The sequence below is a fragment of the Ursus americanus genome, chromosome 14 (assembly GCF_024610735.1).
Source record: "Ursus americanus isolate L20-20 chromosome 14, mUrsAme1.1.p, whole genome shotgun sequence".
Classification (NCBI taxonomy): domain Eukaryota; kingdom Metazoa; phylum Chordata; class Mammalia; order Carnivora; family Ursidae; genus Ursus; species Ursus americanus.
Window position 1 is genome coordinate 62,050,520 of NC_142140.1, and position 241,501 is coordinate 62,292,020.

Here is a 241,501-nt window from a genome sequence, read left to right on the forward strand (position 1 = left end):
GTTCGAGGCAGGGTCGGGGGGGAGGGTAGGAGATCGTCCCTCGGGGATAAGGCCAGGGGAGGACGGATGCCCTGGCCAGCGTGGACAGGGCGAGAAGGCCTGCTATCCCGGTGAAAGATGGGGGTTCGTTTTACTTGCTGAGTCTGTCTCGGGCTTGGTCTCTCCGGCACGTTGCTGTAATAACGGCAATGCTCGTATCTGCTGACTCCTTGCTGTGCTGTCGACACTTCTCAGCCCTGACATGTACTGCCCCCCTTATCCTCACGACTGTCCCCCTTTGGCAAGTGGGGAACCCTGCACAGGGATCGCGAAGCGAGGAAGCAGGGAGCCTGGATTTGAACTCAGGCATCTGACCCCTACCTAAGCCTTGTCTTTATTTTTTTTTAATCTTAAGAAGGTATTTTGTTCTCTCTCTTTCTCTCTCTCTCTCTCTTTTTTCTTTTTTTAATGTTAAGTGCTACACCCAGTGTGGGGCTCGAACTCACGACGCCAAGGTCAAGAGTCACAGAGTCCTCTGACGGAGCCGGACAGCTGCCCCTAAGAAGGTATTTTATTTAACCTAATATATCCCAAATTGCTGTCATTTCAACATGTAATCAACATAAAATGTTATCAATAAGATATTTTACGTTATTTTCGCCATACTAAGTCTTCAAAATCCAGTTTGCGTCTGAAGTCAGACTTGCCACATTTTTCGTGCTCTGTGGCCGCACGTGGCAAGAGGCGCTGCACTCTCTCTAAGGCTTGGCTCTCGTCGCATTGCATTCCACGTCCCGCTGTGGTGGCGAGGCGGGCAGTGCCCGATGGGGGAGGTGAGCTTTCCACCCAGCTCACCCATCCATCTCCGGGAGCCCCCCGTAAATCCCTCCACGTATTTCAAAGAAAAATTGGCAAAAGGGTTGGTGATTCTTTGCATGGCCAGTCATGGAGGAGAAAAGGGCTCTCATAGGTAAGCCATTCTCTCTGCTCTGGGAGGCTGTGTGGTTTTTCCAAGAAGCAGTTTGGGGTGGTGGTTCAAGGCACATATTCAAGAGCTGGGTTGCCTGATATGTTTCCAGGTTACCCTGCTTGACTGTGGTTAAGTGACGACCTCCCCATGCCTCAGTCTCCTCATCTGTAAAATGGGGGATACTAATAGCACCTACCGGTTTGTGCCGAGGATTACATTTATTCATATACGTAAATTAGGTGCTGAGAACACACTCGGACACGAGTAAGCCCTTTGTGCATATTTGCGCTTTCCACTTTCCGCGCCAGCCCAAGGGAGCGTGCTTGCAGAAGAGATTCTCCGGGGTTCTGGGGCTGAATCTGCCTGCGTTCAAACCAGGTCTGTCTAAATCCAGGACTCATGGCCTACCTCCAGCAACTGATTGGACAACTAGACAAGTCTTACACTCCCAGGGTCCACTTTCTCCCCAGCACAGAGGGGAAGGATATCTTCTTAAAATTCCTTTGTAAATGCCAAGTGACGGTTCTCTCCTGGGCACAGTGCAAGGGCATAGTTCTAAAGAAGACAGACCAGTCTCCCCTTTCATGAAATTTACTTTTCTGAGTGTCTTGGAGGAAGAGGCATAATAAATGTAAATAAATAGGGGCGCCTGGTGGCACAGCGGTTAAGCGTCTGCCTTCGGCTCAGGGCGTGATCCCGGCGTTATGGGGTCGAGCCCCACATCAGGCTCCTCCGCTATGAGCCTGCTTCTTCCTCTCCCACTCCCCCTGCTTGTGTTCCCTCTCTCGCTGGCTGTCTCTATCTCTGTCAAATAAATAAATAAAATCTTTAAAAAAAAGTAAATAAATAAATAATAAGGCAACTGGGATAAGTGCTCAGGGAAAATGGAGGTGTGACACGATGGAGAGGGATGGGGATAAAAAAGCCTCATCTCGTTCTAAACTCTAACGGTACTGAACTGCTTGTAGTTTTTCCAAACACCTTACTTACTTTTGCCCCAGGGCCTTTGCACATGCTATCACCATCTTTTCCCTTCTTTACCTGGCCGACTCCTACTTGTCCTTCAGGTCACTGCTTAGATGTCCTTTCTTCCAGGAAGCTCTCCCTGATACCCCAAGGCTGTCTTAAGTGCCTCCTCTGTGTCTCTAAGAGTCTGAAACTTTTCATCCTCACACCAATCACACTGTACGAGAACTTCCCGGTGACTTCTCCGTGCCTTCCAGGCCTCCCTCCAAGCCCGTGACTCTCAGATGTTTTGACCGTGGTCTCCAGTAAAGACTACATTTCATGTCATGATGCAGCACACACGCACATACGAGCACGTATGGTAGATGAAAGTGAACGAAATGTCTCATGAAATAATCTCCGCTCTCACGACATGGGATACCCCTAATAGTTGCATTCTATTCTATTTCATTTAAAAAAAAAAAAAAGAACGCTGTTTGAGGCTGACTTTGATTTTATGACTCACACAAAATCTCATAAATGTGCATTTTGAAAATCTTTTTTCTTTTAAAAGATTTTATTCGTTTATTTGACAGAGAGAGAGCACAAGCAGGGGGAGCGGCAGGCGGAGGGAGAAGCAGAATCCCCGCGGAGCAGGGGGCCCGATGCGGGGCTCGATCCCAGGACCCCGGGACCATGACCTGAGTTGAAGACAGACGCTTCACCGACTGAGCCCCCCAGGCGCCCCGAACATCTTCTTTTTCAAGTTTACTTATTTATTTAAGTAATCTCTATGCCCAGCCTGGGGGCCTCACGCTCACAGCCCTGAGCTCAAGAGTCGTGTGCTCTTCCGACTGACCCAGCCGGGCGCCCCTGCGTTTTGAAAATCTTGCCCTGGGCGGCTCAGTCAGTGAAGCATCTCCCTCAATCTCAGGTCATGATCTGGGGGGTCCTGGGATCGAGTCCTGCATCAGACTCCCTGCTCAGCGGGGAGTCTGCTTCTCCCTCTGCACTTCCCCCTGCTTGTGCTCTTTCTCTCTCTCTCAAATAAATAAGATAAAATCTTTAAAAATAGAGAGAGAGAGAGAGAGAGAAAAGAAAATCTTGCCCTAGCCAGAGGTCAGAGTACTTTTTCTACGAAGAGCCTGTTAGCGGATATTTTAGGCTCTGCAGGGCCATATGGTTTCTGTCACAAGTTCACTATTCAAAACCCTGCTGTTTGTATCACGAAAGTAGCCCCAGACAATACGTAAATAAATAGCTGTGGGCTCTATTTCTATATAAATTTATGGACACTGCAATTTGAATTTCATATAATTTTCACATCACAAAATCTTCTTTCAGTTTCTTAGCTTGACGCTCATTGGAAAGCAGGCGGCGGGCTGGGCTGGGCTGGAGGCCGCGTCTTACCGACCCCTGCCGCAGACCGTAAGCTTTACGGAGGCAGGGACCCCCGTCTGTCTGTTTTCCCCCCTCACCTCTCCAAGTACCACACGAAGCCTTGCTTGCCTTCACTCAATATTCAGTGAATGAATTATTAAAGGCAGCAATTTGTAAATTAAACGTTTTTATTACACAAGCACTGCGAGCTCATAAGCAGGCAAATCCTCAGTCATCCTGCCTCTTCGAGATAACCATGTCCTTTCCTACTTTTTATGCAGTAGATGCCAGGAATTCAGGGAAAGGTTATTTTCTGGCCAAGGCAGTGGTAAAAAAGTTCTATTTCCCCTCAGTTCACCAGGGACCTGGGCTTCCCTTTTATGGTCATAGGAGATGTACAGGGCGCTCGGAGGGCTTTGTAGGGGGGCATCTACCCTTATCAGGGAGTCAGGGAAGTTCTCCTTTCCTAAGGAAGTGATGTTTAGGCTGAGACGACATCTGTTGAGCAAGAAAATGGGGAAGTTCCACGATGAGAGGGCTTGGTGTCTATTTAGAGGCGTCTGGCTAGAGGGTAGAGAGGGGGTGGAAAGTGGCATGAGATCGGCCTGCGGAGGTGGGCACAGACCACAGTAGAAGGGTCTTCCCATCTAGATCTGATTACCAGCTTACAGGAGCTAAGCAAGAGAAAAGGAAATTAAACACACACACCCCCTCCCCCAAAAAACATCCCAAAGAAGCCATCAGCCAGATCCAGAATGAGGAAGATTCTACAGAACCAAGATTCTGTTTCTCATCGAATCAGTGGCACGGAAACCAAAAAGAAAGAAAAGGGAGGGAATTCCTTAAAGAACAGAAGAGACCGAAGGGACTCAGGAGCCAAAGCCACGTGTGGGCCTTGTTTATTTCTTGGAACAAAACAGGTGTAAAAGGCATCTTTGCGATAATCAAAGAAATTTGAATGTGAACTGGGTGTTGTACGATATTAAAGAGTGATTGCCATTTTTGTTGGGCACGGTGGTTACTTTTGTTACAAGCCCCTGTTAATTATAGATGCACGTAAGTGAGATAACAGGTGTCTGGGCTGTGTTCTCTCACGCTCCGGAAAGAAGCTGGAGGGATCTTGTGATAGAATAATATGCATCTGGTCTTTGTCCCAGTTCCTGGCACGGTGCTTCTCAAAATCGTGGAGTATTCTGAGTAATAGGGGAGAGAGGAGGGTTTTATGTTATTCATACTGAGGCCCCCCACATTGACAGCCCTCTCGGGGACCAGAGCATACTTGCTCACTCCATGGCCATCTCTGAGACTAGTGGCCGAAGCTTAGACTGACCAAAATCTGAGCTCCGTCTAGCACCAAAGCCCAAACCAGAACTCTTCTTAAATCTCATTTTAGCCATCACAGATAATCACCCAGGGATGGCGTGTTTCCCTTTTTTCTTATTAGCTTGCATTTCCGTAGGCAGTGGGGGAACAAGCTCCCTGGGAGTTGGGTCCAATTCTAAATTCCACTGGTCACTTTACCTTGGGTAACAGAGTGCGGTGCTGCTGCTGTCCCCAGCGCGAGCGGTCACGTGGCCACCCAGGAAGGTAAGGCTCCTCATCCCCTACCGTTCCTCCTTGCTCTTCCCAGACCACAGCTTTCTGTGGGCCCAGGCCAGTGTAGCCCACTTCTGACACTATGATTAGCTCTTTTTACTACTGGCATTCTGACACCAAAGCTCTGTGTGTGTGTGTGTGTGTGTGTGTGTGTGTGTGTGTGTGTGTGGTTTTTCCCCCCACGCCAACCAATTCTCCACCTGCCCAGGTAACGGCGTGTGGGGCGGGAAATTGCTTGGCCAGCGGTGCTTTGCCGCTGGGGAGTTCTACTCTCTGGTCAAATCTCCTACTAAGTACCCAGAGTGAGCTTAACCCCCCAAGGCCGTCCCCACTTCAGATGCCAGGCCCAAGTCCCGGGCCTTCTGTACTTCTGACCAACTGATTACAAATGAGGGTTCCCGTGACCCCCTCCGCAGGTCCGGTAATTTACTAAAACGGCTCATGGAACTCAGGACCACAGTTTCCTGTTACTGATTGATTACAAAGGACACAGCTCAGGGACAGGCACTGGAGGAAATGCACAGTGCAAGGGGTGGGCGGTAGGGTGGGCTGGAGCCCCCCCTGCCCTCCCCAGCTGCACGACCCTCAGAGCCTAACTCAGAGCTCTCTGAACCCCATCGGTGAGAGGGTTTTTATGGAGGCTCTATTATGTAGGCATGATTGATGAAATCCTGGTGATTAACTCAGTCTCCAGCCCCCTTGCCACTCCCTGGCGGTTGAAAAGTGGGGTGAAAATTCCAGCACTCTACTCACACTATTCCTAGCAACTGGCCCCCACCTGAAGTTAAATAGGGGTCCCCCTAGGGTCACCTCATTAGCATAAACTCAGATGTGGTTGGAAGGGCTTGTGATGAATAACCCAAGACACTCTCCTATCACCCTTTTCACTCAGGAGATTCCAAGTGTTTCAGGAGCTCTTGTGCCGGGAACCTGGACAGACCAAATATATACATGTGTCTCATTGTATCACAGATTCCCGAGAAGTGATAATAAAATGAGAAAAACGTTGATAATTGTTGAAGTTGAGTGACGGGTACATAGAGATTCGTGATGCTGTCTCTGGGCTTTTGTGTGTATTTGGAAACTTAGACGCTAAAATATTCATAATAAAAGAGAAAGATAGGGGTGCCTGGGTGGCTCAGTCAGTTGGGCGTCCGCCTTTGGCTCAGGTCATGACCCCAGGGGGCTGGGATCGAGTCCTGCATCCAGCTCCCTGCTCCGAGGGGAGCCTGCTTCTCCCTCTCCCTCTGCCTGACACTCTGCCTACTATGCTCTCTCTCTGTCAAATAAATAAATCTTAAAAAAAAATAGAAGAGAATGACAGAAAGGGATAGAAGAACCTATAAGCCATACTAAGGAGTCTGTACTTTGATTTTTAACTTTGTACTTTGAAAGAGTTTTCGAGTTACAGTGAGTTAGAGTATTCCCGTAGACCCTTCACCCAGCTTCTTCTAATGGTCCATCTTATACCCATAGCGTGTTTTTATCAAACCGAAGAAAGTAACATCGACAGAATACCACTAGCTGAACTCTACAGATTTTATTTGGATTCCTCCCGTTTTTCGACTCCTTTTTCTGCCCCAGGGTCCAATCCAGGAGACCACATCATAGTTAGATGTCATGTGTCCGTTCTCCCTTCCAGTCTGTCTGTTTCTTGGTCTTTTCTTGCCTTCCGTGACTTTGACACTTTGGAAGGAGAGCCCCCAGGTTTTGCAGACTGTCCCACAGTATGGATTTGTCTGATGTTCTCTCACGGTCAGAGGTTATGGATTTTGGGGAAGAGTACGAAGGTGATGTGCCTTTCTCATTGCAACATGTCAGGGAGCACATGATGTCAATGGGACTTACGTTCATTAACCTTCATCACTTCATTAAGGTGGCGTCTGCCAAGTTTCTCCGCCACTCTTCCCTTTCTATACTTCCTGAGTCACTGAACCCAGCCCACACTCAGGAGATTTTAAGAGTGGAGGAAAGTCGCTGGAGGGATTGAAGCAGGGAAGTAATGCTGTTCAAGGAATTCTCTGCCTGACACCCTGAGTGGGCAGCGACAGTAGACATGAACGGATTCGAGTGATGTTCGCAGTGTGACTCAGCACGAGCTGGTTCTTCATGGCGTGTGAGGAAGGAGAGAGGGTGGAGACAAAACAAGGATGGCCCACGGCTGGGTGCCTGGGGCCCTTTCGCTCCCCTAAACCAAGGTCTGTGTGCCCCTAGGAGCTCGTGCGCCTCCCCTGCCCGCTAGTGAGAAACCCCTCTCTGGTTCTGGATCTCGTCTTGCCTGGGGGCAGGTCCCTGAGGGTTACTGGGGCCGAGGCTGACTTACACACATACATCGGGGGTTTGGTATCACCAAGGAGGGTCGGAGTCGGAGCTGCAGGGAAGACGGGACAGCCGTCGAGGGGCTGCAAGAAGCTAGAGGAAAGTGAGTCAGCCCGAAATCCTTTTCTCCCCTCCACGTTTAATGACCCGGTTATGGGTGTGTAACCAGAGGTTCCGACTCAGTGGTTTCAAACAAGTACTTTAATTTACCTCTGCGAGCGCAGCCAACCGGCCTCCCCGGGCCGAGCGCGTTTTGGTTCTCCCTCCGGGGGCGTTCTGGGGGAGGGCTGGGCGGCCACACCTGAGCCCTCACCTGCGCCGGCGGGCCCCCCGCCCGGGTTTCTTCTCCCCTCGGCGCCTGCGGGCGGGGGCGGGCGGCGCGGCGGGGGTCGGGACCGGGGGCGCGGGCCCGGGCGCCGGTCGGGAACCGCTCCCCTGCGGGGGCTTGTAGACCAGGTGGAAGATGAAGGCGTTGCAGTACCTGAGGGGGCGTGGCGCCGTCAGGGGCGGGGCTTCCGCGGGGCGGGGCGGGGCGGGGCGGGACGGGATGGGACGGGACGGGACGGGACGGGACGGGACGGGACTGCCGGGGCCGAGCACGCTCCTGGGGATGGGCCAGCGGGCGGGGTCCCCGGAGCTGGATCCAGCCCGCGGCGTGTGCGCGGGGTCTAGGCCCGCAGGGGCGGGGGTAGCGGGGGCGTGGGGGTCCCCGGAGGGCGAAGGACCCTGCGGGGGTCGCGAACCCTTACCAGGGCATGCAGTTGTCGGCGGCTCGCAGGCGAAAGGGGGAGCGGAAGGGGTTGGGCCGCGGGGGGCTCGTGCCCCCTCCCGTGGCCACCGCCATGGTCTGGTCGTCCATCACACAGCCGTACTCGCTGCTCTCGGTGAAGAAGGCCGGGACTCGGAGGGACTGCGGTGGGCGCGGGCCTCTGACTCCCGGAGCAGCGCCTCCGCCCAGCCCCTCCCCAGGCGCCAGGGGCTCAGACGGGGGTGGAAACCGGGGACCCAGACAGACCGGGAGGGGGAGAGGCACGAGGCAGGCACACAGACAGACAGACAGGGTCAGGAGGGCCCTGGGCGCGCCCCGGGTCTGGGGCAGAGGGTGGGAAGAAGAGGCTTTCGGAGGAGGAGGAGGGTGGGGGTGTGGCAGGAGGGGGGAGCAGGTCCCTTTTGGCCCATCCCCCACCTGTAGCCGGGGCAGCGAGCTCAGCCAAGTGTCCTTGAGACCGAAGCCAGAGTTAAATCCTGCAGACCGAGGGAGAGTGGGCGGGAGCTGTCGCCCACGGCCTTCTCCCAGGTCCCCACAATCCTACCCCAGGCTCTTACCGATAACCAGGTCAGGTTTGGGCCCCTGCAGCAGGTGGTAGGGCCGTGCAGACACCTTGATCTGCAGGTCTCTGCGGCCCCCCTTCTCCTTAGTGCTGGAGCTGAGCCGCGCGGATACCCCGGAACCAGGACGGACAGACACTTCTGGTCCATCCTGGGGAGGCAGAAGCGGAGTGGAGAAACCACTGGAAGTTAGGGCACTGGGAAGCACGTTAGACAAGGGGAGAGCAGGAGGTAGGAGCGCAGCCCCCCCAGCCCTCACCCTCTGCAGGGTAAAATGCTGCTGGTCACTGTCGGGGGGCAGGCCGTCACCCACAAACTGCAGTTCCAGGGCCACGTGAGGGAGCAAGACCAAGAGCTCCTGAAGGACGGAGAGGACAGATCAGGGTCCCACCCCACAGCCAGCTCCACACCCAAATGCCCAACCTCCAGTCCTGGAGGGACTTACCCAAAACACCATGACCAGGTCAAACTCCTTCCCGGCTTCCACCACGTGGATTTTCAGTGACTGCTTGTTCTGGATGTTGAGCTCAGGGACTGGGTGAGAAGCTAGCCGCTTAAGAAGATGGTCTCCCTTCCTCTTGTCCCCCTCCAGCTCCCTGCCGCCCTCGGCCCTGAGGCTCTGCTCTCCTTACAGGACTGGGGCACCAGGTGGGTGATGACATAATACACAGTCAACGGGTAGGTGAGAAGCACGGCCATGGGGGAGTCCAAGCTGAGGCCCCTCCACGTGTAGTAATCCTGCCATGAGCCTGGGGAGAGCAGGTTACTGGGGTCCCTGGCCCCGGCCTGGACCCCAGCCCCTTCCGGTCTAATAGCCCCCTTCTTCTCAGCCATTCAGACTGCTGGCCCTCCAGTCTCTGTCCCTACCTCTAGCTCCCTCGGGGCCCCTCCAGCTCACCAAAGAGGGCCCTGGGTGGATCTGGGGGCACAGGAGGCATCACGGCGGGCCCATCCCCCTGGAGAAGCTGGTAGGGATCTCCTGAAAGGATGGAAGGAAGAAGAGGATCCTGGGGTCAGGGAGACCCCCACCCGGTGCATCCCCCTCTTGCTTCTAAAGGAGCTGTATTCCCTAGAGCTGCAGCAAGGGAAATGGGAGGTTGCCTGTGGATGGGGCTTCTGGATGGGGTGGGCAGGGGTGAGTACCTTGAGGATTTGGGAAAGGCCTGAAGTGGCCGTGGTGGTTGGTGGTGGCGATGGAGTTGGGTGTGTATTTGAAGGCATTATCTAGGACCGGGACAACTGTTTTCTCCCCCGTCCTTCCCTCTAGGCTGAGGGGCCCATGCCTGAGGAGAGGCCCCACGAACCACTGAGAAGAAGGCTGAGGGCTGGCGTGCTGCCCCTGGGGTGCCTGGGGGTGCCAGGGCCTGGAATCAGCATGCTGAGCTGGGTCCAGTAGCCGCGAGTGAGGCCCCGTGAGGCCAGAAAGGCCTCCTTGTTGAAGGTTTCACTGGTCACCTCTGGAGAGGGAGGAGGGGAGGGTTTCAGGGCCTGGTGGCTAGGACCCCAGACTATTGCTCTTCTCAGTTTCTCTCAAGGCCCCTGGGTCTGAATTTGGTTCTAGGCCTACAGAGAACGACCGTCTCCGACTGTCTACAGTGTAACAGGCACCGAGCTCGCAGAATCCTTGTCACAGTTCCCTGGGTTTTAGCGTTTGTGAATATACTCATTTTACAGACAGATGAGGAAATTGAGGCTCTAAACATTCACGTGATTTGTTTATGGTCCCCAGTTACTGGCGGCCCTGGGCAGCAAGTGCCTGCACCCGTTCCCGAATCCCCGGCGCTCTCTCAGGGACGCAGGCTCGCACTCCTCCGCTCCAGTGCCTGTCTCAGCCCCAGGGCTCTAGCCCCCGGCCCTGAATCCCCAGCGTCCGGGCCTTACTCTTCAAACGCTTCCCCTTCCCTGTACCCAGGCGCCCAGCCCCAGTTCCAAACCCGCGTCTCAGTGCTGATGCCCTGTCGCCTTGGGGTACCTGCAGCGTAGGTAAAAGGCAGAGTCGCCAGCTCCCCGGCCCGCTCCATGAAGCCTGCAAGCCTTGGGCACCAAAACCGGTGGCTCACGTCATCTGGGCATCGCCGCCAGTCGGCCCGGAGACAAGTCTCTCCACAGTACAAGACAGCGCTGCACTGGGGGCTGGGGTCACAGGGGGTAGCGGGCACCCGGCGTTCATCCCTCTAGCTCCTTGGTTTGCTGTTTGCCTACAGCTGCCCATATATCGTTTTCTGTATACTCTGCTCCTAACACCTTGCTTTTTCCCTCCTTTGATTCCCCGGACCCTCACTCTGTCTGCTGCCCCCCCCCCACTGCTTGCCTGAGTGCTGGGGGTCTCCCTCCCTCTCCTCCATCTTCCAGGCCACTCACCAAGGTGTCAGCTTCACCTCAAAGCTATGCCTATGACAGACGTGGCAGGTTCGAGCCCGGAGGGAGGCAAACGTGAAGCCTGGCCGGGGACCCCATGTCCGCATTGGGGTCTTGGCTAACTTCACTCCCAGCCTCGGGACCAGACTCTCCAAATCTCTGAATGGGGATGGAGACTGTCAGGCTGGAGGGCTCAGGAGTCCAGATCCCTCAGTCTCCCCCAACCTCAGATACCAGATTTCTTTACCGATGCAGCTGGGCATCTCCCACGGTGAGCTGTCGGGGCTTTCGAGGGTCTCCGGAGCCCATCGGACAGGCCATGCTGTGGCAGAGGAGCGCATAGGCCCGAGGAGCCAGGTTCTCGGTCCCTGAGCCCTTGCCGGCACTCTCCTGGGTTCCATCCATTAGCAGGTCAATGCCCAAGATGGTGCCGTGTTCATCGGTCACCAGTAAGAGGCAGGAAAGGTGCAGGGGGGTAGCCTCTAGGGAAGAAGGGAAAAGTCAGGGGCGGGGAGCAGCAAAGATGGTCAGGGTCCGGGGTATGAACAGCATGCCTACAGGGGCTTACGCGGGTCAACTAAGTGAACAGAGGGGACCAGGTAGAGAGGGTATGCCTCCTCGGAAGGGGCCACCTGCTGCACAATGCCGGGGGGTCTGCGGCCATGCAGAGTGTGGGCCTGCTGTTGGAACTTCCCAGTGGGTCAGTGAAAACACCTTTTCGGGCCAGATTGGCCTGCAGGCCACCAGATGGTGACTCCTGAATGGGCTGCCTGGTAGAGGAGGTCTTCCAAAGGGCAGAATGCCCAGCCTGGGGTTCTTACCGCTTCTCCGCCCCTTCCTCCTCTCAGGGCCCGGTTCGTCCTCCGCCTTGTCCTCTCGGCAGCCACCCTCACCGCCTCCTGCCTCCTGCTCGGCCTCCTCTGTCTCCCCTGGAGGGTTTGCTTCCTGGGGGGACTCCCTGCTGGTGGGGGCTGGCTCGCCATCGTCCTCTGGGTCTACCTTCTCCATGCCGGCACCCTCCTCCTCTCCATTCTTTTCCTCCTCCTCCTCCTCCTCTTCCTCCTCCATTTCCTCCCCTTCCTCCAGGCTGACGAAGCTGACATAGGGGCTTAGGTCTCGCAGGTGGAGTGGGGGCTCATCTCCCAGGAACCGGGCAGCCCCCAGGCCTGGTCCAGGGCCTGGCTCTGCCCCTTGCCCCAGGCTGATACCCACGCTTCGGTTGGGCAAAACATGGAGCACCCAAAGGGCAGGGTCCTGGGGCAGCCTTCTGATCTGAGCCTCCAGCTGGCGCCAGCGGCCCTCCAGGCTGGCCCCTACAGCCCCACGCTCCGCGGCAAACTTTCGGAACCAGCCAAACAGGAGGGCAGCGAAATCAAGGAACTCATCTCGGTATCCAGACACAAACTCCATGTCTTCAGGGGCACAGGGTCTGGGCCCAGACTGAGCAGAGGAAGGGATGTATGGTGAGGGAGAGGATAGGGATGGATTTGGGCCGGGGTCACAACATGGGGTGGGTGGGTTTGAGGGTCACTTACGGCGGGACCTCTGGACGAGTGTTAGCAGCTGAGACAAATTTTCAGGGCTAAGGGTGGGAGTTCGGGGTGAGAACGGGGGTGGGGGGACTAGGCTTGGAAGCGGGTGAGCAGGGTTTAAGATGAGTAGTCAGGAGTGAGATGGTATTTGGGGCTCACAATCTGCGGCTCAACCCTTCAAAAGTAGGGTTTGAATTGTAAATAGATTTGAAGGGCCAATCCTACGGGGAGGGGACTGGTGAGGAGGGATTACTGTGGATCCGTCCGTAGGGTGTGGAAGAGCGACCCGGAGCCCAGCCGCAGCGTCCCCTCGGCTTGGATCTGCTCGGCGGGGAGCCCCCGCGGACCCAGCCCCTCCCGGCCGCTCCACTACTCCGGTACCTGCAGCCGCCACCACTTTTCGAAGGTAAATACCTCGGGGCTGGGGGGCGGCCGTGACGTCAGGGCGGCCGGAGCCCGCGGCCCGGGTGGCCACGCCCCGTGCGTCCGAGGCGCGCGCGGAGGGGGCCGGGCCGGCTCTCCGGCCCCTCGCGGACTTCCCCGGGGACATCACCCGGCATGTGACCGAGTCCTGGCGCGCCGGCGCCGGTCGGGGAAGCGAAAGCGCCGTGGGGGTGGAAGGAGCAGTGTGGCCGCGCCTCCAAGTCCTCTGGCCTAGGGGCCCGACCTGGGGCCGCCGGGGTGGCGGCCCGGAGCCGGGCTGAGTCAGTCGGTCCGCCGCCCGCGCCGCGCGCCCCGCCGAGCACCGCGCTCGCGTTTCGCTTTGCGCGCACCTTCCCGGCCGTCCCCTCTCTGCGCGGTCCGCGGCAGACGCGGGGCGCGGGGGCGCGGGGGCGCAGAGCCCCGCCTCCCGGGCTTTCCCCGCGGCGGCGGGCGGGCGGACGGCGGCCGCGCTCGGGCCCGCAGTACCGACCGCGCTGTCGGTTCGGACGGTGCGAGCGCCGGAGGAGAGCGCCGCCAGCTCGCGCCGCACCCCCCCCACCCCGGCCGGGACTCGGCGCCGACGACCGCGGCTGCCCGGCATTCCCGCGGGCCCGGGACGAAGCCGCTGGACGCCGCGCCCCGGTCCCGCCTGGCCCCCGAGATGAGCCAGTTCCGGGGCGCCTGGTTCCTCACGCTCTTCGTCCTGCTGGTGCTGCTGCCTCCGCCAGGTTCGTCTGGGGCCGGGCTGGCTCCCAGGTCCCCGAGTCCGCGGACGGGATGGAGGCAGGGGGCGCCGAGGGTCGCGGGGTTACGTTGAGTAAGTGGCGAGCCGGGGTCCCCAGGCAGCCCGGGCAGGAGACAGGCTGGGGGACACCCGGGTCCCGGCCGTGCTAAGGACGTGTTTGGGGTGTGATGTGTGCGTTGGGCGCGGCGTTCAGATCCGGGATCTAGGGAAGAGGCGCAGTAACAGCGGGGGAGCCCCCGTGCTGACCACCTGTGCCCCCTCAGGCCATGGCAACGAGGGCAGCGTCATCGGCAGTTGTTACTGCCACACGGCGATTCGTTCCGGCTCCCCTACAACGGCGGAGTTCCTGGCACATCTCCGAAAACACCTGAGAGCCTACGATCGCTGTAATTCCTACATCAGGTAATCTCACCGAGCGCTGGGAGGGCGGCGCCTCTGGGGGCCTCCAGGACCCTCGCGGCTCCGTCTGGAAATATTGGGGGGACCTAGCCCCCTCCCAGGATTCCGTTCTCCATACCTTGCTTTCCCTCTCCCACCAACCTGGGAATTTCCCAGTCTGGGCAGAAAGGGCTCACTGGCAGTTGGCAGTGACTTCACATCTTTGGAATGAGGAAGGAAAGAGCTGAGACCACGGTCTTCTTCCCTAGGTTCCAGCTACACTCCCGGAGTGTGTGTGGGGGCACCAAAGATTCCTGGGTTCAACAGTTGATGAGCTGCTTTGATCGCAAAGGTACGGGCTTCTCCCCTCCTCCAGGGCAGCGGTCTCCCCCTTACAATCGTCTTCGCCTCGCTGCCTCCCCATGACACCTGGAGTTCTTCTTGTAGCTGGTGCCAGCCAAAGCCCCCTTTAGGCCCTGTTCACCCAATGTCACTCGCCATCACTGTGGTGATTTTTGCCAGTTCCTCCTGTGCTCTAATTTACTTAGTATTTTTTCTGGAAACCAAGGCACTACTTTTGTTTTCCAGTATTGTACCATGGAAATGTAAAGACTTACAGAAAAGTTGAAACAATTGTTCAGTGAACATCATAGGCTCACTACCTAGATTCTACATTATTTGGCTTTTATATATTTGTATTTTATGTCTTTTCCGTGGTAGGTACAAAATACAGCAAATGTAATTTATATTTTACAAAATCAAGTTTTACAGCATGTTAACTATATTTGCTTTAGTGCACGCCCATCTGTCTATCCTATCCGTCATCAATCCACACGATTGTTTTTAAAAGATTTTGAGGGGCGCCTGAGTGGCTCAGTCGTTAAGCGTCTTGGGATCGAGCCCCACATCGGGCTCCTCCACTGGGAGCCTGCTTCTTCTTCTGCCTGTGTTCCTTTTCTCTCTGGCTGTCTCTCTGTCAAATAAATAACTAAAATCTTAAAAAAAGAAATAAAATAAAAGATATTGAGAGAGGAAAAAGCGGATGAGCAGGGGGAGGGGCAGAGTCCCCGCTGAGCAGCTTCGGGGCTAAGTCCCAGGATCCTGGGATCAGGACCTGAGCTGAAGGCAGACGCTTCACCCACTGAGCCACCCCGGCGCCCCCACCTTATTGTTTCATGCATTTCCAAGTTAGCTGCAGGCATGACCGGACTTCATCGCCAGACATTTCAGCATGTGCACTACTGAGTTCAATTCTTTATTGTTGCTGTTTCTCTTTTGAGGTAAAACTTAAAGTAAGACGAACAAATTCTTATGCGTACACACGCCACTTCTGACAAACGCAACCAGCAGCTTGTCCTAAGCAGTAACACCTGTGAAGTCACAGCGCTGACGCACGGGCTCTGTTTTTTCTCCTAAAATAAATACCCAACCCGTTCTGACGTGTGGCAGCGGAAGTTGTCTTGCGTGGCTCCCGGGGCGCGCAGACTGCTCTGTGGGCTGGAGACCTACATGCGGGCTCGCACTTAAGCCTCCTAGTGCCTGGGGCCCTTGGTAGGAAAATTCTCCCTGCACCTGGTCTACAGCTGGAAGAAAGGCGTCCCAGGGAGGTCACGGGCCAAGGTCACGCAGCGACTCTGGCAGAGCCAGGCCTCCCACGGAGGTCTCCCTGTTCGGAAGGCATGCCCTTCCCAGTGCTTCCCTGTTGTGGTCTGCTCACTTCCTTCTCCACCCCCCTCTCCCCTCCGCCTCTGCCTTCCTCTCCAGGCCTTCAGCTGTTACCTCGACGTTCAGCTTGATCCACTATCTCCCCTCTGCTCAAACTGGTTCTTCACCTGGTCCCCTCATCTCATGGCCCTGATTCCTTCTTGCCTCTCCAGAATGTGGATACGCTAAGTCTGGGAGTGTGACCCCCCAGAAGCATTTACGTCCTCCCAGCACCCAGGTTCCTGAGCCCACACAGAGGGCACCTTTAGACATGGGCTCCCCTGCTCAGACGTACCTGCCACCTGCCTCGCAGTCTACCGTGCAGCCCACGCTTCCAGCAGGAGCTCCATCCTTGGACAAAAAGCTCACCCACGCCAATGAAATCGCTGCATCCACTGAGGGCCATGGTCTGGGGGCTGGGCCTGAGGCTGGGGAGAGGCAGAAGCAGCTGGAAGAAAAAGTGGGGCCTTCGGCTGGGACCTCAGCCATGGTGCCAGTGCTGTCCCTCCTGACCATCGTCTTCCTTCTCACCATCGTCCTCCTGTACGTGCTGTGCAAGAGGAGGAGGGAGCAGTTACTGCAGCACTCTCCAGGTGAGCTGGACCTCTGGGCCCCTCTCCCAGAGACTCAGAGCCTCCTTGGCAGGGATCCTGCCCCCAGTAGCTCCTATGTGGCTGGAAGCCTGCCCCAGACAGATATGAAGGCTGTCTGCACCGTGGACCACAGGCCGTGAGAGGAGTCAGCTAGAGACGTTAACAGAATAGGGAGCGAGGGAGGGAAGCCATCACAGGCCCAGGGACCCGTACTTGACCTTCAAAGCCAGGCAGGGCTTGGAGCAACATAAGCTAGGGCAGGCTAGGGGGAGAGGAACCTGTGGAGGAAGGTGGGGGCCATTCATTTAATTCATAAATCTTTACTGAGCGCTTACTCTGTACTAGGTTGCATGGTTGATGTTTTGGGGTCTAATTCCCCAGCTCAAGCTATTCCCCCCTTTCCTTAATGTTAGAGCTGATACCTTAATTTCCTTGTCTTCTCCAGATTTGCAGCTTCATTACACACCCATGGCATCGGACTCCAACGCCTGAGCTAACAGTGGAAACCGTGAGGGTAGACACCGTGATTTATTCAGCTCCCTATGCCTTTAATTAATGCATTAGGATAATCCCTGGCACATAACAGGCACTCCATTGCTATCTGACGTTTAATATACAAATACCCAGCCACTGCCCTCTCGTAGACTCTATCTGGGTTTTTTTCCTGTGCTATAATGTAAAATCTATCTTTCACTGTAATACCTTAAACAAATTATGTGTTTAATTACTAAAGATTATTTTTATACTTATTGACTCTTCTTTCTGCAAACATTGGCCTCATGCCCTTGCCCCCTTACCATGGTTCCTGGCTTCAGCTCCTCCGCTCAGGGTCCCACCGCCCCCTTGTCCCAGTCTGTCTTCACACACCAGCTGTTCCTCCCCCGAACACCCACTGTAGGCCTGCCCCCGCCCCCAGCAGGGACCATGCAGTTTGGTTTTATTTCCTCAATCCGCGTATCACCCACATATGTTCCAGTGAGAGTCTGAGGTCCTTGCTTTCATTGCTGTTTTTATTATTAAAATCCCTAGTTCTTCTTTTGTCTCTTTCAATGAAGAAGAATGTGTCTTCATTGGTCCAGTCTGGAGAAGCCTGGGGTAGGGACACGGAGTGTTTGAGGAAACGCACTGGGTGTCTGACTCTGTCTGAGCTTGTCAGCACTTTTGTGTCGTGCACCTGCGGAAACACCCTGCTTGAGGAGCCAGGGCATCGAGGGCCGGCTTGGTCTTTGGGTGGCTCCGTCCCCAGCTTCTGCCCCTTTGTCTGCATATACTCTGCCCAGCAGGGCCTGTAGGTGGCAGCCCCGACTTCCCACCCTACAGGTCTCTAGGTTCTGTCCCCGGTGCTGGGGTGTCTTCCTCCAAGTTCTTGCTCCACCTGGTTGGCCTAGTTTTCCAGCATCTGCTCACAGGTTCGGGCCACATCGCTGAGCTTGAGGCGAGTGTAGTCCACTCGCTTCAGGGCCATCTGACAGTCCTTCCTCGAAGAGTAGCTGGAGCCCTCATGGGGCTGCCCTGTGGCCACCTGCAGGACATTTAGATGCGTCAGTGACGCACCCCTTCCCCTGCCCAGCTCCCCAAACCCAGCGAGCATCAGGTCTCTGGTCTCATTTCTTCCCTGAGTGTGAAGCCGTCCCGGCACACGGGAGGTGGCTGGGTGACCCAGGGCAAATCACCGAACTTGTTAACCTCATCTGTAAAGTGTGGGTAACCGTAACTACTTCCTAGAGTTGGGGAAGGATTAGATAAAGCCGTGTCCGGCACGTTGTAAAACTTAATGAAGGCTGTTTGCTGTTGTAAAGACTTGAGAACCCTCTCAACCCTGTCCCTTTTCTCAGGACGTTGCCACTTCAAGCCCCTGAGGTCAGGTCAAGTTTCCGAGTGCACAGTCTTGTGGCTTTGGCACTGCTCATGAGTCCTTTCCCAGGACTTCCCCGTCCAGCAGCTCAAGGGATGCGGGCCAGTGAAGCCTGCAAGGCCGCCTGTAATATTTTCCCTCCGGAGGCGGAAGCCGACCCTGGAAGGGAGGGGTTCTGCCAAGGTCACCCGGCTCGCTGGTGGGCGGTGCTCGCTGGTGTGGCCAGGTCCCAGACCGCTCCAAAGGCCAAAGCTCCGCCCCCCGGGGATCCCCGCAGGCCAAGGCTAAGGCGGAGAGCGGGGTGCGAGCGCAGCGCCTCCCACCGCACACACCTGGGTGAGGTAGCGGATCTGAGCCGACAGCTCGGCCTCCACGTGCTGCACCGACGCCGTGAAGGCCGCCGCCTGCCGGTCCAGGAGCCGCTCGTTGGTTTTTTCCTTGGACAGTTCCAGGATCACGGTACCTGCGGGGGCGAAGAGAGGGCCAGGGCTGGCCGGAGAGGGCCGCGGCTGCCCCACGTGAGAGCCCGTCCCCCCGCGGGCACCGGGGGTCCCTCCCCTCCCCGCTGCGAGCGCAGGTGCCGGCCGTCGTGTCCCGAACCTGCATTCTGGAGAATAGCGCCGATTTCCCGTTCGATGTCCTCCAGGGCGCGGAGCCTCTCGTTCGCCAGGCTGTAGGTAGCCATCGCCACTCTGGGACGCCCCCCTCCACGGGGTTCTTCCGCGCTGAAGCGCAACACTCGAGCCCGGAAGCGGCTGTCGGTTTGCGCCTGCGCAGGACGCGCCCGGGGGCTGCGACTACAATTCCCAGGATGCCCGGCGCCGCCTGGCCTGGTGAACTACAACTCCCAGGGTGCCGTGCGCATGCCCTGGTCTGCGCCGCCGCCGCCACCTCGCGACCACCTGTGGTAAGAGGCGGTAGTGAAGCATTCATTCGCTAGTCCGAGGTCGTTCAGACCTGTCCGCCTTCGCGACACTCCTGGGGTCTGGATTTGATGTGTTCTACGAGAAGTGCCTGCGCGGCTGCTGGTGCTGAGTGATGATGGTGGGAGCTCTGGGGTGCTCTGCCTGCCCGCCCCGCTCTGCCGTCCGTCGGGCCTGGGGGATAGGCTGACTCGGTGAGTGTTCCATTGTTCCTCCCGGGCGGGAGCGCCTCTGACACCCAGGCTTCGCAACATGTCCCGGGAGCTGACTCCTTTCAGCCTTCCCCCCTTCGCTTTCTGGTCGCCGGTTACGCGGCGGGGTCTGGGGATGCGGCGTGAATGGGATGGACTGTCAGGTGACAGCGAGGTCGACGTTTGCTCCGAGGCGAGCGCAGGGTGCACCTGCAGGAGCCCGGAGAGAGGAGTCTGGGCGCAGCGCTGCTGGAGCCGAGTCTTGCGGGTTAACCAGGTGGACGAGAGGCTGCAGTGGAAAAGGGGAGCGGCTCAGGCAAGTGCATGGGGCCAGGGAGGGAGTACAGCCAGGGATTCAAGTTTGAGCCAAGCGAGTGACCGGTGGCGGCGGCGGGGCTGGAGTGGGAGCCAGACCAGGAAAAGGCTTACAAGCTAAGTAATTTGGACCTTGTTCTGAAAGCCCTTGGGCACCCTTGAAAGGTCTTCAAGATGTGTGTTATGGCCGGGTTTGCCTTTTTTGGAAAGGTCAATCCGGACAGCTTCTGGAAGGTGGGGAATGAAGGTGGTCGGCACAAGGTTAGCAAAGGAATGGAGACTTTCAGTTCAGCTCGAGGGACCTAGCATTTAATTTCACTCCTTTTTAAAATTCTAATAAAAGAACAAGTGGATTTTATTAAGGGGTCAGAGAGAGAGAGAGAGAGAGGAATGAATAGCAAAACTTTAGATAGAAGCTGGAAGACAGAAGGGTAAGTGGTGACTGATTTAGTAGTGAAATGGTAGTGAAGGCAGCGATGGGGAAAGCTTAAGAGCAACTTGTTTACTCTTAAATTAGTAGCGTCATGTACAATGGGGTGCAGTTGATACCAAAATGAAGGGGATTATTTTAAGTAGTTAGACCCCCCCCCAGATCTTCTCCTTTAATGCATACATCTGTGCGACCACTCAACCCCAACTCATCGGACTACTGAAGGTTTCTCTGCTGAAGATGGAAAACAGAGGGTCTTTGCCATGGAAGCCCCCCCCCCTACCGCCCTGGGCACAGTTGTATTGAAAAGACAGATTAGGGGTGCCTGACTGCCTCAGTCGGAAGGGTAGTGAGTTTGAGCCCCAATAATTTGTATTGAAAACACAGATTAGGGGTGCCTGACTGCCTCAGTCGGAAGGGTAGTGAGTTTGAGCCCCAATAATTTGTATTGAAAAGACAGATTAGGGGTACCTGACTGCCTCAGTCGGAAGGGTAGTGAGTTTGAGCCCCAATAATTTGTATTGAAAAGACAGATTAGGGGTACCTGACTGCCTCAGTCGGAAGGGTAGTGAGTTTGAGCCTCAGTCGGAAGGGTAGTGAGTTTGAGCCCCAATAATTTGTATTGAAAACACAGATTGGGGGTACCTGACTGCCTCAGTCGGAAGGGTAGTGAGTTTGAGCCCCAATAATTTGTATTGAAAACACAGATTAGGGGTGCCTGACTGCCTCAGTCGGAAGGGTAGTGAGTTGTGTAGAGATTACTTAAATGAATAAATAAATTAAAAAAAAAACTTTCAAAGAAAGAACTGAAAGAAAATAGGGATTAAATGAAAGTTTATTTCCTGAGTTGTTCCAATCTGGAATTCTGTACTCCAGCTGTGCTAGGATGAGGGCTGAAAATGCAACGATTCGACAACATAGAACTTAGTTTTTCCCCCGTAGGACAGCTCAGGGTGGGTAGTTAAGCACGCTCCTGGGTCAGCCGGAGATCAAGGCCAGCGGAGCAGCCCTGCCATCCTGTAGGGCCTTGTACTCCAACATGTGGTCTGCAGGCCGGTAGCCCTGGCATTACCTGGAAGCTGCTAGACTTGTAGGATCCTGCCCACATCTTCTGAATCAGTATCTGCTTTTGAAGAAGCTCAGGTGGTCTGAATGCACAGTAACGTCTGAGGGACACTGCTCCGGGGCAGTGCCGGGTGCCCTGTCGGGACTGGCTCGCTGCCATCCCTGGGCCGTAGTTGGCAGTGAGAGGGGAGAGGAAACGTGGAGGAGGCACATCTGGCCCGGAGGTCTGCCTAGGAAGTAGCCCAAGTAATCCCTACTCACATTCCACTGAATAGCAGTCGCATGGTCTCACCCAGCTCCGGGGTGCTGGGAAAGCCAGTGCTTACCTCGGTGGCCAGCTCCTGCCCTCGCACCACGGAAGAAGAGATTTTAGGGGAGACGTGGGCTCTCACAACAGCGAGAACGAAGATGGAATAAAGACATTTCGGTATGTCCAGAGGTCGCAAATTTTATACCGAGTTCCCTTTCTCAGGAGGTTCTTAGAAGTAGACCCCCAAGAGGAAGCTGTGGGATCCAGAAAGTGAGGGAGGCCTTGGGCACTGCAGAGAGGGCAACGAGAACACGGGGTGAAGGGGGATGCAGGGTGACAGGCACGAAGAACATCGAGATTGCCCTGGAGCAGGTCTAGAACGGCTCTGGATTTCTTCACGGAGATTGAAGACAGGAACATCTGTTTCGTAGTGAACGTATCGAAAGGATACGTAGACCTTCCAAGGAGAGTATAGGGCAGAGTTAGGGATGGACTCAGAGAATAAACAGATTCTTAAAATGACGGTGATTGAGGAAGACAGCCTGGCGCTAGAAGAGAAAGTTCATCGATGTACCGCGTGACAACGCTGGGTACCTTACGTGTAGGCATGGAAGTGTAAATATTCAATATTGAGCTGACCTCCATGGTTACCGTTCTCTTGGGAGTATGGGATGCCGGGGGCAGGAGGGAAAGTATTCCACTGTGGGGGAGAGGGGCCGAAGGGAGCTCAGGCTTCTCCTCGCATAGTGGGGGCTCCAGGGTGCTTCAGACAAAAACCAGGAAGTAGCAAAGGGAGCACGTTGTTTGGGGATATGGAGTCAGTACGAGAAGAGACACCTGGAGGAGGTGAAAGTGGCTGCCTCTCAGGAGAAGGGAGTTGGAGAGGGATGGGGTACAGGCCTTGTGATTGTCCAACTCCTTACACTATGTGCATGTATGACTTTGAAAATAACAAGTGGAAGTGACATGGTAGGGAGGAAATGAGTAGAGATTTTCTTCCTGTGGAAGAGACTTAAGTGTGAGGAGTGTCTTGTCTTTGGTTTCCTTCCTTCCTTGAGTAGAAGAGACTTGCGTGGGTTTATGCCCCATGGAGGAAGAACCAGTAGAGAGAGACAGAGGTCGAAGGCGGGGGGTGGTGGGCTGAATCAGGGACTCAGAGGAGGTGGGAGGGGAGAGATCTGAGCGCAGGGGGAGGGATGAGCTTTGAACACGAGGAGGCGGCTTGACCTTCGTGGTATAGAGAATTGGGATCCATGTCGGTGTTTGTGGGTAGGCGGTGGAAGTTGAAGTCATTTGTCCCTCGAAGCCTGATCTCTGTGAAAAAGAGAAGTCACTGTGAGCGGGAGGAAGGTTTGCAAGGTGGTGAGGGAGGTGGCCAGGAAGATGGAGGGGGACAAAGGCTCGCCCGGAATTGAGGGCCCAGCCGAAGTGAGAGGCCACAGGTTGGCAGCGGCCCTGAATGCGTGCCCAGGGCCCAGTAACCTAAGATGTGTTAAAAATTACTTGTTGAGTGAATGAATACGTCCACTTGTGTCGTGTGACTTTTCTGTGGCGGTGCTTGGCAGCCCTGTGTCGGGCGGGGCGGGCAGGGTGGCGGTGGGACGGAGCCCAGGCTGGGGTCTGAGAGCAGGTGTTTGAAAGGAGGGGCAGCTGAGCTCCTTGCAGGGGGTAGGGTGGGCTCCAAGTTCAGTGTGGAAAGAAAAGCGCCAAACTGCCAGGGACTAGAAGGCCCGAGAGCTTGGCAACAAAAAGAACCCAGAAGCCATTACGAAAGTGATTACGATGGTCTACCTTAAAATTAAAAAAATGAGTTATTAAAAATATCAGGAGGAAAACGCTTTGTAACCAGACGCGGCAGCTGCACGTTGTGGATGTATGCAGTGCCCCGGACTGCGCAGTTTAAAATGGTTGATTTAAAAAAATTTAATTAGGGGGGGCGCCTGGGTGGCACAGCAGTTAAGCGTCTGCCTTCGGCTCAGGGCGTGATCCCGGCGTTGTGGGATCGAGCCCCACATCGGGCTCTTCCGCTATGAGCCTGCTTCTTCCTCTCCCACTCCCCCTGCTTGTGTTTCCTATCTGGCTGGCTGTCTCTCTCTCTGTCGAATAAATAAATAAAATCTTTAAAAAAAATTTAATTAGAAAAAAGGTTAATTTTCTATTCCGTGAATCTTACCTCTGTAAAAAACCCAAAACCAAAACCTTTTACCCCAGAAATTGCCCCCCAAAATACGAACCTAGAAACAAATTCAAAAGACAGTGACAAACCGGGAACATATTTGCAAAATATATGACGAAGGGCTAATTTCTTTAGCAAAAAAAGAGCCCGCAGAGTACATTTTAAGAAAACGTACCCCAAGAAATCAGGTTTTATCCTCACTCATAGTCAAACAAATGCAAATTAAAAGCAGATGATGCCCCGTTTCACCTGCTAGATTGGCACGATCCTGAGGACCCGGCAAGGCTGCTTTTCAGGATTTGTCCTCCAGGGGCGCCTGGGGGGCTCCGTCCCTGACGGGTCTGCCACCGGCTCAGGTCATGATCTCAGGGTCCTGGGATGGAGCGCCGCCTTGGGCTCCCTGCTCTGCGGGGCGTCTGCTTCTCCCTCTGCCTCTCCCCCTACTCACACTCATACTCTCTCTCAAAGAAATAAAATCTGAAAAAGAAAAGAATTTGTCCTACAGATGGCTCGTGTGTGCAAAAAAGGCATATGTTCGGGGGTAAGGACTGTACTGGTGTTTGCATTAGCGGAAGAGCGGACCTCCTTCATGTCCCTCGGCAGGAGACGGGTAAAAATGCACGCCATCCAGGGAATGGAAGGTGACCTCACTGAAAGAATAAGGAAGGTCAGTGCGTGTCGCTATGGACAGGAACGCACCGTTAAGCATCTGACTCTTGGTTTCCACTCAGGTCATGATGTCACAGTCGTGAGATCGAGCCCCATATCAGGCTCCATGCTCAGCACAGAGTTTGCTTGAGAGTCTCTCTCCCTCTCCCTCGGCCCCTCCCCCCTGCTCCCTCTCTCTCAAATAAATAAAACTTAAAAAAAGACAAACACTTGTATAGGTATGACTGAGTCCCGGCAGGATCTCTGGAAGCATGATCACGGGACTGGTGAAACTGGTCGCTGCTGGGAATGAGAAGTGGGAGGCTGGGGTTCAGGGGCAGGGGGAGCCTTCTTTTCACTGGTTATTGCATACAGCTCGGATTTTTTTCTCTTTACACCATGTGCATGTTTCACCTTCTTAAAAACATTAAAAATTTTATAAAAAGCTTAAAAAAAAGAAAAAGATATCGTTTCTCAGATTGTGTGCTAATTCCAGACACAGGTGCGCGGATTCCTTCTGGAACCTGCTGGATCGGAATCTGGGAAGGCAGAGCCAAGGACGGGGCATGTTTATCGTGCGCTGCCCCCCTTCCCGGGGCTTCTGATTCACCTGATAACGTGCTGAGCTCCGAGCCCCGTGGGCCGAGAGCTGGGCGGTCGGGGAGTAGGCTCACAGGACTTGGAGTGATGCTGGCAGTGCCCCTGTGTGGCAAAGACCGGGGTGTGCGGGCTGGGCTGCTGTGGAGGGCCGAGCACCGTCACTGGTGTCTTGGCAGCACTTAAATCCGCGGGTAAACAACGGTCTAATTAGATGTCAGGCGCCGTAGGCCACAGGCCCGTAGGAACTGCCCCCCGGCCCCATCTGGAATTACTTGGCCTTGCTGTTTCTGTCCTGTTCCTGCCCTCACCCAGAATGTTCCAACCCGGTCCTCATCTGCCAGTTGTCTGCTCAAAGGCCCCTCCCTCCGGGGAAATCATCCCCAAACCCCGGCCTAGGTCAGCACTCTCTGACGCACGTTCTCCTGGCTCCTGGACTTCTCCTTTGGAGCGCAGATAATGTCATTAGGTCACTAGGGAATGATTTAATGGTGGCTTTGGTCACTGCTGTGTCCCTCCATGATGCCTGGTACAAAATAGGGACTTGGGAAGCGGGCTGTCGATGGAGTGAATGAATGAGCCTTACAAGATGCAGGAGACAAAGGCTGGGTGACAGGAGTGGGAGTCGGGGGGAGTGAGCTGTGTCCGTGGAGTGTCGCTCCCACCCGCAGCCCAGCGTCTGGGAGTGCCTGATGAATGTCCGAGAACTCGCAGTGACTTGCCTGCACAGGCGTGACTCCCTGCGGCCCCACGGAATGTCCTGCGGCTTCTGTCCGGGGAGGCCTGCGGCGGGGCTCCCACCGAGCCCCAGGGTTGGGCGGCCAGAGCCGAGCGCCCGGCCACAGCAGGTCACCACCCGGTCACGTGTGTCAGCAGCAAGGGGGAAGAGGCCGCTCTGGCCGGCCATGGGGAAGTGAGCGGCCGGTTCCCCTGTGAGTGCGTCAGCTGACGCTGTGGCTTTACCCAACTGTACCCTTGAGTTTGGACTGAGCAAATCGAGTTTCAGTGTTTACCTTGGAGCACACGACAGCCCAGTGCTTCGGACATTCACTGACAACCTCTGGGCCCGGCGAGGAGGCTGGCTGGGGGCTCAGCCCCCAGGGCACAGGCCCACATGGGCACCTGTCTGCTCCTTCAAGCCCGCACAGAAGACACGGACACTCCTGCCTATTAAAAGGTTTATTTTCTTCTTTATGCTCAGAAACAAAGAAGTGGACTTGCCCCCCCAGCCCAAGAGGGTCTTTTCTCGAAGGAAAGGGAAGCTGTTGGTGTGAGGCTGAACGTGGGGGTTCCTCTCCCCACTTTCCCTACTGTCTTTTCAGCAACCCCCTCCGCAAAATTTAGGTTCGAACACAGCTTGCCACCCACGGGGGGGTTGGGGAGGCGCAGCTGGAGTCCAAAAAGTAATGCCCACGTGCCACAAGAGATGGGTCCAGTGCGTGTCTGGGGGCGACTGGCGAGGGAGGGAGGGAGGGGAGGGGAGGGGTTGTCTGGGGAAGCTGCTGAGCGGAGGGAGAGACGGTGGGGAGGCTGGGGACCTCCCCCCCCAGCAGCACCCACCCCTCCTCCTAGCAGAACTGGTCCTCGTCCTCCTCGTCCTTTATCCCCTTCAGCCGAAGCCGGGCGAAGTCCTCAAACACGATGTCATCGTCCGTGGCGTAGCTTGATGGTAGAGAGGAGGGGTGAGGTGTGGGCTCCAGACCCTTCTCGGCCCCCTGCTCCCCTCCCAGAGCCAGGGGTGTCAGAGCAGCCACCGGGCTGGATGCATTGGCGAGAAGGCTAAGCCGTCTGGATTTGATGCTTCAGCCCTCCCTCCCCCCCCCGGGGGGAGGGGAAACGGGGGCCAGGGCAGATTTGAGGGGTGCAGGACTCTGCCCACAGAGGTCAAAGGTCAGAAGGCGGGGGAGGAGCGTCTTACTTGGTATCAAACTCAATGAGGTTGGTGTCCACAGGGGCATCTGTGTCAGGAGCAGCTGAGGCGAGGAGAGGGGGTGGGTGGGTGGGTGCTGGAGGGACCAGCGTCTCTCCCCTGGCCTTGCCTCAGGCCATCTCGCGGGGGGCTTGGGGCGGGTGGTGCGCTCACCTGTCTGGGGCCTGGGGAGGGTGATGTGGTCGTGGGGCTTGGGGTGCATAAGCACAAACGGCAGCTCCACGGAGACATCCCTGTGGTGGTGGGGGGGAGGCAGCATGAAGGGCCAGCACCCCCGCGCTGGAGGAGAGCCCCCGCCCCCCGCCCCCCCCAAGCACTCACCCGCCACGAGACACCACGAGCTTCACCTTGACCCTGTAGGACACCAGGATGCCCAGCACCTCCTTGTTGGCGCCCTCCTTCACGCTGCAATGAGGGGCAGGAGCTAGACCACAGCCCGCCCTGGGGCTCTGGGTGGGACCGCATCCCAGCCGTGGCCTCCAGCAGCGTAGACCGTGCTGTTCTCAAGGCCAGGCACCCCTCGCCCAGAACCCGCTTGTGGCTTCTCATCTCTCGTGGTAAAAGCGGACGTCCTTGGGACCCGACAGCCCTGCCTCGTCCTGCTCTCCGCCACCCCGACCGCACCTCCTACTCCTCTCGCCGTGGCTCCTCCGCCACGCTGCCCCCCCCCCCCCCGCCTGCTATGTGGGCTCGTGCAGCGCACACCCCAGCCCCAGCTCCGTGAGGCTGTGGCCACCCCCCTGGGGCGCGACGGCCCCACACCTCCTCACACGTCCTCGAAGACTTACTCTGGGTCCCTCCTCGGAACCCACGCCTGGGGCGCCTTCCCCAGCCCCCTCTCCGCAGTGCGCACAGGCTGCCGCCCCCGCTTCATCCCTCCCTTCTCTGCCTTGCTTCTGGACGCGGCACCGGACCTGCTGTGCGTTTCACTGCTGATCTGTCTGTCTTCCCTCTCTAGACTCTCTGGTCCGTTCTGGGCCCCGAGAACGCCCCGGCCCCTAGGACAGAGCCTGACGCGCGGCTGGCCCGAAGGAGCATGTGAGCCCTGGGCCGCGGGAGCCCCCCGCCCCCCAGCCCACGCTCACATGGTGCTGGAAGCCAGGTTGGTGTCCTCGTGCTTGAGCTTCCCGTCCAGGGCAAGACCCCGCTTCTCCCGGTTGTCGCTGAGCAGCGGGGTGACGGTATACACTTTGCAGAACGTGGAACTGGGGGACACCTGGTCACTGGGGAGTGGGGCCAGGAGACCGAGACTGGGGGGGGTGCTGGGTGAGGAGGTCGCTCCCACCCTGGGGGCTTCTCCCCCACCACTAGCCCGGCTCTGTTCGGGCCCATAGGTAACGGGGGGGGGGGGGGGAGTTTAGAGGTCAACCCACTTGGGAAAATGAGCGGCTCAGAGGCACCTGCATGTGGAGGGAATGCCCTTGTAGGTGGGGATGGTTCCGGACGGTTCCATCCCCGCCTCACATTCTCCCGGGGCTACTCCTCTGCCCTCAGGGAGGGGGGTGCTGGGCTGTTCTGTTACTCACTCTTGTTCGATCTGAGCCACGGGACACTTGTACTGGGCAGTGCTGAAGAGGCAGATGTCCGCATACTGTCTCACTGCGGGGGCGGGGGGGGGTTAAGCAGCCATGCCGGGAGCACAGCCTGCTGCCCCCCCCCCAGGGGTGTGTCTCCTTCTGGGGCAGCCTCCTGCACTGGGGTGTGTCCCTGGGCTGAAATCACGCTGGGAGCCACATGGGCAGCAACTCCCACCCCAGGACCCCCTTCTGTCCCCCACCTCCTACCAGAGACTTTGATCTTCTTGATGGTCTTGGTGGAGTTGTTGGTGACGTGGACGTTGACATTGAGGGGCTCCCCGTGGTAGTACAGCTTTCGAGGGGAGGGGATCAAGTTAATGCGATCTGCTTGCACTGGTCCCACTATTAGCCCCCCCTCCGCCCCCACGCAGACCGGCGGCTTGGTCTCCCTCTAAACCCAAGCCCACGCCTTCTGAGGCAGCGTTCTTTAAAAACGCTGCCCTGGGGGTGCCTGGGTGGCACAGCGGTTAAGCGTCTGCCTTCGGCTCAGGGCGTGATCCCGGTGTTATGGGATCGAGCCCCACATCAGGCTCCTCTGCTGGGAGCCTGCTTCTTCCTCTCCCACTCCCCCTGCTTGTGTTCCCTCTCTCGCTGGCTGTGTCTATCTCTGTCGAATAAATAAATAAAATCTTTAAAAAAACAAAAAAAACAAAAACAAACAACGCTGTCCTGGCCGGTGGCTTCAGTCCTCCCCCCACGGTCCCTCTGCACCGCAGCACCTGCGTCACCCCCGTGCACCCCACCTCCTTGTCCAGGGAAGCCTCAAGGTGCAGGGACCGGTCGGACATGAGGAAGTGGCGTGTGGTTTCTGCCGAAGGCTGGGGGCCGGGTTTCTCTGGGGCAAACTGCACCTTTCGAATCACCAGGCGCACAGAGTTCCTGGGGGTGGGGGAGGAGGGACAGGAGGGGCAGTGCTCAGACACGCAGACCCCCACCGCCGCCTTCCCCAGGCCTGGGGCTCCAGGGAGCGGGGAGGGGATGGTCACAGCCCTGGGGAGCTCCTCGCTTCCCTCACCTTTTGTGGCTTTTCTCTTCTAGCGATTTGGCACAGAAGGCTCGAATCTCAAAGTCTACTCCACAGGCCTCGGGAGGAGAAAAGGTCACATCTTACACAAGGCCCCTGACACCACCACGCCCTTCCTTCCCTCTCCCCTCGCCTTGGTCAGGGACTCTTGCCCCATCGCAGTCTGGCCTGAGGAGTGTAGGGCCTGGGGTTCGTGCTCTTTCTCCCAAAGACCCAGTTGCTGGCAGAGCGTCAGTCCTGTCTGTGCAAGGTGAGCCCCTGTACTCACCCGGGGGTGCCTGGAGGCACCATGAGCAGATAAACCGTGTTTCTCCTGGGGACACGCCCCACCCTGGCTTCTCCCTGACAGCCCCCCCTCGCTGTGTCCCAGGCTCCTGCTGGAGCCCATTCTGTCCCCTGAACCCTCGGACCCATTCCCGCCGTACCTTCCCTGTGTCCTCGGGGCCTGGCTGCAGGGTGACGGAGCAGGGCAGATTCTGGGGGATCTGTGGGGAGGCAAGGGGAGGCTTCAGTTCTCCCAGAGAGCCCCCAAACCTTTCTCCCCATCCCCACTAAGAGGTTGGAGGAGGAGTCCCAGGGGGTGGGAGAGGAAGAAGGAAGGGGCCCCAAGGAGGAGCCAGAGACAAGGGTGGCCCCGAAGGCAGAGGGGGGTCTAGGGCACCCTCCTCACTGTTGCTTCCAGATCTGCCCAGAACAGGTGCCCCCCCGCTCAGTCCCAGACCCCCAGCCCTGCAGAGGGTGAGGGGCGTCCTCACTGTGAAGAAAAAGGGGTGGGCATGTTGGCCCAGCTTCCTCAGCAGCCGGTCCTGCAGGCGGGTGGGGGGCCGCGGTGGGTTGGGCACAGGGGGGAAGGCCTGGTAGTTGGCGATGAACAGGTCTTTGCGGAAGGACAAGCCCAACACATCCAGGTCCTCGCGGCCATAGCGGAAGGCGCAGGTGAGGGTCACAAACACTGCGAGGGAGGGCAAGGTGGGGCGGTCAGGAGCTCCCCCGCCCCAGCCCCCCAGTCCCTAGCAGCATCCGACCTGCTTGAACCCGACTTCCCTCTCCCGTCTCGGCCCTCTGTCTCTCCAGGGTCCGTGTCAGTGCCAGCCCGCCCCACTGGGCCACCCTAACCTCCCCTGGGCGTCCCCTGCACTCGGGCCAGTACCTTTGCGGTCCTTCAAGTAGTCAGGGTCCACGAGCACCACGCCATCTGGGAAAGGGACACACGAGCTCACCTCCTGTCAGGGCCTCCCCTCCATCCCTGGGCCCAGGAACCTCTCCCTGTCCTGGGGGCCCCGGTGCTGCTTTTGGGGCACACTTACCTACAGGGTCCACTTTGTCCAGGTGGTCTACAAAGTCCCGCTTGCCCAAGTACACGGTGACCTGGGGGTACGGAAGGGGCACAGGGAAGATTGGGCAGACGAGTGCAGGGCGCCCGAGCCCCTCAGAGTGGTCGTCCCATCCTTGGTCTTTCCACACTGGGGGTAGCCCCGGGGTTCCTCCCAGGAGGGTCAGAAGGCGAGAGTAGTGGGGTTTCCCAGATTAACCAACCTTGAAGCTTTTCTCACCTCTGCCCACAAGTCAGCAAGTGTGTGTGGTGGGGTGGGGTGGGGTGGTGGTGGGGAGTGGGCTTGGGGAGGACACGCCCCAGACAGCCAGTGAGAGAGCAGGGTGTGGTCTCACTGGCTCCCGTCAAGGGACTCTGGGATACACAGGCCATAGCCTGGGGACCCTGGGCTGGCTCCTGAGAGGGGTACCCTAGGGCTTCTGAGTCCTCCCCCTTCATCTTGCCTAGGGACCCAGACCTGTCCCCACCCAGCCCCGTGGCTGGCTCAGGTTGAGCGGCCTTTGCGGCAAGGGGCTTCAGGAGGGAAGGAAGTCAGCTCTTAGCTGTCACAGGAAGTGGGGAGCTAGGGGTTGGGGATCGGCTAGGGGCAGGCTGGGCTTTGCAGGGGCCCAGAGAAGGTTGGGAGGAGAAGCAGCATGGGAGACTCACCTTGCAGTTAGGGCTTGACTTCTTGAAGACCCTAACAAAACAGAAAGGGAAACCCACTGCCTCCCTCAGGCTCGGCGGCAGGGACCCCCACACCAGCCCGAGAAGCAGAGCTCACCCGGGATTCCGCCTGCAGGCTTTGGGGCTTTGCCAGCTCTACCCCTCCCACTTCTTCCCAGAAGGAGGGCAACCACAGGTCTTTAATATTCCCAACACAGCCGTGGTGGCCCCCCCTCCACCCTCACTAGGTCCCCTCCTCCTGTGGCAATGGCCCCTGGTTGCCACAGGAACCACCCAGGCTCTTCCCAGAGCACAAGCCCCAGGGGGACCCAAATGGGCAGGTTGTAGGAGCCTCTAAGACCTAACCCTCTCTCTCCATCTTCTCTGGTCTCCAGCTCCAAAGACAGCTGGAGTACCCAGAAGGGCAAAGGCCCTGGCTTTTGCCCCTAAAATGGTTTCTACTTCTAGCCACTACATAAGTGTGACCCGACTCCATTAACCTCCAACTGTCCCCATCCCTGATCTCAGCAGCCTCAAAGCCTATTTGTCTTTGAAGGCCGAGCTCAGCTATCACCTCCTTTAGAAAGCAGATCCAGCCAGGACTCCGGTTACTCTGTTTTTTTTGGGGGGGGGGGTTCCTGTCACACTGGCTTCTGTTTTACTGGTGGTGTGACAGCATGCACAGGCCGTGAGCTGTGTGTCACCTGCCTCGCTAGCTCGACTGTGAACATCGGAGGCCGTGTCCGGTTTGGCACGCCCAGCACGACGCCAGCCGTACGATAGAGACGATGATGCTGGCTGACATTTGTCGGGAGAAGGCTCCGTGCTCAGCACTGTGCCAAAGCCTTCGTGTGTGTTATCTCACTTAGAACTCTTAGCGACCCAATGACGGAGGTTCCAAATTCCTAATTTACGGGTGAGGGAACCGAGGCACGGGGGGAATGGAAGGATTTAGCCTAAGGCCCCAGAGGGTGTAAATGGTATGGCAGGCTGGCTCCAGCCATGCTCTTCCTCACTAAACCGTTACACTCTCCTGTCTCTGCAAACGGCATGAAGTTTGGTGAACTGCAGGGGATCCGCTCCCCGGCATGAAGTTTGTTGAACTGCAGGGGATCCGCTCCCCGGAGCCGAAACAATCTGAGCCTGGACTCTACCCACTGCTGTGAGCGTAGTAGGTGTCTGGTGGCCCCTCTGCTCTGGCCACTTGCAGGTCTGCCCTTCCTCATCCTGATCCGCTCTGCCTCGGCAGCGATCCCTGGGAAGGGTCCTCGGTTGGTAGAAACTGAAGTCCTGCCAACTGGCCCATCCTTCCTCCAGCACCCTCCCCCCCAGTTTTGCTCTAACTTCCTTGCCGCTTCCTCCCAGAATGTCAGACTGTCCAAAGGCCATAAGGCAAAGGGTACGGTGGTCCCCAGGTATCCCCTCCAAAAAAGGAGAGGGGACATTGGCACGGTGGCAGCTAGAATAAGCACCCACCCTGGGGGTGGACAGCTATGGCATCATGCAGCTCCCCCTCCCCTTTGCTTCTAGATTTCCTCTTTGTCCCCGGGCTTCCTCCTATTAGGAAGAAAGCCACTGGACTGCGGTTTTGGGGAAATGGCCCTGGAGCATCTGCAGGGCCACCTTGCCCTTGGGAGCCGAGGCTAGGGAGCAGCAGCACTTGTACCCCGAGGCTCGCCAAGGAGGCAGAGTGTGGGGGAGTGCAGAGGTGCCCAGTGAGGGGGCCAGCGCCAGCAGATGTTCTCTCCATTTCCTGTGGACCAGAATTAGATGGGGGTGGTGGGATTGTGCCAAGTCAGCAGTCCCCCTCTGGTCCATCCATCCTCCTCCCTGAACCACATAACGGAAATTGGGGGCCTCCCTCGAGTCAGCGACTTCCCCTTTCTCTGGGGGTGTTTAAGCCCTAATCCAGGACACCAGTCCTCCCTCTGATCATCTCTCCGATACGACTCAACTTGGTGCTCAGAAGCCTGGGTTCTGGTGGGGCTGAGAGGATAATGTTTTGCAGCACAGGTGGTGTCTCAGGACCAGGGCCCCAACCTGATCCCTTCTGGATTGAGGCATACAGCCCCAATCTTTTCCTCTTTTGCTCCTGCTCCCCAGGGACTCGGGCATTCACCCACTATCCCCTTGGGGGTGTTGGCCCACAACAGGAAGTGGATTTTGCTAGAGACCAAAAAAGAGAACTCGGGGTATCAGTGGAAGGAAGGAGCCTCGATTGCATAGAAAACATCCGGGGAGTGGATGGCGTGCCCAGGGCAGACACTGCCTTCCCTCACCTCTGGGAAGAGGGGTAAGGCCCAGAAGCGGGGAGGGTCGTCACGCACTCTGCTCCCCCAAGATAAAGCTGTTGCTCCTAGCAACCTGGGGGAAGGCAGAAGTTTGGAAGCAGAGCCACCTGGCCCTTGGGACAGCCTGACTGTCTGTGGGGTATTGGACAGGAGGCTCTTCAGCAGCTCGGCACGAGTCTAAGGGGGGATCCCCTCCCAGCATCCACCCTTCCCATACCCGACCCCTCGGGCCGGCCACCTGCTCCTCCTTCCTCCGCCCCTGCATCGCAGCCTGCACCGGAGAACCCAGTCGTCCGGCCCCCACATCCCTGCGAGAACCCAGACGCCGGTTTCCTGATCGCCTTCAACCCTCGCTTTCTGCAAGGGCCCTGGCATGCGTCCCCCTCATTATCCTCGAGGACCTAGGCGTGCGGCCCCAGATGGCTGCCCCCTAGGGACCCAGGCGTCCAGCCCCCGGGCTCTCTCCCCGGTGTCCTTGTCCGGGAATCGTCCCGGCACCCGCCCCGAGCCGCCGCCCACGTCCCGTCGCGCGGCCCCACCTCCCTTACCTGGTGCCCGGTTTCTCCCCCATGGTGCGCGCGCCCGCCGCCCGCCCGGTTCGCGGCTCGCTCGCAGCCTCCCAGCCCGCTGCCAGGTCCCTGCTCCTCCCCGCGCCACTGCGCACGCGCGCCCTCCGCGCTTTCTCCTCTCCCCCGCCCCTCCGCCCCCCTGCGATCCTGGGGAACCGGGGCCAGATGCGTCAGCCCGGATCGCGCGCGCCGCGGCGCCGCCCGCCCTCTCGGCGCAGACCCGCGCGGCGATTGGCTCCGGCCCCGCGCCCGTCCCTCCGCGGCCCCGCCCCGCCGCTCCCGGGGTCCCCAGTGCCCGCTCCGGCGCGCGCGGTCCCCAGTCCCCGCTCCGCCGCCCATCTCTCCGCCCCTCCGCACACCCGTAGGAACCGATTGGGCCCCCCAGAACGGAGGGGCCCGCCTGCCGGGAGGGGAGAGCCCTGTGATTGGCTCCCTGCGTCCAGGACGCCGCGGGGGTCCCCTCCCCTTTGTTTGCCTTCTCAGTGGCGGTGGAGGCGAGGGAGGCGGTGGGGGCGGAGGAACGCGCTCCCGCACAGTGTGGGAAGAAGGACGAGGGGGTGCGCACGTGGGCGAGCGGCTCCAGTTGCGTGAGGCTCTGGTTCGGGGCGCGCCGCTCACCCCAGTGCTCGCAGCCTTCTTTGGCCCGCCCTCCCGCCCCCTCTCGTGGTGTGTCGGCTCCCTCTGGTGTCTGTCTTTGATCTTCCGCAGGATTACTGTGCCCGGTTTCTCCGACTACCCATCCCTTCCGTCTACGCGCATCACAGCGAGCATCCGTCCCTGCATCCGTCCGTCCATCCATGCATCCAACCACCCATCCAGGCATCACGCCTATTTCGTGCCAGTCACTGTGCTGGACGATGGGGACACAGACACGAATTCACACAGCCCCTGCCTTCCCAGCACAGTTCAGGAGACACATAAACAGGTATTAGGATCCCAAGAATACTAGAATGGAGGTATGACTCAGAAGGACAAAGCGACTACTGGAGCTTGACTGGGGCAGGGGTGGCGGGGCGGGGGGTACGCTGTCCAGAGGAGGAGACACTGGAGGACAATCTTTCTGCAGGGTGGGCAGAAGTTGGGAAAGGGCGTCGTGAAGACAGAGAAAGGCAAGGCACGTCCTCTTCCGAAGTGTTTGTGGGGTTCCACCGCAGGAGAGATGAGGGGGAGGAGGAGGACTGGAACAAGTGTGAGGGATGATGACGTGAAGGAACGAGACCGAGGTCTTCCCAGAGGACACCCAGAGGACACTCGGATCCCACAGTGGCTTTTTTTAAGCAAAAGACTGGCACGATGGGATTTCTCCTTCAGGAGGATGATTCTGGGCATTGTGGAGGGTGGAGAGACCAGGGCAAGGTTATGTGGAGTAGGACCAGTCAAGAGGAGAAGAGGGACCAGGTGGAAGAGCCATTCATTTCTAGGGAAAAATGGACTGGAGGGGGGGTGATGATGGGTGCCTGACAATTCAGGACTTAGGGAGCTAATGCATTTCTCCTGCTTCCATGTCTTTCCCATTCTCCCCATCTTCCATCCGAATGGACTAACTTCACCCTCTCCCTCCACTTTTCCACACAACAGAAAGTAATATGCACAAGATAGTTTGAGATCTTTTTTTTTTTTAAAGATTTTTATTTATTTATTTTGACAGAGACAGATAGCCAGCGAGAGAGAACACAAGCAGGGGGAGTGGGAGAGGAAGAAGCAGGCTTCCAGCAGAGGAACCTGATGTGGGGCTCGATCCCGGAACGCCGGGATCACGCCCTGAGCCAAAGGCAGATGCTTAACGACTGCGCTACCCAGGTGCCCCTCTGAGATCATTTTTAAGGTCCAAACATGGGAAATAAGACAGAATCAGAGAGGGAGACAAACCATAGGATACTCTTAGCTATAGGGAACAAACCAAGGGTTGCTGGAGGGGGTGGGGTGGCAGGCTGGCGTAACTGGGGGATGGGCATGAAGGAGGGCCCATGATGGAATGAGCACTGAGTGTTATGCAACTGATGAATTACTGAACGCTACATCTGAAACTAACAACACACGATATGTTAACTAACTGAATTTAAAGAAAATAAGTTATTTTAAAAAGGTTCAAATATAGGCCCTCAGTTCTGTCACCGCCTTCTAAGCTCGCCCTTCATCCCTTTCAAGCTTTAGATCATACATTTCTTTTAGACTCGTGAATCATTTTTGTCAAAGGGTCATGACCAAAAGGTAATGAGATCCATATTGCTACATAACTAAAGTGATTTTGGGGGGCACCTGGGTGGCTCAGTCGGCTGAGCATCTCTCTTCGGCTCAGGTCATGGTCCCAGGGTCTTGGGATCAAGTACCACGTCAAGTACTCCGCTGAGCAGGGAGCCTGCTTCTCCCTCTCCCCCTGCTGCGCCCCCTGCTTAAGTTCTCTTGCTGTCTGTCAAATAAGTAAATAAAATATTTAAAAAAGGAAAAACAGTGATTTTGGGACTGAAAGGTAGTGGTCTGTGTGGCATGAAAGCTACTGTATTAAAAGGTACTAATATAAAGACAATTTTAGAAAGATGTTAAGGCTAGAAAGAAGGAAAGAGATGCACCATATATGGGTGGGAAAACCCATCATTATAAACACATAATTTCTCTGCAGACTGTGTATAAATTTAACACCTTATCAAAATGACAACGGGAGGCTGGTCCAAAGGTAGTGAGTTATCTCAAGTGATGGTTCACAGTTACAGATCGAACTCCTGGTTCTACTCCTCACCCCCTCACTACTGCACCTGACTAGTCCTTAAAAATAAATGCATAACAATGGGACTTTTTTTGGAGGGGGGAACTTGATTCTAAACAATCAGAAGAATCAACTCACAAGTCTAGCCAGAATAATTCTGAAAAATAAGAGTACAGCAGGCATTTGTCTTACCTGATAAGATAATTTTATTATGTTACAATAATTAAAATTGTGTTATTGGTGCAATAATAGAAAACAGCAACGAAAGAGAATCTGGGATCCAGATACGGACCCACACGGTAGCATTTCAAGTCAATGGAGAAAGAATGGCATATTCACTAAATTGGGTTGAGACAGTTGGCTATTCATTCAGGAGAAAAAAAGTGATATCTCCATCTCACACCTTAAACAAAATAAATTCCAGACGGGTTAAAGATCTAAATGCATGGAATAAAACTGTAAAAGTATTAGGAGAAAAACAGGAAAATACTTTTATAATCTTGGACGTTAGGAAAAGCCTCCTAAGACATCAAACCCCAGGTCTATAAATAATACCAGTTAGCATTTTATTGTATTTACCACGTGCCAAACATTGCTCCAAGCACTTTACAAATATCTGTTTAATACTCACAGCTCTATGCATTAAGGTTTTATAATGACCCCCACTTTACAAAGGAGGAAGGGGAGGCACAGTTAAGTAACTTGCAGGCTCATACAACCAGCAAGAGGCAAAGCTGGGGGGCACCTGGGTGGCTCACTTGGTTAAGCGTCTGCCTTCAGCTCAGGTCATGATCCCAGAGTCCTGGGATGGAGCCCCACATAGGGCTCCCTGATCAGCAGGGTTTGCTTCTTCCTCTGACCACCCCTCCCCCCACCCCATGCTCTCTCATTCTCTCTCTCAAATAAATAAAATCTTTAAAAAAAAATAAGCAGGGTGATGTGGTTAAGGATGAAGGAGTTTGGCGCCGGAGCTACTTAAAAAGAAGCCCTCTTTGACGATGGCAAGATGGCATCAGAGATTGAAAGAAAAATTTGTCCAGGCAGAAGCAGCAGCATGTGTAAAGGTCCTGCGGTGGGACTGGGCTTGCTGGAGGACAGAAAGAAGGCTAGTTTGTCTCAAGGAGAGGAAAGAGGGAGACTGAGGGTACTTGCAGTATGTGTGGAGGTCAGAGAGGTGGGTATGCGTCAGATCACATAGATTCTAGGAGCCCAAGTGAAGAGACGCAACTTCATTCACCCATTTGGAAGCCACTGAAAGGCTTTAAGCAGGGAGTCACAGGAACTGACTCACATTTGTAAAGACCACTCTGCTTGCTTTGCAGAGAAGGCACGACACAGGGCCAAGAAGGAAGCCATGGAGAGGCCATTGTAAGAGACCAGATGAGAGAGAACGGTGGCTGGGCCCAGAGGGGCCCTGGAGATGGAGGAAAAAACAGCCGTACGCGGTTGGTGTATTTCGGACTTGAAGACGGATTAGACAGAGGGGCCGGAAGAGAGGAAATACAGGTGACCCTTAGCCTTGACTTTTTTTCGTATTAGATCACCCCTGTGCACGAAAAGTACGCCAAGAGAGAAGTATTCGAGTCAGGCATCAGGGAAAACGCGGAGCGGCTCAAGTACGCAGCAGCACCATTACACCTTGGCGCACCCATTGCACTGCAGTTTAGAAAAGCAGCCCGAAGACGCCACGATGGTCACCTCGTGGGACAGGCTCCTGCGAGACAGACTACGTGTTTGCGTGTCCGTGCACAGAGCGGGCGTCAGGAAGGCAGGCGCTGCACCGGGGGAGGGCTTCGGGGAGACCCACGGCTAGTCTTCCCTCAGGCCCGGGGCTGTTGGAACTTGTTTTTGCAGCGCGCGCGGACGGCGCCCTGGCCGTAGCCGTCACTGCACACACTGCACACACGGCCCCGAGCGCGGCCGCGAGTCCGGCTCCTCCGACACCAGCCGCGCGGACAGCCAGAGGTCCCGAGCCCCGAGCGGCTCCGCTCAGCCCCGGCCGCCCGCGCCTTTTGTGCGGCCCACGTGGCCCACCCGCCCCGCCCCGGGAGCGCAGCGCCCGCAGCCCGCGCCAGGGCTGTCCCGCCCGCGCATGCTCCCTCGCGCGGGGCGCGCAGAGCCCCGCCCCCGGCCGCCCAGTGCGCAGGGCCGCGGCCCCCTCCTCACGCCCCCTCCCCACCAGGCGCCCGTCGCGGTGCGTTTGCGTCATCGCGCCACGCCACCACCGGAGCCCGGGCGAAGATGGCGGCAGCCGTTCTTAGCGGGCCCTCGGCGGGCTCCGCGGCCGGGGTGCCCGGCGGGACAGGGGGTCTGTCGGCGGTGGGCTCCGGCCCGCGTCTCCGCCTGCTGCTGCTGGAGAGCGTGTCCGGGTTGCTGCAGCCGCGCGCGGGGAGTGCCGTGGCGCCCGTGCATCCCCCGGTGCGCTCGGCCCCGCACTTGCCTGGGCTCATGTGCCTCCTGCGGCTGCATGGGACGGTGGGCGGGGCCCAGGTGAGTGCGGCCCGCGTGCCCGCGGCCCTGCCGGGGAGCTGGCGCCGCTGTGGGGGCGCGGGGGGTGCGGAGCCCCGCCGCTGCGGGGGGCGGGGAGGAGGAGGTGGGGCTGGGAGGGCTGGGAGGGCTTCTGCCGGAGCCCGTGTCAGTCTGGGCGACATTCACGCCGTCGGCGGAAACTCCGGGGAGAGAGGAAGGGCCTCAGTGCTCCACCGCTGGGCTATTGGTAGTTGCTTGGGGGTGTGGGTTCGATTCTAGGCCCCGCCACTCGCTAGATGCGTGCTCTTCCCCCTTCCTCCTCGCGTGCCTAGTTTTGGGATTGTTCGGACGGGCAAATGGATGTAGGCAACAAATACTGACTGAGCTCTTACTGAGGCTGAGCCCTGGGCGCTCCACTCAGAGATGCAATGGCGACGAAACAAAATGTCTTGAAACACTGAGAATCGTGTAGTAGGGACCTCTAACCTGAGCTGGAAGAGTGCAGAGATTTTCCTGAGGCACTGGAGTTTAGGCTGAGACCCCCCCCCCTCCACGGATGGGTAGAGTTTGGCTAGGGAAAGGAAATGGGAAAGTCCTGTGGTAGGAAGGAAGTGAAAAGAAGGGCATTGTGTGTGGGGTGCAGAGGTGGTGGGGAAGAGAGTGGGCACAGTGAGGCTGGTGAGATGTGGGGGGGCAGCTCCCAGGTCATGCAGAGGTTTGTAGACTGGCGTAGATAGGATCCTTAGGATTATATGCTAACATCCATTCAGTTCCACAAGCTAGAAACCCAGATGTCATCCTAAACACGTTCTCGCTCCCATGCCTTCCTCCTCTGCAGCCCTCTTGATTTTATTATCTAAGTAGCTTTCAGATCTGTCCGCTCCTTTCCATATCCTTTCCATTGCCCCTGTCCTAGCTTAAACCCCATTCTCTCAGATGAAGGCACTGATCGTAAGAAAACATAATGTGTCCAACATGACGTCTAAGGGTGGGTGCTCCTTTAATAGCCCCTGCCCTCCCTCGTTTCCTAACCCTCCCCCCAAATTTTACCCACCCCTCAAGATCCATATATGTGAGGTCTTCTTTGTCCAGTCTTTGTTCCTGAGATCTTCCCAGTGTTGTGCTTCCTTCCAGGAAGAGGGTTGTGCCAACCCTGGGTGGTTCTCTGATCTTAGCCCAGGTTTATCAGGGACGGTCTCATTGCTGATATGGACGTTACTCCTCACTATTGAGGGTGACAGAACTACACCTCTGCTATCTCAGCCCACTTTGGGAGGTGGGAGCTGATTACGCATTTTCTCTTCTCAGTCCCCCTCTTCTAGTTCACGCTGGCTTAAGTATTTCTGAAATGTTGTGTCTTGAGCCTACACGTGTGTGGTTTCTTTCATAGTCCCTTTCAGGTTTTCCCGCCTTCCTCAAGGCAAGCTCATGAGGTCAGCATCTTGCTTTTTTTCCTCAAGAGTCTAAAGCCTAGTAGAATTTTGAGCAAAGCTAAAGGTGACGTGGGAAAGTAGACTCCCCCTTTAATACTGCCTGTGCCATGTTTCTTTCTTGCTAATGTCCCGTATTGGATCCTCGGTTCGCGGTGCTCTCTGGAGCGTTTGCTTTGCTTCCCTGTACGTTTTCCTTCAAACACTTAACTGAGCACCTGTTCTGCGTTAGCGATTGTTTCTCGGCTCTGGGTAGATGCATAGGCCTAGTCTTTTTCCCTCGGAGAATTTCTAGTCTAGCTGAGTTAAGAAATGAAAGTAAGTAAGTAGGCTTGGAGCTTGGAGGTTACCGGAAAGACAAATAGATGCATTCAGTGGGCCATCTGTTTAGGCTGAATCACCGACTTGCTTTCCTATGGGTGCTATGAACTCAGTAGTGGCCCAGTGAGACCGGATCGTCACAGTTTCTGGCGTGGATGACAGCAAGTCTCCTAACTTGTCTCCTTGCCTCAGTCCTGGCGGCATTTCATCCATTTCTCGCACGGCAGCTGGAGTGAACTTCCTTAAGTAAAATTCTGATCCCGTTTGCCGTGTTTTAAAATCCTTCACTAGCTGAGCTTTCATGGCTTTGGGCCTTTGGACTTAACTGTTCTCTGCTTGGGGTCCCTCCCTGTGCTGCTTCTCTGCGCCCCACAAAAATCTTTTCAGTTCTGTGCTTTTCACTGCCTTTGGCAAACCTTTCCAGACCACCTGTGATTAGCCGTCCTTTCTTACACCGTATTGAAATGATGTATTTATTCGTTTCACGTGCTTATGCATCCTCCTTCCCTCACACCAAACAGCTAGGCTTTGATTTGTTTTATTTTTATGTGTAATAAAAAAAGATGGAACTTACTTAAGATTACACAAAAGTAGAGCAAATAGTATTTTGAGGGGCTTCTGGGTGGCTCGGGGGGTTAAGCGTCTGCCTTCAGTTCAGGTCATGATCTCAGGGTCCTGGGACCGAGTCCTGCATCGGGCTCCCTGCTCAGCGGGGAGTGTGCTTCTCCCTCTGCCTCTCCCCCTGCTTGTGTTCTCTCTCTCTGTGTCAAATGAATAAATAAAATCTTTTTAAAAAAATTAGTATTTTGAGCCATCCCACCCTATGCTGTCCCCGTCACCCAAATTTAACAATGCACGTTCTGCCAACATGGTTTCATGCCCACCCTCCCAACTCTGCCCCCTCCCCCAGCATTTTAAAGCAAATCCCACATCTCGTCTCCCCTGTAACTGCACGTTCTTAGAAGGGTGGAATGTCTTATTCTGCCTTGATCCCCAGGGCTTTGTACTGTTCCACTCTCCAGTCAGTAGCCAGTGATCCGTTTAAAAATCTCAGTAAAAGGGGCGCGGGCTGGCTCAGTCCACAGAGCATGTGAGTCTTGATCTCAGGGTTGTGAGTTCAAGCCCCATGTTGGCATGGAGCCTATTTTAAAAAAATGTGGTTATATCAGTAAGATGACAACATTCTCTTGCTCAGAACAATGTATCGTTGCATGAGGTCCTGCCTCCTGTGGCCTCTGCTAACCTTGTGGCCTCATCTCGTACAACTCCCTGTCTGTCTGGACTGTGCCCCAGGAGCCCAGGCGAACCTCATTTCTAGAGTATGCTGAGGCCATTGCTCACCAGCTCCTAGGCTCTTCTGCGGGGAAATTCGGGAAACTCATGGGAGGGTGAACTTCTCACTAAAGTCTCAGCTTCTGTCTTAAGTCTCAGACTCACAGGAGTCTTTCCTGACCACCCCGTCCCATTTCAGGCATTCTCCCACATTGTCCTGTTCTGTTTTCTTCCTAGCATTTATCACCATTCGAAGGGAATTAACCTATTTATTATCTGTCACGTTCTGTCTTCCCTTCTTACCCAGTTTAAATTCCATTATAATCACTTTCCTGCCTCTCCCTTTGTCGTACTTGCCTGGCAACACCACGTGTGTGGTCAGTGTGTCTGTTTATCCTGTACCTGTACCTGCGCGGCTCCGTGTGGCTGCAGGACAGGTGTCCTTGCTGACTGGTCTCGCTTAGAACTCACGGGAGTCTTCGCCTCACGTGCGCCCTTGGGTGGCCCGGCGATCCTGCGGCACTTCCGCTTTCATGGACGGCCTCGGACTACTCTGCACCCTCGCGCCTAGTTGATGACTGACTTCTGTTTCACCGAGAAGATAGAAGCAGTCGGATGGGCAGTCCTGTGGGTTCCCGCCACCGCCGGATCTGCCAGCTTCACTGCGTCTGTGCCCCTGACGCTCTGCCTTCCCTCCTGCGGCGAGGGCTGAGCTGGTCCATGCCCCTGTCTCCGGCCAGCCCTCTGCTCCTGCACGAGATCTAGCCCCTGTCCCCCCACTGCATCAGATCTTCCCTCTGTCGGAGCATGTCATCGGCGCCCTGCTCAGAGCTGCTGTTAACACCCCCTCCCCGCCCCGCCGTCTCCTGCCCCATCTCTTCGTGGCAAGACTCTTCAAAAGAATTGTTTGCACTTGCTGTCTCCGATGCTTCTTTTTTTTTTTTCTTTTTAATAACATTGCTTTAAAATAACTTGAAGTTTATAAAAAATTTGAACGAATTCCCATATACGCTTCACCCAGATTCCCCAGATGTCAACATTTTATTTATATATTTTTAAAAGATTTATTTATCTATTTTAGAGGGTGAGGGAGGGAGATGGACAAGCTGACTTTGATTACGGAGCCTGATGAATGGGGCTCGATCCCATGACCCCGAGGTCATGACCTGAGCCGGAACCAAGAGTCGATCACTTAACCAGCCGAGTTACCCAGGCGCCCCGAATGTCAGCATCTTAAATGCACGTTTGTTTCATGACCCTTTGCACCTTTTTCCCGAGTCCTTGTGAGAGTGAGTGGCAGGCATGATGCCCTTTCATCGGTAAATCCTCCAGGTTGTATTGCCTTAGAAATGAGGACGTGCCCTTGCGTCATCGCCACGCTTCCCCCATCAAAGTCAGAAGGTCCCATGTTGACCCAGTAAATCCCCGAACCCTCAGGTTTTACCTGCGTCTTGTCACTTGTCCTGAAAGTGTCTTTCAGAAGAGCTGGAGTCCGGGGTTCCGTGCAGGAGCCCCATTTCTCACGCCTTTAACCGAAGCCGCTGCTCCAGCTTCGTCTGAAGAGCGGACGTTTCTGAAGGGTTACAGGGTGCTGCTTTTTTTAGGCTCCCCGAGTGTGCTGTGAGTGCGGGTTCCTGGTGCTTGACGCAGGTTGTGTTTTCGGCAGGAATCCTGCAGCAAGATGTCGTTTTTGGTGCATCACAGTGGGGGGGCACATGGTGTCTCTGTCCCGTTGCTGGTGTCAACTTCGATCACTGGGTTGAGGTGGCGTCTGCCAGGTTTCTTCACTGTGAAGTGGTGGTTTTTCTTTCTGTAACTAAGAAGGGTCCTGCGGGGAGAGTATAGAAATGTCGTGTGTCTTGTCAGCCTTCTGCCCTCGTGCTTTATCCAGGAAAGATTCTTCCCTGAATGAACATTCCCACGGTGGCCGTCCCCTAGAAGTCCTCCCGTTGAGGCTTCCAGCCTCACCCCTTTACTTTGTCGCGTGGCAGTTTTTGGAGGCCACCCGTGACCACCGGGCCTGCAGCATTTAATACAGTTGATCCCTCCTTCCTTCTTGAAACTTCTCTCGGCTTCTGGGACACCACTGTCCTGGTTCTCTGGTCACTGTTCCGGTCCGTCCTTTCTAGCCTTCACTGGTTCCTCCTTGCCTCCCGCCTCTCAGCGTTTGTCCACGAACCCCGTGCTCGTACTGCTTTCCTCTCTTTCACACTCTCCCTGGGGAGCTGACCCAGGCCGCGGCTGACAGCGTCCCAAATTCATGCTCCAACCAAGATCGCTCCTCACCCCAGCCCCGCCCGCCACGTGCCTGTTTGGCACGTACTTTTTTTTTTTTTTAAAGATTTTATTTATTTATTCGACAGAGATAGAGACAGCCACGAGAGAGGGAACACAAGCAGGGGGAGTGGGAGAGGAAGAAGCAGGCTCATAGCGGAGGAGCCTGATGTGGGGCTCGAACCCAGAATGCTAGGATCACGCCCTGAGCTAAAGGCAGCCGCTTAACCGCTGTGCCACCCAGGCGCCCCTGGCACGTACGTTCTGATGTTAGCAGGTGTCTGGGGCCGGACTTGGGATTCTGCCCCCGCAGCCCGCGCCCCCTGCAGAGTCCCGGTTTTAGGAACCGCCACGCCATCCGCCTAGTTGCTCAAGCGAACAATCTCGGATTTGTCTGTGCCTCTTCTCTGTCTTCCCCCATGTCCGGTTTGTTACCCCGTCCTGTCGGCGCTCTGTTCAGGAGAGATCGGAGTTTGAGGCCCTGCGTCCCCTGCGTTACCGTGCTGGTTAAGCGGCGCCTCCCGCCGTCCGCACCTGCTTCCCAGGGAGCCGCCCAAGTGCGGCAGGTGTGTTGTAAACGTACATCTAAGTTAGATAACGTCACTGTGTCCCGTTCTCCCTCCCTGGCCTTTATCTTACTCAGAGTACAGGTCACGGGGGCCCGCACGACCCTGAGACCTCTGCCCTGCCCCGGGCCCTTCCCCTATGCTGACGTCCGCCTCTCGCGCGCTCTTGCTGCCCTGGCCGCGCTTCGCCTCCTTGCTGTTCTGCAGCATTTTTGCAGAGCTAGCACCACCGTCACTGTCATCAATTTCATTTACTTATTGTATTATTATTTCTTTTAAAGGTTTTATTTTTTAAGTAATCTGTAGACCCCACGTGGGGCTCGAACTCTCAGCCCCGAGATCAAGAGTCGCGCGCTCCGCCGCCTGCACCGGTGATGGGGTTTAGAACATGTCATCGCTCCAGAAGGAAGCCCTGTGCCCTCGGGGTCCCTGCCCGTTTCCCTGCAGCCGCTCCTTCCTTGTCTCTAGCTTTGCCTCCTCCGACCGTTTCACATAAATAAATGCCACAGCACGTGGCTTTCTGGGTCTGGCATCTGTCATGTAGCATCATGGTTTTAACGTTCGTCCATGTCTCACAACTTCATACTCTTCTGTGGCGTGGATATGTCACATTCAGTGGTCGTTCGCCAATCGCTGGGCCCTTGGATTGTCTCTCCTCTTCCGTTCTCTTGGGCGTGTCGCTGGGTGTGGAGGTGCTGGGTCGTGTGCTGTGGGGCCTTTGGAGGGGCTGCCGGAATGTTCCAAAGTGGCTGCGCCCTCTTACATTCCCATCAGCAGGGTGTGCGGATGGGAATGCGTCTTGCCGTCACCGCGTGAGTGGAGTTTTAGAGACGGTTTTCGTGCCGGCTCCGCGTGAAGCGCGGTCTCTCTCCCTACGCCAGGCAGTCCGCTCCCTCCCGAGTCTGCCGTGTTCTGCCCCACGGCCCTTCGCGCCGTCCAGAGTACTGCTGTGTGTGTGGTCGTTGTTTCCTGCCTCCGCTCCTGGAATACGAGCTCCCCGGCCCCTGCGACAACGTTCCACGTGAAGTGGACGTTGCATCCGTGTTGACTGAACAAGTGAATAAACACTCCCTTCCTCGGAGCAGCGACCTTGTTCGTTTTGCGCGGCGCTGGATCCCTTTCTCTGACTCCGCGCACAGCGTGTTTGTTGGGAGAAGACTGATGAGCACAGTTAGGCAGGTCCAGTGGCCACGAGAGGAGCATGGCCTTTCAGGGGGCGGAGGGGCTCCCGCGGGAGGGCGGCAGGGAACCTGTCTCAGGGTCCCCCTGAATGAGGGAAGGAGGCTCTGGCTGACTGGCTCTGTGTTGGCTTAGCTAACGGCTCTCGGGGAGCCGGGAACAGGACGAGGAGACTTGGGGGTGCGGGAAGAGGGTAACAGATGAGGTCAGCGTCTGTCCAGCAAGCGTGTGTGGGACCTGCTCTGTGCTGGGCACTGTCCAGGGACACTGAGCTGAGGGAGGCCAGTCGCTGGGATGAGTTGGGTTGTCCTCTGTGTGGCGCGAGCCTGCTGGGTGGGAGGTGGGACAAGGGGTCAGGCGGGACGGCCTGGAGGAGAGCCTGAGGCACAGGCCGCTGTGTGTCAGCTGCTGAAAATGGGGCCTCGGGCCTCAGAGGAGGAGTGACGGCGGGATGGGGCCTGGAGAAGCGCCCCCCTGGCGTTAGCAGCGTCCTAATGCTGACTGTGTCCCCGTTTTCGCCACCAGAACCTGTCAGCCGTCGGCGCGTTGGTGGGTCTCAGTAACGCTCGGCTCGGTTCCATCAAAACTCGGTGAGTCATTAAGCCTCTTTTCTCTCCAGGGTGATGTTCCCTTAAGAGGCAGGCTGTCCTTCTGCCCGTCCATCCATTGTCGCCACCCCGTGGACTCAAGAGACTTCCCCATGGAGAGGGTGGAGAGTTTCCTTCTTTGCATGGGCTCCCTTGGGGTGAGCCCCGCCTGCTCCGGCCCCGGGGCGTCCCACCTGGGATCCCCTCTGTTCCTTGCTTCCTTGCTGCCCACACCTCACCCCGTCCTCACAGCATCCTTGGAGTTACAGAGCTCCGAGGGTCTGGAGGTGGCGTCTGCTCTGGCCCCGCGAGCACACCAGCACGGTGGCCAGTGTCCTGGGGAGCGCGGTTGCCGCTGCGCGTTGCCACTGGCTGCTTTCTTGTCAGGTTTGAGGGCCTGTGTCTGCTGTCCCTGCTGGTGGGGGAGAGCCCCACGGAGATGTTCCAGCAGCACTGCGTGTCGTGGCTCCGGAGCATTCAGCAGGTCCTGCAGGTAAGGGTTCTGAACCCCGCCCCCCGCCGCCATGCCTCAGGCCCTGGCCCGGACATCCCCCGACATCCCTGACATCCCCGAATTCCCGGACATCGACCTTTCACACACTGTAACCACTGACCGATTTCACTTTCTTGCTTGCTTTTCTAACAACCGACATCTCGAAAGTTCCTTCCTCCAGGTAGTTTATTTATTTATTATTTATTTTATTTATTATTTATTTATTTATTGTGGCTCTTTTCTTTCTCTCTTAACATTTTCAGTTTTTTCTGCTCTTACATGCTTTGATGATCTCCCCGCTCGGTTCTTCAGCAAGCACATTCTGAGCACTGGGGGCTGAGTGCTAAGCTCTGGGGGGACAGTGGTCAGGTGACCCTGGTCCCCCGCGGGCATGGCGCTCAGTCTAACACGGGGTGTTGGGGAACTTTCCATGAAGTATATATATGTTTGCAGATAGTAATTAAAAAAAAAAAACTTTTATTCAGCAAATACTCCATGTCAACCATTCCCTGATTGTTCGTTCCAGTGATGGTATTCCTATTTTCTGAGGATGGATTCGGGGCAGATCAGTAAATCGTACTTACGTGGAGCCCGTTGCAGACATGCACGGACCCACACATCAGAGGGAAAAGTTACTCTGTTGTAGTTTTTCTGTCTTAATTTTCCCCTGCAGCCAGAGCATTTTAACCCTCCGTATTGCTCTCGCGGCTTATTGTCCTTTACTTACGTAGTTGTGGACGTGGGTGATCATGTTCAGCTCTCAGCCAGTTTTAATCAGTCTCTGAATTTTTATTTTTTTTATTTTTTATTTTTTTTTTAAAGATTTTATTCATTTATTTGACAGAGATAGAGATAGCCAGCGAGAGAGGGAACACAAGCAGGGGGAGTGGGAGAGGAAGAAACAGGCTCATAGCGGAGGAGCCTGATGTGGGGCTCGATCCCGTAACGCCGGGATCACGCCCTGAGCCGAAGGCAGACGCTTAACCGCTATGCCACCCAGGCGCCCCAGTCTCTGAATTTTTAAACCACTGGAAACTTCTCAGATCGTTACACCGAGCAGGTGCTGAAGGCCTCAGTATGATGAGAATTCCGTCTGTTCGGAAATTCTCTAGATCACGCTGCTGACCGTCGGGGTTGTTTTGAGGGTGTCACCTCAAAACCTTTTATTTCCCCCTCGACGAAGTAATCGGAGGTGGTTTTCTATCCTGTCTTTGGCCAGACTCCTCTTGAGGGGAACTTCTGCCGTCGAAGCGCCGTGGACATGCCGTGCTCGGTAGTTCCGGGCGCTCCACGCGGCGGCCGCACGGTCTGTGCGTCCTGCTCCAGGCTGCGGACCGGAAACGCCTTAGGCTTTGCAAACCACATACGGTTTCTGTCGCATTTTGTTTCTTTTCCAAGTCATTTGTAATTTGTGGGCCGTGCACAAGCGGGCACCCACACACCAGAGTTCGCTGAGCCCTTTTCTGGCGGGAGAGACTTGGCCGGAATAAGCGTCCGGTGGGGCCTGGCGGCTCTGTCAGGAGAGGGCGGTCATTTCCAGCCCGGGTTGGGCGTGGAGCCCGCGTAGACCCAGAAGAAGGAGGCACAGTGGGTGTGAAGTGACGTGCCGCGGCAGGTGCCAGGGGTGAAGAGCGCAGTTCTCTGGGAGCACGTCCCAGAGACTCTGACCCAGACGGGACCGCCGTGGGCCAGTGGCTGAGGGAGGCCTTTTCCGAGCCGATTGGGCTAAGGACATGTGGTGAGTGTGCGACAGCCCTGAGAGGAGACGAGTTTGGCCCCTTTGGAGATTTATAAGCGAGCCGGTGTGGCTCAGTGGGGTCAATGAGATGCCCCTGGAGAGGGAGGGAGGTGGGGACCAAACCGTGTGTGCTGGCCTGGGCGTGTCAGGGAGCTTGTTTTTCTTCTTAGAACCCTGGGAATTCATGGAAGGTGGGTGGTTGGGTTCTTTGGGTTTTTTTTAAGGTTTTATTTATTCGTTTGAGAGAGAGTATGGGGGAGCGGCAGGCTGAGCGGGGAGCCTGACACGGGGCTCCATCCCAGGGCCCTGGGATCATGACCTGAGCTGAAGGCCGACACGTAACAGACTGAGGCTCCCCCTCAGGGCAGGTTTCGAGTAGGGGTGAGGAGGAGATGGTGGTGGTGCTGACGTGATCAGGTTTTTGTCTGGAAGTACTCCCGTGGCCGCTGTGTGGGGGAAGGACTAGAAGGGAGCCAGACTGCAAAAGCAGAAAGCACACGGAGGGGAAACGTCCTGGTAGCTTGGGTTGGAGAGGCGGCCGCGGAAATGAGAAGTAGATGGCGTTCAGGAGGGGGTTAGAGGCAAAGTGGACAGATCCCGACGGGGGACCGGCTGTGTCCAGGGTGACTCCCGGATTTCAGGGCGCAGGACGGCCAGGTGCAGGGGAGGGGTGGCAGCCCGGGGAGGAAGGCCTCGGCCCTCGCTTAGGGAGCATAGCCCTGACTTGGTGCGAGCATCGGCCCGCGGGCTCGGCAGGGTCGGGGTGGCAGTGAGAGGGCGGTTGAGGATGAGGGTGGACTCGGTACTTCCGCGGCCGGGATTTGAAGTGTGCCCGCTTACATGGCCAGGGATGGGAGGACGCCGAGACTGCACGGCAGACAGGATAGCAGGGCTGTGGGGTGGGTGGCGTGGAGGGAGGAGGCAGGACTCGTCTGTTTCTGCGTCTTGGAGGTGGAGGGAGGTGAGGACAGAATACCGTGTTTCAGATTTAGCAGCTCACGGGTGAGGACATGAGCGGAGCGCGGACAGTGAGGTTGGGAGAACGGATGGCACTGGGGGAGCCAGACAGTCCTTTCCAGACGTGGGCTCTCACGGAAGGAGAGGAATTGCGGAGTGACTGCTGGGGGCGTGCTGGGTGGGGCGCGGGGAGGGGTATTTATGGAGGGGAGTGTGCGAGACAGGCGCTGGGTGACAGTGGCAGGCTCTGAGGAGGGGGGACTGTCCGCACGCAGGGTGACAGGATTGGGGGGAGGGTGGTGTGAACAAAGGGGGGGTTCAGGCTTGGCCGGGAACTCCTGCCCGTCCCCGGGCTTCCGTTGTCTGTGAAGGTGGCAGCGGTGGGAGAAGGTGTGAGTGGAGGGCCGGGTTACCCGGACCGAAATGCAGTGGCGATACTGGGCAGTGTTGGAGGGCCCCCCTCCCCATGCTTTCTTTCTTTCTTTCTTTTCTTTTTAATTTAAATTCAATTGGCCAACATCCGGCACATCGTTAGCTTTGGGTGTAGACGTCAGCAGTTCATCAGTTGCGTGGAACACCCAGTGCCCATCACGTCGCCTGCCCTCTTCCATGCCCGGCGCCCAGCTGCCCCTCCCCCTCCCCCGTCTCACTGTCGCTGAGCTCTGTTTTCCGTAGTACATGTTAATTTTCCAGGGAAGTCCTAAAGCCAGACTGTTCTTCTGCGTGAGTCCAGGGTAGGTGTGAGCCAGGCAGAAGCCCGCTTGGCGACATGGGGCGGTTTCGTCGTGGCCGAGGCTGTTTCAGGGTGAGAATTTCTCTCCGCCGTTCCTAGCAGGGAAGCACAGTCGGGAGAACCAGAAACTCCACATCGCCCCGTTAGTCAGCTCTGTAAGGCCTGGCTTTGTTTCCTCTCTGAACACATTTCAGGACCCCCGGAGACCCGTGATAGAAAGCACAAACCCATGTCCTTTCTGTAGACAAACAGCCACGTTGGGTTCCCGGGATCCCTAGTGGATTTGCGGGCGACGGTGACAGTAGCCGTGGTGTTTCTCAGCGGCCCCCTGCTGTCCTACCTCCGTGCCCCCACCTCTCGGCGACGGCGAAGGCCAGCTCGGGAGCAAGGGTGTCGTTGCTTTTAGTCCCAGGACCCGCCCCCCACGATGGAGCTGGCCGTGGCCGTCCTGAGGGACCTGCTCCGGTATGCGGCCCAGCTGCCCACGCTCTTCCGGGACATCTCCATGAACCACCTCCCCGGCCTCCTCACCTCCCTGCTGGGCCTCAGGCCGGAGGTGAGAGCCCTCCTGGACCCTCCCACGGATTAGAGTGCAGGGAGCAGGCGGGAGAGCTGCGGAGAGGGAGGGCCAAGGACAGTGTGCAGGGGGACCGTGAGGGGTGGTGGCGTGCGCGTGGGGTCCGGGTGGCGTCGGGCTCTGCGCCTCGGCCTGACTTCCTGTCTTGCCCGCAGTGTGAGCTTTCGGCGCTGGAGGGAATGAAGGCCTGCATGACCTACTTTCCTCGGGCCTGTGGCTCTCTCAAAGTAAGTATTCAGCGAAAGTCCTCTGCCATCCGCGCAACCCTCGCTCGCCGTCTGAGCTCAGGCCCCATAGCGGAGGTTTCTGAGCCCGTCTGCTGAGTGCATGGTCACCTGACTCCACAGATGGGACCGCGCCACCTCGTGGCACTGAATGCTCACAGATAAACTAGCCTGAGATCCGTGAAGATCCGAACCGTGTCTGGTGCCGAAGCCTAGGCTCTTAACCCAGACTCCCTCCCCTTTCTGCCCTGCCCGTTTTCCTCCCATCCTGTTTCACTTGGTGCCTTCAGCTCTTGCCGGTTCCTCCAGGAAGCCTTCCTGACTTACTTCTTCTCTATATTAACACATGTTCCTGACTAAACTCTCTCCGTCGTGACCCATACAAGGTTTTTATTTGTTTTGTTTTTTAAACTACAGTTTTACCAAGTTCCATAAACTCTGCCTTTCTTCTAAAAAACTCTGTAAATGAGCTGCTCAGATGACACAGGCTGGGTCTTCGTGCCCGAGCCCGCTCTGGTCGGAGGGGTGAGGGGTTCCTGCGGGGCTCTGCTGGTTTGGCGCCGAGGGGGTGTCTCTGTGTCTGCCCTCATCCCCCGGCCCCCCACCTGTGAGACGCAGGGAGAAACGGTGTCACTGCGCGGTCAGGATTCGAATCACTGGGGACTCTGGGACGCCCGGTGGTTCCCGTGCTGGTGCCTCTTGGCTGTCCCTGTGAGCACAGAGGGAGTCCGTCCCTCAGTTTCTGCAGTCTGGGCCAGAAGTTCGAGGGTCCTTTCCAGAGCCAACAGCAGGACTTCCAGATGTTGCTGCAGGGCGTGTGTGCTTGTGTTTTGCTAAGAATGAAGTGTCATCTGGAGAAGGCCCCAGCGGAGGACTTTGGCTCCGCTGGCTGCCAGCGCGTCAGATAGGAATCCGTGCAAGGCTCCCGGGGCGGTTTGTACTTGGAGGATCTTGCAGCCAGGACTCAGACGGATTAGCGCCATTGGAGTGTCTGTCTGTCCTCTGGCTCGTTCCTGGAAGCTCCCAGGGCAGCGGGGGTCTCCCAGCACAGGGTGCCTCCTCCCAGATGCTGCCCCTTGGGCATCACGAGATGGGAAGTCAGCCCCGCAGGGGCCCTGCCTCTCCTCGCCAAGGTGACGAGGAGTCCATGGACTGAGACATGTGGGCCATGCCCTGTGGCTACAAGTGAAGCGTTCGCGGGAGGCCTTGCTTCCGTGCGTCTTGTGGGGCCTCGGGGGCAGACCTGTGCTCGGGGCCCTGTTCCCGAGCCGTGCTTTATCGCGCTCACGGGCGCACCCTTCTGTGGGCCTTAGCCCAGCTCTGCGCCGCGGTCTCGTGGGGGGAAAGCGTGAGCCCGAGCGGACTGAGAGGGCAGGACGCCGCTGTAGTCGGGCCTTTGCCGCTTTCTAGGAAACGCCGTCCTCGGGGAAGCGGGGGAATCAGGAGACGTGTGGGCGGTTGCTGTTCTTGGTTTGAAGTGTTCCGAACCCTCCCACATTGGGCGGGAAAGTGCCCTCCGGGTCCCATGGGGAGTGGTTCTAGGCCTTGTAACCTGGGATCCGCGAGAACAGCGCTTGCCTGGCGGTCAGTCCCGAAGTGTGATGTGGGAAAGCACGCGCTCCCACCACGGGGCAGGAGGGAGGGAGGCTGGGCGGCTTGGCCTCCGTCCGGAGGGCCCTGCCGCGTGCCTGGTGCCACAGCGATGCTCCGTCTGCAGGGTCGTCCTAGTGCCGAGATGCCCCCGCCCCCACGGGGCCGTACTCCCCAGCCTAGGGCCAGGGCCTCTGTGTGCTCCTGACCATGCACCTCCCGTCCGGTCTGACCGTGGATGCCCGGCCTGCCCCCCAGCGCCCGCCCCCTGGGGGCTTACGTCTCGGGTCCTCCTGAGCCCTCTCTCTTCCCCCAGAGCCGGGGTCCCATTTCACTCCTGTGTCCACTTCAGTGTTCAGGCCCTTGTTTGTGCCGCAGACCCTTCCCGAGTGCTTTTAAGTTCCTAAAGCACAGACTTTCAGGGGAGACGGATCTGGTGGAAACGCGTGTCTTAAGCAATCGTGGGAGAGCAGGGTGTGTGTCGTCGTGAGCATGTCAGACGACAGGGTCGTGGATCTAACAGCTCCTGAAACGTCAGGTTAGTGGTGCCCATGGCCCGTGTCTCAGGGTGCCTGTTAATTACAGCGCGAGTGAAAACGCGTGCTTTCTCCTGGCGGCAGGGACGCTGCCGATGCGCGGGGTTCTCTGTCCACCTTCTTGCTTCAGAGAGGCGTGCGTTTCACAGGTTAGCGAAACGGTAAAAATACTTCTTCCCGGCCACGTTCACAGGCCCCTCTGATTCTAGCCCCAGGTAACCTGTGGCTTTCCCGCGGCTCGCCGAGAGGGGGTTTGCCCGTGGATGGGCTGCACTGACCTGTGCTGACCTGGCTCTGCCCTCTCACCCCTGCCTGGGGCCTCACTTCCCGGCTCGGACCTTCGTCTCGTTGAAGCTGGAGGGAGAGGACTGTCATTTTGCGGAAATGGGCAGGAGGGAGCCTGATGTCTGTGGGGCTGAACAGGGAAGCGAGCCGAGGACGAGGGCTGACGGTCAGCAGGTCTGCTCCCGCCCGGTGCTGTGCCTCCCGTGCCCGCAGGAGAGAGAAAGGCTCACGTTCTGCTGCTGGCGGCAAACAGGGTGTTCGTCTCTGGCCCTTGGAGCGGACTCACCAGCCTCTTCCTCTCTCTCCCCTGACCCAGGGCAAGCTGGCCTCGTTTTTCCTGTCCCGCGTGGATGCCCTGAGCCCTCAGCTCCAGCAGGTAAAGGGAAGGGAGGGAGGTGGAGAGCCTGGGGATCTGAGCTGGAGCTTCTGTTACTCCCGGCTCTCTCTCTCACCACCATGGGACTGTGTTCCCTCTTCCCTCCCGTTTCGTGCACACGGTCCACACAGTGCGACTTCTGCCTCCAGCTCCCGTCTGTGGCTTCCTGCCTCGCTGTCCTTTCTGCTTCCCTCTGAGCTCTCTTTCTTGGCACGTGGGGGTCGGGGGGCTCTGCGGCTGGGCTGGAGCCCCATCTGACCGCTTCCGGCCTTTCTCCTGCAGCTGGCCTGCGAGTGTTACTCCAGGCTGCCCTCCCTAGGGGCCGGCTTCTCCCAGGGCCTGAAGCACACGGAGAGCTGGGAGCAAGAGCTGCACAGCCTGCTGGCCTCGCTGCACAGCCTGCTGGGGGCCTTGTACGAGGGAGCAGAGACGGGTAGGGGCCATGGCCGGCAGGCGGGGGGCCGGAGGGAGCTGGGGCGGCCTGGGGAGGCAGCACAGAGGACTTCCCAGCTGCGTGCGTCCCCTTCCCCGAGGGAGGAGGAAGGGGACGGACGAAGGGCCTCGGAGTGCGGAGTCCCTGTGTTTCCGTGCAGCCCCTGTGCAGTATGAGGGCCCCGGGGTGGAGGCGCTACTCACGCCCTCGGAGGACGGGGACGCCCACGTGCTGCTGCGGCTCCGACAGCGGTTCTGCGGCCTGGCCCGCTGCCTGGGGCTCATGCTCAGGTGTGAGCGAGGGCCGGAGGGAAGGGGCTGCGCCGGGGCGGGGCTGGGCTCGGGGTGCGGTGCTCGTGGGAGACGAGACGTGGGGGGGGGGTGGGGTCACGTTGGGGAGCCTGTGCCGAGGATCTCTCTGCTCTCCTCCTCTTCAGCTCCGAGTTCGGGGCTCCCGTGTCCGTCCCCGTGCAGGAAATCCTGGACGTCATCTGCCGGACCCTCAGCATCAGTGCCAAGAACATCGTGAGTGCCGCTGGCGCGCAGTTCGCAGCCTGGCCCCGGCCCTGGCCCTGGGCGGCAGGAGGGCAGCGTGGGAGACAGGCGCCCGCAGCGCTGTCCCCCCTGAGGCTGCCCCGGCCAGCTCCTTCCCTCCGTCCGGATGCCAGTGCTCCCTGTGCTTGTCCTGACACACGTGCCCATCGGGCGGGTTCGCTCCCGGTTTTCGGAATGCGTCCAGCAGAGGCTTCCTCGGGGGAGGGTGAACCCGGGCTCTGCTGGGTCCCTGCGGAGAGGTTCAGCCATGCTCCCTGTCATCCTCTCTCCCGGGTCTGGTTTAGAGGACGGCATCGGTCTGGTTGGGCCAGCTGGGCGTGGGGACCGTTCCTTCCTGTGTACAGGTGTCTCTGGGTCCGTGTGTCTCCGTGTTTCCCTTTCCTCCCCCGCCCTCACTCCTGCCGTGTTTCCCACAGAGCTTGCTTGGAGACGGTCCCCTGCGGCTGCTGCTTCTGCCTTCCATCCACCTGGATGCCTTGGACCTGCTCTCCGCGCTCATCCTCGCGTGAGTGGGAGGGGGCGGGGTGTAGTGAAGGGACGAGGATGTGCTGGGACGGGAGGTCACCGTTCTGTCCTCACCCCCAGGTGTGGAGGCCGTCTCTTGCGCTTTGGGGCCCTCATCAGCCGCCTGCTTCCCCAGGTCCTCAATGCCTGGAACTTTGGTAGGGATACCCTCTCTCCAGGCCAGGAGAGGCCTTACAGGTGACCGTGAAGGGGGGCACAGACAGGAGAGGGTGGGTCCGGGGCCCTGAGGAGGACCCGGCCTGCGGCGCCCCCTCACGGCTGCTCTCCGCTCCTCCCGCAGTACCGTGCGGACCAAGGTGTATGCCGTGCTGGAGCTGTGGGTGCAGGTGTGCGGGGCCTCGGCGGGCGTGCTGCAGGGGGGCGCCTCGGGGGAGGCCCTGCTCTCCCACCTGCTCAGTGACATCTCCCCGCCGGCCGATGCTCTAAAGGTGAGTGAGGGCGCTGCTCCTGGCCCAGCGCTCTCGTCCGGCGCCCTCGCTGGAGCGAGCCTGCTCGCCAGACGCTGTCTCCGTGTCCGCCGGGCCGGTGACTTACGTTTGCCTCCACCGCCAGCTGCGCAGCCCGCGGGGGAGCCCGGATGGGGGGCTGCAGGCCGGGAAGCCCAGCGCTCCCAAGAAGCTGAAGCTGGATATGGGGGAGGCCATGGCCCCGCCCAGCCACCGGAAAGGGGACAGCAACGCCAACAGCGACGTGTGTGCGGCCGCGCTGAGAGGTGGGAGAGGCGCCCCAGGCATCGGTGTGGGGGTGGGGGGCGGACAGGGCGGGCTCCTGCCCCAGAGGCGTCCCCGGGCCCTTCTGCTGGCCCCGCAGGCTCGCATGCAGCTCCGCCTGTGTCTCTGTGCTGCGTGCTCTCACGGCTCGGGGTGGGGGCCTCCCCGTGGAGCTTCCGGTCTCCCCACGTGGCCGCTTGGCGGGGCCTCCCGCTGTCACGGTCGGGAGAGTCGGTGCTGCGCGGTCCTGGGGGACTTCCCTTTGGGGCTCATGTATTTCCCGGCCCGCCCCCCTCCCCGAATCCACGGGCGCATGTGTGCAGCGTGTCTCCGCGCTTGTCGCATGTGGTCCGGGCCCCGTGCTGCCCGTTCCGGAGCGGAGTCGTCAGGCGGCTTGGCCAGGTCGGCCGCTGTTGAGGCTGCGTGTGGGCCACGTGCTCCCAACCCGAGACGCCCCCTCCTTCCGCAGGCCTCAGCCGGACCGTCCTCATGTGCGGGCCCCTCATCAAGGAGGAGACTCACAGGGTCAGTGAGATGGGGGCCTGCTCTGCACGGGGAGCACGCTGGGAGCCGGCCCTGCGGGAGGGCCGGGTGGGCCCGGCGGCGTCTGTAAGCGCGCTCTGCGTTCTTTCCAGAGACTGCATGACCTGGTCCTGCCCTTGGTCATGGGGGTCCAGCAGGGCGAGGTCCTGGGCAGCTCCCCCTACACCAGCTCCCGCTGCCGCCGGGAGCTCTACCGCCTGCTGCTGGCCCTGCTGCTGGCACCTTCGCCCCGCTGCCCGCCTCCCCTCGCCTGTGCCCTGCAAGCCTTCTCCCTCGGCCAGCGAGAGGACAGCCTCGAGGTAGCTGTTCCCTGGGGCCGCGCCCACCTCTGGGGTGTCTGGGGTCCCCTGTGTCTGAAACCGGGGACCGCCTTCTCTGCTGCCTGATGCTCACACCTGTGCTTTGCCTCTCGCTTAGGTGTCGTCTTTCTGTTCGGAAGCCTTGGTGACCTGTGCTGCCCTGACCCACCCCCGGGTTCCTCCCCTGCAGTCCATGGGCCCCGCCTGCCCCACACCTGCCCCAGTTCCCCCTCCTGAGGCCCCATCTCCATTCAGGGCCCCCCCCTTCCATACCGCGGGCCCCATGCCCTCGGTGGGTCCCATGCCCTCGGTGGGCCCCATGTCGTCGGCGGGCCCCATGCCATCGGCAGGTCCCATGCCTCCGACGCGCCCCGGACCTCCAGCCACAGCCAACCACTTAGGCCTCTCTGTCCCAGGCCTGGTATCTGTACCCCCCCGGCTCCTTCCCGGCCCCGAGAACCACCGGGCAGGCTCAAACGAGGACCCCGTCCTTGCCCCTAGCGGCACTCCTCCACCTGCTATACCCCCGGATGAAACTTTTGGGGGCAGAGTGCCCAGACCGGCCTTTGTCCATTACGATAAGGAGGAGGCGTCCGACGTGGAGATCTCCTTGGAGAGCGACTCAGACGACAGTGTGGTGATCGTGCCGGAGGGGCTGCCGCCCCTGCCGCCCCCACCCCCCTCGGGCACCACACCCCCACCTGTGGCTCCAGCCGGGCCACCGACTGCCTCCCCTCCTGTGCCGGCCAAGGAGGAGCCTGAAGAGCTTCCCGCGGCCCCGGGGCCTCTGCCGCCCCCGCCGCCACCCCCCCGTGCCTGGCCCGGTGGCGCTGCCGCCCCCCCAGCTGGTTCCTGAAGGGACTCCTGGCAGCGGCGGCCCCCCCGCCCTGGAGGAGGACCTGACGGTCATTAACATCAACAGCAGTGATGAGGAGGAGGAGGAAGAGGAGGAGGAGGAGGAAGAGGAGGAGGAAGAAGAGGAGGAGGAGGAAGACTTTGAGGAAGAAGAGGAGGATGAAGAAGAGTATTTTGAGGAGGAAGAAGAGGAAGAAGAAGAGTTTGAGGAGGAGTTTGAGGAAGAGGAAGGGGAGCTGGAGGAGGAGGAGGACGAGGACGAGGAGGAGGAGGAAGAGCTGGAGGAGCTGGAAGAGGTGGAGTTTGGCCCGGCAGGAGGCCCGGCGGAAGAAGGCGGACCTCTGCCCGCGAGCCCGGCCCCCGCTCTGCCCCCTGCCCAGTCCCCCAAGGTGCAGCCTGAGCCCGAAGGGGAACCTGGGCTGCTGCTGGAGGTGGAGGAGCCGGGGGCTGAGGAGGAGGCGGGGGCCGAGGCCGCCCCCACGCTGGCCCCTGAGGTGCTCCCCTCCCAGGGGGAGGGCCCGCGGGACACGGGGAGCCCCCCAGCCGGGCCATCCCCTCAGGAGCTTATGGAAGAGGAGCCCTTGGCTCCCCCGACCCTGCTGGAGGAGGGGACTGAGAGTGGGGGTGACAAGGTGCCACCCCCCGCGGAGACAGCTGTCGCAGAGGACGTGGAGACGGAGTTGGAGACGGCAACAGCAGCCCTCCAGGAGAAGGTGGGCGGGAAGGCGGGGTGGGGGGCTGCTGCTGTGTGTGTGTGTGTGTGTGTGTGTGTGTGTGTGTGAGACTGTTTCCAATCTTACGTCTTTGTCCCTAAAAGGAGCAGGATGACACGGCTGCCATGCTGGCTGACTTCATCGATTGTCCCCCTGATGACGAGAAGCCACCCCCAGCCCCAGAGCCTGAGTCCTAGTCCTGCACCCCCTCCCGTGTTGCAATAAAGTTCTGTCCTGGGATACCCCCTGCCGCTCCGCCTTTTGCACCACCGCGTCCCCGGCCAGAAGCAGGGCTTTTCAAGGTACCCGTAGCGCTCCCCACGTGTCTGTGTGGCCTTCCGTGGTCTCCGTGGTCCAGAAGGGGAACCGCTGGCGCAGCGGGGCCGGTCCAGATTTTCCCACTGCGGCCTCTGCCCTCGCGGGGCTCCGCGTGCCGGGCTGCCCGTGCGGTTGAGACCACGGGTGAGGCCGCAGCGCCGCGTGTCGGGGCCCAGCTGTGGGAGGTCAGAGCACTGCGTGTCCCGGTGAGTGAAGGTGTGTAAACACGCGTGCCCACCCCCCAACCCCCGGCGCGAACGCAGCCTGGTCGTGATGGACGTGGAGACACGTGAGCGGTACGGAGGAGTCAGTTCCCAGCTGGGCCTTCCAGTGACCGTGTCCATGCCCCGCAGGACTTCGAGAAGCTCACCCGCGCGGTCCTCGCGCCCCCCTTCCCCCGCCGTGGAGACGTGGCCACGCCCCAGCCAGCGTCTGGTCCCTGTAAAGCCACTGACCCTCGGCCTCGTTGGGCCATTCGTGTGCGGGAGCGGGAAGGGCATCCGTGCGCTGCGGTGTGAACACAAGTCAAGGGCCTGGAAACGCAGCAAGGGGAGCGCGTCTTCCCAAGCGTGTGCACCCTGAGGGCCTCTTCAGCGACGTTGAGCCGATTTTCGGCAACTTTCTCAGGTTTAAAAAAATATCGCCCCCAGTGTGTTGTCTTGAGAAACTCCACACCCGCAGAGCGGCTGGAAGGAGAGCGTGTGACCTTCACGTAGCCTCACAGTTGCAGACGTTTTTCCGTGCTCGCGTGTATCTCTGTGTGGTTGTGTCGCGTACAGACGTCCGTGCGTACGCGCCCGGGCGTCACTGCCCGTGGATCTCGGCTCGTGGGATCCTGGAAAAGTCCGTTGCAGGGCTGGCCCTTCTCCGAATTCTCCATTATCTGCTGAGGTGGAGGACATTTTCCTACGTAATCACAATTCCACCATCAAACCTAAGAAAAGTAATTCAGTAATAGCGCTTAAGGACGGTGATACTCAAATTTCCCTACTACTCTTGAAACAGCCTTTGTGTTTTTTTTGTTTTTTTTTTTAATTCAAGTTCAAGAGGTGTCCCAGGTGCAGAGGACCGCTTGCGGCTTAAGGACCGCTGGAGGGACAGGTGCGGGAATCCTGCAGTAGTGATTTTTCAAAAATGGGAAGCACCTGAATTCTGAAAAGTACAGGTAAAGTTGACAATGACCCCGAGGACGAGGCTGGCACAGAAATTTCGTGATTAAATTGTTTTGCGTAGATAATACCCGTAGGTGGTTCAGCGCTCAGCAGGGACCAGAGGTTGGCTTCTTGTCCCTGTGTGTCCGCCACAGTCCCCCAGAGCGCAGCCTGAAGCGGCCTGCGGGGTAGGGTGTGAGCGCGCGGTGCCGGGTGTGCGCGCGGGGGCCCGGGTGTGAGTGCGCAGGGCTGGGTGCGCGCGGGGGTGGGGGCCAGGTGTGCGCGGGGCCGGGTGTGCGCGCGGGGGCCCGGGTGTGAGTGCGCAGGGCTGGGTGCGCGCGGGGATGGGGGCCAGGTGTGCGCGGGGTCGGGTGTGCGTGGGGGCCCGGGTGTGAGTGCGCAGGGCCGGGTGCGCGCGGGGCCGGGTGTGCGCACACACGCAGACGGGTCCAGCCTTCCCTTCGTCGTCCCCACAGAGGGGCTGCGTTACCACCAAGGATAAATCCCTTGCACCGAGTCACGGGATCTGCTCGTTCAGCAGACAGTACCGGGTGCGTAGTCGGCACCGCTCTCTCCTGAATGCGTGTTTTGGAAGTACTCTAGGTCACGAGATTCTGGAGAGAGCAGAGGCTGCGGGGGCGCCCCGTTTCCCCTCGCCGTTGTGTCTGCGTGGTTAGGGCACAGCGTCGAGACTCGGGCTTGATGTTGGCACAGCAGGGCGCGGGTTCGTCAGCTGGGGGCAGGGCAGTGCGCAAAACTCAGAAATCCACCCCCCCCAATGGGGCTTAAGTTCGAGGGGCTGCGTGGGGGGCAGACAGCAGACGGGCACCGTGTGAGCTGTGCCGAGTGCGCGGCGGGGAGCGAGGGCGAGATCGGGGGATGCGGGGGCGTGTTTTCAACATGTGATGAGAATTGTCAGACACTGAAAGTGGAAGGATTTCCACAGACAGCGCCCCCGTGCCTGCCGCGTTGCACCTGTGCGCATGCGTGCTGGCACATTGTGCGTGCATTTAGGACGGTCCAGGGGTCTCCCTGAGGAGGATGGTGAATAAAGGGCTGGAAGGAGGTGACGCGAGGGCAGTGCAGGGCTGGGGGGAGGCTCCCCGCCGCCGGCGCAGCGGGTAGGACATCCTGATTCGGGAGCGTTCTCGGGATGTGGAAAGAAAGCAGGGAGGCCAGTGAGACGGAGAAAGGGGATGGGGTCAGACAAGTGGACGGCGGGGAGCAGGACGGGGCAGCAAGGGGGGCGCCGCGGGAGGCTTTGGGCAGACCACATACTAGGGGTTCTGTGCTTTGTTTTGCTTTTAAAATGTTTTTAATTTAAATTGAGTTAACATATAATGTATTAGGAGTTTCAGAGGTAGAGTTTAGTGACTGACCCGTTGCATAGAACACCCAGGGCTCTTCTATCCCACGCCCTCCTTCATGCCCATCCCCCAGTTACGCCCTCCCCTCCAGCAGCCCTCAGTGTGTTCCCTATGATGAAGAGTCTCTTATGGTTTCTTTCCCTCTCTGCTTTCGTCTGACTTTATTTTTCCCTCCCTTTCTCTGTGATCCTCTGTTTAGTTTCTTAAATTCCACATATGAGTGAAACCATATCATATCATATCTTTCTTTGACTTATTTCACTTAGCAAAATACTCTGGTTCCATCCATGTTGTTGCAATTGGCAAGATTTCATTCTTTTTGATGGCTAGCGAATATTCCATTGTAATGTGTAGCCCACATCCATCTTTATGCGTCTGTCGATGGACGTCCAGGCCCTTTCCGTGGTCCGTTGTGGATGTTGCTACTGTAAACGTTGGGGCGCAGGTGCCCCTTGGGATCCGTGTGTGTGTGTCTGTTGGACGAACACCCAGAGCAGAGCTGCTGGGCTGTGGAGTAGCTCTGTTTGGGGAGGAGACTCTGTGCCGCTGTCCAGGGCGCTGTACCAGCTCGCATTCCCACCAGCGGTGCACGAGGGTTCCTCCTTCCGTAGGCGTTGTGTGACCAGCACCTGACTGCTCCTGGAAACTGGGTGCAAGGGAGGCTCGGGCTGGGAGCAGGGCCGCCAGGCTCTGGGGACGGCCGGTGGAGGAGTGGTTGAGATGCAGTTAATGTTTGAGAGTAGAGTCGACGACTTTGAAGGCGCTTCCATGTTGGTTTGTATAGAGTCTCCTGGTTCAGCCTGGAGTAGCGTGTACCGTCCTTTACTTAACCGGTCCCTGGCTGACGAATCTCTAGGTGAGTTCCAGAGCTTTTGCTGCCACAAAACAAGCAAGCGTGTATGTGTGTACAGATGTGTGCACGTGGGTGCTGGCGTGTGGGATCCAGCAGGCGTGTGCACAGATGCCGTGTGCACGTGGGTGCTGGCGTGTGGGATCCAGCAGGCATATGTACAGATGCCGTGTGCACGCAGGTGCTGGCGTGTGGGATCCTGCAGGCGTGTGCACAGATGCCGTGTGCACGTGGGTGCTGGCGTATGGGATCCAGCAGGCGTGTGCACAGATGCCGTGTGCACGCGGGTGCTGGCGTGTGGGAGCCAGCAGGCGTGTGCGTGTGCACAGATGCTGTGTGCACGCGGGTACTGGCGTGTGCACGCGGGTGCTGGCGTGTGCGATCGAGCCACAGTAAACAGAGTACCGGTACGGCCGACCGCGGTGAGAAGGCTCTCCCTTAGATTCCCCGAATAGTGATGTTCTGCCTCACGCGCTTTCTCCGTTGTCTTTTTCTCCCTTGAGCCGTCTGAGAGTACATCGTATCGTCTTGCTTCTTTACCCTTAAATACTTGCACGGCCCCAAATATTCACACCGTATCTCCTCTGACTGTGCACATTTTCCTCCACAGTCTGATAAAATTGTCAGCTCAAATTTCACAGCTGGGGCGCCTCGGGGCTCAGTCGGTGAAGCGTCTGCCTTTGGCTCAGGTCATGATCTCAGGGTCCTGGGATCGAGTCCTGCATCGGGCTCCTTGCTCAGCGGGGAGTCTACTCCTCCCTCTCCCTCTGCCGCTCCCCCTGCTTGTGCTCTCTCTCTCAGATGAATAAATAAAATCTTAAAAAAAAAGAAATTTAATAGCTGAAAGAATACTCTTACTAATTAATATTTTGCCCATGTTCAGATTTTCTGTGAATTCCAGCGTCTCACTTCTGGAGTCACAGGTGCCCTCGTCCCGCCCCCAAGCCCACCTGTGCTGGTTCTCGGGTCCCTAAGGCATGGGCCGCCTCCACTAACCCCTGCGTAGTGGTGGAAGCACCCGATTCTGGGGTTAGCCCTGACCCCTTCCTTCCAGTCGGTCAGAGGCAGCCACAGTCCCAGCCGGCAAGAGGGCCTTTTCCCAAGAGTGCCGTAGAGCCCCGGTGGTGGCGGGCCTGACACGCTCTCAGGCTGCCGGCAAGCATCTCTGCTCTCACCTGGCCACACGGTCATCGAGGGTGGGGACGCTCAGCCACCAGGACGCAGACAGACAGACACACACTCTCCAGCCCCCTGCTTCTGTTTGTGTCCCTCCAGCTGCATGGGACTCCGAGACCCGCACCCCAAAAAGACCTCTGAACTTAGGGGTGACACGGGGCCTCTTGTAACAACACGGCCGGCACCTGAGTGAGCGGAACGCGAAGGAGGGGTGGGGAAGCCGGGAATTGCCTGGACAGCAGGTGCAGGAAGAGAAAGTCTGGGACAAATGGGAATTGGAGAAAACAGGAAGAAACCGCGGAGACGGTGTGAGGGGAAACCCATCCTGTTCCCAATCTTTTATGATGTCTCTATAACAACTTTAACATACGTCTACATATTAAATTTTAATTTATATTTAGTCAGAGTAAGCCATCACTTGTTCATGCATTCATTCATTTGTGGAGGCATACTTCCTGTTTCTTTCTCGATTCACTATTTTCTGGACCCGGTGTTATTCTGGAAACATCCTTCAGCAGCATCATTGGGGATTCTCTGCGCCTCTCCTGTTTCCTGGGTCGCATGCCTTCCTCTTTCTTGGCTTATTTCCCTATTTCAGTGGAGCACATCCTCTTACCACTTTCTGGAGAAAGACTGCGTAGGACGTGAAATATTTTTACTTCTTGCCTGTCTGGAAATAATCTCATTGGATCGACTACTTGGTCACGTACGGGGGGTGAGAAATCATTTTCCCCTCAGGCTCTTGCAGACATTTTCCCGTGTCTCCCGGTTTCCAGTGTTGCCATTCAGAAGTTTGTTTGAGTCCCTCTGTGACCTCACATTGTCTTCGGAAGGTTTTAGGATCTGCTCTTTGCGCCCGGCATTCTGAAATCCCGCAGTGGTGTGCGTGCCTGGGCCTGCGCGGTTGTGGTCATTCTCTTGGCGTTTGGTGGGTTGTATCGATCTGGAAATAACTCTCCGTTCTAGAAAGTTTCCTTCTGTGTAAGTTATCTTCACCTTTCCCCGCTTCTCTTCCGCTCAAGAAATCTTTTTTTTTTTTTTAAAGATTTTATTTATTTATTTTGACAGAGACAGAGACAGCCAGCGAGAGAGGGAACACAAGCAGGGGAAGTGGGAGAGGAAGAAGCAGGCTCATAGCGGAGGAGCCCGATGTGGGGCTCGATCCCATAACGCCGGGATCATGCCCTGAGCCGAAGGCAGACGCTTAACCGCTGTGCCACCCAGGCGCCCCAGCCGCTCAAGAAATCTTATTATGCATTGTCTCTTTCTGGGAAATTTCATGACTTTCTCCAACCCTTCTTTCGAAATGTTCATTTCTGCTATCATATTTTTATTTCCATTTTATTTCCATTTTTTCCATTTTTTATTTATTTTATTTTATATTGTCTCTTATCTCTTTTTTGATTTTAATAATTTTTTTTAAGAGAGAGAGCGCGCGCAATCGGAGGGAGGGGCAGGGGGAGGGAGAGAATCTCAGGCAATCTCCCTGCTGAGCACGGAGCCCGACGTGGGCATCGATCCCACAACCTGAGCTGAAACTGAGAGTCAGATGCTTAACCGACTGAGAAACCCAGGCGCCCCAGTAATTTTTTTTTTTTTAGAACATTTTTTTCAGCTCCCTTTTGTCTCTCTTTTCTCCAAGTTCTTCTCCTGTTTGTGGTCTCTGTATCTCACCTAGAAACTTCCCTCCAACACCTGGTGGTGCTCACCTCCCTTTCCAATGAGAAGTAAGGCCCTGGAGACACTGAGCAGCAGTGGGACGCTGTGTTGGGGGACTTCGCGGAAGGGGACCAGGTGCGGACCTGCTTGACCTGTGCTGTATTTGTGGGTCATGTGACTCGGGCGTGCTGTTTCCTGGAGCAGGAGTCATCTGTCTCGAAGCCCATGTGCTGGTGTTCTGGAAGGTTGGGTGGGGGGCCGGACGTCCCCGTCCGGGGGGTTGTTTTCAGCATAGGGTGGCACCCGGGCTCTCAGCCACGCCTGGTGTTCCCCGGAAGTGACCATCTTGCCCAGAAGGGGTTGCCCGGCTGTGCAGATGGGGGGAGGGGATCCTGCCCTTAAGGACTCTCAGAGAATTTTCCAGTGCTCAGTCCTTCTGTATCTGTGCCTTCAGATGTTCCGGGTGCCTTCGATTTTGGAGCCTTTTCAGGATTCTGTGTCAGGAGTCGGCTTGCTTCTCGGTGTTTTAGGACCCCAGCTCTGCCCCCTCCATCGGTCTGGTTTTTCGCCTTTTTCTGGTCTGTTCTGGCAATCATCCGTTGACGGCTCCCAGTGGCAAAATTGTCTGACATCTTTCCTCTTTGGCTGGCGCCTCTCCTGCTGTCTTTATTCCCGTGGGTTTACATGTTTAAAAACTCCTGACTGTCTCGGTGGGGCTTGAGGAGAGAGGGGCGTGACGGCGGTGGGTCGGCCATTCTTCATCAGAAGCATTTGTCCTGCCTGTTTGGACCGAGAAGTGCCCTCGTCATGATGACAAAGCCCGGCTTTCCCAGGCCAAGTATGGAGTGGATGGTGTATCGTTTGGGGGGAAATGTATTCTGTGTACCGTGTGCTGTGTTGGAAGGAGGCGGTAGGGACCCTCCGTGTCCTCTGCTCTTCGCCTCGGGGACAGAGGGGCTCCTTCCCTGCTGTGCTCAGGGACCACCGACGGGGAGGGTCACACTGGGGTGAGCTCAGCTCAGCCCGGGCCTGGCGCTCGGGAAACCGAGATGAAGCCTGTTGGTGGCGGACGTGCGACGTCTCCACGGATGGGGCAGGACGGAAGGGGGGAGCGCCGCCGCCAGACCCTGGGAACCACCCTGCGGGACAGGCTGCTCCCCCCGGGCGAACTCATCCCAGAGAAGCGTGAGCCCTCGCGGGACGGGGTGCGTCTGCCTACGTGGAAGTTGAGGCACATCCTAGATCGTTGGCCGGGATACCCCGGCAGGCAGGCTAGTGACCTTTGTCCTTCCAGTCCCGGAATCCGAAGATCTCAGATGTGTTAGAAATGGTCCTGGCACAGAGACCCCATCTCGTCCTTGCAGACCCTTTGGGTGGTGTCATTTGTCAGAGACGTGTGACCCGTGAATGTGTGACCTGACCTAGTCTCCAGGCTGTGACCGTCATCTGTCTTCAATTAGAGAACTGACAAGGGTTTGGCTTTTCTTAATTGTGTCTCTGAGAGTCCCAGGGCTCAGGTTACCGGGGATTGAATCCGAGGGGTTTCCAGAATCCCACAGCCACACGTTCCTGATGTCGTAGGTGGGTTTGGGGCGGGGTGGGGGTCTCAGCGTTTTACTTCATCCTTCACTTCTAAATCCACGCCCTGTATCGAGTCCAAAGTGAACTAACCCAACTGAAAACATGTAATTTCTTGTGAATCGTTTGCAAGATTAAGTGTCATTTTTCAAGTGATGCCATATTACTTGGAATTTCACTGAAAAAAAAAAAACAAAGCACACAACACTCCCAGAGGCCAACTTCTTCTTGGGATTTGGAGTTTGCAAAAAAGTATGTCCCTTCCCAGGTCACCGGGCCAAGCCTGTCAGAGGCTTTATCTGAATGCACTGTAGCCAAGCGGAAACTTGTAATACCGTTTCCAGATGACCCAGATCCCAGCACCTTCACCCGAGAGCGTCTGCGGGGTGAGCCAGGGTCACAGAGTTCCTGCTTCCGGCGGTTTGGGTTGTGCCCTGACTGTGACCGAACTTACACGTGCGGATCTTATCCGCGAGACCGAGCCGGACGCCGAAGAAATGAACGCATTCGGTTCCCTCTCTGTTGCGCCATTTCATTTTGAGACGCGGGAGGAGGGCAGACCCAACGCAAGATAAACCTGCCCGCCCGCTGTGCCCTTTCGTGGCAGCATTTAGCACTTCGGTCCATTTCTGTAAACACGAAAGGACCGCGGCTTACAGACTGGCCCAATCCACCAGCCGCTGTTCGTCATTTAAAGTCATTCAGGCATTTTCTACAAGGCATGTTCCGTTTATAGCCATTTCCTAGACTTCACTCCCGCATAAAACACTCGGGGTTGACAAAGAACTCCGGAATTCTCCGGTTAACCGCGCCGCCTCCCTTGAGCCCCCGTGGCCGGACAGCAGGGACCCCCCGCCCCGGCGGGGCTGTCGCTGTGCCGCCCGCCGAGCCTCACACATGTGTTCCTTGGAAAACCCTGGGGATGCGGGCTGAGCACGGCTCGGGCTCCGCTCGCGCCCTCCTGCCTTCTCGGGTTCCGGACGAGGGACTTCGTTTAGTCTCGAGGCCGGCCTGCCGACGGTCACACGGCCCTGAACGCGTTTGGGGTGAGAAGTTGGAGTTCGCCCACTGATTTAAAAAAAAAAAAATCTGTGCGTCTTTGGCTCGCACCTGAGTGTGGTTTTCCTTGAAACAGATGATGATTTTTACAGTTTGTCTGCCAATAAAACGCAGGGTCAGGTCACTTGACCGTCTCCTCTCTCGTTTTGTCCGGAGACCACCTCGTTAGGTAACAGCGTTTGCTCGGAGCTTAGCATCCGGTAGCTGAATCGTTAACTTTCTTTTGATTTTGAAAGATTTGAAGGGAAAAATACCCCGGATTTCAAACAAGAAATGCCTTCTCCAGCTACAGAGAGAGAAAGATCTCGGTATCTGTGCTGCAAATGTGCTTTCTAAGCACGAAAAGCAAGAGAGGCAGAGGTCGGTAACGGAGCTGCGTTAGGTATGTGTTCACGACCTGCTGTTTGCTTTTTCGGTCGATACGTGTTTCCCAGAAGTCCGCTGAAACGGCCAGCCCTCGTATTTCAGTTACGTTTCCTTGAACCGCCTCCCAGATGACAAGGTTTGGGCGTGTGCGAAATTCTTCTCGAGACTTCTTGAACCCCCCCCCCCCCCGCGGACGTATGGTCTCAGTGTGCCCTCCTAGGAAATGCCCTACAAAAGGAAAAGAATCTTTACCCCTTCACCCTGTTCCGTTCTCTCTTGAAAAAAGATTTTCTGTCACCACCAGACTGCTACACAAATTCCGGCCCGAGAGCTGGGTGAGGAGACCGAGCACGGCGTGTCCGTGGGAGCCCAGGCCCCCCTGCCCCCACAAAATGCGGGACAGGACCCTTCCCGGAGGCCCTCTTTCGGGGGCATTATTTCCTGCCGCTTCCTGGTGGTTTGGACATAGATTAAAATTTTTCAGCTCTCTCCTCCCTGCTGTCTCGTTTGCAAAATCTACTCTACCCTCATCAGCGTGGACCTAACGTCGCGGGGCCTGTCGATGCCGGGAAAACCAGCTGACGGCTGGCCTGAAAACCAGATGTCTATCCGGCCTGTGCGTGTTTTGTCCCCCCCCTTGATTCAACGGGGGCTCCGCATGCATGTTGACGTCAGAGAGGAGAACTCTGTGCGGTGGGCACAGTCCCCGTTTGGTCCCGCAGGCCTCGCTGGTGGAGTTCTGTCCTTGAGAGCCCGGCGGCCCTTCCTGGGACAAGGTCTGGGTGAGCTCTGCCGCGGGCTCTCCTGCTTCCTGTCCCGCGCTGCGGCCTCTGTTCCAACTGTCTGGTTGCGTCACAATTCATCCCGAACTCAGTGACTGCAAACCCCGATAGTCATGTTACTGTTATCTCCCACAGCTCAGGGGCCTGCTGGGGCTGGAGCCAGCTCAAGCTTCCTCATCTGCGTGCCTGGGGGTTGCTTACTGGCTGGTGACGGGCACCTAAGTCCGGGCTCTTGGCCAGAGCGTCGGGTGTGGCCTGGGTTCTAGGAGCAAGGCTCTCAAGATAACATGGTACCGGGGAGAGCGTGGCCTTTCACCTCGTCTTGGAAGTGACAGGGTATCACTTCCATCGTATTCTTGTGGCTGAGACCCTCCCAGAGGTCCTCCCAGGTACACACGAAGGGCAGCTAGACCCCACCATTCCGAGGGAGGAGTGTCGGTAATACAGAGGAGCATGCGTGATGGCCTCATGGAAACATGCGGAAAATCACAGCCTGTCACAGTCCACCCCCTGAGCGCCCGCCACACCCCCCACATGCGAAGTACTCTCATCCCATAACGGCCGCAGCTTAAAACCGGGGTCTCATCTGGGTGTGGGCGGCCTCTCAGGTGTGGCTACCGGCTTAGGGCTCAGTTGTGCCCGCGAGCCCTCTGTGTCGTATGAATCAACTATAATCCAGTCCGGTGACAACATCCGTGTGCAGACCTCCGTGATAGTCTTTTCTCTAGTTTGGATTTCCTGCCCTTAACATTCTTAAAATTAAGCTCTATTATTTTAACAAAGAAATTTTGCCAGGCCTGCCCTTAAGATCCTTAAAAGGCCTTTGTCCGAGAGCCCACCCTGCATCTTGCTGAGGTCTGACCATTGTCTGACAGTTACGCCCTTGGCTTACCTTTCAGACCAGGTTTCCTGGAAAATGCCCTGAACTGGATCTCTGCCCCGAAGCCATCTTCTTGATTTTGGTGGTGTGGGTCATCTGGAGTGCATGAGACAAGGAGAGTCACTTCTGGGTCGTTCATACATGACATTTCATCCTCAACCTCACCTCTGTCCCCCTGCGCGTTATCACGGCAGCGAGGAGTCCCGCGCTCCTTACGGTACTTTGTCTAAGGGTCTCCTCGCACCACAGAGCTTACTAGGTACGACCCCCACTCTCCAGGGTATCGTGGGCAGAGTTCCCACTGTGACGTAATGATATGACAAGACCACCTCCTTATACGTAAGCCCTTCCTGGAGTTTCCAGTAAGACTTTCCTGACTTTGCATCACGCTCCCACTAAGAGCCTCCCTGAAGGCTTCAGGCTCCCGCCCAGCCCCTGCTCCTAACGCCGACGCCATGCCTTGGGGTCTTTGTTTCAGCAGCACCCCACTCTTGGTACCGAAATCTGTTCCGGGTCCCTGATGCTGGTAACAGGTCACCCCAACACGTGGAGATGTGAAATCTTGACAATAAGGGTTCTGGGGGGTTACCTGTGCTGGGGAGTTCTCGCTTGGAACCTCTCATGGGGTCAGAGTCAGGCTGCGACTGGAACCAGGGTCGTCTCGAAGGCTTCCTCACTCACACATCCGGTGGTTGAAGCTGGGTGTCCGCGGGCACAAGGACATGGGGCCCCGCCACGTGGCCTGGGTTTCCTGGCAGCATGGCGGCTGGGTTCCAAGAGAACCAGGTGGAAGGGAGGGCCTGAAATTCTTATGATCCAGCCTCGCAAGTCACAGAACATCATCTTTTGTGCCCTATTGGTTGAGGTAGCCTCCAGGGTCCACTCAGAGCAAGAGACTGAGCAGAGTGAGTCACTGGGTGGGAGGAAGGTCAAGTCCAGTCTGTCCCAGTGTCCAAGGGAAAGCTGTGATCGCAGGTGTCCTCCTAGGGTCAAAACCCAGGGTCAGCTGTGCATTTGACACCCAAAGCACATCACTTGTTTTTTTCTTCAGGTTTTAATTTAAATTCTGGTTCGTTAGCATACGCTGTGATGTCAGTTTCAGGGTGGAATTTAGGGCTCCTCCCCTACATACACCACCCGGCAAAGCACGTCTCTTCTAACAGCCTTCAGTGCGGTTTCCTAGTCATGACTTGAAAAGGGTAATTATAATAATCCTGGCTAGAAAATAATTTGAGACAGTGACGTTTTTTCTTTTATTGAACTTCGTCGAACTTTGTTTTTATAATCGTGCCAGTACACGTTCTCAAATAAAAAAATGAAAAACTGCAGTAAAAAAAGGAAAAAGTTTTGGGTTCATACTTAGAATTTTTTTTTTTTGGAATCTATGCTGTTCTTCTTTGAAATTTGATTTTTTCAATGTAAATGCTTGTTTTCTTACATTTTCTCGTTGCATAGCTAATGGCTTTCGCCACAATTTCTGTGGTCAGTGTTCAAAGAACAGTTTAAAGCTTGGTGTTTTCCTGTGCATTGTTTCAGGCTGATTCCAGCTGTTTGCAGATATCTTTGTGTCTGATTAATCGCATTTAAAGTTTCACAGCGGGGGTGGGGGGCGCCTGGGTGGCACAGCGGTTAAGCGTCTGCCTTCGGCTCAGGGCGTGATCCCGGCGTTATGGGATCGAGCCCCACATCAGGCTCCTCCGCTATGAGCCTGCTTCTTCCTCTCCCACTCCCCCTGCTTGTGTTCCCTCTCTCGCTGGCTGTCTCTACCTCTGTCAAATAAATAAAATCTTTTAAAAAATTAATAAAGCTTCACAGCGGAAATAGATGATTCTGGAAAGAAAAGCTGCTTCCAGCAGAGAACAAGATCTGAGCCGGTCCTCCTGTCTGTGTTATTTGTTTTGTGTGTGTGTGTGTGTGTGTGTGTGTGTGTGTGTGTGTGTGTTTTGTTTTCGTTTTTTGTCAAAGCATACTTCAGGGGTTGGAATTAAATTTTAAAAACTTGTCTTTGATGTTGGCACAGTTTCAGAATGAGTTCTCTACCTGATTTAGGCTGGAGACACGAACCGTATCGGAAGTGAGCCTGAATTCCGAACAGCTACTGAACTTGCCCTTGAAATGAACATGTGTAGTTAGGTCCGCTGCTGACTGTACAACCAGGAATTCTTAAAATGTATTCGTGTAGAATACCGCAGTGGCTGAAAATAAGTAAGAAAAAGCCCTTAAGTGTTCAGTGTATATTTAAATAACAACTGTAGCGAGCTGTAATTCACGCAGTGTAAAATTCCCCCTTTTAAAGTGTATACAATTCAGCGGTGTTTTTAGTATATTCAAAGTTATGCAACCATCACCACCAATTTCAAAACATTCTGCCACCCAAAAAGAAAGCCCAAATATGCAGTTTCTTCCCAGCCGCACCCCTGGCCCGTCCCCCACCCCCCTACCGTTCTTCCTTTCCCATCAAACCCGGGAAACCATGGCTCTGCTTTCCTATCTCTGGGTTTGCCTCTTGTGAATATTTCACAAAACACGGAATCATATGACACATGTTCTTTTTTGTCTGGTTTCTTTCGCTGGGCACCATGTTTTCAACACCCATCCATTCCCCGGATATCTTATTACAATTTAACAGTAGCCGCTGGCAAGCGGTAAACTCAGAACGAGATCCAAACGCACCTGACTCCAGAGGAGTGCGCGAGTCCACAAAGGCGGGCAGACGGGACAGGAGCCCAAACCGGAGGAACGATGTGTCACCGGGAGACTGTCCCCGCTGACGTGCTCGTTTGCATTGACTCTGATCTGAGAGTGGGCTGGCGTGGATTGTACAGCGGGGAGGAGCTGTCAAGATAAGGAGAGAAACTGTCTTTTTGGCCATCCAACTAAGAAAAGAAGCTCCCTCCAGCTCGGGGCTGTGGCAGGAACTCTCCCTTTTATTTATTTTTATTATTATTATTTTTAAAGATGTTATTTATTTATTTGACAAAGACAGCCAGCGAGAGAGGGAACACAAGCAGGGGGAGTGGGAGAGGAAGAAGCAGGCTCCCAGCAGAGGAGCCTGATGTGGGGCTCGATCCCAGAACGCCAGGATCACGCCCTGAGCCGAAGGCAAACGCTTAACGACTGTGCCACCCAGGCGCCCCGGAACTCTCCCTTTTAAAAAAATTTTCTCTTTTTCTCTCTTGGTTTTGGCCCAGTGTGGCTGGAGTCACAGAGCCATGGAGTAGGCACCTAGAACTGAGACAACCCACGTTTTTGGCGGGAGGAAGTGGAAAGGGGAGATGCTAAGGTGGAGGAAAGGAGTGTGGGTGGCAAGTCCCCACGACTTTCCCTGCTTTGTCTTCTCTCACCACTTGGCCCCAGGGCGGCCCGGGTGACTAACGCTTGAGGAAAACCCCCTGCTTTCAAGTGAGAGGATGTAAAAATAGGTCCCTGGAGGTTGAAGAGGGCAGGGAACATCCCCGGAGGCGCACGCGGGAGCAGAGGGAGCCCCAGTTGTGTGTACGGATTTACACAGATCCTGGGTTCATCGCAGAGCTGTGCGTGCCTAGGACAGACCCAGAGCCGCCCAGCAACGCTCTGAAAATTCCATTAACATTGAAGCCACAGCTCAGACGGTGAGGCCGAGCTTCCCGTCTGAACCTAACCAGGTTGGTTGTTTGCTAAATCAGGACAAACAAATACCAACGTTCTCCAGAGGATTTTCACAGGACCTACAGTCTCACAATGTCTAGGGCACAATCCAAAGTCGCAGAAAGAGAGGAGAGAAGAAATTTGCTGCAGAAAATATATTTGAATAATGGATGAAAACTCTTCAAATTTAGTGAATGACAAAAAAGGACAGATTCAAAAAGCCAAACAAACCCCAAACAAGATGAACTCAATAAAACCATGTCCAGATGACCAATTATTGAAACTCAAAGATAAAGGAAAAAAAACAAACCCTCTTTAAAGTTGCCAGAGAACAAGGGCTCAGAGCGACAGTTCGAATGACTGTGGGTTTCTCATTAGAAGCAAAGAAGCCACAAGACTGTTGAATGAATCCTTTGAGTATTTAAAGAAAAGACCTATCAACCCAGAATTCTATTTCCAGTGAAAATCCTTCAGGAATAATGGCAAAATGAAGGCATTTTTTAAAATTTGATTTTATTTTTAAAAAAGATTTATTTATTTTAGGCAGAGAGAGAGAGTTTGAGACAGAGTAGGGGGAGGGGCAGAGGGAGAGGGAGAGAATCCCCACAAGTCTGCTGAGCGGGGAGCCCATCCTGGAGCCCAACACGGGGTTTGATCTCATGACCTTGAGATCACGACCTGAGCCAAAACCTAGAGTCAGATGCTCAACTGACTGAGCCACCCAGGCGCCTCTGGAAGATTTTATTTTTAAGTAATCTCCACACCCAACGTGGGGCTCATACCACCCTGAGGTCAAGAGTCGCACGCTCCGTGACTGAGTCAGCCAGGTGCCCCAGAATGAGTACATTTTTAGCTGAAGGAAAATGATGAGGATTTGTTGTCATAAGACCTGCTCTACAAAGAATGGTAAAGGAAATGTCTTTAGGCTGAAGAAAAATAATACCAGAGGGAAACTTGTAACTTCAGGAATGAAGGAGAAACAACAACAATGGTACATATCTTGGTAGTACATTTAGCTATTTTCTTTGTCTCCAGTTATTTAAAATATGTATTGACTGTTTAAAGCAAAAACAAGTACATTGTCTGGTGGGGTGCTGCAGGTATGCAGATATTGTATATATGACAAGTATAATGTAAAAGGGGATGAAGGGACTTACATGGTTGGAAGGCTTCTCTCTCTCTTTTTTTTTAAGATTTTATGTATTTATTCGACAGAGATAGAGACAGCCAGCGAGAGGTGGAACACAGCAGGGGGAGTGGGAGAGGAAGAAGCAGACTCATAGTGGAGGAGCCTGATGTGGGGCTCGATCCCAGAATGCTGGGATCACGCCCTGAGCCGAAGGCAGACATTTAACCACTGTGCCACCCAGGCGCCCCGGAAGGCTTCTCTTTTTACTTCAAGTGGTAAAAATATTAGCTAGTAGAATGTGAAAGTTTAGAGATGTCTATCATAATTCCTACAGCACCTCCTAAGAAACAATACAGAGTGACACAGCCCAAAAGCCAATGGGTAAATTACAATGCAATACTAAAAAATACCCAAACACCCCAAAAAGAAGACAGAAGAGGGGGAACAACATAAGACTGAAAGAACAAACAGGAAAAAACAAAATTATAGACTTGAATTCAACCATATTGATAATTATATCAAATGTAAATGGGTTAAAATACCAATTAAAGGGACGCCTGGGTGGCTCAGTCGGTTAGGTGTCTGACTTCAGCTCAGGTCATGATCCCAGGGTCCTGGGATCAAGTCCCATATCGGGCTCCTTGCTCAGCGGGGAGTCTGCTTCTCCCTCTGCCTGCCGCTTCCCTTGCTTGTGCTCGCGTGCTCTCTCTCTCTGACAAATAAATAAATAAATCTTTAAAAAATAAAATACCAATTAAAGACAGAGATGATCAGACTGAATTAAAAAAGACCCAAATATAATCCATTTATAATAAATCCACTTTAACTATAATGACATAAATAGGTTAAAAATAAAGGAGTTGAAGAAGATATACAATGAAAATACTAATACAAAAAATAGAGTGACTATATTAATATTAGAAAAACTAGACTTCCTGATGAATGAATTCAGTGAAGTGGCAGGATACAAAATCAACATACAGAAATTCATTGTATTTCTATACACTAATAATGAAGCAGCAGAAAGAGAAATTGAGAAAACAATCCCCTTTACAATTGCACCAAAAATAATAAAATATCTAGGAATAAACTTAACCAAAGAGGTGAAAGACCTGTACTCTGAAAACTATAAAACATGGATGAAAGAAATTGAACATGACACAAATGAATGGAAAGACAGTCCGTGCTCATGGATTGGAAGAAGAAATATTGTTAAAATGTCCATACTACCCAAAACAATCTGCAGATTCAATACAATCCCTATCAATACCCCACCAGAATTTTTCATGGATCTAGGTCAAACAATTCTCAAATCTGTATGAAACCATAAAAGAGTCGAATAGCCAAAGCAATTCTTTTTTTTTTTTAAAGATTTTATTTATTTATTTGACAGAGAGAGACAGCGAGCGAGAGAGGGAACACAAGCAGGGGGAGCGGCAGAAGAAGAGGCAGGCTCCCAGCGGAGGGGCCTGATGTGGGGCTCGAACCCTTAACGCCAGGATCACGCCCTGAGCCGAAGGCAGTTGCTTAATGACTGCACCACCCAGGCGCCCCAGCCAAAGCAATGAGAAAGCAAAGTTGGAGGCATCACATTCCAGATTTCGTGTTACACTATAAAGCTATAGTGATTTTTATGTCATGATTGGTTTTACTGATAAGAGCAGAAATCAGCAAAATAAAAAAACAGAATAAAGAAAAAAAAGGTCAGAGAGACTAAGAGCTGGTTCTTGGAAAAGATCAATAAAATACATAAAACTTTAGTCATGACCTAGAAAACAAGAGACAAGTGACAGGTTAGCAATATCAGAACTGACAGTGGACACATCACATTGAAACATCAACTTTGGGGTGCCTGGCTGGCTCAGCTGGGGGAGCACATGACTCTTGATCTCGGCATTGTGAGTTCAAGCCCCACATTGGGCATAGGGATTACTTGAAAAAATAAAATCTTAAAAAAAAAATCAACTTTGGGGCACGTGGCTGGCTCAGTCGGTTGAGCATCTGACTCTTGGTTTCAGCTCAGGTCATGATCTCAGGGTGGTGGGACTGAGCCCCACATCAGGCTCCACTCTCAGCCTACAGTCTGCTTGAGATTCTCTCTCTCCCTCTGCCCCTCCCTCACCCAGCATTTTCTCTCTCTCTGTCTCTGTCTAAAATAAATAAATATTTTTAAAAAATCCACTTTGAACCATACCTCACACCTCATACAAAAGTTGGAGTGAACCACAGACCTAAATATAAAATACGAAATAATAAAACTTCTAGAAGAAAACATAGGAGAGAGCCTTTTGGCCTTTTGTTAGGCAAAGGCAAACATCATGCACAAAAGGCAAAGATTGATAGAGGGTATGTCCCCATAATTAAAATTATAATTAAATACTTAACAAGTAATGAAACACATCTGCTCTGCTAACGACACCGTTAAGAGATGAAAAGCACCCTTGCTTCCTGAGACTGTCCTCGTTGGGAGAAAATATTTGCCAACTAAGCATCTTATGGAAGACTGACATCTAGAATATATATAAATAACCCTTCAGACTCAACGATAAGAAAACAAACAGCTCAACAAAACATGGGCAAGACTTTAACAGGAACTTCACCAAAAAAGATAGACAAATGTGAGACAAGGACGTGGAAGGGTGTTCACGATAGTGAGTCATTAGCAGAAAGTCAATGCAAAGTAAAGGGACAAGAGCACACAACCGGGCACCACCCGCCCCCATCTCCCCCGGGATGATATCACCGAGCGCAGGTGAGGATGCAGAGTGACCGGAACTCTCACATGCTGCTGGCGAGAGACAATCTACCAAAAGACAATGGTCAGAATGACATAGAAACATAGAACTCTGGTCTACAACCCCTGCAGCGACCAGTCCAGGAAGCCAAACCACAGCCTCTGAGCAACTGGCCCCAAATAGTCAGGATTTGGTCCATAAGTGCCAGCTTCTCTAAGTTTTGCCCTGGCTTCCGATTTAGCACCAACTGGAGAAAGACAAGTCCCCCCACCCCAATCACATAAGATGCCCATTTGTGGTTAGTCTGCCTACAACTTTCCCATGCCAGCCGCCTCCCATCAGAAGAGAGCTGAAGCCTTCCCTTTCTTTGACCGTCAGCTTTCCAACCACCCTGCCTGCCTTGGGGTCTCTGCCAACCGCAATGATGGTGGCCCACTCCCTTGCAATCCAGCAAGATGTGAATAAACAGCCTCTGTTTAGTCTCATCTGGGTGACGTTTGTTTCTTTCCATTCTCGTGGGAATGCACAATGGTACAACCACTATGGAAAACTGTCCGGCGGTTTCTTATAAAGTTAAACATACGTTTACCCTAGGATCCAGCGACCCCACTCCTAGGTATTTACCCAAGAGAAGAGAATACTAGTTTCACACAGCAACGATCGTTACAGCACCTTTATTTATAATTATCAAAAAATATAAACCCAGCATCCTTCAACTGGACAATGGAATCCTGTTTCAGCAGAAGGAACAGGGTGGAGGGGGATTAATTTTAAGCACGGAGTAAATGCTTCCCCAAAACCTCCACTCTCTTAAGGAATGGGGTGTCTACAGAGGCTGGGAAATACTGGATGTTGAGGTCTTTGGCCACAGGTTATCTCACCAGAGGATTTCTTAGGCTCAGAGGCTCTGAGTTCACATAGTGGCATGAACGGTCGATTTCAGATTGTGCATCCATTCCCCGAAGGCTCTAAGGCTGATGTCAGGGCACTTATACAACTTCCCCTTGTCTTTGAAGTGGATTTCCTAGGACCATAGAGGCTTGTGTGGGATTAGCATCAAATGACCTGGCATCAGTAGCCTAAGATTTGGCAGTTGTGTGTGGGGGGGGGTGCACTCCTGGCTCAGGACCAACGTGAGGACCAAAGCTGGCTATACCACCTTTGTTCAGACTACCCTGGATGGGACCTCAAAACGTAGCATGATGGTCAATTAGGGACATCCGTGTCCTTAACATTCTAAGGGAGATTTTCTTATTCCATCCCCCCCCCCAATTTTCATGGCCTAGAGAAATCCAAAAGTTCCCCCCAAATTTCTGGGGGAGTCTTCAGACTAATGGCCTTCATAGACTTCTTGCCTCTCATCCCAGCACCCAACATGGCGTCTCTGGATGGCCCTTCAGTAAACTTAGATGCAGAATCCAGGTCCTTCACTCAAAGTTACAACACATCAGGCATTTCAGAGTATTAATGGAAGGTCCAGAGGTTTATCAGAAGAAACTCACGATGCCGCCCGGAGCTTTTGGCAATCTCTCTGCCCTCTCAAATCCCTCTACCCTTCTCCACGACTGTTGGGAGCAATATTTATAATCACTAAATTATATCACTGGGCTCTGCTTGGATGAAATAATACTTGTCAAATACAACATTAACATATGTGTTTTTATGGTCCTGGCCCTTTCATCCACAATTTCAGGAGGGCCTATTGTATTTGAGTCTCCGTTTTGGATTTCCGACACAAAGGGATTGGGAAGGGCTCCCATGCATAGGTGACGGCCATGGGGGAAACTAATGCATGAGGGTTGGGAGGGGCCGCAGAGACGAGCAGGGTCAGCATCCAAGGTCCCCTCTGCCCTTAATTTGAGGGCACCATCTCTTGTCACATGGGGACAGAGGGGAGCACACGGAAAGGACTGGTGGACGTCTCGTGCGTGGAAGAGCTATGCTGGGTGTCCAGGCCTGTCCCTTTGATTGCCGCTGGTGTGCCATCTACGAACCGGGTGCCTGGAAACCCTGCTCAGCCCGTCTGAATTATCCCAGGTACGTGGCCCTTCTTGCAACATCAACATTGTTGGTCAAGTGCTTTGCTGGTAGACCAGTTTTCTAACAGCGCTTCCGCAGACTTGGTGAAATCTGCCCTTTTCAACATTTGGAGTTTCCCTGGGAGCCAGCTGGATGGGCAAGGTTGGTATCTGGTGCTAATAAGGGACAAATGTCTGAAAGAGGACTCATTTTGTAAGTGGTAAGTTCCTCATGCATGTTTTTTGACCGACAGAAGCTTATGAGTTTGAGGGTTCAGAAATAAGTACGTGGAACATGTTATTTGTTGCTGCAATACCATTACCTCAAAACTCAGGAGCTTGGGGCAACGAACATTTATTATCTCACACAGTTTCTGAGAATCTCTGGTGGTTCCAGCTCAGGTCTACCCGGAGGTTACGGTCAAGATGTTGGCTGGGGCTGTGGTCCTCTGAGGCTTGAGCGGGGCTGGAGGAACTGCTTCCAAGATGGCTCCCTCACACGGTTGTTGGCTGGGCGCCTCAGTTCCTCACTGGCTCGGGGCAGGGGGCTCAGAACCTTGCCATGAGGACCTCTCCATGGAGTTTCTGGATTGTCCTTATGACATGGTGGCTGACTTCTCCCAGAAAAGCAGCCTAAGAGACGGCGTGGCGGCGGGGAGACAGGCAAAGAGATGGAGTGAGAGATGTCTTTTAGGACCTGGCTTCAGGAGTCCTACACCCTCACTTCCGCCATATTCTGTTGGTTGTGCAGACCAACCCTGAGACACTCGGGGAGTGTGTGGATCACTGGGGGCTGTTCTGAAGACTGGCTACCAATGTATGCCCTCCGGCCCCCAATGATGCATACCCCCCACACTTGCCTCCTCTCCAGGCACCCCAAAGTCGAATCTAAGCATCAGTGTGAAGTCCAGAATTTCATCATCTCAGTCGGGTCCAGGGATGGGTAGGATTTCTCAGGAATATTGCCTTAAGTATAGCTTCTCCAGGGAAATTCTTCTCCTGCAGACCCATGAGCTAAAGAGAAAGCCATCTGCCCTCTGCCCTCACTGCACAACGGCGGACAGCAAAGGAGAACCTCCATAGAGACGCTATTCACCAAGGCGGGGAGGCGGCCTGGTTTCACCTCTCCAGGTCATAACTGCATCACGATGTAAGCTCACTGAATCTACCACGAGTTGCTGGGAGTGACCGTTGGGTGTCTTCGCAACTCAACCCCATATTTCTTCTTTAACTTTTTTTTTTTTAAGTGAGCTCTACACCCAAGGCGGGGCTTGAACTCACAACCCAGAGATGAAGAGTCGCACGCTCTCCCGACTGGGCCAGCCAGGCGCCCCTCAACCCCATTTTTAATTTGTAAGAAAATTACTAGGTTGGTGTCATTTCCACAGATGATGAACGTCATTGACTACATTTTGATTTTTCTGAATTGTATTAATCAAAGAAAATTAAACTTCAGTTTCAGGGCTTCCCTTTATAGCCACACTTGATCAGAGTTCGTGCTTTTACGATAGCATTTATAGCCTTGAATTTTGCTCAAGGTTACGTTTTTGAGATTTTGCAAAAAAAACTGATGGGTCTCTAAAAACAAAAAAATGCCAAAGGGTGTGGGAAAATGTAAGTTCCTTCCGTTCCTTCTCCCACTCCCTAGAAATAATCGTTGCTAATGCTTTGGTGTATGCTTTTTTTTTTAAGATTTTATTTATTCATTTGAGAGAGAGAGAGAGAGAGCATGATGGGGGAGAGGGGCAGAAGGAGAGGGGGAAGCAGACTCCCCGCTGAGCAGGGAGCCCCACACGGGACTCGATCCCAGGACCCCGAGATCATGACCTGAGCCACCCAGGCGCCCCACGTCCACTTATTTTTTTAATGCTCATTGTTGGACAGAGCTTATGCTCATTGTTGATAGGGTTTTCAGAGTTTGAGGATTTTTTTGAGAGAACCCCCCCAACATGTGTATTTTATTTAATGCTAAACTTCATTAAACATAATCCACAGAGCTTTGAAATATGAATGTTAAAGTTGAACGCCGGTTGCAAACTTAAATTTCCTTCAACAACGTAACCCGCAGTGACATATTTAACATGATTCTTTCGCATGCACCTTAAATGGTACGCAAAATAAACACACAGGTGACGATTAAAGACTTCACTGTCGTTCTATTTAAATCTATTTTAAAACCCCAACATCATGGATTTAATCCTTACTTCATTGGCTCTTGTTCTCATGTTTCTCTAGGAATAAGATACGTTCTTAAAGTTGCTAAAATACTTCTTTTGATGTTTCCTTGGTGTTACTGGAATCTTGTTACCTGCCCCCACCCCTGCACCCCCCAAAAATATTGTCTCGGACCCTCACTCGTAAGCACCGAGGGTCTCAGCCGGTTGAACTGGGGCTCTGAGGCTTATCTTCCTCCTGTTAGCTTCTTCGCTCTGTCTTTTCCTCCCTGAAATGAGGTAGTCCTTTGGTTTCACTTGGCCAGAGTTATGGAACCCTTGTTCTGTCATTTGGGTATACTGGCTTGTTTTGTTAGTATTATTTAAAAAAATATGCATGCACTCGTCATGTGTTACTATGGTCGAGGGGGCATCTGGGGGACTCATGTCTCGAGCGCTTCTCGAGAGGACGTCAGCTCATTCAGCATCTCGGGACTCCCTTTCTCCCCGACTGTGGAGCAGGAGCACCGGTCCCCCAGGTGACTGGCTGGACCTCCTCTCTACCTCGTTGTCACGGGAAGCGCATGCCCTGATCTGGGAATGGCTGCTGTTCTTCCCGGGACTCTGGCTCACACAGACTTGCCTGTTTTGTAATCCTCTTCTATCTACCAGTGGGAATGGATAGATATCTGTTCATTACAAACAGAAGTATTCTTAGGAGAAGCACCCACGTTCGCAGCTAGTAACCTTCCCTTTCTTATTAAAACCTATAAAAACTTCCAGAAATCCAGATGGAATCCCTCTCTTCTGTATTATACTTTTTGGTGACGGTTTACAGTGAATTTTCTCTTTTTACTGTTATTATGAATTTAGGTCTTTCCCAAACTAATTGCAGCAGACACCCTTGGGTGCCTACTCCCTAATCCACTATCCCTGTTTACTTGCTGGTGGGGCCCACGGGTTTCTGCGTCCACCCGTCCTTGTGTGGCTCGGGGAAATCCTGATAAGGCGGGGGGATGGCGTGTTTCCATCTCCCCTGCCAGCTTGAAGGATTTGGGTTTGGTGCCCAGTTTGGGCCAAAATAGATAAGAAGAGGCTGCTGGATGGTTTCCATGAAAGCTTCCCCTGCTTTGCTTTTTTAATTTTTTTTTAACTTGGCATTTTAGTTACGTGCATGACAAACGACACGAGAATGGGGAGTTCTAAGGCTGGACAGTATCTCTAGGTGAAAGGATTTCCCATCAGTCCACTTGCAGCATCACCGGAGACGACAAAGCAGCACAGTGTAGTTTTTCCTGGAGAAGAAAGCCAAGTTACTGCATTTAGTACTGACTTCTCAAAATGCCTAAATGGGGAGTCTCTAAATTGGACGGGGGCCCCCAACGGTGGGGCAAGGATCGGGTGGAAGCCTGTAGTGCGAGCAGTGAATGAATTCACCTGAGGCAGAACAAAGGCGATAGAAGTTGACCGAATACACTGCAAGGGGGCAGGGGCAGGACAGCAGAGGGGAGACTGTCTGTGAGGAGCCGGTGGGTGGGGGCTGGTTTAAGGGGGGAAGGGAGCAGGTATGGGGCCCTATGGAAGTCTCCCCTTTTTGGTAACTGTGCCTGGTTGTAAGTAGCCCATTGGTCAGTTAGGGCTTATGGCTATTTGGAGGTGGGTCCCCCGATGAGCCTGTGTTCAGCCAGGGGGTCGTCGTGGCCCCTCTTTGGGTCCATCACACAAGCCCGTTTGGCTGAAGCAGCCTCAGCACTCTTGCCGTGTTTCCGTGGCACTCCGTTTCTTTACTGCATGGAGTTTCCAATGTTTACTGGTTAAAATGGGCTGAGCATGGAACATTCTCCTTATTCCCAGGGGAAGTCTTCACGTTTCTTGGCTTCTGCAAGTTCTCCTTCCACAAATCTACGACTATGAATCCTCGTAAACCCCAGTCACACACTTTCTCCCCACGGACCCGGACGAAGACGATGAGCGGCTTGTTGTGGATAATGCAGACAGACAGCTCATTCCAGGAACCCAGGTGGCTACACCGGCTTCTTTATTTCCGAACCTCCAGCCAAAAGAAGTCCGACGATGCCAGCAAAGCCAGCAACACCAAGTCTTGGAGAAAATCCAGGAGGTGCGTTTTGGAGCTCTTCGTAGCTGTCCACCGGCCGCCGCACCAGGCTCCCGGGCTTAGGGTGGGAGTACGTTTCCTGACACCAACTTGTGCACGGCTCCCAGTAACGGCCGAGAGGCGAGATGCTTTCTTCAAGTTGGGTCCTTGGCTCCCATAGTCACAATGACCCTTGGGGACGGAGGTGAGCGAAAGCTCCTTAACCCTTCATGGAAGTTTCGGGAGGTGAGTCCTGTTTAGTGAGCAGACTCAGGCTGGCCCCACCTCTGAATTACCCTGAACATGCGGCTGGAAGTCGGGGCTCTGGCCTCTCCCGCTCTTAAAAAGGGAGGCGCGGGAAGAAACGGTCCTTCTTGTCCCGCTGTGAGCTGTGGTGTCTGCACGGGGTTGCGGGAGTCGCAGTGCCATTGTACCAAGGAGGTTGCTCTTCGGCGAGCTCACTCGTGAAGGATGGAAAACCCAAAGCCTGGCTCCTTGCTGGAGCCGTGTGGCCACTGAGCTAAACGACAGTAGAGCCTACTCACCCTACGGACTCATTATTTTCTGAGATAATAATTTTTCCCTACTGTCTGAGCCATTTTGAATAGACTTTTCTGGTTACTTGCAACAGAAAGCATTCTAACTGATATAGTTACTATTTTTTTTTAAAGATTTTATTTATTTATTCGACAGAGAGAGACAGCCAGCGAGAGAGGGAACACAAGCAGGGGGAGTGGGAGAGGAAGAAGCAGGCTCATAGTGGAGGAGCCTGACGTGGGGCTCGATCCCAGAACGCCGGGATCACGCCCTGAGCCGAAGGCAGACGCTTACCCGCTGTGCCACCCAGGCGCCCCATATAGTTACTATTTTAACTGGCCCCATTTAGTTAGGTTTTGCTCCTGAAAATGTCACAACATAGCCAGTGGGAGCCCCTCTAATTGGACATCGTGCCCTGTCAGTATCGCCTATGACTTTCTTGAGAGTGCCCTTCCTTTAATTTAAAAAATTTTTAGCAACAATCGCCTGTTCCGGGCATATCGTGAATTCGACCTGCTCCACGTACCCCCTGCGGAACCCCCGGAGTTAGTGGAGAATGATATCCTAGGCCACGATCTGGGCTCCGAGGCGTCGGCATGGGTAGGAAAAAACCAGTGTTGCGACTGGGACCCGTTGAGTCACGACAGAGCCGGAAAAGGGCTAATTTCCTTGACGTACAAATAGTTCTTACATGTCAAGAAGAAAGAGACCAAACTCCAGCAGAAAGACGGGGCAGCTAGCTCGCAGGGAAGGAACTATAAATGGCTGCTGCGATTTGGAAAGACACCCCACGTCCCTGAGAGCCAGAGAAACGGACGTTAAAGCCACACGGGAGCACGTGTGTCACCGTCGGGTGGGCTGCGGCGAGACGGAGGGAAAGGGAGCATTTCCACACACGGTGACCTCGCTCACGGGAGTGTAAATCGGTACAACTTCTACGGGGGGGGGGGCCAACTTTCATATGACAAATGCACACGTGCCTTTGACCCAGAAATGCCATTTCCGGGACTTTGTACTACATATATTCCTACATTCGAGAGATGATGTGTATACCCCGTAATCTCTTGTAGCAAACACTTTTTTTTAATTTATTTATTTTATTTATTTTTTAAAAAAGATTTTATTTATTCATTTGACAGAGACAGAGACAGCCAGCGAGAGAGGGAGCACAAGCAGGGGGAGTGGGAGAGGAAGAAGCAGGCTCCTAGCGGAGGAGCCCGATGTGGGGCTCGATCCCAGAACGCCGGGATCACGCCCTGAGCCGAAGGCAGACGCTTAACGACTGCGCCACCCAGGTGCCCCGGAAACACTTTTTTTTTTTTTAGATTTTTATTTATGTATTTGAGAAAGACAGCACGAGTAGGGGGAGGCAGAGGCAGAGGGAGAAGCGGACTCTAGCTGAGCAGGGAGCCTGACGCGGGGCTCCATCCCAGGACCCCGGGATCATGACCCGAGCCAACGGCAGACGCTTCACCGACTGGCACCCAGGCTCCGGCGAAAACACTTCTCTTTTTTTTTTTTTTTTTAAAGATTTTATTTATTTATTTGACAGAGAGAGACAGCCAGTGAGAGAGAGAACACAAGCAGGGGGAGTGGGAGAGGAAGAAGCAGGCTCATAGTGGAGGAGCCTGATGTGGGGCTCGATCCCGGAACGCCGGGATCACGCCCTGAGCCTAAGGCAGACGCTTAACCGCTGTGCCACCCAGGCGCCCCCGAAAACACTTCTCTTATACTTCTGCAAGACTGCAAACAACCCAAAGGTCCAACGGACACAAGCCGGCAGACTATCTGTGGTTACATCAACACAGCAGCACCCTTAAGCACGAGGGAGCCGCCAAGTCCCGGACACGGAAGATCTCCTGATTCACGCTGCCAGGCGGGGAACAGCGTGTACCATGTGCGACTACGTGCAGCAAAAGGACAAAAATGACAGCCACGTATTTGCTTGTGAACGTGCCTCGGAAAGAGAGACGTCCAAGGGACTGAGGGAGGTGGGGAAATGGGGTGGCATGGGGTCGAGAGGGAGACGGGGGGGGGCATAGCTCTTTCTACCTTTTGCACTTGGGATCAGGTAAAAGCCCTTCCCACCAAACAAGTAAACAAGAAAATACACATTCCAGACGTGTTGCTCTTGCCTCCTCTGTTTTACGGGGCGTGGAGTACTCCAGGCCGAGGCCGCACTGGGGTTGGTCTCACTCTCCCTGTGTTTATGGAGCGTGGGAGTCGGCTGCCTTTGCCCCCCCCCCAGGGAAGGACTTATTTATAATGGATCTTCCAGTGTGTTCCAGCAAACACTTCTTGACCCCCACAAGCCTGATACTATCCTCAGTCCAGGGGAAGTAAAGACGGTCCTGCTGGGAATGTGGTCCCCACCGAGGGGCAGCTCAGCAGGGCTGGCGATGTGGACGTACCCACAAATTCCCGTCCTCGCAAGTGGGCCATAACAGAAGCATGCACAGGGCAAAAGCATAGAGAGGAAAGCTGATGAGCTCTGGAGGGGGAAAGCGGGGAGGGCTGGAATCGCCAGGGAGGACTTCTCTGAAAAACTGGTCGAACCAGGGATGAGAAGGCAGAACAGAATTTTCCAGGAACAAGGACTGCCAAGCAAACAACAGAGTGGGTTCTGGGAAACAGGGGCTCCACCCCAAGGGGAGAGAGGGGAGAGGAGGATGGCCAGCAGCAGGATGAGGCGCGAGGAGGGCAGGCCCGTAAGCAAGAGCTTTGACCGCCAAGAAGCTTGGGTTTGTATCCCGCAGGCAGGCCGCAGAGAGGTAGAGGCCGTGAAGCTAGAAAGGACGGAGCCCCAGCGCTTGGCACAGGGAGGGCTTCCAAGTGCTCCAAGTCGATCAAGTTAATTCAGTGGCCATGACAGACCTTATTCACACGCTCCTGCAGAGCGGCTCTCCTTGCCCTCTCCACCCTGCCCTGCAACCTTAAGCAACACCCTCACAGAGGTGAGCCCCCTCGTGAGGCCAGTGTGTGCGCCCAGCCACCCGCTCCATCTGTCTGCTGGGCCAGGCGTCCATTCCTGCTTCTGCACGGTTTCTGCCCCAATCCTCCCTCATCGGCTTCCCCCTTCCCTCCTTCTCCTCCCACCGGGAGAACGCTGTGCATCCCGGGGCCCCCGCCAGGCCCGCCTTCTTGGGCTCCGCCACGGGCGGGATCGGTCGGAGACCCGGAGACCCGGGAGGCACCACACCCGCGGACCCGCTGGGCCTCCGAGGGGCGGGGTCCCGGGCTCGGTTATTTAGCGCGTCCGCTCTTCCTCCTCCTCAGACGCAGAGTTCGTCTTCGGGCAGCATGGGTCTCTACCGCATCCGCGTGTCCACCGGCTCCTCGCTGTGCGCGGGCTCCAACAACCAGGTGCAGCTGTGGCTGGTGGGCCAGCACGGTGAGGCGGCGATCGGGACGCGCCTGAGGCCGGCGCGAGGCCAGGTGAGCCGCGGGGCGCGTGGGAGCCTCCGGCCCGGACGCCAAGCACGGTGCGCGCTCGGGACGTGTTCCTGCGCTCGGCCTCCTCGGAGCGGACCCGCTACTCGCGGGCCCTGCATCGCGCGGGCCGTCAGTCCTCCTGTGCCCTCTATTCTCAAAAGCTGCCCTTTCAAGCCTTCTCCGCGGTTGCTAGGTGTCCGACCCGCAGGCTTTCTCGCCCGCACCGCGTGGGGATGGGGGCGCCGGCGGAAGGATCGGGGGAAGAAGCCCGGAGATGAGAACACCGAAGTTTCGGCCCACTTCCTCGCTCCCGTTGCATCCACCCACTCCTCGCCCCGGCTCCGACCCCCCAACTCTCGCCGCCTGTCCGGGTCTCTCCAAGCCCGCCAGATGCGGCTGTCTGTCCCACGGACGCTTCCCAGCCCTCCCCTCGCGCCCCCCACCTCCCGCGGTCGCCCGCGCCTCCCCCTCTCCGCCTCTACCCGGGAACCAGGCGCGGTCCTTTCTGTCTCCTGGACCCCTCGGGCCTCCGCACCCCGAGCTCCGTCCTCTGTCCGCCCCCCCCGCCCCGCCCACCGCGGCCCCTCGAACCTGGTCACCCTCACCCTCTCCACCGCCTCGCCGCTTCCGCGCGGCCCTACCCAGCCCTTCTGCGGCCTGAGCGATTTCTCCCAAACATTCCCAGCTTCAAACGTGCCCCGCGTGTTCTCAGGACAAATCCCAAGCCCCTGGCTTATCTTCGAGACTTCACGATGTGGTCGCGCGCCTGTCCGCCTGTCTCCCCTGCGCCCCAGCTCCCTGTGCTCCTGCCCGGCACGCCTCCCCGCCTTTCCCTCTCCCACGCCGCCCGGCCGAGCGCTGCCTCCAGAAGGGGTCCCTAGACAGCCAGTCCTGCGGGAGGCTTGCTCTGGCCGTGGGCTGTCCGCGCGCAGCCTGGGGGGCGCGGGTGAGGGCGCTGCGACCGCAGCCTGGGGCCTACTCAGCCCCGCGTCTCCCCGCGCACCCGTGCGCTCCCTCCAGGCGCGGCGCTCGGCACAGACAAGATCTAAAGGGAGGAAAAAGTGAAGGAAGGAGTGCACCTCCCCATGTTCCCTCCGCCGCCTCACGACGACGCACCTGCCCCGTGCGCGCCCCCTTCTCCTGGCTCCTTCCGCGTGCCTTTCCCAGAAGCTCACGGAAGGCGTCCCGCGGGAGCGCGGCTCAGTCCAAGGGCCCAGTGCCGCGCGCCCCGCGGATGCTGAGCCCCTTCTGTCGCCCGCAGGAGACGGAGTTCAAGGTGGACGTGCAGGAGTACCTGGGCCCGCTGCTGTTCGTGAAACTGCACAAACGGCACTTCCTTCAGGACGACGCCTGGTTCTGCAACTGGATCTGGGTGCAGGGCCCCGGGGCCAGTGGGGACGAGTTCAGGTTCCCCTGCTACCGCTGGGTGGAGGGCAGCGGCATTCTGAGCCTCCCCGAGGGCACCGGTGAGCGCGGGGCTGGGAGTGGGAGGAGGCCTGGTGGGGGGAGCGGAGCCAGGAGGCGGGGCTGGAAGCGGGGGTGGGGGTGGGGGTTGGAGGTGAGGGAGGATGTGGAAGAGGCAGTTTGGCCTGGAGGATGGAGGAGGGGGTGATGCTGAAGGGTCAGGGCCAGCGGGAAAGGCGGGCTGCGGAGGCGCCCTGGGCGGGACCGGGAGAGGCATTCAGGAGAGGCCTCGCTGCCCGTGCCTTCCTCCCCACATCTAGGCCGGACCGTGGGAGACGACCCTCAAGGCCTGTTCAAGCAACACAGGGAGCAGGAGCTGGAAGAGAGGAGGAAGCTCTACCGGTCAGCCCCGGACCCCTCCCGACCCCAACCGCCCGGCGACCGGCCAGGCGCTCCTGACCCTTTCCTAGTACCCACATCTGCTTTCACTTCTCTGCACAGATGGGGTAACTGGAAGGATGGGCTAATTCTCAATATGGCCGGGGCCAAGATCAGTGACCTCCCCGTAGACGAGCGTTTTCTGGAAGACAAGAAAATTGATTTTGAGGCTTCGCTGGCCAAGGGGTGAGAACAAGGGGGGCCGGGCATTAGGGGGGTGTTCTGGTGCAGGGGAGGCTGCAGGGCTTAGGACTGCATGGGGCTGGGCCAGCCTGGGGTGGGTGCTTGTGGTTATCAGTGGGATTCTCAGCGTAACTCTCAAACTCTCGGCTTCTCTTTCCCCGAAGGCTGGCAGACCTAGCCATCAAAGACTCTTTGAATGTTCTGACTTGCTGGAATGATCTGGATGACTTCAACCGGATTTTCTGGTGTGGCCAGAGCAAATTGGCCGGTCAGTAGCCCACCCCAGTGCTTCTCCCAGGATCCTTACCCCCAGACCCCACCCGATCCAGGGAACCAGGGCCGGGAGACCAGAGGCCTGGGTGCCTCTAGGAGGCTGGGGTCAGGCGGGGATGGGATCCGACCCCATAGCGTCCTCTACAACTGCCATCCCCAGAGAAGGTGCGGGACTCCTGGAAAGAGGACGCCTTGTTTGGGTACCAGTTTCTCAACGGCACGAACCCCGTGCTTCTGAGGCGCTCTGCGAGTCTTCCTTCCCGCCTGGTGTTCCCTCCGGGGATGGAGGAGCTGAAGGACCAGCTGGAGCAGGAGCTGCAGGTGCTGAACGAGGCGCGCAGTGCGACGGGGGCGGGGTCCACTGGGGGCCCAGCTGCCCGCTGGTCGGCAGGAAGGGATTTGACAGGAGACATCGGGGGTGGTCATGAGAAACGCAGCTACGTGCCTTCCTCCCAGAGTGAGACCAGTGAACTGGGGGGGGGGGAGGGAGACGGGGTGATGGAGACAGGGTCGAAATGATAGCAGCCCTCGCCCTCTAACCACCGCCCCCCCATGCAGACAAGCACGCTGTTCGAGGCGGACTTCTCGCTCCTGGACGGGGTCAAGGCCAATGTCATCCTGTGCAGCCAGCAGCACCTGGCTGCCCCTCTGGTCATGCTCAAACTGCAGCCTGATGGGAAACTCTTGCCCATGGTCATCCAGGTGAGTTCTGTTCCCCAGTGGTTGCACTCCCACTCAGCACCCCCACCCCGCTTCACTGAGTCCCCACTCGGTGCAGAGGCCTAAGGCACCGGGGAGGAAATGGGAAAGGAGGAACGCTGGGGTCTGGCTGGAGAGACGGGCCGGGCGAATCTCAAGAATGTCCAGGGCGAATCTCAAGAATGTCCAGGACGGAGGAAGTCCCTGAGGACGGAGCAGTCTGGGAGGGCCCTCTGGAGGCGGCGTGAGCCTTGGAGGAGGCTCAGGACTTAGATCTTCAGCAGACAGCCATCCTGGGGCGCTGGGGAACAGTGTGAGGGAGGGGGCCACACGGTACGGGCTGCGGGGGCCCGAACACAGGAAGCTGGGGAAGGCTGCTGTGATGGGCACCTGCCTTCAGGACGGGCCGAGAAGGGGGACGCTGGATCCTGGGATTAGGGTGGTGGGTTCAGCGACTGTCCAAAGCACAGGTGATGGGCTCCGATGTGGGGAACAGCTGTGGGGTGCCGAGGAAAATTAAACTGGCCTGGGGTCAGGGAGAGAGGAAAAGGGGGAGTCAGGCAAGGCTTCTGTAGAAATGCAACAAAGAAAGAGGAAAATCAGGAGGCCAACTTTGAGGTAATGGGGGAATATCCAGATTGTGACGTGTGGCCGGTGACAGCTGAGCACGCGGGCATAGCCAGCCGCATGGAGGCAGTGTGGCAAGAGTGTGGGACGGAGGAAGTAGAGGGTTTGAATCTTGCCCACGCTGCAGGGACCGAAGGGGAAGTGAGGTCGCAGTGGGGGAGCAGTTTCTGCAACAGGCATCTTGCGCGGGGCGGCTGGGCTGAGCGGGTTGGGGAGGCAGGCGAAGAGCAGAGGCTGCAGGGACCAGCCATCACCAGGTGGGCAAAGCTAAGCCGACTGGGAGGGGTGAGGGGATCTGTGGGCGCCTGGCACTCATCCCCACTCTCTGCTCCCCGCTCCAGCTCCAGCTGCCACGTGTGGGATCCCCCCCGCCGCCGCTCTTCCTGCCCACGGATCCCCCGATGGCCTGGCTCCTGGCCAAGTGCTGGGTCCGCAGCGCTGACTTCCAGATGCACGAGCTGCAGTCTCACCTGCTGCGGGGACACCTGATGGCGGAGGTCATCACTGTGGCCACCATGAGGTGCCTTCCGTCCATACACCCCATCTTCAAGGTAGCTCCTTACTCCCTTCGCTCCGGCCTGCCCCTCTCCCTGCCCCATGGCACGGCCCGGTGTCCGGAGGCACCCTCCCTGGGGACTCAGGGTGGGGACAGCCAGCCCCGAAAGACAAGCGAGCCGGGGGTGGCAGACCGGCTGCTGTGCCATCCGAACAGGCCAGCATGTCCTCCCAAGGAGGCGAAAATGAGTCCTCGGCGGGGTGAGGCGTGAGAAGTCTTACCCTTTTTACGTATAAAGCACAGATGTATGTACGCTGTATAAACAGTACACACAAGTGAACGAGGATTCCCACGAGACAGGACCATCCACATAGCATGAAGTATTTTTCTAGTATTTTTCTGAAGAGTCCTAAACTAGTAATCCACACACCAGTTGGGGGTACTCAGGACAACAGTAGCAGCCGGGCTCATTACAGACGATGGGCACGGAGTAGCCGCCCACTCACTTGTTTTCTTGGGGCCCTCCCGTGGGGCAAGAGCCATTCTAGATGCTGGTGTGAAGCAAGACAGGCGAGGTCCTGATCTTTGGGGATTTTCATATCCATTAAGGGCTAACAGGCGATAACGACTGTATGGGAGCCTATCAGCTGTGATAAGTGCAATGCAGAGAATCAGGGCAGGTGATGTGAGAGTGAGTTAAACTGGGTGGTCAGGGAAGGCTCCTTTGAGAATGAGACTACAAGGAGCCAGCCGTGAGATGGTTAAGGCAGAGGGACCAGCTAGTGCCAAGGTCCTGTGGCAGGAAGAAGCTTGGCCTGTTTGAAGGACAGAAAGAAGGTGAGTGGAATGGACAAAGGGGAGAGGGTAGGAGATGAAGTTCCAGAGGCAGGCAAGTTTGACCGTGCATTCTCAGTGGGGGGCCACTATCCACACCCCCCTCGCCCTCGTCCCCCACCGAAGGAAGGGACTCTCCCGGGCTCTTTTCTGACTCTGCCCTTCCCCGCTCTTGTCCCTGCAGCTTATCATTCCCCACCTGCGCTATACCTTGGAAATTAACGTCCGGGCCAGGAACGGGCTTGTCTCTGACATGGGAATTTTCGACCAGGTATGAGGGGAGCAGGGGCATCCCAGGGCCCCCCTCCCTCTGGCTCTGGCCCGTGGGATCGGGGCGGGCTGATCTGCCTGACCCTGCCTGGCCTTCGCTCCTCAGGTGGTGAGCACAGGTGGCGGGGGCCACGTGGAGCTGCTCCAGCGAGCGGGCGCCTTCCTCACCTATCGCTCCTTCTGCCCCCCTGATGACCTGGCCGACCGGGGGCTCCTGGGAGTCAAGGCTTCCTTCTACGCCCAAGATGCCCTGCGGCTGTGGGAAATCCTGGCTCGGTGAGGAGGGGGAAGGCAGGGCGGAGGCTGGGACGGGAGGTCTGTGTCTCGGCTGGGGGGCCAGGGGGTGAGGAGGAGGAGGGGGAGCCCCGGGCCGGGAGGCTGCCAGCGAGCTTCCGCTGTGCGGGCCCCCGGGACAGCTACGTGCAGGTCATGGTGCAGCTCCACTACAAGACGGACGAGGCCGTGAGAGATGATTCGGAGCTTCAGTCCTGGTGTCGAGAGATCACTGAGGTCGGGCTGCGCGGGGCCCAGGACCGGGGTAAGATTAGCCCCCGCCCCCCGGGACCTTTCATACGAGATAGTTCCCCTGGGAACCTCTCCAGAATCCTCTCTAACTTCTGCGCAATCTTCCAGAAGCATTTCCAACCCTATGAGAATGCCCAAAGGCCTTCCCAGATTCCTTGCCTAGCCGCTAGACACAGAGCCCCATACTATGCCCTAAGAGAACCCCTCTAGGTCCCAGACGCAGTGGGACCACTGCTTGCTCGTAAATGTTTAAAAACCAGCTCCCTGAAACACAAAAACCAAAACCCTAAATTGTAGCATTTGCCCATTTCCACGGTGTAAATAGTCCCACTGTGGTTACCAGGGTGACGTCAGCCAGCTTGCTACAGACCTGAATGGTAACTGACTGGCTCTGTGGGCCAGCGGAGCCACACCAGTGCCCCACTGGGTGGGCCTGTCCCAGCCGATCCCCCACCCCCATTCCGACTCAGTCTGCGGTCGGCGCCCACGTATTCTGAGAGTGCTCGGCGTCCCTGCTGACGCCTGTCCTTTCCCGGCTCTGCTAACTCCCCGGAACCCCTTGCAGGCTTCCCCAACTCCTTACAGACCCGGGACCAGATGTGCCACTTTGTCACCATGTGCATATTCACCTGTACCGGCCAGCATTCCTCCACCCACCTGGGCCAGGTACTCACTATGGGGGCAGCTGGGAATTTGCACCCACAGTGGCGGCCGGCGCTGGGTGCAGCTGCGCTAAGGGCTTTCCATGCGTCGCAGGCACTGACTCGAGATATGTGCCCCTCCCTAGCTGGACTGGTACTCTTGGGTCCCTAACGCGCCCTGCACCATGAGGATGCCCCCGCCGACCACCAAGGACGTGACACTGAAGACACTGATGGCGACACTGCCCAACTTCCATCAGGCTTCCCTGCAGATGTCCATTGTCTGGCAGCTGGGCCGACGCCAGCCTCTGATGGTGCGGGTGGGGCGCCCCGGGGGCTCCCAGGAAGGGGCTGCTGCAGCCAGGCCTGTGGCTCTCCTCGCTGAGGGTCCCAGGCTCTGAGCTGCCTTTCTCTCTCCACCCAGGTGGCTCTGGGCCAGCACCAGGAGGAGTATTTCTCAGGTCCTGGACCCAAGGCCGTGCTGCAGAAGTTCAGGGAGGAGCTGACTGTCCTCCAGAAGGAAATTGAGACCCGGAATGCAAAGCTGGACATGCCCTATGAGTACCTGCTGCCCAGCCTGGTGGAAAACAGCGTGGCCATCTGAGCGCGCCTTCCACCCGAGCCATGCGCCACCCCTTGGTGCCTGCAGTCCCACCGCCCGCAGTCCCCACCCTGCAAACAGTCCCCTTTCCATGGTCTGAGCCCACACTGGATTCATTTTACTCTGGCCTCTCTTCCCTCTGCCTCCCTCATCAGTCGGGTCTCCCCCGGGGCAGATAACAGCCACGTGTATATAAACTGCTTCAAGAGTGGGACAGGGTGTCCATACATGTTACCCCACACCCTTTATGAGCCAAACATGATTCTGAAACAAAATCGAGTTTAATGGCAACAAAAAGATATTTAGACAATGAAAGAAAAGAAGTTAGAACAAACTATCCCAAAGCAAATACTGGCCAAAGAACGTAGCACATCTTCCTAACTGGACGGGTCCTGAAGCCAGACCCAGCCCGACGCAAACCATTCACACGGCAATTCTCAAGATGTTTGTCTCCTGGCTCACTTAGAAAGTGATAAATGGAAGAAAACCGGGAGCGGGGGGGGGGGGGAGGGCATATCTATAACCCGATTGCAGTTCCCCAGCTGGAAAGGTCCAAATTAAAATAATTAGCTAGAGGTGTGCCTGGGCGTCTGCCTTCAGCTCAGGTCGTGATCCCAGGGTCCTGGGATCGAGCCCCGCATCGGGCTCCCTGCTCAGCGGGGAGTCTGCTTCTCCCTCTGCCTCTGCACCCCCCCCCCCCGCTCGTGCTCTCTCTCTCTCAAATAAATAAATGCATAAATAAAATCCTTTTATTTTTATTTATTTATTTATTTTTTTTGAGTTGTGCACAGAATCTTCTATTAGTTTCTAACTTACAGGCCTCATCAGTGCCCCGGTAGTATTGTTAAGAGACCATTTTCCCTTGCTTAGAACTAAATGAGACATTTTTTCAATTGCAAGTCATTTCTCACCTGTGGCCCCCGAGTGACAGGATACATTTCACTCCGCATCGTTTGCCTTATAAAATACGAGGTGTCCTGCGCGCTTTTTTGCCAAACTTCAAAGCAGCTTGAAAACCCTTCTTAAGCAAAAAAAGCCTATTCAGGGACCAAACAGGATCTTGACAGAACTCATGTTCAAACGGTCACGATTCGCAGCTGTTTTATCAAATGCACATGTATTCTGAGAGACCTGCCAGCTATCTAAAGCCGAGAATTACACGGTCATCACTCAAGTACTATTAATTTACCAACCACTGCATGCCATTTTCAAGTTCTAAAATGACCACACTAGAGTAATTTTTAAAGAGATCTTCTCTTTTCATCCTGTTCATTTCATCAACTTCAAACAGTCATCTTTCAATATCCCCTCTCATCAGGTAGTTTTTGGACTGACACTTAGCAAAACCTCCAAAACCATTTTCAAACTAAAAGCAAAGCTTACGAGCGCCTGGTGGCTCAGTCGGTGAAGCGTCTGCCTTCAGCTCAAGTCTTGATCCCAGGGTCCTGGGATCGAGTCCCACATCCGGCTCCCTACTCAATGGGGAGTCTGCTTCTCCCTCTTCCCCTTCCCCCTGGTCATGATCTCTCTCTCTCTCTCTCTTGCTCTATCTCAAATAAACAAATAAAATCCTAAATAAAATAAAATAAAAACAAAGCTCACCCTACACTCCAGTCCAAAATGCGTCCTTCCTCTCATTAGGTGAGTACTTGCCATTGCACCGTTTCGAACTTTGGGTTTAATCTCCAGTGCAGTAATGTTCCCTCTTCACCCAACCTTGCTCTTTAAAGATCAAAATTCCTATTGGAAGTGGATTTCTAGTTCTTAAGTGACAGTAAACAACTTGTAGATTGTCTTCTCCTACAATCTAGATACTATTAACTCTACCATTAAGTAAAATAATGTTATTGGATGCCTCACCTTTTAAGGTTATTTCAATATTTATAAATGTAACAACACATTCCAATAACTGGGGACAAAAATGTGTCAATGTATCAACAAGTTTACTCCATAGTGATACAATACAAATTTTCTATGCAACACATTGACTTTGTATTATAGAATTTTTTAAAAGATTTTTTATTTATTTATTTGACAGAGATAGACAGCCAGCGAGAGAGGGAACACAAGCAGGGGGAGTGGGAGAGGAAGAAGCAGGCTCCCAGCAGAGGAGCCTGATGTGGGGCTCGATCCCAGAACGCCGGGATCACGCCCTGAGCCGAAGGCAGACGCTCAACCGCTGTGCCACCCAGGCGCCCCTAAAAATAATTCTAAAAAAAAGATTTTATTTATTTATTTGACAGAGAACAGGAGAAAAAGCAAGAGAGAGCACAAGCAGGGGGAGCAGCAGAGGGGGAAGGAGAAACAGGCTCACCACTGAGCAGGGAGCCTGATGCGGGACTCGATCCCAGGACCCTGGGATCATGACCAGAGCCAAAGGCAGATACTTAACCAACTGAGCCACCCAGCTGCCCCAGCAATAAAATCTTGAAAAACAAAAACAAAAACAAAAAAACTTCCTTATTTTAATGAGTGACAACAAAGGAATCAATAAAATCCAACTTTTGTATCTGATGAAAATTTTGGAAAAATAAACTTAGAAGTTTCATTTCTTAATATGACCGTCTGTGGGTATTGAAATTACTTCATTTTGTGGATATTTTAAAGCAGAAATTCACGGTACATACCAGCCCAAACCATTTCCTTTCCAAGATGAACAAAGTTGCTTCTTGCCTCGGATTGTTTAATTTGGCAAAAGACCTATGGGTGATGCTTGGTCTGATGCTTAAAGCAAGAATAGGAAATATACATTGAGAGGTGGGGTAGAGTTCAGTACGGGGATGTGGCGAGAGCATGTGGCACGGTCTCGGCAGCAGAAATAATGCCGCTGGGGAGGCTGGGGAGTGGGGCAGCGGGAGCAGTGGGGGCTGGAAGAGAGGCGCTGGGAAGGGTGGTCTCATGAACATGGTGCCAGGAAATTAGGCTTGACCTTTAGGAAACAGCTACTGAAAGATTTTAAGTAATGATAGGACGGGCTCTTGGAAGTCAAACACAGAGGCACCCCCCTCTCCTTGGGGGACACCCCCTTCTCCTTGGGGACCACACCCTCTCTCTTTGGGAGCCACCCCCTTCACTCTCATTATGGGTTCCTTGTCAGATACTTTCATTTTGCTGGTTTTCTCCTCACTCCCTGACAGAGAAAACTTCAAATCCCATTGCTTTTTGGAAATGAATCTTTTTATTGTTTTTATTTAAGTAAGCCCCACGTGGGGCTTGAATTCGTGGCCCCAAGATCAAGAGTTGCATGCAGGTGCCCCTGACACAGGGTTTTTACAGACAGGCTTGTGGGGAGAAAACCATGGCACATGGTCTGGATGTTCTCTAACGCCCCTTAAATTCCAGTGAAGTCACAGAATAAAAAGTAAGGTCACAGTGACACAGTGACATTTAGGCGCACCTTTCTGGTCCATATGGTAATTCCATGTTTAATTTTTTGCAGAGCTGCCGGAATGTTTGCCACGATGGCCATGTAGATTGCACACCACCAGCAAGGTATGACCGTTCCAATTCCTCCACACCCTCGCCAACATGTTTTTTCCTTTTCTTTTCTTAAGATTTTTTTTAGTTATTTATTTGAGAGAGAGAGCCAGAGAGAGAGAGAGAGTGAGAGGGTGCACAAGCAGGGGTAGGGGCAGAGGGAGAGGGAGAAGCAGACTCCACACTGAGCAGGGAGCCTGATGCGGGGCTCGATCCCAGGACCCCGAGATCACGCCCTGAGCCGAAGGCAGACGCTTAATGACTGAGCCACCCAGGCGCCCCCTCTCTGAGTGCTTTTAAGCTTTTGTTTCTATTACTCTTTCCATAATCTGACTATGAGGATCCTTAGTTTTATTGAGCTCTTCTTGAGACGTCCTGGGATTTTTTCATAGTCTTTTGCTTATTTTTTTTTATTCCATCTTTTATTTTATTTTTTTATACATTTACCAATAGTTAATTTGTATTCTGTATTGGAGAAATCCAATATCTGAAATCCCTGGCTAAATATGCAGTCGTTCTATCCGCTGGTGTTCACTCATAGTGCTTTTTGTTCCTTTTGGGTTAGATGATTTCTGATTATGAACTCTTTTACCTGGTGGGAATTAGCTCCAAGGGCCTAAACCAGGGTTGCTCTTCCCTACAGATAATTTGCAGTTTTCTTATGTCCGGAGTCCGAGGGGATGGATGCTGCTCACCTGAGACCACTTTTGCCCTCTGAGAGACCAGCTCAATGCCCCGGTCTAGTATGGAGCCCTAGGCTTAACATCTAGGTTCCAGCTCTAGAATAGCCATTTGGTCCATGAAAAGTCTCCTTGGTTGTTTGCTTACTCGACTCATACACATGTCAGCTTCCACAACAGTACTTCAGGATTTCCCTACCTTTCTGAACCAAGAAAAATGTCGACAGTATGTTTGTTTTATTGTAGTTGGAAAGTCCTTCCCAGTACCTGGAAGTATACAAGTGGTACTTTTTATGTTTTCTTCTAATAATTTATAGTTTGCTTTCATGCTTTATTTTTTATTTGCATGGAGTTTATTTTGGGGTATGGTGTGAGGTAGGGATCTAACCTTAAGAAAATATTGGGTACTGAACAATCCCGAGTCCTCTTATTACATGGCTCATCCTTTCTCCATAAACTTGAAGTTTCTCCATCATAGTCTAGGCTTCTCTCTATATATTTTTGTTTTTTTCTGTTCTGTTCTGTTTTGCTGATCTGTCTTCTTCTTATTGTGCCAATACCATTCTAGATTTCTTACATATAATGGTTTTATCCTATATTTTGATATACATTTTTTTTCAAAATGTCTTTGGAAATTCTTATGGGCCTTCTCTTCCATATACTCTTTATAATCAGTTTATATGTAATCCTTTCAAATCCACTTTACTGTAGCAACTCTACGTCAGTTATGGTTATGGATGTAAAATATTACATGCTTTGTATTCCATTTGCTAATGACCCTATTCTGCCTTCTTTTCCCCACTGTAAATTCTGGGCATCCTAGGCCAGATTTACTAATGGAATTTCAATGCTTGGCCTTGAAACTCTAGGCTCTTCTAACCACTGGTACAAGAAATCTCTGCACGATAAGAGAAAATGTTGCTTCTTCTCCTGCAGCTGCAGAGAAAAGTAGGTGGCATTCTGCCTGGTAAAACTATTCGTACAGATATTCTTCTCAATTAAGTAGTCTTGTAATTCACCAGAACTTAGACATTTTTGCTACCTAAGGAAGTATTCCTTCACCTCTAGGAAGTCTATAATTCTGATCGGCTGATTTTAATTAATAATGTGTTGTTCTGACAAAAAATTTAAATGGACATTTTTGTTTTTCAAAAAGTATAAATGCTTGTGAATTTCCTTTGTTTATGCCGAAAGGATCATTGGCACTTCCTCCTTCTCCCCCATGCATAAATATAAAGTAATAATTCTTCTAGATTTTTTATTGAAGCAAAAATTTTTAAAAATTTTGTCTTTTCTAAATAAACCAGTGGTGCTGTGATGTGGGGAGTCTCCCTGCTTCTACCAACCTGTCCCTAACCAGCAAGAACAATACTAAAGAGCTGTCCTGCTTAGAAAATCGATGGGGACATTGCGTATTAGGGTAGATATACTGTTACAACGAAGAGACCCCAAATATGCAGCAGCTAAGACAGGACCACGTTTCTCCTCACTGTACCCATCAGGCTGGCATTTTGAGTCAGTTAGGGGCACTACACCTCAATTCCAGAGCCTTCAACTTGTTTTTCTTCCATCCCATAGGTCATTATACTCCTCTGTGGGTTTGAGGTTGGTTTGTAACCGGTAGGAATGAGGAAGAGACCATGACAGCATGGTGACTACAGTTAATAACGCTGTATCTTATACTTGAAAGTTACTAAGAGTAGATCTTAATTGTTCTCATTTGAAAAGAAGGTAACTGCCTGTCATTGGCCATATCAACATTTTTCTCGGTAAGTCTCCTGAGGCAAGGGAAATAAAAGCAAAAATAAACTATTGGGACCACATCAAAATAAAAAGCTTCTGCTCAGCAAAGGAAATGCCAACGAAACTAAAAGGCAGCCTATGGGATGGGAGAAGATATTTGCAAATAACATAGATAATGAAGGGCTAATATCTAAAATCTATGAAGAACTCATACAACTCAACAGCCCCTAAACAAATAATCCAGTCAAAAGTGGGCAGAAGACACGAACAGATATTTTTCCAAAGAAGACATCCAGGTGGCCAACAGATACATGAAAAGATGCTCAACATCATTCATCATCAGGGAAATGCAAATTAAAACTACAAGACATCACCCCACACTGGTCAGAATGGCTAAAATCAAAACCAGAAGAAACAACAGGTGTTGGCAAGGATGTGGAGAGAAAGAAACCCTCATGTACGGTTGGTGGGAATGCAAACTGGTACAGCCGCTGCGGAAACAGTATGGAGGTTCCTCAAAAAGTTAAAAATAGAACTACCCTACTGTCTAGTAATTATACTATTGGGTATCTACCCAAGAAATATAAAAACAGTAATTCAAAGGGATATATTTACCCCTATGTTCACTGTGGCATTATCTGCAATACGCAAATTATGGAAACAGCCCAAGTGTTCATCAACTAGTGAATGGATGAAAAAGATGTGGCATACATATATAATGGAATATTATTCAGCCATGAAAAATGAAATCTTGCCACTTGCAATGGCATGGATGGAGCTGGAGAGCATAATTCTAGGTGAGAAAGTCAGTCAGAGAAAGACAAATACCATATGAGCAAAGGGGAAAAAAAGAAAGAGAGAGGCAAACCAAGAACCAGAGTCTTAACTACAGAGAAGAAACTGATGGTCACCAGAGGGGAGGGGGTCGGGGATGGGTTAAACAGGTGATGGGGATAAAGGAGGGCAGCTGTGATGAGCACCAGGTGTTGTATGGAAGTGTTGAATCACTATATTGTACGCTTGAAACGAATGTCACACTGTATGTTAACTGCACTGGAATTAAAACAAAACCTAACTTAAAAAACTAATTTTGCCCAGGTGGCTCAGTTGGTTGAGTGTCTGTCTTCCGCTGAGGTCATGATCTCAGGGTCCTGGGATCGACTCCCGCATCCCGTAGGGCTCCCTGCTCAGCGTGGCGTCTGCTTGTCTCTCTCCTTCAGCCCCTTGCCCCCCTCCCCCACCACTCGTGTTCCCTCTTCTCTCTCTCACAAAAAAATAAATTAAATCTTATTAAAAAAAAAACCCACACATTTCTAATGGGAAAAAATAAAACAAAAACAGGTAACTAGGAGGGGATGGATATGTTAATTGCTCAATTGTGGAATCATCTTACAATGTGTACATATATCAAAACATCAAATTGTATGCCTTAAATATATACAATTTTTATTTGTCAGTAATGCCTCAATAAAGTGGGAAGGAAAAGAAGAGAATATTGAAGAGAAAGAGTCCAGTCTTGAGGTGTTGCCCCGGTAATGGCGGACATCCCACCTGCTTGCATTTCGTGGGAGTGGACTGTCATGTGACCACACCGAGCCGCAGAGGAGGCTGGGAACTTGGGATGGTTGGCTAGCCAGGAGTAGGCTGTACTTTGAATTGTATGGAGTAAGGCTAGAGTGGACATTGCAGGACAGGTAGCAGTCTCCGCCACACATTGGGAAGTGAAAGAATTAGGACTGTTGTGGGTCATTGTTTCTGACATTTTTTTGACAGAGGCATTGGGTATGTGTCCATGGAATACAGGTGAAGTTTGACTCCAGTAGCAGAGCTCAGAGGCCGAATCGCCCTTTTTGGAAAGAATGTTTCTAGCTCCAAAAGTTGGGCTTCCTTTGTTTGGGGGCATGAAGACTCCACTGAGTGAGTTTTCCTGAAATCCTGCTGGACCAAGTGTAGAGCACGTGGTCCCCAAGAGGGAAAGCAGTAACCTGAAGAAATTGCCTGCTCTCAACATTGCTGCATTCTAGAGTATAAACGGAGGTGAAGTTTGGGTCAGGGTTGTGCTTTCTATTCTGAATGCATTTATTTTCACCCCTTTCTTTCCTTGAAATAAGAGATTCCATATACTCTGCACTTGCTGCGAGAGTGATTATTTTCCACATTGTTTGAATATGAGATATTATGACTCAAGATATATTCTTGAGTCAAAATCCACATAAATTGAGGACTAAGGAGTGAAAATTCCAAGAAAATGCGAAGAGTCTAGTGGAGACTCCGGATTTTCTGATGAGAAAACAGTATGTTTGCTGGAGTTGTCAATTCCCCAAGGATCAGTACTATATAGACTCTGTGAAAAACCAAAAAACTAATTTCCTTCAGAGAGCATCTTTAATTAGAGGTATTAGAAAATAAAGATAATAAGATTCTTACAATTAAAGAGTTTCCACTTTAATTATGAGAAATTAGTAAGTGCTTATAAAAACCTAAAATAAGAAATCCCAAAGAATGGCCAGGTTGTAGAAATAAAGCCAAAATTGACAATGTTTTAAATATGACAGTCTTTTAAGGAAGTTTCTCTTTAGGCTGGAAGGGGTATGTCAGGAAAAAAATGACATCTTAAAACTTCCCAGTCTTTGAAACGAGAGCTCTGTTATTAATTATATTTCTAACCCTTCCACAAATACATTGCACATGTTGGTTACATTAGTCTCAAAGGGACAGAGTCTTACGGTTTACATGTTGTAAAAGCATATTTTTAAGGGAAAAAATATGTTAATGAAATGACAGACTATTAGTTAAGAGATAAATATTTCCCACTGAGAAGGAAAAATAAAGTCCACATGTTAACTGTGCAGAACAATTGTAATTAATAAAATTTTAACAAGCATTCTTGTTAAAATTCATTCTTTCTGTTAAGTTTCTGGATGAGTAAAAGGAAAATTTTACTCATCCCTGCTGAGTTGTTAGCTAATGAAAAAATATGTGAGTTTATATCACACCAGCTATCAGTAGTTGTAAAAAGCCTTGAAGAACACTTTATATTGAGATTTTTATTTATGTATTTATTTACTTATTTTTAAAATTTGCCTATAGTTGACACATAGTGTTACCTTACTCTGGGGTGTATAACATGGTGATTCGATGTCTCTACATGTTACGCTCTGCTCACCACAAGGCACACCTGTCACCACACAACGCTATGACAGCATCACTGACTCTGTGCCTTACCCTGGGCCTTTTATTCTTGTAACTCACTCCATAACGGGGGGCCTGGCCCTGCCACTCCCTTTCACCCATTTTACCCACTCCCACCCCACTGTCCTCGGCAACCCTCAGTGTGTCCTCTGTATTTATAGGTCGGATTCTGCTAAAAAGCTGAAGTTACTCATTTGTTTTCTTAGAGTCCATATGTGAGCGAAAGCATACGGTATTTGACTCTGTCAGTCTGACTTACTTCACGTGGCATAACACCCTCTAGCTCCAGCCAGGTTGTCCCGAATGGCACGAGCTCACCCTTTCCGATGCTGAGTAACGCTCCATCACATATATAACACACCCTCCTTATCCATTTGTCTACTGGTGGACACTTGGGCTGCGTCCAAACCTGGGCTATCGTAACGAATGCTTCAATGACCGTCGGGTGCACACATCTTTCTGAAGTAGTGTTTTTATTTCCTTTGCGCAAATGCCCAGGAGTGGAATTATTGGATCATATGGTATTTATATTTTTAATTTTCTTTTTCAAAAGATTTTACTTATTCATGAGAGAGAGAGAGAGCACAAGCGGGGGGGTGGTGGTGGGAGAGGGAGAAGCAGACTCCCTGTTGAGCAAGGAGCCCGATGCAGGACTCGATCCCAGGACCCCAGGATCATGACCTGAGCCGAAGGCAGACGCTTCACCGACTGAGCCGCCCGGGCGCCCCAAAGATGGTGTAATCTTTCTGATAAATGCTTATTTCAATGGTGATCCTGTCCTCTTAAATGTACTTTCTGAAATTCTTCGTTGTTTATGAGACCTTACTCTAAAGTGGGAGTAATCGAATGAATAATTTTACTTCATATGAAGGCTACTGTTAAAATGAAAAATCACAGAGCAGAGGAAATAAAGCACATGTTTATTGGACAACCCCCACATGTCCTTTTGAGCAACATTGATTTTTATTTATTTATTTATTTTAGCAAAGCCAGTAAAACTCATTGAAAAGAACTGGTGTCACTTATGCTGACGTGCTTCTCCTCTCCGCGAGGGGAGAAACTTCTGGGCCCTCTCAAGGGAGAGTGTGCCAGTGGGTGGGGCATATACGACAGGACGAATCCAGTGTTTTTCTGTGTCCAAGTCTTAGAGTTTCCTCCTGTGCAAAATCCAGGGTTTTGTGGCATTTAGACTTCCTTTTATATCAACCAGAACTGCCCCGGGCGACTTACCGCCGAATCTGGCAAACTGCTGGAAACACACCCAGACGCGCAGAACAGTATGTCCAACTCACGATCTCCGGCGAGTCCAATTTCAGGCCAGTGGCAAATCATATTCCCTTTTCCTTGGTGAACTGTCCTCAAAATCCACTTCCCAGAAGAGTCCTTGGAATCGTGTTGCCATTACTAAACAAAAGATCTTGAATCGGTCTGATATGCCAGCTTTCTCTTTCGGAACCTGATTCCACATTTGCATGTGTCGTACACTTACTCGTGTGCTGTGCGTGAGTGTGCGTGCCACCGAAGGCTGGGGGCCCCATTCCCACTGCTGGCTCAGGTGAGGAGGGGGTCCTGGGGGGGGGCATCGTTTGCTTCTCTCGCACGGGGGTCTTCCTCTGGTGAGGCGGCAAGTGTGGGCCTGAGCTAGGAAGGGGCGGCCTCTCCAGGACCGGAGGGTGAGGGAGGCCCATCTCTAACGGGCTGCCAGGAGCATGACTCCCTTTCTTGGATGCCCGCTTAACTCGGGAATTTCACCTAACGGGGAGAGTCAGAAAATCAAGTTCTAGGAACGTTCCCCCCAAGCAACAACCCAGCTGTCACACAGAGATTAGATATGTACGACGGCGGGTACGTGTTTTTGGTTTAAATCCGTTCTCTCAAATGCTGAGAAATCGTTCTTTTTGATGGCTGAGTAATATTCCATTGTGTAAATGGACCACATCTTCTTGGCGCACTGGGTGTTACACGCAAGTAATGAATCATGGAACTTTACATCAAAAACTAGGGATGGTGACTAACATAATTTTAAAATATTATTAAAAAAATAAAAATAATAAATCTGTTCTCTCATGCCAGTGGGAGATGCTTCTGCGGAGGTTTGGGGCTTCTCCAAGTGTTATAATTTCCCTGGATAACCCGTCCCAATGCTCTTTTCCTCCTCAGTCCTCTACGATGGGACCCGGTAATATGCGTTCAGCTAACTGTCTGATTCTTCGCCCCACAGGATCTCTATGCTTTTTTTTTTTTTTTTTTTTTTTTTGACCCCAGCTCAGGAGCTACAAAGGAAGACAGGTTCTTTGAGCGGGTCGTGAAATGTGTTTTAATCTGTGTTGAAAACGGGGGTTTAGACCCAGGGAGGTCTTCATGCCTTCAGAGCCCTGGGAGGAGATTGCAGAGCGGACGTATACAGAACGAGAGGATGTGAAAGTCCAAGGAACACCCAGGTTTTCTTTTTCCTTTTCTCTCCTCTCTTCCCCTCCCCTCCCTTTCCTTCCCTTTTCTCTTTCCTTTTCTTTTACTTATTTTCTTTCTTTAATTTAATTTTAATTCTGGTAACATACTGTGTAATATTAGTTTCAGGTGTGTAATGTAGCGATTCAACACTTCCACACGTCACCTGGTGCTCATCACGACAGGTGAGAGCCTCCACCCCCATGGCCTGCTTCACCCATCCCCCATCCTCCTCCCCTGGTGACCCTCAGTTAGTTCACTAGAGTTAAGAGTCTGTTTCTTTATTTCTCTCTCTTCTTGTTCCTTTGCTCATTTTTTTGCTGTTGTTTCTTAAACTCCACACATGAGTGAGATCATATGGTATTTGTCTTTCTCTGACTTATTTCGCTCAGCATAATACCCTCTAGTTCTATCCATGTCATTGCAAATGGCAAGATTTTATCCTTTCTGACGGCTGAGTAATGTCGCCTGGTGTATGTAGACCACATCTTTGTTATCTACTCATCAGTCCATGGACACTTGGGCTGTTTCCATAACTGAGCTGCTGTTGCTAGTGCTGTGAAAACACCCATATTTTAAAGCATGGGCCAGAAGGGGGAACCAGAACAGGGCACTGACTAGGAACAGAACAGAAAGGAAAGACGAAGGAGAGGGAAGTGTCTGAAAGGCATGGGTGAGTGTCAGAGTGCAGAGAATCTCATGCATTATTAAATATCCTGCACAATCATCTACACAAAATAGGCAAGAATTAGGCAAAGAAAATCTTCCCAATTTAACTAGTTCACTGTGTGCACTTCTAATTGTTTTAATAATAAAAAAAAAAAAACAGATGAGCTCAGAGGGGCTCAGAGGACATGAACAGAGCTCAGACCGTGTTGGCTGCTAGTTGCAGGCAGCCCTCCACCCACCCACAGGGCCCCCTCGCTGCCCCTCCCTCGGGCGCGCAGGAGACCGGAGGCTCACTCTCTAGAGAGATTGGGCTGTGGACTCAAGGTCAAGGACGCCTATGCACAGCTGAGGATGGGGGAGATGCAGTCCAAGAACAGGGGGGTTAGTGAAAATCTAGAGAATGATCCGTGAGGTCCCCATTCCCTTCCCACACCAAATGCTGGTGGCCAACAGCTTCCTTCCCTGGAAATTCCTATCCGATGAGTTGGACAATCTTGAGAAAAGACATGCAAGTAAGGACAGCCGGGTTCTCCAAAGGACACAGCAGACTGGCAGCACGGGGGAGGCCTGCCCCTTGGCAAGCCTCTCCCAGAACCTCCAGCCTGCACCTTAGTGCCCCGCTCTCTGGAAGGGCTCCTGCAGGAAACCATACTCGTTCCTTCCTAGCCAGCTGGCCACCGCTCGTTGGCCTCCTTTGCGAACAGCCAGCTGTCTCTCACTCTGGAGCTGGAGTACCGGCTGAGCTCGGGTCCCTGGGACGCAGGCGTGAGGGAGAGGGCGTGCTCTTGAGTGCGGTCCCTATGAGGCCGTGAGGGGACCAGGATGGCCACGCAAGGAAGACACGCGCCGATGCGATGCGCAGGGAGCTGTGGAGCTGGCGGGCCCTCCGAGCTTGCCTGGACTCACGCAAAGGGGCTTGGTGGTTGCCCTCCCACACTGGGCACGGGTTCGATGCGGCTTAGGCCGCTCCGTGTGGGGGAGGCCTTACCCTGCAGGAGGCAGTTTAAAGGGAGGGACTGAGCTGGCCGCCCTCAGCCCTGCCGGGGCGTGGGGCTGATGCACAAAGCCTTTACCACAAGCGCCACAGCTCAAGGGTTGGACCTCCTCCCTTTCACACCCTTGTGACCTCGTGGACGCACACGTGAAAATACCATCTGTCTACTGGGACTCCCAGAGATGCAGCTTTAGCGTGGCCCCCACCCCTGGGCTCCAAATCAGGAGACGTGACTTCCCGTAAAATAGCATCACTAGTGACGTAACAGGCACCTGAGACCTCGCGTGCGCGAGCAAACCTCTGCTCGTCCCCCCCAGCTCACTTCTGCTCTGTCCCCGGCTCAGCGGATGGCAGCCCTGGCCCTCACGTCTCCCACGAACACCCCTTGGCTCCTCCCTTTCTCTCCCATCCCCTATGCGATCGGTCAGCAAGTCCTGGCGGCTCTTCCTTCGACATACAGCCCCCGTCTGTCTGCAGGTGTTCACGCCCTCCCGGCCGCCACCTCTGTGCGAGGCTGGAGCTCTGCCTGGATCGTTTCGAGGGCCCCCGAGAAGCTCTGACTTCAACTCTTGTCTTTCTTCACCCTCGACGGAGCTGCCAGCGCTGCTGTTAAACCCCTAGTCTGTCTTGTGATTCCTCTCCCACATCTCAGTCAGTGCCCGGAGCCTTCCGTCTTATTCAGGAGCTCACGGCACACCATTTCCTCTCTGAACTCACGCTCTGCCTTTCGCTCCCCTGCTCACTAGGCTCTAGCTACACAGCCTTCTTTTCTCTTCCTCAAACATTCTGGCTATGCTCTCACTTTAGGGTCTCTTACTTCACTTGCCGGTCCCTCAACATGGAATGCTCTCCCTCTAGATGTATCGACAGCTCACACCTCCTTAAGGGTTTTTCTTAAACCTCCCCTTCTCAGCCTTCCCTGACATCTACGTAACATTGTAACCCTCCTCCACCACTCCCTCCCACCTGCTCCTCTGTTCCTCCATAGCACTTGGCACTTTCTGGCATATTGTGCATGTTACTTATTTATTTCCTAGGGTCTGTCTCCTTGCACTATAATCTCTGAGGTCTATGAGGCTGAAAGTTTTCCTTCATCATGTTTTGTTCACTGATGTATCCTCAGTAGTGCTGTGCCAAGGACAGTGTGGTGGGAACGCTTGTCCAAATTTGGGGCTCTTGCTGTGTTTACAACCTATACATCTGAACCGTGAAGTGTAACACACATCATACATTTTTGGCAAGAAAAATTTTAGTTCATACATGACATATTTGACAGAATTTGAAAATCATCTTTAAAATGAAAACTTGTTCTCTTTTGCTAATTGCCTTAAAGCTAAAACAGCTATAAAAACAATGACCGCTGTTTATTAGAACATGATTTTACTGGAAATTTTATCTCCTAGGCGGGGGAGTTGTTAGAAAATGATCTGTTCCATGTGTCAGATTAGCTGAGTGTGTCACTCGTCCTCAGAGCTTGTAACGGTGCTCGGCACAGACGATGTGCTCGGTATTTGTTGGGTGGAAGAGTGAGCTGGGGAGCCCGAGAGCTTTCGGAGGAGAGAGGACGTGAACTCCCCAGATGACAGTGAAGAATTCACAGATGGCAGCTGTGTGGCTGGTCCAGCGGGATGTGAGTCCCGGCCACAGGAGGCACACAGAGACTCCTACAGAAAGGATTCCAGCCAGAAAACAAACTGCCAGCTTCCCTCATGTGTCTGAAAGTACTGGGAAGAGATTTATAATCTTACTGAGACTTTGGAGATTAATTGAGAAGAATATAGGAAACTAAGGTGATAAAAAATTGGGGCAATTTTTAACTCCTGGAAAACATTTTTCTATAAGAAAAAACCACAGGGCACCTGGCTCAGTCAGTGAAGCATCCGACTCTGGATTTCGGCTCAGATCCTGATCTCTGGGGCATGGGATCGAGCCCCACATCAGGCTCCGCACTCAGCGGGGAGGGGGGTCTACTTGAGATTCTCCCTCTCTCTCCGCCCCTCCCCCTGCTCACGTGCGCTCTCTCTCTTTAAATAAATAAATAAATACAATCTTAAGAAAAGGAAAACATGCAATCCTAGCAAACCGTGTGTCTCAGCTGTGATAGCCTTTACAAGAATAATCCCAAGAATACAAACACTGAATATACTGATTTAACCTGAAGATCTGACGTGGCAACAGGGGAGGCATGGGGGTCGGGGGACAGTGTGTGGTTCTGTGCAGAAGGATCCAAGATAACTCAATCTCTTCCTTACGCCGGGGACACAACCACGTGTGTGGTTAGCAAACACTGTCCTCTGCTATGACAAATCTGTGCTTGTCCTCGTCCTCTGAACTCTAATTCTCAGTCTTGTCTCTTTCACTTCTAGAACGCCCATAATTCTTTTTTTTTTTAATGGGCTCAAATTCCTTGCTGACACTGACCAGCTTTTCATTCCATTCTCTGTGTTTTCTTGAATAGATTAATTGTAGTTATTTTAATGTTCCTATTTGCTGACTTTTTTTTTTTTTGCCTGAATCACTTATGAGCCTAATTCGATTAGCTACTTATCTCCTTGGATTCTGAACTTATGGTATGCCTAACAATTTTTTAAATGAATGTGGGATGTTGTATATTAAAAGTTGTTATCTGGTTCATGTTGTCTTTTTCAGAGAAGTTTCACCCTTTTTTTTTTTCCAGGCAGGGTGTTGCTATGTTTTCTGAGAATTCTGTGGAAAATATTTCTTGTGACACTGTCTCCTGTGAAAATAACCCTGAACCGCTAAGAATTTTTTTTCAATAAGAATGATTATATCGATAGCGTTTTTCTCTGACAGTAGTATTTAAATTAACACCCTTGTTTTGTATCAGATTAGAAATACCTACACATTTTATATCTTCATCCAGAAAAGGATCAGTCTGGCTTTCCTTTCTTCCCCATGCGTAAAGAAAAGTAAAATAATGACTCTTCTTGATTTCTTATTTAAGCAAAGAACATGGAAGTCTCGCTTCATTTCAATTAGCAAATGGATCACAAGCCTGGGGGGCTCAGTCGGTGAAGCCTCTGCCCTTGGCTCAGGTCATGATCCCAGGGTCCTGGGATCGAGCCCCGCATTGGGCTCCCTGCTCAGCGGGGAGTGTGCTTCTCTCTCTGCCTCTGCCTGCAGCTCCCCCTGCTTGTGCTCTCTCTCTCTCTGTCAAATAAATAAATTATACAACCTTTAAAAAAAATTGCCAAATGGTGCCCTGATGTGGTTTAGCTGAACTGAGCAGAAAGTGGTGGATTCAAGCCTGTGCCCACGCTGCTGCCAGTGAAAGGGATGTAAGATGAGCGTCTGTTTTGGACTGAAGGTTTGTGTCCCCCCGAATTCACATGCTGAAACCTTCGTCCTCAGTGACAGAGTGTTTATTTAGGGTGGGGTGTTTTGGAGGTGTGTAGGGTGTGGGGCTGGGGGATCGTCCATGGGATTAGCGAGTGTCCTTATAAGCAGCAAGGGAGGGTCTGCTGCGCCCCTCTGCCCTCCAGCACGGGCAGATATCACGGCGACATGACCGTCCCATGGCCCGGAAGAGGGCTCCCGCCAGACACCAGACCTGCGAACCCTGGGACCTACCAGCCTTCAGAACAGTGAGAAACAGAGGCTGGCCGTTTGAGCTGCGCCATCTCCGGGGCACGTGTGAAAGCAACCTGTGCCCACGCGGGAATGGCCTCTGTGGGGTCCTGGAGAGGCCCACGTGCCTCTGCCCTCTGTCTACCCAGCAGGGAACAACGCTTCTAAAGAGCTAACCGTGTGAGAACATCGATAGAGCCAGGAGTGTTGATTAGGGCAGGTTACACGGCCTGACAGATCCATAGCTCCAAGAAACAGGCCTTTATTTCTCTCTCAAGGAGCAGTCCTGGATGGGAGCTCCAGGTAAGCTGGAAGCTTTACTCCATACGTCAAGGGCCTTGGTGTTTGCAGTTTCGGGGCGGGGGGTGGGGTATTATTTCCTGGTCAAAGCTGAGCTATGGTCAGCAGGCAGTGGGACAACACTGTCTGGTCTTAGCGCGTGCAGCTGGAGGCATGAGCATGGCGGGGCCCCTGCAGGGCGACGGGGAAATGCGGGAGCGGCAGGTGCCAGGCTGTGGTCCGGGGCTGTGGGGGGCGTCTGGCAAGGGCACAGGAGGCCTGGGATCCCGGGTGCGCTGCCCACTGCACAGAGCCCACGGCGCCCGGATATGTGCAGAGAAAGTGGGCTTTGCTGCAGGCCTGCGAGCACGGAGGCGGGAGGAGTTTGCGTGAAGAGGGCCTGGCAGAGGATTCAGGGGATTCTGCGGGGAATTAGGGGGTCTCCGGAGGTGGATGTAGGTGGCTGGAGCTTGGCAAAGGGAGGTGGGGGAAAGACATTCCTGCGTGTGCAAAGGCGCCACCCAGGGGCATGCTGTCCACCCTTGTCCACGCTTGTCCACCCTTGTCCATGCTTGTCCACTCTTGCCCATGCTTGTCCACACTTGTCCACTCTTGTCCACGCTTGTCCACTCTTGCTCATTCTTGTCCACACTTGTCCACTCTTGTCCATGCTTGTCCACTCTTGCCCATTCTTGTCCATGCTTGTCCATCTTGCCCATGCTTGTCCACGCTTGTCCACGCGTCCTATTACCTGCAGAAGACAGTAGCGCTAGCATGACCGGCGGGGGGGCCTTGGTGTGTCGTCACGGAGGCAACTTTCTTCACTCTGGTCCCTCCCGCACACCTGCTGGAGTCCCTCCGGGTTTGCTCCAGTCCCAGCTCCTCTCAGGGTGGTCAGTCCACTTCCGTGAAACAGGCGTGGAGGGCAGTCAGGTTCGCCAGTTTCCTGGCGCCACGCATTTGTTCTCCCAAGTGTGGGGTCCCGTCCCCCTAGCATTCCTCAATCTTGAGGCCCTGGGTGACCACCGTTCTGCTACTTCCTGCTGGAAAGGGGCGCAGTGTTGGGGATTTGGGGAATGAAACAACTTTGCACTTTGTGGAAAATATTCCCTAGCACTTGGCTTGACATGCACGGTCTGCATGACCAAAACATTAGCTCCCTCTTTGGTTCTTCTGGGGCAGCACGGGAAAACACATTTTTAAAAAATTACATATCCAATTAAAGAGATGCAGAAGATAGATCACCCAAATCTTAGTATTCCCTGTGACATTGATCTAATCCCTTGAAGAATCCTGGAAAACAATCCCATAAACTGGTCCACCCCTGCAGCATCTCCGGGGAAATCCACTGCCGCCAAGTGGCCTGCTCTCCGATTTTATCTAAACGAGTTTTCACTTCTGCAGAACTGTTAATATAAACACAGCAGATGGTGTCAGCAAGCGCTCACTCCGCCCTGTTTTGTAAGAACACGGTCCAAAGCCATGCGATTTTCAAGCACTACTTTGGCTACAAATCTCTTTCCTCTTGTGGCACACCAATGCCAGGAGCCGTTTCTTTGCGCCACAGTTTTCTGAGTGGTTTCTGCCACACCTTGGAAAGCAAGAAAATTATTTTGTTTTCTGCTGGGTTTTTTTTTTCTTTTCTGTTTGTTATCTTATGCATCTTTGCTAGATGGCACTGGGCATCTATTCATGAATACAGCTGAAATGTGTCTGTGAGTGGAGGCAAGCGGATTTTTTTTTTTTCTTGGAGAAAAAGAAAGTTTCCTGCTCTCAACAACAGGACACTGCCATCGTCTTAGGGTGAAGGTCAGTTGAAGCTCAGGGCTGAGTTGTGTTTTCTGAATGCATACACTTTTCCCTTCTTATCCTTGGAAGAAAAGAGATCATATAAATTCCCAAAGTCACTCATCTCGATTCAATAATTTCTTCCATTGTTCATATAAGAGATGTTTTTTCCCTGTGTGAAAACCTATATTGAGAGATGAATGATGGAGTATTGATGATAATTCTGGGATTCCAATGGACACTCTAGTCCTTCTGATGATGAAAAAATATGTTTGATGAAGTTGTATGTTCTTTATTTTTTAAAAAGATTTATTTATTCGAGAGAAAACACACATGGACAGGGGGGAGGAGCAGAGGGAGTGGGAAAGAATCTCATGCAGACTCCTCGCTAAGCATGAAGTCCAACTTGGGGCTCCATCCCAGGACCCTGAGATCATGACCTGAGCCAAAATCAAGAGCCAGCCGCTCAAAAGACTGAGCCACCCAGGTGCCTTTAAGCTGTATGCTCTTTAAAAAGTACTGATATAGGGGCGCCTGGGTGGCTCCACCGGTGAAGCGTCTGCCTTCGGCTCAGGTCATGATCCCGGGGTCCTGGGATTCAGCCCCACATCGGGCTCCATGCTCAGTGGGGAGCCTGCTTCTCTCTCTCCTGCTTGTTCTCTCTCTGTCAAAAAAAAAAAAAAAAAGTCCTGGCATAATATTAGCAAACCGAATCCAACAATACCAAAAAAAAATTATATACATATAAAATTCACTATAGTCAAGTGGGATTTATTCCTGGAATGCAAGGGTGGTTCAATATTCACAAATCAATCAATGTGATACATCACATTAATAAAAGAAGAGATAAGAACAGTATGATCATTTCAACAGATGCAAAAAAAGCATTTGACAAAGCACATCAACCGTTCATGATGAGAATGCTCCACAACTGGGTGTTGTAGGAAGTGATGAGTCACTAGACTGTGCTCCTGAAACCAGTACCACGCTAGACGTTAACTACCTAGAATTTAAATAAAAATCTGCAGGAAAACAAACCCAAATTAAGCCGACTGCAGAGCAGGAAGAATGTGTATCAGCAGGAAGCACTGGAGAAAGGCTACGGCTCCATCACTCCCAGAGTGGAGAGGTGCGGGGAGGAGTGTCTGAGGGCTCCCCTCACGGGGGGGGGGGCTCCTCCACCTGGTGGTGCTTCCTCCGGCCCCGCCGCCAAAGAGGTTCATGAAGCCAACCTGAGCATAGATTTAGCATGGTTCCACAAAACATCACAGGACTCAAAGTTGTCGTAAATCCCACGACATTTTTCTAAAGCTGAGCTGCTATATGGCAAATAACTGGGCATTTTTGATCCTTGAATATGGAATCTATGTACAGAGAAACGAAATAACATTACATTTTATAAGTACTGTATTGTAAGTGGAAAAATGTGGTGTCTTAAAATTATATTTGAAATTGGCACCAAAACAAATAAACAAACAAAACACCCACAAAAAATGCTCAACAAAGTAGGTTTAGAAAGAACATACCTCAGCATAAAAAAGGCCGTATATGAAAACCCACAGCTAATATCATATTCAGTGGTGAAAAACAGAGCTTCTCCCCTAAGGTCAGGAACAAGACAAGTATGTCCACTGTCACCACTTTTACTCAATATAGTACTGGAAGTCCTCGCCACAGCAATCAGACAAGAAAAAGGAATAAAAGACATCCAAATTGGTAAGGAAGAAGTAAAACTTTCACTATTTGCAGATGACATGATACTATATATAGAAAACCCTAAAGACTCCACCAAAAAGCTACCAGAACTGATCAATGAATTCAGTAAGGTGCCAGGGTACAAAAGGAATACACAGAAATTTGTTGTGTTTCTATACACTAATAATGAAGTAGCAGAAACAGAAATTAAGAAAATAATCCCACTTACAATTGCACCAAAAAGAATAAAATACAAAGGAATAAACTTAACCAAGGAGGTGAAAGACCTGTACTCTGAAAACTATGAAACATTATTTAAAGAAACTGAAGACGACACAAACAAATGGAAAGACAGTCCATGCTCATGGACTGGAAGAACAAATATTGTTAAAATGTCCATACTGCCCAAAGGAATAGCAGATTTAATGCAATCCCTATCAAAATACCAACAGCATTTTTCACAGAACTAGAACAAACTATCCTAAAATGTTTATGGAACCACAAAAGACCCCAAATATCCAAAGCATCCTTGAAAAGGAAAAACAAAACTGGAGGTATCCCAATCCCAAACACCAACTTACCCTACAAAGCTGTGATCACCAAAACACTACGGTACTGTCACAAAAACAGCCACATCGATCAATGGAACAGAATAGAAAAAGCCCAGAACTAAACCCACAATTATATGGTCAATTAATCTCTGACAAAGGAGGCAAGAATATACAATGGGGAAAAGACAGTCTCTTCAATAGACGGTGCTGGGAAAACTGGACAGTTCCATGCAGAAGAATGAGACTGGAGCATTTTCTCAGACCGCACACCAAAATAAACTTAAAATGGATTAAGGACCTAAATGGGAGACCTGAAACCATAAAAATCCTAGAAGAGCACACAGGCAGTAAGGTCACTGACACTGGCCGTTACCACCTCTCTGACAAGTACTTATAATCATGAATTGTGTTGTGTTATGATGGTCACTTAAACGTCCTTTATAGAATCTCTACTTGGCGTGGCTCCTCGGACTAGTGCGAAATTGAGGTAATTAGTCATCTTACTTTATCTGGAAACTTGTCTTGCATTAAAACTCATAGGCACAGACACTCCCCCTTTTATGTGTGTGTATGTGTGTGTGAGTGTAAATATAGTAGTTGTTTTTATCGGACACCCAGTAAATCTCACTTACAGGATACTACCTCTTCAACTCTGGTGAGGGAGAATCTTCTGGGTCCTCCCAGGGTACATAACGTGTGGGTGGGTAGGACATCTGTGATGGATCTAACCCAGCATTTTTATGTACCAGATCTTATTTTTTTTAAGGATTTTATTTATTTATTTGAGAGGGAGAGAACGAGAGAGAGCACAAGCAGGGGGAGCAGCAGAGGCAGAGGGAGAAGCAGACTCTCCGCTGAGCGGGGAGCCCGATGCGGGACTCGATCCCAGGACTCTGGGATCGTGACCTGAGCTGAAGGCAGATGCCCAACTGACTGAGCCCCCCAGGTGCCCCAAGATCTTTGAAGTCCTTCCGCGATTTATCGAGGGTTTTATAGCGTCTGAACTTCCTTTGCGTCATCCAGACTGATCTGACAGCGTGTCATCCAACAGAGCCAAGGGCGAGGATCACACCGAGATGGGCAAATGCAGAATCCCTGTAAGTCCACGCACATCGATAGATTCAGCCTCATGCAAAATAACGTTCCTCTTCTGTTGATTGATTATCCTCAAAAATCCATTTCCATAAGCACTCTCGAGGATTCCTGATAGAAATGCGCAAACTCTGAAATCCTGTCAGCATGTAAAGTTTCTCTTCCAGCATCTGATTTTACACCGTATACCGCGGACCGCGGGGCCCCCACCATGATTCCCAGCTTGTGATGGGATGGGGAGTGGGTCTGAGGGAAATGGCTATTATTTTTTTCTTGCGTGGAGCCTTCCTCTGGCGAGGCAGGAACCGCACCTCTAAGCCAGGGAGGAATAGCTTCTTCAGGATCTCTGACGGGACGGACGCCAGGAGCATGACAGGGTTTCTTGGATATCCACTTAACTATGCAATTTCACCTAATGGGGAGAGTCAGAAGATAACATTCCTATAAACTTTCTTTTCCAGGCAACAGCCCAACTGTCTAACTAAGACATATGCAATGACGTATAACAGTTTTGGTACAAACATTCTACTATGTAAGAACCTTCGATAACAGAGGACTGAGCAAGAGAAGCGAGGCATTTGGAGCCTGGCTCGTGGCTTCTTAAATGTGCCACCAGGCTCCGGGCTACTCCAGAACCGCAGGACAGAGACGCTCCTGGTCCCCCACACTTGGGGAGACCCACTTTGCAGGCTCTACTGAGTAAGTTCACTATCAAATGTCTTTGCTAACATTCCCCTGGTGACGTCACTGCCGACACAGTAAATCTCTGTATTTCTACCACTTGGTAAATGTTTGTTTGAGTAAACACCTCTGTCTCAGCATTCTAGTATTCGAGCAGAAAACACAACCACGATTGGGTCTGCTCTAGGGAGGCCAAGTCCGGAGCCTGTTAGAAGGGTCTGGGCATACCCGCGGCTTGCAAACGCTCACTGTTATCCCATTCGAACGAGCCGAGTCCCAGCCACGTCTCACCCGCGGCTTTCTTCAGTTCACACAATCGCACGGAGCTTTCCTTTTTGCGTGCAGGTGGCCACAAGAGGTGAGAGACTCCTTGACACGGCCGTAGAAAGTTTCTGAGTTGTAGTCGCCTTGAAGCAATAAATTAAGGATCTGAACTTGACGTTCTTTTCCAGTTTTCCACGGGCATCAGAAACAGTGCCTGCGCCCTACTGTTCTGGAATCCCCGGTACTTTTCATGCTGCTCTGTAGAAGATATAGCCTGGTTCCACACAGTCCCTCGGGCCTTCTGAAGTCCTTGCTTCTGGCTAATGCAGTAGGAGCTTCGTCACTTTGTCGCCAGATCCCAAGAGCTTCGAGGATCTCAAGTCGTTAACATATTAATGAGAACTGCACTGTCATCTGCTTCATCTGCAGGTGCCTAAATCCAAACAGCCCGTACTTCCTGAGGGTCTGTGGTTTGCAACGTGCTCTTCGCTCCTAATTCCTACCCCAGCTAGCATTTGTTGTTTTCAAGCAAAGACACCAACTCCAGCACGTCTGCGGTGTATTCTCGATGCAGCAGCCAGAATGGTACCGTTTAGACCAACTAGCCTGGCTGCGTCGCTTCTCTGCCGAAGACGTCACTGGGACTCCTGACCCCAGAGATGTCCTTTAGAGATGAAAACCTCTGATTCTTTCAGCATCTCTATTCAGTCTGCCCCAGGAGAACCACCGATGCCGGATTTGGAAGTGAAAATGTCCAATTCCGTTCAGGTCACTGGAACAAGTTACGGCTAGAAGTGTGAACTACCACCGGCATCACGTCACACGACCAGCGTTTCTGCGTTTGTCATGAGATGATTTAAGATCAACTTTCCAGTAAACAGGACAGTACTGTTATCTGTAATCACGACACTGTGCATTGAGACCCAGAACTTACTCATCTTCTATCTGGAAGTATGTCCTTTTGGACCAACCTCTCCCCACTTCCCCCACCTCAAAACCCCTGGTAACCACCATTCTACTCTTTGTTTCTGAGTTCAGTTTTTTTTCTTAAAGATTTTATTTATTTCTTTGGATAGAGAGAGAGAGAGTGAGTGAGAGAGAGAGAAAGAACAAGGGGCTGGGCAGAGAGAGAGGGAGAAGCAGGCTCTCTCCTGAGCAGGGAGCCCAATGCAAGACCCGATCCCAGGACTCTGGGATCATGACCTGAGCCAAAGGCAGATGCTTAACTGACTGAGCCACCCAGCTGCCCCGTTTGTGGGTTTTTTTAAATTTAGGACTATTTCACTTAACGTAATGTCTTCTAGGACCATCCACATTGTCACAAAGAGCAAGATTCCATTCTGTCTCATGGCTGAGAAATATTCCATTGTGTGTGTGTGTGTGTGTGTAAGCATGTGTGCGACGTACACACTCTCTTCCCGTATTTCTGCGTTTCTATTTGGAAACTTTCTTTTCTGCCTGAAAAGCTCCCTCTTGTGTTTGTTTTTAAGTAGACACCGTAGCGAGGAGCTCTGGTTTTGGGTGTCTGAAAATTCCTTTGTATTTGTTTCGGAAGGATATTGTTCCTCAGTATAGACTTAGAGGTGGGAGTTATTTCCTTTGAGAATTTAGAGGTGCCCCCTGCCGCCTCCTGGTTTCTGTCACGTCTGCTGAGAAACGGAGGAAACGGCCCCACGATCACCACTTTGGCTGTGTGTCTCTTCCCCTTTGCTTTTATTTGTCTCTGTTTTCCAGTGTTTTCCCTGTCATATGCTTGGACGAGTCCCCTTTGCACCGACCCCTCTGGGACTCACAGAGGCTCTTAGATCTGTGGGCCGATGTCTTTAATCAGTTTTGAAAAAATCTTGTCAGGGGTGCCTGGGTGGCACAGCGGTTAAGCGTCTGCCTTCGGCTCAGGGCGTGATCCCCGCGTTCTGGGATCGAGCCCCACATCAGGCTCCTCCCTGTGAGCCTGCTTCTTCCTCTCCCACTCCCCCTGCTTGTGTTCCCTCTCTCGCTGGCTGTCTCTCTCTGTCGAATAAATAAATAAAATCTTTAAAAAAAAGAAAGAAAAAGAAAAAATCTTGTCCTTCTGTATAATTCTCTTTTCTGCTCGAAGTCCACATGCCAGACTCTCTGCGCTCAGCATACTTACGCCCTTTGTTTTCTGTTTTTAATTCTTTCTCTACTTCTAGGTGGCTATTGTCTCTGGACCTGTCTCTGGTTTATTCACCCAGTTTTCTGCTGGTTTTTTTCTGGTGTGAATCCACTGACTGAGACCTTATCTGGGCTACTGAGATGCTTGGCGCTATAGTTCCAATTAGATTTATTTTTATCGACTACAGTCCTGTGGTGACATTTTTAAATCATTTTGCTTGTTTTCCTAATCTTTACCTCCATTCCTGCATTAATCTGTTATTTCACAGACTTTTGTTTTGTTAACTTTAATCTTTTATCATTCACGATTCTTTTCCTTTGACTTTCTTTCTTTTGCACTTTTGTCTATGGTCTTGTCTCTTTGCTTGACTAGTGCTTTTTGACTGAATGCTGGAAAAGGTGTATAAAAATTGCAGAGACCCAGCTGTCTTCCTCTAGAGAAGGCCTGCCTTTCCCTCTGCTAGCTAGATCGCTCCAAACTATATTATAAAATATGTGATAATCATGCAGTTTGAACTTGGTCCAGTAGCTCTCATCACCGTTCTTATAAGAGTCGCTGTAAGAATTCGTCATGTTGCAGACGATGCGATTTCTGTTAAAAGTCTCTTTGTTAGGGGCGCCTGGGTGGCACAGCGGTTAAGCGTCTGCCTTCGGCTCAGAGTGTGATCCCGGCGTTGTGGGATCGAGCCCCACATCAGGCTCCTCTGCTATGAGCCTGCTTCTTCCTCTCCCACTCCCCCTGCTTGTGTTCCCTCTCTCGCTGGCTGTCTCTATCTCTGTCGAATGAATAAATAAATAACTTTTTAAAGTTATTTTAAAAAAAAAAAAGTCTCTTTGTTAGTGCTCTTTGCCATTTTAGCATCTGGGAGGCTTGGCTCCTGCCTCGCACGACACCTATCCCAAGAGAAATCCTTTACATCGTGAGAGTTTTGACCTGTCTGAAAAGCACAAGATCACTCACTTCACCTTGAAGGGAGTGCCTCTCACGGTCCTCAAGGAGGAGAGAGAATTTGGAAACTGTTACAGGTGGGGCGGGGCGAGGGGGGGCCCTTGCCCGTGAAGACGCCATGCATCTTCAAGCGTTCTGTCAAGCTATGACTTATATTTAAATTTCTTGGTGGTTTATAGTTTATGTGTGTTTGTATTAATAAGGTGATTCTTTGTTTGAAAAAAACCCCAACTTTGGATGTGAGGGCAATCTGATCCACATTGATCACCAGGGTTGACTGGGCCGATGTGGCCGGCTGGATGGTGCCCCCTTCCACGCTCAGTGAGGAGGACACCTGCCATGATAGAGGAGGACTGTCTGTCTGATAAGGGTATACAGGTGGCTGTGGTCCCGTCCCAGAACCTCCAGACAAGCTCTCAAGGACCCGTTGTAGGAGAAGGGAGGGTAGTCAAGCTTCCATGACTCCAGACACATCCACGCGAGGCTCCGCTTTTCTTAAAAACACAGACACTCCCCACCCCACCCTCCCACCTTTCGACTTAAGGAAAAATACGATCTACAGTTACGAGTGTCTCTTCTAAGAACGTTGAAAAACATGTCTCTCTCTTCCTGGCAAGATTCCATGCTAAAAGAAAATAAATTAATTTCAAAGCAAATATATTTCTTAGTTCCTCTGTACAAGAAGCAGTTGGGTTTTGTGTGTGTGTGTGTGTGTGTGTGTGTGTGTGTGTGTGTGTGTGTGTGTTTTAGTTTCAGATCCACAGGGCAGGAAATAGTCTGGGGACATGATGGATGAGAATATTCAGAACTGAAGAAAGATACGGATCTAGACATTCAAAAATCCCAGAAACTCCCTGGCAGAAAGGTTTTGAAAGTATACAAGAAATCCACACGTAGACACACCACACTGAAATGCAGAACATACAAGACAAAGAGAAGTTCTTACGTGTAGTCACAGAACACGTTCGATGCGTTACGAGAAGGCAGTCTGGGGAAAGCACCACGAGAAAAACACTTGGTTTCTGCCACAAATAAATTGGAAGAAAGAGGAAACAGGAGAGGAACACGTAGACCAAAACAATCGAACAAATATAAAAACTACGAGCAACGTGAGTGTCTTATTCCAGCTTAAAAAATCATTTATGAAGCAATTGGAAATTTGAACGCTGACTAGATATTTGATAATATGAATAAATTATTGTTAATTTTTAGAAGCAATACTAGTATTACAGTTACGTTTCTTTTAAGAGAAATCCCTTATCTCTTAGGTTCAAATACTGAAATATTTATCTATGAAATAATGTGGTGTCTTCCGTTTGCTTTAAAATAAAACAGGTGGGTGGGAAGTGGGTAGGAGTACTGATGGAAACAAATTGGCTATAAATTGGTAATTATCAAAGTTGAATCATGAGCAAACAGGAATTATTATACCATTTGTCCACTTCTTAGTACAAATAGTTTTTTAAAAAACCCAGATTTCTTACAGAGTAGCAGTAGTTGGACTTACAGTCCACTTCTCAGATGTTGCTGTTTCAAGCAGAACAAATGAGACCTTCTAGGACCCGAGCAAATACGCTTCAACATTGCCTCCATTTTCCCACTAGCAATCCCTCAATAATGAAGATTCTTTTTTTAAAATTTAAACTAAGTTAGCAGACTCATGACATACTGTAAGTTGGATAATGAAGACCCTAAATGACACCCTTTAGTTAGGGAAAAAGAAAATGGCCCTAGATGGAAAGTCAGAATTTCAACAATGAATAAAGAACATAGAAAACTGTAAAGATATGAGTAAATGTAAGTGAAAATGGATTCTATAAAATACTGGTATTAATGAGGACTTTTAACTGTTTAAAAAATTTTATTATGTGAAACTTTATTGTTTTTAAAATAGCCATATATATTTTTTAATTTGAGTATAGTTGACACACTACATTACATTTCAGGTGTACAATATAGAGGGGGATTTTTTCTTTTTTTTTTTAAAGATTATATTTATTTATTTGAGAGAGAGAGAACGAGCACAAGCAGGGTGAGTGGGAGACGACAAGGGAGAAGCGGACTCCCCGCTGAGCAGGGAGCCCAATACATGGCTCGATCCCAGGACCCTGAAATCATGACCCGAGCCGAAGGCAGACACTTCACCGACGGAGCCACCCAAGTGCCCCAAAGGAGGATATTTATAAGTGAAGACACCCAATAATAACATTAAAGTCTGAAAAGAGAATAAATATAATTTAAATATAATCTAAGGTTTGTGATTGTCTGGGATGAGTGTAAGGACATTAATTAAATTTAGATTTGAAACACTGATAGTACGTGTTGTAATTTCCAAGTAAGAACTAAAAGAAAGTGAAACAGTGCAGATCTGTCAAACAACAGATAGAGGGTGCGAACGATTTCACAAATAATCATCAAGCCAGAAGAAAGTAACGAAGGGTAGGTGAAAAGCACAAGGCACAGACAGGACAAATTGAAAGCATAAAATTAGATAATATATACATATATTAAAAACAAAATATATCAATAATTCCAATAAAAGTAAATGGCCAGAATGTTCCAGCTAAAATCAAACAATGGCAGGTTGGTTTCTGAGAGAAACATATCACATACGTGTTTTTAGGACGGGTGACCATTTTTATTTGGAAAATATTATATTAGAAATGCGTATGTGTGTGTACACCCGGAAGAACTGAAAGAAGAGACTCAGACACATTACTTTCACACCGGTGTTCACAGTATCATTGTTCACAACAGCCAAAGGACGGAAACCACCCGAGTGTCCGTCAGCAGACGAACGGCTAGACAAGACGTGGCGGGTGCAGGCAACGGAGCTCTATTAAACCACGACACGGGATGAAATTCTGATACATGCTACGACACGGTTGAAACTTACGAACATTATGTCCAGGGAAAGAAGTCAGGCACAAAAGAACAAAGACTGTATGATTCCACTGATACGAGGTTCCTACGAGCGGTAATAGGGGGCATTCCCCCCAGCGGAGGGGATGGGGAATTACTGTTTAGTGGGTACAGAGCTTCTCTCTGGAATGACAGCAAGTTCTGCAAACGGATGGTGATGATGGTGGCACAACAAGTGAATATCCTTAATGCCTGAATTGTACACTGAGGATGGTTAAAATGGTAAATTGTATGTTATACGTATTTTACCACAATAAAAACGTGTGTAAATGTGTGACACACACACACACACATCCAACAGATATTTGTCACTCTCTTAATTGCAGAAACAAAGAAATGGAAGGCAAGCAGCATTTCTAAAGTTAAAGAGGTTCACTTCATATCGATAAATAAATGCTCAATTCACCAGGAAGATATAATGATCTTAAATATATCTGAACCTCATAACATCATCTCAAAATACACGAAATAAAAATGGACACAAGTACATGGAGAAGCAGACGAGTCCACAATCATACTGGGGACATTTTAATAGACCTCTCCTGGTCATTGATAGAACAAACGGATGGAAAATCAATAAGAATACAGACTCACAACTGAAAAAGAAAATAGAAATCAACAGGAAAAAAAAGAACATAGGTTTGAACAACACAGTTGAACTTGGCCAAGTAGGTACTTGCAGAACAACACACCCAATACTGCATAACATCACATCCTCATTTCAGGAACACACAGGACCTTTACAGAAACGTCCCACACTGGACAATAAATCAAGTCCCAACAAAAGACGGCAATCAGGCAAGCCACGTTATGACTACGGTCTGTAATCCAGCCAGACAGCGCAGTAACAGCCTGCTTGTGAAGACAGCTTGGTTCCAGCATGACGACTGCCCGGGAGAGCCGTGACAGTGGAATGAAGAGCCTAGAAACAGACCCAGGCATATCTGCCATTTCCTTAAAAGATTTTATTTATTTATTTGACACACACACAGAGTGAGAGCACGTGCACAAGCAGAGGGAGAGAGAGAAGCAGACTCCCCGCTGAGCAGGGAGCCCAATGCAGGGCTCCATCCCAGGACCCTGGGATCATGACCTGAGCCGAAGGCAGACGCTTCACCCACTGAGCCATGCAGGCGCCCCCATATCTGCAATTTTTTGACAAAGGTGCTGACATAGATCAGGTGCGGAAGGACAGGCTGCTTCATAATAGGTCTCCATATGGAAAAAACTCAGTCTTGTTTCTTATTGTACATAAATCAGCTTCAAGTAGCTTAAAGGTCTAAATGTAAAGATAATACTAAAATCTTTCAAAAGAAGATATAGGAGAATACCTTCAAGACCCCAGAAGATTTCTTTAAAAAGATGCAAATAGTACTAACCCTGAATAAAGAGATTGATAAAGTGTCCAACACGAAAATCAAGAACTTCCGCTCATCGAACAACACTACACGATGGCGACTGGAGTGGAGGAGCTTTATTATATTTTCTGTGTTTTGCGTATGTTGGAAGTGACAATTAAAAACCTTTCTTATGCAAGTCTCATGAAGAAAACAGTAAGAGAATGATGCAGGAGAGGATAATTGTAGCCCAGGTGTCCCCCCAAAGAGTGCTAGTATCTAGAACACAGCAAGAACACCAATAAATCCATAAGTAAGAGACAACCTCAGAATAACTAGACAAAACAGGGGGGCGCCTGGGTGGCTCAGTCGGTTAATCGCCTGACTCTTGATCTCAGCTCAGGTCTTTTTTTTTTTTTTTAAGATTTTATTTATTTATTTGACAGAGAGAGAGACAGCCAGCGAGAGAGGGAACACAAGCAGGGGGAGTGGGAGAGGAAGAAGCAGGCTCTCAGCGGAGGAGCCTGATGTGGGGCTCGATCCCATAACGCCGGGATCACTCCCTGAGCTGAAGGCAGACGCTTAACGACTGCACCACCCAGGTGCCCCTCAGCTCAGGTCTTGATCTCAGGATCGTGAGTTCAAGCCCTGCATTGGGCTCCAGGCTGGGCATGGAGCCTACTTCAAAAAGAAAACAAAACAAAACAAAAAGCTTTAGCCATTTATCAAAACAAACTACCTACCTACCTAGACACAACACTGGAACGGGCACTTCACAAAAGAAGAGATCCAAACGGTCAATAAGCATATTTTAAAATTCTCAACCTCATTAGTAATAAAAAAAAAACAAATTAAAACTTCAATGAGCTACAACTGCATACTTCCAGGAGAGCTAAAATAAAAATATTCATCATGCCAAGGATTACCAAGGATGTGGGACAATTCTCATCCCCTACTCATGAGACCCTCGCGTCCTACAGCCACTTTGGGAAGTCAGGGGCGTTTTCTAACAAAGCTGAATTTGCTCACGCCCTGCAGACTAGCTAATCCAATTCTAGGTACACGCTCTGGAGAAACTGCAGTCTATCTGCACCATATGCACGAAAGAGATTACATTATTCTTAACAGTTATTAGCAGGAAACCATCCACTGTCCACTGACAGGGACATGGACGAATTGTGGTCTCTTCCTGCGAGACAGTCGGATGAACGAGCCACAGCTCCGGACGGCAATGCGAGTTAACACGACAAACATAACGTCGAGCTGAAGAAGCAAGACGGTAAATAATTTGGTAGGATTCCAATGATATAAAGTCCAAGAACAGACAACACTAAATAATGCATGTCTACACGCACAAACTATAAAGACGGGCAAGGAAATCGTTACCACGGGTTAGAAGAATGGTTACTTCTGGGGGAGTTTTGGGGGGGATGTAAAGAATGAGACGCTGGCAATATTCTAATTTTGAATTGCTTCAGTTTTTTCTTTAAATTCCACATTCGTACGTGCTTTTCTGTTGAAGCAGTGAGCGCTAAAAAAAAAAAAAAAGTCTTTCTTAAGAAAAGGAAAAGTCATGACATATTTAAAGATAACCACTACCCTAAAATTAAACAACTACTTAAAGCTCATATGAAAGATTTTATTTTTTTTTATTTAAAAGATTTTATTTATTTATTTGAGAGAGAGAGGAGGAGAGAGAGAGAGAGCAAGAGTGGAGGGAGGGGCAGAGGCAGAGGGAGAAGCAGGCTCCCCACTGAGCAGGGAGCCCGATGCAGGACTTGATCCCAGGACCCCAAGATCACGGCCTAAGCTGAACGAAGTCAGACACTGAACTGACTGAGCCACCCAGGCGCCCGCACATGAAAGATCTTAAAAAGTACCCAGAAATTGGCTGTCCAATCAGAAAATGTACAATCAAAAAGAATTAATTTGGGCGCCTGGCCGGCTCAGTCAGAGAAGCAGATGACTCTTAATCCCGGGGTTGTGGGTTTGAGCCCTGCATGGGGTGTAGAGACTACCTTAAAAAAAAAAAAAGAAAACAGCCAAGAGTAAGAGAGAGACACAGCGAGCAAGGAGCTGTTAAGGCCTGGATAAAACCAATTCACACTGTCCTGGTCAGAAATAAAACAAGAAACCCTACAGGTGAAGTTAGCTTCAAGAAGACAGAGCAGGGGCTCTCAGCCTTTAGAGGACGTCAAGTCCTGAAGAATCTGATGAAAGTCAAGAACCCTTTCTTCCGAAAAATCACATTTACAGGAAATTCGTGTGCCATTTCAAGGAACTCGCAGACCCACTAAGACTCGACCGTCAGGAGGAGGGCGTCTGGAGCCCAGCTGCAGAATCTAAGGTCCCCATTCCCGGGGCCAGCTTCACGGGAACACAGCGGGCAGACCTTTTTCCTCTCGGGACCCAGGTGGTCACACAGGGGCGTCCTGCGCTGCACATGCCGTCGCCCCCGAGACCCGTCCTCCGGAACCAGAAGCAGCATGGACGAGACCGGGGATATCTCAGAAACCTTCCCCAAAGTGGCAAACTGACAGCAGCTCACACCCCATCTTAGGGAAACTCGGTAGTAAAAGGAATTCAGCTTGTGAGTTTGGCAAGGACAGATAAAATCCCCCAGCCAGCCCCTGGGGATGGTTGCCAGGCCAGGTAGCTGCTCCTCGCTGAACTCCGACGGGCCCTCGGGGCTGCTGCTTCGCAAGGACACCCCTCGGGCGACTCTGGTGCACGCAGCCCACTGCACGGAAGCAGGAGGGAGCGGTGCGCTGGGGGGAGGGGGACAGTCCCTAGATCACGCTCCGACAATGCCCAGAGTAACACGGACGTTTTTAGAGATGCTGTCTTAAGGATTACAGAAACGATGGCATGAAAATGGCGGAGAAAAAGATAGAAGGTACAGAAGCTGCAACTGACAGCCTTGTGACTTACAGCAAAACTATCCCGCAGGGAGCTCTGAGGGGCACTACTTGCACTTGGCAATAAGCTACTGGCTTATTGGTTATAAATGTTGAGTTTATTATCACTAACTCGTTGGAACGGGAGCTCTGGAGCTTCATGAACTCTTAAGAATTTCTGTTTAAGTGGCACCTGGGTGGCTTAGTCGGTTAAGCGTTGGACTCTTGGTTTCCGCTCAGGTCGTGATCTAAGGGTTGTGAGATCGATTCCTGAGTCAGGCTCTGCTCAACGGGGAGTCTGCTTGACAGTCTCCCTCTCTCCCTATGCCTCTCTCCCCATTCACTCTCTCTAGCTCTCAAAAAGAAGAAGAGGAAGAAGAAAGAAGAAGAATTATTTCTGTTCAAAAAAAATAGATTCCTGGGGCGCCTGGGTGGCACAGCGGTTAAGCATCTGCCTTCGGCTCAGGGCGTGATCCCAGCGTTATGGGATCGAGCCCCACATCAGGCTCCTCTGCTATGAGCCTGCTTCTTCCTCTCCCACTCCCCCTGCTTGTGTTCCCTCTCTCGCTGGCTGTCTCTATCTCTGTTGAATAAATAAATAAAATCTTAAAAAAAAATAGATTCCTACTTTCTGCTCAGTTTTTCTGTAAACCTAAAACTGCTCTAAAAAATAAAATGTATTAACTTAACAAATGTATACTCTGGATATGAAGAGTATTCTTGCAAAAACCTTGGAATCAGCATGGTCCTCGTTAAACAGTTACAAAATATAAGTGATAGCATTCCTGACCTTAATTCTTCGAAACCAAACCAGATCTGTCTTCAGAGAGAACGTAAGGCCACCTAACCCATGAAGTGTGTGCTTCTTAAAATGAAGAGGAATTACTGGTCCTGGCTAGAGAAATCAGGAGAAGAAGTGCAGGGGTGTGAGCATGACAAAAAAGAAAAAGATTCTGTAAGAGACGTGCTTTCTGAGGACACCTGAGAGCGACTGAAATGCGTAACAGTGAGGGGACCTGGTGAAGTTTCACTGCTGGGGAGCAGCGATGCTCTAAAAATATTCCTTTTTTTTTTAATTTTTATTTATTTATTTATTTATTTATTTATTAAGATTTTATCTATTTATTTGACAGAGATAGAGACAGCCAGCGAGAGAGGGAACACAAGCAGGGGGAGTGGAAGAGGAAGAAGCAGGCTCATAGCAGAGGAGCCTGATGTGGGGCTCGATCCCACAACGCCGGGATCACGCCCTGAGCCGAAGGCAGACGCTTAACCGCTGTGCCACCCAGGCGCCCCTAAAAATATTCCTGCTTGTACGTAATTAACATCCTCTAAATGCAAGCAGTTCGGAGTGTTGACTAGCAGTGTGGTTTCTCTAGGGCGGGTTAGGGGCATACGTGGCTGTTGTATTTTTATTTATTTGTTTGTTTGTTTGTTTATTTATTTATTTTAAGTAAGCTCTACACCCAACGTGGGGCTTGAACTCACAGCCCTGGGACCAAGCGTCACATACTTTACCGACTGAGCCAGCCAGGCGCCCCTCAGCTGTTGTAGTTTTTTTTTTCTTTCTGTAATTCAAAACCGATTTTTATTTTTTTATTTTTTATTTTTTTATAATAACTTATTATGTTATGTTAGTCACCATACAGTACATCAGAACTGCAAGGCAACAGCTTTCAAACGAATCCCACCACGCAGCGACCCCCGTTCAGATGCATTTCCCATTCAGAGGCCTGTTGGACACCTCGAGGCCTCAGGTATTTCCAGAAATGACAGCCGTCCTCCATGTTTCCAGGAGCAGCAGCCGCCGTGCTCGGAAGGGGGCCGTGGCTCTCCCGCGTATTAGCCACGACCACGAAGCCAGGCCTGGCTACTTTAGAGAGTCTCTGGCGATGTGGAAGAAGATCGTGATCCAGAAGGTCCACCGACAGAGAGGGAAACGCTGCGCAGGTCGGAGCTTTCCCGTCCCGGACCAGGCGGCTCCGATGTTCCCGCTGTGTCAGGAGGCCGTCCTCACAGCCCAGCCATCACACCACGTCTCTTTCGAGCAGCGCACGTGGCTCCACCGAGACCCTCACTCAGGATGAAAGTGGGGAGACAGGAACGGTCACGCGACAATTCATCAGATCTGGGGCAGGACCCGCACCGGCCCAGACCGCGTTCCCTCCGTCCGCCGAGGGGAAGACGCCCAGGGCCAGAGACGCTTCTGCAACCCTCGCTCTCTTCTCGGGGTGGGAGGGAGGGACGAGCAGGCCCGACGGCGGCCGGACACTTCCCTCCACGCTCACGAACTGTGACGACACTACCCGCGCACTACGAAGAGGTCATCACACATAATCCGGTACCCTCGATTATTCAGACGCGTCCTGCCGGGGAGCCTTACGAACCGCCCCGCTCTCTGACATACAGCATCTTCGAGGCCCGTGAATTCGCTCTTGAGAGAGCCGTCATTAGACCATGACTAAGTCCAGGCTTCGGCAGGTAGAAGCAGGTCCGAGTCGGAAGTCTGTTGCTCTGACTCACTGACGGCCACTGACACAGTGAAACGGCTAGGAGAATCCTTTTGATTCTCCCAGACACTCGGCACCAGACTGGGGTACACGGAAAGCGGGTTTTGCTGTGGGAACCCCTTGTCGACTATTCCGGTCCAGGACTAGCTGACTAACCCCATGTTTTCCCTTTTCTTTCTTCCTTTCTTTTTTTATTTTGCTCTTCCCATTTCCAGCGGTTCATTTTTCTCTCCGATGGTTCCTGTCTTCCTTGATGAGTTTTTTTCCTTTATTTTTTTTAATTTAAATCCAATTAGCCAACATCTAGTACATCATGACTTTAGCCTGAGTCCCATTTAGTCTCTGCACTGCTCTTTCTTGCGAATTTTCACTCATTTTCTCAGATTTCTAACCCATGCCTCAGCTGCTTTAATGTCCCTGTGAATCCTTCAGTCTCTCAGTTAATGCGTTTTCCAAAACCCCTAAGATGATGTGATTCAGAAAACCGCGAAACATGCCTCCAATTCTTATAAACAACCACACAAGTCGCCTGTTAAATGTGAACACATCCATATGAAGCAGCAAGATTTCCTCCTCACTAGAGGCTTGCTCATTTGTGGGCCTGCGTGATTATGTGAAAATTACCCTCGACAACTGAGCCATTTCTCCTTTTTATGATTACAGCACCAGATTTTTCAAATTATTAAATTATATTATGAACTACATCAGATAAACAAAACAGTAGAAGTATCTTATGTAAATCTCACAAGAGAAATCTCTTGTTACTCTCCTATCTTATATGGAATGACTCTCTTATTTTTTTGCTTGTTGTTTAAATATTTGGGTGCCAGGCAGAGAAAGACAAATACTGCTTGGCTTCACTTACATGTGACATCTTAAAAAAAAAATTTTTTTTTTCAAGTGGAACACACAGAAACGAGAACTGAATGGTGGCCTGGGGCTGCGGTCTGGGACAAATGGGGACAGGCTGGTAAAGGGCACACACGTTCGATTATAAGATGAATAAGGTCTAAAGATCGAATATGTAACATGGTGACTAGAGTTGGCAACACTGCATTCTGCAACTGAAATTTGCTGAGAGAGTAGAACTGAAGTGTTCGCACCAAAACAAATCGATAAATAAAGGTAAGTATGGGGGCTGCTGGATGTGCTCATGAACGCTACTGAAGGAATCCTTTCTCACTGTATATGCATGCCAAGTCATCCCGGAGTACACGTTAGATCTATCACAATTTTATTTGTCAACCACACCTCTGTAAAGCCGCAGAAAAAGACTCAGGGACCCAGGTGATTTTACGGAGGTCGGCCGCTTCCATATTCTCTGGTGTATCTTACTGTGAACAGCATGAATGACAGTTCCCTCTCACTTGTCTCCTAAATGTGGCATGCTGGCAATCTTTTCTTCATGCCAGAACAATCCATGTCCACCACTGTAGAAAATGTAGGTAATCTGGGGGGCTCCTGGGGGGCTCAGTCGGTTAAACGTCCAACTCTTGATCTCAGCTCAGGTCATGATTTCAGGGTGATGAGATCGAGCCCTGAGTCCAGTTCTGTGCTCAGCATGGAGTCTGCTTCTCCCTCTCTCTCTGCTCCTCCCCCCCACTCACTTGTGCTCTCTCTCTCAATTAAATAAATAAAATCTTGAAGAAAAAAAAAAGGAAAATGTAGGTAATTTGGATAAACAAAAAAAGAAGAAAAAATAATATAAAATCATCTAAAATTCTACCCAAGAGATGTTACCTTTGTGTACATTCCCTTCCTGTGTAAGCAGGGAGGGGCTACAGTGCTTACCCCTCCTTGTGAAGGAATCTCCCCCTTAGAGCCCCTATGGCCAGTGCTGCCTTAGCTGATACCACGTAACCCCATTCCACGCGTCGCTTGGATTAGACCAAGTATGAGCACCCTATCTGTATTAGTCAGGGTGTAGTCAGGAAAACAGACACCACCCTGAGCTCTTTGAGCCAAATAAAGAAAATTGGTTACACAGGAAATGGAAAAGCTGAGAGGCCAACCACAGGATGGTGAGGCAAGGGAGAGGTTAGCAACAGCCGGAAGCTACTGCTACCCTAGGGCTGAAGGGGCAGCAGGAGAGGGAGGTTTTATTGGAGCACGGAGGCTGGGGCCAGCCGGAGCCAGAACCAAGGACAGGGATTTCCAGGGAGCTGGAACCACATAAGGAGGGTCTGTCTGGGGGGAGCAGGACACTCATGGAAGAGAAGGAGCCACAATGAAGGACCTCACAGCACAGAGAATAAGGGAAACGTCTCAGTCTTTCCCCTTCTCCTACTCTCCAAGCATCTGCCACTGCCTCCCAAACTTACCCAGAAACCTCTGGGCTAAGGAATCTGGGAAACAGGTAGGGAAGCGGGGGAAGGAGCAGAAGGGGTGAGCGCAGACAGACAAATGTCCAGCAATCATCTAAGAGCAATCAATCAATGGGCTAGCCGCACAACATCACCTGTTCCTACCACAAAGGGTTAAGCTGAATCTAGTCATGAGGAAATAACGAGGCAAATCCAAAATTGAAAGACATTGTGCAAACAACTGGCCTAGACTTTCCGAAGAAGTCAGTGTCATAAAAGATGAAAAGATAGCCAGGGAACTTGTCTAAATAAAAGAACGTTAGGGAGACATGACAACTAATTTCTACATGTGATCATAGTTTGAATATTGGATCCAAAAAAATCATATATGAAGGACATTATCGGGGACATTGTGGAAATGAACATGGGTGTACGTTAGATTATATATGATTGTTAAATCTTGTGAGCGTGATCATTTGCTTATGGTTATATAAGACAATACCCTTGTTCTCAGGAGATAGATGCTGACGTATTTAAAGGTAAGATGTCATGATATCTCCAACTCAACACACATCTGCGTAGAAAAAGAAAGTGTGATCAAGCAAACGTGGCAAATGTTAAAACTGGCGAATCCAAGTCAAGGATGTATAGCCATTCGGTGTTTTATTCTTGCCACTATTCTGAAGGCTTAATGTTTTTTCAAACTAAAAACTTGAGAAAAAAACAGGTTGGCCTCTGACCTTTGACCACTGACATGGGGCAAAAAGATGAACTGAACCAATCGGTTCTTGGGAATTTGAACCTAAAAACACAAAAAGCATTTTCTAGTTAGCAGTAAAGTGGGAGGAGAAAATCACGAGTGGATCATGAATGGATCATGAGTGGATCATGCAATCCAAAATGATGCCGTGGGAGAAAAGATAGGGCAAATTATTTGCAAAAACAGCTGCCAAGTATTCTTCCCACCTTTGTAAGCACGTGCCACTTCTCACATCAGGAGGTGAAATCTGCTTTTCCCCCTTACCAGGTTGACTGACAAAATGCAGCGGAAGTGACATGGTGCCAGTTCTAGACCTAGCGCTCAAGCGGCCGGACAGCTTCTGCGTTACGTCTCCTGGAGCCCTGAGCCCATATAACAGCCCTGAGCTGCTCTGGACACCTTAGCTGAGCGGCTACGTGCTGAGTGAAGCTCCAGTCAAGCCGGCCCAGCCAACACTTCATGGCGCAGAGATGAGCCGTTCCTGCCAATCCCTCACCAATTACAGCATCGTGAGCCCATAAATAAATGGTGATTGTTGTTTTAAGCCAATGAATTTGGGGGAGGTTTACGATATGGCCAACAGGGAACGAGCAGACAGAGACACAGAGATGCCTGGAGGGAGAGTAAAAAACTGCCTGAGTTTTATCATTCCAGTTCATTCCACATGTAGGCTCAAAACAGCCTCTTTCCTTCCTTGAGTTAAAGAGAGACAGCAGGTCTCTATTCCTTGCAACAAAGAGAGCCAGGCACAAATGTCCTTCCCCTGTCCTTTCTTTTCACAGGGGTTTTCATCTTCCAAAGATTCTAGATGAACGTCTCTTATCTTTGCTTTCCACATTTACTCCCCTTTTATTGAGTAAGAGCACCTGATTTTTTAAATGGTTTGTTGTGAAATGCATCATGCAAATAGAAGGAGGAATAAAATCATTTGTGCAATTTAAATATATTAATAGGGTAAACAATCATCTGGCCAGTTTGAGATATAAAACGTGGCCAGTCCTCCTGGAGCCTCTGTCTACCCCTCCTCAATTATAGTCTCTTCTCTACCTCCAGCAGTGACCATTGTGATGACTTTTGTGTCACTCACTCCCATTTTCTCTTTTAGCTTTCCACCTACATATGCATCCCTAAATATTTACTAAGTTTTGAAAATGTAAGCAGCAATCCAGGACTGTAAGGGAAGGCTGATGCCACCGCTGTTGGAGGGAAGTTCAAGGAGTAGCTAAGCTGAATGGTCTCTGGGCCCCTGGCTTCAGCTTCCCTGAGCGTTTACAAGAGCCTGTGACAGGACAATCCTTGAGTATGGGGTTGAGTAAAACCAGACATCAGGCTCAGCATAGTTGAGACACGTAGCAGCACCATGGCATGGACCAGGTTTTAGGTGTCGGGCCTGGGGGGGGGGGCTGTTCTGTATTTCCAGTTCACCATGAGTTCCTCTCCAACATTTCTAGATGACATATACAGCACATCAGGGAGCAGGGCATGCAGAAATGAGCCAGAACTTCATCAGCATGTGGTCAAAATAAGATCAGGACAGAGAAAACCTTGGGTCGGACTCCGGGCATTTCATCCTTGGTTTAAGGTTAGTGTGGTGGTAGCAGGATAATAATGGTGGCAGCTCTCACCATGTCTCTCTGTGGTCACAGTGCTTCGATCCACACTGTGACCTTCTGCATCTAGGGCACAGCTGCCCCCCTGGACTCTCCCAACACTCTCCCCCTAAGGATCCCTTCCACCTCTCCCCTGGGCGGATTCCTATCTGAGGTGTCCGATGCCTCCTCGTTCCAAGAAGCACAGCCTCTGGTGGCTTTGCTCTGGGTGCATGGGAGGGAAACACTTTGCAATCTTGCATGTCTGAAAATGTCTTTATTTGCCTTCATATTTGATTGATAGTTCAGTTGGGTGAAGAATACTTGGGAAGAAATCACTCTTCAGAATTCTGAAGGCGTTGCTCTGCTGTCCTCTTGCCCCCAGTGTTGTTTGTTGGAGTATGCGAAGACAAACCTGATTGTCCATCTCTGTGCACGATCGTTATGCTTCTCTCCCTTCTCCCCGCCCCCTCAGATTTTAAGGGCTCTTTGCCCCAGTGTTCTGAAATTTCATGATGATGTATCATGGTGGGTCTCTTTTCATCCTTTTTTTCTGGGCATTGGAAGGACCCTTTCAATCTGTAACTTCAAGTCCTTTAGTTCTGGTAAATGTTTCTGTATTGTTTCACTGATGACTGCCTCCCCTAAATGTTCTCTGTTCTCTCTTTCTAGAACTCTGTCATTCAGATATTGAACCTCCCAGGCTTATCTTTTCTCTCCTATTGGCCATCTCTTTGTCATCTTCAGAGATTTCCTCAAATTGACCTTCCAACTCTTATAGTACACTTTTCAGGTCTACTCTTCTGCTTTAACTTTTAAGGGCTCTTCCTCTCTTAAAGTTATGATTACATCGATTACATCATCCTCTTCCTATAACATGAGCGCAATATATTCTTATGCCTTTATGAGTATATTAGTGATAGATTTATGGAGTTTTCAAATCCCTATATTCTGTGGGGTTGTTTTGCTTTTGTTTGCTTTTGTTTTGGGCTGTCTCTGATGTCTGAAGGAGCCTCTGATTTTTGGGGGAACAGCCTCCTCCCACATTCTCAACCCATATGAATGGGTTCACCACTTGCAAATTCTTTTGTTGTGTTTAATATGTTTAAAGTGCCCAAGCCTTAGTTTCCTCATCTGTAAAATGAGGACAGAATCTATTTCAGTAGGGTTGTTAAGAGGAATAAGTGAAATAATATTGAGGAAATGGACTATGTGTCTTTTTCAGGCGTGGGGAGACTGAACTGCCCAAGATTACACATCTAATCATAGAGCTAACCTGACATGTAATTAGTACTCAATAAATTTTAGCTATTGTCATTATTTCATATTTCAGGTGGGACCCACACCATCCCTCAGCTGAGGAGAGGACTACATGACCCAGGTGTGGCCAAAGAGATTTAGCACTGGGATTTTGGCTGGAATGGATTTGGAAGGTAAGACTCTTTTTCTGTAATATAATCCCAGAGCTGCTGGTAGGCCCTCTGTGATGGCTAATTTTATATGTCAACTTGACTGGGCCACAGGATGCCCAGATAGCTGGTTAAACATAATTTCTGGGTGTGTCTGTGAGGGTGTTTCCAGAAGAGATCAGCATTTTAATGGGCGGATTGAGCAAAGCCAATGGCCCTCCCCAATGTGGTTGGACCTCATCCAACCTGCTGAGGGCCTGAATAGAACAAAAAGGTGGAGAAAGGTTGAATTCGCGCTCTGCCTGACTACTTAAGCTAGAATATTCATCTACTGACCTCAGCACTCCTGGTTCACAGGCCTTCAGAACCAGCCTGAAATCTACACCCATCAGCTCTCGGGCTCTGAGGCCTTTGAACTACACCCCTGGGCTTTCCTGCCTCTGTTTTTCTGGAGAACTCTAATACACCCTGTTTAAGAACACTTGTGGAAAATGCACCCAAAAGTAAAACCAACACAACATAAATCTGAACTAAGAGATGGAAGCACATTACTAACGAAGCTCCTTGAGCACCTGGGTCTGGCCTGCCCAAAGGCATTATACTCCTGGACTTTCCAGGATTATGAATCAATACATTTTTTTTCTTTCTCTTAAACCACTTTTAGTTGAGTTCTTGCAACAGAAAGAATCCCTTATAGTACAAAAACTTGAGATCATACTGTTTCAAACCCATGATTTCCCTTTGCATATCATTATCATATTTTCATGGTATTATTTTTCAACATAATTTATGTCTGATACTATAATCCCTCCTCTCAAGCCCACATTAGTGGCCAGAAAGTTGTTATCAATTTTTCAATACTATAAATAACAATGAAATGAATGTCCTCATACCAAATTTCTGCATATATTGCAGTTATTTCCTAAAAATAAATTCCTAGAAGTGGAACTTCTGGGTCAAAAGATATTAAGACTTCTGCCACATATAGTAAAAGTTAGCTCTTAAAAGGTGATGCCAATTTACTCTCACACCAGAAACATAGGAGAACGCCTATTTCCTCTACCACTGCCTGCAATGGCTAGTATCTTTCTTTTTTAAAAAAATATTTTACTTATTCATTTGACAGAGAGAGAGAAAGCACAAGCAGGAGGAATGGCAGGTGGAGGGAGAGGGAGAAGCAGGCTTTCCGCCCAGCGGAGAACCAGATGCAGAGCTTGATCTCAGGACCCTGGGATCATGACCTGAGCCCAAAGCAGATGCTTCACCGACTGAGCCACCCAGATGCTCTGGCTAGCATCCTTCTTAAAATCCCTGCCAAGTTCATCACACACACACACAAACAAAAGTAATATCTCCTTTTATTTGGCATTTATTTACTGAGTTGTCTACCATGCATAGATTTTTCAGTATTGTGCTGGATTTTGCTTGTTAACATTTTTAAAAATATTTTTTAAGATTTTATTTTATTATTTATTTGTCAGAGAGAGAGAGGGAGGGAGAGAGCACAAGCAGAGGGAGCAGCAGGCAAAGGGAGAAGCAGGATTCCTGCTAAGCAAGGAGCCCGATGTGGGACTCGATCCCAGGACCCTGGGATCATGACCTGTGCTGAAAGCAGACACGTAAGGCATTCCCCATTTGTTAACATTTCATTTAGAAATCCTGCATTTGACAAATAATTTTTTTTAAAAAAAGGAATCCTGAATCTATATTCTGAAGTTGGTTCTTCTGGTAATCCCATTTTCTCAGGTTTACCAGGCATTATTCTAACTTCATAAAATAAACTAATAAATGTAGAGGTTTGAGGATGGACAAATCTGAGTTTGGGTCTGAATTCCATGATTAGATGGTCAATTTAATCTTCCTAAGGCTGAAGAAGGGCAGCCTGTGGGAAGGGGGGCAATTAAACCCCATAGAACCTGGGAAGGCTCAGCCCTTGGAAAGTCAAGACACCACAAAAGCTGTGGGTGAGACAGGAGGCCAAGATGAGGGGATGCTTCAAAGTGAGGACTAAGGGATCAGACCACAAAATCCCTCCCTATCCCATATACACCTGCTAGCACTCTTTCCCACTGCAAGATGAGAGGTTTACTTTTTGAAGAAGCAAGATGCTCTGGGCTTGGGGAGACCAGGTAGGGTAGAGGGAGTGAGGTGAGGTATGGGACTTGAAGGGGTTCAGGACAAGTCTCCCCAAAATGTGCCACTTTGGCATGTGGACTATTTTGAGCTGAAGGCAATCGAGACCCTGTGGGCCCAAGAGAAACTTTTGCCCCCCCCCCTTAACTACCCAGAAGAATCTAAATTTGGGGTCTTTCCCAGAATAAGAGTTATCACCAGAGATAAATTTTATCTGAATGACCCATCCAATAGCAGGATAGATAACTAATGACCAAGCATCTGCTCTTCCTCTTATTGCCCTATGAATTGCTTTCCTCCTCTTTGAATCCCAGGCCCCATCCCAGTCCTTAGCTCAGGATGGCACATATACCTCATTTTACCTATCTGTGAACCTCTCATGTATGTGGGGTTCCCATACATAGGAAATTAAGTTTGATTTTCTCCTGTTACTCTGTCCTATGTCAATTTAATTCTTAGAGCAACTAGAAGAATCTTTGAAGGGTATAGGAAAATTTTCCCTCCCCGACAGCCTGAAAACAGGGAGATTAAGAGACACTTAATGCTGAACGATGGGGAACCCAGTCCCTCCCCAACCTGCTCCTGGATTTGCAAGTAGCTCACACTACCAAAGCAGGAGACAGGGCACTTCTTGTCTGCAGAATTAAATTATTCCAGAGAAAAGACTTCCCTGTTCTAATTAAACTCTGGAGGTATACCCAAAGACAGCCCTTTCACCTCCCAGTTTCCCTATGAGAGGCCCACACATCCTCAACCCCTGCCTATGTATTCAGAGTTTCCAGTCAGCTTTGTAATGCCTCACACTTGTATGAAGAGACATCCAAGAAACACAAAACATTTGAAAGAACCACTAAAATGAAAGAACACAAAACAATGAAAACAATCAAATAAAAGAATTTTTATTTATTATAAAAGTTTTATTATATATTACATTGTATATAATTATATAACAAATTTTTAAAAACTTTTTATCATAACTCATTTTTTACTATAATTTATATTATTACACTCTAACAAAACAAAAAAGAAATAAAAGGGTACACTAAAATAATTGAGGGAGAAGGGGGATGAAGAAAAAACCTTTTAAAATATACTTCTTGACAGAGGTGAACACTTGTGGCCCTCTTCTGATGTTTCTTTGATGCGAAGCAAGCTTAGTCCCTGGAAGGTTCCAGGTCTCAGGGACGATGGAATGCCATGTCTCATTGGTAATTATGGGAAGAATAAAATGGGAATGCTTGACTTAACTCCTCCATTTATTTTCTGCTTGGGAGCCAGCATGCCTACAGAGACCACGAGTGTTCAATTACTGTCCTCCAAGCCTTCAGTTGTACAGAGAGGGGTAGGGAGGCTCAGTGTGAGAGGGTCTTCTCATTACTTTGGGGTAACTTACCCAAAACACAAAGGCTTCAAACAAACATTTTATTTTGCTCACAGATTCTGTGGGTCTGGAATTCAGGTGGAGACACAGCAGAAAGGGCCCATCTCTGCTCCATGACCTTTGGAGCCTCAGGTGGGAAGGCTCCCTGGCTGGAAGACCCAACTGCTAGAGCCTGGCTTCGCGTGAAGTTGCCTTCGCTCCCATTTGATGCTGGCTGTCTGCTGAGACTAACTGTAGCTACTAACCATAGCACCAACACGGCCTCTTTCTACAGCCTGGGCTCAGACTTCTAACCCTGTAGCTCAGGGCTCCAAAAATGAGTGTTCAGCAAACAAAGGAGGAAGCTGCAGCATTTTTTTCTGACTTGGCCTCAGAATTCAAACATTATTTCCATCGCACTCTTTTGGTTACACACTGAGTTACAAACTCGCCCAGGTTCAGAGTGAGGGGGAGACACAGACCCCACCTTTCCATGGACGGAGTGTCAAAGGATTCATGGACATGTTCTAAAACCACCCCAGGGCAGAATCTTAAAGACCTGATGCAAGGGAAAGACCTGAGAAACAGACGAGGAGTGGCACTGCGGATCTCTCAGGCTTCTCCCAGCTGTACGTCCAGGCAACCGTGGGCTGCAACAGAAGGGAACTCAACCATCTCCCACAGCAACCATCTCAAAGAAGGGAGGCAAGAGGGGGGACAGAGGGAGACTCTCCCAGCAACCCCCCCCATCCTTCTGATACTACCTTCTTGGCCCCGAGAGCTAGTCCCACAACCAACCCCAACCCCAACCCCAGTTTCTTTTAGGACTTTGCCCAAACCAAGGAAACCTATCTTCACGAGCTGGACTTTTTTCAGAACAAAAAGGGACAGGTACAAGTCAACGGCTTCTCTCTGTAATATTCTCTCCTTTATCATCAAGCAAAATCAGAGCTAAGAGATATTCAAACAATATCTACATGAGTTTTAACCCTCCCCCACTGAGATAAACCTCTTGGAGCCCTGAGCTACAGGGTAAGAAGTCTGAGCCCAGGGTATTTTGGATGCTCCCCTTTCTTGACCGGTGCCACTGGGCTCAGGAGGAGCGAGCACGCAGATCCTTCCAAGGGACAGACATGAGGGACAGTGGTGACGGCCACCTGCCTCCATGTGTGAACATCTATTCATAACTGTTCTCTCACTGGGGACACCGAGGGGCAGGTTCGAGCGCAACTCCCTCTCATTCTTGAATAGCAAAATTAAAATGTAAGCAAGCACAAGCTGCGTCGGATTGACAGTCAGAGAAGAGAGTTCCAGTAGGAATTCTGCAAACAGCAAAGTTCCTCCATTGCTGCAACATCTGTTTGCTGCAAGGAGGGTAGGACTCTGGCTACTGGTTTACACGTACCGTCAGTCATCTCCACCTTTTCCTCCACGCGGGAAAAACAACTTTAGGACGAATGTCAGGCAGTCTTTAGGCTCATAAAAAGGAATTCAGACAGTGTTCTCTGAGAGTCGTGAGGCGGGATTATTTTGAGTCCCGGTTACAGAAACCCACGGAAGCCAGTTTGCACTTGTAAGGGAGAGCTTACTGGGAGGGCCCTGGCGTTTCCCACGGAGCCCAAGGGCAGAGATACAGGCTCAGAGAAGGCTGGGGCTGGGACACAGGAAGTCCCCTTCACCTCATTAGTCTGAGCAGACGTCTCTCAGCCTTCCTTCCAGACTCCTGGGAAGGACTGACCAAACCCTAGTCAGGTGCTTATCTCTGGAGCAATCAGCTGCACCCAGGCCCAGGATGTGAACCTGGCTCCTCTCCTGGTTCAGCCGTGGATGAGAAGAGGTGAGATTCCCAGAAATCTGGGGAGGGGAGCAACGCAATAGATAAGCGATCCTCTGGGTGACTCAGAGCCCCGAAGCCTCACAGAAATAAAACTCAGAGAAGGAAAAAAAAGAAAAAAAAAAAGTGGGGAATGGGCAGACATCTTGATTTGGCCATATATTCTAGACACTCCCCTTGGGGTGGACGCAGCTGGACTACGTCCTAGGAGCAACAAGCATCCTGGTTGTTTCTCTATCGAGCAACCAGGTGCAGCCAGTGAGGTGGCCTTCTCCTCACAACACCAGCCTTGCCAAGGCTCATCTTTCCCAATGGCTTCCAGTACCGTCTAAGTGGGAAGTGGGGTCACTCACCTAGCAGGGTGTAAGCGGGAGGCACTGGGGGCCGCCACCTGGGAAAACTTTCCTGAGAACGGATCTAGCCGCGAGAATCCTGAATGATTCAGATCGATTGGCTTTAGCGTGGCAAGGGAACTGGACGCAGGCCGCAGCGGGCCAAGGTGGACCAATTAGGACCCTGCAGCGGGGGCCCAGGCAGCTTCGGCCAGGCCGAAGACCGTGAGGATGCAGAGAAGCTGAAGGACTCCAGACACCTTTAACAGATGAGATCAGCAGGACTTGGCAAAGGGAGGAGGCAAGAGTGACTCCCAGACCCTGGCTTGCATGACTGAATGTAGGATGGACATGATCCACAGGGACTGAGAACACTGGACTAGGACCAGGTCTGGGGAGGAAGGTGTTGAGTTCGGGTTGGACCTGTGGAGGCTGAGGTGCCTCCCACCACCTGGAAGCTGATACACAGCAGGCGGGTGTATACAGGCACCCTCAGAGGAGAGGGTGGGCTGCAGGTGTAAGTGCGACCTAACCCCCACCCCACGCGGTGCTCTAACCCAACCAGAACTTGTGTCACAGCCTCTCGACTGCCCTGCCCAACTCCAATGGCCTTCGTTCCGCTGACACACCAACTGGAATGTTCCAAAATGGCACCCCCCAGATTGAAACGTTTCGTTCATTTCGTGACAAAATTTCCCAGCAAGGCACACGTACCTGTTCCCCTGGCTACGTCAGACCGGACACAACAGAGGCTCAGATAATAACCTGCCACTGGCATAAACAGACACAATCCTAAAATCTCCATTTTCAACCCCACCGTCCGCAAACGTGCTGTGCGCGATCTTCCTTCTGCACACGGATTATATTACAACCTGCAGCTGCCTTTTAAATTTTTACCGAAACTGAAGATGCATATTGCAAAGTACGCAGGCTATATTCTCAGTGAATTCTCACAAACTGAATATACCCGCATAATTAGCATCTACGATCCTACAGGTTTCTTTGTCACTCTGGCTGTTAGAACAATGATAATTTTGGATATTAATAGATCTAATCTATGATCAAATGTGCATTTTTCATCCAATTCAAAGCTTATTCCCTTTCCCCCAACTGAGGCCCGACTAAGACTCAGAAACTTGGCAAACTTCTTGTCCCAAGAAGCCTTCCCCTGGGCTTCCTGAACAGCACAAGGCAGCCTCGTTTCTGCGGCTCCACCAGCGCGCAGCTGGGAAGGAGAGGCTGGGCTCTCCGTCGGGAGACGTGCCCCAAGTCTTTACAAATGGTTCTTTCATTAGCACCTAACTGGGCTACTCAGGGCCACCAACTCCTCAAAGAAATAACTGTACAGAGGCACCTGGGTGACTCAGTCGGTTGGGCGTCTTCCTTTGGCTCAGGTCATGATCCCAGGGTCCTGGGATTGAGTCCGCATCGGGCTCCCTGCGCAGAGGGCAGTCTGCTTCTCCCTCCCCCTGCTCTTGCACTCTTGCTCGCTCTCTCTCTCCCTCTCAAATAAACCTTTTTAAAAAAATGACTGTACAGTCTCTTCCTGGTTGATCCTTCCCTTCCGTTAAATGTCTACCAGAAGAAAACTAAAATTGATAAATGCAAAAGAAATGCCAGAATTAGAAAATCGCCATTTTGGACTCCCTAATGAAATAACAGCTCTAGGTGGTGGCCATGAGCAGCGAGGAAAGTCACTGGGTGAGGGGCCGATGGGGTGCGCTCCGACAGAGGGATCGAGCTGGTTACAGCTGAACCCAGTGAGGAAACTCAGCACTAGAAGTGATTCAACCAAATACTACGTTCCTTCCGATATCAAGCAACAGGAAACCCACAGCACCATCTGTAAGTATTCCTATCAAAAGAGAAAAAAAGAAAATCGGACCAGAATCTAACCAGACCTCTAGATCTATTACCAGAAAATTACAGAAGCACGCTAAACCACATTGTGAGAATACTATCAGCCAAACCCAGCTTGTGGGAAATTCTACAGAACAAATGATTCCATTTTCCAACAAATATAACGCACAAGAGGTGTTACTTAAAAGGGAAAGTGCCAGAGAATTCGGGGGAGGGGGGATGTGAAGGAATTGTTCTGTAACCTGATTATGGTAGGAGTTACGTGAATCTACACGTGTGTTAAAATAGAATTGTACACCAAAAAGTCAATTTTACCATATGATAATTTACTTTTTTAAAGATTATTTATTTATTTGCGTGAGAGAGAGTGAGCAGAGGGGGGGACAGGGACAAGCAGACTCCGTGCTGAGCACTGAGCACTGAGCCCATAGGAGGACTCCTTTACCAGCCCAAGATCGTGACCTGAGCCGAAACCAAGAGTGGGATGTTTAACCGACTGAACTACCCAGGCTCCCTTATCATGTGATAATTTAAAAACAAAAAAGTTTCAGCGGCACAAAGGTTACAAAAGGGAGTATGGAGAACTACTAAAGATGAGTGAGAGACACAAGTCAGCCAAATACAACATGGAGCCCTGTTTGAATCTGGATTCCAAGAAACTGACTTTTTTTAAATTCAAATTCAATTTAATTACCATAAAGTGTATTGTTAGTTTCAGAAGTAGAATTTAGTGATTTGTCAGTTGCATATAACTCCTGGTGCTCATCACATCATGTCCCCTCCTTAATGCCCATCAGCATCCCCCCACCAGCCTCCCCTCTAGCAACTCTTGGTTTGTTCCCTGTAGTTAAGAGCCTCTCATGGTTTCTCTCCCTCTCTGATGACCTCCCATTCAGTTTTCCCTTATGATCCTCTGCCCTGTTTCTTATATTCCACATATGAGTTAAAGCATATGAAAGTTAAAGCATATCTTTTCTGATTGACTTATTTCACTCAGTATAATACCCTCCAGTTCCATCCACGTCGATGTAAATCATAACTATTCATCTTTCTGATGGCTGAGTAATAGTCCATGGAATATATGGACCACATCTTCTTTATCCACTCGTCTGTTGAAGGGCATGTCGGCTCCTTCCCCAGTTTGGCTATTGTGGACAATGCTGCTATGAACATTGGGGTGCATGTGGCCCTTCTCTTCACTACGTCTGTATCTTTGGGGTCAATACCCAGTAGTGCAATTGCTGGGTCGTAGGGTAGCTCTATTTTTAACTTTTTGAGGAACCTCCATCCTGTCTTCCAGAGTGGTTGTACCAGCTTGCATTCCCACCAACAGTGTAGGAGGGTTCCCCTTTTTCCACATCCTCACCAACACCTGTTTCCTGCCTTGTTAAATTTGGTCATTCTGACCAGTGTGTGGTGGTATCTCAATGTGGTTTTGATTTGTGTTTCCCTGATGCTGAGTGATGTGGAGCACTTTTTCCTGTGTCTGTTGGCCATGTGGATGTCTACTCTGGAGAAATGTCTGTTCGTGTATTCTGCCCATTTCTTGACTGGATTATTTGTTTTGTGGGTGCTGAGTTTCATAAGTTCTTTATAGATCTTGGATACTTGCCCTTTATCTGATATGCCATTTGCAAGTATCTTCTCCCATTCCGTGGACTGCCTTTTAGTTTTGTTGACTGTTTCCTTTGCTGTGCAGATGCTTTTTATCTCAATGAAGTCCCAATAATTCATTTTTGCTTTTGTTTCCCTTGCCTTCGAAGATGTGTCTAGCAAGAAGTTGCTGTGGCCAAGGTCAAAGAGGTTGCTGTGTTCTCCTCTAGGATTTTGATGGATTCCTGTCTCACATTTAGGTCTTTCATCCATTTTGAGTTTATTTTTGTTTATGGTGTATTCTTACAAATGGTCCATTTACAATTGCACCAAAAACCATAAGGTACCTAGGAATAAACCTAATTGAAGAGGGAAAGATCTATTCTCTAAAAACTACAGAACACTTACAAAAGAAATTGAGGAAGACACTAAAAAATGGAAAAACCTTCCATACTCATGGATTGGAAGAACAAATATTGTTTAAATGTCTGTGCTACCCAGAGCAATCTACACATTCAATGCAATGCCCATCAAAATACCATTGACATTTTCCACAGAGCTGGAAAAAATAATCCTAAAATTTGTATGGAACCAGAAAAGACCCCGAATAGCCAGGGGAATGTTGAAAAAGAAAACCAAAGCTGATGGCATCACAATGCCAGACTTCAAGATCTGTTACAAAGCTGTGATCACCAAGACAGCATGGTGTTGGCACAAAAACAGACACACTGATCAACGGAACAGAATAGAGAACAAAGAAACTGACTTTTAAAAAAGACGTTTTTATTTTTTTTTAAAGATTATTTATTTATTTATTTATTTATTTATTTATTTATTTATTCGACAGAGATAGAGACAGCCAGCGAGAGAGGGAACACAAGCAGGGGGAGTGGGAGAGGAAGAAGCAGGCTCATAGCAGAAGAGCCTGATGTGGGGCTCGATGCCACAACGCCGGGATCACGCCCTGAGCCGAAGGCAGACGCTTAACAACTGTGCCACCCAGGCGCCCCTAAAAAAGACATTTTTAAAACACTGTGGACACTACATCTGGAACGAACAATGTACTATATGTTGGCTAATTGAATTTAAATTTTAAAAAACAGAATACTGGGGAAAATGTGAATGTGTACTGACTAGTAAAGAGTATGATGCTATCATACAGTACGGTGTGAAAAATGAGATGTGATAATAATATGGAGGTTACGTTTTCTAAAGTCCTTATCAGTGAGAGAGACATACTAAAATATTTAAAGGTGAACTGATACGATGTCCGGGATGGGCCTTAAAATACTCCAGAAAAAATACATATAATACAGTATACATATATATATATATATATATATATATATATATATATATATATATATGTATATGTATAGTATCTAGATACATAGTGGATAAGAGAATGAAGGACAAAGAGGGGGTTCTGTCTCTTTGTTCACTGTGCCCTCGATACCTAACTATTGGGGTGTGTGGCACACAGTGGATACTTAGCCAACATTAGCTGAATGGATGAATAGCCCATTTGAATTGTCACTCCTGTCACTGCCTGTCCCCCAAACTGCCACCACACATGGCTCTACTAACACTTCTACTTCTTAGCTCTCCTGTCGCCCCTAACTCCTCTGGTACACAGCGCTGCCACTGCTTGTTGGTGAACCCATGCCCAAAGTCATGCTCAGTTTGTCTTCGGCTCAGGTCATGATCTCAGTATCCTGGGACTGAGCCCCATGTCGGGCTCCCAGCTCAGCAGGGAGTCTGCTTCTCCCTCTCCCTCCGCCCCTCCCCCTGCTCATGCTTTCCTTCTCTATCTCAAATGAATAAATAAATTAAATGTTTTTAAAATTTTTTTAAAAATTAAAGTCATCCTCAGGGGCGCCTGGGTGGCTCAGTCGATTAAGCATCTGACTCTTGATTTCAGCTCAGGTCATGATATCAAGGTCATGAGATTGAGCCTGGCATTGAGCTCCACACTCAGCATAGAGTCTGCTTGAGAGTCTCTCTCTGCCCCTCCTGTCACTCTCTCTAAATAAATAAATAAATAAATAAATAAATAAATAAATAAATAAATAAAGTCTTTAAAAAAAAAATAAAGTCATGTTCAGATAGAAGAAAAAAGGAAAAACTCATTCTCTTCCCAAAGTTCAGTTCTCAGGTTCAACACAAGTTTTGCCTTTTCTTTCATGACTTTCACTATACATACGCGCTCCCAGTAAAGTGGCCCCTGCCTGCCTTCCAACGGCACCCTCCTACTGACTTCCACCGTGAGCTCTACACGCAGCCCCCCAGACCACTCACTCCCTGCGTACCACAAGCACTGTCGGACCTGGACTTCCCTCCACAAGGACACTCCTTTCTCCTTATACAGCTGGTGAGCTACACCCACTCTTCAAGGGTCAGTGCAAACATAAACTCCCCCTGGCTCTTCCATCTCTGTGCTTCGAGACCTCAGTTAGAACCCTGATGGGTTTTACTTTTGTTGTCACTACAGGGCTGCTTCCCCCGGTAGACAATGGGTCGTAACAATAACAGTATCATCACACGCTAATTCAGGGCTTACTAGTCACTAGTCCAATCATTTCACATATACTGACCTTTAAGCCTCCAAAAAAATCAGTGTAGCTACTGTTATTTTCCCAATTTTTCAAAGGAAGAAATGGAAGCACAAAGGAGACAAAATCACTTTCCTGAAGTCACACATCTAGTAACGGCAGAGCAAACACAGGTGGGTTGGATCCATAGTTTGCACTTTTTGGTTTTTTTTTTTTTTACTATCCCAAGACTGCTCTTTATTATAGTTTTCTCCAAACTGCTTTTTGTGGTGTAATTGTTTCAAATCCTAGGTCCCTATACATCCCTTTATTATGTTTGTTTTTTCATTTTTAAAATTTTTAAAGTAATCTCTACACCCAACCTGGGGCTCAAACTCACAACCCCAAGACCAAGTGCTGCACCTCTACCGACTGAGCCAGCCAGGTGCCCCTCTTCATTATGTTTTCACCTGCTGATTGATGTGTGCCCCTGGTGTGGAGGCGGGCACAGCCCACCCTGCCTTACGTGGCTATTCTCTGCCACCAGAAAGCCAAAGCTCACAAGCTGGCGGGCCTGTCAGTGGAGAGCACGCACACGTTCCTTTATTCTAACGGATTCTGTAACGGCCAGTGACATTGTAAGAAATGTGTAGTGGATAATGTCTAATCTCAACCAATACTTTTATCCCGTATAGCATCAGGTAGCATCTGTTTCTCTCCAACCTGAAACTCTCCCAGGACTGCAGCCTTCTATCTCCAACTGCCTACAGGCATTTACATTTGGATCTCAGAACAACAGTTGTTGACTGTCCTCCAAAAGTGCAATCAGAGAGGGACACTTGGGTGGCTCAGTTGGTTAAGCATCTGACTCTTGATTTCAGCTCAGGTCATGATCTCAGAGTCGTGGGATCAAGCCCCATGTCAGGCTCTGCACTCGGTGCAGAGTCTGCTTGAGAGTCTCTCTCTCCCTCTGCTCCTCCCCCAACTATAAATAAATAAATAAATAAATAAATAAATAAATAAATAAGCAAACACTCTATCAGAGAGATTCCCAAGTTGTAGCTGGGCACATGGACACCCATCAGCCTCCCTTGCAGGGAATCTTGGTCATGTGGCAGAGTCCACACTCCTGACAACGATCTTACACTGCCTCTTGCATATGAGCAACCTCTGCTGGCCCTCGTGTGAGGCTTCCCGAATGTATTTGTCTACAGAACACATTTTAAGTTTTAACAAATTCACGAAATGACCACAGGATTCAAGATATGTACTATATGGCTGAATTTCAAAAGCAAAAAGGATGAAAGGCTAAAAGGAAGGGAGGGGTGAATGAACAAACATGGGGAGGAAAGAAGAGAGGGAGACAGAAGCGAGAGATAAAGAGGGATCAAGGGAGTGAGGAAGGAGAAAAAGAGGGAAACTGATCTCAAAATGCAACAAAAGGGGCGCCTGGGTGGCTCAGCGGTTAAGCGTCTGCCTTCGGCTCAGGGCGTGATCCCGGCGTTATGGGATCGAGCCCCACATCAGGCTCCTCTGCTATGAGCCTGCTTCTTCCTCTCCCACTCCCCCTGCTTGTGCTCCCTCTCTCGCTGGATTTCTCTATCCTGTCGAATAAATAAATAAAATCTTTAAAAAAAAAATGCAACAAAGGACCAAAGCTGAAAATTAAAAGGTACAAAATACTGGGTGAAACATTAAAAAGCACCTAAATAAATGAAGAGGTGTACCACGTTGATAGCTCAGAAGACTCACTACAGGGATGTCAATTCTCCATAAATTGATCTAGAGATGAACACAATGCCAATAAAAATACCAGACAGCGATTTTATAGAACCAGACAGGCTGAATCTCAAATTTAAATACAAAAGCAATCTGGAAAAATAAGAGCAAAGTTGGAGGACATATACTACCCGACTTTCAAGACTTACTACAGAACTAGCTAACCATCAAGCTAATCTACTCTGTTATTACATATTAATACAAGCTAACGTATGAAATAGTAACACATATTATTAGCAATGTGATACTGGCACAAGGATAGACATATAAATCAATGGAAGAGAGTCCAGAAATAGACCTACACATATATAGTCAGTTGATCATCAACAAAGTCTCCAAGTGATAGAGGACAGTCCTCTCAACAAAAGGTGCTGGAATAACTGGATATTCATATGCAAAAGTGGATCTCAACCCTTACCTCATACCACGTGCAAAGAGAATTAAAAATCCATAACTACGATACTTTTACACAAAAAATATAAAAGAAAAATTTTTAAACTTTGACTTGGGTGAAGTTTTCATAGGACAAAAAAATATCAACTGTAAGGAAAAAAATTGATAAACCAGACTTCATCAAAATTAAAAACTCGCTCTCTTCAAAAGACACTGTTAAGACAATGAAAAGCCAAGCCACAGACTGGGAGAAAATATTCGTAGAACATATATCTAATAAAAGAATTGTCTCCAGAAAATATAAAGAACTTTTACAACTCCATAATAACAAGACAAACAACTCAATAAAACAAAGTGGGCCAAATATTTTAATAGACACATTACCAAAGAAGATCTATGAATGGCAGATGAGCACATGAAAAGACATTCAACATCGTCAGTCACCAGGGAAATGCAAATTAAAACCAGAATGACTAAAACTTAAAAGACTGTCAATGGCAAATGCTGGCGAGGAAGGACAGCAACTGAGCATTGCTGGTGGGAAAGGAAAATGGCACAACTGCTCTGGAAAACAGGTTGACAGTTTCTTGTAAAGTTAAACATACAATTACCATATGACTCAGCAATTCCACCCCAAGGTGTTTATCCCGAGAAATGAAAACATATGCCCACACAAAGACTTGACGATGTACGTTAATAGAAGCAGTAAATCACGTTCAAAGCCAAAAACTGGAATCCGTCCAAACGTGCATCAACAGGTAATCAGATAAACAAATTGTAGTACTTCTATACAGTGGAATATTACTCCACGAAAAAAAAAAGGAATGAACTAAAAACGAAATAGATACACTTCTCCCTGTTCTTCCCACTAAGTACGAACAGTATCTAGAAAAAACACGTAAGAAGACTCTAAAAGGTAGAGATAAGAAGACAAACTGGCTAAGGACCTTAGGACCTCAGAAAGGACATGGTAGTGAGTTCCCGGGGTTTTTGCTTCATATATCTGGGTCTGGATGCTGGAGAAGCAGCCAACCTGGGAACACCAATAGGTACAAACAAAAAAGTCCCCAAGAAATTTCTCTGGCGAACGAAAGAAGAAAGGGGCAAACTACTAAGACAGAAAACTTTTAGACACAATTGCTCTATGCCAGCCAAACACCATGAAAAGGACCACAGCCCCATCACCACCCCCAACAGCAAATGCTGAATGGACAGCCCCAACCTCTCCTCTTGTCTGGCTGTAACAAGGCACCTCTAACATTCCCCTGCTGGTGTGGTACCAGACAAAACTGGGTGGAAAGCCGGGACTTTCATCCCCACTTGGTGTTGATAAGGCTGCCTGTCCAAAACATCAGGGCAGACCACGTGGAGACTCCTAGACTTCCATCCCCACCCAGCCATAACAAGGTGCCACTCCCACCCCACCAAGTCAGAGGGGCCAACTGGATTGGTGGAGTGGATTAAACACATGCCCCCAAAGCACTCTGTTGAGTGAAAAACAGTCAATCTCAAAAGGTCACATACTGTACGATTTCATTTAGGTAACATTCTAGAAATGACAAAATTATAGAGATGAACAGATTAATAGTCACCAGGGATTAGAGATGGTGGGAGAGAAGGGAGTGTGTGAAACCGGGGAGAGCTTTGGGTAATGGTGGAGCTCTGTACCTTACTTGCAATGGTGGCTGCCCAAATCTTCATGTGACAGAATGACAAAGAACTATACACACCCATTGTACCAGTGTCAGTTTCCTTTGTGAAAGTGTCCTACAGCTAACTTTAATATGTACATGGGACCTCTTTGTCCTATCTTTGCTATTTCCTGTGAATCTATAAATATTTCAAAATAAGAAAGTCCTTTTGAAGAAATGAATGACTGATACCCATTATAAAGACATTACATTGAGTGGATACAAAAGGATATATGATTCATTTACATATAACCCTAGATGAGACCAATCTAATCTACAGTGACAGAAAGCAAACCAGCTGTTGCCTAGGGCCAGGGAGGTTGACTGATATGAGGCACAAAGAAACATTCTGGGGTAATGAAAATATTCCATGTACTTATGTGGTCACAGATATAAGAATGTATACATCTGTCAAAACTCATGGGAATTACAATACATGCATTTTATTGTACATAAACTATCCCTCACCCAAGTTGACTAAAATTATTTCACAATTAAACAAAAAATATCCCAGTCATATAATTTCATGAAGAAAAGAAAACAATATTCTAATATACAATAAAATATTTAATTGTACATTTTTGTTATAAAATACGGCATACTTGGCCGTCTGAGTACCAGCTGGCCGAGAAATTCAAGGCCAACTGTAATACCCCATAGGTACACGAAAGCCTTGCTAACATAGATACTTGGTCTGTATACACCCTCCAAAGTAATATCCATACACTGGATACCCTCCTGTTATTCTCAAAGACTCACAGGTAGATGCTTAATGGCCCATTTGTGTTGATCGATTACTTCACTGGCCATGCAGAAGTATATCCCACCAGAAACCAGAAGGTGACCACAGTTGCAAATATAATGAGGGCGAAAGGATTCTTCAGTATAAAGATTTCTCTTATAATCCACTCAGATTGCAAGAGACCAAGATCCCGCTACTGCCTGAAATATCCTACTTGGTCAGTATACAAAAGTATAGGGTCACCACCAAATAACTCCAGAGAAAACCCCCAACCTAAAAATTTTCAAACAAATTTCAAACTATTGGTGACAGATTCTCTGTACTATCTTTGCAATTCTTCCATAAATCTGAAACTACTTTAAAATTTAAAGTTTATTTTAAAAAAGAAACAATTCGTGTTTTTTTTTAATTTTTTTTTTTAGATTTTATTTATTTATTTGACAGAGACAGAGACAGCCAGCGAGAGAGGGAACACAAGCAGGGGGAGTGGGAGAGGAAGAAGCAGGCTCATAGCGGAGGAGCCTGATGTGGGGCTCAATCCCATAACGCCGGGACCACGCCCTGAGCCGAAGGCAGACGCTCAACCGCTGTGCCACCCAGGCGCCCCTCTTTTGTGTTTTTTAAAAGATTTTATTTGTAGGGGGGAAGGGGCAGCGAGAGAGAGAATCTCAAGCAGACTCTGCACTGAGTCCCACAACCCTGAGATCATGACCTGAGCTGAAACCAAGAGTCAGGCGCTTAACTGAATGAGCCACCAAAGCACCCCAAGAAACTATTCCTTTGTAAAATAAATCACTGATTTTTTTTTTTTTAATGTTGGTGACACTGTGGCCTGAGAAGGAGTTGTGACATTTCTGGAACACACATCAGGGAAACCTTAATAATGTCACTGACTTCACCTGCCACTTTTGGATGATAGATGGAAACCACAACTGTTCACGGATGAATGCTTTAGAGTGGATTTGTGGGAGGGAGATTCGGAAAACTATACCCAAAATACACCCTCCCAAAACATACTGGTTTGTTAACTATTGCCACTGCTCACAAAAATACTTCCATATGCCAGGAACAATGGAAAAGGCAACAGATATTACTACAGAATTACCATAAACGAGTTGGCCAGTGGACAGGTGCTCTCTGCTAGGGATGTCATTATCTGTGAACGAATACAAACTGAGTGGGAGAAGCCAGATCGAGGTGACCTACTTTAAAGTACCTCCTCTAGGAGAGCTGATGGACACCCCTGCTAAGCTTGGGGGAGCAGGCACCAGGACAAAACTCGACCCCCCAAAAAATAATTTTTCAGGAAAAAAAAAAAGAGGATCTCTCCTTCTGACTACATAAGGGGGAAAAAAAAGAAAGAAAGAAATATTAAGTAATGAGTCCAAGTGAAAATAGAAGGCCAATCACTGGGCAAGCAGTTTTCTCAGACCCAAATGAACTGTCCCTTAAATGGCCTGACTCACCCAGAGAGGTTCCAGAAACGTAAAAAATGCCAGCAGATGCCAAGTTCCTGCCCCCTAAGAGGAGAAGTTCCCAAGCAATTAAGAGAGGAGAACCATCTGGAAAAGGACCCCAGGAAGACAGCAAGATATTCACTCCACACCCAAACTCACACAGATCCCGGGCTATCCAGGCAGAATGCTGCTCACAGGTTGGCACACTGTTTTAAGTCACTATTTCTTGGACCCTGACCTCAGGTGCCCCCGTACCCCGGTCCAGAAACTGTGCCCCTGCCATACACCTTGCATTATTCAGGATTCTTTGTTCACATGTAACAGAAAGTCAATTCAAAGTGGCTTTTAAAAAAGAAAAGACATTTATTGGTTCCCATAATTTAGAAAGTCTGAAGTAGTCTGATCTCAGATGTGGCTGGATCAAAGGGTTCAAACAGTATCATCAGGATTCAGTCTTTCTCGTCCGTGACCCAGCTTTGCTTTCCTCTATGTTGGCTTTATTCTCTGACAGGCTTTCTCAAAGTCGAAGGCACTGTGGTCAATAGGTCCAGAGTCTACAAGCTTGGCAGCCATGGTGGAAACACAAAGACTTCATTCCTCCTATGTCCATCAAAGTCTCAGAAGTAAGCCTCATTGGCTCTGAGGAGCCCATCCTGAGCCATGTGTCCCCCTCTTGACCAAACGCTGTCCCAGAGGACACGGTACTATCACTGACTGGTGTTCAATGACTCGGTTACCAGTAGACAAGGAGCAAAACCATTAGACACCCTGGGATTCACCAGCAGTCAACATTCAAGTAAAAGCAACAACAGTCTGAAGACAAAACAAAAAGCAAGCAAACACACAAATCTCGGACAGACTGAGCAGGTTTTCAGATCTGTTCTCCTCAAGAAAAGGGTAACAAGTACTGACACATTAAACTTAATAAGCTTCTTTGAGGAGTCTGGAGTTATGAGTTCATACATGTAAAAAGCACGTAGATGAATGTCTGGCCAAGGTAGGTGCTACAGAACTGTTAACTAACATCACAGAAGCGTCCAGAGAAGGAAGAAGAACATATCCTAACAGGCAGGGTGGAGGTGAAGAAGAGTTTAATCTAAATATTTAAAGAAATGTAACCCAATTTTGTAACAAACTGGTAAAGCAGGATATGTTGGTTAAACCACTTTTGCTTCTTTGATTCATAGTTTGAAAATCACAAGACTGTTTCAAAAGATCTTTTCAGTCCCCAATACCAAGGGGAGTTGATAAGGAGTAAATATCCAATGCTGATTACAAGTTGGCGGGCTGAAAGAAACAGGAGTCTACCTTCTACCCCAAATTCTAACCATAGACACAATAGGAAATATATTATAGATAAGTGACTACCTGTGCTCCAAAATTAGAAAGTGAATGGCTGGTGGGAAAGAGAGGGAGAACTTACTAAAAGACAGAAGTCATAGTAGATTGAAAGGGAAAACCAGCCTAGAACATCAGCGGTAATACAGAGAGAGGAATATACTCCTTTCCCCCAGGAGGAAACAAGACCAATGCCCTGAGGTGTGAGAGCTGCGTGGAAACCATCCATGGGGGGGGGGAGTATGGAGGAGTCACACTCTGCTTCTCACCAGCGGCACATCCATCCACTTCCAACCTCCAGGGGAAACAAATCCACAGGGCAACCTTGACAGCAGGATAGCCCGTCTCCCCAGCTGGGCTGTGAAAACCAAGACAGCATATCGTCTAAGAGACAACATCAACTATGAAGAGGAGTACACAAAGAAAGAATTAGCAGGCAGTTGAGAAGTTTCTAACCTCATAAGACACACACTCAAAAACTGGAAAAACTTACTGAGCTCTACCTCTGAAACTAATAATATGCTATATGTTAATGAACTGAATTTAAAGAAAATATTTTTTTAAACTAGAAGAACTTAAACCCAATGAAATAGAATTAATAAAGTATCAGAATAGGACTTTAAAATAAGTATAAACAATATCTTCAGAGACGTAAGGGTAGGTAGTGCAGTCATGAAGCAGGAACTGGAAATTATTAAATGGAGCAATTAGAGAAGCTAGAAATAAAAAAGCGTAATTGTTGAGATTTCAACTCAGTGGCAGAATGGACACAGCTAAAGAGCAAATTTGTGAGTTGGAAGACTCAGCCAAGGAATTCTCTCAAAGTACAAAACACAGAAGTGAAGAAATATTAAGGAACATGGAGAATAAATCCAGAAGTTCTAATATCCATCCAAAAGTTCAAGAAGGAGAGATGAGGGGAAAAAAATGGAAGAGTGGCACTATTTAAAGAAAAAAAAATGTTCTTGTAAGTAATCATGAAGGACTGGAGCTCTTCCCCCTTCTTTCCTCTCATTCCTTTCCCCACTAAAATGCCAGTTAAGGGACATTTTTTAAAGTACAAATGCAAAAGGAATTGGAGATTGTTGGTTTGCAAACTGGCCCTGTATGCAGAGCGGGCAGGTAGAGACCTAAGAAAGAGGCAGATCACCCTGGATTGGTAGGTGGCGATTTTAATAAGCAAGGGAGCTTACTTACAAGGCTTGTCTTGGGCGGCTGCAAGATGAGCAGATATCCACACTTGCCTACCAAATCTTAAAAGTCTGTAAAGAAGCCATAGTGGGTTCAGTCCCATATACCATCCAGATGGTCTCAACAACACATTGTCCTCTGTGTCCTTGAAAATGGCTGCCACCATGGGAGTGGTGGGAAGAACATCCATTCCAGGCAGAGGGGAAGGGACGAGGAGTCTCCGATTGCCTGAGTCCAGCTCTCGGGTAAACTGTGATCACATTCTCTCGATTACCTCTCCCCACAGAGATGATGCAAGGGTAGATAAGAGATGACATCTATAGTTTGGAAGCTGAAAGCACTTGGACAAGTAGTAATTAGTTTAGCAGACTGGAGAAAGTTAAAAGTCAAATGCCTACAGGGTGTGGGTGGGCCAATCAGTACAGATCCCCCAGAAAGGCTCAGGAACTGAAATACCAATGAACCTTGCAAGTTACGGGTGTAGGTGAGACCGCGCACGGTAGAACAGCTTGGAAAGCTGAATGAGAAGCAAGCAAACGGCCCCCATAGTCCTTTATCAGCCCACTCAGGCAATTCTCTCCCCTTCTCCCCAAGAGAAGACTAAAAGTTTATCCTCTTATAGGGCAACAGGACTCTGGACTCAGGACCTCAGTTGGGTGTGCCCTACTGAAAACAGAAAGTCTAAGTGAAAGCCAACATGCCAAATGGTGAGGCCCCCATTCTCTTTCTCCAAATGCTGCCAAGAATACCGATGGCCAGGCTTACACACCCCAAAGAGGAAACTGGAATGCTGCTTTCTGGAGAAAGCAAGCATCCCACTAGGAAATGCCTAAAGATAATGATACTGAGGTCCCACACCAACGGCCAGGTCTCTGTTCACTCCTTTGAAAGCCCCACAATGGGCACAATCACTTTCTTAGTGTCTCAGGCTTAAATATGAAGAGAAAGCCAAGGATGGCTTGGTGTTGAGTTTTGTAAATTCTTTATATATTTTGGATACTAGTCCTTTATCAGATAGGCTAGCCTTTATCAGATATGTCACATGTAAATATCTTCTCCCGTTCCATAGGTTGCGTCTTAGTTGTATTGTTTCCTTCACTGTGCAGAAGCTTTTTATTTTGATAAAATCCCAATAGTTTATTTTTGCTTTTGCTTCCTTTGCCTCAAGAGACATATCTAGAAAGAAGTTGCTACAGCTGATATCAAAAAATTACTGCCTGGGGCGCCTGGGTGGCACAGTCGTTAGGCGTCTGCCTTTGGCTCAGGGCGTGATCCCGGCGTTATGGGATCAAGCCCCACATCAGGCTCCTCCGCTATGAGCCTGCTTCTCCCTCTCCCACTCCCCCCGCTTGTGTTCCCTCTCTCGCTGGCTGTCTCTACCTCTGTCAAATAAATGAGTAAAATCTTTTTTAAAAAAATTACTGCCTGTGTTCTCTTCTAGGATTTTTACAGTTTCAGGTCTCACATTTAGGCCTTTAATCCATTTTGAGTATATTTTTATGTGTGGTGTAAGAAAGTAGTCCAGTTTCATTCTTTTGCATGTTGCTGTCATGTTTTCCTAACATCATTTGTTGAAGAGACTGTCTTTTTCCCATCAGGTATTCTTTTCCTGCTTTGTCCAAGTTCAGTTGACCATATAGTTATGGGTCCATTTCTGGGCTTTTTTTTCTGCTCCATTGATCTGTGTGTCTATTTTTGTGCCAGTACCATACTGTTTTGATGCCTCCAGCTTTGCTTTTCTTTTTCAAGGTTGCTTTGGCTATTCCGGATCTTTTGTGGTTCCACGCAAGCTTTAGGATTGTTTTTCCTAGCTCTGTGAAAAATGCTGGTGGTATTTTGATAGGGGTTGCACTAAATCCGTAGATTGCTTTGGGTAGTATAGACATTTTAACACTGTTTGTTCTTCCAATCCATAAGCATGGAATGTCTTTTCACTTCTCTGTGTCATCTTTAATTTCTTTCGTCAGTGTTTTATAGTTTTCAGAGTACAGGTCTTTCGCCTCTTTGGCTAGGGTTATTCCTAGGTATCATTGTTTTTGGTGGAGCAAAGTGTTTTTTAAAAGTAACAAAGAGCAAGACAGAAAAGATTCAATGGCAGAAACATTTTTAACTGGAGAGAAAAAGTGGAGATGAAGTTGAGGAAATCTCCAACAGAGTAGTGAAAAAGAGCTGGAAATTAGAAGAGGCAATATGTGGGCGATTTCTTTTCTTTTTTTTAAGTAGGCTCCATACCCAGTGTGAAGCCCAATATAAGGACTAATAATTGGATGTTAAGTCACTGTATTTTGAGATTTCTTTGTTGTGGAAATTCGCCTGTACTTACACTAGCAAAAATACTTTCAAAATTCTGAGGGAAGTTCATTTCTCATCCTGGATTCTAGTCCTAGGCAAATTACCAAGCAAATGTGAGTTAAATAAAGACATTTTCAAATATGCAGGATCTCAAAAAAATGTACCTCGTAAGCACTTCTCAGAAAGCCACTGGAGCAAACGCTCACGTCAGATTCCTTGTGCACTGGTTGCACGATAAATAAATTTATAAGTACTGCCTCACTAACCATTATCCCGTATATCCACTGATAAACCACCATATCTAACATGGGCCCATGAATTCTGGAATACATTTTTCAATCAGATCATCTACACGGATAGGAGACCTGCAAAAAAGTATTGGCTTGAGGCCCTGCATGCCCTAGAGGCAGCCCTAATGGAGACCTTTACAACACTAAAGAGGTCGTAAGTAAGCTGTGGGAAGGGATTCATTACAGGGATCAGGGCAGAAGGTGACAACGAAGTGTCAAAGGAGAATGCGTGATGAGACTATCATTCAAGCCCATGACTGTTCAAGGCTGTTCCACCTGCTTGTTACACGTGTGACTTTGAGGACATCCCTTCCCCAGTTTGAGCCTTAGTTCCTTCATTTATGACACAGGAGTAATAATATCTACTTCTCAGAGTCTTGTAGGACTAATTTGATACATTCATTTCCTTACTTTCCTCAAACACACACACTCTGATCGTAGCCCATAGTTGTCTGGGGATGGGGATGGCAGTGTTTGAATCGTAAGAGAGTCAATCTTCGCTCTCTTCAATTTACAGACACTCATGGAAAAGACAGTGATGCCTGAGAATTCGATCTTGGGAAGTCATTTATTTACGTGTCTAAAGTAGCAGGTGGCCTGTTATTTACAAAACACCTTGAAGATCCATTTTGGTTTCAGAAAGCCAGGAGGCAGAGCAGCGTCTGAAGAGGAGGTGAGACTGTAAGAAATAAATCGTTTTACACAATAAGAAAAAGACAGACTTCCCTCAAGTACGCCATTGCTGAGGAGAGGGTGGAAGTGGGGAGAGGAGGTAAGAGGGCCTGCGAATGAACAGAAACAAGATCAAGTAAGAAATTTCTACAAGGCACCTGCGGGTTGGATATGGGGGTGCCAGGGATCGGGTCAGCCAGAGAGAAGTTTCTAGTGGAAGGAGTGACTGCAAAAAATGTTAAGAATATAGATGGCTCATATTAAGTCCTACGAGTGATCCTGGCTTTATTTTAAATTTTGATCTCTTGTTCATCACATAGTTTTCTTTTCATTCATTTTGATTTTTTAAAATACTGCATCGAAATATTTTATATCTGATTACTGAGTTTTGGGGTGCCCTTAAATGTGCCCAAGGTGAGCGCCTCACTCACCTCACCCTCGTCCCTGGCCCGGCTGTTACTCTCCTGAACTTTCAGCTGTTACTCTCCTGAACTGTTACCTGGAACATCTGACAGCACAGGGACAGACACCATCAGGCCAGACGTGAAAATTATCTGGAAATCAGCGAGTAAGAAATTTGAATCATGTAGGATTACAAGATAAACATTAGAACCAAGAGAAAGACAGTTCGGGATGGTTAGGGTGTGCTGGCCAGAATCCCAGAGAAGGAGTGGAATTTCTGTTTCCCCAAGGTAGACCCCACACTCATTTGTCCTCTACTCTTTGTTTCTCTAAGATGGGGCGGGAGGTGCAAGACGCCATGGGTGTGACCCTCCAGTGGAGTCCTGCAAAGGTCAGCCAGGAATCGGATGTTGGGTCTCTAAGAAACAGAGAGCAGCAGCTGGGGGTGGAGAGAGGGCCCAGGATTAACTTCTCAACCTCTTTACAGAAATGCTGAGAAGAGCCAGCTTTGGACAAGTAAATCCAAGTGGCGTAAGAGATGCCAGTCTCATGAAGGTGGGTCTGCGAGGTCTACCGTGACACCACGTTTGCTTACAGGGCAAGTTGATAACATGTAAGAATGGGGCCTGCTGTGCACGCCTGCTCTACCACTGATGCCGGGGAGCTAAGAGCGAGGGAGGGGCTCGTGTCAGCCCTGGACAGAGCATCGAACGATCTGGACGATCGCAACCTTTCCTTTCTCCTGGTCTTGCAACCAAGCAGCGAGTGCTACCGGGGAAATCACACCCCTGCGTCCTGTTTCTCTACCTTCTTCTCCATTATCACCGCCTTACAAAACCGAGAAGACATGGGTTTCTTCATGGCTTTCTGCCGCTACCGCTTGCAATGTTAATCCCTTAACATATCTGTCCTTTGGAGGGCCACAGACCCCGCGGTGTCCAAGATGCTGCCCGGTCCATGCGAGCATGCCGGATCTACACCCACGTCCTCCACACCTTTCCTGGGTTTTATCTGCCCCCTGAGCGTCTTCCCTCATCACCTACACCCCCGTCCTCCTGCCCCTCTGCCCTTCACCCGTCTCCAGCTATGCCCTCTCTGTTGCCTCCGTGACCTCCTTTCAGGGAGGGCGCAGCACACTCTGGTCCGCACTCTGCCTCCGGCCCTCTGCGGACCCGCTCTCCATCACCACAAAGAGCGCCGTGCCCCCTGCCACACGCTCTCACCCAGCAACCGCGCGCGGACCGGACCAGCACTTGTCCGGCAGACGGCACTACTAAAGACACCAACTCACTACAACTGTTCCTACCCGGCTGAAGATGTCCAGGGCCAGGGATATCGAGTAACACCGGTCTGCCCGATCCTTGGTGGCCCTAACTGAAGGACAGCGGGCCTGTTCCTACCAACTGTGTACCAGCCATTCGAGGGACAAGCTTTCAACTTTTCATTAACATGAACATTACGAACACCCCCTCTTTACCAGTTAAACATTTCTGGCTTATTCCTGTCCACGAACAGTTTAGTCAGCGTGTCCCCTGGTGTATTCCTCTGCCTGACGGGCAAAGACAGCGTTGTTGGATTGTTTTCATTTTATTTGTTTGTTTTACTCTTGTTTTTCTGAGTTTTTTTATTCTAGTGGTCTTTTATTCTTTGCATCTTTTTCTTGGACTCTAATCCACAGAAATAAAACCACCAAGTGCATAAGAATGTAAGTACAGGGGCGCGTAGGTGGCTCGGTCAGTGGGCATCTGCCTTCAGCTCAGGCCATGATCCCAGGGTCCTGGGATTGAGTCCTGCATCAGGCTCCTTGGTCAGCGCGGAGCCTGCTTCTCCCCCTGCCTGCCACCCCCCCTGCTTGTACTCTCTCTCTCTGACAAATAAATAAAATCTTTAAACAGAAAAAAAAAAGAATGTAAGTACAAACTTGCCCTTCGTAGCCTTCATCGTATGAACATGGAGTACCACAGAGCTGTTTGAAAGAACACGTCGGATGAATCGCTACTGAACTCCAGAGGTTTCCATGAGCAACAGCTCTTAAGTGAGCAAAGCAGGCTGCAAGTGTATACAGTACAGCGAAGATTTTTTTTTTTTAAGTAACCAAAACCAACCACTCCTAGAAGAGTATTCAATTTGCAGATGATTCTCTGAATGCCCAGAAACTTGAGCAGACCCTTTGGGCTCACCGTGGGTGTACCTGCTAGGACTGGGGTAGCAAAACTGGGGGGAAGGGAGGCAGCTGAAGGTAAGAATCGGCCAGCCTTTTTTCTCTCTGAATGGACACAACTCCCTGAGAGCAAACCATCTTTGACTCTTCTCTGAGCCGTGAGCGGCCCCCTCTCTGGCACCCTTCTGAGGTCCCACAAAGCTCTTCCTTCCCCATCACACCCTCCCCATCTCCCACCTCACCCCAATACTCTCTTGGTCTGCAGAATGGATGGAGGAGGAGGAGGGGGGAAATCTGCCTCAAGGGCCCAAGACACTACCTGGAAGAAGAGAGACTGAGATTCTAATTCTTTTTTACATGTTCAACAGGACTCAAGTCCTCTGTGGAAGACGGAGAAGGTTCTACTAGAAATCCACCAGCAGGGAAGAACACGAGGGGTCCCAAAAGGTAACCCTCTGTGAGGAAAGTGGCCGCTCAAATGACCAGGCTCAATGCCAAGGCCTGATGGTTTAAGAGGCTAAAGCCGGACATGGCCCTGGCTCAGCCCCCTCGCAGCAGAGTCACTCCTGGGGACTGTGCCCAAGCCTGTGTGAACTAAGAGTTTGGAGAGCCCAAGTGTCTGTCACTACTGGTGGTCTATGCGGGGATCCCCGCAGCACTGGAAACCCACCCATTAGACTGTGCAGGACACAGTGTCTGCAGCTGCACCACCGAACAAGGACAGAGGGGAGGGACAACACGCAGACGGAAGTGCTGAACTTCTTGCAAGGAGGGACGAGCGAGTCCTCGAGTGACTAATTGCAAAAACAGATGATATCATTTCTCCCCTGAAATCAGGTCCTGTGTTTACACAGTCTAATGTTACATAGTTTATAACGCCATGTCTGTGTGTCCGACTCGTCCTTAAGGAACAAAGAGAAATGTCTAGAACCCCGTGCCGGATATGGGCTCCAGACACTCCTGCGACAGGACAGAGGAGCCACCCTCTCCACTGACTGCAGTTTGAACCACGCTGGCCCAGGAGAAAGGAAGGGGATGAAATTATTCTTAGGTTTAGAAAAACACTTTCACAAGTCTTTCTGGCTATAAAATGTAAGGGCTGCCCCCCTGACCCCCCGGCCCCAGGGATAAGCTAGTGAGGGAAGCTTTGATCGAGAAGTTCAGCTGCCCTGTGCTGAGAGGTCATGGGAATGTGGGAGCTGGCTGCTGCTGGCACGGAGGACAGGGTCTGGGAGCCTGGAAGAGGGGGCGAGGTCAGCCTCGGGGTGCTCATGGGGCAGATGAGGACTTCCCCACTGCAGAGGGCCAGGCAACATCCAGCCCTTGGTCCTTCCTGCAGCACGCAGAACAGAATGGCCATCGTAAGGAGAAAAAAAAAATAAGTAAGAGATTTAATTCTCCATATTGAAAATAAGAGACTGCTCTCCTGTGCCCTTGTCTGAGGGCATTTACGTTAGAAAACGTGTCATTTTACGTTCTTTCTCTGTCTCTTTGAAATGTGTGTAAATCTTTTTAGAAGCTAAACAAGCCTCTTGTCAGCTTTATGATCCAGGAATGTCTTTCCCAAGGGCCTGGGATCCACCTCTTTGAAATGTCAACATCAAAGGAGATAGCATCCCTCTCTCCTCGCTTCTGTGGGAGCCTAGAAGCCTAACCTAGGTGGGCTCCTTGCTGCAAGTTGCAAAACTGCCTCCCATTGTAAAGATACAAGAACTCTGTGTTTCTTATGATTAAGCCTAGTAATAACACAGATGCTCATTGATTACCAGGTAAAGTTAGGATGAACAGTGTGTGACAAAAGGTGCCATCAAGCCTCTTACTGTTTATCTTGAGAGCGTGTGTGTCATGGGCTGCACCTGCCTGGCTACATGGAAGGGGAAGATTTCCTTCTGTCTCTGCGGTCTCTTAGCAGGTTGCCTGGCAGGCACATCACATTCTGGTTTAACGCTGCTTCAAAAAGAAAACTGTTTCTTTCTCCGCTACCTTTTGTGCAGAGGTTTCTCTGGGCTGGGAATTTTTGTTTTTAATTCTATTCCCCCAACATAATGCAAGTGCTTAAAAAGGAAAAGGAAAAAGAAAACAAGTGAGAGGAAGGTTCTAGAAGAGTAAGACCCCTAGTGGGAGTCCGGGGTCTTTGGGGGGACCCGGAGAAACAGTACATGGTGGGGGAAAGCAGAGGGATTTCTAGGAGGGATGCAGACATTCAAGTGGAAATTGTTTTCTATCTGTAAACAACAGAACAATAGCAGATAAAACAGAGTGGCATCAGCTAAGTGTTTTTAAACATATTAACTCACTTAGCATATGCACTAACTGGGACTATTCTCTATTATTCATTCCCCCTCTACCATGTGACCCTGCAGTGCACTAGACAGAGCAGAAAAAGGAGTCACAAAACAGCAGGGAAGCAGGTTGAAGGATGGACTGATGTGGGGAGTAGATTTGAAACAAACTCTCTTGTAGGCGAAAGTGACCTTTTGGGGTCTGTGTGGGAAAGGTCAGATCCAGCTACTACACAGGATGGGAATGTGAGCCATTTCATTGGGTGACCCCCAAAACTGGAGGAACTGGGAGTTGGCCAATGGCAGAGACACCCAGTCCTGAGCACAGAAGACGCAGGGAGGAGTGGCCCTAGAAACAAGAAAGGGAATGGCACCCTAGTAAGGACCAGATATTCTGTGAGGTTGGGAGGCTGTCACGCGGGTCTAGAAGCCCTCTTATCCCCAATAACCAACACGCCAAATCATTTTGAGGGTCGGTCTCAAGAAAGCAGATTTACTTTGCCCTACCCTGGCCCAGGCCACCAGGCATACCCTGAGAACCAAACGTTCATAGTGACCTGGAACACGATCTAGACAGGGACCTGCAGGAGGCTTCCTCAGATTCCTTGGGCGGGGGGTGGGGGGGTGACAAAGCCTGAGTCCTGAATCATCCTCCTCGTGCTTACAAAGTCCCTAACCAGCACTGGCCCCTAGTTTCCTGCCCTTAGAGCCACGCAGGAAATAGCTGGGAGGAGGGGGGCGATAAGGACAACAGGGTTGATGAAAGAAGTGGAACTTAAGGCCTAAAAGAAGCTGCTTACATATAATTTTTAGGAGAAAACAATTCTGGTAGGGTAAGAACGCAATGGGGTCAGTGAGACAAGGACAAATACAAATGAATCTGGAACCTACTGCAGGATAAGGGGCTATGTTCACCTGGCAAGGACAAAGGTCATGGGAATCACCCTTGTATCCTGGGTTCCTACCTGATTCCACAGGGCACCCTAACACCTTAGTCCCTAACATTTTCCACACCCACTGAACATGGGACAAAAGGAGCTTTCGCCGCCCTGCCTGTTAGGCCTCTCTGTTTCTGGTGTACCTAGGGTCCCAAAGCCAGGATGTGTGAAACTGGGCTGCGGGACAGAGGGGAGCAAGCCTTTGAGCTGCTACTTTTCCAGGTTCTAGGGAACCCTGGTCATTTCCTGCAAGACTGGGCCCCAGTGCAGTAGAAATGAGGAACCCAAGGCCTTACTGGGGCACTGCGGGTCGGTCTACAGGAGCCCAGCACTGCCCCCCCAGGCCAGCCTTCCCCAGGTGCCAGCCCTGAGAAGGGCAGGCCCTCCTCCTTTGGAAGACCCACTCAGCCTCTCTTCCACCTGCTTTCCCAAAGGCCTGGATACTCATCCTTGCTCCCTCCAACCCCGAGGCGCCCGGGCCCCGACCCCCACCAAACCCCAGGCGGGGGTAGGGGTGTCCAGAGAAGCCCGAGTGGGTGCATCCTGTCGGCCCCGCCCAGGCCCAGACCCCTCTATCTTCCGGCAGCTACGCCCCACCCGGGGCAAGGCCCTGCCGAACCGCCGCAGGTTCGGGCTAGTCTGGGGCGGGGACTGGGGAGCGCCCGAAAGTCGTGAGGAGGGCGGGGACACAGACCAACTTTAAAGGCCCGCAACTACCCGAAGGCGCCTAGACAGCCGCCGGCGGCCCCGGGCGATCCCCACAGGCGCGCAGGACCCGGCTCCCGCGCCCGAGCTGCCGGAGGCTCCATGGGCCGCTACCGCATCCGCGTGGCCACCGGGGCCTGGCTCTTCTCCGGTTCGCACAACCGCGTGCAGCTGTGGCTGGTCGGGGCGCGCGGGGAGGCGGAGCTGCAGCTGCACCTGCGGCCGGCGCGGGGCCAGGTCAGCGGCCCGGAGCGGGGACCCCCGACCTTGGTCCGGCCTGGACCCGCGGCGGGAGGGCGGCAGGGTCGCGGGCGGCGGGGGGGACGATGGACAGCGCCATCGCGCCGGCGGGGACTTGACGGGGCGGGGAGAGAATCCGGAGCCAGGGCCCGGATCTGGAGCCTGGGCTCCAGCCCCTCCTCCTGCCGACCTGGTCCTCGCAGCCTCCACCGCTTCCCCAGGTGACGCCAGGGCCAGTGTCAATGCGGGATCAGCGGTGCGGCCAGAGGCTGCTCAGAGGGCGCAGACGCGGGGACAGCTCAGGGACGGGCCGAGGTCGAGGACGTCGTGCCCCGCGCTCCCTCCTCCTCCCCAGGCCCGGCGGTGCAGGTGTCCGGAGCAGGGAACAGGTGTCTCTGGAGGCCTTGGGCAGCGGAGGCTCCGCAAAGTCGCCCCCGACTCTCACTAAAACGGCCTCTTCGGGGTCCCCGCTGCTAAGCGTCGCGGGCTGTGGTCCCCACAGGAGGAGGAGTTTGAGCGCGACGTCCCCAAGGACTTGGGGCCCCTGCAGTTCGTGAAGTTGCGCAAACACCACTCCCTGGTGGACGACGCATGGTTCTGCGACCTCATCACCGTGCGCGGCCCAGGAGCCTGCGAGGAGGCCGCCTTCCCCTGCTACCGCTGGGTGCAGGGCCAGGGCGTGCTGAGCCTGCCCGAGGGCACCGGTGAGGGCGGGGCGGGGACGCGGGGGCAGCCACCGGGAAACCGCCGGTTGGGAAAAGTGGGTGCTGGGCAGACGAGGTGGGGACAAGACAGGGATCAGGGCAACGTTCCACAGTCGCCAAGTTACACCCAGGATAAAGGGCTGCCAGGGAGCCTGGAAGGGAAGGTCGGGATCTGGAGACGCCCTCTTCCAAGAGGGGAGGGGCCTGGGGTCGCCGCGATGATGGAAAACGGGAGAGCAAAGAGAGTGGAAAGGAGATCTGCGTGCGGGGGCACAAGTGAGGGCGGGGACTGTAAGGGCAGCACATGCAGCAGGAGATGGGGTCCCCTGAGCCGATGGCCACTAAGGGAAGAGGATAAATGGTATGAGCCAGGAGCCCGAGAGCGGGTCTGGTTGAGGAAGCATGAAAGATGCCTGTGAGGGACAGTGAGCACACCGAGAGCAGGATTGGGATGAAAGAGGGCAGACAATACAGAATTTGTTACTGTGGGATACAAGAGATAAATCCAGAGACAAAGGAGGGCAAGGACAGTGAGGATGGAAACGTGGAAGATATGACTTTGACACAGGCGAGGACAGAGAAGAGCAGGAAGACATCAACAAGGACGGACTGTGATGGGAAGTCTAAGCAGGTGAGCTCAGGTAGACGGCACACACAGCTGTTCCGCAGCAGCTTTTGAGGACAGTGGAAGGTGTGACAGGTGAGGTTCAAGACGTGAAGTAAGCAAAGCAATATACGGTAGAAATAGGTGTGGTCACATGGATGATGAAGATTTTATCAGCTTAATGAGGGTGATTAATCCAACCATAGCTATTGATGAAATAGGATCAAGTAGGGAAAGGCAAATTAGGGAACAAGAAAGGGTGACAAACAGGAGGTTTTTGTCTCAGGGCAAGGGATGAGTGCTGAGATGAGTGAAACCAGGAATGCTAAGTTGGCAAAGGTGGGATGTGTATGTCTGGGCCACGGACAGAGTGAGGCACAGCGAGAGACAGAGAACAGAGCAGGACTGAGCACTTGGGCTCTGAGCAGAAGGAAGAAGAGGACATGCAGAGAAGAGCACAGGACCACACAAAACTGTGTGTCAATCATCTTAATGTCCCCCCAGCACGCCTGGCAGGAGACAATGCCCTGGACGTGTTCCAGAAGCATCGAGAGAAAGAACTGAAGGAAAGACAAAAGCTGTACTGGTGAGCACAGGCCCACGAGCCCCCTAACAGTCCCCCCTTCCCGGGCGCCACCCCCCACGCTGACCGACACACCCTCCCTGAAGCCTGGTCCCCCTCTCCTAGCTGGGACACCTGGAAGGAGGGGTTACCCCTGACCATAGCTGCCGGGTGTCAGGACGATCTACCTCCAAACATGAGATTCCATGAGGACAAGAGGCTGGACTTCGAGTGGGCACTGAAGGCGGGGTGAGGAAAAGCCTGGGGCTTACAGGGGAAGAGGGCCGAGAGAGCCAAGAACGGTGGTGACAAGTGAGGGGCTAAGGGGTCAGCGACTGGGTTCATGTCTGTGCGCTTGTCGTAGGGCACTGGAGATGGTCCTCAAACGTGTCTACACCCTCCTGAGCTCCTGGAACCGCCTGGAGGATTTTGATCAGATCTTCTGGGGCCAGAAGAGTGCCCTGGCTGGTCAGTGGTTCCCCAAGGTCCCTATACATCCCTGAGCGCCCCTTTTGATGACCTGACCTTCACACCCCGCAGTCCCCCACAACTCCTGCCCAGCTGAGGCCTTAAGAGGTCTGATCATCTCATAGAGGCCCCCAGAATGAAAGGCCAGGGGCTGGCAACAGGGTGGTCATGTGCCGGAACCACAGGGGTAGGGCCTGGAGGACAGGGACCTCTGGGCTGTGATAAATACCCCCTCCTACACTCCACCTGACCCCACAGAGAAGGTCCACCAGTGCTGGCAGGACGATGAGCTTTTTGGCTACCAGTTCCTCAATGGCGCCAACCCCATGCTGTTGAGACGCTCAACCTCCCTGCCCTCCCGGCTTGCGCTGCCCCCGGGGATGGAGGCACTGGGGGCCCAGCTGGAGAGAGAGCTCCAGGTACTTCCTCCCACCCTGCGTCGTTCCCCTTGGCTGTGTGGGGAGGGACCAAAGATGAGTCAGGGGAAGGGAGGCTGTGGCCACCCACCCTGCCTGGGCGCAGAGTCCCGTGCTGGAAAAACTTAGGATGACAACGCGCATAGGGGAAACTATGAGGAGCTCCCAGGATGGAGGGCAACTGGATGAATTCCCAGGGCACAGGTGGGGCCAGCGATGTTAGCAGGGACAACGACATTCGCTGGCTGCTGTCCGTACTCCCAACACCAGCATCATGGGCAGGGGGAAAGGTGAAGGAGGTGCCGTCGTCGGGTGGAGAGCGGGGAGGTTCGGAAGAGAGAAGCCGGCTGTGAGCGTGCGGGGGGGGGGGGGGTGCTGGATTCGGTGGCAGCGGTAGTGAGGGGCTCTCCGGGGATTACTCAGCAGGACAGAAGAGGTTTGGACAGGAAGCGAAAGAGCTCAGTTTGCTGAGCGGGTGGGAGCCAAACACAGGGAGCAACCACTGAGGGATGCAGGCGGGACGGGACAGCTTCCGGTACCTGCACCCCAGACGGGACCCTACGCAGGCCCGGTTCTGAACCGAGATCTGCTCCCACACATGCTGCAGGGTTTGTTCGCGTCTATAAAATGGGAGGTGCTGGACCAGAGGCTCCCGTCCTGCCAACAGGACGCTGGTACCGACACGGGATGATGGCAAGAAGCTGGACAAATGTCTCCCCCTTTGCCCTGGCCCTGGAGGCCTGCTTTCACCTCTAACCATGGGCACGTTCCTCCTCTCCCCAGAACCATTCCCTGTTTGAGGCTGACTTCATCCTGCTGGATGGAATTCCCGCCAACGTGATCCGGGGCGAGAAGCAGTACCTGGCCGCCCCCCTCGTCCTGCTGAAGATGACACCCAATGGGAAGCTGCTGCCCCTGGTCATCCAGGTGAGGCGCCCCGGGCATCCCCCACCCCCTGCCGCTCTCTGTTCGCCCCAACCTCTGCTCCCGGGGATCCAGCCCCTGCTTCTTGGCTCCCAGGCACCCTCACACCGGGAGACCTTCCTTTTGTCGCTGTTTGCTTGCAGTCTGCTTTCCCCTGACTCACCCAACTGGAAGTTCTTGTTCTGCTCCACAATCACAATGGCCTTTTGGATCCTCACCCTGTACCCGCTGGTTCTCAAACATCAGAGGGCATTGCAATCACTGAAGGGCTCGTTAGCATATGTGGCTGGGTCCCACCGCCAGACTTTCTGATTCAGTAGGTCTGGGGTGGGGACTGAGCGTGTGCATTTCTAACAAGCCCCACAGTGCTGCTGCCGCGGGTTCGGGAACACACTTCAAGAAACACTCTAATCTCTCTGCAGCCTCCAAGTCCACACACCCACCATCGGATGAATCCCTTTCCTCCCACGCTTCTCAGCAGTTACAAGTACTGTCCACTGTCTCAGCCATCCAGCTTCCCTTTCCCACTGCCCACCCTTGCCCGGACCCCGTCCTGTTCCTCCCAGCTACCGGCAGCATCTCCTCCCTGGAACCCCCACTTTGACGCTCCTGCCTTCACCCCCTTCATCAGGGCGCTGGCACGGTGCCACCGCCGGCGAGAGGCAGGGAGGGAGAAGGCCTCAGTCCTCCTCCTGGATTGTAACCTCCCAGGAGCAACAGTCTTCCTCACTCATCCACCAACCCCCCCACCCCGAATGCTGAGCAGAAGGTCACATGTGAAGCAGAAGTTCAATAACAGCTTGATTTCATGTTGCAGATCCAGCCTCCCAGCCCCAGCTCCCCCACCCCGCCGCTGTTCCTGCCCTCAGATCCCCCACTCGCCTGGCTCCTGGCAAAGGTCTGGGTCCGAAATTCCGATTTCCAGCTGCACCAGCTCCAGTATCACCTGCTGAACACTCACCTGGTGGCCGAGGTCATCGCTGTGGCCACCATGAGGCGCCTCCCGGGGCTGCACCCTGTCTTCAAGGTACACACGCCACCCTCCCCGTCCCTGTTCAGACCCCAGAGAGAGGAAACAGCCCGAGAGCAAACAATATGGCAACAACAATGTTTCTGCCAGTTTGTGAAAGCAAGAGGGGAGACGAGAAGGAAGACTGTCTACCCCCGAAACTTGTGTTCATTTAGTCGAGTCATTCAGCGTTCCTTCCAGACGTCTTACTGAAGGGGCCTCCTGCAATTCTCAGAGAGCTGCTGACCTAGCAATGGGCCTGGAGGCCAGCGGGAATGTTGTTAGTAAAGCAACAGCTTCGTCCCTGCCTTAGGAGCTTCTCTATGTAGCCAGAAGGACAAGTGATGCCCGTGAGAACCATCCAGAGACCAGTATCTGGAACTAGAAATCACAAGAGACAGCCCACAAACACCACAGAACTGAGGGAGAATGTTCTACCCCATCTGAGGAGTTTGCTAAGTAGGAACAGATCAAAATGCAAGGGGAACACCGCAGGAGACAGGTGGAGAAAGACATGCATTGGCAAGGTGGCGATCTGGAGGAAAAGGAAGAAGAAATCAAGGACTTGGTCGGGGGTGGGGTGGGGGGCAGACAGCAGCTGCAGCGCGCCCGGGTATCAGATGGAGAAAGAAAGGCCAGAGGCCCACGATCCTGCCGCACCCAGGAGCGCACGAGGTGGGGGTGTTGTAATGACCTAGAAATACTGAAATTTGATAAAAGGGTGAGTTGAGTATCCACTGCGAGGCAGAAGGCGGCAAAATAAGACTTGTAGTTGTGTAAAAATGTCCTCAACGTCTTGATGACACTTCAGGCACAGGGACGAGAAGGCAGAGAAAGGACAAACCCAGGGTAATTGTCAGAAACAGCACAGTCAGGAGAGGAGCCAGTCCGGAAGCAAAGAGGAGGGGTTCCAGCTTAGGTGCAAGGAGCAGAAATGTAGGCAAGGCAGGCCCATGAGTTTCAGCTGGGGGTTTCAGCTGGGGCTCCCCGACCCCCCCTGCCTGGCCACTAGCAGCGGTGGCCCCCTGAGTCTAGGATAACACACACAAGAAGGAGACCAGTGTGCGCCTCGGGATCGTGGATTTTACGGCTCTCAGGGTGCCCCGCGTCACCACTTTCTGGAATAGGTTAGGCTTCTGTTCGTGCTCACGATCCCCGTCACTGGGTCAGCCCTATCCCCACCCATGTCAGCTTTGTCCCATGGCAGACGGCTGGGCTGTCGTCAGCCCCACGGGAGAGCGATGGCTGCTTGTGGCACAAAGGTTCCATGTGCAGGCAGGCTCCGTGCCCTCATCTCTAAACAGGGGCAGCGGGAGCTCCATGGTGGGGTTGTGAAAGGACAGAACCACAGAACATGACGGTGTGCGCCGGCTAACAGCTATAAGACTCCTTAGTTCTCGCAATGACCATTCCTGTTATTAGGGGTCGTTGGTCCTCAGGTATCCGCTCTGCTCCCGTGGACGCTGGGCTTTCTAGGACACTCAGCGTCTTTCAGGAACTTTCTGAAAAGGTTCAGACCAATGTGAGCTGCCTTCGCATCTTGACCCCAGAGGCACCATCTGGGTCCTTCCCCGTGCGCAGCGCCTACGGCTCCGATAATGCCAACACCGCATGCCCCCTGCACTTACACTGGCTGCAAATAAGACAAAACAGTCTGAGGTCAAAGACGCCTGCGAGGACCAGACGGCCTTCTTTAACAGCTAATTAAAAGCCATTTGTTAAAGCTATTCAAAATAAGGGACCTGACCGCCCGGCTGGAGATGGGGGCAGGTCTGACAACAGCCCCTCGGCTGTGTCAGCAGGAGGCTCGGTAGGGCTCCTCTAAGGGACTCAGGGCACCCACCCCCAAACGGTACCTCGTACCCCCACCCCCCGACAGGGAAGCGGCCAGAAGGTGGAGGTGGGGCTTTGCTAACAAGCAGGCTAATTTCAGCTGTGAGGATGTGACGGACAGAAGCATAAAAGTAGATCAAAAGGGCTGATTCTTGAAGGACACCGACACTCAAGGTGGGAATAAAGATAAATGGTAACAGCTCCAGTGCGAGGGGCTCCGTGGGTGCTCAACGGTGGGCGCACTGCAGCCCCCGAGACGGGAGACCCCGTTGTCACCCTCAGTCAACAGATGAGGGGAGACGTAGGAAATGACAGATTGACACGCAGAGGCTCCACGACCCTGGACGAGCACCAAAGTGGGTGCTGAAGTATAGACTGAAAGCCAGGTCAGTCTGGCGCCAGAGCCCGTGCTGGGCAGGAAAGAGTGGGAGAGGGAGCGATCGGAGCAGCAGAAGACAGGCCCGGCCAGACAGGGGCAGCGAGGAAAGCCTCCAGAGGGGAGAGGGCCCCTGGGCTGGGCGCCACGCCCCATGACGAAGGACCCTGCGTGGCCTCCATAACCACCCCCTCCAACCTCCCCCACCCCAGCTCCTGATCCCACACATCCGCTACACCATGGAGATCAACACCCGGGCCAGATCCCAGCTCATCTCAGAAGGAGGAATATTTGACAAGGTAAGGAGGTACTAGGGCGTTGGGGGCGGGACCACTCACCATCCAGCTCTCCATGACCTCCTGCCACTTTCAGGATCCCAGAGCGACCTCGGGAAATGTCCTGGCCCTTAAACCCATGAGCCTGGCCCTTCCCACCCATGTCTGTAAATGTGCACCCCACCTCCGAGCCCCTTGCGCTCTGCTCTGTGGTGTCCGGCACGGCCTCTCATTTCTGTCCTCGCAGACGGTGAGCACAGGAGGAGGGGGCCATGTACAGTTGCTGCGTCGGGCCGTGGCTCAGCTGACCTACTGCTCCCTCTGTCCTCCTGACGACCTGGCTGACCGGGGCCTGCTGGGAATCCCAGGAGCCCTCTATGCCCACGACGCTTTACGGCTCTGGGGGATCATCGCCCGGTGAGTGAGAGCGGCAGCTGAGACAGGACGCTGCGCCAGGGACGGGGAGCGTGGGGCTCTGACCGGAGGTCAGCATGGGCCAAAGCCCACATGGACACCAGACAGGAGGGGAAGGAACTCAGTCCTGGGGCGAGAAGGAAGAGTCAGGAGGAGTGGGGAGGATCTGAAGATGGGGAGACTGAGCTAGAAGTGCGGGGAGCTAAAGCTGTGGCGGGTAAACCGCGGGTCGGTGTTGTCAGGGAGTTTGTCAGGAAGAATGCCTGTCAGCCACGGGTCCAGAATTCTTCAGATGTTTCCTTCCTTTCTGAACTAGTGTTTAGAAAGAGCCAGGCAATGTCCCCAAAGACAAGTCTTGGGAGATCTGTCCCCAGATACAGTGGGAGTCAGCTGGGCAGAGGCCGCAGGGAAGGGGTCGAGGTTCTTCTCTCAGGAAGCCCACTTCCCTTCCCCTCCGCGCAGGTACGTGGAGGGCATCGTCCACCTCTTCTACCTCAGGGATGACGTCGTGAGAGGGGACCCGGAGCTGCAGGCCTGGTGTCGGGAGATCACTGAGGTGGGGCTGTGCCAGGCCCAGGACCGAGGTAGGATCCCTCCCCAGGGACGGGAGCCCCTGGGACATTCTGCCCAGAGCCCCTTCTCAGTCCGCCCCTCTGGGTTCAGGACCCCAACCCCTCATCAAACCCCCGTCCCCAGCCACGCACAAAGCATCTGAACCCCACTCCCACCTCCTAAGACTCAAGGCAATTCTAGATACCCGGGGGCTGTCCTCCTCAGAGACCCTGGTCATCGACCTCTACTGCCACCCCGAGCCCCGGTCACAGATGACCCTCACCCACCACAGCACGGGGCCCAGCAAGACCAGAACCACAGCCAGGGAGGGGCTGCCCAGGCCCTGCTGGGGCTCCTGTTCTCCTCGTGGTGGTCTGTTTTCTCGCGGGAGGACAGAGATAGACGGGAAGAGCTTCCAGCAGAGCCCAGGATGTCCCACGCTGCTTTCCCTCCCTGCCCCATCTGCCTGCTACTGTCCAGCACACACGCGCACGCGCACACACACGTTCTGGGCACACTGCACACGTCCCGCACTGCCCCAGTCATGCGGGCGCAAACCCAGCACGCGCTCTGGTGCAAACTGGAACTCCGTGCACAGCCCCTTGGGGCCACATTCCTGGGGCCAGTCGAGCCTCCCCTCCCCTCGGCCAGGGTCTAGCCACCACCTGGAGCAGCCCCGCCTGCATTTTAACCTCCAGGGAAGGAAGAGCCTTTCTCGAGCTCCTGCTAGGTTCATCCTCCCCTCTCCAGCACACACGACCCGCAGGGGCTGCTTTGGACCGCCCTCCGGGTACTGCCCCTCACACGTCACGCAGCACTTCTGCCTCTGGGGACAACTCCAGACGTTAACGGCCAGGCCCCGGGGACGGCCAGCAATGAACCAACACCCACACTCACTCTCCCGGGCCCAAACTTTGTCCTGGACACCTCAGAACTGTCCCTTAGGTCCCACAGGCCCCCGGAAAACCCTTCCTCTCTCTCCCCGCTCATCTTCTCCCCAGCCACTATCTACATTTGGAAAACAAAAAATAAACATTCACATGTCAGCTTTAATCTCCACCAACTGCCTTTCATCCTCTCTTCCACCACCAGCCTCGGTTCTCATCGCGCACTTTGCCTAATTTTCCCAACAGCCTTTTTAGAGGAAATATGCTAAAAATTAAAAACAGCTTGAGAGTGGCAGTCAGGAACCCAAGTTCAAAGTCAGCCTTTCCTCTTCCCCAACTGTACGATCCTGACAAGCAGTTTTATCTCTCTGGTCTTTGATTTTTTTTTTTAATCTATAGAAAGGGAGTGATTATATTTGCTCCACTTAACCGATAGGATTAGTGGCTCTGAGTCACCACTTCCACTGCAGAATCAGTGGCCCAAGATAACCTTTGTGGAAAGCCTCTCTTGGCTGTGACACTATAAATTCCTGACTTCCCCTGCTCCCCACCTTATAACTCAGGCACATACGATCCCCTGTTCGGGAATAGGAGGAAACGTCCCTAAATTCTTAACCACTTTTTGAGGCAGAAGGTACTCAATCACTCAGACTTTTCCAGCCCCCAACCCTTCCACAATAACAATAATTATTATATACCGAGCATTTGTTACGGACTAGGTGATTTCAACACATTATCTCATTTATAAGGTAAGAATCATCCACGTTTTACAAGCGAAGAAACGAAAGTTCAGAGAGGTTAAGTAATTGGCCTGAGACACTCAGATTGTATTGCTTGAACCTTGAATTGAAAGCCAGGTCTAACGCAAATATATTTGAATAAATAAAGAAATGAAGAAACAGCCATCAATGCCAACATACAGTTGACCCTCAAATAGTGCGGGGGGTGGAGGGGTTGGGGCGCCAACCCTTCCCCACACACGTCGAGCTGTCAAAAATCTGCCCACAACTTTTGACTCCCCAAAAACTTAACTACTAAGAGCCTACTGTTGACTGGAAACCTTCCCAGTAACACAGAGTCGATTCACCCCTATCTTGTATGCTGTATGCATTATAGACCATATTCTGACAGTAAAGTGAACTAGAAAAGAGAAAATATGAGGAAAACCATATGAAAGAGCAAATACATTTGTTAACCATACTATAAAAAAGCCACACCAAGGGGCGCCTGGGTGGCACAGCGGTTAGGCGTCTGCCTTCAGCTCAGGGCGTGATCCCGGCATTGTGGGATCGAGCCCCACATCAGGCTCCTCCACTATGAGCCTGCTTCTTCCTCTCCCACTCCCCCTGCTTGTGTTCCCTCTCTCGCTGGCTGTCTCTATCTCTGTCAAATAAATAAATAAAATCTTTAAAAAAAAAAAAAGCCACACCAAAATGGACCCATGTAGTTTGAACCCGACTGGTGTAGACACCACATCCCAAGACATCTGCCTTCATTTCTCTCCTCTCACACAGGAGCCCCTAAATCCTGTTCCTTTCTGCCAGGTTTCCCTGTATCCTTCCAGTCCCAGAAGCAGCTCTGCCATTTCCTTACCATGTGTGTCTTCACATGCACTGCTCAGCATGGGGCCATCAACCAGGGCCAGGTAGGACAGCCGAACGCCCAGGTCCCTGAAGGCAAGTGTCTGGACCTTGGGATTCCTAAGGGAAAGACAGGGGTTCAAAGCATAAGTATCAGGATCCTAGGGTTGCAGTTTCTTCCCCCAGCTGGACTGGTATGCCTGGGTTCCTAATGCCCCATGCACAATGCGGATGCCCCCACCCACCACCAAGGAAGATGTAACAATGGCCACAGTGATGGGCTCACTACCTGATGTCCGTCAGGCCTGTCTTCAAATGACCATCACGTGGCATCTGGGTCGCCGCCAGCCAGACATGGTAAGAGGGGACGCTGGGGAAAGGGAAATTACAGTTGGAAGGAAAACATCAGAGTGAGGGGCTAGGCGCTCTGTGCTTCTGCCTCTGGACTAGACACTGACAGATCCTTTGTCCTTTCCTAGGTGCCTCTGGGGCATCACAAAGAAAAGTACTTCTCAAGCCCCAAGGCCAAGGCTGCATTAAACCAATTCCAAACGGATTTGGAAAACCTAGAAAGAGAGATTACAGCCCGGAATGAGCAACTCGACCTGCCCTATGACTACCTGAAGCCCAGCCGCATAGAGAACAGCGTCACTATCTGAGGCCTGCAGCACCCCCACTTGCAAGACTTCAGATCAGCTCCAGTACTAACACTCCCATCTTGAATGTCATGGTTTCCAAAGTCTCTGCTGCTGAAGCTCTATTTTCCCCTAAAGGGCCAGAAAATAAACATTTTAGGCTTTGTAGGCTGCACAGTCTCTGTCACCACTACTTAACTTCCCCGACAGAGTACAAAAGCAGCAACAGACGATATGAAAGTGAATGAGTGTGACCGTGTTCCTGTAAAACTTTACTTACGAGCAATGAAATACGAACTGCTCGTGTTCACAAAATACTCTTCTTCTTTTGGTTTAGTCAACTGTTCAAATACGCAGAGAGAATCTGTGCTTTGCTAGAGGGACAGGATAGGCTGTGGGCTGGATCTGACCCTCAGGGGCAGTACTGGCACCAGGCTACCCTCCGCTAGCCTGAGGCACTGACCCCACTTGCCAAACATCCAGAGAATGCTCTGAGGTGGGACGGGGAAGATTTCTTGCATAAATCAACTACCTCAACTAATTCTCCTTTCCCAGGAGCTAGATTTCCCGCACCAGTGGGAACCTAAAACTTTCTGACTCTGTGCTTTGGCAAGTTCCCTCCACCCCGTTCCCCCTAGTCACACACAGACCCCAAGAATCCTGGAGTAAGAATGGTGCTCCCGGGCAGACCAAAAACCTGCCATCCCAGGATGGCTTCCTTCCCCAGGCAGTCTCAAGCAAACAGGACACGAAATTCGTCTCCCAAGGCCCCTTTTCCCAGTCCCTGTAGTAGTATCCTGGGGTCTATATGTGTTTTCCTGGATCCAAGTTCTCTGTCACAACCTGTTTAGCAACAATGTGCATAAAATAAATGGAAAAAATGCCACAAAGTTATGTTCACTGCTGACCGTGTCTTTGTGTGGTTCTGGGGTCTCGGGACCCAAATGACCCCTCTCGATTATGCTGTGATCATTGTCCTCATTAGAACGTGGACAAGCAGCTCGGGGCAAAATGGCGTTCTTCAAACACCCTATTTCCGTAAGTAATTATTACAAAGCTGCCTCTCACCGGTGAAGTATACAAACTTTTTCTTTGGAGAGGGTGACCTATTCGTATTTTTAAAAATCTTGTACCCTCCCTTATTCAAAGGGCCTATAATCCGTTCCCTTGGTTTTCAGTAGGGAAGCAAAGTGACACCTTTGTGCACTCACTCCTCTCTCCGACGCATTTGGAAAGACCGCTCACCCTCACAACTCGTTCACTGGGTCAGCTCCCCCTGCACTTTTCCTGGATTCGGCCTCCACAACTATTCAGCTTTCTATGCTCGGTGACAAAATGTTACATCATGAAGCAGTCCCGCTGCTAGGGACCCGTGGCAATTTTAAAGGGTTCTGGCCACGGCTGGCTGCACGCTCGGCCTCGGAAAGGGGCTCCTACTCTCCCTTCACTGTGTCGGAATATCTCTGTTTCAAGGCAGGGCTGAGAAGACAGGAGGCGGGGGCGTTCTTTCTCGCTGTAAATCTCCATGTCTCACTTACCATGCCCCCATCACAGGACACCACCCGACACTAAGGTATCTGAGGGGAAAATCGGAGAGTTCCCATCCTCCGCACCTAAGAGCCCATCGCCAGGGTAACCAGACTGCCGCCAGAGCTCCTCCCTTCCTAGGCCCGGCGGCAGAGGGTTCCTCGTCACGTGACTTGCCCGGTTAGGTCACGTGACGTGTTGGGTCCTTCCATTCCAGCCTGGAGGGGGGTACACAAGACACGGGAGGCGTTGCTCCTGCAATACCGCGCCCCAGCTACGTGAGTCCTAAGGGGTTCCTGAGGGGCCGCTTCGACCTCACACACCCCCTGCCCCCGCCGGAGATCCGGGAGGGCCCAGAGGCCCCCTCCATCTCCTCCGGGCGCCCCCCCCCCCGGCGCGATAGTTGGGGCCGGAGGCCACGCCCCCTCGGCGGCGCTCCCGGCGGCCCGTCCTCCGCGGCGCGAGCCCCCAAGTCCTGTTCGCTCTTCCCGGGCTCATCCGGGCCTTCCTCTCGCCGCCTTCCCGCTCGGCCCGCAGCTAGGCAATCCCCGACCCCTTTCTTCATGGCGTCGCTTCTGTGCTGTGGGCCCAAGCTGGCCGCCTGCGGCATCGTCCTCAGCGCCTGGGGAGTGATCATGTTGGTGAGGGGACCGCCCGGCTACGGCCGGACAGGGCCCGAGGGGCCCCGGTGTTGGAGGGCTGAAAGGCTGGGAGACTCCGGGCCTTAGAAAGCAGCAGGCAGCTTGGAGGGGGTGGTTGATTAGCCGCTGGAGAACGAGAGAACGGAGATTGAGAAATGGGGAACTCGAGCGGGACGGGGGTGGGCGGGAGCTGGAGCTTGGAACGGGAGCCGCGGCTGGTAAATCTGGAGACCCCTCAAGGTAAGAGGGAGAGGAGCTGGGCTCTTGAGAGGTGCCTGCGCTGAGTGGAGGGCAGTGGGAGCGCTCGTTCCCGAAATGGGCAGCTGGGGCCTTTTTTCCCCAGGATGACCCACCCCACTCTAGCAAGAAATCCTAAGAAGTGCTGATTTCCCCTGACCCCTTCCTCCCTGTCCCGTGATAATGACGCCTCTGGAGAGGAGGATAATCTGGTTTGCTCACTGTTCCTGCCCTTCTACCCGCCGAGTCGTCTCTTTGACCATCTCACGCCCTAATCCTGGTGACTGAGTCCGAATCCAGCAGCAACCACCCCAATCCCAGCTCGTTCTGGTAGCTCCCAAACCCAGATGTTGTGGCAACGTTAGAAGTGGGAGGGGCTTAGAGAGCGATCAGGTTAGGTGCCTGGGTTCAGCAAACCTATCCGTTGCCTCTTTTCAGATAATGCTCGGAATCTTTTTCAATGTCCATTCCGCTGTGCTAATCGAGGACGTTCCTTTCACCGAGAAAGATTTTGAGTAAGTAGTCAGGTGGGAGAGGCGGGGCTGGGGGCAGGTGGCAGGGGGCTGAGGCTGTGAATTGTAGGAGGGGAATTGCAGGTGGCGGGATGCTTGGGCCCCGGCGGCTGGAGAACTATGCGAGGAGCTTTTCTCCTTAGCGCGCTCGGAAGTCAGGCCTCAGCGGCCCTCCTAAACCCACCAGTCCAGATGTGGCTTCTTAGGTATTTTACGTGACCGTCCTGTGCCGCTGTCCCCCTCCCGCCAGGTGGATGCGATCCTAAAACTCATCCCTTACGGTTAGGAGGAAGCTTGAATAACACATGTAAAAAGCGCTTAGGATGGTACCTGGCACATAGAGCCCAGGAAATGTTGGCCGCTATGAATGCTTCTGACACTTCTCAACCTAATCGCCACCCCCAGGAAAGACCCTCAGAAAATATATGACCTTTACGAGCGAGTCAGCTACAACTGTTTCATCGCCGCGGGCCTTTACCTCCTCCTCGGAGGCTTCTCTTTCTGCCAAGTTCGGCTCAACAAGCGCAAGGAATACATGGTGCGCTAACGCATCGTCGCGTCTCCCCGGTCCAGCCCCCTCCTCTATTTAAAGACTCTCCCCACCCGCTCACTGCCCCACTCCCGTGCCCATGCCGGCGCCCTCGGTGGGACTGGACCCCTCGTTGTCCGGCGCCCGGCCCCCGCAGAGGGAGGCTGGGGCTGGCCGTCCCCTGTCCCTCCACAATAAAGCGAAACTGCCCTCCTGAGCCGTGTTGTCTGTGCTTGGGTCCGGGGGCGGGCACGGGGGCTGGAGACCGGCCTCCCCGCCGCGAGTCCCGACCCGCCGACGGAAGTGGAGTGAAGCCGGGCCGGAAGTGAGGCGGTGTCTTCCACTGTGGGCCCTCGCTTCGCGGACGCCGCCGACGCCGCCGAAGCCGCCGCAGCGGGCGAGGCGGGGAGCGGCCGACGGGGAGCCAATCGGCTGCGGGGAGGGACGGGACTTCCTGCGCGGGGGCCCGAGCGGCTCGGTCGCCGGGCTCCGTGGTCTCCGGCTGGGCGGCGGCGGCGGCGGCGGCGGCGGCGTCTCCTCCGTGGGGAGGCGCGCGGAGCCATGACGTCAGCGTCCACAAAGGTTCGGACTCGCTCGCGGACAGCGCTCCCTGGCGGCCACGGGCGGGCGGCCCCCCACCCCGCTGCGGGCGGCGCCGGCTCTTCCGCCCGGGGCGGGGGCGGGGGGCGGGCGGGAGCCGGGCTGGGGTGGGGCTAGGGGCTCCGGGCGGGACGGCGCGGGGGTGTGCGCCGGCCCCCCGTGACGCCGCCCCGCCCCCAGGTCGGAGAGATCTTCTCGGCGGCGGGCGCCGCCTTCACGAAGCTCGGGGAGCTGACGATGCAGCTGCATCCCGTGGCCGACTCTTCCCCCGCGGGGTACGTGAGCCGGGCCGGCGCGCGGACTCGGTCACCGACGCGGACGCGCTAGGGCAGGGGCAGGTGGTAGTGTGCCCTGCGCCGGGCACCGCGCAGAGCGGGTGTGAAGACGCGCTTGTCGCAGGAGGGCACGACAGATGCACCCGCAGACTGCGGCTCCCGACCCGGACCCGGGCCACCGCTCTGCCGCGCTGCGAGCCGACCGCAGGGCGCGCGGGACGACCTGAGCGCTGCACACAGCCACCGGGGTTCTGTCTGTAAGACCCCCCGCGGGTGGGATTGCTTTCAGCGGGCTTCTTACGGCAGCTGCTGCACGGTGGTCGGAGACAGGCTTTCTTCGAACGTGGCTGTTGGGATAGGTGTGGTTGGGGGTCCTCAGGATTCCCACAGGGCGTAAGAGCTTTTTTTTTTTTTTTTTTTTTTTTTAAGGAAGCTCTCTTTAGGGACCCACAGAAGGAGGCCCAGGGACTGGGGGGAGGAGGCTGGTGGTTGTGGAATGCACAGCCTATGGGCTGGCTGCACACCCCCCTCTTCCCACTTTCCTGTCCCCCTCTCCCCTCTGACAGTGCCAAGTGGACGGAGACGGAGATAGAGATGCTGAGGGCTTCCGTGAAGCGGTTTGGGGACGATCTTAATCACATCAGCTGTGTCATCAAGGAACGGACAGTGTGAGGGAGGGTGGCCGGCAGAGGAAGGGGGGTGGGCACTATCTTCCTCCACACCCATGTTCCATCTTCCTGAGAACTCCCTTCCAGCTCAGCAAGCTTTCCTATCTCGCTGCTAGTCGTGTTAGCACCTCCTCCAAGACTAAAAGAATAGAAGAGTGGGTCAGAAGTTACTGAAATGCTATGGTAACCAGGAACTTCCGAGAATTTTATTTCGGGTTGCTGGAGATGCCCAACAATTGAATTTGGTGACGGGAGTTCCCTGGTGGTTTATAGAGCTCCTTGGAGGTGCTACTGCGGTGCTTCTAGGGAGATGGTGATTCTGAACTAGTTGAGTGGGATCTACGCCTACGTCTCAGACTACCTGGGGATCAGCAGGGCTTACCTGGGAGCCTTCCGCAGCCACACGTCTCTTCCAGAAGAGAAGTAGGACGTGGGCCTTCCCCACTACGCAGTTCAGGGAGTCCGCTCTTCACATTCCATCTGCCCTGAGTGTGTGCAAAGCTTTGGGGGAACACAAGAACCCTGCCAAAGGTTGGGGCCCTAACTATGATGCTCATGAAGGGGACCCCCAGTATTCCTTCAGAGTGGCCCACGACCCCTGCCCCGCCCCTCCCTTCTTCCTTCAGTCGCTGTGATGACTCCCTTCCTAACCTGCTCTCTCTTCTCTTCAGGGCCCAGATAAAGGCCACTGTGAAGCGCAAGGTATACGAAGACTCCGGCATCCCCCTTCCAGCTGAGTCGCCCAAGAAAGGGCCCAAGAAGGTGCCATCTGGTGTCCTGTCACCTCCTGCAGCTGCCCCTCCACCAAGCGGCTCCAGTGTCCCTGAGGCCGGGGGTCCCCCCGTAAAGAAACAGAAGGCTGGTGAGGGCTGCCGAGTTGCTGCCTGGGGGCTCAAGGTCCCATCCGAGGTTCAGTGAGAGAATCAGGGGTGGGTCAAAGGACCAGTCTCTCTTCCTTTCCCTGTCGAGGTTCCCAGTGGCAGAGGGAGGGGGACCTGGAAGCTTTGGGAAGCTGGGAGGGGCAGTCGGAGAACCTAAAACCTAGCTTACGCCCTCCCCCCCAGATGTGACACTCAGTGCTCTGAACGACTCGGATGCCAACAGTGACCTGGTGGATATCGAAGGGCTGGGAGAAACTCCTCCAGCCAAGAAACTCAACTTCGACCAGGGTAGGAGTCCTCCTCCTCCCACTCCCATGCCAGCTGGAGGGGTGGGGGAGGGTCTCCACAGGAGCCCCCTCCTGTGTACAGAGGCTTGGGAAGAAAAGGTTCCCCGTGTGCAGAGGATTGGGTCAGCAAGGAGCCGGGTGCTCGGGGGACGTAGCAGTTGTCTTGGAAGCATACTTGGGGCTCGCTCCATCTCGGCCCATTTTGCTTCTTGTTCCAGACAGCCTGACCCTGGATTCTGGCCTTCTCGTGACCTCTGCTGACCCTCCTCTGATCTCTCGCTGAGCCTCCCACCTCTGACTTCTCTCACTGTTCCCCCTGGACCTGCGGATCACCCGGGACTCTGAGCAAGCCTGCACGAGCGAAGGTCAAAAGGCTGCTGGGGCCGCACACCTTGCCCTTCCCGTACGCGCATCTGCCCCCAACCCCTCTGACCTCCATCTGAGGGACTTTTTTATACAGAAAACAATAAAGATTGCCCTCTCCGCCTGGTGTCTGCAGTGTCACGTGATTGAAGCTTGGTGGGCCACTGCCTCCCTCCTGAGCCCCAGGGGCTCAGCCTGTCCTCGCCGTTCTCACCACCCTGCCTGGAGCAGCACAGCCAATATTGGCAGACTTTCTCCCCAGTGCCAATATTTCTGTGCTGCTAGAGCCAGGGGAGCTGGGTGTGGGCAACAAAGACTCCACTCTGCTCTCCGAGGGCAGAACCTAGCTCCCAGGATCTCTGGCAGTCAGTATTCCTGAGGCTGCCCCAGGGATTTTAAAGGGGCTATTTCCAGTGCTTCCAGGACCCCCCCCCCGCCCCCCACCTCACAAGAAGGCCCAGATGTTTTCTGTGTCGCTTCTCCAGGGTGGCCTCCCGGGGCCAAGCCTCAGCGGTGCCTCCCCCACCCTCGCTCTAACACCACAGTGTGGTTTGGACGTGGCCACAGAGCCGTACAAACCACAGTGTGCTGCTGGGGCGGGAGCAGGACTGGGGTGGCTTGAGAGGAAGGGAGCCCAAGATGGTGCCGTGAAGACCCCCAGCACCAAGAGCAGGGACCTAGAGAAGGCTTAGAAGGCAAACATGGCCCCAAGAAGGGTTGGGGGGAAACAAGGAACCAGGGCTAGGAGGTGGCAGGCCACTGGAGGGAGAGGGGCCTAAGGGGTGAGCTCACAGTGGGATAAGACTGGAACCATCATCCCTCTGCAGGAACTCTGCTCAGGGGATCCCTCGGGTGGGGTCAGAGGCAGAGGAAACAGGCAATGACTGTGGGGGGCCAACAGACTGCCTCCCGACTCAGCAAGGGCAGGGACCCAAGGCTTCCTGTGTCCGTCCCTCCCCTCCCTGGGTCAGAACCCAAGAGAAAGCAAGGAGAGACAGAAGGCCAAGGACAGCAGGGTTGGGAGTTGGCAGTCCAGAGGTGGTGGGGCCGGAACATGGTGGGGAGAGGGGGGCCGGAAGTCGCCCTGGGCCCTGGGCCTGCCACAAGATGGAGGCCAAAGGCAGGAAATGGAGGCCAGGGGGAAAGGGGAGTAGCAGGGCCCAGGAAGAGGGCTGTCTGGACCTGGGGGCCAGGTACTCAACCCCCAGCACTGTTCCCACTCCCCACCGCCCCCCAGGACCCACGCCCGACCCCCCGCGACGACCCCCATCAGCCCATCCACCAGGCCCAGGAAGGCGGGCCCACCCCAGAAAGCCACGTTTAAGCTGAGACAAACATGTCTCTCCCCACCCCCACCCTAGGCCTTCCCTCAGCCTTTTCCTCCTGTCCAGGACATGATTTTTAAAAGCACCCCACAGAAAGCAAAATCCAAGGGCCAAAATCCCTTCCACAAATCAAAACAACATCCTCTGCAACCCAAAAGTTTTCCTCCTACCTCCCATTCCAGCCTCTACCACCCCCCTTCCGACACACCCCCCAAAACTCTTAGCAATCAGAAAGATCTAAGATGGTGGGTGTAAGCAGTCTTTTTAGGCCCCGGGGGATGCCAGACCCCCTCCCTCGAGACCCCTGTCTGTCCTGCGCCAAATCCTGCCAAAGCTTCCTCCTCCTCACTCCAGCCTCCCTAGCCCCCCAAACTGAAAAGCTGCCCCCAGCTCCCATTCTCGGCAGAGCCTTTGTGGGGGTGAAACAGAAATCAAACACTATGCTAACGGCTGGGGATGTTGGGGGGCATTCTGGTCTCAGTCTTTGGTTTCCATCTGGGGGACTGCAGTTTAGGGGCATAAGGGAAAGCCTCTCCAATCATCCCCCCAGTTCCAAGACTGACAAAGCCCAACCCCACCCCAGCACGCACCTCCAAACCTCCCCCCCAACCGCCACGTCTCTCCTGAAAACAGGGGACACTTTCCTCCCCACTTACCTCAGCTACTCTCCCCTGAGATCCTGGTCCCCTATTTTGAAGGGAGCAAAATTTGGGGTGCATCCCTCACATTTGGGGTGCAGGAGAAAGGAGCCGCCCCAGTCGCATCGCTGGCCTCCTTCCTCTCGGCTGGCTCAGGGAGTGGGGAGTGCCCTAGGGAGGGGGGACCCCCCACAAGAGAGCTCAGAAGGGGGTTCCTCCATTCCCAGTCAGAATTGGGGACACCCCCCCAAACCCGTCCCAGCCCATCCGTCTCCAACTCGGCGGGAGAGGCAGCTGCAATGCCCCAGTCAGATTCCCCCAACACTACATTCCTCACCCCATCTAGAGAGGTCCCGGGGGCCCCAAAAAATCCCAAAAAAATCTAGGATGTTGGCAGGACGGTCCTGGACTAGCACCCCAAATTTGGGGTCCTCAGATACCCCCGTTTTTTCAGGAAAATTCTGTCTTTCACCTGCCTCCCGCCAGCCCTGCTCTGTCCCGATGCCAATTTTGGAAGTCACTCCCTCCTTCCTCCTCCCCGTCTCTCCAGGCCCCCCCGCTCGGGGGCTAGGGTCCAGGAAACCTGGCTTCCAGACCGGGGGGCACTCCTCGAAGGGCCAGGGGCCAGGAGGTCAAGCTCATAGCCCCAGGCTTAGGGAAGCAGGAGAGCCCGATCCTCCCCTCCCCTCCCCCCTGGCTGGTCTCGGTGGTGGTTTAAGGAAAGCCTGGAGGATTGGAATCTGCCATTGCTGTTGTACAGGCTGGTTTTTTTCCTTGGGTTGGGGGGGTGGGCGGTGGGAGGGAGAGAGGGGAGGAGAGCCGAAGAGAGCAGGGACCCAGGCGTGCAGAGGTGGCCTGGCTTACCCCCTCGCCCCTGCTGCCGTGGGGAACCCCTCCCCCCACCCACCTCACCCGCATTCCCAGTCTTCTGTCTGCTTTCTGTTTGGGGCTCTTATCCTAGAAACTGAGGGTACAAGAATCACCTCCTTGTACCCCCACCACCACCTCTCCTTGCCAAAGTTCCAACAGCACTGCCCTGGTCAGGGGTGTTCACCTGACCACGGGACACCCCATTTTCCCCCCACCTTCCCAGAAAGTGAGGTGTGCTCCCTTAACAAATTGGGGTTCCAAGTCTGAAACCACCTTCTCTCCCTCAGATCTATCCAGGCCACATAGAAATAAGAGGAGATACACTACCCACTACCTTTCCAAATTTCTTCCTTCCAGTCCTGGGCGTAACTGGGGGTTTAGTAAAGAAAGAGATTTCTAGAATCTGGGGTGAGAGGGAGCTAACTATAAGCAAAGGACACCCCAAACCATCATCATGCTCCAACTTAAGTGAACCCCCAGATCAGTCTCACCTATGACCCATCCCGCAGCGTCATCAAATGCACCCAAAGAGTGACAAAACACCCCAAAATAAGGACACCCCCAAAACTTTAGTCTCCTACCCTGGGCCCTCACCTTGTTTCTCTCCCTGGAAAAAGCTTCGTGGCTATCTATGTTTACACAGGACTATCCACCCCTCACAGTAAGTTTCCACAACATGCAAATACAAAGCTTTGCTCTGCCTCAATGACCCACAATCACACAGACGGCCTTCACACTTGCTCCCAGGTTCCTATTACATTCCACCTCAAGCTAATAAAAAACTCCAGATTGAATTTCATGTCCCCCCAAATCTAACCTAAGCCTGATGGCTTCCCAACAGAGACTGTACCCCAAAATCAGCATGACTACTCTACTTGAAATCCGAGTGCCCAGACACACCAGTGACTATGAATCCCCAAAACAAAACCCTCATCTACGTCTGAAGAACACCTAGTGGGTTGTCCTGATATTCCAAGATGACAGTCTCCAAATGATGGGTGTCAGAGTCCCCAGAACTACGGTAGCTTCCAAATCAGCCCCATGCCTCAAACTTACCATTGGCGCTCAGGCCTTCTGAATGCAGCCCCGCATGCCCAGAACAGTCCAACTAACTCAACACCCCATAATAAACATACACTCCCCTGCTGACCACATCACACAAAATCAACTCCATCCTGATACCGAAGGGAGCCCCTCGTCCAACTCCCACCTCCAAACTGAGCAGAGACCAGAGTAACCCTCACATGCAAAAGTCACATCACGGCCCTGAATCCCTAGTGGTCGGGGATTCCCAGTTTCTCAGCACTTCTTTCCTGCACCCAAAGAAAGACACTCTCAGAGCAGCTGAAGACACCTCAGGCCCAGATAGGCAGCTCCATGGATAATGGGCAGTCCTGTTTCTGGGCACCTGTACACTCTCCCGCACCCAAAAGCAAGTCCTGCTTTGCCGCAAGACTCAGCTCTGCACCCCCCCAATAAACATCGCTGCCCCCAATGTCTCCCCAAACAAAATACAAGGGCGTGACCCGTGCCTATCTCCCAAATTAGGGACCTAAAATTAGGGTTATCGGTTATCGGCCCCCTCCTGCCCTCTCCTCCTTCTTTTAACACCAGACCCTCCCTGTTTTCCCTTCTCTCTGTCCACCCCACCCAACCTTCAGATTAATGTTCACTAAAAATTCACCTCTACCGACAGATAATAGTGCCTAGCTTCATTAGCAAAGAGAACCCTGAGCTCCCAGGGCTCAGACCCCACTCCTTATGCCACCAGTTCCCTTGCTCCCAGAGCCCCCGGCTTTCTCACCCCAGATTAGGAACCCCAGCCTCGGAGCAAAGTCCCCTCTGTCGCCTAACTCTTCCTCCCTCCGCCCAACCTTAGTCCCCCCCACCTCCCGTACGAGACAGAGGGACAAAATCAACCAGCGCAAAGGGGAGGAGGACGAAGGTTTCAGCCGCTCAGACCGAATCGATCCTGCGCCCCGGTCCGAGCGGACCCCAGCCGGGTGGAGACGGCGAGGCGAGGCTAGTGCTCGTCCGCCCCCTCGTGGAAGGAGTCAAACATTGCCGGGTTTTGCCTACTTGCCGCGCTGGACCCCGGCGTCCCGCCAGCCTCCAAGCGTAGCCGACGGGCGGGTGCCCGAGGCCCTAGTGAGCTGGGATTGGGGGAGGGCGAGCGGACTTTGGGCGGGAGTCTGTCTCTCTGGATCCCTAAAAGGATTCAGAAGAGAGTCGGGAGCGAGAGTCCGGACGCCCAGGTCTACTGAGTGTCTCTGGGCCCCCACCCGGGGCTTTCCCCACCTCCTCGAGGGGAAGCAGCTGGCGGAGCCGTCCGGTCGCAGGACAATGGAAGGAAACGAACTAGAAATCATATCCGTCCCCTCCCCGCCCCGCCCGATCACAGCCCCCCTTTTTGTAGGCCTTGCTAGAGGAGCCTGTCATTCACACCGCGCGCTCCCGCTGTCTGAGACCCCACGCGAGTCCACCGTGGCCTCCCCAAACCTGGTGCCTCGCTGGGTCCCCTTTATCTCCCTTGATACGGTACGTTGGAAGGGGGAGTTTTGCCTTATCCACTCTTCAGTTAACAGGCACCCCTCCCTTCCAAAAGCCAACACACCGATTTTCCCTGCCCCAGGCCCCTCGACGACCCGGGTCACCCATATTTCCAATCTCCATATCCCCAACCTCCTCCCCAATTCCAGTGTCCCATCCCCGGTTCCACTTTCAGTGGCCCAAGACCCCTTACGTTACGACCACCCCGGGTTTCTGAGATCCCGCCCTCGAGCCGGAGACCCCGCCCCGGGCTCGCCATCTGGAGACCGAGGGAGGAAGGAAGGATACAGACCCAGGCGTTCACCCCACCTCCACCCCCGCCCCCGCCATCCCGGCCAGATAAAGGAGCCGAGTCCAAGAGGGGAGAGAGACCCCGCCCCCCTGAGAAGAGGAGCCGCAGCCCCTGCAGGACGGGGGTAAGAACGACAGACCGAGGGAGCCAGACTCCTGGGTCCCCAAAAAGGGTTGCTGATGGTAGGAAGACTGAGGCCCACTACTTAGGCTAAACTAGGGGTCCGGGACTAGACAGTAGTGGAATTCCGTGGTTCAGAAAGGGAGCCTGGGTTGGGATTTGGAGGGGTGTGGACCGCAGGCCTTCTGGGGTGCCCGGGCAGGTCGGACACCTGAGATTCAGGCGCGCGGTGAGGCCGAGGGGAGCGGGGTGCTGCACGGGCACGAGCAGTCGAACCGAGGGCGCTGCGGACCGGATTCCCCACGCTGGCCGTCGACGCCGCGGCGTGGGGGCATCTACCTCCCGCAAGCACTGTGGAGTCTAGGGGGGAAGCGAGCGCCGGTAAGCTGGGGGCAGAAAGAACTAGACGGCTCACGCGAGGCTGCGCGAGCCGGGCAGGGGGCGCTCGGCCCTGGCTGCACGTCCGCAGAAGGGGCGAACTGCGGAGGGAAGGCGTCTGGGCACCGCCTGGGTCCCTGAGCCCTTTCCTGGGACACCCGCAGGCCTGCGTCGCGATGGGTTCCACCGCCACTTCGGAGGGCGCACTGGGCTACGTCCGCGAGTTCACTCGCCACTCCTCCGACGTGCTCGGCAACCTGAATGAGCTGCGCCTGCGCGGGATCCTCACTGACGTCACGCTGCTGGTTGGCGGGCAACCCCTTCGAGCTCACAAGGCGGTTCTTATCGCCTGCAGGTTCGAGGAGTGACTGGGGGGGGGGGACCAAATGGGAAAGGGGTGGTATCATGAAGTCTTTGGGAGGGGATCCGAAGCCAAGCCTTCCAAAAGCAGGCGGCTGAGCGTCGTGTTGAGCGTTGGGAAATTGGGGGGATAATGGACAAGAGGTGGGGCTTTCTACAGTGCTGCGTGTCTCCGTGGGTTCCCCAGGCCCTAACGTAGCGTATCTGCCCTCTCTCCAGTGGCTTCTTCTATTCAATTTTCCGAGGCCGCGCAGGCGTGGGGGTGGACGTGCTCTCCCTGCCCGGGGGCCCCGAAGCCGGAGGCTTCGCCCCTCTCCTGGATTTCATGTACACTTCGCGCCTACGCCTCTCTCCAGCCACTGCACCGGCTGTCCTCGCAGCCGCCACCTACTTGCAGATGGAACACGTGGTCCAGGCATGCCACCCGCTTCATCCAGGCCAGGTGAGGGAGCCGCAGCTCAGTGTCCTCCATGGGGTGAGGTGGCATCCCAGGGGTCAAAGGTAGAGGCCAAGATTACGAAAGAGAACTAATATCCATCGCACTCTTCCCAGCTACGAACCTCTGGGCATCTCCCTGCGGCCTTTGGAGGCAGAACCCCCCACGCCCCCAACGGCCCCTCCACCAGGCAGCCCCAGGCGCTCTGAAGGGCATCCAGACCCACCCACCGAGTCTCGAAGCTGCAGTCAAGGCCCCCCCAGTCCAGGCAGCCCAGACCCCAAGGCCTGCAACTGGAAAAAGTACAAGTTCATCGTGCTAAACTCTCAGACCTCTCAAGCAGGGAGCCTGGTGGGAGAGAGGAGTTCTGGTCAACTTTGCCCCGGGGCCAGGCTCCCCAGCGGAGATGAGGCTTCCAGCAGCAGCGGCAGTGGCAGCGAAGAAGGACCCATTCCTGGTCCCCAGAGCAGGTACAGGGCCTGGAACCTCAAGAATTTGCCGAGCCAGCCCCAGCTAGGAGGCAGACCACTGGGTGGTCAGGAGCAGGGAGTGAGGGCGTGGGACTCTGGCAGCACAATCGGATACGGCTCATGGGTCAGTGTTGGCTCACCTCCAGAGGGTAGGCCTTCCGCTCCGAGTTCTCCAGGCGAGAACCCCCTCCATAAAATCTCTCCTAATCCTTTTCTCTGGGCTTGCCACCTGCCTAGGCCCTCTCCAACTGCTGTCACGGGACAGTTCAAATGTGGGGCTCCAGGCAATCCCCCCCATCTCCTCACAGCCTCGGCTCACGAGACCACTGGCTCACACTCTGGGCGGGCTTGTCCACCACCAGGTAAGAGCCCTTCCTTCTACCTCCTCCCTTGGCTTTTCTCCTCGGGCTGCTCAAGGCCGGTTTGGGCCGAAAGGAAAGGCCTGTCCCAATTACTGCAAACTGGAATCATCTAGGGAGCTTTAAAAAATCCTATTGCCCAGGTCACACCCCACAGATCAGAATATCTGGAAGTGGGAGCCAGGAATCAGTATTTTTTAAAGTTTTCAATGAGCAGCAAAGTTTGGGAACTTCTGGTCTGTTCCCATCAGGGCTTGGCAGGGCCTCTCAGGCAAGCTGTCAAGCAGAGCAGTAGTCCAAGAGAAGAAACAGACACTTCGCCCATTAATGTGGCGTCCACCTACCACGACCACTATTGAAGAGCTCAGTGGAGTATCTGTAGTCAGGCAGACATGAAGTCAGATCTTGGCTTGGCCTCTTACTAACCATGTGACCTTGAGTAAGTCAAATGAGCTCCAGAAGCCTTCACAGTAAATTGGGGAAAAGAAAACCTACTACCAGTGTGGTCTGAGGACTCAGTGGTATGGTCATTACCCACCACCCTCCCAGGAAGTGAATTTTTCAGCTGCCAGAACTGTGAGTCGGTGGCTGGGTGCTCGTCGGGGCTGGACCCCTTGGCTCCTGGGGATGAGGACAAGCCCTACAAATGTCAGCTCTGCCGGTCTGCCTTCCGCTACAAAGGCAACCTGGCCAGTCACCGCACGGTGCACACAGGTGAGGGAGGGGAGGGCCCCCGCCTTCGTGCCCGCGGGCGTCCTGGGGCGGAGTCCCTGACCTCCCTGCCCCCCTGACCTCCCTACTCCCCTGCCTCCAGGGGAGAAGCCCTACCACTGTTCCATCTGCGGAGCCCGCTTTAACCGGCCGGCCAACCTGAAAACGCACAGCCGCATCCATTCGGGAGAGAAGCCCTATAAGTGTGAGACGTGCGGCTCGCGCTTCGTGCAGGTACGGAGCGCATCTCCGAGCCGGCTCGAAGGCAAATTTGCCAGAGGTACGGGCGGGCCGTCGGGGAGGGTTCTGTGCCTCCTAGACGCGCGGTCTGAGGTCCCCTCCCTTCCCAGGTAGCGCATTTGCGCGCGCACGTGCTGATCCACACCGGGGAGAAGCCCTATCCTTGTCCTACCTGCGGCACTCGCTTCCGCCACCTACAGACCCTCAAGAGCCACGTTCGCATCCACACGGGGGAAAAGCCGTACCACGTGAGTACCCGACCTGGCCTGGCGTTTACCTAGGGGCGGGGCTCTGAGAGGAGCGGGCCTGGCAGGCCCTGGAGCCCCCCGAAGTGGGCGGAGTCCTGGAAGATAAGGGGCGGGGCCGGGGGCAGGGAAGCACGCGCTCAGAAGTTAGGCTCCCGGGCTGAGCGCGGAGGAGCTGGGGGTGGAAGGGGGCGGGGCCTCTCCCCGCGGCCTCCGCAGAGGATCTGGGGAGACACTAGGACCAGAGAGCTTCTCTTACGCCGAGAGCCGGACGGTTGCTCCTCGGGGGATGGTTGTGGAGGGGGCAGGAGCTGACCGGCTGTCCTCCCGCAGTGCGACCCCTGCGGCCTGCATTTCCGGCACAAGAGTCAACTTCGCTTGCATCTGCGCCAGAAGCACGGAGCTGCTACGAACACCAAAGTGCACTACCACATTCTGGGGGGGCCCTAGCTGGGCACCCCGCCCAGATCCCACGCTCTTCCCGGAACCCGGGACGGCTGCGGGCTCACGCCTGGCTTCCCCGTCGGGCTTGCGCATGGGGGGCGTGCGAGGCCCCTCCGGTGTCAGAAACTGCCACCGCCTTAAATTCTCACTGGGGAGAGCAGGGGTGGCAGATCTCCGCTTGATCTGCCTCTGTTTTGCTGGTCAAAACCTCTTCCCCACAATCCAAATTGTTTCTGAGGAGACAGCCAGCTGGGAGCTGCGGGGGCGCGGGGAGCCTGGAGGGAACGCTCCTCCACCTGCGGCCCCCCTCTCATTTGGTTTCTCTGTAAATATAATTTATTGAGGCCTGTGGGTAGCACCAGGGCCTTCATTCTATTGCATTTCCCACGTCCCTCTCCCACAAGTGTGATCAGATGTGACCTGAAGCACAGCGTGTGAGGTCACAGCTCTGCGGGCAGAGATGAGCACTTGGCTGTCTTCCTTCGGCTTGACTGTTCTATGTGTATTCTTGTCATAACTTTCATCTTTACAGTTGTTGTTTTCTCCTATCCGTTTGTTTGTCGGTTCATTGAAAATGGAGAAAGGGTCTCTCTGTGTCCCGTCCCTTCCAATCCTAGGTCTGGAACCTTATTTGTTGTAGGGCAGCTCTGGGGACATGTGGGGTTGTGGAATTGGGTCAGGAACCCTCTTTGGTATTCCGGGTATTATAGGTTCTCTAGCAGGCTAGAACCGCGTATAGACTGTCCTCGGGTTCCAAGACTCAGAGGAAGGGTTTTTGGTGAGCTGGAAATGGAAGTAAGAAGTGCTTCCTGCAGGCCGCGGATGTGGGGGCTTTGGCAGTCTTGGAACAGGAGGGATGATTGGAGAGGCTTTCTCATATGGCCCTCACTGGCCCCTGAGTCTGGTCACCTAGGTTTGGCTGCACTGTGTCGATCTGTCATGAGTTGGGCTTCAGTTGAGCCCAGAATCCTCCCACTGGGGCCTGTTCTCAGCACTGGGTTGATCCCTTCCTTATCAGAGATGATGCAAACTTTTCTGATTCTGCCCAGACTCTAAGAATGCCAAGACCTACGGGAGAATTGTTAAACTCTATCTTGACTAAGAGATGAAAAATCGTACCAGTCCTTAACTGTGGAGGTGTCTGGGTTCCAATGTTCCTTGGGGTTCTCTCTGCCTGGGACAAGCCCCTTCTTCCTTTAGTGGGTTTTTGGACATCTTCTGGCAAGTGTCCAGATTCCAGAAACTTCTTTGCCCCTAGAAGTCACAGGTGCTTGGTAACTTTCTTACCTTAGAAAAGCTAGGTCTGTGACCTGGCCTTCCTGTCACTGCATTCCTGTCTGGAACCAGTGAATGCACAGAACCTTCCACAGGGAGAGAAAAGGGGCTGAGTTCCATTCTGGATTTGCTGTAGTTTGGGATTGTGATTGGGATTACTGTTGGGATTAGGGATTTAGAAGCTTTAAAAGAGTAATTGACTGATGGTCCTTCTAGTTGACCAAGTATCTGGGTAGGATTAAGAGGTTGGTTGAGGGGCACAGTCTCCGTTGTAGGCCTAGTAGGTAGAAAGTTGGGAATGGGGTTGCCTCTTAACTAGATGGAATGTCTGGAATGTGAGAGGATACTCTGAAGCCTTGATTTACAGTTCTTCCCCTGCTGCCTGGAGAACTGTTTGATTGTAGGGTATGGGTGGAGGGTAAGGAGCACTTTGAATTTGCGGGGTGGGGTATTGTTCCCTCTTCCTCCCCCCTGCAGAATTGAAGCAGGGAGAGAAAGCAGAAGAAAGATATGAGAAGGAACCATGATTTTTTTTTTTTTTTGGTGTGTATTGGATGGGCAGGTGGAGAGCGCCTAGGGCTAGAAATGATGGCTCTTGCAAGATTGGAATCTTGGAATAAAGAAGCCTCTCTGTGCTGCCTGCTGTGTCCAGGGTTCTTGCCTGGGAGGATCTGGGATTGGGGTGAAAGGCAGGGGGAAGAGGGTTCTTCCCTCCTCGATTCCATTTTGTATTCTGTGCCCATTCGACCGCCCCATCCCATCAGACACTTTAAATGGCCCTTGTTCTCCCCTTCCCTGCCCTTGCCTTCCGGCCCATTGTGTAGGAACCAGTGACCTCATGAAGTTTCTCCGGAGCCACCTGCATCCTGCTGAAGTCACTTCCTGCCCGAGGCGTGGAGGCAGCGGGGAGAAACCAGGAAGCCACTAATCATACCAAGAGGCTGGGGGATGCATCTGTTGTGGGGATCTTAATGCTTGGGACACCCCCTACCACCACCACCACCACCACCACCACCACCAAGGAAAATGGATAGGACTTGGGTCCCCTGAGGACAGCACAGAGTGCAGGTGGCAGTGAGAAGGTGAAGCATGTGGTTAGAGCCAACAGGCCAACTCCGCCCCTCCCCCAGCAATGGTGCCTTGGACTCTATCCAGTGCTCAGGGCATGCTTCTCTCCCACCCTTTCCCTGTCCTGTGTGTGTCCTGGGTGCTCAGCTCTGTTCTGCCGTGGCAGAGGGTCACAATTCTGTTAGGTTGCCTCCCTTTTGGACTTAAATTCCTCATCTGTGCAATAAGTCCATTAACGTGGTCTGCAGTTCCTGCCTATATTTACAGTCTGTGGTTGTGTTTCTCCATCCGAAAACTCATGACCTAGATGAGAAATAATTCTAAGTAAAACATGAAACAAAGAACCTAAACTAACCCCTTCCCCCCCCCCCCCCCCCGCGAACTGCAGCTTATGCCCTGTTGAAAATGAGACCAGCTAATATTACTTATCCCCTGGTACCTGTCAGGTCCTAAACTAAGCATTCTTGTGCATAGCGTTTCTAATTCGATTCCCCTGACAACCCTCAAAAGTAGGTACTATTATTATCCCCAATTTACAGTTAGGAAAAGCAACTGAGAGGTTGACGTCTTAGTGGTCCTATGTACTCCGTTACACAGCCACATCAATTGCTATGGCTTGGCCTATTTCCCACCAGCCAAAGTTTTGACTCCATTTAACAAAACAAAGTTTGGGGGGTATGATTATTTTATTTCCCACATATAAAATTATAGGGCTCAATATGCTTTTTAAAATTACACGGCCCGGGGCGCCTGGGTGGCTCAGTTGGTTAAGCCTCAGACTCTTCATTTCAGCTCAGGTCATGATCTCAGGGTGGTGAGATAGAGCCCCGTGTCTGTCCCCACACTCAGTGAAGAGCCTGCTTAAGACCCTATCTGCCCCCAACTCACCCCCAACCCCCCTCCCATCCGCCAAGTGCACACAGGCACTCTCTCTCTAAACAAACAAACAAAGCACAGCCTCCCACCACTTGTCACTTGTCTGGGTATGAGCCCTGGAGCCCTAGTTGCAAGGTCAGGGTCCTGGGGAGCAGGAATTATAATGAAGAAACAGAAAGCCAAGCCATTGGTGTTATGTAAGGTGGACAGACCATACTGGTTGGATAGGAGGGGCTGACCGCTGGGTGGTAAGAGCTCATCTCTTTCGTCAACCCCATCAGGAGATCAAAACCTGCTGTTAGGAAATAGTTTTACCAGAGGGTGGAGGAAAAGGTTTCAGCCCCACTGAGGAAGGGGTGTAGTGGTGCCGGGGAGGCCCTGAGTGCGCTCACGGCCGCCCTTCCTCTCCCGAGTTATTTTTGGTCTCTGTGACTTGTAGATTTCCTGTTAGCGAGGACAGAAGCAACAGGAACTGAGTCGCCACTGTAGACACGGACGCCAGCAGCTCAGCAGTCCGTTGCCCTGGTGTCTTCCTTGGCCCCTGAGCCCCTGAGGATCCAGGCATCGGATTCTAGTGTGCTCGGGCGCTAGGACAGGCATTTCATTTGTCTCAGCGCGGAACCCCTACGCTCACCCCGACCTGACCTTGCCACCGGGCCCCCCATTCAGCAAGCGGGTGTCCTCCTCTCCTGAACCGGTTTAACCACCACCCACCCCCATGAACTCCCTACGTGAGGGTCTTGGTGCGGGAATCTGGACGGATTGGCCGGTTAGGTGGACGGGAGACGCAACAGCCTTGGGGTAGGTCCCTACGTCACGTGGGGCCCATGGAGTCCGCCTCCTGCTGTCCCCTCCTGACGCATGCGCCCCACTCACTGTCCTGGTCCAGAACCTAGCTCTAAGCCCCGCCCTGCCCTCTGGCTCCACCCCCGGCTCAGGAGTCCCGCTTCCCCACCCGCGATCCGGGGACAGGGACGACCGCCAGGATGGACAGGTAGCTGACACTTGCAGTGATAGGACGGATAACCCGCACGGAGACCAGCGCGCTGCAGGGTGGGGGCCCAAACCCAGGGCCGCCTCCTGGCTCCAGGCTGAAAGCCTCGACCGGCTGCGCTCAGCCCGCGGAGCCACGCCCCCGGGAGCCGCTGGCCCGGAGCCCGCCCGCTCTCCCCACCTAGGTCGCCCCGCCGGGGGAGAGGCGCCTCGCGCAGCCTCCCTGCCTCCCAGCCTCCCGGCCTCGTCGGTGCCTTCCTCTGCAGCAGCAGCCTGCCCTCCGCCGCGCGGCGGGGCGGCTCGGTGGGCAGAGGGGGAGGGTCCCGCGCCCCGCTCCCGCCCGGGCAGTACGGAGTGGCGGCAGCCCTGCGCCCTTGCCCATGGCGCACAGGGCCGAACCCCCCGACGGGGGCTGGGGGTGGATGGTGGTGCTGTCCGCGTTCTTCCAGTCGGCGCTGGTGTTCGGGGTGCTCCGCTCTTTCGGCGTCTTCTTCGTGGAGTTGGTGGCGGCGTTTGAAGAGCGGGCGGCGCGGGTCTCCTGGATCGCCTCCATCGGGATCGCGGTGCAGCAGTTTGGGAGTGAGCGCCGCGCCTGGGTCCGGCGGCCCGCGACCCTCCCTTGGAAGGGCAGGGGGGTGCGGGGACGCTGGAGAGGAAAGGGCGGGGCTGGGGAGGATACTGGCCAAGGGCGCCAATGACTGTCTTCCTTTCTCAGGTCCCTTGGGCAGTGCCCTGAGCACGAAGTATGGACCCAGGCCCGTGGTGATGGCCGGGGGCATCTTGGCTGCGTCGGGGATGCTGCTCGCCTCCCTTGCTACTTCCTTGACTCACCTGTACCTCAGTATTGGGCTGCTCTCAGGTGAGGCCCTGGACAAGGGCAGGAGAGGCCAGCGGCCTCCGGACTTTGACCTTCTTCCTGCCCATTCCCAGAGGCTTAAGGAGGAGCTGCGGGAAAGTTTTGTCTGGCACCTGTACCCAGAAGGGAAGGAAGTCTTAAGAGCAATGACTAAACTGATCATCGTGGTGTGGGGATATTGAGAAATTCAAAGATGTCGAGGTCAGAATTTGCAAGCCCAGGGCTGGTGGGGCTGGAGTGTCAAAGGAAGAATTACCGTGAAGTTGTGCCAGGCCTTGCAGCTGCAAAAGAGATACCATTATCCAGTTTACAGACAGACAAAGAAAGGCTCTCGAAGCTTATGTAACTTGGCAGACAGAGATCACGCAGCCAGAAGTGGTATAGCCCGGGCCTAACTTCCCAAGTTCGGATCCAGTTACCGTACACACAGCATTTCTAAGCCTCCATAGTCCCATCGGGCGTATTGCCGCCGGCTTGCAGATGAGGAGACCAAGGCCGGGAGACAACATAAAATATCCAGGGTCATACAGCTCGAAACCAGGCCTACGTTCTGCAGCTGGGCAGCGGTGGGATTACCAGGTGCCCTGGGAGCCCTAACGGTCCCCCAACCCGTTTCTTCCTTTTTGACAGGCTCTGGCTGGGCCTTGACCTTCACTCCGACCCTGGCTTGCCTGTCCCGTTACTTCTCTCGACGGCGATCCCTGGCCACAGGGCTGGCACTGACTGGCGTGGGCCTCTCTTCCTTTGCCTTCGCCCCACTTTTCCAATGGCTGGTCAGCCGCTATGCCTGGCGGGGGGCCCTACTGCTGGTGTCTGCCCTCTCCCTCCACCTGGTGGCCTGTGGCGCTCTCCTCCGCCCACTCTCCCTGAGGGAGGACCCTGTCATGGGTGGCCCTGGGGCCCAGCTCATCTCCCTCCTGCATCACGGCCCCTTCCTCCGTTACACTGCTGCCCTTACGCTGATCAACACTGGCTACTTCATTCCCTACGTGCACCTGGTGGCCCACCTCCAGGACCTGGATTGGGACCCACTGTCTGCTGCCTTCCTACTCTCGGTCGTGGCTATTTCTGACCTCGTGGGACGTGTGGCTTCTGGGTGGCTAGGAGATGCAGTCCCAGGACCTGTGGCACGACTCCTGATGCTCTGGACCACCCTGACTGGGGTGTCACTGGCCCTGTTCCCCGTGGCTCGCACTCCCACGGCCCTGATGGCTCTTGCCGTGGCCTATGGCTTCACATCAGGGGCCCTGACCCCGGTGGCGTTCTCCGTGTTGCCTGAACTGGTGGGGACTGGAAGGATATACTGTGGCCTGGGACTGGTACAGATGGTCGAGAGCATCGGGGGTCTGCTGGGGGCTCCTCTGTCAGGTAAGGGGGATTGGGTTTCGGGGGCGGGGTCAGGGCTGCCATGTCATGCAATTTGGGGAGGGGACTATTTACGTTATAGTATACGTGAATACGGCCGTCTGGAACCACACAGAACACAGCCTGCATGGCCAGTCATAGCAGCCCCGAAGTGGGTCCACGGGGCAAAGAAATGGGGGCTGTGGAAAGACTCCGAGGAGCTCTGAGGACCCCTTGGCAGGGTACCTACGGCTTGGGTGCCAGAGGACCTGGCTGGACCCGGCCAGACGTAGCCTGCATGGGTCTGGCCTTTCCCTTGGCCTACTGGGCCCCGGCCCAGGTGTCTGAGCTGTCGGGTCAAAGTTCTCCACAGCCCAGATGCCAAAACCTTCAGACCCTTAACTTTCTCCTCTTTTTTTTTTTTTTAAAGATTTTATTTATTTATTTGACAGAGATAGAGACAGCCAGCGAGAGAGGGAACACAAGCAGGGGGAGTGGGAGAGGAAGAAGCAGGCTCATAGCAGAGGAGCCTGATGTGGGGCTCGATCCCATAACGCCGGGACCACGCCCTGAGCCGAAGGCAGACGCCCAACCGCTGTGCCACCCAGGCGCCCCTTAACTTTCTCCTCTTAACTATTAACTGAGAGTGTAGATGGGAGGGCCGTGGTTGCTTGAAAGAAGGGCACGGCTGTGCCTGCCCCGCTCTGGATACCCAAGTCTCTGCTGGCTGGCTTGGAGGCCCTTTCTGAAGGCAGGAGGGTGGCTGAAATTACCCCTCCAGAAACTACCTGTAGAAACCTTGGGGATGCCAGAGTTCTCGAGCTCATTCAGACATGCCTTGTGAGTTCGAACTCTTTTGAGATGATGGGCCAAGGATTACTGTCTTTCCTCCATCAGTCTCGGGAAATGGGTCACCCACGTGTGTTCTTTTTCTCTCTTGGACCTAGGCTACCTCCGGGACGTGACAGGCAACTACACTGCGTCATTCGTGGTGGCTGGGGCCTTCCTTCTTGCAGGGAGTGGCATCCTCACCACTCTGCCTCACTTCTGCTCCTCAGCCTCCACCTCCAAGCCCCAGGACCTTGTCACAGAGGCAGTGGATACCAAAGTCTCTCTGCCCAAGGAAGGGCTGGGAGAGGACTGAACTGCAAATCGGGGCCGTCAGACTCAGAAAGCCAGAGCTGGGCAGCTCCAGTCGTGTCCCCCTGGCCTAGCCTGGTGCCCACAGAACCACAGTGCCTTAAACATCTTGAAAGGCCTCCCCCCTAGGCCAGGCCTGGGGGGTCCTGCGATGTGTGTGCCAAGCCCTAGTATTTTGTCGAAGGCTCCTATCTCTTCTTTGCTCCCACAGCCTTTTCCAAAGGACCCAGGAGCTCAGCCTGCTCCCCTGAGCTGTGAGTCAGCCGTGAAAACCAAAGGCCAAGAGACTTACTGTGTTTGACATGTTATCTCTAGTGTTGCCTACCAACTTCCATCTCTGCAGGCAGATGTTTGGGAAAGGGGGATACCCTTTTGAGATAAAACTGAATAAGGAAACTGCATAATCGTCAGAACCTCAAAAAGAGCTGGGGCCCATATGCTTGGGTTGGCTGAATGGGCTCATGGCTAGGAAGTGGAGGGAAGGTACCCGCTTTAACCCTGGACTCTGCTGTCTGGACCACAGTCCCTCCGTCTGGCCCACAGACCTCCCCTTTCCCATTGTCCCTTGTGACTTAGAGGACAGTAGTGAGGACACAGGGTGGCTTGGGAGGGGAGCTAAAGCTGCAAGAGCTAAAGTCTGGTCCAACATTTCCCTCAGGCCTGCGGAAGGAGCCAGAAATGCAGGGAAGAGTTAGCTGGGGGTCTGGGTGGGGCAGACGGCCCCCTCCTGAGCCCGCACCCCCAACACACTCAAGCTGACAGGCAACTTCTCAGAGATTCCCTGTTTTGTTTTTATTGTTTTTTGAGAGAGAGAGACAGAAAGAGAAAAAGCAACAGTGGAAGAGGGGCGGAGGGAGAGAGAGAGCACGAATCTTAAGCAGGCTCCACGCCCAGCGGGGAGACCACTCAGGGTTCCATCTCAGGACCCTGAGATCAGGACCCTGAGATCATGACCTGAGCTGACATCAAGAGTCAGAGGCTTAACTGATTGAGCCACCCAGGCGCCCCCTTGAATATCTTACATAGAAAGAATGTTCTCAGCCTCCTAGATTGGCTAACAGTCGGAGCTTGAAGGAGACTGGATAGAAATTCTTTACTGGGGGAGTGGCTCAAACGAATGGTCAACAAGTGGTGTCCAGAGTGGACTGAGGGCCTCCAGGGGAAAGCAGGGCAACTTGAGGAGCCGGTAGCAGCTCCCCCCTCTCGGGGGGAGGGGTGGCCGGCCGGGAGGCTGGCCGGCAGGAGGGCAGCGCCCCCGGCAGCCCCATGTAGATGAAGCTGCCGGCGAGGATGAAAGAGCCGCACGCCAAGAAGGAGGCCGTGAAATCTCCCGTCTCGTCCCTTAGGAAGCCTGCGGGGAAGGGGAAAGGAATTCAGGGGCCTGGGATCCAGGGGCAGAGGATGGCCGCGAGCGGATCTGTTCGCTCAGGCCCTTACCTGACAGGGGAGGGCCCAGAAGCCCCCCAAGGCTCATCAGCATCATCACCAGCCCTGTGGCCTGGACCACACCGCCGACGCCCACCAGCCCCGGCAGCACACCGAACACCAAGGGCGCGTAACTTCCAGCGCTGAGCCCGTAGGCCCCGGCCGCGGCCAGCAGGGCCCCCCCGCAGCCCTCCTGGCTCCCCACCAAGGGCACCAGCCCCACGGCCAGCAGCCCCAGCCCGGTCAGAGCCCCGAACACCGCCAGCAGCCGCGAGAGGGGCACCCAGCCCTGGTCCGCCAGCCACCCGCTGAGGAGCCGCGCGCCCGCATCCCCCACCGCGGCCACCGCCACCACCAGCGCCGCCCCATAGCCGCCCAGGCCCCCGTCTAGAGCGTGAGGGGCCAAGTGCACGTAGGGGACGAAGTACCCGCCCCCGACCAGGGCTGTGCCCAGAGCAAAAACCAAGAAGGCCCGGCGCGCGAAGAGATCCAGGCCGAGGGCGGCTAAGGGCCCGCGGGGTGGGGCCGGGGGGTCGCCAGGGAGCACCAGGGGTCGCAGCAGGGCGCCGCAGGGGGCGAGGTGGAGGGTAATGGCGCCGAGAAGGAGCAGGGCGCCCCGCCAGCCGAAAGTATCAAGGAGGAGTTGCAGGGTGGGCGCCAGGAGCAGCGAGGAGGCCCCGTTGCCCGTGAGGGCCAGCCCCACGGCCAAGACTCGACGGCGGGAGAAGTAACGGGACAGGGTCCCGAGGGCCGGGGCGAACACCAGGGCCCAGCCAGAGCCTGCGAACGGACGGGACCGGGTCAGGACAGGGACCTGGGATGCCCGCCCCCGCGATCCCAGCCCTGCTTCTCGCAGGAGGCCCCGCCCCTTGGGCCTCCAGCCCCCAAGAAGCGCCCCTCACCGACATCGCCCCTTAAGGACCGGGGTATCCCTCTCCCCTCACCAGCAAGGACGCCCAGGCCAAGGTAGAGGTGCAGCAGACTGCGGGCGAACGCCGAGAAGACGAAGCCCAGCGAGGTGAGGACGCCCCCAACCATCACCACCGGGCGCGCCCCCCAGCGGGTGCTCAGGGCGCTGCCCACTGGGCCTGGAAGGGGGCGGAGTCAACGGAAGACACGCCTCTGGACCCCCAAACTTGATCCAACACTTCTCCTTGGCTGCTTGCCAGGCCTAAAACTTCTCCCCCAGCCTAATAGCTCCTCCCCTTGACCTCAAGACCCTCTTTTCTAGAACTCGGTCCCACCGGGCGCCCTTTTCCAGGTTGTCTGGTCATCGGGTGGGTTCTCCATCACCACACACACTCCGCCAATCCACCCCGGTTCCCGCCTCCCACCTCGGGGGCCCCCCTCACTGGCTGCCTGCTGCACCGCCAGGGCCAGGGCGCTGACCCACGCAGTATCCTGAGTGCTTCGGTCAAAGTGCTCCGCGAGGTCAGGGAGGGCAAGGCCCAGGGAGCGTAACAGCCCGTAGGAGAGCCCATTCACCGCGAAGGCTGCGGCTGCCACCACCCAGCCCCAGCCCCCGTCCGGGGGTCCGGCCGGCTTGGGGGTCATCGCCGTCTGGGGAAGGGGGAACACACGACGTCCGTGCCTCCTCTAGGGACCTGGGCATCCCTGAAATCCAGGTTCTGGGGGCTGGCCCAGGGTGGGCACGTCCCCCAGAGCACGGTAGGGCGGGGCGGAAGGAGTGGGAGCTAGGCCTAGGGATACAGTTCCAGGGTCCGCGCGAGCTCCCGGGACCGGGTGACAGCCGGATCCCCCGGGCCTGGGACTCCCCCTCCCACACACACCCCTTCCCCCTTACCCGACCTCTCCGGGCGGTGGGGGGAGGGGAAGGGCGAGGAGCAGCTCGGCCAGGTGTTCTCCCCGCTTCCTGCGCGGGCGGGGCCCCAGAGGGGAGCGAGCGCCGAGATGGAGCCCCACCTGGACCGGCTCTCTCGGTAAACAGAGATCGCCACTGGGGGCCTGAGCCACCTGGGACGCGGGGGTGCGGAGGGCGGGGGAGCTGACACCGTCAGCCAATCGGCCGAGCCGCGGGTGAGGCCAGACGCTGAGTCCCACGGGGATTGAATTATCCACAGACACACACACCCCCAGCCCCCGCGGATCGAGCGGGAGGACTGAAGGCGGCCGCACCCAGCTCAAGCGCACGCACCTGCCGCCTGCTGCCCGCGGAGGGGACGCGTGGATTGCGATCCCCCGCAATCCCAGGGCCCGTGGGTAACACTTGGAAGTAGGGGTGATCCCCCAAGGCCTGCCACGATGAGTACTTTTGTTCTCGTCTTTGAGATGAGAACTTGGCTGGGGGGCCAGGTAAGTCTCGGATATCGAATCACTGACCTCCACTCAGTGCCCGTTCCTTGCTCAGCAATTACCAGCCCTCAAGGGCGAAGCAGGAGGAAGAGGCTCCCTCTTTATGAGGAGCTGTGATGTGCCAGGCACTCGACCCACGTCGCCTGTTCACGCCCACAAGGAACCGCTGAAGAAGGTGTTGTGCCCATTTTACAGATGAAGTCACTGAGGAATAGAGAGGTCAGGTGCCTTGTCCCCAAAGCACCCAGCTTAAAGATGGTGGATATTTGAATTGAATCTGTCCAGCTGCAGAGGGTACAGGGAGAACAGACCTAGGACTGAAATGCCCCAGTGGAGGGAATGGCCTGGGCACAGTTGGATGCCCCACTGGCCTGCAAGGATCCCTGGGATCAGAATCGCTGAAGACTTCAATTCGGAGTTTTAAAACAAGGTAAAAAATCCAAGAATTGAATCCAGGCAGGGATTTCTTGGCAAACTTGATTTTAAAGTGTCCTTTCCACATTAGGATTGAGGTTACCATTGCTTTACTTGAGCTATTTGAATCAAGAGATGTGTTCTTTGGTTTAATGATTACACAATATCAGAAAATGTGGCCCTGTAAGGCTTGGAGCCTGCATCACCCCAGGGCCACGCGGTGGCAGTGTTTCCTAGTTGTTGAGAAAGTAGCTGCAAATCGGAGGAAAACAACCCCATTTCTCTACTTCGGATATTAGGCCTTTCACCACCAAAGGAACACTTCCTCTGCATTCCATCTCCCTCCCCTCTGTCGTGCGCCCTTCCGCCAGCGTCAGCCATGAGAGCCTCACCTGCTCCAAGGACAGGTCTAGCTTTTCCTCACTCCTGAGTTTTTGCATCTGCTGTCCCCTCTCCTTGAAATGTCCTGGATGGGAAACAGGCGTCCTTGAAGGTGGCCGGTCCTGCCATGGGCGCCCTAGGACAGTGGTCTCACTGGATTCCCCAGCCTGGGCTGCTGTTGTGGGAGACACCTGACAGGTGAAGCCCACAGATCCTCAGCCACCAGGGGTGGGGGGGGAGCGGGAAGCCTACTTCCTGAGTTGGCTGCCGAGGACTCTGTGGCAAGCAGAGCCCCCCCCCCCAATCTGAAACCAATCACACCCTCTCCTCGGTGGGGTCCACATGCCCCCCAAGCCAAAGAGGAGACTGGGCCCCTGGGTCTGGGAGTTGTACAGAGTAACACTGAGCACCTTTACAGGATACTCATGAACCCAGAGGGCATCCCAGAGCCTGGGACCAGGGTGATTGGTCGTCACAGGGCGCGGTCCTCTTCTACCTTATGGTCCTTATACTCTTAGCCAAAACGACCATCACTATACATCTTTTGCTTATGGAGCTAACACAGCACTGAGGCTGGGAGAATGGACTCCCGAGCTGGACTCCCTGGGTTTGACTCCCAGCTCCGCCACTTATCCACTGTAGGACCGTAAGCAAGGTATGTGCCTCAGCTTCCTCATCTCTAAAATGGGGCTCATAATAGCAGCCGCCTATTATGGTAGGGTCGGTATGGGGATGGAGCGAGTCACTGTGTGGACACACACGCGAGTATGGGACCTAGAGCGGTGCCCGCAATGGGATGTGTGTCAGTCCCTTTGCTGCAATTGTTGGAGGGACCTGGCTGGACCCTCCAGGGCCGCCGCCTCTCCCCACCTCTCCCCACTTCTATTCCTGCCTCGATGGCAAAGAACCACATGGTCCAGAAAGAGCCAGGTGTGGTTCAGGCCACAGGGCTGGTGCGTTCTCGGCAGAACTAAACAGGTTATAAGATGTGAATGGTGACAAAAAGAGGTGAAGTTGATTTTTGTTTGTTTATGGTGAGTGGTTTTCTTAGCATTTTCCAAAGGTTGTGAGAAAATGCTAGTAGTCTCCCTATCTCGATTCTAAAAACAAAAAAGAAAGGAGTCAAAATTAGTTTTGTTCATTTGCTCCTTCGTACAAGATATTTCTAGATGCCTGGCCGTGCCGGATGCTGTGCTTAGGGCTGGGGGTACAACCGTGAGTGATCCAGTCTCTCCCCTCCGAGCCCCCACAAGCACATTAGGGAAAAGGTGAAATGCAGAGAGCCCAACACAAGGACAGGGACATAGACACCAGAAGGTGCAGCATGGGAGCTGCTGACTCATTCTGCTCTCGGGCCTGCTGGGAAGGCTTCGCCGAAGAGGAGCCCTTTACGCGGGGTCTTGAAGGATGAGTAGGAGTTTGCCAGATGGTTGTGTGGGCAGGGGCATTCCAGGCAAAGCGAGAAGCTTGTGGAAAATCACAAAGGCACGAACCAGCCTGGCATATTCTTTATTGTTTGGGGAGCTGCAAATAGCAGCTCTGAGGAGACGAGGGCGCGAACGGGAGGATCGCGTGGGACAGAGGCTCCCATCGTCACAGGTCTTGAAGGCCAGGTGAAGGAATGTCGATGTTTCCCCGGAGACGGATGCTTCTCAGAAATTTCCCCTGATGTAGCGTTCGCTGGTGTTCAGTAATATTCGCCGCTGAGCGCAGAGGATGAGGGTTCACGCCAGTCGGAGGGGACAGGAGAGTCTGGGGCGAGATGCCTTTTCTTGACGTGGGAAATTTCTTTGAAACATCTTGTTGTGCATTGAAAATTCATGTGGAAGTTGGCATCCTACTTGATTCTACTTCATAATCCTTTTTTTAAGTTTCAGTTATTTAAGTCATCTCTACACCCAATGTGGGGCTCAAACTCACGATCCCGAGATCAAGAGTCACTTGTGTTTCTAACGGAGCCAGCCAGGCGCCCCCCTACTTCATAATCTTTGATGCGTAGGAAAATCATGCTTTAAATAACTAAGTAAATTATTTCCGTCTTTCTACCCAGGTCCCCCTGGTGGTGGGGGGGGGGAGGGCCCCTGCAGGGAGTCATACCCCGTCCCCACCCACTGCCCCCCCCCGCCCACCGCACCCCCTCAGAGCCTTCTCAGCCTGCAGAGACATCATCCGTCTTTGTCTTCTGTCCCTCATCCCCACGTAGCCCTGGAGGTGGGACCCTGCGTGACTGATCTCTGCGGAAACTTGGGTGAGACAGAACTGAGCCAGCGACTGGGCGGACGGAGCAGACCCAGGGCCTGGTGCTCCACGGGATGGGGCGGGATCGTCAGGAGCGGTCCGGTGGACCAGACCCATAGTGCCTGCCCCCATGGAGAAAGGCCCAGACGTAGATGCTGGGCCAGGTCAGGTCTTTAGGGAGGTCGGAAAAGAGGGTCAAGGTCTGTACATAATTTGCTTTGGGGACCAGGGGATGTGCAAGTGTGTCCGTGTCCGCGATCTCTCAAACCGCCTTGGGACTTTCTCATGGGAGCGCCTACAGGAGGCTCCCAGCGGGGAGGCCCTGAGCTGGGCCCAGCTGGGCCGGGGTCCACCCACTGGGGGGTGGGGGGCCCTCTGCTAAAGGGAGGTGAGAGGGAAGGGAAGAGGCAAGGAAGAATGGCTCCTTGAGGTACACAAAAATAGGAGACTTTCCAGAGTTTGGCCCAGTTGACCTTGGGCTTCTATGTGCCTAATAAAGGAGCCTCTTAGCCCTCACCCCCAAAATCTCCCTCTTCAGCTCACCCAGAGATCAGGCTTTGGGAAGTCAGCGTAGACATCCAGGGCCAGACCCAGGGCCTGGAAAAGTGGAAGGAAACAGGGCACAAAGGTCAGGATGTGTGGTTTGGGGCCAGGGAAGCACAGCTGCTGAGAGGCTCTGGGAAGGGGTGGGTAACAAGGCATGGGGGGGGGGGCTCCCACTCAGGGCAGTGGGGCTCACTGCGGGCAGGGAACAAGTCTGCCTGGGTGACCGCATATGAATGGAGAACCGAGCCAGGTCCCCTGAACTGCGTGGGGGGGACTGGGACGGGGTAAGGAATTTACTGAGTCTGCAGCTGTGGGAGGCTGGTGCTGGGGTCGCCCTCGGAGCCTGTGAGATGGGGCTGAGGCCTGAGCCAGGCTGGAGCCAGGACCCGGGCTGGCTGCACTGGCCTGGGAGTCCTACCCCACCCCCTATTCCTCGCTTACTCCCTCTACCAAGTTTGCCCCCAGTGCCCCTTGCAGGCCCCTGCCACCACCCCCGCCTCCCCAGACCCCTTCCCAAGCTGAAGGTCTGCGGCCTCTGGCTCCTGGATCTCTCTGGACAGTCCAGTTTCCAAGGACAAGCATCAGGATGGAGGGAGCAGCCAGCTAAAGGCTTCGAGTCTGGGCTGTGTGTCTAAACATCCAAATGTGTTTGATCTGGCATTTTCTGGTTCCGCGACTTTGGCTAACTTCTGTATCAAAGTTCTTAATTACAGGCTGTGGGCACCAACTGTGACTTACTAAGGAGAGAAATGATTGATTACAGGATACTAAGTAGTCTCAGAATTACCCAGAAGGCTACAGAACTGGGTTTGGCAGAACGTGGGCCTGCCGCGGGCCTCAGTGAGTTGCCAAGGCCACTGTTGTCACCACCAGACGCTAGACGTTGCTTCTGGCTCTCTGCCACCACCGGGCCTGGAAACTGCTGCTCAGAATGTTCTCTGCCTCCCTCACCACGAGCTCCAGATTCAAGGCCAGAGTCCATGCTCCTGACCCCCTGAACCCTGGTCACGGGCTCTCATCCTGGCTGAAAGGGACACCAGGAGAGAGAGCACCTGGGGCTTTCAGCGTCCGCAGGTAGATAGATTCTTCCTCCCATCAAAAATAACAAGGGACATGTCCATCATATCTCAGCAAAGCATAGAAGAAGCGTAGGTTCCCCTCCATCCCGTTGCCTCCTGTTCTTCTGGCCATAGACAGCCACCCCTTCATGCCCCACCCCACCCATCCCCCTCCAATGTCTTCTCTAGCCCCCTGCGCCGCCTGTCTTGATTTGAGAGGTGGGAGTCGAACCAGAAAGGGCCAGGGGTGAGGCCTGCAGTAACCCAACCTCTGAGCTATCCCGGCACTTGCTGGGCCCATTGTCTGCCTTCCCAGCCCCGGCCTGGGACCTCGCCTACAACTTAAACGACTCAGCCTCTTAGGGGATGCCGCTGACAACCCCCGGATCTGCGGTCGGGCTACCGGGACCCCAGAATCTGCTTCCCAGCTGAGCGCTGTCGAAGGGGACCAAAGCCAAGGTGGGAGGAGACAGGGAGTGAGAGAACAGGTTTTCCCGCCGCCCCCGTGGGGATGTAACTTAGACTTCCTGGAGTGTGTCATGTGTCAGGCAGAGTCAGGGGGGCTAAGTGAGCCCGGGAGGCCTGCTTTCTTTCCCCAGGAAGAGCTCCTTGCGAGCACACTGGGAGGAGTGGGTGGGCAAGTCCCAAAGCTGCTGGGAGGGTCTGAGGCCCGGAGAGGCCCTGAGGCCACACAACCTCTTCCTGTCTGTGCACAGGGTGGGTCTTTCCCTTCAGGGTCTGGGCCACAAAAGAGCTCGATTTGTAGGCCCCAATCTCTGCCCCGCCCACTCTCCAGGGTCCTGCCTCTGCAAAGTCCTCTCCAGCCTCTCTCTACTTCCGGAGCATTTTCAGTCCTGAGCAGTCTCTCTCCCTAAGGGTCCCTTCTCTCTATCCCATTAAGCAAGCAGCTTTACCCACTTTTCTTCCCCGACCTCAAGTCTGGGCTTATCTCTCTTTCCTGATTTATAACCAGAACCTCTCACAGTGGGACGGATCCTAGTTTAAAGCACATTTGTGAGTCTAAGAGCTACCATCTGTTTGAACAGGGTGGTGGCAGCGGCTGTCCTGGATGGGGGGGGGGCAGGTCACATCTGGATGGGCCAACAGAGGTGAAGGCAAGGCCTCAGGCATCTGGTTGACCAGCTGCCTGCAGAGACATCCTGATTTATGGGTCATGAGCCTACCCCTCCTGGACCCAGAGATCTGGGAGTTGGGAAGTTGGTGCTGAGGGCTCAGGTGCAGATATTTTGGGGACAGTGGCCTGCAATTGCCGAGAGCAGTGAAGAGCAGTGTGGGGTAAGATTGGAGCCTGAGCTCCGTAGTCCGTAAAGGCTGGCTGTTCTTAGGTGGCTTGTGGTTTCTGGGCTTATTTCCCTGTTGTCCTTGAGGAGAGCTGATTTATCCCCTGAGTACACAGGGCTTAGAGCTAGAAGCTTTCCAAGCGCTTACAGATAGGTTACGGACCCAGAAAAGCTTATTGAGTCTAAAATAGAAAAAGAAGGGGGCTCTTGGGTGTCTCAGTCAGTGAAGTGTCTGCATTCGGCTCAGGTCATGATCCCAGGAGGTCCTGGGATCCAGTCCCACATCCGCCTCCCTGCTCAGTGGGGAGCCTGCTTCTCCCTCTTCCTCTGCTCCTCCCCCCAGGTTCTTGTCCTTCTCTTCCTCAATCCTACAAGCAGGTTAACTCTAAAAGCAGTGCCTGTTTTCGTTCCAGATGAGACGCAGGCTGTGCAGCGCACTTTACACAGTGCCCGGCATTAAGCTAATATTGGACGCACTGAACACCCAGCCGTTTGCCTTCCAAGGGGTCACAGCAGGTTCACTCTGCCACAGCCGATAAAAACACACTCCTTACTCTTGGCTTTCCCTCCATCTTCAGGAGCCAGCTGCCACTACTCCAAACATCCTCGACAAGCAAGGACCCGAAGCTGCAAGTCAACGCACACCCACACCGAGCTCCCCACCTAGATGTCTCTCTCTTTTCATCTGGGAGGGAAACCACGCAAGCCCCAGCAGGTTTCCAAGAAATACTTGATCCTCAAGTATCATTGGCCAGAACCGAGTCATATGTCTACCCCTAAGCCAATCACCACAAAAGAGAGTGGGCGTGCCCTACTAGGCTTAAACCAATCATGGCAGGACGTGGCAGTGGAGTGGGCAGGTTGCTGTCCCAGACCTGAATCCTGAGCGCAGGAGGAAGCCGGAGGGGTCACGGAGCATGATGGTCTGGAGTGATGGAGAGGGATGGAGCACATGGCACCGAGGGGAGAGAGACCCTCAGGGCTCCAGCTGCCCTTTCTGGTCTCGCTCTGGGCTTCAGCCACTTCCCAGCCTTGGGTTGCCTGTTGGTTTCCGAGGGCTGCCGAGGAGCAATAGAAAAACCACAGAAGTGGATGGTCTCAGCTCTGGAGGCTGCAGCCTGAAATCAGGGTGTCGGCAGGACCGGGCTCCCTCTGAAGCCTGGAGGGGAGACCCCCGTCCTCGCCTCTTTCTGGCTTTTGGTGGTTTGCGGGCAATCCTTGACAAGCTACGTGGGTGGCCACTGGCTATCTTCCCTGTGTGTCTGCTTCTCTTCTCTCCTAATGTGGAGAGCGGTCATACTGGATTAAAGACCCACCTTACTCTACTCTGACCTCATCTTCGCTAATCACATCTGCCACCATTCTATTTCCAAATAAGGTCACGGTCACAGGTCCTGCTGGTTAGGACTTCCACATACATTTTTGAAGGACAACAATTCAACCCTTGACGGCTTGTGTGACACACCCTTGTACAACTAAAGGTCTTTCTGCATTACCTAAATCCAGAGATTTTCTGTAGCTTATAACCAAAGAGTCCTTCTAAGGTAGGATTCTAATAGGGGTTTGAACTAGTGCAAAGAAACAAGGGTCACACCCTATTCCTTCTGCAGTCTCATCCCCTCCTCACCTCTCCTTGTTTCCAGAAACAACTTAGAAAAGCTGACATTATCGCCAACGAGTGGTTTTATCTTTTTCAAACCAAAGTCCTTTGTCAGAAGAGGGTCTCGTATAACTGAATACAGAGGGTTTGTTGGCAAAATTAGAGAGCCAGCATGGGCAATCTCTTAAAATTAAGGAAGAGTCTTCCTTTTATTTATTTATTTTTTAAGATTTTATTTATTTATTTGAGAGAGAGAGAGAGCACGCACAAGCAGGGGGAGGGGCAAAGGGAGAGGGAGAATCAGATTCCCCACTGAGCAGGGAGCCCGATGCAGGGCTCCATCCCAGGACCCTGGGATCATGACCTGAGCGAAATCAGACGCTCAACCAACTGAGCCACCCAGGCACCCCAGGAGCGGTCTTCTTTTGAAATATATTCTTGCCAGTCAGAAGAAAATTCAGGATGGTGGTTGTTATTGTCTTACTTTGTGAAAACGTAGCTTTAACCTAGCACTTTTTTGTTCAATCTTTGAGCTTTCTGATGCATCAGCTGTCCCAGATTAGTTGAGCTTCCTCCTAGTCCCTGCCCCGCCTTCCGGACATTAATATTCTTAATATCCAGACCCTGTGTCTGCCTTCGGCTTAGGTCATGATCTCAGGGTCCTCGGATCAAGCCCTGCATTGGGCTCCTTGCTCAGCGGGGAGTCTGCTTCTCCCTCTCCCTCTGTGCCTCCCCCAGCTTGTGCACGCACGCACGCTCTCTCTCTCTCAAATAAATAAATTAAAGAAAATACATTTTATGCAGTTAGAAAATGCAAACCGTACAGAAAGATATTAAAGGAAATGCACACAGGAGATGATAACTCAGAGCAGGAGACGAGGCCTCTCTGTCCCCAGCCTCGAGCCTCTACGTAGCTACCGTCCTGCCCCCGCTCCAGGCAGTGGCCACCGCTCCCCTCGGTCTCTCTCCTGAGTTGGGCAGGTACGCACTAAACCAAGACAAAAAATTCAGCTGGGTTTCTGAATGGATTTGCGAAGCTCATGACAGAAGCCACGTTGTGAAGGCCCAGGTGACTACAGATTTGCAAGAGCCAGGCTGTGGAGGAGAAGTCTGACCTTCAGAAGGAGTAGACCGCAACGTCAGTGATGTGGCCTCAGGGCTGACCGCACACCCGAGTCCAGAGAGACCGCCAGGACAGAGCTTGGAGACCGCCGGTTCTCCCTGGGCTTGGAGAGATGCGGTTCCACCCAGGGAGGGGAGGCCCTGCAGAGAAAGCGAGGAGTCCCTGGTGTGGGTCCTGCACCAGGGACTGGAGCTTGGACCGTTGATGGGGTCAGATTTCTGGGGACAGGAAGACTGAATGTGTGCTGGGTTGGGGTTCAGCAGATCAGAGAGGATCTGTGCTTCTCAGATGAGGGGCTGACAAAGGCCCTGAGAGGGAAGCACCCCCGCAGAGGGCCCCACCAACAAAGCAGATGTGGCAGCTGTTGTGCGGGCGAAGGAAGCTGAGGACAAACCCCAAGTCTCCCACCAGGACAGGCATCTAAAGATTTCTGCATCCTTAAAGGAATGTGCGGGAGGCTAAGCATGGCCAGCAGACCCAGAGGCCACAGGATCTGGGTCCGGGAGAAAGCAGGGTCATGGGTTTGGACCAGCAGCCCCAGGAACCTCAGCAGATCCCAGTGTGGGGTGTGGACACCTCGGCAGACCCCAGTGAAGACACTGGGAAGCCCCACTCCAACAAGATAGGCCGCCTGGACACACAGCGGGAGAAGAGGGAAGGGAGAGAACCCAGAGTCGCCAAGCCGGAAAGGGACAGAGGGCCGCACGTGACCAGACTGTCAGAATGGGCCAGGTGACTTTCCCAGGTCAGCCCTGGGGCCGCTTAGAGAGGATGAAGTCAAATCCCCTCGTAGGGTTGGATTGCCCTGTCTGCGAAATACAGAAATACCGTGCCTGCTCCTTTTGGCGCCCCATCCTGGGCCCTGCAGCCTGCAGGGGTGGGAGAGGGGCAGGCGGGCGTGAGGACAGGTGGGGCTACTCCCCCCACCCCCACCTCCACCGGAGCCTCATCTTGATTGAACAAGACGCTGCAAGTGGGTGACACTTGGCCCCGTGCTCTGGGGCACGCTTCCTCTCCTTTCCCCCTTTTCCCAGCTCCCTGATTTCTGCTTTTGCCCCGCCCCACCCCAGGGAGAAGGAGCAGGACTGGAAGGGGCCAGAGGGGCCGCCTGCTCTTCCTCCCCCTCCTGCCCCTCCTGACCTGAACTCCCCGGACTGTTGATGTCTCCAGATAGGTTTGACTGGGGTCCGGGGGAACGTGTTCCTCGTCCCCTCGCCGTGCAAGCGCTTATTACAGGACAGAAGGGCTCATCCGTGGCTGTAGCACCTGGTCCCGGGCTCTGCCTGGCACAGCCACCTCCCAGCCACCGCACAAGATCCACGAGCCCTCACGGACACCCCAACGGACCAGCACGAGCCTGCAGGAAGACTCCTGCATCACAGTCAGTGACCTGCGGGCTGGCTGTGCTGAGGGTTTGTAAAGAGAAGGGTGAACATCAGGAAGCTTTCCCAGCCTGGACACCTGATGCCACCAGGGGACCAAGGGGGGCCAACCCTCCAGGAGCCCAGGCCACTGCCCCTGCTTAGGCTCCTCGCCGACAGGCTCGCTGGCAGGTGCCCTCAGTTCTTTGAGTCGAGCAGTGAGCCTAGTAACAGAGTGCAAGCCCACATCCCGCAAGACCTTGGCGGCAGTGCTCTTTGACCTCTGGCGAGTTGCTCTTTAAAATCTGCTCATCTTTTGGGGCGCCATTGTTGAGCATCTGACTCTCGATTTCAGCTCAGGTCGCGATCTCAGGGTCGTGAGATCGAGCCCTGCGTAGGGCTCTGCACGCAGTATGGAGTCTGCTTGAGACTCTGTCTCCCTCTCCGTCTGCCCCTCCCCCTAAAATAAATAAATCTTAAAAAATAATAAAATCTGCTCATCTTTCAAATATCACTTAAACATCGATTCCTCAAGGTACGCTGCCTGGAATTCCCCCCCATTGTGAATCCCTCTCTAAATCTGTGTTTCCCCCTTTGGGCTGCCATGCACTTACAGGTCGTAGCTCAAATACCTGTCCCACCTCATGGGCGAAGCCCCACGAGGGAGGGCCCGCACCTGCCCCTTCGCTGGTGTCCTCCCAGCTCCCGGGATGGTTAGACCTGATATTTAATGAAATGTTTCCACATGTTACTGTTCAGGAGCTCGCTTGCTGATGGACTTTGGACTTTCTTCTCCTCCTACTCAAGTTTCAAACATCCATGAACGGCTCGTGAATTTTATGAAATATCTTCTGGAAGCTACTGTCGTACCGATTTCTCTTTCTTTTTGGTTTTGTTGAGATAGAACGTTACAATGGTAGAATTCTAGAGGCTGAGACAGCCTTGTGTATCTGGGGTAAATCTTATTTGGCCGCTCATTGTGCAATATTCTTTGGAATATTGCACTGGTGATTTCTATCTGCCAACATTTCAGCGGGAACTTTTGTTCATTTACGTATTTATATCACCGGACTGGAGTTTCTCTCTTTGAACCTTTTCAAGCTCTGGTACTGAGGGTACGCTAGGTTCATAAAACTAAGCTAGTGCGGGGCACCTGGCTGGCTCATTCCAGAGAGCACGCGACTCTTGATCTCAGGGTCACGGGTTCAAGCCCATGGAGTCTACTTACAAAAAAAAAGAGAAAAATAAGCTAGTGAGATATCAATCTTTTCCTACAACCTAGAACGGTTTAAGTCACTTTGGAATAACCTAGTTATTTTTGAGATCAATAAAACTGGACAAAGGGACCACCTCCTTGTTTTGTTTGTTTTAAATTAGTAACGTACGCACGTGACACCAAGTTTGAAAGACAGAGAAGCGCACCATGGAAACTTTCCCTTCCCTTTCTCCCCTAGCCCCCCATCTTCCCTGGAAGGCAGAGAATCATCCTTTCACATGTATTCTTCCTGAGATACTCTGTGCATTTACAAACAGATGTATTTTTTTAAATCCAAAGAGTAGCATACTTCATATGCACTATCCTCTACATTGATTTTCCCGTATCACGACAGACCTCGGAAATCTTTCCTCGTCGAGCTGGTTTCTTATTTCTCAGGGCATGACGTTCCACTCGGTAGGTATGCCGTCACTTGATGGGCATGCAGACTGTCAACGAGCTTTCGGTGTGAATAACGGTGTCCCTGTGGGAGACACGAGCAGTGGAATGGTTTGCATTTTTCATGTTAACTGGTTTTGTCCAAGTGTTTTCCGGAGGAGTCGTACCAACACTCGCACCAGCCACGTGGGCAGGTAGGTGCCTTTTTTCAAGCCCCCACCGACAAGGTGAGTTTAAAAAACCTTTTGATCTCGGGGCACCTGGGTGGCTCAGTCGGTGAGATGTCTGCCTTCAGCTCAGGTCATGATCTCGGGGTCCTGGGATGGAGCCCCCCGTCGGACTCTGCTCAGTGTTGAGTCTGCTTCTCCCTCTCCCTCTGCCTCCTGCTCATGTGCTCGCTCTCTGTCTCAAATAAATAAATTAAAAATCTTAAAAAAACCCATTTGATCTTTAACAGCCTGATAGATTAAATAGTGTGTTATGGTCGTTTTAGTTTCTATTTCTCCATTATAAGTGAGGGTGAGCATCTTTCTACGTGTTTAAGAGCCATTTACATTTTTTATATCAACTGTTCACATATTTTGTCAACTTTGTGACTGTGTTGACTTTTTACTCTCTGTAAGAGCCGGTAATATATTCAGAAAACTAGCCCCTTGGTGCTTTCTGTGTTGCCAGCACCCTCAGCTAATTGCCCTTTGACTTTGCAACTTTTTCTCCACGCAGCTTTATTGTGTGTTTTTGCTGTTAAATCTTTTCTCCTGCAATTCCTATGTCATACTTTTTAAAATTTTGTTTTATTTTTTTAAAGAGTTTATTTATTTGAGAGAGAGGGCGAGAGAGCAGGACCGGAAGGGACAGAGGGAGAAGCAGATGCCCCGCTAAGCAGGACCCGAAGTCAAGAGCCGGATGCTTAACCCCGAGCTACCCAGGCGCCCCACGTCATACTTTTAAAAGGCTCCTCACTCTGAAATTATAGGAGAATCCTCCCCTGTTTTCTTTTAATGCTTCTATTATTTCAATTTTTATATTGAACTCTCGAGTCACCCGAAATTCATTTACTTTAAGGACTGAGATAACGGACTGATTTTAATTCCCCACATGCCCGTCCATTTGCTGACACGTTATTTGTTGAATATTCTTTCGTCCATGGAATAAACTATGCTTCTATCATATACTGAATTCCTTTATGATTTGGGCTTTCTGTTCAGTTATTTTGGGGTTTTTTGTGGGGGTTTTTTGTTTGTTTTTTTTAAAGATTTTATTTATTTATTTTTAAGATTTTACTTATTTATTTTTAAGATTTTATTTATTTATTCGACAGAGAGAGAGACAGCCAGCGAGAGAGGGAACACAAGCAGGGGGAGTGGGAGAGGAAGAAGCAGGCTCCCAGCAGAGGAGCCCGACGTGGGGCTCGATCCCAGGATTCCGGAATCACGTCCTGAGCTGAAGGCAGACGTCTAACGACTGTGCCACCCAGGCGGCCCTCTGTTCAGTTCTTTTGAACGGTCTGTTCATGTACCAGCTCCATACTAGTTTAACTATAGTGGATAATCTACCCACATTATTTTCTTTTTCTAGAACTTGCCTAGATATTCTCGCTCCTAAGTAAACTTCGTATGATCTGTAGAATCAGCTTATCTGCTTCCAAATATATCCTCCTTTAACCATCCCGATGCGATCGTCTCTGATTTTCAGTCTGTGCCGATTTTCCGTCGTCTTGGATGACTTCAGTAGATTCATCTGTTGCTGCTTGCAAAGACCTCTCTATCATTTCCCATTTCTATCTATAACTTGCTCACTAAAGAGGTTGAACACGATAGGGAACGATCAAGAATCAGCTTTCCTTGTCGTTCTCCTTGATGGGGGCTGCGGGGCTGTCTGTCCCTTTTCTTCCTCACTCTTTCTCTCCCTGCCCCCTCACTGCGTTTCTCTTTGCTCCCCCGGGGTGGACGCAGAGGAGGCAGAGAAGCAAAGCAGAGGGTCCCGTGGGCATATATGACTGTGCTGTTGTGGGGTCAGGCGCTCTTGAAGGCGGGCATCCAAACACCGGCTCTTCCGTGGGGTCTGCTGCCGGTGCCTCTGAGACCCCACGGGATGCACCCTGCCCCAGCGGTCCCTCGGGAGGAGGAGGCGCTCCCTGTGGCGGTCGCCCCCAGCTCTGCCCAGAGCGCAGCTGAGCACCCGCAATCTTTCGGCCTCACCCTGCCATGCACTCGCTCCCTGCAGGTCAACCCTGGATGTCTCGAGTTTGAGCAGGAAACTGTAAACCCACGCTAGCCCTTGGCTTCCCGAGGCGCCGCTGCCGCGGCTGACATCCCACCACCGTGGAAGCTCACTCCTTCCATGCAGTCCTCCAGGCTTGCTGGTTCTCTGACATCCCTGTCCATCCAGACAACCAAGTGCCGCCTGCCCCACTGATGCAGGGGGAGCTCCAGCCCCGGTCCTCTGCCTCCAGACTGTTACTGCCAAGAAGGGCATGCTGGCTCTCAGATTTCCAAGGACACATCCAGAAGCTTCTCTGAAGCTCTCCCGTGTCCCACTCAGAGGGCAGCTCAGGGTGGGCCCAGGAGTCCCTGGGGTTTGGCCACCACCCAGCCAGGTAGTGGGATACCTCCCAAGGGAAAAAAGCCAATCCTGAAAGGCTAATAGGACATGAGCCCCTTTATGTAACCTTGGCTGCGTCAATGTTCTAGTTTTGAGAATTCTAAGGTCCTGTATGATGTCGCCATCGGGGTAGGGGGGCGACACAAGGGAGCTCTTTGCATTCTTTTTGCAACTTTTTCTTTTTTCTTTTTTCTTAAGATTTTATTTATTAATTTGAGAGAGAGAGCAGGAGAGCAGAAGCAGGGAGAGCTGCAGGCAGAGGCAGAAGCAGGCTCCCCACTAAGCAGGGAGCCCGATGTGAGGCTCGATCCCAGGACCCTGAGATCATGACCTGAGCCAAAGGCAGATACTTCACCGACTGAGCCAGCCGGGCACCGTTTTTTCTCAACTTCTACGTGAGTCTAAAATTATTTCAATATAAAAACTTGGATTAGGGGCGCCTGGGTGGCACAGCGGTTAAGCGTCTGCCTTCGGCTCAGGGCGTGATCTCAGAGTCCTGGGATCGAGCCCCACATCAGGCTCCTCTGCTAGGAGCCTGCTTCTTCCTCTCCCACTCCCCCTGCTTGTGTTCCCTCTCTCGCTGGCTCTCTCTCTCTCTGTGTCAAATAAATAAATAAAATCTTAAAAAAAAAAACTTGGATTAAAAAAAAGAGAGCCCTCCTGGGGTTCGAACTGGAATGGCATTGAATGGTTGGGAGAACTGACATTTTGGGGAAACTGAGTCTTCCCACCCAATGGCAGGCAGGACTGTCCACGGGCTTAGGTCTTGCTTTCCATCCTTCACTCATGTCAAGGTTTTCTTCAAATACGTCCAATGCCTATATTTCAGTTTTTGGAACTATTGTGGGTAGAATAGATCCCCGTTTTCCTGTTAATAGGTTCGTGTCATGGGATTGGTTTTTTCTTACATTTGCTCTTCTTTTCGTCTTCTGGAAGCCCGTCACCCCAGTGTTGTCCCTCCATTCCCGCCATGCAGACCTTCCTTCCACCTTCTGTTACTTACGTTCATTCCCGGCTTGTCCCTTTGTATTTTGCTCTTCCCTCACATCCTTTCTCCCCGCCTCAGCCACGCTTTATGTTTATGACATTTTAAGTTTACTTTCATTGCTTCAGTTTTCTCTGTGGTTTCTTCCTTTCTTTAGAAGTGTTCTTTTTAAGCCCCCGCTAGCCGGGGTGGATTGTTACGCAGGCATAGCTAACCCAGACACCCGAGCATCTATCGACTTTTCCTGATAGCTCTGGGCGCCGCCTTTTCTTACCACCCTAAGTTTGCACAGCTTTTAAGCGACAGAAAAGAACTCAAATGTATGTAAAAAGGAAATGCTCTTTTCACTGTAACATCGGACTGCCCAAGGCCTCCACCGGCTTTCTCCATCCTGCTATGTTAAGATTGCTGAAAATCATATACGCAACTAATGAATCATCGAGCTTTACATCGGAAACCGGGGATGTACTGTACGGTGACTAACATAATATAATAAAAAATCATTTAAAAAAATAATAAAAAAATAAAAAATTGCTGAAAATCAGGCGATATGAAATACATGAGGTTTCGCAAAAGAGTGTATACTGTGAAATTCTAGAATAGGCAAAACCCATCGGGAGTAAAAGAAAGCAGGTCATTCATTAGCTGCCTGGGGACAAGAAGCAGGGTAGACAGCAAGGGGCATAAGGAAACTTTGGGCTGATGGAAAGGTTCTGTCTCTAGATTGGGTGGTAGTCACCGAGGTATTTACATTTGTCACAAGTCATCTCTACTCTTTAGATGGGTATATTTTATTGCGTAGGAATTAGATCCCAATAAAGTTGATTTTTAAGATTTTTTAAAAAACTTACATTGACAACGCTATGGAGAAAGGGAACCCTCACACACTGTTGGTGGGAATGCAAACTGGTGCGGCCACTCTGGAGAAGAGTAAGAAGGTTCCTCAAAAAGTTAAAAATAGAACTACCGTGTGATCCAGCCCTGCCACTTCTGGGTATATAGGCAAAGGAAATGAAAACAGAGTATCACAGAGGTATCTGCCCTTCCATAGCCACTGCCGCCGTAATTCACAACAACCAAGATATGGAAACAACCGAAATGTCCCTCAGTGGGAGCAGGGATAACGATGTGAAGTGTGTGTGCAACGCAACAGTGTTCAGCCGTGAGAAAGAAGGAAATCCTAGCGTTCGCAACAATAGGGATCGACCTTGAGGGCATTATGCCAAATGGATAAGCCAGAGAAAAACAAATACTGTTTATATGTGGATCAGAAAAAAAAAAAAGCCAAATTCATAGAAAGAGAGAGTAGGATGGTGGGGCCGGGGAGTGGGGAACTCGGGAGAGGTTGGCAAAGGCATAGTGACTTGCACCTCTTAGCTGAATAAGGTCTGAGGATCTCACGGCGACGACAGTTGTTACCATATTGTATACTTGGAATTCACCAAGAGAGCAGAACTTATGTGTTCTCTCTCTCTCCCTCACACACACACAGACGAGATGAATATGTGAGGTTATTAACTGGATGGGGGACCCTTCCCAGTACATATGTTCATCAAATCACAATGGCGTGCGCTTCCAACATCTCACAGTTTTGTATGTCAATGATACCTCGATGCCGCTGACATTAGAAAAGCAAACACTTGAGGAACTCCAGAGAGTCTTTTGAGCGCCAAGGAGAAAAATCCAAAATGGGGGCAGCGCCCCGACCTCCGTGGGCTCATTCCTCCCCCAGGCAGTCTCCTGAGGGGTCTCAGGGGAAGGCCCCCTCCCGCCCCTGCAGGTCCGTGGCTCACGGTCTCAGGAAGCACGCGGTGACCGTGCTAGCTGCCCGTGCCCAGGCCGGCCTCGCACACCCAGCGGTAGGCCCTCTGGCAGGCGTCGTCGTTCCACTGGCCGTCGGGGTGGAAGTGCGCGCAGTCCTCGCCCCCGCCCAGCCCGTGCCCGTGCCAGTCGTCCGGCTGGCCTGGCTTCCAGTTCCTGCGGGGAGAGGACCACAGCCAGTTGGCAGGGTCGGAGGGCACCCTGGGGGTCCGGGAACGAGGGGTGAGGCCCAGACCCTGGAGGAACAAGAGCTCAAGGGGGCAGAAGGGCACAGAAAGCCGGGCGCACACTCACTTGAAGTTGGTCTCGTAGTCCGTCCCGTCCACCCACTTCCAGACGCCTTCAGGGTCACTGAGGCCCATCCAGGTGTACGAGCCGATATGTTCCTGCACAAAAGTCTGGGACGACAGAAGGGCGAGGGTGACATCTCCCCAGCCCAGGCAACTCCTTGCACTACAGATTCTTTTTTTTTTTTAAAGATTTTATTTATTTATTCGACAGAGATAGAGACAGCCAGCGAGAGAGGGAACACAAGCAGGGGGAGTGGGAGAGGAAGAAGCAGGCTCATAGCGGAGGAGCCTGATGTGGGGCTCGATCCCATAACGCCGGGATCACGCCCTGAGCCGAAGGCAGCCGCTCAACCCTGTGCCACCCAGGCGCCCCTGCACTACAGATTCTGAACCTGACGCGTTCGTTCCGTCTGTTGAGGGGACCAGATGTTCATCCCAAGCCCCTGCCCACCAAACCTCGAGGGCGGCTCAGCTGGGGGTCAAGGGCAAGCTCTCCAGGTGATTCCAACCTGCGGCCAAGGTCTCCACCTTGGCTTCCTTAAAGGCGGCACGTCCTGGGGCCCCGCGCCCGCGGTCTCACCTGCTCCTCTCTGGAGTTGATGACCACCAGGTGCGCGCTGTCCAGCTGGCAGGACCTGTCGGCCTCGGCCCAGGACTTCCCGGAGCGGGAGAACCAGTAGCAGCTGCCCTCGAACTCCAGCCAGTCAGGGGGACAGCAGGTGCTTCGAGAGCCTGCGGGGCGGGGGTGGGGAGGGTCTGAGCCAACGCCCGCCTGCCGGAACGAGCAGGAAGGGGGGCCCAGCGCCCGCACACCCCTCACCGTTGCTCTTGAGAGCGGCCATCTGGCAAGTCAGGGATTTCAGGCCTCTGGCCAGCTGCTGGACTCGAAGGAGGGCATCCGAATGACCTGGACGCACACAGGTGGGCCGTGGGGGCAGTGCCTGGGTGCTCGACGAGTCCCCAGTAGCCCGATGTCCCTGCCCCGGGGGCCTGGAAGGTTGGTGCCCTCCCGCGCACACCACCCCCGGGGCAGGGGGGCGGGGGGCGGGGGCCTGACCTTCTTTGAGCTCCTGTTGCTCCTTCTCCAGCTTGCTCTCCAGGGAAAGCACCTTGTCATTCAAGCTGCGGGCTGGAGGGGAGGGCACTCAGCACCCTGCGGCTGCGCCTACCCCTGCGCCTCCCTCCCTCGCTCCTGAAGGGTCTCACCTGCCTGCAGCTCCTGCTGTTGGTTTTCCACCTGGGCTTTCAGAGATGTTATCGCTTCTTGCAAACTGCCACCTGGAGGACATGGGGACTCGGTGGGTGCTCGGGGCTCAGCGCCCCCTCCCCCACGGCGCCCCGGGCTGGAGCCCCTTCCTTGCCGGGCTCACCCTGGGATTTCAGTGCCTGGACCTCGGCCACAGTGTTTGCAGTGAAGTTGCTGAAAGTTGCTCTCAGGGTCTCCAGGTCCCTCCGAAACTTGGAATCTGATCGGGGGTGGGACATGCAGTGCTGAGATTGGTCACGTCCTCTGTGAGCGGGCACTGAGCAGGGCATATGACCCAACCCAAAGGGACAGGCACTACTGTTATCCAGTATCCCGGATGACGAAACGGAGTTTGGAGAGGTGAGGCCATTTGGCTACGTTACCCAACCGATAAGTGACTGAGCCAGCAGCCACCCTACGGGCCACTGTCCCTCATGGTGACCCATCCACCAGGGCACCCCATGCATTCTCCCCTCCCTGCCCACGCTGCGACCCTCACTCTGGGATCCGATCGCACAGATGCCGACCAGCAGGAGGAGGCTGAGGCCCAGGGAGAACAGGAGAGGCCGGGGGCCGGAGCAGAGCCGGTGCAGGAAGGACGGAGGAGAGAGCCCTGTGAGAGGAGAGGGCGTCAGGGCAGGAGACCGGGTGGGAGGAGAGACCCGAGGGACCTTCGGGGACGAGAGCTGGTGCAGGTGATGCAGGGGGAGGCCGCACCAGGACACTCTAGGGCGGAGGACCCCCAGGCCTCCGGCCCCTCCTGGGCCAGCACAAGTCCTCAGTCACATGGCCTCTCACACCCGTGGGACACATGTATGCAAGGACCCACGGATGGGGGGTGATGGTGATACGCAAGGTCCCATCACAGTTGGGGGAACAGGCAGAAGGACCCAGGCCGAGCTGGGGCAGCCAGGCCCTCCTCGCCCGCTCACATTCACCTGCGCGGTCAGGGTCACGGGGGAGGTTTCCTTCGAAACCTAGAGTATAGGAATCCAGGCCCCCTGCGGCCCTCCCTATCCTGTCCCTGACTTTCTTAGGACCTTGGGTCCTCTTCACACTGGGGTCCCAAAGGGTGGAGCCGGACCTCCTCAGAATGGGGGACACCCCCCCAACTGCACACGGTAGGGGTGCAGATTTGACATCACGACAGGAATCCTCCACACAACGCCGACGGGATTTAAGGAGGGGACATTTTCCCCTTCCACTTACCATTTCTAGACCCCTGGCTTTGCTTCTCACCCTCCAAGGGCTGGAATTTTTCATACTGCATTGACATGCTTGAACCGAGACTGGGGCGTGGGACCTGAAAGGCAGGTGGGGCCAGCGGCCAGGCGGAGGCAGGAGCTGAGCCCAAGGGGGAGGCTGGGCCTCGCTGGAGCCGAGGTCGGGACAGAGTCAAAGGAGGAGGTGAGACAGGAGTTGAGGATGAGCTCAGGGTCGGAGAGAGGCTTGGCGATGGTGCTGGGTAAACAGGGGAGGTTGGAAGTGGGGTCAGGACCGGGCGTTGAGGGGGTGGGTCGAGCTGGGGATTGAAGGTGGAGGTAGTGGCAGCTAAACGTACTGCTGGGACTGGGTCCTGGCCTTGAGGAGCATCTCCTGCGGGGGTGGGGTCGGGGCCCCGGTCGGAGCCAAGCATGGTTGGGGCAGGGCTAAGCCTGGCGCCAAAGCTGGAAACGGAGTCCAGGGTCAACTTTGGGTTGGGGCTGGCATGAAGATTCAAGTTGACTCTGGGGTCAGAGCTGCAGCTGGGGCTTAAGGGGAAACTGGGTTAGTATTCGGGTCAGGCCCGCTGCCGGGATAGGGACCAGAATGGGGCTGAGTCAGCATCTCAGCTTGTGAGTGAGGCCGGGCCGCCATACGTCAAGGCCAATCCAATGAAGGGAATGGAGGCTGAAATCCGCATTTGGCCATTCAATCCCCAAGCCACCCCTTACATTTCCTCCCATTCAGTCCCACCTGAAACCCGCAGTCCCTGCTCCCGGCTCCCCTTGACATCCTCCCTGTCCCCTGGTCTCTCCTAAGCCCCCAGCCCCGTTACCTGCAGAAGGTCCGAAGGCTGCGATTTTGGGGTTCCGCATGCAACAATGACCAGAACTGGAAAAACACGAAATCCTGGAGAGTGGAGGTGGGGGGGCGGCCAAAGGAGGAGTCACCTAAGTGACCAGAGCCCAGCAGGCTGTGAGCTGGGATCTCGTGTGTCCCCGTGTTTGCGCGGTGGAGTGGAGGAGGGATTGGAGCAGAGACTCGGGCAGAGGTCGCGTGCAGTGGGGGTGGACACGGGCTCTGCTCTCCTCCTCCGGGGTGTATCTACTCCCTTTCCGCCCCTCTGGAGCCCCTCTGACTTCCTCATTTTTACCATTCGGGAGAAGGGAGCCAGGCCAGAAGGGACCAGAGGTGCCGTCTGACTATCTCCTCTGCCCACACCCCCTTTCACTTCCTGCATCTGACACCGCACCGCACAGCTGGCCCCAGAGGAGCCCATTCCTCCGCTCTTGCTCAATCCCACCGAGTCCTGGCTCCTGAGCTTCCCCGGGGGCCTCGGCCACCGCACCCCCCCAGCAGAGTGGCGTTTCCTGGCCGGGAACAGGAGGCAGGAGCCAGGAGAGGAAAGATTTACTGATCAAAAATCAAATCTGAGACGGGGATGGGGCCAGACCCGTGCCAGGCACTAACCGTTCGGTTCCCACAAGAAGCCTGGGAGGCGCTTTGGATAGCAGGCTGAGGCTCGGAGCCCGGGCATGGGCCGCCCAAGTTCACGGGCCTGCCGAGGCAAGGGCAGGAATTCAAGCCGAGCGCCCCCTGACACTGGGCCTGAGTGCTATGCACGCGCACTGTCCGCAAGAAAGGGACTCGATCAACTCCCGTAACCACAAATGTCATGAAGGGGGGCTGCCCCGAATTCACACACACAGTCTTCTCCATAGAAAGGACTTTAGTGTCTTAAAAGGTAGAGAAGGAAAGCAAATGCATCTTAGGTTATATTTTCTATATAAACAGGATTGTGTTCTACTTGCTTTTTTCCCCTAAAGATTGTATTTATTTATTTGAGAGAGAAAGAGAGAGAGCAGAAGCAGCGGGGAGGGGAAGAGGGAGAGGGAGAAGCAGACTCCCCACTGAGCAAGGAGCCGGATGCAGGGCTCGATCCCAGGACCCCGGGATCATGACCTGAGCCGGTGGCAGACGCTTCACCAACTGAGCCCCCCAGGCGCCCCTACTTGCTTTTTATTATTTGGTATTCGGATCGGTATTTGTCACAGGTTGGGTTTTTGGAAGCCAACGCTGAGACTGAAGTTGGGGTGCAAGCTATGTCTTGGGGACCGACATCTGAGAGAGGAAGGGGGAAGAAGGAGGAGGGGGCAAAGGGAGAAGGTACACAGCTGGGCTGGCCCCACGAAGCTGTAGCCAGCCCAGGCGCTCTGCGCAATCAAGTGTGTCTGTCCGAGCTGTCTGCACCGGGCTGAGCTGGGGCCTTCACAGCCCCGTCTCACTCCAGCACCAGGGGCAGCCCCCCAACCCCTGCTCCAAGCAGGGGCGTGACCTCGGGGGAGGTGGCTGTCTGCACAGGTCACACTCCCCACAACTGGGCCCCAAGTCCTTACTGGAAGGGGGTGGAGGCAGGGGGCAGGGAGATCTAGGGAGCGCATCTCTGTGTCCGGGACAGTGTTGCATTCTCTCACGCAGTAATCGGGGCGTACTTAACATTTGTGCCTCGTGGGATCTTTCCCACAGAGAACCTTCACTCTGTTCACGCATAGCGCGTTCATTCGTCCGTTCAAAAAGCACTTCCCAAGCGTCGACAGCATGCCAGGCGCTCTCCTTCCGAAGACGCATACTTCAGAAGCAAACGAACCGACAAAAAAGGCCAGACCCTCGCAGAATTTACATCTTGGCGGGTGACAGATAAAATAAATGAGTGAATGTCACATGGTGATAAGTACTATGGAAGAAAATATAGCCGGGAAGTGAGATCAGGTCAGCTTTTTTTTTTTTAATTTTTAATTTTTTTTTAAGATTTTATTTATTTATTTGACAGAGAGAGAGACAGCCAGCGAGAGAGGGAACACAAGCAGGGGGAGCGGGAGAGGAGGAAGCAGGCTCATAGCGGAGGAGCCTGATGTGGGGCTTGATCCCAGAACGCCGGGATCATGCCCTGAGAGGAAGGCAGACGCTTAACGACTGAGCCACCCAGGCGCCCCAGGTCAGTTTTTAATAAGGCCATCAAGAGTAGGGTGTCAGGATAGGCCTTACTGAGAAGGTGATGTCTGAGCAAAAGTTACAAGGAGGTGAGGGAGCGAGTCATGAGGAGCTCCAGGAGGAATAGGGCTCCAGAGGGAAGGCACAGCAAGTGCAAACGCCCTGGGGCAGAAGAATGTCTAGTGTGTACAAGGATCATCCATTTGCCTGAAATGCCAGAGATTTAATAGAGAACTGAGCTAGAGAGACGAGGAATAGATGAGTCATGGAGGGAAAACGCAGAGCACGAATTCTTTGGGGCCCTCAGACTATTGTTAAGGATTTCGTTTTACTCCGAGTTAGAGGGGCAGACTGTGGAGGGGTCGGAGCAGGAAACCAAGAGTCCTGGTAAGGAGCTATTATGATATCTGGGTGACAGATATGCCCGGACACACAACCCCCCCCCCACACACACAGTTTTCCTTCCAGTCCCCAAAATAAAGTAAATTTTGAGCATTTCCCATAAATTGCTGACTCCTTAGGAAAAAACAGCTTTATCCCTGATTTTTGCAATGCCAAAGCCTAAGGATAAGTCACGACCTTTTGTGCCTGTGATAACCATGTGAGAACAGCGCTGTGCTGCCATCATGAGCAGACTGATAAAACCTTGTTCACACTGCTCAGTTTTCCTCTGAACACCTCCTGTGGTTTTGTTCCGTAAGCCTGTCCTCCCAAAGGCTGCTTGCCTTGCGGCCACGTTGCAAGGACCCTTCTTGGGTCTCCTAAATGCTGTTGCCTCTGAGACTTCTTTCACGGTGGACGATCTCGGCTTGCCCGGGGCGCCTTAGTCCTCTCCCAGCACCTCAGCTGCTCAGGACCTGTTTACCTGGTTGGGGACCCAGAACTTCGTGTCCACAGCATCCAAGTCCTTCGTGGTCCTATCTCCACCGGGTCACTGCGATTTGCCACCGACCATCAGAGTATCACACGGGGGAGCTCCGCAGCTCCCCAGACAGTCTCAGGGGCCCCAGGCTTCGTCCTCTCCCATCCCCATTGCGAGGCAGCACCCCCATTTCCCCCCTTAGCATCAATCGGTCACCTCCAAAGCACAGTTACCTCCACCCCTACCCAGTGGTGATTTTGAGGAGCCCAAATCAGGCAGAAGTCAGGTGGCATCTTCAAATTTCAACAGGACCAAGGCTGCTTGCCAAGGGGGTGGGGGTCCTCTCCTTGGGCACTGGGACTTCCAGAGGTCAATGATCCCAGATTGTGCCAACGACGGGCAAACACTCTTCCCCTGGATTATCAGGCATCAGTGAGAGAAGACGCCACCCTCCCCCGTCCCTTGGTTGTGATGGGGCCGTGGGGAAGACGGCACCGCACCGGCCACGGATTGGCAGTGTCTGCCCCCCCCCCCCCCGGTGGCTCAGGCCTGCGAGGTCAGGGAGAGATAGGAAACTAACACACTGACCGCATTCCCAGCCCCCAGGCCCAGAGAGAGCAATTTGATGCGTGGTCTTTTCAGACATATGTCTGTGCGTATTTGCACACCTGTCAGCATGTATACACTGATGGGGTGCGTTGGTGTTCTTTTTGCACCAATTTTCCTCCGTAGCTTGTGTCTTCTTAAAAATGGGTCTTGAACATCCCCAAAGGCAAGAGAAACAAAAGATAAAATGAATTTATGGGACTTCATCAAGATAAAAAGTTTCTGCACAGCCAAGGAAACAGTCAGAAAAACTAAGAGGCAGCCCACGGAATGGGAGAATATATTTGCAAATGACACTACAGATAAAGGACTGGTATCCAAGATCTACAAAGAAGTTCTCAAACTCAATACACGAGAAACAAATAAACAAATCAAAAAATGGGCAGAAGATATGAACAGACACTTTTCCAATGAAGACATACAAATGGCTAACAGACACATGAAAAAATGTTCAAAATCATTAGCCATCAAGGAAATTCAAATCAAAACCACACTGAGATACCACCTTACGCCAGTTAGAATGGCAAAAATAGACAAGGCAAGAAACAACAATTGTTGGAGAGGATGTGGAGAAAGGGGATCCCTCCTACATTGTTGGTGGGAATGCAAGTTGGTACAGCCACTCTGGAAAACAGTGTGGAGGTCCCTTAAAAAGTTAAAAATTGAGCTACCCTATGATCCAGCCATTGCACTACTGGGTGTTTACCCCAAAGATACAGACGTAGTGAAGAGAAGGGCCATATGCACCCCAATGTTCATAGCAGCAATGTCCACAATAGCTAAATCGTGGAAGGAGCAGAGATGCCCTTCAACAGATGACTGGATTAAGAAGTTGTGGTCCATATATACAATGGAATATAACTCAGCTATCAGAAAGAACGAGTTCTCAACATTTGCTACAACGTGGACGGCACTGGAGGAGATAATGCTAAGTGAAATAGGTCAAGCAGAGAAAGACAACTATCATATGATTTCTCTCATCTATGGAACATAAGAACTAGGATGATCGGTAGGGGAAGAAAGGGATAAAGAAAGGGGGGGTAATCAGAAGGGGGAATGAAACATGAGAGACTATGGACTATGAGAAACAAACTGAGGACTTCAGAGGGGAGGGGGGTGGGGGAATGGGATAGACCGGTGATGGGTAGTAAGGAGGGCACATATTGCATGGTGCACTGGGTGTTATAGACAACTAATGAATCATCGAGCCTTACATCGGAAACTGGGGATGTACTGTATGGTGACTAACATAATATAGTAAAAAATCATTAAAAAAAAAATGGGTCTTGAGGCTTTTCCCACGCCGCTGCCCACGCGGTCTGTATCACGGTGCTTCGGGGCATGCACGTGCCACACCTTACCTAACGACGACCTTGGCGACGTGTTTTTGAGACACGGTATCTTTGGCTTGTATAAGTAATGCAGAAGTGAACAGGCTCGTATGTGCCCGTTTGCGCTAAGAAGCAGATAATTGCTCTTGGGTAGATATCTAGAAGCAAAATGATCAGAGACATCATTCCTAAAATCTGAGCGTGCACGGGCACTGCCAAGGTGCCCTAAAATGACGTTATCATCTTCTCCCCACCGTGTACGAGGACACGCGTTTATCCACACCTTTGCCGACAGACTGTGCATTTTCGCCAATACGACGTTCAAGAAATATCTTCTGTCTTCTTTCAGTGGGCGCCTAGCTGATGACTGGTTTGGAGGAGACAAAGCTTTGCCGTATATTTTAGGTCTAGAACCTGTCAGAGGTACTTTTATTTAATTAAAGTTTATTACGAGCAACCACGACCGGGAGACAAACGTGCTCACAGCTTGTCTGAAACAGCACACTTGGGAAGCCTGGGTGGCTCAGTCGAAGAAGCGTCTGCCTTCGGGTCAGGGCGTGATCTCAGGGTCCTGGGATCAAGCCCTGCGTCAGGCTCCTTGCTCAGCGGGGAGCCTGCTTGTCCCTCTATTCCTCCCCCTGCTTGTGCTCTCTCTCTCTTTCTCTCTCTCAAATAAATAAATAAAATCTTTAAAAAAAATAAATGGGCCAACTAAGAAATCAAAGAGGAAATTTTAAAAAACACATAGAGACAAATGAAAATGAAAACACAACGGTCCAAAATCTTTAGGGTGCAGCAAAAACTGTTCCAAAAGGTAAGTTTATAGCAACACAGGCCTACCTCAAGAAGCAAGAAAAAAAATTTTTTTAAGACTTTATTTATTTATTTGACAGAGAGAGTGAGCACAAGCAGGGGGAGCTGCAGAGGGAGAGGGAGAAGCAGACTCCCCGCTGAGCAGGGAGCCCGAGGCGGGACTCGATCCCAAGACCCCAGGATCATGACCTGAGCCGAAGGCAGACGCTTCACCGACTGAGCCACCCAGGTGCCCCCTCATTTGTTTTTAATAGACATGTTTAATCTCAAGCCTATCTTTTTTTTCCTGTCGATATTCTTTTGTTTTCTCACATTTGCTCTGTGAGATTTCAATTTTGTACATTCTCTTCAATTGTGTTCCAATATACTTTTTAAAGATTTTATTTTTAAGTAATCTCTTCACCCCACGTGGGGCTCGACATCACGAAGCCGAGATCAAGAGTCGCGTGCTCCAGAGACGGAGCCAGCCCGGCGCCTCTATTCTGATATTTTTTGATGATTAATGTTTACATTTAAATAATTAATCCATCCGGAGTTTATCATTTCTGCGTAGTGTGTGAGATGGAAATCTGGCTTGGTTTCATTCCAAATGAAAAACTGATTTATAAACTATATTATGCTTTATGTTTTCTCCCAACGAATTGGAATAAGACTTCTGTTAAGTTCCTAACTATATTCGTGTGTATTTCTGGGCTGGGAGTCTGTTCCACTGATTTAGTTTCTCTTCTTGTGCTCATATCATACTGATTTGATTTCCACGGATTTAGAATAAGTTATCTGAAAGGAAGCTATTCAACCGCCCAGCCCCACCCCAGCCACACTTGCAAACAAATTTCACAGGGGTCTGCACTTGGCCCTAACTCTTTGTTTCTCTGGGTCCTTGTGCCCTACGTTCTCGGAAAGTAGACCCCAACTACAAAACATCTTCTTCTCTAGCCTGACCGCAAGCTGCATCCTGGACGAGCCCCAGACAGAACCCCTTGAAACCTGCCACCTTCTGGCCTACCTGGCCAAGAGTAGACCCCTTCCCACACCCCCCACCATGGGCACAGTGGCAACCCTCTCACATCTTTAAAAACCCCTTAAGAGGCCCAGCCTCACAGGAACTCGGAGCTGACATTTCTCTCTTGACATCTGGCCCCTCTCCTCCCTTGGAGACTGAATCACCTCCATCCTGCTCGCTGGTCTAGTCTGGGTGCAATTCTTTGTCGCCCGCATCACAGGCCAACCTAACATTACCTCTCACGATTTTTTAACCATAAAATTTTATATATACTTACACTTTTATTCTTCTATGTAAGCATTAACGTTATTTTATCCTGCCCCTCCCCAAAATTGTTGGCATTCAGGTCAGAATCGCTTTACATTTATCTATCATTTCTCTAATTGGCATTTATAGACCACCCCACCCGACCACAATGGCAGAAGACGCATGCTTTTCAAGCGTACGTGGAAATTCCACCAGACAGACCGGATCACGGGTCACAAAACAGACTTGAACAGACTTAAGCAACTTGACATTTTCAACATATGTCCTCGGATAGTGATGGAATTAAGCCAGAAAACAATTAGATAGAAAACAATAAGATAATTTAAAAATATCCAAAACCCAAAAATGACACATTTCTAAAAAAATCCATCAAAGAGAAAGTCTCAAGAGAAACTATTTTAAACTGAACTACAATTAAAATACGACAGGTCAGAGTTTGTGGGATGCAGCTAAGGAAATGCTGAGAGAGAATTTTACGACATAAAATACTTATGTTAAAAAAGAACAACAGTCTTGGGGGCTCCTGGCTGGCTCCGCCGGTAGAACTTGTGACTCCTAATCTCGGGGTTGTGAGTTCGAGCCCCACATGGGGTGTAGAGATGACTTAAAAGTAAAATCTTTTTCAGAAAAGAAAAAAGGTCTTAAGTCAACAACCTAATGTCTCACCTTAAGAAATTAAGAACGGAACAAAACAGATCGAAAGCAAGCGGAAGAAAAGAAATAAAGGGAAGAGCAAAAATCAGTCAAATTGAAAACAGAAAAACAATAAAGAAAATCAGTGAAACCAAAAGTTGGCTCTCTGAAAGGATCAATATAATTGATAAACCTCCAGCAGGACTGACAGAGAAGAAAACAGAGGAAACACAGAAATTACTAATACCAGAAATAAAAGAGAAAATGTCACCTTAGACTTTGAATAGATGAAAAGGATAATAAAGGAACATCATGGAGGACCCTATGGACAAAATTTTAGCGACTTCAGTGAATTGGGACAATTCCCCCAAAACCACAAACTACCAAAACTTACCTAAGATCAAAGAAATCAACTGAGAAGGTCTAGAACCATTAAAGACACTGAAATCATAGTTTAAAACCTTCCCAGAAAGAAATCTCTGGCCTAGATAGCTCACCTAGAGAATTCTACCAAATGCTTCAAGAGGAAACAACACCGATTCTGCGGAATCGCTTCCAGAAAAATAGAAGAGGGGGAAACACTACCCAACTCGTTTTATCAGGCTAGCATTTTCCCGGCTGCCGAAACCAGAGGGGGTCAATGCAAGCAAACTGCGGATCTGCACCTCTCGGGGCCATCTATACAACCGGCCTCAACCAAATACTAGCGCTGCGAATTTAGCAATATACGAAAGAGCCATGTGCAACGACCAAGTGAGGTTTCCCCAAGGACGCAAGGCTCAATATTCAGAAATCGATCAGCGCAATCCTCCATATTAACGATCGAAGAAGAAAATCCACGGAACTGTACCAATTCGTTCAGAATAGGCATGAGACAAAATAATATCTACTCGTGATTTTTTTTTTTTTTGAACTCTCAACAAACTGGGGCTAGAAGGGGATTCCTCGACCCGATAAAGGGCATCTACGCTAATACGTCATTCCATTGTTATTGGACAGACCCTCCTGGAGATTCCTTCTGTATACATTTAGTATAAGACTGGTCTTAACGCCAGGTCTCAAAGTCCAGTCCAGACTAGAGCAAAGCTTTAGGCGACGAGCCGCGGGATCTGCAAGGGTGGGGCCGTAGCAGACCCCACCAAGGCTTTGCTCAGATCCCTTCCAGACCCGTTCACTCTTGGTCTTCAGGGCCAACACCTGTGTCCTTCCGTCGGGACACTGCTGTCCGGCGGCCGGGTCATGCCACATCTGGACACACAGACAGCGGGAAGCACCTTAGGATTCCCATGCTCACCCACCGATGGCCATTGGGTGCGGGAGTAGAAATACTCCAGATCCCTTGTTCCCGACACGTCGCGGGGACTGAGCTCGCTACAAGACCAGCACCTCGGGCACAGGACTGTGCTGAGAGCACCTAGACGCGCTTCCTAACGAGTCACTTTGACAAGAGTCTCCCGTCGGGGCCAGCTTCGGCCGCCCCTTGTGTGACGTCCTCCTCTTCATCCCGCCACCCCATTCCCCAGTCCCCTACCCGATTTCCTAGGAACACTTCTTAACACATCACTTGCACAAAGGTCCTCATCTCAGGGCCTGCTGCTGACAAATCTAGGACAGGAGTCATGGGCGGCTCTGCTCCCCCTTCCTCTTTCTTGCCTCTTCTCCTCACAGAGCTTCGAGGGTTGGAGCGGAAGAGAGAGGAATTCGAGGAAGGAGCCCATGAGCTGGTGTCGCTCTGGCTGGTGGTTGAGACGCCCTTTGGAACAGGCCTCCACCAGGGCCTTTCATGGGGTTTGGGGGTGGTGCCCCTGAGACCCTTATGGGGCCATCTACACCCCAGCAGTCCTTCAAGAGGACGACGAATTATGTGGCTGCCCTCCGATGGCCTCCATCAGCTCCTGTCCCAGGAAATTGCACCCCCACGGTCTCCCTCGGCCTCCCTCTGCCCCGGCCGCTCTGGGGCAGGGTCCGCTCGAGCCTGGCGTCGGTGGAGTCCACGAGGCTCACAAGTTCCCTGACATCCGTGCCCCCGCAGACCACCCGGCACAGCCTGACCCACTCGTACCCGGGGCAGCTCCAGCCCTGGTTCTTTGCCTCTAGCCGGCTCCTGCCAAGGGTGAGTCTCTTTCTCCATGATTGCCCTCAAAACTCCCGGAGACACATCCACAGCCTCCCCGAAAGCTCGTCCTGCCCCTCACAAGCAGCCGTCCCAACAGTGTCTGCCACTCCCGTAGCATCAGGCCCGAGAGTGTCTTCCCGCCTTGCAGAGCCCCCGGCTCTACTGTGGTTCCCTCGGACTCCAGCATCTGGCTAATGGGTCCTAGAGAGTCTCTTGCCACGTCTAAGAATTCCCTTGAACTAAGCCCGTTACCTCCCCAGTCCTCTCGCACAGAGGCTGGGAGGAAGGCCGTGTTTGCCACCTCTCGGTAAGTCCTGCCTCGGCAAGGCTCCTCTCCATCGTAAAGGCAGGGCCTTATCAACAATCATTCTCAGCTTTGGAAATGCAGCCAAGTTTCTATAAAAACAGGAAAAGTGTCACTTAATCTCTCATGTGGCCGTGTTACTTTTCTTGCTTCCTTAATTGGGCTTTGCCAAGATTTTATTTTTCACGTGAGTGTTTTGGTAAACATATTTTTGCTAAGAGGGTAGAAAAGACAAGCTGAAGACTTGGAGAAGATATTTGCAGACCACATACCCAGGGAAAGACCAGTGTCTAGAATATGTGAGGGATTCTCTGAACCCCACTCAGTGAAGACGTGACTAATGTAGGCTTTCATGGTTGACACTGTCACCTTCGCTTAGTCACTTGTTCTCAGAAGGTGCTCAGTTATATTTATTGAAAGAAATTAGTCAAATGCCCCAGAAATACTTTCTAAGCTCTTCAAATAAATTCACTGAACTATAAGTATACAATGACGTATTAAAAAAAAAAAAGAATTCTCAAAATCCAAGAGTCGAAAAACCCAAGAATGCAATTAGAAAAATGGGCAAAGAAACCACAAAGAGACATTTCCCCCAAAGAGGATAAGCAGAGAGGGGATAAGCACACGAGAGGATGCCTGCCTGCCGTCGGGCATCAGGGAAATGCAAATGAAAACCACAGCAATGGACCACGACACACTTGCCAGAAGAGCTGAAATTTTATTTATTTTTTTTTCAAAGATTTTATTTATTTATTTGACAGAGATAGAGACAGCCAGCGAGAGAGGGAACACAAGCAGGGGGAGTGGGAGAGGAAGAAGCAGGCTCCTAGCGGAGGAGCCTGATGTGGGGCTCGATCCCGTAACGCCGGGATCACGCCCTGAGCTGAAGGCAGACGCTTAACCGCTGTGCCACCCAGGCGCCCCAGAAGAGCTGAAATTTTAAAAATGAATGATAGCAGCCAAGTGCAGGTGAGGCTCCGGACAAAAGGGATCATTCAGGTGCTGGTGGTCGGCATAGAAAATGGGGTGACCACGGGAAAACAGTCTGGCACTTTCTTCTGGAACTAAGCGTGCAACCACTGTGTGACCCAGCCATTGTGCTCTTGCACGTTTCTCCCAGAGAAATGGAAATCTGTGTTCACATAAACACCCGTGCATGAGTGTTCACAGCTGCTTTGTTTGCAGTAGGCAAAACCTGGGGCGCCTGGGGGCTCAGTCGTTAAGCGTCTGCCTTCGGCTCAGGTCATGATCTCAGGGTCCTGGGATTGAGCCCCACATCGGGCTCCCCGCTCAGCGGGGAGCCTGCTTCTCCCTCTGCCTCTGCTGCTCCCCCTGCTTGTGCTGTCTCTTTCTCTCTGTCAAATAAATAAATAAAATCTTTTAAAAAACACAAAACATGAGGTTGTACGTTTTCTTCTGAGCCAGGCTTTTGCTGTGTCCCATAGGTTTTGACGTATTTCTTTCTTTTCTAGATGATTTTCACTTTGAATCATGGTGATATAAGAAAGCAGCTCTTCATTTACAAACAGCTAAGATGTCGTGGATCTCTTTTTGTTATTTATACATAATTTTAATTTAGTCGTACTTTAATAGGAGAATGCAGCCTTAAGAACCTCTCCTTTGGGGGCACCGGGCTGGCTCAGCAGTGGCGTGTGCGACTCTTGGTCTCAGGGTCGTGAGTCTGAGCCCCACGCTGGGCGTAGAGAGGACTTTAAAAAAAAATAAAATAAAATCCCAAGCAGAAAAATTTTTAAAATGTCTCCTTTTGGCATGTTTTCAGGTCCTCCTCTGATAGATTGCTGTGGCAAAATTACTTCTAAAACACAGTATAAGCAGCTTTCATTTTCGCTTATTGCAATTCTAGGAAGCTGTGGGCTCCCCTCGTTGTTCATCTGTCAGGGACGCTCTGACTTTATAAGTGTTGTGCTCGCAGCCGTGGGACACGCTCAGGTTTACTGTCTCCGGGTGAGTCATTCTAATAACTCCCAAGAACAGAAAATCATGCTTGTTGCCGTCTTCATTTCATTTTTGTCTTGCTTTTCTTTCCCATCTTGCCCTTTTTTTTTTAAAGATTTTATTTATTTATTCGACAGAGATAGAGACAGCCAGCGAGAGAGGGAACACAAGCAGGGGGAGTGGGAGAGGAAGAAGCAGGCTCCCAGCGGAGGAGCCTGATGTGGGGCTCGATCCCAGAACGCCGGGATCACGCCCTGAGCCGAAGGCAGACGCCCAACTGCTGTGCCACCCAGGCGCCCCCCCCATCTTGCCTTTAATACAAACGTACCTTTGATACCACGGATGAGCCGATATTGACACTTTTTTTTTTTTTTTTAAGAAATCTTTACAGCCTCAAACTCATGACCCCGCGATCAAGAGTCCCGGGCCCTACCGCGTGAGGCAGCCGGGCGCCCCTGATAGGTTGTTATTAACTAAAGTCCATAGTTTGCTTCACAGGTCACTCTTTGGGCTGGGCATCCTATGAGGTTTTGTTTTTAAGATTTTATTTACTTATTTGTGAGAGAGAGAGCGAGAGAGAGCACAAGCAGGGGGAGCGGCAGGTAGAGGGAGAAGGAGGCTCCGAACTGAGCAGGGAGCCCGACGCAGGACTCAATCCCAGGACCCGATCATGATCAGAGCCGAAGGCAGACGCTTCACCGACTGAGCGCCTCCCCCCCCCCCCCCGCCCGGTGTCCCGATCCTGTGGGTTTTGACTAATGTATAATGGCACGTACCCACCAGTACAGCAGCATATGGGATAGTTTCACCCCCTAAATATCCCCCGAGTGCCCCCTACTCCTCCCTCCCTTTCTCACTCGGAAAGCCCTGCAACCACTGGTCTGTGTCCCTAGTTACGCCTTTCCCCGCGCGTGCCAGTGTCGTGACCCTGGAGAACGTAGCAGCCTTCCCACACTGGCTTCGCGCACTCACCAACACTTCACACTGATTTCTAATGTCGTCACTTAAAAGTTATATTTTCAATTCAGAATACAGGTTGGTGCTTGCAGAGTTAAAAGCCTAAAATCCAAGATTCGGGGGGAAATACCGAACAGCAACGTGAAGTCAGTGGTGCGAGTCAGACGGCAAGTTTTCGAAGGGGGCGTTTTCCAGGGGAAGCTGGGGGCGCGGAGCAGGGAAGGAGGGGACCCGGCCGGCACGTGTCCAGCAAGCAGCCCCAGAATCCTCACCACGGCCCAACACCCCAACCACCTGCCTCTCAGCCACTGGGCCTAAACTTCGGTAAATTAGGAAAACAAAAGTTATTTTAACTACAACTAGTTCAGGTAACCAGTGTCCTCTCTTCGCACTGGCCTCTGGGTCAGGTGGCTTTCTCCCATCAGACTAAGAACTTAGGCTGGAAATCCATTTGGCCTGAGCGCGAGGGACACGGGTGTGTGGTTTGCAGTCATGCCAGTCATCCTTACGGCCGGTCCGCCAGCAACGCTTTCGAGGGCGCTTCTGCCACCGGTCAGGCAGACTTACTTGGGGGGGGGCGGTCACAGCACTTGATGTCCGCAATAAAGAGGAAGCCACAGTGACCTTTCTCTCCTCTCTCTGGAAGGTCACCTGACATCCTCGTCCCATGCAGAAACAAACAGTATTGAACCATAAAAAAAAAAGTGTAAGGAAAATGCATTTTCGAGATACCTCGGATGATTGTTACAAATGTATCATTTTTCAGCATTTTGTGATGTTTACAGTAGCTCTCAGCTTTTTAAAGGGAGGGAGTTCTAACTTAGGTAAATATTAACTGTTACACTTTTGTAGTCCTAATGTTATTTTTGTTAAGATTTATTCGTCTACTTGAGAGAGAGAGAGAGCAGGGGGAGGGGCAGAGAGAGAGAGAATCTCAAGCGGACTCCCGCTGAGCACGGAGCAGGCCACGGGGCTCGATCCTGCGACCTTGAGATCACGACCTGAGCTAAAACCAAGAGTCAGATGCTTAACCGACTGTGTCACCCAGGCGCCTCCATAATGTTATTTTTCTAAGGAGGGCTCCTCAAAACTGTGTGCGCTACAGGCCCCATAAAACTCGCATTTACCCATGAGGCTCTAGAAAAGGACAGCTGAGATCCTGGTGAGGTGACCAGCCAGCGTGTGTAGGAAATTACATCCAGGCTTTGTACAGCTGAGGATGACCTCGCAGTAGGTTAAAAGCATGTGAAGAAGAAAATTTTTAAGTGAAACAATTATTAACTTTTCAGAAGAAACAGAAGTTGTGCAAGAAAGGAACTGGAGGGCGCCTGGGTGGCACAGCGGTTAGGCGTCTGCCTTCGGCTCAGGGCGTGATCCCGGCGTTATGGGATCGAGCCCCACATCAGGCTCCTCCGCTATGAGCCTGCTTCTTCCTCTCCCACTCCCCCTGCTTGTGTTCCCTCTCTCGCTGGCTGTCTCTATCCTGTCGAATAAATAAATAAAATATTAAAAAAAAAAAAAAGAAAGAAAGGAACCGGAAACCAGCTCGTACCACGGGGCTCCAGCAGGTACCAGGGTTGACCCGGCCACCAATGACACGGATCCTGAACTAGGATTTAAATGAAAATGGTTGCAGACTAAATTAGAAGGTCGTGCCCCATCGACATGCGAGAGAGTTATTAAGAAATACCCACAACTGCTCAATAAAGAGATACCATTTGCATATATTATTTAGAAATTCTGATGTCCGTGCTGGGAGACACAACGAAGTCACCAACAGCGGGTTTTCTCTGAGCAGGAGGGGCGGCTGCCTCGAGCCCACAAGACTTCAAACTGCACGTATGATCACTTGGACAATCTTTTCAAGGAGACGTCCTAGAGAGCTTTGCAAATGAACACTAGGAAGTCTTGACACGGTGGGAGGTTAGACGCAGCAATCGCTTGAAATAGGACATGAGAAAACAAGCGAAAATGTTGGCTCGCCATCCACGCCAGGGGATGTCTGAACCCCGGGTGGCACAGCCAGACCTGGGAACCCTCTAGTGCTGCGAAGTTCGCGGAGCTGAAACTTGCCAGGGAACAGCAGAGGCTGGCTGGAAGCCCGCAGACCCGGGGAAGGAGCAGGGGCATGCTACCGAGTGATACGCTGTGTGGCATCCATGTGGGAACGCAGGAAACGTCCCGATGGGACGTGGAATGGGTGATTCTATGGGTCAGCTGGACGGGACCACAGGCCTCTACGTAGTTGCTCACACACAGTTTCGA

General features: G+C 52.6%; 13 protein-coding genes, 2 long non-coding RNA genes and 1 pseudogene across 23 annotated transcripts; 8 read left to right on the top strand and 8 right to left on the bottom strand.

Moving 5' to 3' along the window:
• Window positions 1–6,234: 6,234 nt before the first annotated feature.
• Window positions 6,235–12,286, bottom strand: ZMYND15 (zinc finger MYND-type containing 15). Its single transcript, XM_087867520.1, has 13 exons — window positions 11,698–12,286; window positions 11,124–11,358; window positions 10,880–11,035; window positions 10,491–10,651; window positions 9,823–9,975; window positions 9,417–9,497; window positions 9,151–9,267; window positions 8,964–9,052; window positions 8,778–8,876; window positions 8,516–8,669; window positions 8,376–8,434; window positions 7,939–8,099; window positions 6,235–7,670 (listed from the first exon to the last, which is right to left on the bottom strand). The coding sequence occupies exons 1-13, from the start codon at window positions 12,284–12,286 to the stop codon at window positions 7,499–7,501; spliced, it is 2,226 nt and encodes a 741-aa protein (XP_087723646.1). The 3' UTR covers window positions 6,235–7,498.
• A 483-nt stretch (window positions 12,287–12,769) lies between these two features.
• On the top strand, window positions 12,770–16,996 carry CXCL16 (C-X-C motif chemokine ligand 16). The gene is made up of 5 exons (XM_045797435.2): window positions 12,770–13,559; window positions 13,840–13,978; window positions 14,224–14,306; window positions 15,832–16,251; window positions 16,697–16,996. Exons 1-5 carry the CDS (start codon window positions 13,493–13,495, stop codon window positions 16,741–16,743), a joined length of 756 nt encoding a protein of 251 aa, XP_045653391.2. The 5' UTR covers window positions 12,770–13,492; the 3' UTR covers window positions 16,744–16,996.
• A 244-nt stretch (window positions 16,997–17,240) lies between these two features.
• MED11 (mediator complex subunit 11) lies at window positions 17,241–18,881 on the bottom strand. The gene is made up of 3 exons (XM_045797437.2): window positions 18,707–18,881; window positions 18,439–18,569; window positions 17,241–17,773 (listed from the first exon to the last, which is right to left on the bottom strand). The coding sequence occupies exons 1-3, from the start codon at window positions 18,789–18,791 to the stop codon at window positions 17,636–17,638; spliced, it is 354 nt and encodes a 117-aa protein (XP_045653393.1). The 5' UTR covers window positions 18,792–18,881; the 3' UTR covers window positions 17,241–17,635.
• Window positions 18,882–25,865: 6,984 nt separating this feature from the next.
• On the bottom strand, window positions 25,866–34,174 carry ARRB2 (arrestin beta 2). Of its 2 annotated transcripts, none has more exons than XM_045797434.2 (15): window positions 34,050–34,174; window positions 31,214–31,244; window positions 30,540–30,600; window positions 30,383–30,427; window positions 29,988–30,184; window positions 29,658–29,717; window positions 29,224–29,291; window positions 28,952–29,087; window positions 28,416–28,500; window positions 28,158–28,230; window positions 27,717–27,854; window positions 26,953–27,036; window positions 26,785–26,864; window positions 26,620–26,674; window positions 25,866–26,363 (listed from the first exon to the last, which is right to left on the bottom strand). In XM_045797434.2, the coding sequence occupies exons 1-15, from the start codon at window positions 34,070–34,072 to the stop codon at window positions 26,270–26,272; spliced, it is 1,230 nt and encodes a 409-aa protein (XP_045653390.2). In that variant the 5' UTR covers window positions 34,073–34,174; the 3' UTR covers window positions 25,866–26,269. The 2 variants fall into 2 exon arrangements, with proteins under 2 accessions (XP_045653390.2, XP_087723645.1); XM_087867519.1 differs by lacking the exon at window positions 34,050–34,174 and adding an exon at window positions 33,740–33,969.
• Window positions 34,175–38,953: 4,779 nt separating this feature from the next.
• Window positions 38,954–59,255, top strand: PELP1 (proline, glutamate and leucine rich protein 1). The gene is given in 18 exon segments (XM_045797401.2): window positions 38,954–39,264; window positions 46,811–46,875; window positions 47,260–47,365; window positions 51,200–51,349; window positions 51,526–51,597; window positions 54,322–54,381; window positions 54,664–54,814; window positions 54,975–55,104; window positions 55,251–55,338; window positions 55,785–55,873; window positions 55,954–56,070; window positions 56,174–56,321; window positions 56,446–56,605; window positions 57,073–57,128; window positions 57,239–57,445; window positions 57,564–58,250; window positions 58,252–59,013; window positions 59,118–59,255. Coding segments are annotated over 18 exon segments (3,390 nt in total). The 5' UTR covers window positions 38,954–39,015; the 3' UTR covers window positions 59,211–59,255.
• An 11-nt stretch (window positions 59,256–59,266) lies between these two features.
• On the bottom strand, window positions 59,267–180,243 carry LOC123792186 (uncharacterized). Of its 3 annotated transcripts, none has more exons than XR_015726759.1 (7): window positions 179,863–180,243; window positions 177,979–178,059; window positions 177,703–177,809; window positions 72,873–73,034; window positions 70,789–72,394; window positions 70,212–70,295; window positions 59,267–60,265 (listed from the first exon to the last, which is right to left on the bottom strand). It is a non-coding gene; the product is annotated as an uncharacterized LOC123792186 (long non-coding RNA). The 3 variants fall into 3 exon arrangements; XR_015726760.1 differs by lacking the exon at window positions 59,267–60,265 and adding an exon at window positions 68,744–69,414; XR_006779651.2 differs by lacking the exons at window positions 59,267–60,265; window positions 70,212–70,295; window positions 70,789–72,394; window positions 72,873–73,034 and adding an exon at window positions 171,857–173,274 and having other exon boundaries at window positions 179,863–180,172.
• Window positions 83,669–85,091, bottom strand: LOC148109013 (MICOS complex subunit MIC26 pseudogene; annotated as a pseudogene).
• Window positions 87,674–95,674, top strand: ALOX15 (arachidonate 15-lipoxygenase). Its single transcript, XM_045797412.2, has 14 exons — window positions 87,674–87,928; window positions 89,187–89,391; window positions 89,650–89,731; window positions 89,831–89,953; window positions 90,115–90,218; window positions 90,384–90,544; window positions 90,782–90,925; window positions 91,891–92,100; window positions 93,064–93,150; window positions 93,256–93,425; window positions 93,566–93,687; window positions 94,240–94,340; window positions 94,462–94,629; window positions 94,740–95,674. Exons 1-14 carry the CDS (start codon window positions 87,794–87,796, stop codon window positions 94,917–94,919), a joined length of 1,992 nt encoding a protein of 663 aa, XP_045653368.1. The 5' UTR covers window positions 87,674–87,793; the 3' UTR covers window positions 94,920–95,674.
• Window positions 152,799–167,607, bottom strand: LOC148109014 (uncharacterized). The gene is made up of 2 exons (XR_015726761.1): window positions 160,789–167,607; window positions 152,799–160,364 (listed from the first exon to the last, which is right to left on the bottom strand). It is a non-coding gene; the product is annotated as an uncharacterized LOC148109014 (long non-coding RNA).
• On the top strand, window positions 166,926–179,218 carry ALOX12 (arachidonate 12-lipoxygenase, 12S type). 2 transcript variants are annotated; one of them, XM_087867521.1, is made up of 14 exons: window positions 166,926–167,082; window positions 167,588–167,789; window positions 168,898–168,979; window positions 169,082–169,204; window positions 169,320–169,423; window positions 169,682–169,842; window positions 170,623–170,766; window positions 171,581–171,790; window positions 174,194–174,280; window positions 174,504–174,673; window positions 175,169–175,254; window positions 177,654–177,754; window positions 177,876–178,046; window positions 178,169–179,218. In XM_087867521.1, exons 1-14 carry the CDS (start codon window positions 166,948–166,950, stop codon window positions 178,346–178,348), a joined length of 1,956 nt encoding a protein of 651 aa, XP_087723647.1. In that variant the 5' UTR covers window positions 166,926–166,947; the 3' UTR covers window positions 178,349–179,218. The 2 variants fall into 2 exon arrangements, with proteins under 2 accessions (XP_087723647.1, XP_045653367.2); XM_045797411.2 differs by having other exon boundaries at window positions 166,928–167,082; window positions 175,133–175,254.
• A 35-nt stretch (window positions 180,244–180,278) lies between the features above and the next one.
• Window positions 180,279–181,987, top strand: RNASEK (ribonuclease K). Its single transcript, XM_045797430.2, has 3 exons — window positions 180,279–180,492; window positions 181,168–181,244; window positions 181,647–181,987. Exons 1-3 carry the CDS (start codon window positions 180,415–180,417, stop codon window positions 181,786–181,788), a joined length of 297 nt encoding a protein of 98 aa, XP_045653386.1. The 5' UTR covers window positions 180,279–180,414; the 3' UTR covers window positions 181,789–181,987.
• Window positions 181,988–182,211: 224 nt separating this feature from the next.
• BACC1 (BPTF associated chromatin complex component 1) lies at window positions 182,212–184,967 on the top strand. 4 transcript variants are annotated; one of them, XR_015726758.1, is made up of 6 exons: window positions 182,212–182,352; window positions 182,551–182,645; window positions 183,212–183,313; window positions 183,985–184,242; window positions 184,378–184,482; window positions 184,704–184,967. XR_015726758.1 is itself a non-coding variant. In XM_045797425.2 (6 exons), exons 1-6 carry the CDS (start codon window positions 182,332–182,334, stop codon window positions 184,762–184,764), a joined length of 579 nt encoding a protein of 192 aa, XP_045653381.2. In that variant the 5' UTR covers window positions 182,212–182,331; the 3' UTR covers window positions 184,765–184,967. The 4 variants fall into 4 exon arrangements, 3 of the variants coding, with proteins under 3 accessions (XP_045653381.2, XP_045653382.2, XP_045653383.1); XM_045797425.2 differs by having other exon boundaries at window positions 183,985–184,175; window positions 184,700–184,967; XM_045797426.2 differs by having other exon boundaries at window positions 183,985–184,175.
• Window positions 184,968–190,768: 5,801 nt separating this feature from the next.
• Window positions 190,769–194,427, top strand: BCL6B (BCL6B transcription repressor). Its single transcript, XM_087867522.1, is given in 10 exon segments — window positions 190,769–191,020; window positions 191,182–191,372; window positions 191,597–191,801; window positions 191,803–191,819; window positions 191,930–192,283; window positions 192,521–192,645; window positions 193,192–193,356; window positions 193,457–193,587; window positions 193,704–193,841; window positions 194,172–194,427. Coding segments are annotated over 9 exon segments (1,431 nt in total). The 5' UTR covers window positions 190,769–191,020; window positions 191,182–191,193; the 3' UTR covers window positions 194,289–194,427.
• A 3,918-nt stretch (window positions 194,428–198,345) lies between these two features.
• SLC16A13 (solute carrier family 16 member 13) lies at window positions 198,346–202,247 on the top strand. 2 transcript variants are annotated; one of them, XM_045797420.2, is made up of 4 exons: window positions 198,346–199,073; window positions 199,210–199,353; window positions 199,981–200,718; window positions 201,642–202,247. In XM_045797420.2, exons 1-4 carry the CDS (start codon window positions 198,875–198,877, stop codon window positions 201,836–201,838), a joined length of 1,278 nt encoding a protein of 425 aa, XP_045653376.1. In that variant the 5' UTR covers window positions 198,346–198,874; the 3' UTR covers window positions 201,839–202,247. The 2 variants fall into 2 exon arrangements, with proteins under 2 accessions (XP_045653376.1, XP_045653377.1); XM_045797421.2 differs by having other exon boundaries at window positions 198,955–199,090; window positions 201,642–202,246.
• Window positions 202,248–202,955: 708 nt separating this feature from the next.
• Window positions 202,956–204,851, bottom strand: SLC16A11 (solute carrier family 16 member 11). Its single transcript, XM_045797432.2, has 4 exons — window positions 204,612–204,851; window positions 204,204–204,347; window positions 203,272–204,039; window positions 202,956–203,185 (listed from the first exon to the last, which is right to left on the bottom strand). Exons 1-4 carry the CDS (start codon window positions 204,811–204,813, stop codon window positions 202,956–202,958), a joined length of 1,344 nt encoding a protein of 447 aa, XP_045653388.1. The 5' UTR covers window positions 204,814–204,851.
• Window positions 204,852–221,607: 16,756 nt separating this feature from the next.
• LOC123792178 (C-type lectin domain family 10 member A-like) lies at window positions 221,608–226,523 on the bottom strand. Its single transcript, XM_045797422.2, has 10 exons — window positions 226,233–226,523; window positions 225,404–225,655; window positions 224,694–224,807; window positions 224,319–224,414; window positions 224,155–224,226; window positions 224,006–224,077; window positions 223,769–223,855; window positions 223,529–223,680; window positions 222,953–223,056; window positions 221,608–222,814 (listed from the first exon to the last, which is right to left on the bottom strand). Exons 1-10 carry the CDS (start codon window positions 226,270–226,272, stop codon window positions 222,658–222,660), a joined length of 1,146 nt encoding a protein of 381 aa, XP_045653378.2. The 5' UTR covers window positions 226,273–226,523; the 3' UTR covers window positions 221,608–222,657.
• Window positions 226,524–241,501: the final 14,978 nt, after the last annotated feature.

Excerpts from the sequence above, each read along its gene's own strand:
- SLC16A11 (XM_045797432.2), bottom strand. The coding sequence starts at position 204,813 with ATGACCCCCAAGCCGGCCGGACCCCCGGACGGGGGCTGGGGCTGGGTG. Across the intron at positions 204,040-204,203 it reads TGGCCTGGGCGTCCTTGCTG|GCTCTGGCTGGGCCCTGGTG; the intron begins GTGAGGGGAGAG and ends GTCCGTTCGCAG. Across the intron at positions 203,186-203,271 it reads TCTGGGCCCTCCCCTGTCAG|GCTTCCTAAGGGACGAGACG; the intron begins GTAAGGGCCTGA and ends CCTTCCCCGCAG.
- BACC1 (XM_045797425.2), top strand. The coding sequence starts at position 182,332 with ATGACGTCAGCGTCCACAAAG. Across the intron at positions 183,314-183,984 it reads GTCATCAAGGAACGGACAGT|GGCCCAGATAAAGGCCACTG; the intron begins GTGAGGGAGGGT and ends TCTTCTCTTCAG. Across the intron at positions 184,176-184,377 it reads CGTAAAGAAACAGAAGGCTG|ATGTGACACTCAGTGCTCTG; the intron begins GTGAGGGCTGCC and ends CCTCCCCCCCAG.
- CXCL16 (XM_045797435.2), top strand. The coding sequence starts at position 13,493 with ATGAGCCAGTTCCGGGGCGCCTGGTTCCTCACGCTCTTCGTCCTGCTG. Across the intron at positions 13,560-13,839 it reads GGTGCTGCTGCCTCCGCCAG|GCCATGGCAACGAGGGCAGC; the intron begins GTTCGTCTGGGG and ends GTGCCCCCTCAG. Across the intron at positions 16,252-16,696 it reads GTTACTGCAGCACTCTCCAG|ATTTGCAGCTTCATTACACA; the intron begins GTGAGCTGGACC and ends TGTCTTCTCCAG.
- ALOX15 (XM_045797412.2), top strand. The coding sequence starts at position 87,794 with ATGGGTCTCTACCGCATCCGCGTGTCCACCGGCTCCTCGCTGTGCGCG. Across the intron at positions 89,954-90,114 it reads GAGGCTTCGCTGGCCAAGGG|GCTGGCAGACCTAGCCATCA; the intron begins GTGAGAACAAGG and ends CTTTCCCCGAAG. Across the intron at positions 94,630-94,739 it reads GCCGACGCCAGCCTCTGATG|GTGGCTCTGGGCCAGCACCA; the intron begins GTGCGGGTGGGG and ends CTCTCCACCCAG.
- MED11 (XM_045797437.2), bottom strand. The coding sequence starts at position 18,791 with ATGGCTACCTACAGCCTGGCGAACGAGAGGCTCCGCGCCCTGGAGGAC. Across the intron at positions 18,570-18,706 it reads CGCTATTCTCCAGAATGCAG|GTACCGTGATCCTGGAACTG; the intron begins GTTCGGGACACG and ends TCGCCCCCGCAG. Across the intron at positions 17,774-18,438 it reads AGATCCGCTACCTCACCCAG|GTGGCCACAGGGCAGCCCCA; the intron begins GTGTGTGCGGTG and ends AATGTCCTGCAG.
- LOC123792178 (XM_045797422.2), bottom strand. The coding sequence starts at position 226,272 with ATGCGGAACCCCAAAATCGCAGCCTTCGGACCTTCTGCAG. Across the intron at positions 224,078-224,154 it reads ACAGCAGGAGCTGCAGGCAG|CCCGCAGCTTGAATGACAAG; the intron begins GTGAGACCCTTC and ends CCTCCCCTCCAG. Across the intron at positions 223,856-224,005 it reads GCAACAGGAGCTCAAAGAAG|GTCATTCGGATGCCCTCCTT; the intron begins GTCAGGCCCCCG and ends GTGTGCGTCCAG.
- ZMYND15 (XM_087867520.1), bottom strand. The coding sequence starts at position 12,286 with ATGGAGTTTGTGTCTGGATACCGAGATGAGTTCCTTGATTTCGCTGCC. Across the intron at positions 10,652-10,879 it reads GAGGTGAAGCTGACACCTTG|CCCCCAGTGCAGCGCTGTCT; the intron begins GTGAGTGGCCTG and ends CTGTGACCCCAG. Across the intron at positions 7,671-7,938 it reads GCCGACAACTGCATGCCCTG|GTACTGCAACGCCTTCATCT; the intron begins GTAAGGGTTCGC and ends ACGCCCCCTCAG.
- ALOX12 (XM_045797411.2), top strand. The coding sequence starts at position 166,948 with ATGGGCCGCTACCGCATCCGCGTGGCCACCGGGGCCTGGCTCTTCTCC. Across the intron at positions 167,083-167,587 it reads TGCGGCCGGCGCGGGGCCAG|GAGGAGGAGTTTGAGCGCGA; the intron begins GTCAGCGGCCCG and ends TGGTCCCCACAG. Across the intron at positions 174,674-175,132 it reads CTCTGGGGGATCATCGCCCG|GTACGTGGAGGGCATCGTCC; the intron begins GTGAGTGAGAGC and ends CCCTCCGCGCAG.
- SLC16A13 (XM_045797420.2), top strand. The coding sequence starts at position 198,875 with ATGGCGCACAGGGCCGAACCCCCCGACGGGGGCTGGGGGTGGATGGTG. Across the intron at positions 199,074-199,209 it reads CGCGGTGCAGCAGTTTGGGA|GTCCCTTGGGCAGTGCCCTG; the intron begins GTGAGCGCCGCG and ends TTCCTTTCTCAG. Across the intron at positions 200,719-201,641 it reads GCTGGGGGCTCCTCTGTCAG|GCTACCTCCGGGACGTGACA; the intron begins GTAAGGGGGATT and ends TCTTGGACCTAG.
- RNASEK (XM_045797430.2), top strand. The coding sequence starts at position 180,415 with ATGGCGTCGCTTCTGTGCTGTGGGCCCAAGCTGGCCGCCTGCGGCATC. Across the intron at positions 180,493-181,167 it reads CCTGGGGAGTGATCATGTTG|ATAATGCTCGGAATCTTTTT; the intron begins GTGAGGGGACCG and ends GCCTCTTTTCAG. Across the intron at positions 181,245-181,646 it reads TTCACCGAGAAAGATTTTGA|GAAAGACCCTCAGAAAATAT; the intron begins GTAAGTAGTCAG and ends CGCCACCCCCAG.
- ARRB2 (XM_087867519.1), bottom strand. The coding sequence starts at position 33,876 with ATGCCAGGGCCCTTGCAGAAAGCGAGGGTTGAAGGCGATCAGGAAACC. Across the intron at positions 31,245-33,739 it reads GGCGGAGGAAGGAGGAGCAG|GGTCTTCAAGAAGTCAAGCC; the intron begins GTGGCCGGCCCG and ends CTGTTTTGTTAG. Across the intron at positions 27,037-27,716 it reads AACCTGGCTTCCAGCACCAT|CGTGAAGGAGGGCGCCAACA; the intron begins GTGAGCGTGGGC and ends CCCTCATTGCAG.